Source organism: Musca autumnalis, unplaced genomic scaffold (assembly GCF_047663935.1).
Source record: "Musca autumnalis isolate F117 unplaced genomic scaffold, ASM4766393v1 scaffold_1, whole genome shotgun sequence".
Classification (NCBI taxonomy): domain Eukaryota; kingdom Metazoa; phylum Arthropoda; class Insecta; order Diptera; family Muscidae; genus Musca; species Musca autumnalis.
In genome coordinates, this window is record NW_027411644.1 from 185,321,537 (window position 1) to 185,609,894 (window position 288,358).

General features: G+C 36.2%; 8 protein-coding genes and 2 long non-coding RNA genes across 21 annotated transcripts in view; 6 read left to right on the plus strand and 4 right to left on the minus strand.

Annotated features, from left to right (window-relative positions):
- The first annotated feature begins 26,149 nt into the window (after positions 1–26,149).
- LOC141388811 (Y+L amino acid transporter 2) lies at positions 26,150–170,525 on the plus strand. Of its 5 annotated transcripts, none has more exons than XM_073959200.1 (10): positions 26,150–26,456; positions 137,428–137,840; positions 151,592–151,838; positions 155,826–155,899; positions 156,000–156,145; positions 163,327–163,541; positions 163,609–163,838; positions 163,985–164,237; positions 164,415–164,476; positions 169,985–170,525. In XM_073959200.1, the coding sequence occupies exons 2-10, from the start codon at positions 137,574–137,576 to the stop codon at positions 169,985–169,987; spliced, it is 1,497 nt and encodes a 498-aa protein (XP_073815301.1). In that variant the 5' UTR covers positions 26,150–26,456; positions 137,428–137,573; the 3' UTR covers positions 169,988–170,525. The 5 variants fall into 5 exon arrangements, with proteins under 5 accessions (XP_073815301.1, XP_073815300.1, XP_073815302.1 ...); XM_073959199.1 differs by lacking the exon at positions 26,150–26,456 and adding an exon at positions 80,010–80,203; XM_073959201.1 differs by lacking the exon at positions 26,150–26,456 and adding an exon at positions 80,130–80,387.
- On the plus strand, positions 126,437–130,580 carry LOC141388810 (uncharacterized). Its single transcript, XM_073959197.1, has one exon. The coding sequence runs from the start codon at positions 127,275–127,277 to the stop codon at positions 129,165–129,167; it is 1,893 nt and encodes a 630-aa protein (XP_073815298.1). The 5' UTR covers positions 126,437–127,274; the 3' UTR covers positions 129,168–130,580.
- A 26,007-nt stretch (positions 170,526–196,532) lies between the features above and the next one.
- On the plus strand, positions 196,533–197,689 carry LOC141390985 (uncharacterized). Of its 2 annotated transcripts, XM_073963902.1 has the most exons (2): positions 196,533–196,803; positions 196,861–197,689. In XM_073963902.1, the coding sequence occupies exons 1-2, from the start codon at positions 196,639–196,641 to the stop codon at positions 197,587–197,589; spliced, it is 894 nt and encodes a 297-aa protein (XP_073820003.1). In that variant the 5' UTR covers positions 196,533–196,638; the 3' UTR covers positions 197,590–197,689. The 2 variants fall into 2 exon arrangements, with proteins under 2 accessions (XP_073820003.1, XP_073820002.1); XM_073963901.1 differs by having other exon boundaries at positions 196,533–197,689.
- Positions 197,690–202,400: 4,711 nt separating this feature from the next.
- PNPase (polyribonucleotide nucleotidyltransferase 1) lies at positions 202,401–205,697 on the plus strand. The gene is made up of 6 exons (XM_073959192.1): positions 202,401–202,650; positions 202,716–203,135; positions 203,202–203,745; positions 203,811–203,938; positions 204,163–205,069; positions 205,136–205,697. The coding sequence occupies exons 1-6, from the start codon at positions 202,523–202,525 to the stop codon at positions 205,337–205,339; spliced, it is 2,331 nt and encodes a 776-aa protein (XP_073815293.1). The 5' UTR covers positions 202,401–202,522; the 3' UTR covers positions 205,340–205,697.
- On the minus strand, positions 205,381–212,796 carry LOC141388807 (eIF-2-alpha kinase GCN2-like). The gene is given in 6 exon segments (XM_073959195.1): positions 205,381–205,821; positions 207,556–207,757; positions 207,818–209,633; positions 209,681–210,809; positions 210,869–211,805; positions 212,251–212,796. Coding segments are annotated over 3 exon segments (3,579 nt in total). The 5' UTR covers positions 211,678–211,805; positions 212,251–212,796; the 3' UTR covers positions 205,381–205,821; positions 207,556–207,757; positions 207,818–207,992.
- LOC141388806 (uncharacterized) lies at positions 206,817–263,306 on the plus strand. Of its 7 annotated transcripts, none has more exons than XR_012408935.1 (2): positions 206,817–207,076; positions 262,807–263,306. XR_012408935.1 is itself a non-coding variant. In XM_073959194.1 (2 exons), the coding sequence occupies exon 2, from the start codon at positions 218,455–218,457 to the stop codon at positions 220,396–220,398; it is 1,944 nt and encodes a 647-aa protein (XP_073815295.1). In that variant the 5' UTR covers positions 206,817–207,076; positions 218,070–218,454; the 3' UTR covers positions 220,399–221,682. The 7 variants fall into 7 exon arrangements, 1 of the variants encoding a protein (XP_073815295.1); XR_012408938.1 differs by having other exon boundaries at positions 262,880–263,306; XR_012408933.1 differs by lacking the exon at positions 262,807–263,306 and adding an exon at positions 207,159–207,562.
- LOC141390986 (uncharacterized) lies at positions 234,154–234,855 on the minus strand. The gene is made up of 3 exons (XR_012409539.1): positions 234,505–234,855; positions 234,342–234,450; positions 234,154–234,279 (listed from the first exon to the last, which is right to left on the minus strand). It is a non-coding gene; the product is annotated as an uncharacterized lncRNA (long non-coding RNA).
- LOC141388808 (eIF-2-alpha kinase GCN2-like) lies at positions 243,168–258,876 on the minus strand. The gene is given in 8 exon segments (XM_073959196.1): positions 243,168–243,624; positions 247,702–247,861; positions 247,927–249,526; positions 252,488–252,975; positions 252,978–253,489; positions 255,266–256,170; positions 256,488–257,548; positions 258,563–258,876. Coding segments are annotated over 4 exon segments (3,348 nt in total). The 5' UTR covers positions 256,159–256,170; positions 256,488–257,548; positions 258,563–258,876; the 3' UTR covers positions 243,168–243,624; positions 247,702–247,861; positions 247,927–248,071.
- Positions 263,307–277,653: 14,347 nt separating the features above from the next.
- On the plus strand, positions 277,654–280,788 carry LOC141388809 (uncharacterized). The gene is made up of 2 exons (XR_012408939.1): positions 277,654–277,989; positions 278,056–280,788. It is a non-coding gene; the product is annotated as an uncharacterized lncRNA (long non-coding RNA).
- Positions 280,460–288,358, minus strand: part of Gcn2 (eukaryotic translation initiation factor 2 alpha kinase Gcn2) — a 10,248-nt gene continuing 2,349 nt past the window's right edge. Inside the window, exons 3-7 of the mRNA XM_073959191.1 lie at positions 288,302–288,358; positions 283,529–284,885; positions 281,567–283,447; positions 281,327–281,496; positions 280,460–281,221 (exon numbers count right to left, since the gene is read on the minus strand). The exon at positions 288,302–288,358 is cut by the window's right edge and continues 1,077 nt beyond it. Of these exons, the coding sequence (XP_073815292.1) occupies positions 281,095–281,221; positions 281,327–281,496; positions 281,567–283,447; positions 283,529–284,885; positions 288,302–288,358 (3,592 nt within the window). The 3' untranslated portion in view covers positions 280,460–281,094. The remainder of the gene's footprint in view (positions 281,222–281,326; positions 281,497–281,566; positions 283,448–283,528; positions 284,886–288,301) is intronic.

The window sequence follows — 288,358 nt, forward strand, 5'->3', positions numbered from 1 at the left end:
TAACTGCAACCTGTTAAGGGTAATGTTTCTATACAAAGTTTCGTAAACATTTTTTTGTTGCATGCATTTTGTCTAGTCTTAGTTGTATTTATGTCTTTGAGCGATCTGAAACCAAAATGTGGAACTATTGCATATGTTTTTGGAAAAGGCATTTCTTCTAGTCTTAACTTCTCTACGTTTTTGGACATGCCCTAAGTTGCCACTTGTAGAGAAGTTTTTCATTGCTGGAATACTCAGGAAATATCGCCAACATTACAAAGGGGTATTTTGCCACCGTTGAAAATTTTATGTGGCCAGGACTGGGAATCGAACCCGGACAATCAGCGTGCAATGCGGTTGCACATAGCTAATTCCAAGAGGTTGTGGTGCAGGGTATAACATAGCCTTTGCATACTTGTCTAATATTCCATTTGAAAAAAATTAAAATTTGTTTTTGACGCTACATGAACATGCATTGAGAAAAAATGCCCATTCTCAAATCTGTTCGAGATATTAATTTTGGATATTGCGCGCAAAAGTTATGGCGGTTTCAATTCTGATTATTAGAAAAAATCTTATAAAAACGCTATTCATTATATCGAGAAACATTGTTAATTTATGTCTTCGTACATACTATATGTTTACTGAGGTTCCATAACTTTAGTGAAAAAGTTGTAAATTTTCGCAGAAATTAGGAAAGCATTCAAAACAATTGGTAGTTTGCAACTTGTTTTAATAAAATTCAAGCTATTTTGCATCTAAAAAATATATAAAAAATATGTACGTAATCTAAACATCGCGAAGATTCAGATGAAACCAAAACTATACAAATCCGTTTAGCGGTTTGCATATTATAGCAAACAACAAGTAAGCCAAGGCTATAGTCGGACGGGGCCGACCATGTGATACCCTACACTACTACCCCTGGGAATAAGCATTCCGCAAGCAAAATTTTTGGAACAAGTAAACTTATTGTAAGAAAAAACTTTGTGGATTCTAGCAGCGTATCACACTTCTTCTCTCCAATGAGTGAGTGTGCCCCGATTCTTATTCGCTCAATTATATGGGACTCACAGCCTTGCTCCGAGTCCGAATGACGTGTCCTAAGACACCACTTGTAGAGACGTTTTACATGGCTGAAATACTCAGAAAATGTCGTCAACATTACTGAAGGGTATTTTGCCACAGTTGAAAATTTGATTTTGCATGGCTGGGGAATCGTTTTGAAAAAAGGTGGCAAAGTGACCCATGCTGCAATATATGTATAAAAATTCAATTGTACAATTAATACGCTGGAGCACCATGCAATGTGCAAAAATGCAAAAACTGGGAATGGGAAAATGTGGTTCTCTACACAAAACCCATTATATATGTATTAGGCAGTAGGCCTGTTGTCTAGCAGACACGTTATTGCAATTTGCATCAGGGGAAAAAGTCAGTAGATCTTTTTCCATATGTTGGCTACTTTGCCGGTATATGCCCTCCAGGAAATAAGATATAGACAAAAAAGGTTTTTTTATTTTTCATACAAAAGTAATGGTCCATATCACCCGCTAAATATTTCACGATCATCGCCAATAACAATAGGTATCTATTCTGGTCTGAACCCGACCTCCATGCAAAATTTCGTGACGATCGGGACATGACGGATGGACGGACGGACGGAGGGACGGACGGACACACATCTCAAAATCGCTTTATTTCGTCGAGATATGAATTTTGGTACACCACGTTGGGGGTCTCCGACGAATATTTCGCGGTATTACATGAATTTTTACCAAAACAAACTTATAATACCCTTTCCACATAGTGGTGTAGGGTATAACAAAAAAATTTATATTGAGGAAATTTATAAACTTTTTGTAAGAAAATAATTATTAAAATTTATTTTGTGAGTAAGTTGAAGAAAAAGTAAGAAAAATAGGTCGAAGTTATTCTTCTACTTTAGTTAAATTTCACGCAAAACATCACATTTTTTATTCTAATCACTTCTCGAATACACGCTAACATCTAGCAGAAGATATGGGTATCTTTCAAATAAATGTTGGATTCCTCTTAATGGGGAATAATCTTGAAATAAAACTGTATCGGGTAATGTTCATTTTGAAATTCGTGTAAATCGCGAAATACAGCGAATTCTTCTCTTTTAATTTGTACACATTTGCCAGGATTTACTTTGGCCGCTAAGATGTAGCATCGTCTGCAGCTTAGTGTGCAACAAACTGTATAACGCTTATAATTTGCACAAAGTGCATACACTTTTTATGCCCATCCGATTTCACTATCATCCATGAAAAATACATCGATCTAAACATATTTCGATAAAATCCATCAAGAACCGTGGATGTAGCATCACACACTATTCTTGGGATAAATCGGATAAAGCTCCCATGCCACTAAATGTTTTAAACCGCTGTTTTCGCAAAAACGCGAGTGATGTGCTAATTTGTTCATTGAAAAGGAAGCGATCCACGGAAAACGCCATTTAATCCGCGATATTTTCAAAAACATTTCACGCACATTTTTCGGTTTTTGCAGTTGCTGTTTTCGCCGTTCTAGTGAATGGATTTTCACGATCAATGATTTATATGATCCGGACCGTCAAAAAACTAGAATATCTTGGAGGTCCCAGCAGGGACGTACGCAGGGGGGGGCACGGGGGGCCCGGCCCCCCCCCGAAATGGTTTGGTCGAACAAAATTTTTTAAGCTACTGTAACTAGTTATTATATTTTTTTCTCATAAAAATGTATATTTGACGATTTCAAATTAAAACTCTTAAGTTTCTGAACAGAAAATGTACATCATTAACAAGTTTTGTAAGAAAATATTTTAAAAATTTTTGTTTGTAAGCTGTTTTTGAGAAATCTGAATTACTTCTTCATGTCATATCATACCACTATCAAATGCTAATTCCTTAATGAATATACCCCATGACTATTATTTATTCGAACTGTATAGAACTCTCGAGGCTTAAAACTCATTCGGTTATAACAAAAATAACGAGTTCAGTATTATGGGAATGGAAATACATAAAAAAATCTATTGAATAAAATGTATATGTACGAAGGACCGACCCCTTCGTGGACTACATATTGAAAGCCAATTAGAAGTTTGTTTTACTGCCATCTCCAAAATTTTGTTATTCTGTTTTAGACAAATTTGCTGCTAAACAGTATGAGAAAATAATGAAGACAAATGAATTTTTGTGCGTCACTTGATTTTTACTTATCATTACCGAAGTATAATTGTAACCTCAGACTTTAGATTACGAGATTATATACACTAGGATTGTATCGTATAGATTTCATCAAAATAATGATTTAAGACTTCACATATGGTTGGACGATATTCGTTTCAGCCAAGATGGAAGTACTTACCACCGTCCGTCCGTCTGTATCTCTGTTTGTCTGGCAGGTTGGAACTCATGATAACTCTCGGTCCAAGTTATGGATCTCGTAATGTTTTGTCCAAATTAAATTTAAGTCATATCGGTACCTCCGCCATAAAAGTTCAAAAATGTTCACTAAAATGGTCGAAGGGACTAACCGATTCGGTCTAAAATCGAACCTAATATGGTTCGCAAGATTACTTCCAAAAGTACATCAAGGTCCAAGAGAATATGTTTGAACAACATCTTCAGGTATCTTATACAAGTTTAACATAACTGCAGTTTAAAGACTGTTCGATGATTTTTTGGACATTTTTTAGTCTTGTTTACAGCAATATCCTACTTTTCGTGGACAAGTTCATGCTTCCTGACAAAGCTCTAAATACTACGGTGGCCAAATAAAAAGCTTATGGGCGCGGTAACTATCGAGAGGAGTGTCTCTCAAATAATTATTAGTGAATAATTATGTGGGGTTCAATAAGGATCGATTGTTATTTGTCAAAACTATATAGAACTAAGTCCATCAAAGTGTTTGTAATCGAGTCCAAAAACTTCTAATCGTACAATTAAGAAAACAAATTATAACGCTTCTTTTGTAACATAATATTAAAAGTAAAAATAATCCTGGTATCAGAATCTACCTCTTTCGGTAAATAACACTGTGCAACATTTTTATGGTAATCTTGTGCAAATAATTTGAAGTGAGGATTTTTTGAAAGTACAGACCCAAAGTACAAAAGTCTAGTTCCGTTTTGTTGAGTCAGATACAGCTTGGATTTTATGGGCCCATCTAAACATTGTTAAATATCGACTTTTTAAACAACTCGGGGCTATATCTCTGAAACCAAAGCAAATCTTCTTCTGACCTTTGCTGCAAATTTGTAGATAAGGGCCAAAATAAAATATTTGAAGAAATAAAAAAAATTTATAATATATCTAAAAATTCCATAATTTATATACATTTCGCACCATATCCCAAAAACTGTTAAATTTTTCTTAATGTTTTCATTTGGAAACATATCAACGACAGCCGATATTCTTAAAAATTAGGCTAAGATCATCGAAATAGTGAAAATAGCAAAGACAACGGCAATTCTTTGTGTCTGTAAAATTCTGCGATAAACCATAACGTGGACCTGTATGATTAAAAACTTCAATATACTTCAATAAATTTTACATGGCGACATTGCCGAACGTGGCCCGATATTGTCTATTTTCAATTCTAAATATCCTACTCTGTAAATATTTAAAATTGTATCCTTAGTCCCAATTTACATTAAACGATTTTTCTTGCGGCAATTTTTCTGTTTTCAAAACAATGAATATAATGTCAAAAACGAAAAATATAAAAGGAATTGCCTGAAAATTGCCGGTACGAGCAATTTTTTTCCACTTCCATACCCCTTACGTGTCTCTTCTACAAACTGAGACTTGCCGCAAGTAAACTCGCCTAATGTAAATTGGGACTAAATATTATGAATTCTTTCTACCATTATTTCATATAAAATATAGAATAGAATATAGAATAGAATATGTGCCAAAAATTCCAGTCCATCGGACAAAAATTTACCGAGATATGAGCTTTCGAAGGGAAACATTTATTGTGTTTTGTATGTAGCATAGAAACTAAAAACGTCTTTTCCTCGAAGTGGTACTTTGTATGTTTTTGTGGGACTATTGTACACATAAATCATGTGCTTAACCGAGAGAGTCTTTAAAAAATCTGCTGATGCAGTCAGAAAAAATATAAATTTTGTACAGTGTTTTGTTTTTGTTAAAATCGAAATTTTGATTTTAACTGTTCAAAATTTTTAAAAATTGATTTTTTTAATTCCTTTTCGATAATGGACAAGATTATTAGGTTCGTAATGATCCCACAAAAATATATGCTGATCGGTTTATTCTTTTTCAAACTACAGTGGGTACCGCAAACTGCTTTAGCAAAAACAGTGCTTTTTCAAAAAAAAAAAAAATGAATAAAATAGAAGGTAACTTAAGATTTAATAAATTTTTTATAAAAAATGCATGAAAATGGCTTTTCTCATGCTTATAAGTGACCATAACCCCTTAAAATAGCTTTACGTAACGCTACACAACATTTGAATTTTTCATGATTTTTAGTCAAGTTGTGCCCCCCCCGAAATGAAATCCTGCGTACGTCCCTGGGTCCCAGCACAATCAAAAGGATATTGTAAATACTGTACCCAAAAAATAGAGTTTTTCGAAAAAATATCGCGCTAAATTTTGGCCTTTGGCGGTGGATTACTGTGATGCTGTCTGGGCTACATAGTCAATATATATATATATATATATATATATATATATATATATATATATATATATCAAATTATGCGTAAACGCGAGTACTTTGATACTGTTATATGTTTTCTGAAATACCCGAATGCGCGTCGCAGTTAGATCAAAAATACAAAAAACACCTAAAATCTGGCTTCAAAATGTCAGCATCCATAAAATGTGAATGTAGTGGAGATTTTGAAATGTGATACATTAGAAGTGTAATGTTCATTTTGTATTCTTCTACTTTTACTTTGGACAGTATCCGTAATTTAAACGGTATAACCGCCATTCGAATAACAAGGTAAAAAAAATCGTTTGCTTCAACGTGTTTTGCCTATTTTTATACCCTCCACCATAGTATGGACGGTATATTACGTTTGTTTTTCCGTTTGTAACGCATTGCGACCCTATAAAGTATATATATTCTTGATCAGGGTAAAATTCTGAGTCGATCTGTGCACGTCCGTCCGTCCGTCTGTGGTAATCACTCTAGCATCCACAAAAATGGAGATAGAATGCTGAAATTTTGGGAAAATGGGTATTTTGTTTGCAGGCAGGTCAAGTTCGATGATGGGCTATATCGGTCCACGTTTTGGTATAGCCCCCATATAACGGTACCCCCCCATTTTCGGTATTTTGACGTTTTTAGCTACATTTTCAGACCGATTTAGCATTTAGGGCTCTTAAGCGTCACTAAACTTATATAACAAAACTTGTGGACATAGATCCACGTTTTGGTATAGCCCCCATATAACGATACTCCCCGATTTACGGTATTTTGACGTTTTTAGCTACATTTTCAGACCGATTTATCTATAATGTGACAGTTAGGGTTCTTTAGTATCAATAAACTTATATAACAAAAGTTGTGGACATAGGTCCACGTTTTGGTATAGCCCCTATATAACGGTACCCCCGATTTACTGTATTTTGATGTTTTTAGCTACATTTTCAGACCGATTTAGCTATAAATTGACATTTAGGGTTCTTAAGTGTCAATAAACTTATATAACAAAACGAGTGGACGTAGATCAATGTTTTGGAATAGCCCTCATATAACGATACCGCCCGATTTCAGGTATTTTGACGATTTACCACACCTCTCCACCAAAATTGTCTGAAATTTGGGTAAATGCGTCTTTTGTTTGCAGGCAGGTCAAGTTCGATGATGGGTTATATCGATCCACGTTTTGGTATAACCCCCATATAACGGTACCCCCGATTTACGGTATTTTGACGTTTTTAGCTACATTTTCAGGTCGATTAAGCTATAATTTGACATTTAGGGTTCTTAAATGTCAATAAACTTATATAACAAAACTTGTGGACATAGGTCCACGATTTGGTATAGCCCCCATATAACGGTGCCCCCCGATTTACGGTATTTTGACGTTTTTAGCTACATTTTCAGGTCGATTAAGCTATAATTTGACATTTAGGGTTTTTAAGTGTAAATAAACTTAAATAACAAAAAATGTGGACATAGGTCCACGTTTTGGTATAGCCCCCATATAACGGTACCCCCGATTTATGGAATTTTGACGTTTTTAGTTACATTTTCAGACCGATTTAGCTATAAATTGACATTTAGGGTTCTTAAATGTCAATAAACTTATATAACTAGTGGACATAGGTCTATGTTTTCGAATAGCCCCCATATAACGTTACGCGCCCGATTTCAGGTATTTTGACTTTAAATTCATATTTCTAGACCGAATTAGCTATAATTTGATATTTAGGGTTCTTAGTGACCAAAAAACTTATATTCGAAATAATTATGAACGTAGGTCCATGTTTTGGTATAGCCCCATATAACGGTACCTCGGTATAACGGATTTCGGTATCCCCATATAACGGATTTTCGGTATTTTGAGCATTTTACCTACAAGTTTTAACCGAATTATCTGTACTTTAAATATTTGACATTTGAAATTATTAGTGGTCACCACACCTCTTCACCAAAAATTATCAAGAAAGGTCGATGTATTGATACAGCTCACATATAAAAGTACCTCCCGATTTTCAGTAATTTGACGCTTTTAGCTACAATATTAAACCGAACCAGCAGTAATTTGACACAACACCTCTCCATAAAAAAATGTCATCATAGGTCCATGTTCGGATATAGCTCCCATATAACGGTACCTCCCAGTTTTCAGTATTTCATACCTCCGAACTAGCTGTTAATGACATTTGAAGTTCCCACGTTATGTACCGATTTTCGGTATTTTGAGGATTCTAGCTAAAATTTTTAACCGAATTAGGAGTTATTTGACATTAAAGGCTCCCATCAACAACTATCAACATAGGTCCATGTTTTATTATAACCCCTATATAAGGGTACCTCCCAATTTCTCGCCCACCAAAAATTGTCAACATACATAGTTAGATATAGGCACCATAAAAAGGACCACCCGAATGAAGCATTTTATGTACATTATCTGACATTTTAACGTACCCACTTAAAGTTTGGGACAGGAATGAAAACTAATTATTCCATTTTAGTTCAGAATATTTTATGGTGGAGGGTATGAAAAGTTCGGCCCGGCCGAACTTAACGCTTTTTTACTTGTTATTAATTTACGCGGTCATAGCTTCCGCGTAAATAAACTTTTTTAGAGAAATTTTTGAGCTTTGATTAAAAGCACTTCGTTTGATCCAACTATGTTCATATTTCGTGGTACACTGCAATATTTCGCGAATAAAAACAGTGCAAACCTTGGCTTCAACAATGTTAATTTTTTTGACTTTTCGTCATATACATACATATATTTATAGTATCTAATATAGAACTAGAAAGGTAATATAAAATATTTTTAGTTGTAATTGCAAATCTTACTACCAAAATGCAGGCCTTTGAGCATTTTTGCTATTTCAGTATCTAGTTTGACTGGACTATATTTGTATAATATAACAACTACTCTGATTGATGACATTGACAAAACTCATATTCAAATGCCATTTGACCGTTCATAAATATGCAGCATTTTTAGATTTTTGTTCTAATTAAAATTTACCCACGCTAATGGATGTACGTAGATTTGGAAAATACGATCTTTTTTATTTATTTTAATTAGTAACGCTTTGCATTTTATTCTTAGATATATTGAATATTAATTAAATATATGTAGATTTCAACAAAAATTTTAGCTAAATAAACAAGTAAACGCAAGAATACATGTGCATACACACATGTACAGTGAGCGTCAAAAATATTCGGTTTTCTATTTTACCAATTGTAACACCTCAGTATTTTAGGAACTTATACCCAGTAACCAAAAAACCAAATACTTAAAAATTTTTGGTCCTGTGGCAATTAAAAAAATTTATATCATGGATCCATGGCAACCATATAAGCGAGAATTACAAAGAAACGTTTGTTAATCCTGTTTTCTAAATATTCATTTTTTGTAACTTTTGTTAAATATTTTGCCAAATAACAGGTCATTATCGATCTTTTTCGGCAATAGTAGTATACATTTTAATAATTGCGAACACAATCTTTGATGCTGTGTGTAAAAATATTATATTTTAAAAATATTATCTTTTCTATTATATAAAACTGAAATGACGCTCATACGTGAATCAAAACTTGACAATTTACAACCGATTTGTTTCGCGTTTGTTTTAAAATGTTTGTATTTATACAAGGAAGGATCTGGCATATTTGCAAAAATATATTTTGAAGAAAGTTTTTTAGAGAATATTGCTACATCGTCTGAAAATAACATTGGCTATATAAATCTTTGAAATTCCACGTTGATCTGGATATACCCAGCAAAAATACTCATTACAAATTGGCCTACTTTCTCATTATTTTAACATGGGCATGTCATAGGGAGTAAGTACTTACTTTTTGGCCACTAAAAAGTAGATAAATAAGTAGTTACTCCCTGGTTACTTCAAGTCGTAACTACTTATTTAAGTAATTATGTATTTACTTTTAAGTGCCAAAAAATAAGTACTTACTCCCTATGACATGCCCGTGTTAAAATAATGAGAAAGTAGGCCAATTTGTAATGAGTATTTTTGCTGGGTATGTTTGATGCACCAAACACGCTACGTATGTCCAATTTCAATAAAATTTGGAATGTGTGGCGGAATTTGATGCAGAAGTAGGTATGCCAAATTATACTGAAATCGGTTCAGATTTGGATATAGCTCCCATTGCTACATCACACGTTGGGGCAAGATTGAAAAAACGGGTCTTAATTGAAAAATTGAAACAAAAATTTTTGATAATCTGTCTTGACAGGTTTAACGAGTACAAAATTCTACCTTACTAACCAAAATAGCAAAGTCGTATGTTGTTTACTTTTCGTGTGCACGTCCACCATTATGTTATAGGTACTATATATAATGATTTATATGAATTGATGGCGATGCACAAGGGGTAAAATCGCAAAAAAAAATTAATTAAAAAAATTAAATTCGGTTTTTGGTATAACTGTCGTTACATAGTAATATGGTACAAAATTCAAGGTCTCTAACCAAAATGTCATGATCATATATTGTTTACCTCTACAGTTATACTGTATTAAAGCTAAAAAATTTTTAATAATTTAAAGAGCACCATCAAATATAAAATTTTTTTGGTGTATAAAGTGTAATATTTTTTTATGCATCAAAAGTGGTAATTTTAGAATGGAATCGTCAACTTCAGGTAGATATCAGAATCTTAGAAGAATATATATATGGCAAAAGAAGTTTAGAAACATATTAAAAATTAATTTAAAATGTATAAATTTTTTCCCTATTTTTTAAAAGTATTTAGAGTTAAAAAAGTAGCGGAATATTTTATGGAGGTTATTCCAAAATGAGAATATATGGAAATGATGTTCGATAAAAATATGTTCAATCCCTTCAAAATGCACAATTCACAATTTGAGACAGTTTAGGTTCAATACATGCCTAAAATGTTCGAAAAACCTCAAATTTTTATGTACCTCTATATGGAGGCTATACCAAAATATTGGCATATATTGACAAATTTTCGCACGATGAATTCTTAGGCATTCAGAACCTTAAATCCTAAAATATTAGCTTAACCAATAATTAATCATATTAGAAGATTATAGATTAATCAAATATGAAATGTAGGCAAAACCGTAAAAGCACTTCATAGTTGTTATTGTACCCATTTATAAGGGCTTTGAATATACTTCTCCAATCCCTTAATTTTCACCAAAACTGTGTTCCGTTATATTGATTGAGGTGTAAACATTCGAAAAATATTAACATTAGATCACCCAAATGCTTCCTGAATTAATCTCCGTTTTTTGGAGTTTTGCCCCAATGTGCATCGCCTGAAAGTAACATCGGAATCGGAGGTATCTCCAAAAAATTTAAAAGTATTATAGGAATATCTATAGGTATAGTCTTCAAAATTTGGACATGTGACGGAAAATGATTTAGAAATAAGTATGCCAAACTATACTGAAATCGGTTCAGATTTGGATATAGCTCCCATATGTATTTTCGGTTGATTTCATGTATTTGATGCACCAAACCCGCTATGTATGTTCAATTTCAATAAAATTTTGAATATGTGACGGAATTTTATGTAGAAATAAGTATAACAAATTATATTGAAATCGGTTCAGATTTTGATATAGCTCCCCGATTTCATGTGTTTGATGCACCAAACACGTTATGTACATATGTCCAATTTCATTGAAATTTTATATTGAAATCTGTCAAGATTTGTAAAATGTGTGCAGAATTATTGTGAAATCGGTTCAGATTTCAGGATGTCCTTCTATTAAAATATATCACGCGTTTATACATAAGTGATAATAATAAAATATTGAAGGAATTAACCAGGGCTGCATATACTAAATACCCATATTCGAAACTCTTCTTAAGAGGAATGAGTGAAAAACAAACAGTTACCTATATTTTACTTATGACATATCTAACCCCCCGGTTTTTGTAACTAATTGTTGTTCGTTCGTCTATTTATACCCTACACCACTATGTGGGGAGGGTATTATAAGTTGGTTTTGGCCAAAAAGTTTGTAACGCATCGAAATAATGGTCGTAGACCCATACTTATATATATCAAAATGAATGTCTCGACGAGCTGAGTCGATCTGGCTATGTGTGTCCGTCCGTCAGTCCGTCCGTCCGTCCGTCGGTCCGTCTGTCCATCTAAACCTTGTAATCACGCTACAGGCCGCAATTTTGATCGGATCGTCACGAAATTTTGGATGTTGATGGGAGTCCCGGAGGGGAAGAAGCCTATTGATTTTGGTGATGGTCGGATAATATTTAGGGGTCGGAAAGGGCAAAAAACTTAGGTGGATAAAAAGACAACGTTTTTTCCAAAGCCAATATCTTAGCTTCTGTATGGGGTATACCAAAAGCAAAACCTGACAATGAAAGTAGAAAATATCATCTTTCTAATGATGTAAAGTAGGTGCTCGTAGGTGATCAAACAACGAAGATATCGCAATAGTAGCAAATAAAACACCAATTTTCATTTTTGCGATTTTAATTATATTGACAAATATCACAGCTTTGGTTGAAAATTTTCCAAAAGCAAAGCCTGACTATGAAAGTAGAAGATCCCGTCTTTACAATGATGCAAACTAGGTCGGCGTAGGTAACCAAATAACGGAGATATCGCAATAGTCGGTAATACATCCCATTTTTCTATTTTTTTGGAAATCACGCTACAGGTCGCAATATTGATCGGATCGTCACGAAAATTTCAGGGTTAATGGGGGTCTCACAGATGAAGAAGCATATTGATTTTGATGATGGTCGGATAATATTTAGGGGTCGGAATGGGCAAACACTTATTTGGAGAAAAGTCAACATTTTATTTCAAAGCCAATATTTCTGTTTCTTTAAGAGGTATATCAAAAGCAAAACATGGAAAGGAAAGCAGAAAATATCACTTGTACAACGGTGTAAAGCGGGTTGTCGTAGGTGGTCAAATAGCAAAGATATCGGCAATAGCCGATAATGCACCCCATTTTCCGATTTTTTTGGTCGCAATTTTGATCGGATGGTCATGAAATTTTGGGGGTTAATGGGGGTCCCAAAAAGAAAGAAGCCTATTGATTTTGATGATGGTCGGATAATATTCAGGGGTCGGAATGGGCAAACACTTATTTGGAGAAAGGTCAACGTTTTATTTCAAAGTCAATATCTCTGTTTCTTTAAGAGGTATATCAAAAGCAAAATCTGGCAAGGAAAGTAGAAAATATCACCTTTACAACGATGTAAATTAGGTTGTCATAGGTAGTCAATATGAGAGTCAGAGATATGGCAATAGTCGATAATGCATCCCATTTCCGATTTTTTTGTAATCACGCCACAGGTCGCAATTTTGATCGGATCGTCACGAAAGTTTAGGGGTTAATGGGGGTCCCACAGAGGAAGAAGCCTACTGATTTTAATGATGGTCGGATAATATTCAAGGGTCGGAATGGGCAAAAACTTATTTGGAGAAAAGGTCTACGTTTTATTTCAAAGCCAAAACCTGTAGTGGGATTCTGTAACTCATTTTTGCTGTTATCGATAATTGTCGGTAAAATTAAAATGTTTATAATTTCGATAATTATCGAAAATTTTCGGTAAATTAACGATGAATAAAAAGTAGTCGCTAGCCTCTACCGACACAAACAGTGATACCAACTTTTCTTTATGTTTTTTGTCATAATTTTGCGATTTAATTTTACCGATTTTTGTCGGTAACAGCAAAAATGAGTTTCAGAATCCCACTACTGGCAAGGAAAGTAGAAAAGATCACCTTTACAACGATGTAAAGTAGGTTGTCGTAGCTGCTCAAACAACAAAGATATCGCAATAGTCGGTAATGCATCCCATTTTCCGATTTGTTTGTAATCACGCTACAGGTCGCAATTTTAATCGGATGGTCACGAAATTTTGGTTGCTTATGGGGGTCCCAGAGACAGAGAGGCATATTATTTTTGGTGGTAGTCGGTTTATATTCCCTAAAAGAAATGTTTACCACTGAAAAGCTTATGCACAGGGGTAGTGGTGTAGGGTATCACATGGTCGGCCCCGTCCCGACTATAGCCTTTGCTCACTTGTTTCGTAATAATTTAGGCATCCATAGCTCTGCCCCAGATGACATACAGACCTAATTTTTCGTAGACGCGTTCCGTATTTAGTAGAGAATTCCTCATTTAAAAATCAGCGCTGTACATTTGCGCTAAGGCGAGTAAATCGATCTACAAAATTTGACAATTCGTGAGAGAAGAATAAATTTTTTTACAAAAACAGGGGTTAAATCGTTATTGGAGTAAAAATTAACAATACAAGTGAAGTTATCGCACTCACAGTAACACCCGACAAGTCCAGCCACGATAGAATGCCATAGTTGACCTGTTGCTGTACTGGAAGAATCTTTGCCTCCTCATGTAGATGGTCACCCACTGAAGACATGAAGAGGCAAACTGTTGCAGTTTTCAGGGTCGCATTCTGACGGGTTAGAATGTTTTTCCATCGCGTTGCACTTATATTCGCGGACCTGACGACGCATAGCTTACCACAGACTGTACTATCGCATTATATGTGGTCAACAAGGTTTCTTTATCTGCACCCCAAGTGCTGTCGGACCTTGTTCCTTCATCTCAGCTAGTCACAGATAGCTATTGCAATCGCGGACAGCTCAGGCACAGTGGAGTGCTTGATAGTATCGAAGGCTTTCGATAAGTTGAGCGCCATCATCAATGTATTAAAGCACGGTTTGCAGCATGTGTGGAGATTGAGTGAAGCGCTGTTGTCTTGCTGTGCTGCTTACGAAACCCATGCTGATGAATGGCAACTGGATAGCTTTTTATGATGCTGGGGTGGTGTAAAGCCTCAGTAGTGGAATTCTGTAACACATTATTTGAGTTACCGACAGAAATCGGTAAAATTAAAAAGCAAAATTATGAATGAAAATTATCAGTAAAAGTTGACAACATTGTTGCTATCGGTAGGACTTAGCGACGACTTTATTTTGGTTGTTAACATACCGAAAAATTTCGCTAATTACCGAAATTATAAGCATTTTTATTTCACCGATTTTTGTCGGTAATTCGAAAAATGAGCTAAAGATTTCCACTACAGGAGTATTTAATACCGTCGGAAAAAGCGAAATCGGTCTGTACGATTTAACTTTGCTGTTATTCTTATTTGGCTTCAGTGGCGGGATCATCCTGACTTACTTCGGGAACCATGTGGGTGGCTAGCGACAGATTAAAAACAATGGTTAAATACTCGAATCTCGGCTGATCCCGCTATTTCAGCATTATTATATAGGTTCACCAGGGCCCAAATCTGTGGATGATTTAGCGTTCCTGATGGCATTCGCAAAATCATCCATTGTCAATTTTGGTGGTTCCTCCTCGGCAGGAAGAGATCTAATACGACATAGAACTTTTCTTTTCGCCCTGTCACTACCGGGATGTTCGACAAACTGTCGATTAATGTAACTTAAGCACTTAACTCAAATATCATAAGGGTTTGGCAGATCTCTGAAGCGGTGATTAGCGAACTCTTTGAAACTAGCAAATTAACTTTCCCATTGAATGGAATCAATACCATTATGGGGATATAGCTTGACCGAAGAGAACCGACGGGCTGTCAGGTGAAGTCATTTGTCAGACACAATGTTTATATCTGGCGAACTGTGACACTCTCCACTAATTTTGGTAGCGGTATCCTCATTGGCCGTGCAAAACGTAGATCTATCTATCTGCTCAGCCAGCACTATACCTCTGGTCATTTCCGAGTGCCACAACTCAAGGTGACAATAAAAATCCCCTTTAAACCAAACGGTTATGACATTCCAAAAGCGAGCTAGTGTTGGGCCTATAACCTTTAGTAGAGCTATTTATCGGCGGGATATATACTTTAAGCAACTCTACCTAGGCAGTTCCACACCTGACTGCTAACCTCATACAATCCATGTACGGATCATTAGAGACAGGTGGTTTCAAGCGAGATAGATCTGTATTGTATAGAGGTTTGCAAAAGGAAAGCTAATCCCCCTCATCGGCTTCTGATGCGATCCTTCCTCAGTATGTTGTAACCATAACAACGCTCCCGACCATTGCAATTAAATTGCAAAAAGATGTATTTTGCAGGGATTGGAACAGCAACGGCTGGTGTTAAGTAATGCGTGTGTGGTTGCTGTTTGGTAGGACTGCGGCGGAGTCTCATATTCTGATGACGACGACTCACTGGGGGCTGTGTTCATGCAGCAACATAGTCCTTCACATGGACGAGAACAGTTGAGTTGGTCCTGGGATTTTCTTCATCCCGACAAGGACCAAAAGAATTCAGAGCATGCATTCTGGGATATGCTGCTCCCAACACAGTATTTGTAATCCGCCATCGAAGAACCCGCCGACGCACTGTGGTTCCGCCCGTGGACAAAAATCGAAAATTTTATGGCGACAAATTTGATTGCGATTGAAAGAAATATTCTCTAAACATATTAAATGTTTAATATTCAACAGTTTTTTGCCAATTTACAGCGGTAATATGTCAAGTTAAGTCGAAGAAGTTGAGACTTGTATGTGGTGCCTTAAAAACTAAAAATAGATCCGCAAAGCATTCGTAGTTTATGAGTGAAATTAAAAAAAATTGAAGAGGTAAATGTTCAATTTCCAAGATGAAACTTATAGTTGATGACATTGACTATGTTTTTACGAAAAAAACATATTGAAAATTCATTTTCTAACTTCCTTAAAAATAAATTCTTTTTAAATGACTTTTTGTGCTTTTTTAATATCATTGCTATAAATTTATGTTGAGTTTTAGTAATGTTGGCCCCGTAAGGGCAAGTCCATTTTTTTAAATACAAGGGAAAGTCTCTAGTTTACGATAAAACGAGATCCAGTTGCCCTCCTTTAAGTTATTCCCCTTATACCACACCTGTAAAATTGCCAAAATTCCGATAATAGGGAGATACGTTTATACACTGGAGCTCACTTGAATAGAACCCCCCTGCAAAATGTTATTCAACCTCCATTTTTTTTCCGAATTATACAAGATATGAAGTTTTTAACTTTTATTATATTTAGCTTCATGTGTTTGGAATAAACTTAGTCATTCATTTCCATTCAAATCCAATTTATATAAAAATTATACAAGAAAAACAAAATAAAGTCAAAAATTGGAGTAAAAAATTTGGCTCATTTGAATAGAACCCCCCCTTTAAAACTTGCGAATACAGAAAGATTGTATTAGAATATCGATGCATATTTACTCTATATTGAAAACGAATTACTTTCAGTACTATTCAGTAAAAGGATATCCCTCCTGATTAAGGATACACCCGTATATCCTGCTTTGGTAAGGACTCTTTAAATAATCGGGTGTAATGCCATACAAAGCTTGCTTTTTTCTGTCAACAAGTTTATTTTTGGAAGCGTGCTGTCTCCTAGAGTCGTATATTTTACGCTTAAGTCATTCCCATACAGTTTAGAGAACATTTACCACTGTAGAATATGGTGGCCCCTCCAGGATATCCGCATTTCTATTCAAATCTTTAAGTTTTGATGACTCGAAGTGTACAAAAGTTTATAAAATCGTGATGAAATTGCCACTCGGGATATCCGAAAATGTTTCTCACTACTGGAAATACCTGTTTTAGAACTCCTTTGTAAATTGTCGTACGCATTTAGGGTGAAAGAAATTAACGCCCAAGTCCTTCATAATTATTAAGGACTCTCCTCATTCAGTAAACAATTGCATAACTCTATAACTATTATTTTCACTTCAATTGAATGGAAGACCATCTTCTAAATCGTTTCTGTAGCGATGAATGTGTTTTTATTGTGCTGGAACGCATTACTAATTATCAAGGACTTAGGCGTCAATTTAATTCACCCAAAATGCGCACGACAACTTATAAAGGAGTTCTAAAACAAGAATTTCCAGTATTGAGAAACATTTTCGGATATCCCGAGTGGAAATTTCATCACGATTTTATAAACTTTTGTACACTTCGAGTCATCAAAACTTAAAGATTTGAATAGAATTGCGGATATCCTGGAGGGGCCACCATATTCTACAGTGGTAAATGTTCTCTAAACTGTATGGGAATGACTTAAGCGTAAAATATACGACTCTAGGAGACAGCACGCTTCCAAAAATAAACTTGTTGACAGAAAAAAGCAAGCTTTGTATGGCATTACACCCGATTATTTAAAGAATCCTTACGAAAGCAGGATATACGGGTGTATCCTTAATCAGGAGGGATATCCTTTTACTGAATAGTACTGAAAGTACTTCGTTTTCAATATAGAGTAAATATGCATCGATATTCTAATACAATCTTTCTGTATTCGCAAGTTTTAAAGGGGGGTTCTATTCAAATGAGCCAAATTTTTTACCCCAATTTTTGACTTTATTTTGTTTTACTTGTATAATTTTTATATAATTTGGATTTGAATGGAAATGAATGACTAAGTTTTCTCCAAACATATGAAGCTAAATATAATAAAAGTTAAAAACTTCATATCTAGTATAATTCGGAAAAAATGAAGTTTGATTAAAATTTTGCAGGGGGGTTCTATTCAAGTGAGCGGCAGTGTATGTATGGGAGCTATACCTAAACGTGGACCTATATTGAAAAATTTTTGCACGGAGGTATGGTGTTCCCTCCGAGATTAAAATACAAAATTACAGTCAACTCGGTTAGAAAATTTGGTTAAAATTTAAAATACCGAATATCGGGAGGTACGTTTATATGGGAGCTATACCTAAATGTAGACCTACATTCATTAACATTGTTTTTCTTTCTTTTGGGCTCGTTATAAAACTATGTTTAAAAATTTCGATGCGGTAGCTCGATTATAACCATTTTTGGCACTCCTTTACATACAAGTGGGACCACTGTGCTCCGTAGGTGTCGTAAGACACGCCGTTCGGACCCAGCAATACATTTTATTCCCATATCTTTCATAAAATATGAATCGGCGTGTACTCATTGATATGAGAGAAGTCTCCCCCGTGCCTTCGGGGATGTTATAAGGCCTTATAAGTGTTCTTAAAACCTTATAAGGATTATAAGCCTTTGTAAGGCATTAAAAGTAATGCATAAAAGGCAATATGACTTCTTATAAGAACTTATAAATCGCACTTATGAGGCCTTATAGCCATATATTTAGGCCTTATCTCGCTTTTTAAGGCCTTATAAGCACAAATGCAATTATAAGTGCTTATAATGCTTTATTATATCTTACAAACACTTATAAAGTCAAATTTTTTTGCTCAGGCCTGAAGTTGAACCGCTTTAAAATTATGAGACTACAATTACTACGGGAATTCTTTCTTTAGGGGAGTTCATATATAACGAGGTAAGAAAACGCCTCAATTATTTGGGGTGCAATTTGGAAATAATAACGATTTTATTAATTTTTGCAAGGCGATCGAATATGAGTTTTGCATACTTTAATTTTGAATTATGAAATTAACCCCCTGTTTTTGTAACTATTTTTTGTTCGTTCGTCTATATCCGTAATAATTTGAGCATCCATAGCTCAGCCCCTAGACGATATACAGACCTAATTCTTCGTAGGAATGTTCTATATATAGTATAGAATTCCTCATTCAAAAATCAGCGTGCTACATTGGCCCTAAGGCGAGTAAATCGATCTACAAAATTTGACAATTCGTGTGAGAACAATAAATATTTTTACAAAAACTGGGGGTTAAATTTCCAAACCGTTATTATTAAAAATTTATATCAATTCCAATGTTGACTTTCAAAAAACACTTACCAACACTGAAAATATCACAATCTGACAGCTTTGACCATCAATTGCTTCCTTTTGTTCAATGTGTCAGACTTGCGCATAAACGACCTTTGCAGAGACGAGAGAAACGAAACCTACCATTGGTCTCAACGGCAAACCTTCAACCACTATGGGCTGACCTTGTTCACATTGAAATCACGAAGTCCTCGTCTAACAACCTTAACATGAACTCACTTAAACATACCCAACAACGACGTGGTACAACATAAAACATACAAGTCTGTGTATGTAGGCATGTAGCAAACAAGAACAACATCAATTGCTCTGCATGAAATTTAAAACCTGATTGTTTTTGGACATAAAAAAGTTTTCAAAAAAAAACTCTTAAAATACTTAATAAGGAATTTGAAATTTCTTTCAAATTCTTCCAAAGTTTTGAAAACAACATCATTAACTTATGTTCTGATGTTTGATGAAAGGCAGACAGACAATCTGCCCGACAAACGGATGAAGATTGTTGAACAAAAACAAAACATTTAATTGTATGTTATTTTAGCATAAGAAAACAACAATTTAATGTGCACTGAGAACAAGAGATGATATCAACCCAAATACAAGTACAAGAACATATAATTTGCAGACAAACCCCACCACCAACCAACGGACAACACTTGGTAAAAAGAACGTTTCATACATAAATGCAGGTTTTATTTAAAATATGTTATGCTGTTCTGCAAACGAATTGTCGGACTGAAAGAAGCAACAAAACGTTTACGTTAACGTGAACATAAAGGAAAGCAACAACCGGCAAAAGCCGACTACAGATATACGCGTTATATGAATAGATCTTAACTGCATAGGCATTTCTATAAGAATAATTGGTTCAATTCAGACGCACTTACTAAAAGCCTCAGCCGAAAATAGAAAAAGTAAGAAGGCGTTAAGTTCGGGCGGATCGAACATTTTATGCCCTCCTCCTTATGTTTATGAAAGAACTAAGCTCTTCCGCCACGTCAAGGCTTATTCCTAACTGCTAAATATAAATTTGTTTTAAACAAAATTTAATACCAATGAGACATCGATGTTTTCTAGCCATAGAGGATCCGAAAAGACTTCAGATCTGGCGGAATCGTTTACATTGCAACCTGAGAACCCGCTATCAAAATTTTCGTCATTTCCGTTTAATAATGTGGCTAAACCTTCAAAATGCCGACAGTTCTCTACAGGAATATTTTATATTCCCAACGAAGACTATATACGGAATTTTTCCCATTTCTGTATGATACTGCAGCTAAAACTATGAAAATACCGAAAATAAGGCGATACCGATATCTTTGAGGAAAAGATTTGTCTGTACAAAAAAAGACTAAATGCCAAACTTTATCCATTTCGATGTGGTAATGAGGCTAAAACCTTCCAAATATCGAAAATCAGGAGGTTCCGTTGAATGGGGGCTATATCAAAACGTTGACCCTGTACTGTCAAATATCTTGGTAAAGATTTGTAGCATCAAAGAAGACTAAATAACACAACACAATCAGCAACTTTTCCATTATACAACTGTCAAAATTTGAAACATTAGTAATAATTATTACAAATTACAACGTAAAAAGACACATCTGATAATAGACTACGACTAATGGTCGACTACGAATAATAGTTGACTCCGTCTTTCGAAAGTTGATTAAGAATAATCGATTATCTTGTTTTCGTACAGTCAAAAATCGACTACGACTTTTAGAAATTTTACGGTTAATATCCGATTAACCAAATTCGATTTTACGTATCCCTAAGACGGACATGTTTATATCGTCTTAGAATTGTATGCTGATATACTTTATAGGGTCTCCAACGAAGATTTCGGTGGAGAGTATAATTACTCAGTGATATTCGTTCCTAACTTATCGAGTGAAAGAAGGGAAATTGCGGTGGTGGACAAACAGATTCATCAATTGATATATCGATCGACTTAGAGCTAACCCGAGGAGAATAATCTTCAAACAAAATATCTCTGCTTGGAATAGTTAACAAACCTGAAGAAGGTGGGCATAAAACAGCCCTGCTCAGAACGGTCAATTTATCAAATTGATAATAAATGTCCATGTTCCCAAATTCATTTTTCTGGACCAAATATTAATTCAGAATAAATTTCACCCAACATTTTCACAAAACCGTTAAAATACAATAAACAGGTTGATTCCATATTAAGGGGTCTAAACTAGAGTTGGACAATCTCGTTCAATTGAACGATCCGGATCACTGTCTCGTTCAATGGACACCGGCAATTTCTTTGACAAAAATGCGTATACTTATTTTCACACGTTGGTTTTTATGATGTTACTCATTCGTCTTTGAACGAGGACAGTGATCCGGATCGTTCAATTGAACGAGATTGCCCAACTCTAGTCTAAACTAAAATTTTGAGCTATGTTAATAATCTTTGGTACGTAGGGTTTATACTTTCTAAGAAGTCAAAATGTAAAATTACAGTCAAATCAACTTAAAAATGTGGCTAAAATTGCCAAAATATCTTAAATTAGGAGTACCCTTATATGGGATCCTAACGCGGACCTTTGTTGACAATTTTAGGTGGAGAAATTCTCTGTTTACTCAAACTAAAAATTGCAAATTTTCATTCCAAGTTTGTATCAATATTGTATATTAATATTTCGAAATTTGATGTAAGATAAAAAAATTATACTTCATTTATCGCAGCGAATCACAAATTGAAATGAGTTTTTTTTAAAGTCACACATCAAAGTGATATTGCTTTTTTACATCGACCACTAGCGATCAAAATTATGTATTTTGGCCCAAAACAATTTTAAAATTGAAAAAGGTAATAATTTACTTTGTTCTAAGATCGAATTTCTCTTCAGGTCCATATGAGGAACTACGGATTGCACCAGGAGTGGGGTATTGGGAATTAGCTTTCCTATTGCGCCAGTCTGCTCAATACAGACATATTTCGCTTGAGACGGAATCTTATGACCCATCCATGGAATGTATGGGTTAGCAGTCATTGTGGAACTGCCGAAGTAGAGTTGCTTAACGTATACATCCCACCGATAAATACTTATATTCCAGGTTATATGCCCAACATTAGCCCGTTTTTGGAAGGTCGTTACTGACTGGCTGTAGAACTCGGTAATTGGCAATGTTCAGAAATGTATAGTTCTGGCTGAGCAGATTGATAGCACTACGTGTTTCACGATCAACGATATAAACAAAGCGTCACCTTGTCTAACAAATGACGTCACCAGGTAACCCGTCGTTTTTCTCCGGTCAGACCATTTTCCTATAATCGTCTCCATCAGCACACCTCCCGACTTCATCACCTCTGAACGCCGCACTTTCTAGAGCTAGCAAACTATCGATATTTCATTTCAAAAAATCCTATTTTAATCGAAGAAATTACAAAAAATTTCGATTTTTAGAATAGTAACAGATACAGTTTCCAAATTTTGTCCAAATAAGAGCGAAGTGAATACACGTCATCTCTTACAAAACAAACTGGGTGGGTTCAGGGGGAGCAGTTCTCACCTTGATATGATAATATCGAATATTGTCTATTTGAATCAATATTAGCTTGAGGGCCTTTAATCTTCTTAAAAATAATGATGAAAATAAGGCGGTTAATCAATGGGTAAGCTGGAAGGGGAAGTAACCCCTTTGGATCCAACAATAACATTTAGTGTTTATGCTTTATTATCGGATTGAAGATCTTCATACTAGGAAATAAAAATAAACATACAATAGCCTATGATGCCGCGGGTCAGAGTAAGCCGGTAATCACATGGGGATGGTCCCCAATAGATACAAACACTAAAAAAGACTCTATTTCTGACTTAATATAAGTGTGAGAAATTTGAACCTTGGTAAACATAAATCTTATATCAGTTTGTGTAGTCGTGAAAATATAGGGCCGGAGTTTGTCCTTTAAGCAATTACAGTATTACAACTATATATAGTGAGGATAATCGTAAGAGAAAAGTGCCCCCAATAAGACTCCAATATTTAATATTGGATTGGTTGATTCATTGTTTAAAGGAGAGCCTTCAAAGTAAGTGGTGATCGTTATGGTGCGCGTGTGCATGTAGTGGTAAAGGAATTATCCAAGGCTACAAATATTAAATATCGAATGACTTAAAGGGTGGCCACAACACGTTACCATGAATGAAATAAGTCGTGTGAACACAGAACGAGCAGTAATCCATCTTTACATATGGCGTATCTAAATCATTATTAGAGTAAAAATAATAAATACTTGTTCGAGTTATCTAAAGTGCAATTTACCGTATCGAAATAGGGTGATGTAAGCATTTGGAAAACTCTACACCAATATGATAATGAAGAACATAAATTATAATGATCTTTAACGTTAAATTCTTTCCCATTTATAGGGGAGAGTAGACTAACGAAAGATGTACATAAATCAGGGATGGAAAATTAAAAATTCCAAAAAGTACTAAAATGGTACTATTTTCATTGAAAGGGTACTTTTTTAAATTAAAAATGTTTACTCAGCAAAAAAAAAAACAACAAAAAAATTATATCATGAAACCTGAAAAAATGTTGCAAAATCTTATATATTTTTATACCTTCCTGGAGGGTACATATAAGTAACTTTGTCTCTGTTTGTAACACATCAAAATATTCGTAGGAGACTCTACCGCTTCCTGAAAATTTTTCGATATTTTGAAGGTTTGACCCATATTATCATACCAAAATTGTTGAAATTTGGTATTTAGTCTTCGTTGGGGTTACAAAACTCCCAGAAATTTGATGATGTAGCCATCACAAAACAGTACCATTCGATTTTCGGCGTTTTAAAGGTATAGCCTTATTATCCCATCGAAATAACTGAAATTAGTTATTTTGCATTCAATATGGGTATAAAACATTCCTATAGGCAGGCAATTGTGGGTACAGATGCATGTTTTAATATAGCCTAGTGCTGGCAAACTATCGACAGTCCGACTTTCGTTTTGGTTGCTGTCGTCAATCGTTTATATTGAACTCTAATCAAATTATTTTTTTAAATAATTCGTAACAGATAGCCCAAAAACATGTCTTGTTGGCCGATGCTAACTTTGTTTTATGTCAGTAATCAAAGCGATAGTCGGACTGTCGATAGTTTGCCAGAACTAATGTAGCCCATAGAAGAGGTATTGCAACTTCTCAGGTTGGAAGGTACTACGATACCTAGTCTACTTTAGTGAATGCAACTTTGTATTTCGGTTTCTCAATGGGTGGAAGAGCTCCACTAAGAAAATGATCAATAAAGGTTCATGTTTTGGTATATTACTTATATAACAATTTTAATTTTGGAAGCAAAGTGTGAATTTTGCGCTTTTAGTTACACATAAAATTTTTCAACCTGTGGGACTAGAGTATGTGAAATGGTACTGAAATCGCCGCGGGGGTACTTCGGTACTTTTTATAGTGAAATGGTACTGAAAAAAGTACTATTGTACTGACTTTTCCATCCCTGACATAAATGTTCATACATATTTCGTTAAGTCGGTGTTGCGAAGCGCACCGGGTTCAGCTAGTGGATTATAAAACAATATCATTTAATTAAATACCATTACGGTATATCAAAAATATAAAAGATTAAAAGAATAAATGCACACGTCTCTCGCAATTTTACAGCTAAAAATGTACTGTTATTCCGTTCTGACTAACTATTTCTAATTATTATATATGTCGTTAAGTACAGTCAACACAATTGTTCAATCCTGTACTAGCATTTCATACATGCTGGGGAGAGATATTGTAGGAGCAATCATATATTAAGAACAAAATAGTGTATTTTAAAACTCCGAAAATATATATTGTTGTTTCAACAATATATTTTGTGTCAGGAACCATTTTGACACAAAATATATTGTTGGACCAACAATATATATTTTCAGATTTTTACAATACAATATTTTGTTCTTAGAATATGATTGCTATTACAATATTTCTTCTCAAGCTAAGTTATAAGTTAGTCCATTAATTGCTACTCTTACCTCACTATTATGACTAGACATCGGATTTTTGCATATTTTTGGAAATTCAACCAATTTTAAATACATTATTATATAGAATTATATCGTTCCAATGACAAAAATTCGATGTCATATTGATGTCATAGAAGCTCCAGCTTCTATTTTTTAATAAACGAATTATTTGCATTATAATTTTCAATAATATGCACAAATTCGATGTCTTGTTATGACTAAGTGCTAGGGTTTGGGAATTCCTTGCTTTTTTCATTCCCGGGAAAACGGTACCATTTACACGGGAAAGGTTTAAGTATCAATATTTTTTTTTTTCAATTGAATGCCTCTGAAGATTTACTTACCCTATCCCAATAAAAAACGTTTTATGTTTCTCTTCCATTTAACAGGTGTTGGCATTCCAAAGGACACAACCAATAATAACGACCCACAATGTGTAGCTTTTGGCAAACGAAATCAACTTGTCTGCCACAACAAGTACGTCATAGACATACACCACGCCAACGGAGATTTACGTTGAGTCTGCACGAAGTACACATTTCATTACTACCAAACCGCCATTGAGCCACAATTCATTCGGGTCGCAATTGACGAAAGGCGGGTGATGGTGGTGAGAGCGGACAACACACATTTCTTTGCAAACAAAAAACCTTTCACAGAGAAAGGTGAAGAGAGAACATATTATTTGGATTCTGTGCTGTGAGTTCTTGAATTCATCCATCCACCATCCTTACAACAGCATCCTTGCAACCCATCTTTGGCAAAGAGCAAAATTTTTGGGACTGAAGTATTTAGTTTTTCGGCGGCATACATAAAGACAAGGTGTAAAAAAAGGAGGAATACCAATAGTGAAAAGATTAAATCTCAATGAAAAAAGAATTCCATACAAATTTAAGAAACTTGTTCAAGGAATTTGGGAAAAAATGCTCAAATTGTTAAAAAAAAGAATGATGAAATAATAAAAAAATCCATTTGTTCAATATAAAACACCCATGCTTATATAAGTACCAATTATTAAATTTTGTGGCCACCAGTTAAATTTTTCCACAAATTTGGTAAGTATCCAATGGAAAAACACGTGTTTCATTTTCAAATTACCTTTCAAATGCTAATAAGTTATTCTCAAAATCGTATACAACAATTTAAAAATCGACTAATTATCTAGAAAAAAGTATTCCACAATTAGTCATTTAGATTATTATCGAATTTTCATAATCCTTTTTATCTGTGTACGTCGTCGTGTCGTGAAGGTTGTGTCTTTTCATCATCGAATTCAAATGTCCTTTTGTCTTTTATGGACATAACGCCATGTCTGCTCACGTAGGTTCCCACCCAAGTAATTCTTATTAAAAGTTTTTGTACCACCACACCACCCACATACATCCCACTTTCATTTCATTCCAACATCCCCGAAGTGTGTGTGATGAGCTTGCAGACCAACCGACCCACTAAACTACGTCATACTTGAACATGTGCTGCTGCTGCATTCGCGGTCGTGGTGGTATTATATACACATGTGTCCCACATTTCTACGTCATCGTTACATTTCAATGCGAAATAGGTAGAACCAGGGTTTCGGAGTCGGAGTCGGAGTCTACGAGTCGGAGTCGAGCAATTTTGCTGGAGTCGGAGTCGGAGTCTGAGTCGAAAAAAATAACTCGACTCCGACTCCGGGCAACATTTTTTCACGTTATAGAAATATAACTTTAAATTTGGAACAATAACTTTTTTTAAATCATTATTTATTTTAAAAGAAATCTATAAGAAACTATATATATGAAAATTATATATTATACTAAGATATAGGACAATTCACAGGATATTTATTATCCTTTGAAGTGTAGTCTATTCATCCCTATTTTGTTGATCCGATTGATTCGTTACATTTTTGCAAATATGAGAAGTCATTCTTATCTTCTATTAAAGACATTGTGGTCTCTATGGGAAACCTTACTGAGTACCCTGCGACATAAAATGGAAGTTAAGATCTGGGGGAGGAAAATTCCTTTGGGGAATGAAAGTCCCAATTGAGAACCCCAAAGGATCCCATAGCTCAAATTTCTGAGATATGACATAATGAATTTTTTGATTGACCCCCATCAATCATTGAGAAAATAGTTTTATATCTCTGTTTGGAGATATTGTTTCATCATTTTTAGATGACATGTTTTCAGTTAAATGGAATGAGGAACCTTTCTGTCAAATATGCTGTCCTTCTAGCTCAGTTCTTTCATGTCCTTTTTGTTCTTGAACTCAAAAATTAAAACAAAATTAAATTTTCTACAAAAATGTTCCTCCGAAAATAATATGTAGGTTTCCCATATCCAAGAAATCGACATTGTGACGTTTTCATTGTCCTTTATCAGTTTACCCGTTACTTTCTCAAAAAAAAAAAAAACGTATATTTATGTATTTCGGGAAATTCGGAGAAACAGTATTGATATGTTCGAATGTATTCGAACGAATGCCCTTTCTAAGGAATATGTAAGGAAAAACTAACACATTATAGTACGTTTATATATAATCGGATTTAACAAACCCACTGGGTTTCAATTGCAAATTCCATTGCTTATATTTCAAATAAATCCTCATAAAAACGGTTAACCCTGCAAAAGGCTATAATATAAACATGGTCTTAGCCTATACAGGCCAAAATATAGGAAAAAGTTAAAAATTTGTGCACATCTTATACATTTTTAGTGGTATCGGAACTCACTCTCGGAGTCGACCCGGAGTCGGAGCCGGAGTCGTGAAAAAAACTCGCCTGGAGTCGGAGTCGGAGTCGGAGTCGAGCCAAAAATACCTCGACTCCGAAACCCTGGGTAGAACAAAGAATAGACTAAAGTCATTAATCTTTAACACAATGGATATGTTATTCCAGGAGACACTTTTGTTTACATAGGCTATTATATATAGAATGTAAGTGATGTTGACACTTTTGCGAGGAAAAACTAAAAAAATACACTATAATGAGTTATACATACATATATTTTTTATACGTATGCACATGATACATACATACGTACTCTTATGTATGCCTGTACGATACTTAAAGCTATTTAGTCCACTGTTTAGCAAATGTTTAATTCGGATAAAGAGATCCACGTTCTTTTTCTCATATTAAGTGTAAATAGATCGGAAACCTCTCGGTTAGGTTTTAGTTTCATGATTCCATCAAATTGCAGGTTTAAATCGGAAGCATGATTCTATTAACATATATTGATATTATTCTATTTTACCTTCCACCAGATATATCTGTTCGCTTTTACAAGAGTATGTGTTTGGTATCAGAATATATCAGGTATCAGAACCTTGTTAGGATAATCTAACCCTTTTCTGGTTGTTTCCAATAGCATCTTTCCTTCCTCTACTCCCATTTTCTTCCAACGTCTCTCACTCCCTCTCTCTGTTGCATTACTTGTTGCTATTAATGGCTGAGTTGTCACACTCCTTGTTGTATCATGACTTCCATGACAGAGACTTTTAGTATGCAAGCAAAAATTTTTCAGTCGACTTCAGGAACTGACAATATTTAGCCGCTGATGAAGATGAAAACTCAATACGACATTTAAGCGAATTTTGTTAAATAATGAGTCTACAATCTCAAAATTACCGAAATTCGGGCGGAACAGTTCTACAGCAATAAATTTTCGGCGAAAAACATCGTAATCTCAACAATACTACCGATCATTTTCTGCGGGAGAATAAATACCAAATTTCAGTCATTTCCGTGGAATAATAAGGCTAAAACTTTGAAAATACCGATCTACCGATCTAGCAACAAATTTCTGGGGGAAATTTTAATGATTCCAATGAAGACTAAATACGAAATATAAACCAGTTCTGTGTCGTAATGATGCTAACACCTTGAAAATACCGAAAATCGGGTTCATAACGTGTATCTATAGCATCAAATTTACAGAGCAATGTTTAATGCTCTCAACTAAAACAAGATAAGAAATGTAAGTCGTGTCGGTGGAATAATGAGGCTAAAACTTTGAAAATTCCGAAAATCGGTCGGTACTATACCAAAGCGTGGACCTATCCCTATCCCAAATTATAACCAATTCGGTATGTAAGTGGGACTAATAACTTCAAAATTCCTAATGGAGTTAGTTGAGTAGGTTTGGCAGGGCAGTTAAAAATGTGCAATGTGCCGTGAGAGCCTGTGCCGCGCGCTGGACTGATGTGTTGCACGGTGTCATCAATCCTTGCCCTTTAGGAATTTAGATGGTTTCACCATGCCGAACGTAGTTGAGTCAAAACTACTTTGGTTTGTCGTGGCAGCTGATGCCCTTCAGCTGCACTAAAAGGGGAATGTACTCCAAGTACCGCATTCACACCACAATTACTTACGGCATCTGTGGGAATGTTATCCATACCTGCTTGATAGACTTCCTACTGTAGGTGTTCTGTCTTATATCGTTGGACCTCTAACTCTCTCTTTCTAGATCAAAACGATCCCTCCTGTCATGCGTGGGTGGAGGATTCTTATCCACCATACGGTGATTATAATAACTGTCACTGTAACAACCGAGCAAGTACCTCAACGAGATCATGCCATTGTATTGGAGGCAACCTGTTGCAGTTGTTAGGGCGGCGTTCTGACATGTTTGAATATTTTCCCATCGCGTTGCACTTATGTTCGAGGAACAAGCGCCGGCGCCGCATAGCTTACCACAGATCTAACGCGTTATATGTGGTCAACAAGTTTTCTTTGTCTACAGCCAAGTGCTGCCGACTATGAACTTGAGGACCTTTCTCCAACATCTCAGCTTGTCACAGATAGCGGCCGACGTGAACATGCTGCCGTATGTAAACACTAGAATAGCAGTTATTGGTCGGAATACTGTTATCATTGACCAGGACATTCAATAGAAGTTCAGCATTTCACAAATGAAATTAGGGAAGGTACCTGACGCCAAGATCATACGTAACAATCTTAATGCCGGCTGGAGGAGGAAATAAATACACTCTGCCGGGCTTTGACTTCTTGTTCCTGAATTCCACGTGCGACTGGCCAGTCCTCGACTAATATGTCTAGAGATGGCGTGCAGCGCTGTTGTAGTGGTGTATTGCTTACGGAAACCATGATGATGATCAGCACCTGGATAGATATTTCTGATCCTAAGGAGGAATAACGCCTCAAGAGTCTTTGCTACAGGCGACAAAAGCGATTCATTAGCACGATGCCGGTGACTAGTTACAAAATGAGAGATTTCGTAAGATATTCAACTGAAAGAAATTCTTCGTGTAGATTTCTCGCTGACATATAAAGTTCCAGCAATGGGATTTCCGCATGTGTTGTGGCACTTATTAGGAAATATGGTCATTCGAGGGCATGATAAGTGCCATAATGGTCATTCTACGCGTGGAATGGATGTTATGGTTGTTCGATGCTCGCATTGTCATGGTACACAATGATTCGTCTTTCCTTGTTCGTTTTTCGAATTTCTCCAAAGACTTCACGCAAACAAATTGTGGTTTACCACCTACTATGTTGGATTTGTTTCTAACCACAGAAATGAACTGGTAAAATTTCCTAAATGTTGCCCTTAGGGCAATTTGAGGCCCCAGTGGCACGTGTTCACATATTCCGATTGTGCTCTAACTTTGGCAATCTTAAAATCTTACAAAACGGAACGCTATAGGGGGGTGCGGCATAAAAAATCCGACATTGATTTTTTAAAAGCACACCATTGTACACTTGACTGTCCCAAAAAAAAAAAACAGTTTTCATACTCTCCACCATAATATGGAGGGTATAATTAAATTTGTCATTCCGTTTGTAACACATCGAAATATTCATCAGAGGCCCTATAAAGTATATATGAATATTCTTGATCAGCGTAAAATTCTAAGTCGATATAATCATGTCCGTCTCTCCGCCTGTTGAAATCAATATACAGCTAAGATAGAGCTTTGTAATTTGGTATAGAAGTTTCTACGACACATTTTCATATAGCCCCCATAGAACAGTACCAACCAATTTTCGGTATTTTGAATGTTTTAGCCTTATTATCACACCGAAATGGCTGAAATTTGGTACTTAGTCTTCTTTGGGGTACAAAACATTCCCCCAGAAATTTGTCAGTATAGGTACACGCATCCATATGGCCTCCATAGAACGGTACTTCCCGGTTTTTTGCTAGTTTGAAGGTTTTGGCCACAAAAAACCACCGAAATGGCTGAAATGTGGTATTTGGTCTTCATTTGTGGTACTAAACGTTCCGTATGGAATTTGTTGGTATAGGTCCACGCCTTAATATAGCACCCATAGAACGTACCTCCCGATTTTCGGTATATTGAAGGTTTTGTTCTCAATATTCAAGCAAAATGGCTGAAATTTGGTATTTGGTCTTCAATTGGGGTATTAAACGTTTCATATGAAAATTGTCTGTATAGGTCCATGCCATAGTATAGCCCCCATAGAACGGTACCTCCCTATTTCCGGTATTTTGAAGATTATGTTCTTTATTCCACCGAAATGGCTGACATTTGTTAGTTGGTCTTTATTTGGGTATTTTGGGTAGGTCCACACCTTCATATAGCCACTATAGAACGGTACCTCCCGATTTCCGTAATTCTGAAGGTTGTGACGTCAATATCCCACCGAATGACTGAAACTTGTTATTTAGTCTTTCATGGGGTTATAAAATGTTCTAGAAAAGAATTATCAGTATATGTCCGCGGGTTCCTATATCCCACATAGAAGCGTACCTCTTGATTTTCGGTTTTACCGAATATCGAAAATTTGGTATTTAGTCTTCTTCGATTCTAAAAACTTTCCGTCAGAAATTTGCCGGTATATCGTCATGCTAAAGTGTTCCATACGCCATTTTTGACATTTTGAGATAAAGGTAACTTACAAAGTTTTAAAACATGCTCTTTCAGATTTTTAGTCGGTTTTTCTCCATCTCTTATAGATTCTGCAATATTCAGATGCCAATATGTTCCATATCCGCCTTGCGACACCGAAAAATTTATCATCTTTGAACTTTTTAGTTCCATATCCATGTCGTTTGGCGTATGGAACAAAAAGAGACAAAAACGAATTGTTCCGCACCAAATTGGAACAAACAATTGCCCAATTTTTTCATGTTGCGTATAATGTGGCGTATTGAACAAATTGTTTTAAAGGACTTTGTTTAAAAACTGAAGTACAATAGTTTTTTAAGTCTAAATATTTTTAAATATTGTACTGTTATATGAAAATAAATTTATTTTCGCTTAATTTTAACGCCTCCTCCTAACACAAAACATATAAAATAAACTAAACAAGAAATCGCTATTCTTCAAAGTGACAAATGGCAACCAATTAAATAAATGTAAGGGAAACATTAAAAAACGGTATCTAATGTTTTTCTTTTCATACCACTGTTTTATTTAACCCCCTGAATTTCCGGTTCTCAGTAGCACTTCACGTAAGGTTGGTTTGGTGAAATGTGACATAAGGTGTTCCATGTGAATCAAACTGCCAAAAACAAAAAAAAAGATAACCCATGGAACAAATCAGCCACTTTTTGTAATTGTAAAAATTGACCATAACTTCTAGACTATAACAAGTATGTGACTGAAATTAACTTCTGATATATTCTATGAGTTTAGTTAATTAGAATTATGATTTTAAAGTATTGAATATTTGCACCACTTTTAGACTGTATAGACTCAAACATTAACTTTTTTTCTCGAATCAGGCAAATGACGTATGGAACACTTAACCATGATACCGACGATATATCGACGTTTTGATATAGCCCTCCGTAAAACGACACCTCCCAAAATTTCGGTATTTTGAAGGGTAGCCACATTGTTTTACCGAACATTAACCCATGCCAACCGAGCGATAGTAATTTGTATGGGTCCAAAGGAGCATTTTCACGAAAATTCTCTAAAGGCCGCAATCGATGAAATAACTTTACCAGTTCATTGCTGTGGCTCAAAAACGATTTCTACAAAAATGTAAGAGTTTGGGTTAATTATAATCCGTTTCTCCTGACAGATCTATGTTTACATAGTTCATTACCAGTTTATTGTCGCTAAAAAAAGAAATTCTACAAAAAATTATGAAAATCGGTACAGATTTCGATATTGCTCCAATATGGATATATGACCATTTATAGGTAATTTGGGCCCTTTAATATATCTAATACTAGCAGACCCCGGTCCGCGTTGCTGGCCCGTCGTAATGAGTTTTAATGACAACTTTTTATCGACTTTATGCTTGAAAATTTAAAAATAGGTATTTTCTACCTCACTTCTTCGGTCTATTGTCAAACCGAGAAGGATTTTTTGTCTGTAACCTTTATTTTCTCTTACGGACTTTGTCGGATTTTTCGCCAATTTATGCTTTTTAGGATTTATTATCGTCCATGTCCCTGTCTTTATCCTAAATCGATCTAATTTTAAAAGTTAAAAAGTGGTTAAATCGAATTCTTCCGCTTATTGAGACTTTTCATGGCTGATGGACCGTTGAACCTCATTATTCAAGTAAATTTGTAAATATATAGTTTTTCTTGATCGGGGGCGCAACCACCGCTGTCTCGAAAACTAATTTGCAACCCGATACATTCATAAGTTTAGCAAATATAGCGATTATAAAATAATAGGCCCCGAAATTCGTCTACAAATATATAGACATTCCTGAACATTTTCTGAATATTAGGTTCAGTAGTTTTGGAACAATTATGTTTTGAAAAGAGTGGGCGTGGTCATCAGTTTTCAAGATATAACATATTACAAAAAAGTAGGACTGGTCCGGTATTTTGGCTCCAAATATGTACCTAGGGTGCACACAACTTCATTGCCTACCAAAATGTATGCTTAAACCGATATAATCATACATTTATTTGGCTTATATATAGCGTTTAACAGAAAGGCATGGGGAAGGTACCCCACCTCTTCCGAAATTCATAATATATACATAACAATGGCAAACATTGAGCTTTTGTCGCAAATTTTATGGAAATCCCTTCAGTAGTATTGGAGTTATGACATATTAATAAAAACAGGCGTGGTCGGAACTATAGGCCTTAAAGAAGTACCTAGATTCTAGATTAATCCGTAAATTTTTAATCCGATACATGCATAATTTTTACAAATATAACGTTTTTTAAAAACAATCACATAGGGAGGTACCCCGCTCCCTCTGGAATTCAATAAAATATGTAACCTGTTTTCGGCGGGCGTGGTAAACTTTTCTTTCCAAAAAACCTAAGTTGGGTTATGATAGCATTTGACTTTATTCATAAAGGTAAGGCGTTTTTTTTTCAAATATGCCCCCTTCAAAATTCAAGAAAATATGCCCGTACATTCCCTGACATTTTCAGGAAAATCGGTTCAGTAGTTTTGTAGATGTAACATATTTTAAAAAGTGGGTATGGTCAAGTCATTGGATCCTAAAAAAGTGGGTAAGGTCTTCCGAAATAGATATATTCGTAATTATTGTAAATTTTTAAAAAAGTAGGGTATAGGGGAAGTACCCCGCCCCTTCCGAAATTCAACTGAATTTGTAGCCTATTTTAAGCGGGGGCCATCCTTGTACATTCCCTGGCAATTTCAGGAAAATCGGTTCAGTAGTTTTTGTAGAAATAATAAAAATTAAAAATTGAAAAAAGTGGGCTTACATTTTCTTTGCATAAAAAAATATCGAAATCGGTCCAGCCGTTCTCAACTGATGTCATGACCAACGAACGACGTTTGATTTTTATTTTTAAAGATTTAAAAGTTTAGACAAATCGCGAATTCCTTGAAAATCCCTACAGTAGTTTTGTAAATATAACCTAATTAGAAAGTGAGCGTGGTCGAATCTTAAGTCCCAAAATAAGTACGTAAGGTTGGAGACACAATCGCTATTGACTCGCAAATAAGTTCCGAAACCGATACATTCGTATTTGTTGGAAATATTGCATTTTTACAAAAATAGGGCATAGGGGAAGTACCCGCCCGATCCGAAAGTCAAAAAATATGTAGCCTACTTTTATCGGAGACCAACCCTGTACATTCGCTGAAAGTTTCAGGAAAATCGATTCCGTAGTTTCGTAGATATAACATATTTAAAAAAGTGGGCGTTGTCCAGTCTTAATGCCCCAAATAGGCACGTAAGGTCGGAGACACAATCGCCATTGACTCGGAAATTAATTTTCAAAGCGATACATTTGTAATTGTTGCAAATATTGAATTTTTACAAAAATAGGGCATAGGGGAGGTACCCAAACCAAATGTGTAGCCTATTTCAACAGGGGGTCATCACTCTACGTTCCCTGAAAATTTCAGGAAAATCTGTTGAGTAGTTTCGTAGTAGTAAAAGTGGGCGTGGCCAATTTTTCTTTGCATAAAAACCTAAACTGAACTATGACTAACATTTCCACAAAAAATTATCCAAATCGCTCTAGCCGTTTTCAACTGATTCAATTACCAACAAACGACAATTGAGTTTTATATATAAAGATTAGAATCCGAGCCAATCTTCACAAATCTTTGCAGTATTTGTTTTTTAGCCACAAAAATGAACCGGTAAAGTGTTTTCATCGTTTGGAAAATAATTGTGGCCTGTAGAGCGATTTTCGGAAAATTCGCCACGTTAACTGATCGCCTAAAAATTTCATATATAATGTTTTTGAATCAAATGGAAAAAATTTATGGGTTAGGAATTTCAAAATAAAAAAATTTGGTTTTTGGGTCTATCTAATGTACACGCATTGTCCAAATGGAATGACTGTAACATGGTAGTTCGGATTCCGAATGGCTAGAAAACATTTTAAACGTTGTTTAAAATGCGATATCCTTCAATTAGCGTGTCGAAACAGCTCACTACTTTTATAAATCAAAAGAAACTAATTGTTGCATTTTACTTCCATACAACTCGTGGTGGAGGGTATAAAAAGTTTGGTCAGTTCATACTTGTTTCAACACTTCTTTGAACACCCACACGATCGATCGCTATTTTATTTCGATCTCATATACATGCATATACCCATAATTTGTCACCTGTGATGATCTTATAAACGTCTCCTGAAGCACCGAGATAGTACTTTTGAAAATTTCTTTGTCCCGATCGCACGAGTATTTAAATAAATTAAAAAGAATAATTTCGTTGAAGTAAATGAGTGGAAATCAATTGTTTCCATGTCGTTTTTGGTTTTAGGTACCTGTCTGTATCCGAACAAAGTACAGAATGTGAGCTTTTTAAAAACACAAGACATTTTGTGGTAATTCACTAATATGAGTTATTCATTTAATTTCATGGTTATAATTCATAACCGTATTCAAAATTAACTTGAATATTTTTGTCTTCTGCTTTCACATTTTAACCCAGCAAAAATCCTCATTACAAACCTCCCTTTCCACCCATTATTTTAACAAGGGCATGTCGCGCGAAGTATCTGGTTATTTTGTAACCACTGAAATAAGTAGTCAGAATCTACTCAGTATCTATTTATTTCAGTGGTTCCAATCTACTTTGTTAAGTGGTTACAAAATAACCAAATATTTCGCGCGACATGCCCTTGTTAAAATAATGGGTGGGAAAGGAGGTTTGTAATGAGGATTTTTGCTGGGAAAGATTTTATCTTTAGAGGCATTTCATATTATAATGAGATTTAATACCGATTGACAAAGGTATGTTTAAATAATTATGTCTGTACGTAATAAATAAAAATTCTTAAGATATAAATTTATGATTGTAATGTGATCATTTAGGAAAACATTGAAACATGAAAGTGCATATGGACACATAAAACGCATTCCAAAGGAATATGCAAGGTGTGTCAAGGGGAGAGAACATATTTTGACAACTTTGATGGGGCGAAGGTAATATTTAATACGTTTAGAGCACAGCAAGGAATTAAGTAATTTTCGAATTGTTCATAATAACTTCGATAATTTATTGGAGGGTTTTAAATTTCGAATTGTATTAATGTTTTCTTGTGATTCTCGGTGGAGCGGCTGTTGTTGTTTTTTGTTTCCTAAAATTTGTATAAATCATTTAATGTTGCATGTGGTTTCGTAACATTCACATTTAGCAAATACTACGAAAATGATGAAATATTACAGATAAATTTGCCATGATTGCATCAGCATCTGAGGGGGGAAAAACATTTCTTGTTCGACAGAATGAAATCAATAATTAAGAGGAAGCTAATAAAACAAGCGTAGACAGGTGAATTGCTATGAACTGTGTTAATTGTGTCTTTTGTGAATACGGATATAGTCTATTATCCAACATTGATGTGGTTTAGCAAACATTAGACAATTACTGGGAAATTTTAATGACATTTGCGCCAAGTAAATTCACTTTGCTCTACTATAATAACTTTCTTTATGGGATTTTAACTATCTGTGAGTCATTGGAGAATTATCAAGCAAGAGTCTTTGGTAGCACATTTTTTCCTGTACACGCACAAGAAGTTGGCTTAAATTATAATTTGTGTAGTCATAGCTGGAGTGACGTAGGGGATAAGATACCAATGAACGGTCCTGATCGGCTTTAACGTGGCAAAGTCCAGGATTTATCTTGGTACCTCTTTCATCTCAAAGTGACACTGACCTCCCCGTGGTGTCAAGGGGAAATACATTTAACACCCGTTAAAGGTAGTGAGCTAATATAAGAACGTTAATAACTTGGGTTCGGGTTAGTAACCCTTCCCTAGAAAAGGCAGCCTGCTATGAAAAAACGAATGAAAAGAAAAACAACCCCCTCTAAACTTGACGAACCCCGTAAACGTTCTAGGGACCATGATTTGCGAATCTGCACCTGGAATGTTCGCACTCTTTACAGAGAAGGTGCAGACTACGCATTGGCAGATGTACTTGAAAAGTACATGGCCGACATTACTGTCATACAGGAAATACGAAAGGCGTCACAACAACACCTAAAGGTGACGCACTGTATTATGACTGCCATGACTCAAAGAATGAGTTTAGTTTGTAGTTGGTCAGAGATTAAAACATCCAGCTTCACCCCAGTGAATGAAAGACTTGCTAGAATACGATTAAAAGCAAAATTCTTCAACATCAGCTTTATTTGGGCTCTAAACTTGACGAACCCCGTAAACGTTTTATGGACCATGATCTGCGAATCTGCACCTGGAATGTTCACACTCTTTACAGAGAAGGTGCAGTCTACGCATTGGCAGATGTACTTGAAAAGTACAAGGCCGACATTACTGCCATACAGGAAATACGATGGATTGGGAAAGGCGTCACAACAACACCTAAAGGTGACGCACTGTATTATGACTGCCATGACACAAAGAATGAGTTTGGTTTGTAGTTGGTCAGAGATTAAAACATCTGGTCGCCAGCTTCACCCCTGTGAATGAAAGACTTGCTAGAATACGATTAAAAGCAAAATTCTTCAACATCAGCTTTATTTGGGCTCATGCTCCCACTGAAGACAAGGACGAACAGACCAAAGATATGTTTTACGAAACTTATTACCGTTGCCCTGCCCATGACATTAAAATTATTCTAGGCGATTTTAATGTCAAAATTGGAGAGGAGAATATCTTTGGCCCAGCAGTCGGGAAATTCAGACTCCACAGTGAAACATCTGACAATGGTATGAGGCTAATAGACTTTGCAGCGGCAAAAAAACATGGTAGTTAGCAGTACCAGATTTAAGCATCTCGATATTCATAAGGGCACCTGGCTGTCTCCTGATTAAAGAACAAGTAATGAAAATTATCATGTTGTGATAGATGGAAGACATCCATCGAGCCTGTTGGATGATGTACGATCGTTCCGAGGAGCAAACATAGATTCGAACCACTAACTTGTTGCAGCAAAGGTACGTACCCGTCTAAACGTTGCAAATAAAGCACGATCAGATACAACGCAGAAGTTGGACATCTGTAGGCTGCAAACACGACAGATAGCCACAGCATATTCCACTCAACTAATCCAATTGCTTTATGAAAGCACTCCTCGTCCCAATAACATCTCAGAACAATGGCAAAATAGTGTACACTAAATGCAAACAGCCGCAAAATCCATACTTGGATACCAGAGACCTCCAACAAGGAAACCCTGGTATGACCAATAGTGTCGTGTTGCTAACGAAGAGAAAAATAGGCATATAGGGCTACTTTACAATCAGTAGCAACTCCTAGCGCACGAGAGAGCTACTGGGAGAAAAGGAGGAAAAAGATACAAATGGAAAGGCGGGAGTGTGAAAAAATCGTGATGTACAGGAGCCAGAATGAAGTCCGAAAGTTCTACCAAAGAGTGAAACATCAAACAGATGGCTTTGGTACACGCACAACCTGCTGTAGAGACCAGCAAGGTAATTTGGCAACTGATACAGATAGTGTGCTCAGGATATGGAAATAATGGTATTGAATGTATACCGCCCAGCCAAGATGAGGTAAAGTCAGCATTAAACGTGCTGAATAATAATAAGGTAGCAGGAGTCTATGGCTTACCAGCTGTTCAAAACCGGAGGCGACATGCTGATAAGGTGTATTCATCAGCTAGTTAGCATCACCTGGTAGGAAGAACGAGTACCTGACGATTGGAACCCTGTCACAAGAAAGGAGATGCAGATCGACACCTACCACTTTTTTGTCGATTACACTGTGAACCGAAATTTTAGGGGGTGGAAAATTCCTTTTGGGGATGAAAGCCCCTGATGAATTGATACAGAACCCAAAGGGCAGATCCGCCGTGAGTCGAACTTTTGAATTATGGGGTGATTAATTTTTCACTGGAGACCCTATAAGCCATCAGATATTGGCTTATTTTTGATATCACATGTCTTCAGTCAAATCTAATGAGGATCTTTTTCGTAGAACATTTCGACCTTCTAACTTGTTTCCTTCCATGTCCTTTTCGTCCTTTATTTCAAGAACCGCAATAAAAGTAACAAATATCTATATATATAAAAGAGTAAAGTGATGATGTGATCTACAACGCCCAGACGAAACGGCTGAAGCTAGAATCCCCAAATTTTGTGTGAGGATTAGTCTTGGGGCAAAGGTGCTCGATAAGGCTGGGTTTTTGGAAATTCGTCCTAGAAGGGTACGAAAAGTACTAAAATGTACTAAAAATGGTACCATTTGTGTGGGGGGCCGACTAAGAATCAACGCCCAGACGAAACGGCTGAAGCTAGAATTCCCAAATTTTAGGTGAGGATTAGTCTTGGGGCGAAGGTGCTCGATAAGGCTGGGTTTTTGGAAATTCGTCCTACAAGGGTGCGAAAAGCACTAAAATGTACTAAAAATGGTCAAATTTGTGTGGGGGGCCGACTAGGAATCAACGCCCAGACGAAACGGCTGAAGCTAGAATTCCCAAATTTTGGGTGAGGATTAGTCTTGGGTCGAAGGTGCTCGATAAGGCTGGGTTTTTGGAAATTCGTCCTACAAGGGTGCGAAAAGCACTAAAATGTACTAAAAGTGGTCAAATTTGTGTGGTGGCCGACTAAGAATCAACGCCCAGGCGAAACGGCTGAAGCTAGAATTCCCAAATTTTAGGTGAGGATTAGTCTTGGGGCGAAGGTGCTCGATAAGGCTGGGTTTTTGGAAATTCGTCCTACAAGGGTGCGAAAAGCATTAAAATGTACTAAAAATGGTCAAATTTGTGTGGGGGGCCGACTAGGAATCAACGCCCAGACGAAACGGCTGAAGCTAGAATTCCCAAATTTTGGGTGAGGATTAGTCTTGGGGCGAAGGTGCTCGATAAGGCTGGGTTTTTGGAAATTCGTCCTACAAGGGTACGAAAAGCACTAAAATCTACTAAAAATGGTCAAATTTGTGTGGGGGCCGACTAAGAATCAACGCCCAGACGAAACGGTTGAAGCTAGAATTCCCAAATTTTGGGTGAGGATTAGTCTTGGGGCGAAGGTGCTCGATAAGGCTGGGTTTTTGGAAATTCGTCCTACAAGGGTGCGAAAAGCACTAAAATGTACTAAAAATGGTCAAATTTGTGTGGGGGCCGACTAAGAATCAACGCCCAGACGAAACGGCTGAAGCTAGCATTCCCCAATTTTGGGTGAGGATTAGTCTTGGGGCGAAGTTGCTCGATAAGGCTGGGTTTTTGGAAATTCGTCCTACAAGGGTGCGAAAAGCACTAATAATCAACGCCCAGACGAAACGGCTGAAGCTGAAAACCTGAAATTTTGTGCGAGGGTTAGTTTTGGGGCGAAGGTGCTCGATAAGGCTGGGTTTTTGGAAATTCGTCCTGCAAAGGTGCGAAAAGCACTAAAATGTACTAAAAATTGTCAAATTTGTGTGGCTGATCGCCTAATAATCAACGCTCAGACGAAACGGCTGAAGCTAGAATCTTGAAAATTTGGGTGAGGGTTAGACTTATGGCGAAGGTGGCCGATAAGGCTGTGTTTTTGGAAATTTGTCCTAGAAGGGTGCGAAAAGTACTAAAATGTACTAAAAATTTTCTCATTTGTGTGGCTGACCGCCTTATAATCAATGCCCAGACGAAACGGATGAAGCTAGAAGCTTGAAATTTTGAGTGTAGGTTGGTGTTGGTATGTAGGCGTGAGATAAGGCTCGGTTTTTGGAAATTCGAACTGGAAGGGTACGAAAAGTACTAAATGGTACTAAATTTGGTACCCTTTGTATTAGGCAAACGGGAAAAGCTAGAATTCTGAAATTTGGGATGAAGGTCACTGGTGGAGAGTTAGAAAGATGTACCAAAGGGTTTTTGGAATTTCGACCTAGAAGTGTACGAAAAGTACTAAAAGTTATAAAATTTAGTACCAGTTGTATATTTTGAACGGCTATAGCTAGAATCTTAAAATTTGGTATGGAAATAAAGGATGGGAGGTGGTGTTTATGAAAGGAAATTCGTTCTCATGTGTACGAAAAGTACTAAAGTGTACTAAATTTAGTACAATTTGGATTTGACTGAACGGATAAAGCTGGAAACTTGAATTTTAAAATTAAGACTACTATTGAAGAGTAGGATTGAGATATGAGGGTTATTTTTGGAAATTCGTACTTATGTGTACGAAAAGTACTTAATTTGGTACAATTTGGATTTGGGTGAATGGATAGAGGTGGAATCCTGAAATTTTGAATTATTATTACTGTTAGAGTATAGGATTGAGGTAGTTTTGAAAATTTGTACTTATTCGTACGAAAAGTACTAAACGGTCGTGAATTTGGTACAATTTGGATTTGGGTGAATGGATATAGGTGGAATCCTGTAATTTGGAATCAAGATTACTGTTGGACTGTACGATTGAGTTAATCTTGGAAATTCGTACATATGGGTACGGAAAATACTAAATTTGGTACAATTTAAATTTAGGTAAACGGACAGAGCTGGAATCTTGAAATATTGAATTAAGATTTCTATTGGGCTGTAGGATTGAACAAGTTGTGGAAATTTGTACGAATTTGAAATTAACGTGGACCGATAGAGCTGGAATCCTGAAATTTGGAATTATGATTACTTATGGAGTGTAGGATTGAGGTAGTTTCGGATGTTCGTACTTATGGGTACGGAAAGTACTAAATGGTACTAAGTTTTGTACATTTTGGATTTGGGTAAACAGATAGAGCTGGAATCCTGAAATTTATAATTAAGATTACTTATGGAGTGTAGGATTGAGGTAGTTTTGGAAATTCGTACTTATGGGTATGGAATGTACTAAATGGCACTTAATTTAGTACAATCTATATTTGGGTGAACGGATAGAGCAGGAATCCTGGAATTTCGAGTTAAGGTTATTGTTGGAGTGTAGGGTTAAGGAAGTTTTGGAAATTCGTACTTATGGGCACGGAATGTACTAAGTGGTACTAAATTGGTACAATTTATATTTGGGTGAACGGAGAGAGCTGGTATCCTGAATTTTAGATTACTGTTGGAGTGTAGGACTGAGATAGTTTTGGAAGTTCGTACTTATGGTTACGAAAAGTACTAAATGGTACTTAATTTCGTACAATTTAGTTTTAGGTGGACGGATAGGTTAGTATCCTGAAATTTGGAATTACTGTTGGAGATAGTTATTGAAATTCGTACTTTCATACGAAAAGTATTAATGGTATTATGAATAGAGATGGAATTCGGAAATTTGGTATTATAGACCCTCTTGATGTGTAGGGTTGAGATATGGATGTTGTTGTGGATATACTTACAAAATTACAAAATGGCACAGAATTTGGTTCAAACAGTTATTGTGTAAATTAGTAGAGTTGAAATTGTGAAATTCGATATTATGTGTACGTACTTATGTATACGAAAAATACTAAATTGCGGTAGGGATTATGTTTTGGATAAAAGGCAGTAGTTTTTTAACTTATACATATTATAGGTACTGAATTTGGTACCAGTTTGGCGTTGAAGGGATAAAGTGGAATTTCGAATTGTTGTTGAGGGATGGTGTTGGTGTTTAGATAAGATTTTTTTTTTAATGCATACAAATTCTGAAATTAGGCTTAGGGCTGGCTGACTTATTGAGAAATACACAATGGTATTAAATTTGACGTTGGTGTAGCAATGAAGCTGGAATAATATAATTAGTGTGTGAAAAGTACAAAATTGCAATCAATTTGGTATTGGGCTAAGGAATAGGTATATTATCTATTTGACAGGTTCATTTTTAGAAGTGGTCGTACAATAAATGTACTAGGAGTATTAAGTAATACTAAATATTGAAGCATTGGTATTGGGTGAATCGATAATTGAAATTTGTTGTGAGGATCACTGTTGAGATTGGATCAGAATGTTTATTAAAATCCACCTTTAAATGTATGAAAGGTTTCCACATGTAATACTATTGACATTGGGTGAACAAGTAGAGCTAAAACTGTAACAAGCTAATGAGCTAAGGTTCTGGATTCTAAAAATTGTACTGAATAATGTTCTATTGTTTCTATGTTAACTCGAATTCGGTTTCTAAATAATGTAATAATTGTTTCACAAACATCCCAGACGGGACAAGGGAGACTTCTCTCATATCAATGAGTGCACCCCGATTCATATTAGATCAATGATATGGGACGTACTGATTATCGCCGAGTCCGAAAGGCGTACCTTACGACACCATTTGTAGAGAAGTTTTACATGACTGAAATACTCAGTAAATGTCGCCAACATTACTGAGGGGTATTTTGCAACCGTCGAAAATTTGATGTTGCCTGACCGGGGAATCGATCGGTTTTCTACATTTTGATATCACAAATTCCAAAATTCGGACTGAAATTTAAAATGTAGGTCGCTGTTGAAGTGTAGAGGTCTTTTTTTGAGATTCGAACAAAACATGCACGAACAGTACTTGAAAGAAATTAAATATCAATTTAAATAGCTATAAGTACATAAAAATGTTCAGTGTTCACCATATTAAATGTTTATTTGAATATTATTTCTTTTCCGCATACGAAGTAGCGGGCATTTTGCTAGTGAATCTATATAACGGTAAATTAAGATTTTCGGTATTTTGAGGATTTAAGCCACAATTTCGTAGCAAATTACTTGTAATTTGGTACTTAGGGTTTCTAGTGGTCACAAAATATTTTCACCAAAAATTATGAACATACACAGGTGCACGTTTTGATATAGTCCCCATGTAACCGTACCTTCCAATTTAAGGTATTTTGAATATCATGACCACATTTTTAAACCAACTTGGGTGTAATTTTGCATTCCGTGTTCTCACTGCGTATAAAATCTTCTTACAAAACATTTTCAACACGGATTTATAATTCGATGTAGCCCCTTTTATGGTACCCCCCGATTCGTTGAATTTTTACTTGTTATCCCATATCTAATAACATATTTAGCTATAATATGGTATTATAGTGTCTCCGGGGTTAGAAATCCTCCTTGCAAACATTTCTCAAGATAGGTCCATATTTTGATTTAGCTCCCATACAAATGCACAGCTAAATTTGTAAGAATTTCATGCAAAATCCCTTATTTTAAAAGTGCAGTCATCAAAAGATTTGCAAATATTTGCAGCCCTAATGTGGTTATTCCGTATGCAGAGAGTCAAATTTCATTCCCCAAAAATAATCGAACCTAAGTTCGGCCAAGTTTACAAGATGCACTCTATGGAATAAACGCGTACAACACATAAAAACACAAAAAAATGAATTTTTTGAAAATTTATTGCTATATAACTAAGTACATCCAGACCCCAAAATATTTTTTTAAAAATAAATCTCACCCTCTGCTATTAATTGAATATAAATCTTGTCCAGTTTCATTACGAATGCATTTAACATTTAAACAAATATGAAGTTAATTTTTTTGCAACAATTTTTTAAAATCTGATGCAACAAAAACTCTTGTATTTGATAGTGAATAACTGAGTGAATATTTACAACAACAAAAATTAAAAAACAAAATATTTTGTCTGCAAAGTGTCTGTAATCGATACAATGGAAAATACATATTTCGCAATTTTATAGTTCGATTTTTTGACTTTTGCGCCGCTAGATCAGTGGTTTCGACCAGTGTGCGTCGGGTTATCTTTGGCCCAGCAGTCGGGAAATTCAGTCTCCACAGTGAAACACCTGATAACGGTATTAGGCTGATAGACTTCGAAGCGGCAAAAAACAAGATCAAATAACAAGAAATCAAATTGATCACGTTGTGATAGATGGAAGACATGCATCAAGCGTCTTGGATGTACGATCATTCCGAGGTGCAAACATAGACTCGGACCACTACCTTGTTGCAGCAAAGTTACGTACCAGATTAAACGTAGCAAACAAAGTGCGAACAGACACAACAAAGAAGTTGGACATTGGTAAGCTGCAATCACAACAGATAGTCACAGCATATTCCACTGAACTGGCCCAACTGCTTAATCAAAGCACCCCAGCAAAATGTTCGATGCCAAAGATGACATTCAATCATGGGTGCAAGTGATCTAGCATGTCATCTTTTTAGCATCTTCATCGATGAATTTTATATGAGCGTGGACCCCAAAAGATGACGTTCTTTTCTGGATCCTAAGCATGTCATTTCCACCAATGCTTTGGCATGTCATTTTAACCAATGCTTTGGCATGTCATTTTCACCAACCCCTTGGAATGAAATTTTCATGTCTTGTTTGGAAAATGAAATGATGTATTGAAATATGGTTTTCATGGAAAACAAAACTCTTTATTAATTCAATCGAATTCATGAAATAGCTACAATTAATTTATCAGTTTAGTTTTTCAAAAGTTTACATACAAAATTGCAATGTAATCACCACCGCTGCAACGCAAAAGATTGCTTTCTCCGTTCTCCGCAACTGATATTCTTTCATCTTACAAAAGGTTTTTTCAATTATATTCCCATCACCAGTTCAGATTTCAACATGGACTCCAAATGCACTCCTTTAAGTATTTTTATTTCGTAAATTACTTTTATTTTATAATTTTGTTATTTTATAACAACATTTTGGTAATTTATACTCTTTTGTTTAGTGACGGAAATATGTAGGGATCTACAACCCGGCTTGCTTTAGGGATATCTAAGAACAAAATGTAACGAACGGGGAGGAGAGACTTTTTATGAAAAATACCATTTATGCTTAATTAATTTATTTTTAATAGTTTCTTTCCAAAAGTAGTTTTTTCTTTATTTTCAGATTCTTGTTCCTTTTCGTTTCGGACTTTTTTTTCAAATTCCAAGAAGCGAGATTTGATTGATTTCATTCTATGTCAGATTTAGAACAGACAAGGGAACTTTTAAAATAGCAATGAGTGCAGTCCGATTCTATTTTTAGCTCGATGGTTGGGACTTCATATAATACCAATTGTTTAGAAGTTTTAGTTGTTTGATATGCAGGAAATGTAAGACAACATCACGACGACAGTTCTAACAACTTTGGTCTGTTGCAGAAACTGCAAGAATCTACTTATTTTTACTACGATAACAATTTTTCCTTTATGTTATCGAAAAAAATAGTAAAAATTAGTAGATTTTTGCTGTACTGGAATACCAAAATGAAAATAAACAGGTGTGTAAATAAAAACGCAAACATCATCTCTATTGGATCGATGGAATGGGTACAAATGCTGATGAAAAGATCGGATCTTTCACGACTTCCTTTGCATTGGTTCAAATCCTAATGAAAAGATCGGATTTTTCACGACTTCCTTTGAACCAATGCAAAAGATGACATGAAATCACGTCATCGCAAAGAACCCCTTCCGTCAAATTTTGCTGGGACTCCTCGCCCCGATAACATATCAGGACAATGGCAAAACATTGCCCACTCCACGCAAACAGCCGCAAAATCAGTACTTGGATACCAGACACCTCCACCAAGGAATCCATGGTATGACCAGGAGTGTCGTGCTGCTACCGATGAGAAAAGTGCGGCATATAGGGCTACTTTACAATCAGTAGCAACTCATAGCGCACAAGAGAGGTATCTGGAGAAAAGGAGAGAAGAGAAACATCTTTTCCGGAGGAAAAAGAGAGAAATAAAAAGGCGGGAGTGTGAAAAAATCGAGATGTACAGGAGCCAGAATGAAGTCCGAAAGTTCTACCAAAGAGTGTAACATCAAACTGATGGCTTTGGTACAGGCACATCCTCCAGAGAGATGAAAGGTAATTTGGTAACTGATACATATAGTGTGCTCAGGATATGGAAATAACATTTTTCCACAATGTTGGTATCCGATAGTAGCGAAGACGACGAAGAAACCACAGATCCAATCCCAGAAGATGGTATTGAATGTATACCGCCCAGCCAAGATGAGGTAAAGACAGCAATAAACCGATGGCTTACCAGCCGAGCTGTTCAAAACTGGAGGCGACACGCTGATAAGGTGTATTCATAAGCTAGTTAGCACCATCTGGCAGGAAGAACAAATAACCGATCCGATTGGAACCTGAGCATTCTGTGCCCTGTCCACAAGGAGCCGGCCTCTTGTGTGACTTATTTAACATTTTGCTGGAAAAGGTTATACGAGATACGAAGGTCAAAAGAAGTGACACGATATATACAAACACCCATATGTTACTTTTTTATACCGATGACATTGTCATCATGGTGGGTCGATCGGTAAAGGAAGTAACTGATACCTTGCAATAGTCGAAAGGGAATCTGCGGTAAACGGTGAGAAGGCCAAGCTGATGGTGTCGACGCGCAATGCGTCCATAGAGATCGGACCAAAAGTGGAAGTTGGTTCCTATAACTTTAAGGTAGTAAAAAAATTCGTCTATCTTGGAACCGCCTTAAGCACAACAACATAAGTTGTGAAATAAAAAGAAGAATTATATTGGCCAACAGATGCTACTTTGGCTTAAGGGGTTATCCCTAGTTGTGCAGACAAAAAAAAACTCATTGTTCATGAATGTTTTCAAAGAAACTGAAAATATTTTGAAGTTGTTTTTTTTCATCTGAAAGAGCACATTCTATACTACTTTTGGAATTTTTGTTGTTGAAAAATATTGCATAGTTTTGTGGTAAATGGCTACCAGCGAAACCCTTTTTTGTAAAAGCGTTTTGCGGTGCCAACGATAGCTCGCAAACGGATCGGCCGATCTTCGTATATTTTTGTAAGTGTTTTAAGAACCTAATAACCTTGTCTTTTAGCGAAACGGAATTTTAAAAGATTCATTTTTGAAAAAAATTGTGAACTGTAAAAGTTAAAATTTCTATTTTAACGAAAAAATTTACCATTTTTTCGCTTAAAGGCAAGCTTTTGATATATTTAATAAGCTCACCAAACCATATGAAGACCGGTCAATAAGTTTTCAAGCTATACTCGTAGTTGGCACCGGCTTCAAAAATGTCATTTCGAGAAACACGCGTTTTAAGTTGTTATGCTACATACAAATCGCAATAAATTGTTCCGTTAGTCAATTGCTCCGATCAGCTTGAAATTTTTTGCGTCATAAGCAGATAAGGCAGTGCTTGGTGTGTTTGAGAGAAAAATTCTTCGAAAGATCTATGACCAATCTGCGTTGACGGGGAATATCGACGTTGTATGAACCACGAGTTGTATCTGCTATACAACGACATCAGTATAGATAAATGTATCGAAATGCAAAAATCACGTAGGCTAGGACATACATAAGAATGAGCGATAATGAACCTGCAAAAAAGCAGTGTTCGAAAATAAACACTATGTGTTCGTACCGTACCGTTCTGTACCGTACCAAGGTGGGTAGGTACACTACGATAGGGTACCGCTCCGGAACACAAACACTAAAAATAGTTTAGTTATACTTTACCGGAACACAACGATAATCGTAGTGTACCGCATATCGGAGCACAAAAAATCGTAGTGTTCCGACAGCGGAGCACTAAAAATGAAGCACATAAATCGTTGTGTTCCGACTGCCGGAGCACTAAAAATCGTTTTGTACCACGTTTTGAAACTATAAGGTAATACACCATACACGAGTTTATTATGATTTCTGAGGAAATTAAATATTTTATATATTATTTTAATAAATAAAAATTAAAAGAAAGTGTGAAAAACATCTGATTTGGTTTTTGGACAATGGAGCACTAAAAATCGTAGTGTTCCGACTGTCTGATCACTAAAATCTTAGTGTTCCGACTGCCGGATAAATAAAAATCGTAGTGTACCACGAGCCGCAACGCTAAAAATAACGTTGATGTAATCGTCTGTTTATTATGATTTGTGAGGAAAAATTTAATATTTTATGTTTTTAGGATAAATAAATACATGTTAATAAATAAAAATTAGAAGAAAATGTGTAACATATCTGATTTGATCTTTGGACAATGGAGCAATAAAAATCGTAGTGTTCGACTTGTAGCACTAAAAATCGTAGTGTTCCTACTGCCGGATCACTAAAAATCTTAGTGTACCACGTGCAAAACACCAAACTAATGTACCACACATGAATTTATTATGATTTTTGAGTAACATTAAATATGTTACGTTGTTTTAATAAATACAAATTAGAAGAAAATTTGCAAAATAAATGATTTTTACTCATCCCACAAGCCATAAAATATTTAATTTTCCTCAGAAATCATAATAAACAGCGTTCCGACTCATAGTACGCTTCGATTTTTGAGATCCGGCAGTGGGAACACTACAATTTTCAGTACCCCGTATTTGATTTTTACTACGATTTTTGGTGCTCTACAGTCGCACAGTACAATTTTTAGAGCTCCATTGTGCAAAAACCAGTCAGATGTTTTTCACACTTTCTACTAATTTTTGTTTCGTAATTTGTATTTAGTCAAAACAAAAAACATAAAATATTAAATTTTCCTCACAAATCATAATAAACTCATATGTGGTACATTACGTTTTTGTTTTGCACATGGTACACTACGATTTTTAGTGATCCGGCCGTCGGCACACTACGATTTTTGGTGCTCCGCAGCCGAACACTACGATTTCTATTGATCCATTGTCCAATTTATTAAAAAAAATTATAAAATATTTAATTTTCCTCACAAACCATAATAAACTCATGTGTGGTATTTTTTATGTATCCACAGTCAGAACACTACATTTTTAGTGGCCCATTGTACAACAACCGAATCAATGTTTTTCATATTTTCTACTTAAGTTCCCAACGTTATTAATTAATATGTATACCATGGATTTAACAGGTGTACCTGTGTTTTTATGTCTTAACTAGCAGACCCCGGTTCGCGTTGCTGGCCCGTCGTAATGAGTTTTAATTCAAAAGTAGGTATTTTCTACCTCACTTCTTCGGTCCATTGTCAAACTGAGAAGGATTTTAAATTTATCAACAGATTTTGTCTGTAACCTTTCTTTTCTCTTACGGACTTTGTCGGATTTTTCGCCAATTTGTGCCTTTTAGGATTTATTATCGTCAATGTCACTGTCTTTATCCTAAAGCGATCTAATAATAAAAGTTAAAAAAATGATTAAATCGAATTCTCCCGCTTATTTAGACCTATATGTTTTAGCTTTTCATGGCTGATGGACCGTTGAACCTCACCATTTAAGTACATTTGTAAATATATAGTTTTTCTTGATCGGGGGACAACCACCGTTGTCTCGAAAACTAATTTGCAACCTGATGCACTCATAAGTTTAACAAATACACCGATTATAAAATAATAGGCCCCGAAATTCGTCTGCAAATATATAGCATTTTGGACCACGGGACATTCCTGAATATTTTCTGAAAATTAGGTTCAGTAGTTTTGGAAAAATAATGTTTTGAAAAGAGTGGGCGTGGTCATCAGTTTTCAAGATATAACATATTAAAAAAAGTGGGCATGGTCCGATCCTAAGGTGCACACAACTTCATTGCCTACCAAAATGTATGCTGAAACCGATATAATCATAAGTTTGGCTTATACATATAGCGTTTAACAGAAAGGCATGGGGAAGGTACCCCACATAACAACGGCAAACATTGAGCTTTTGCTGCAAATTTTATAGAAATCCCTTCAGTAGTATTGGAGTTATGACATACTAAAAGAAACAGGCTTGGTCGGGCCTATAGGCCCCAAAGAAGTACCTAGATTGTAGATTAATCCGTAAATTTTTATTCCCCGCCCTTTCCGAAATTCAACTGAATTTGTCCGAAAATCGGTTCAGTAGTTTTTGTAGAATTGATAAAAATAGAAAAATGAAAAAAGTGGGCGTAAAAGTGGGCATGGTCAAATTTTCTTTGCATAAAAACCCAAGTCGAAAATCGGTGCAGCCGTTCTCAACTGATGCCATTACCAACGAACGATATTTGATTTTTATTTATAAAGATTTAAAAGTTTAGACAAATCGCGATTTTCTTGAAAATCCCCTGTAGATATAACCTAATTAGAAAGTGAGCGTGGTCGGATCTTAAGTCACAAAATAAGTACGTAAGGTTGAAGACACAATCGCCATTGACTCGCAAATAAATTCCCAAACCGATACATTCGTATTTGTTGCAAATATTGCATTTTTACAAATATAGGGCATAGTGGAGGTACCCGCCCGATCCGAAAGTCAAAAAATATGTAGCACATTTTTATCGGGGACCAACCCTGTACATTCGCTGAAAGTTTAAGGAAAATCGATTTAGTAGTTTCGTAGATATAACATATTTAAAAAAGTGGGCGTTGTCCAGTCTTAATGCCCCAAATAAGGTCGGAGACACAATCGCCATTGACTCGGAAATTAATTTTCAAGGCGATACATTTATAATTGTTGCAAATATTGCATTTTTACAAAAATAGGGCATAGGGGAGGTACCCCGCCCGATCCGAAATTCAAATGTAGCCTATTTCAACCGGGGGCCATCACTCTACGTTCCCTGCAAATTTCAGGAAAATCTATTGAGTAATTCCGTAGATATAACATATTTATAAAAGTGGGCGGAATAGTGGGCGTGGCCAATTTTTCTTTGCATAAAAACCTAAACTGGACTATGACTAACATTTCCACAAAAAATTATCCAAATCGCTCTAGCCGTTTTCAACTGATTCAATTACCAACAAAAGACAATTGAGTTTTATATATAAAGATTTGTACCTATATCAAAAATTATAAATATTTAATTTTCCTCGCAAATCATAATAAACTCATTACGTCATTTTTTAGTGTTCCGACATGTGGTACACTACGATTTTTAGTGCTCCGACTGCTGAGCACTAAGATTTTTAGTGTTCCGACTGCGGTACCCAACGTTTTTAGTGTACCAAAATGTGGTACACTACGTTTATCGTTGTGCTCCGGAACAGTATCACTAACATATTTTTAAGTGTTTGTGTTCCGGAAAACTAATGCTAAAAATATTTTAGTGATACTGTACTCGGAGCGGTACACTATTTTAGTGTACTGTTTATTTTCGAACTCTGCAAAAATGGCATATAAATACGTCCCACATAGCGGTGCACGCAGAATTGGCAGACCAAGGCTTCGATTGAGCAAACAAGTGAAAAAAGAGATAAAAAGGCGCGGTATTCCAGAAAGCGAAGCAACAAACAGAAGTAGTTGGAGAACTTTTCTTAGTTTGGCTTATGGAACAAATATTTTGTATTGGGCCAGCTAAGTAAGTAGTTATAACTGGTACAGAAATTGCCGAATAACCCGTTCAACTTATCAGCTTTTTAGAAACCTATAAGGATACTTTGTGTGATCTTGATAACTTAATAAACATTTCCTTCTCTAATGTTGATGTTTAGATTTGCATATTCTGTTCATGCAGTTATTGTAATCTGCCTCATTGAACTTAAATCTCACTAAATATTCAATTAGAAGTATTTGTGACAATTAAACATTTTACACAAACAAGTAATTACTTTGTATGTCACATTAGCTGTTTTGTATGAACAAAAAAATTTTAATATAGCCTAATTAATTATATCCTCATTTTCAAATTGCATGTGATTTACACACATATATTCTAAGACATGACACTTCAATCTTTCTTAACCAACCACACCCAGTAAACATTTTCTAATAAATTCTGTTTTAAATATGGGTTCAAGCATTCGTGTAATAAATAGAAGTTTTTATACCCTCAGCGCTTAGGCTAATGTGCCTCATCGACATAAATTCGAAGATGGGCCATGGGCCCCCACAAAAATTAATTTTTTTTTCTCTAAAATGGTGCGTACAAAAACTCTTGAACGGAATAGCCCATTATGACCAAACTTTGCATGTCGTTATATTTCCTCCAGAAATAGATCAATTTTGAATGTCGACTAAATCGACCCACTCTTTTAAGGACATCCAACACAAATTTTAATATGTTTGACATAAGTTCAGTCTCATAGTAGAATAATAAAGGGTAGTCGCATCTGTCAAATTTAGGTAAATACAACCCTGTATATCTGTACTAAACACCTGCATGGATACAACTGAATATATCAGTTCCGACATTTTTCAACATTGAGTGAGTATGGATATGTAGAATTTAGTTTCAGTTACAAGTTGATACTGATACTTTTTCAAACAGGTATGATATGAGTTGGTATAGACAGAAAAAAAGGAACATATTTGTTTATATCTGGTTTGTACAAACTGATATAAATGGATATAGGTGTGATACAATAAGTATTTATTGTATGTAGCCCAAAGAAAATAGAAATTGAAATAGAAAAATTCCCACAGAGCCGAATTTTGGTGGAAATGTAGGATTTGTCATTACAAATCTCTGTTGATCCCATGCGTGCAAAGAAACTTATTCATGGTCACAGGTCATATTATTGGTTTTTTTATATATCTCAAAAACTGTGAGCCTTACCAAAAAGTGAATAAAGCAAAAGACAACGACCGTTAAATTCTCTATAAGATATCGCGTTCCTAAAAGTCAAATAATAATGATATGCACATATAAAGCACCTATAACTTATTTGATCCGAAATTCAGGATACAAAATCTGATTAGACATGGTGCTACTGGACCGAGTACTACAAACCAAATCAAAAATGTGAATTTCGAATTTCTTTAAAACCATTCCATGGACCAATAACAAATTCTGCATTATGAAAACCATTAGGAATAACAAAATCGTTTAATTTGTTATGGAGGGTATATTATGTTTGTCATTCTGTTTGTAACTCCTCGAAATAATAATTTAAGATCATATAAAGTGTATATATTCTTTATCAGCCTGCTTCTACACCGATATAGCCCCATGACTGTACTTCTGTGGAAATGACTTTAATGTCCGAAGTACGTAGGTGGATAATACTTCGGTAAATGTATTGTGGGTCCATTCAGCTTGGAACAACCCCTACCATACAAAGTGTCGCGTCGTTTTAAGGGCTTTTGAAGGTATTATTCTCTTAAGGTCAATCCCCGACCAGAACAACAACATTTTCGGCGGTGGTGGCCTGAGTATTTCAGCCATGAAAACTTATTTACAAGTTGTGTCGTAAGATACTCCGTTCGGAATCGGCGATAAAAGTAGGTCCCATATCATTGTGCCAATATGAATCGCTGTGCAATCATTGATATGGAAGAAGTATGCCTTCTCCCTTCCGGGATGTTGTAGGCACATATAATATGTAAGTATTTGTTAAACTAACCATAGGAAAGCAAATATGTTACTCTGTCTATCTCCCTCTCTTTTTAATCAGTACCACACCAATTAAACACGTTCGGGGACGTGAATGCTATAGATTCATTTTCATGGTGACGTAGGATGACGTGAATGCTATAGCATTCACTTCCAAAGTCATTTACTTGTATACAATCGAATGTTTTTGTGATTAATGTACATAATACGACTAATTTCATAAATATCCATAGTACAATAAATAAAAAAATATATTAATATTAATAGTTAATTAATAAATACAAAAAAAAAACTAATTCCGAAAAAATTGGGTGTCATTTTTTGCACCTCTCTGAGTTTTTTTGCGTCCAAGCTAACACTTCCCTGCGGGAAATAAATTGGTTTAAATGTATTTTAAACCTAGTTTTGAAATAACCACAAAAACGCTTCAATATAACAAAACTATTTGCAATAAATATTTGGAATATAATAAAACTATTTTTGATAAATATTCGCGTTTTCATTATTAGGTCGGAAACTTTTCTAGTAGCCCTCGTACATTCCACTCACTGAAACCAGAAAAACATTCAAATTGGTGCGTTCAGTTGTAAGAGTTCATGTCTTTAATATTTTTTTATCCCCTAAATAATAAAAATGTTTAAAAATTTTATTTTTTATGAATATTTCCTTAGAACTTATTCACACATGCCTGTTACACCTATAGTATCTGTTGGTATCTGTAGTATTTGAAAAATATCTGTTGTACAACAGATATTTGGGAACGAAAAAACAAATAAAGTTCTCACTCGTTCATATACAACACAGAACTGTTTCTAACAGTTATGTTATTGTGAGTATACACAACCCAAACAATATCATAACCCAGTTGTTCGGGTAACTAGGGAATAACTAGCAATTTTGCTGGCTACTGGTAAACATAACTAGTTACCACCCAATCTACTCGCAATGCTATAGACTGGTGAATTTAACATGGGGATGTCATAGGAAGGGGTCTATTGTCCCCTCACTGCATTACCAGTAACCACCCAATTCGATAGTCGTGTGAGAAACCCAATTGTCCCTTCACTGCATTACCAGTAACCAGTCAATGCGGTACTCAGAAATGATAGCCAAAAATACTAGTAACTTGAAGTCATTTGTTTTATTACATGGAGTGCAAATATTTTACAAAGGACAATATAATCTTGTATACATATATATCTTGATGCTTGATACTGCAACCAGTGTATGACTACTTGATACAGCGACTTATGTTTATTTGGTCCTCGAAATGTTTTTCTCGTGGGTCCTTCAGATCATTCAAATTTTCCTGGAATAAAATGTATAGAAGTTTAATGAAATGGCGCGATAATGAATTGTGTCAAGATATGTTTCAATACATACCACATATATATTATAAATATTCTTCTTAAATTAATCATTCCTTCTATGATTTAGCTCATACCACGTTCTTTTAATTTTTTCACAACAAACGCATGAATAATTTTTTTAATTATGACTAAACAAAATGACAGAATATTTTTTTCTATTTTGTTAAAAAAAGAAATAATGTTGACAAGAGATTACAAGAGAGAAACATTGTCGATTACACTATCCATCGGTAGTCTATAAAATAGTCAATATATTACATGCCGCATTACCTGTAACTAGTGAATTGACCTGATAGGCAGGGAAGCCCATTTCCACTGGCAAAAGCAGGCTATAGGCTATTTTGTGTGCCATTTTTGGGTGTAAAGTAACTAGGATCAATGAGTAACTAGTTACATGCCTATGTCAAAGTAGACAATTGCTATTTATTGAACAACTGGGAACTGTTACACTCATTCCCACATTTATATCATATTATATCTGTTATGTATATGATATATCTGTTTTGTTGATATAAACAGTTATACCATTGCACGTGTTTAATCTGTACGGGAGCGTGTCAAATACAGAACAACAATATGAGGGCAGTTCGGAAACTTCTTAGCCTAGCACAAAAAGCGCGGTATAAAATGGATTTTAAGCGTCGTTTCATAACTGTTGATGAGACATGGATCCACCACTATACTCCAGAGACAAAAGAACAATCCAAACAATGGACTGAAGCTGGAGGAAGTGCCCCAAAGAAGGCAAAAACAATTCAATCGGCTGGTAAGGTTATGGCAACGGTTTTTTGGGACATCAAAGGTATTTTATTGATTGACTATCTGCAAAAGGGTAAAACAATAAATTCAGAGTACTATTGCAACCTTTTGGATCAATTAAATGTACAAATTCGAGAAAAACGTCCTGGCTTACAACACAAAAAAATAATTTTTCATCAAGACAACGCACCAGCGCACAAGAGTGTTTTAACAATGGCTAAAATCAACGAATTAAAGTACGAGTTGCTTGACCACCCACCTTATTCTCCTGATTTAGCTCCCAGTGAATTTTACTTGTTCCCAAATCTAAAAAAATTCCTTGCTGGCAATCGTTTTACCTCAAATGAAGATGCAATTACAGTTGCTAAAGGAGACAGAAACACGTATTTTGAATGAGATTGACCACAAATTGGCAAACATAATACATGATTTAAACGATGTGAACACGCGTGTTTCAAACTTAGAACGTGAAGCTTATACGGCCAAGTCTGAAATTATGGAGCTACGAATGGAACTCTTGAAGCAAGAAAATGCCCCAGTGGCATGTGAAATCCGAATAAATGGAATTCCTTTCCATAGAGACGAAAACTTAAATGAAGTGTTCAACAACATTTGCAATTCAATGAGGATAGTTCCACCTTTAATAAAATCCTGTCACCGCCTGCAAAACAGGAATAATACTAAACAACGAAATTCTCCAGATGGAGTTATCCTTATTAAATTTTTGTCCCCATATGACAAAAATTTTTTCCTGAAGTCTGTATCAGGATACAAAAAACAAAATAATAACAAACTATCTCTGAGGATCATTGGGTATAATTCCGACTCGCCATATTACATTAATGAAAACATTTCAAACAACAATTACCAATTACTACAAGAGGCGATTCATGTTAAAAAGAAAGGGCTTATAAAATCGGCATATACCTTTCGCGGGCTGGTGTACATTAAACGCATTGATAGCAATGAGCCCATATGCGTTTATCACTCCAAAGTTCTTGATGAATTTCGGTGTACTCCAAATGAACCTTGTCCACACTCACAGAGCTAATCCTAAACTTTTTTTAATATACTGTGTCGTATTTTTTAAACATATTATAATATTTGTAATCATGCATAGAGTTACGATCTTATCAGTTAATCAAATTTACATATTTTATCATATTATGAACCATATTACATTTAACGTTGCACTTTTTATAGGAAATTTGACTTTTTATAGCGATGCTGATGCCATATACATTAACTTTTCAAACGCCTTTAATGACACATATCGGTAACGAATATAGATATTCCGAAGACGGCACTAGACATCTAGTCAGAATATTGGTCAAACAAAAAACTGGATTGAAAATTTGTCACATAAATTCGCAAAGTCTTGTAAACAAAGTTGAAGAATTCAAATATATATTCGAAAATTCGGGGATTGATATTATATGCCTCTCTGAAACTTGGCTAAGTCCCAATATTCCAGATTCTTTGATTAATTTAAATGGCTATAAAGTATTCAGATCAGATAGGGGGAGTCGAGGTGGTGGTGTTGCCATATATGCCAGGAATCCTCTTAAAGCTAAGTTTCGGTTAAAGTCAGCGATTGGCGATAAGATTGAACATGTTTTTGTTGAACTTTCCTCAAATCGCAAAAAAATATTAATTGGTTGTATCTATCGTCCGAATAACACGATTGACATAAATCAGTTGCATAGCGTTTTAGAAACTGTATCATTAGGATATCAAGATGTAATAATCGCAGGAGACTTCAATTCAAATACTCTTGTGGATTCGTCTTTAACTGACAGTTTGTCGACACTTGGCTTATTTGCAACCAATTATACAAACCCCACACATTTCACACCTACTGTCAATACTCTTCTAGATTTGTTTTTCGTTAACAATCGTCTAAACATATTATTGTACGACCAGATATCAGCCCCAAGTTTCTCAAGGCATGACTTGATTTTTCTTGCTTACAAGTATGTAGTAGAAGAGGAGGAGGAAAACTTTGTTTACCGTGATTTCAAAAAATTGAATTATACGCTTTTAGATTATATGTTTCGCCAAGTCAATTGGAATGAAATATATTCACTCATATCTGCTGATGAGCAAATATCGTTTATTCAGGACAATATACTGCGTCTATACAATGAAACAGTTCCTTTGAAAACATATAAAACTTCTACCAGAACCAAGCCATGGTTCAATTCAGAAATTAAAAGTCTTATAATGGATAGGGACTTAGCGTACAATCGATGGAAGCGATTTAAGACTCCCGAGCTGAAAGAAGAGTTTCGTGAGGCCAGGAAAAAAGTTAACATTTCTATTAATACTGCTAAAAGGGAATATTATTCGTCTAGATTCAATTTCGCTATTGACTCAAAAAGTAAATGGAAGTATCGGAAACAATTAGAAAAAGCATTGATCACAATAATGTCAGCTTTTTAGTTCTTTTAGATCACTCTAAAGCTTTTGACTCTGTGGATCATTTAAACTTATGCCAAAAACTCCAGAGGTTTTTCAACTTTTCAACAACAGCAACCAACTTAATCATGTCATATCTCACTAACAGGCTACAATCTGTTTCCGTGGGAAATACTAAATCAGATCCGTTACTGGTACCTAAAGGTGTCCCACAGGGTTCAATCATAGGCCCACTCCTTTTTTCGCTTTACGCCAATGACTTACCACGTCAATTGAACCACTGTGATATTATGATGTATGCAGATGATGTGCAGTTATATTTAAGTGCATCGGTAAATAACGTAGATGACTGCATAGCAAAACTGAACGAAGATCTCACTCGCGTCCACAATTGGGCGACCGCAAATGGCTTATTATTGAATCCCAAAAAGTCAAAATGCTTAATTATTCATAAAAACAAAAAAATCAGTTTACGCCCGCCAGATATATTAATCAACAATCAAAAGATTGATGTAGTGCGAAGCGCAAAGAACTTGGGTGTAACTTTTAATAGTTCTTTGAGTTGGTCCGACCATGCAAGCACTGTTGCCGGTCAAACTTATGCTAAACTGCGTGTTTTATGGATCACACATTGCTATACGCCAATTAATATTCGGATTCTACTTGCAAAGTCGTACCTGATTCCAAGTTTGACTTATGGGTGTGAGTTCTTTGCAAACTGCGATTCCTCCAGTCTTCGCAAACTTAATGTCACTTTCAACAGCATTATTCGATATATATATGGTTTAAACAGATCACAGCACATTTCACAACTTTCGATTTCTCTCTATGGCTATAGTTTTAACAATCTTCTTGAAATCAGATCTTTAATTTTGTTACATAAACTTATAGTGAAACAAAAGCCTAAATATCTGTTTGAAAAACTTATTTTTGCCCAATCTGACAGAGGAAGAATTTTAAAACCATTCACACGTCGGAGCTCTATGTCCGAAAAACAATTTTATATCAACACTATACGTCTTTGGAATAATTTACCACACAATATTCAAAGCATCAGCAACGCTCTCACATTTAAAAAACGCCTTATTCAGCACATTCAGCACATTATTAGTCAACGTGGATATTAATGCTTTTTCAAATGTTTTTCAAATTAATATTTATCAGGTTTTATTTAATTTCATCCCTTTTTATTCATTGTGACCCTACTTAACTAGGATATTTCTTTCTGATTATATATCTTTTTTTAATTTAATTATATTTATTTAATTCGTCCCTTTTTTATTCATTGTGACCCTACTTAACTAGGATATTTTTTTCTGATTATACATCTACACTTTAATTATAAGATTAATGTCTTGTTGTGTAGAAAACATAAATAAATAAATAAATAAATGAATGAGTTGTAAACCACTATTTTGAAGACCTTAAGGAAAACTATTTTAATCAAGGGATAGAATTGCTAGAAAAGCGTTGGACTAAGTGCATTGAAGTTTCAGGAGATTATATTGAAAAATAAAAATATTTTTGAAAAACTAACTAATCTCTTTCATTGATAGGCCTAAGAAGTTTCCGAACCGCCCTCGTAATGTGAAATGACATTTCCTGTTATACCATGTTCAGTCTATAGACTTTTCTTAGATTGGCATGATTTTTTTGCAAAAAGTTGAGCTCGCGGTCCCTTTTATGAGGTAAAATGTTCTGAGATAATGTCCCAAGAGTTCTAAATAACCCAGCGGACATCAACTCACCGTGGTGCAATGGTATGCACACCCGCCTTGCACACATAAGGTCGTGGGTTCGATTCCCCGGCCAGGCAACATCAAAACACTTTTCAACGGTGGCAAAATACCCCTCAGTAATGTTGGCGACATTTCCTGAGTATTTCAGCCATGTAAAACTTCTCTACAAAAGTGGTGTCTTAGACACGCCGTTCGGACTCGGCGATAAACTGTAGGTCCCATATCATTGAGCTAATATGAATCGGGGTGCACTCATTGATATGAGAGAAGTCTCCCTTGTCCCTTATGGGATGTTTGTGGAACAATTATTATTATTACATCAACTCAAATGACTGATGAACACTAAGGCCCGTTATTACATCCTTTCTATAGTTAAATGTTGACCGGTGTTGGACAGTTAACCCGTTTTTAAATGGTTTTATTTAGCTCACCCCGTTTGTTTTATTATTTATTCTTGGGTCAAATTTAGTAATTCAAATTTCACCCTCTTGTTGTCAACCGATTAATCTGAAATTTTGTATACACTTTGGATTTTGGTGACAATACAATTATGTTTATTCATTATCATTATAAATTCAAGATGGCCGCCGCTACAAAATGGCGGGTATCCCATCAATATGGGTATCAAATGAAAGGGCTCAACAAGCAGAATACAATATACTATAAAAAATTGAAATCCAAGATGACGGCCGCTACAAAATGGCGGATAACGTAGGTTTTATCAATCCCATCAATATGGGTATCAAATGAAAGGGCTCAACAAGCAGAATACAATACATTATAAAAAATTGAAATGCAAGATGGCGGCCGCTACAAAATGGCGGATAACGTAGGTTTTATCAATCCCATCAATATGGGTATCAAATGAAGGGGCTCAACAAGCAGAATACAATATACTATAAAAAATTGAAATCCAAGATGGCGGATAACGTAGGTTTTATCAATCCCATCAACATGGGTATCAAATGAAAGGTCTCAACAAGTAGAATACAAGATTTTTTATCGTGTTGAGGACTGTGTGGCGTTAGGGTGGCTAAAAATGATACGTCGTTAGCGCTACACCACCCAAGTTAAGGTGAAAGGTTAAAACGCCCCGAGAACTGTATGGCATTAGGGTGGATAAAAATGATATGTCGTTAGCGTTTTCCCCTCAAGACTCAGGCGCATCTTATTGTACATAGCCTTGCCCCTTTATTGGACCTCTGGGGGGGTCGACCGTTTAAATGTCGATTACTCGTGGGAACAAAATGGTAAAAAAATATATAACAAATACAAACACAAATAAAACAGAAACTGCAACACAACGTAAACGAAGGCTTCAAAAAGCGAAAGAAAAGTATAAAGCAAAACGAGCTAAAGAAAGTGAAGGTGATAGAAATAGTCGATTACAGAAACGACGGGAACAAATAACGTCAAAAACATCTGAGCAATATGAGGCCAGGTTAAAAAAGCAACGTCAGCGATATACACAAATGACGGCGTCAGAAACGCCTGAAGAATATGAAGCCAGGTTAATAAAGCAACGTGAGCGATACACACAGATGATAGCGTCAGAAACGCCTGAAGAATATGAAGCTAGGTTAACAAAACAACGGGAGCGATACACACAGATGTGTGTTGCCTTTAATACTATCATGGGCTTCTACAATACATAATATGCAGGGCAGCACTGTGGATCACACAGTCGTATACTTAGGTGCGAAACTGTTTGAAGAAGGTCAAGCCTACGTGGCTCTTAGTAGAGTAAGATCTTTGCAGGGACTACGTATAGAGGAGTTGGACTGCAATAAACTAACGGGCAAGAAACCTTGCAATAATGAAGCAATAAATGAATTAAACAGAATGCGAAATAAAAACTAGAAACTAAAAACTAGAAAATAAAAATAGGTAAAAAAACTTTTTAAGTTAAACGGTTTTATGTTAAACATACATTGCAATGTTTAAGATAAATGTACTAAAAACAAAAAATAATAAAATAGATACAGTCGTGGGAATTATAAACATATGCATAGACTAGACTAAAATAAAACCGTGGGGCACGTCAATTGTCTACAATCGTTGATTAAAATGTTTGTTTTGTAATGTTACACTATAATTAGGCAGTTGTTCAACCGACAACGATGGACGTGTGATAAGTAGGGCTAGAATGTGGAAACAAGCTAGCAAGCTCAATTATAAGCGAGTTTTAGGGTTTCATAGTGGTGAGCGAGTAGTACTTTGTCGATTAAATACAAACTACGAGCAGTGAAACGATTCCTCGCCAGCCAGCAGTGTGAATGTCCAACGATAAACTAGTTGAAACATCTCTTTCACTTACATGGATTGTATAACTATTGGAATTTCCATGAGCAAAAAAATAGTAAGTAATTTCCTCACCGTCTGCGGGCCAACTGCCTAACGACGAATTAAACGATTCTTCTATCGCACATTAAATCGATAATTTGTAGACAATTGACGTGCCCCACGGTTTTATTTTAGTCTAGTCTATGCATATGTTTCTAATTCCCACGACTGTATCTATTTTATTATTTTTTTGTTTTTAGTACATTTATCTTAAACATTGCAATGTATGTTTAACATAAAACCGTTTAACTTAAAAAGTTTTTTTACCTATTTTTATTTATTTTTACAAGTTTGCTTTAATAATACGTGTCAGATAAACTTTGTGTTCCTGTTAAAATTAAAAGTTCGCCCGAACGTATGCTGCACCAAAAACAAGAAAAATTTGAGAGCAAATTCAAATCAACCTATCAGATTTGAGTAAATTTTATGTACCTATACAGACTTTTTTTGCTTTATATTGCCATAAAATTTCTTCCAAACGTACATCAAGTTCCAAGATGGTCTATGGCCCGTTCTTACATCTTGTCTTTAAAGTCCTTTTTTGTTATCCCTTACTATATTTTCGCATTACCAGGGATTTGTTATTACATCTTCCATCTTTATAAATAAAAATCATCAGGTCTTCCCGCCGTTTACCGCCAGACCCACTTCCTTCGCCAAATACTTCCTTTACCGATCGACCCATGATGTCAATGTCATCGGCATAAGTAACATATGTCTGTTTGTAAATTTTGTGTCACTTCTTTTGACTTTCGCATATATATAATCTTTTCCAGCAGAATGTTGAATAAGTCACACGAGAGGTCGTTTTCTTATCTGAAACCTCTTCCGGTACTAAACTCTTCGGAGAGGTTCTTTCCCATTTTAACTGAGGACCGAGTATCAGTTAATGTCATTCTACTGAGCCGAATGAGCTTTGCAAGGATATCAAATTCAGACCTGGCTTGGAATACCGTTGAACGTAGCGGGCTGTCGAAGGCTGCTTTATAATCGACAAAAAGATGGAAGGGGTCGATCTGCATCTCTTGGGTCTTCTCCTGGATTTGCCGCAGGGTAAATATCTGGTCAATGGTGGATTTGCCAGGTCTAAAGTCGAATTGGTATGGTCCAATTACTACATTGACCATAGGCTTTAGTCGTTCGCATAATATCCCTGACACTATCCTGTAGGCAATAGGGAGAAGCCTTATGAACGTACAGTCTTATCCCCCTTCTTGTGGACGGGACACAGGATACTCAGGTTCGGGTACGTGTTCTTCCTGCCAGATGGTGCTAACTAGCTGATCCATACACCTTATCAGCGTGTCGCCTCCTGTTTTGAACAGCTCGGCTGGTAGGCCATGGGCTCCTGTTGCCCCATTATTCTTCAGCCGGTTTATTGCTGAATTTACCTCATGGCTGAGCGGTATACATTCAATACCTTCATCTGGGATTGGGTCTGTGGTATCTTTGTCGTCTACGATACTATCGTATACCAACAGTTTGGAAAAATGCTCTTTCTATCCTGAGCAAACCATCTGTATCAGTTACCAAATTACCCTGCTGGTCTCTACAGGAGAATGTGACTGTACCAAAGCCATCAGTTTGATATTTCACTCTTTGGTAGAACTTTCGGACTTCATTCTGGCTCTTGTACATCTCGATTTTTTCACACTCCCACCTTTCCATTTCTCTTTTTTTCTTCGGTAAAGACGTTTATCCTTTTCTCCCGATGCCTCTCTCGTGCGCTACGCGTTGCTACCGATTGTAGAGTAGCCCTATATGCCGCATTTTTCTTTTCATTAGCAGCACGACACTACTGGTCATTCCTTGGTGGAAGTCTCTGGTATCCAAATATGGATTTTGTGGCTGTTTGCATGGAGTTGGAAATGTTATGCCATCGTGCTGATATGTTATCGGGACGAGGAGTGCTTTCATTAAGCAGTTGGACTAGTTGAGTGGAATATGCTGTGGCTATCTGTTGTGATTGCAGCCTATCGCTGTCCAACTTCCGCGTTGTATCTGTTCGTGCTTTATTTGCAATGTTCAGACGGGTCCGAATCTATATTTGCTCCTGGGAACGATCGTACATCCAACACGCTCGATGAATGTCTTCCATCTATCACAGCATGATCAATTTGATTACTTGTTATTTGATCAGGAGACAGCCAGGTGCCCTTATGAATATCGGGATGCCCTTATGAATATCGGGAATAATTTTATATGTCATGGGCAGGGCAGCGGTCATAAGTTTCTTCAAGCGCTCGTAAAATATATCTTTGGTCTGTTCGTCCTTGTCTTCAGTGGGAACATGAGCGCAAATAAAGCTGATGTTGAAGAATTTTGCTTTTAATCGGGTTGTGGCGTGTCTTTTATTCACTGGGGTGAAGATGGAGACCAGACGTTTTAACCTCCGACCAACTACAAATCCGCAACCAAACTCATTCTTTGTGTCATGGCAGCTATAATACAGTGCGTCACCTTTAGGTGTTGTTATGCTTTTCCCAATCCATCGTATTTACGGTTTGGCAGTAGCGTCGGCCTTGTTATTTTCAAGTACAGCTGCCAATGCGTAGGCTGCACCTTCTCTGTAAAGAGTGCGAACATTCCACGTGCAGATTCGTAGGTCATGGTCCTTAAAACCTTTTCGGGTATCGTCAACTTTAGAGGGGGTTGTTTTTCTTTTCTTTCGTTTTTTTATAGTAGGCTGCTTTTTCTAGGGGAGGGTTATTAAACCGACGCCTAAGCCCAAGTTAGCTCACTACCTTTAACGGGTGTTAAAGGCAGCTCCCCAGGTGACACCACGGGGAGGTCAGTGTCCACTTGAGACGAAAGTGGGACCAAGATAAATCCTGGGCTTTGCATTCCATTGCCTACATCACTCAAATACTTCTCAATAAAAATTGTTAATATAAGTCCACGTTTCGGTATAGCCCCATATAACGGTTAGTCCTGATTTTCGGTATGAGGTATTTTTAAAATTTAAGCTGCATTTTTTGTCCGAACCTGCTGTAATTTAAAATGTGTGTTTCCCAGTGGTCACAAAACTTCTCCACTTCTCTTCAAAGTATTACTATCATGCAAGTTCTAGAACACAACATTTATGCATTAGCTCCATTAGCACTGAGAAGCAAAAGTAAACTCCGATAATTCCATTAACAAATTGTTCACTGGGATCGCCGTTTCTGTTCACATTATGTTTGCAATAAGATACTAGAATATTTAGTCTCTTCATATCAAATAAAATACACTTTGTTAATTAATCTTTTGTTAGATGACCAAATGTTTGTGAGAAATTAAGTTGTACATACAAAGTTCATACAGCAGAAAGTCAGTCGTCAAGCTGTGATAGCTTTTATATTGCAGTCTGAGTTCATCTTAGCTCATGACGATGGCAGTAACTCTAGATATGTAAGAAATTGTCATTTGTCTGATTTTTGTCGGCATGTCAGTCGTTTAGTCGGTTGTCATGTTAATACTGTTTTGGAATCTTAGTATGTACTAATAATTGTACTGCAATTGTTGTCAATGATTACTGTGTAAGGTATTCAGACGACATGAGAGTTCGTCTGGCTATTGTCAATCATATTAGGTGAATGTATTTCATTCAATCTTTGGCGATATGTATCCGCTTGTGTTTGTACCTACACATGTATCTCGTGGTTTAACAAATTAATTGTAATTGAATTATAGTGAACAATATTTATGGGAAATAAAATGAAAATATTTAATAACAAAAGTGTCGGGCAAAATACTAAATTAATGAATGGAAATACATAATTATGACAATTTATTTGAAAGCTGTTAGCTTTTATGTGGAAATATTATGTGAAAAACTAATATAGAGATAGATTTCCAGCAAAATGTTACATGCCAAAGATGCCATTCAATCATGGGTGCAAGTGATCTGGCATGTCATCTTTTTAGCATCTTCATCGATGAATTTTATATGAGCGTGGACCCCAAAAGATGCTATTCATTTTTGGATCCAAAGCATGTCATTTACACCAATGCTTTGACATGTCATTTTCACCATTACTTTGGCATGTCATTTCAACCAATGCTTTAGCATGTCATTTTCACCAACGCTTTGCAATGACATTATCATTACGACAAGAGTTTTAACAACGTTGGTTGTGATTTCGAGTCTCCGACAACATCAAGCATATTGTAAATAATTAATCTTATATATTTAGAAAAATTTGTATAAATAAAAACTAAAAATTCATCTCTATTGGATCGATGGAATGGGTTCAAATGCTGATGAAAAGATCGGATCTTTCACGACTTCCTTGGCATTGGTTCAAATGCTAATGAAAAGATCGGATCTTCCACGACTTCGTTTGAACCAATGCAAAAGATGCCATGAAATCACGTCATCGCGTGGAACACCTTCCTTCAAATTTTGCTGGGTTCATTAAAGATTTAACGTAGAGGACAATCGGAATAGTGATGCGAATACGAATAATATATTTGTTCACATAGCCAATCCTCTTCAAATGTTAACCTCACCCACTGTCTACTTGTTACTTGGTGTCCTCCTTTCGCGCAAACGAGGCTCTGGCGACCGATCATGGGCGATATAACCATAACTCACTGCATGGAAAAAATACCTGCAGTACTACCAAATTATCTGTAAGAGCCAACTCGAAGTACTTGGGAAATAGGGTCTACAGATATCTGCGTAGTTATGGCGGACAAGGCAGTAGGGATGGCAGCGGATGAGCCCATATACATTGGAAAATTGTTTCACCCATGTACATTCATCCATATAATTTAAATTATGCATCCTTTGGGCTTATTTCTAGAGTTGGAAAATCTCGTTCAATTGTACGATCCGGATCACTATCTCGTTCAATGGACATCGGTAATTTCTTTGACAAAACTGCGTATACTTAATTTCACACGTTGGTTTTATATGATGTTACTCATTCGTCTGTGAACGAGAAGAGTGATACGTATCGTTCAATTGAATGAATTTTTCAAATATTTTTTTGTTGATTTTTAATGTTGATAACTCAAGAATGAGCAGATGTGTAGGCCAATGATGGCGCCCACAGGCTTCCAAATCTAGCGCTTAGACTTTGTTGAGTGCCAGACTCTCTAAGCTCTTCCTTGTGCTCACAAGCAAAGAAGAAATCCTGACGAATTTTGTCAACAAAAACATGAAAGAAAGAATCAAAAGAAATTTTAATCTCCAAGGAGGTCACAGGCATATGCCAAACCCTCCCGCAACTGCGGCGAGCTCCACGTGTCTGGGAGGGAGCACTTCATGTTCAGACAGTGTTTCAGAAACCTCTTCAAAGAAGAAAACAAAACGACAATTTGCTTTTAAGAAAAGAACCAAAATTACTTATTTGCATGGGCGATCTAAATGCTAAAGTGGGGAAGTATAATACAGGCTTTGAACATGTTGTTGTTATAACGAAAATGACGAACTTGTTAGAAGCATGTAGCCGCCACGATCTAATTGTTGGTGGAACCATATACAAACACATACATAGCCACAAAGTCACATGGGTCTCTCCCGATGGCAAAACAGAAAACCAAATAGACCATTTCTGTATGAGTCGAAAATGGAACACACAATCTCTTCGATGCCCGAGTTAAAAGAAGTGCAGTTATTGGATCCGATCATCACCTCGTACTATAAATGAATGTGAATACCTGCAAAAAATCCACCAAACATGTCTATCAAAAAAATTCGGCGTTGCTAAACTCTCTGAGTCTCATCATCAACAAGCTGTAATGAATGAATTAATTAAATTTGAGGATCATCAATACCTTGAAACTGATAATGGAGAATATTCTGTGCATATGTGAAGATATCCAAACTGTGAAACTGGAGAGACAATACCAACTGAAGAACAAAGAAGTGCAGAAGGCTTGTAGAAAAGACAAAAGAATATTTATAGACGAATTGGCGACGTTAGCTAATGACGCAGCGAATAAAAATGATACTAAAGCAATTTACAAACTTACAAAGAAACTCATTGGAAAGAAGATTTCATCGGACCGGCCAATAAAATCTAAAGATGGAACTCTCTTTTCGAATACCGATGACCAAATAATAAGAAGGCGAGACCACTTCATGGAAACTCTAAACAACTATTCCGATACCTCTTATTCTATCGACTCAACCGAGATGATAGTGCCACCACCCCTTAATATAAAAACCATCTGTTCAGACGTATTTGACATTGAAAATGCTATTAGGAAACTAAAAAATAATAAATCACCAGGTTTCGATCGCATACCTTCAGAAATACTAAAATGCTGCTCCGACAAAATGGCTGAAATATTCCAATCACTCATTAAAAAAATCTGGGAAGAAGAAAAATTACCGGAGGACTGGTTAGAGGGAATAATAATCAAAATTCCACAAAAGAGGAGATCTTTCTCAATGTAAGAACTACAGGGGAATATCACTTTTATCAATTCCATCAAAGATTCTGATACAAGTCCTTTTAAATAGGATAAGTGCAGAAATTGAATCTAAACTTCGTAAGCAGCAGGCGTTGATCACATAAATACACTCCGATTCATAATGGAGCAAACAAAAGAATGGTAAACTCATATATATATATATCTTGCCTTCGTTGGCTATACTATTGTATTCTTAGCTCGCTTGCCATCCCCAAGAAATTGATCAACCTTATAAAATCGCAATACGAAGACTTTGATGCAGACCTCTCAGAACCTTTCATTTCTATGTCGGGTGTAAGATAAGGCTGTTTACTTTCACCAATTCTATTTCTGCTGGTCATTGACAAATTCGTCACTGACACAATCGGTCAGAAAAAAACGAGGAATTCAATGGACGTTAACGGAGAATCTAGAGGACCTGGATTATGCAGATGACATATGTTTTTTGTGCAAAAAAAACTGTGTGATATGCAGTCAAAGATTAATGACTTAGTAAAAGATTGAGCTAGTGCATGCCTTAAGATTTATATACCCATAAGCAAAACCGAAGCAATAAGCACAAAATCCATAAACTCAATCCCCTTTTTTATTGAAGACGAACCCATAGAATTTGTGGAAGTATAATTGCAATCGATGACAGAACGGAAGCAGACATCGCAAATAGAATTGGTGAAGCTAACGGAACATTCAATCAACTACGAGTCATCTGGAACGACTCAATAATATTGACGAAAGCTGTTTAACAACTGCAACCTTAAATTTAAAGCTACAATCATTTACGAATCGATGCCTCCGTCACATATTAAGAATCTGGTGGCCAAATGTTATAAGCAATTCTAAACTCTACCAAAGGTACAAAACTGATCCAATAACAACCACCATAAATAAGAGAAAATGGAAGTGGATAGGGCTCACGTTCAGGAAAAATAGCTACAAACAATGCCGCCAAGCCCTAGATTCGAATCCCCAAAGTAGCAGAAAAAAGGAAGGCCTGGTGAAAAGAATTCTTTTGAAGGTCTTGAAGCCAATAGCAAATGACAGATCATCCTGCAGGATGTTTGCAGAGACCCTATGTTCCTCAAGGAGTTAAGCGGAAAAGAAGAAGAAAGATTTAGAGTTTGAACATGTGTCTCGTAGTAGATTCCCCTGAACATCCCAAAAGAAACAGGGGAGACTTCTTTCCATATCAAAAATGACAACATGTTTTTATGTCTAACTCATTGTCGTGTCACGTATTTTACAGAAAATATTTTTATTTGTTCTTCCTATTTTGTATTAAATGAATCGAACACCATATACGGTGCTTTTGAAACTAATTTAAATGGAAGGTTTTGCAGATTCTGAAACTAAAATGTTCATAGATGAGAAAAATTAAAAAACAAAATAAAAAACGCCAGAGCGCTTTTTAAATAAATCGCAATTCAAGTTGACATTTTTAGGGGTTGTTAATGTTTTCACGATTTTTCTTGGAAACCGCAAGTCTTGTCAGAATGGGACTAACGAAAATGTTGTAGCTATCAAAATTCTCTACAAGATTGACCTTTATGGTATTTTCGTAGTTTCAGAATCTGCAAAAACTTCCCAGGTGCAAGCACCTTATATTTAAATTTGGTTCAAGAGCACCGTACATATTTGTTAAATCAACTCAACTCTTTTACCAAAATTATTCGTAATTTTTATACCCTACACCACTATGTGGGGAGGGTATTATAAGTTGGTTTTGCCCAAAAAGTTTGTAACGCATCAAAATAATGGTCGTAGACCCATACTTATGTATACCAAAATGAATGTCTCCACGAGCTGAGTCGATCTGGCTATGTGTGTCCGTCCGTCAGTCCGTCCGTCTGTCCGTCCGTCTGTCCGTCTGTCCATCTAAACCTTGTAATCACGCTACAGGTCGCAATTTTGATCGGATCGTCACGAAAGTTTGGGTGTTGATGAGGTTCCCGGAGGGGAAGAAGCCTATTGATTTTGGTGATGGTCGGATAATATTCAGGGGTCAGAATGGGCGAAAAACTTATGTGGATAAAAAGACAACGTTTTCTTCCAAAGCGAATATCTGAGCTTCTATATGGGATATACCAAAAGCAAGACATGACAATGAAAGTAGAAAATATCACCTTTCTAATGATGTAAAGTAAGTTCTCGTAGGTGATCAAACAACGAAGATATTACAGTAGTCGCAAATAAAACCCAAATTTTCATTCTTGCGATTTTAATTATAATGACGAATATCACAGCTTTGGTTGGGGACTTTCCAAAAGCAAAGCCTGACTATGAAAATAGAAGATCCCATCTTTACAATGAAGCAAACTAGGTCGGCGTAGGTGACCAAATAACGGAGATATTGCAATAGTCGGTAATACATCTCACGTTTTTGGAAATCACGCTACAGGTCGCAATTTTGATCGGATCGTTACGAAATGTTGGGTGTTGATGAGGGTCCCGTAGGAGAAGAAGCCTATTGATTTTGGTGATGGTCGGATAATACTTAGGGGTCGGAATGAGCAAAAAAGTTATTTGGAGAAAAAGTCTACATTTTATTCCAAAGCAAATATCTCAGTGTCTATAAGAGGTATATAAAAAGCAATACTTGGCAATGAAAGTAGAAAATATCGCCTTTGAAACGATGTAACGTAGGTTGTCGTAGGTGGTCACACAACGATGACATCGCAATAGTCGCTAATAGAACCAAACTTTTCATTTTTGCGATTTTAATAATAATGACGGATATCACACCTTTGGTTGGGGACCTTCTAAAAGCAAAGCCTGACTAAGAAAGTAGAAAATCCCATCTTTAAAATTATGCAAACTAGGTTGGCGTAGGTGGTCCAATAATATAGATATCGCAATAGTCGGTGATGCATCTCTTTTTTCCACTTTTTCTGCAATCACACTACAGGTCGGAATCTTGATCGGATCATCACGAATTTTTCTCACAGAGATAGAAGCCTATTGATGTTGGTGATGTCGAGAGTAATCAAATATAAAACTAAATATTAATTATTTTGGTTCAGTTCGCCTTAAGTTATTTGGTATAAAAGCCAAATAGTGAAAACTTTCGTATCTCCTTAAAAGAAATGTTTTCGAGTGAAAAGAATATGCACAGGGGTAGTGGTGTAGGGTATTACATAGTCGGGCCCGTACCGACTATAGCCTTTTCTCACTTGTTAATCATTTTCTTGTTTCGAAAATATGTACTTTACAAACCGTATTGAAATCGTTATTTTATATCAAAAAATGTTTGCATTGAAGTCAATAAATTAACTTAAATATTCTCTTTGTTTACTATACCTCAATGTTTTCTTCTTTGTTTACTTTACCCACCTGTAAGTATGAACTTACACGCGCCTACATGAAATACAAGGTAAACATTTTTCAAATGTAAATAAATATTTAATAGAGAATGAATTGGATTTTTTGGAAAAAAATCTAATTTTATTTTATCTATACAAATACATACATACGAGTACATATGGAGAATAAGAAGAACGACAAAAATAAAATTTCAAAAGAAAGTATGAAACTATTTACCACTTGTATTGCTCATTTTTCACCTGTCTCTTGAATATCTCAAAAATCAAATATCAAGCATAGATACGTTTCTGCTATGAAGTACAAGGGGATAAAAACGCCAACAACATTGAATTTATTGTTACCGATATATCTTTCTATATTTCATAAAAGAACTTATGATGTTCCGCAAGGTGGAAAGATAACAAAACATATCGCAAGTTCCAAGTCTTTCAACTTTATTATACCGCCGTTATTACATGTCACATGTTCTTATTTTTAACATCGAACAGATTCACATTAGTCAGATTATATTTTTAATTTTAGTAAATGATATTAAGGGGTTACCTCCATTCTTGCAGTCCAAAAAACCTGAGTTTTTATATTTTTTTCCAAGAAAACTACCAGCCTTTTTAATAGATCTTTTTTATCTGAAATGACACTTCTTGATCTAATTTCGATTATTTTTATTGAAAAATATTGCATAGTTTTATTACAAATGACCGCATACGAACATTTTTTAATATCGCTAATTAATTTTATATTTATGTATTATAATTGTATATACATATAATAAATTTCATAATAATTATAATTAATTTGAAGCTCTCAATGGTCACGAAACTTTTCTACCAACATAGGTCCACGTTTTTTTCATAGCCCCAACTAACGGTACCGTCCGATTTTCCGTATTTTGTTTGACCGATTTACCCGTAATTTGAGATTCCCAGTGGTCACCAAAACGTTCTCACTAAAAATTCTTAATATAGTTCCACTTTTTGTTATAGGCATAACTCCCTTTTTCTGTATTTTGAGAATTTTAGCTGTATTTCTTGGCCGAACTTGCTGTAATTTAACATTTGAATCTGTAATTTGATATTTGAAGCACTTCTCCACCAAAAGTTGACAATATAGGTCCATGTTTAGGTATAGCCCCCATAAAACGGTACCTCCCTATTTTCGGTATTTTGAGGGTTTTAGTAGCTGCATTGTTTGACAGAACTACCCGTCATTTGATATCTGAGGTTCCCTGCAGTCACAAAACTCTTCCACCAAAAATTGTCAACACTTTGATATAACCCCCATATAAACCACCACCTAACTGAACATATTTATACCCTACACCACTATGTGGGGAGGGTATTATAAGTTGGTTTTGGCCAAAAAGTTTGTAACGCATCGAAATAATGGTCGTAGACCCATACTTATATATACCAAAATGAATGTCTCGACGAGCTGAGTCGATCTGGCTATGTGTGTCCGTCCGTCAGTCCGTCCGTCCGTCCGTCTGTCCGTCTGTCCGTCTGTCCATCTAAACCTTGTAATCACGCTACTGGTCGCAATTTTGATCGGATCGTCACCAAATTTTGGACGTTGATGAGGGTCCCGAAGGATAATATTCAGGGGTCGGAATGGGCAAAAAACTTATTTTCAGAAAAAGTCAACGTTTTATTTCAAAGCGAATATCTCGGTATCTATAAGGGGTATATTAAAGGCAAAACCTGCTAATGAAAGCAGCAAATGTCACCTTCGCAACGATGTATGGTAGGTTGTTGTAGGTGGTCAAACAACGAATATATCGCAATAGTCGCTTATAGAACCCAACTTTTTCATTTATTCGATTTTAATTCTAATGACGAATAACACAGCTATTGTTGCGATACTTTCCAAAAACAAAACCTGGCTATGAAAGTAGAAAATCCTTTCTTTACAATGATGCAAAGTAGGTTAGCGTAGGTTGCCAAATAACGGAGATATCACAATGGTCGTTAATACATCCCATTTTTCCACTTTTAAAGAAATCACGCTACAGGTCGTAATTTTGATCGGATCGTCAGCAAATTTTTGGGTGTTGATGAGGGTCCCGCAAGGGAAAAAGCCTATTTATTTTGGTGATGGTCGGATAATATTTAGGGGTCGGAATGGGCAAAAAACTTTTTTGGAGAAAAAGACAATGTTTTTTCCAAACCGAATATCTCAGCTTCTATAGGGGGTATGCCAAAAGCAAAACCTGCTGATGAAAGTAGAAAATATCACCTTCGCAACGATGTATGGTAGGTTGTTGTAGGTGGTCAAACAACGAAGATATCGCAATAGCCTCTAATAGAACACAACTTTTCATTTTTGCGATTTTAATAATAATGACGAATATGACAGCTTTGGTTGGGGACTTTCCAAAAACAAAGGCTGACGATGAAAGTAGAAAATCCCATCTTTGCAATGATGCAAAGTAGGTTGGCGTAGGTGGCCAAATAACGGAGATATCGCAATAGTCGTTAATACATCCCATTTTTGCATTTCTTTGTAATCACGCTACAGGTCGCAATTTTGATCGGATCGTCACGAAATTTTGGGGGTAAATGGGAGTCCTACAGAGGAAGAAGCGTATTGATTTTGGTGATGGTCGGATAATATTCAGGGGTCGGAATGGGCAACCAACTTATTTGGAGAAAAATCAACGTTTTATTCCAAAGCGAATATCTCCGCTTCTATAAGGGGTATATCAAAATCAAAACCTGCTGATGAAAGTAGAAAATATCACCTTCGCAACGATGTAACGTAGGTTGTCGTAGGTGGTAAAACAATGAAGATATTGCAATAGCCGCTATTAAAACACAACTTCTCATTTTTGCGATTTTAGTAATAATGACGAATAGCACAGCATTGGTTGGGGACCTTCCAAAAGCAAAGTTCGACTATGAAAGTAGAAAAGCCCATCTTTACAATGATGTAAAGCATGTTGGCGTATGTGGCCAAATATTTATTGAGTTATTTTTTTTTTTTTTTTTATTTGAGTTATTCTGACGATGCACTTAAACGCGTTTCAATAAAATTGACCTGTATTAATGAAGACATTCAGAGAAAAGGCGCTAAGCTATCCCAATTTTAATATTTTGAATTTTACCAGTCAAAAGCTTATACACAGGGGAAGTGGTGTAGGGTATCACATAGTCGGCCCCGACCCGACTATAGCCTTGGCTCACTTGTTTTAGATTAGATTATATAATTTAGGCATTTCGGGTATCCGTGGTCGAAACAAGTTTGCACCTAAAATACTGGACAGGAAAGGAAACTAATTATTCCATTTTAGTTAACAATATTTTATGGTGGATGGTACAAAATGTTAGGCCCGGCCGAACTTAACGACATTTTACTTGTTAGTGACTTTTTGGCATCGATCATTTCTTCAACGGCGGCTGGGTTTCGATGGGAAGGTCCGGTGTAACATCGTTGTTGATAACTGCGGTATTTCCTCTATACACATTTAGTATACCCATAAAATGCTTTCCCCATCTTTGTTCGTGAACTTTTGATAAAAGCCTCCCGGCAGCTTCTGCCTTATATGCTAGCCGGCGATTTTTTATACATTCAGCCTTTAGGATAAAGCGGGTATATACACTTTGATACGACCAAAAATGTGCCTCATCGAAATAATGGTTTTAGACCCCAAGTATGTTTGTACCATATACGTTTCAGACAATTTTGAGTAGATCTAGCAATGTCCGTCCGTACGTCTGGCTGGCTGGTGCGCACTATAACTCTCGAAATATTTTGTCCAGATTAGATTTAAGTTCGAAGATGGGTCATATAGGTCCACTCCTTCAGGTACCTCCCCCACAAATTTTCAAAAATTGTCGCAAAACTTGTGTGCACGATAACTCTCGAAGGGAGTAACCGAATTGAACCAAACTTTGCATATGGTAATACTAACTCTAGGCATCCATCGGGGTTCGAATATGGATTATATCGGTCCACTCCTTTAGGTACCTCCCACACAAAATTTGAAATAAGTGCAGTTTAGTGACACCTCAGATGAATTTTGGCATAAATACTTATAATTCACTGACAATGTCGAGAGCAAAAAATTGGGAATGTCGGTCCACGTTTTGGGATAGTCCCCATGCAACGTTACTTCTTAATGTTTCGGTATTTTGAATGTTTATACTTTCAGCATTTATGCTAACGAGGGTACTTTCATGAGGGCCAAATGTGCCCCATCGAAATAATGGTTTAAGACCCCAAGTATGTTTGGACGAAATGTGTTTCAGACAATTTGGAGTCGATTTAGCCATGTCCGTCCGTCTGCCTGGATGTTGCGCACGATAACTCTCTAACGGATGTACCGATTTGTTCCAAAAGTTGGCTATCGCAATATTTTGTCCAAACTTAGTTTAAGTTCGAAGATGGGTTATATCGGTCCACTCCTTCCGGTACCTCCCCCACAAAAGTTCGAAATTTGTGCGCACGATAACTCTTGAAGGGAATAACCGACTTGGTCCATACTTTGCACAACGTGATATTTCTACCAAACTTAGATGAGGTTCCAATATGGACTCAATCGGTCCACGCCTTCGGGTACCTCCCACACAAAATTTCGGAAAAGTTCAGTTTAGGACCTTCTCTCGACTCGCTTTGATTTTTCTTGCAACAACTTGTGTTCACTGCCCCCATACCATGGTACAAGTTTCATCAGGGGCAAGTCCATACTTCCTGAGAAAATAGCCTAAAAGTTGCAAAGAGCCCCTATGACACCGTTTGTAGTGGTTGGATAACTCTCGAACGGATCTGCAGATTCGGACCAAAATGTCGCCTTCGTAATATTTTGTCCAAACATAGTTTAAATTCAAAGATAAGCCATATCGGTCCACTCCTTCAAGTACCTCCCCCACAAATGTTGAAAAATGTTCGGAAAATTGTGCGCACGATTACTTTTGAAGGGAGTGACCGATGTAATCCATACTTTGCACATCCTAATATATCTACCATATATAGATCAGGTTCGAATATGGACTATATTTGTCTCCTCCTTCTGGTACCTCTCACACAAAATTTCGGATAAGTTTACTTTAAGACCTGCTCTCGAATCACTTTGATTTTTGTTGAAGCGATTTGCATTCGCTACCTCCATTACGACAGTAAAAGTTTTTTCAGGGGCAAGTCAATATTTCTTGGGAAAACAGCCCGAAAGTTGTAAAAAACCCCTATGTCATCATATGTGACGGACGGAGAGCACGATAACTCTCGAACTGTTCAACCGATTTGGTCCAACATTTGGTCTTCGTCATATTATATCCAAACCGGTACTTCTCCCCAATATTTAAAAAATGTAACTAAAATGCTAGGACGATATCACTTGGATGGGGCAACCAATTTGGTCCAAATTTTGGATCTCCTAATATTTTGTCAAAATTTAGTTTAACTTCTAAAAGGGCCCATATCGGTCCTCCCTAAGGGTACCTACCACACAAAAGTTCAACATTTGTGTCTTAGTGCTGTTTATTCCTAATTCACATTTTTGTCAGCAAGTTCAAATGTCCAAAAAGGGCCACAAAATTCAGAAGATACCTTAAATACACACACACATTGGCTGAGGGTATATATCTGTCGGCAAAGCCGACTGACACTTTTTTACTTGTTGTAAATATAATTTAAACATTTAATTATTATATAAATATAATTTATATATTTTGCCAGGATAACCACTTTTATGGGGATTTATTTGGCATATAAGTATACAATTCAAATCCACTGGATTTATTAAATCCAGTACAATGTATACGTGCTATTATACTTCTCCCAACAAAACTGCCAATATGAATCTAAGGTAGTTTAATAAATTTAATATTTCTTTCTGTGTATTACCCTTTCTTTCCATTTCGACATCAACAAAACTTTCCATCCCTGACTGTGTGATTTATTATTTCTGACGTATACCACTGTGTGTGTGGCAGCCACACAAAAGCTTTTCCCGCCTTTTTATATTGTGTGCCAGATTTTTAAGGGTTGAACTGTTTCAAAGGTTGAACATCCATAAGCTAAAGCAGTGTGCTTGCAACTATCGCAGACTTCTTGTTGGCTACATGCACAGTATATGGCCAACGGTTAGGGTCAATAACAGTTCTGGCAAAGCAAGTTATGACCAAAAATAAAATAAAAACGTTAGTAACCATAAACTTGGTCTACAAGTTGAGAGAGTCTGTTAAAAAGTCGTTGTCACGTCACATAAAAACCAGTTTGAAAATAAGAAAACAACAACATAATTTTTTTCAACTAGGAGCGAGCCTCCAAAAAGCTAACTCACCAACATGTTGTTGTTGGGGATCGAACATCAAATGCCCCCACCGCCATTTCCAACAAAATTGACGAAGTGAATAACAGCGAACAACACTGTAATAATGATATCAAACACCATAGCAATCCAACCAACCTCACGACCGTCCATACAACCGGTTGTTCATTTGTCCAAACGCCGTTTTCCTCCAGCCATGTGAGGAGGTTTGATTTAGAAAAAAAGTTCTTTAGTTTCAGTGTTTCAACCAACGTGAACAACGGTTGAAAACGGCGGAAAGCAAGTTTGTGGTGCTTCTCGTATAGGTACGGTAAAACAATCGGTTCATCTTGAAAAATATATTCTTCTCATGTGTTGTGTTTGCGCTTCCGCAAAGTGTGTGCCACCTCTTGTGAAGAATTAAGCTGCATGCAGCATTTACGCTATTATAAAAAATACCATTTCAAAGAAACAAATAAAAACCCATTTGCTACCTCCAATACCTTTCAGGTATTCTTTAAGTGGAAGAAAAAAATTATGAAAATAAAAAATTGGCGCTCTTTTTTTTGTTAAGCTTGTCTAATTTAAATAAACGTGAATTTGATGTGGATTCTTGAAGATAACAAATCAGCATAGCAAAAAATCATCAAAGCCAGCAGCTGTATTTGACAATAAAAATGGAACAACTTCAAAAATCGTGTATCTTTTTATGATCGTGTTTAAAACTAACATCCAGCCGGTCGGTCGATGATTTGCATATCAACGGTTCGGATTTGATGTTATTTCTATTCTAGAAGAAGATATAATGATTTCTTAGTTTAATGGTGAACTTATGCAAATTTGCAATTGTGTTGTTTTGGTACTCTAATGAAGTGGCAAATAAAATTAAAACAAATTTCGTCTGTTTCCAATGTATACTTTTTAAAAAATAAATATTTAATTAAGAATTTTAATGTCTATACAAATTGAATTTTTTATAGTGGAATCGAACTTTTATTGCCATTTTTAGAAATTCTGTTCTAATTAATTCCTTAAAGTAGTATCTACACATGTTTTGCATATTGAAAATAAAGTCTTTACTTCGTCAAGACTATTATCTCAATTATATAATTTTATGATCAAAATGCAGCACCTTTATACATACATATGTCTCTTGTTGTGTATAGTTCGACCGTATTTGAAAATGCGAAGTAGTTCTCTTTGTCCGATTTTAATATAGATTTAAATAATTTCTGGAATTGGAAAATAAAAATTATGCAATGATAAAATGTTTCGAATTTATGATACTAGGATACTATTCAAATCTCACAAAGAAGCAGATATGAATCCCACTAAAGGGGTATGCGTTTTAAAACATCTGAAGGCAAATACACTCACTAATATTGCAATAACATCTCAGTGGTTAAATTGGGAACATATTACATAGAAAATATATTGAGTAATACATAATTATAATACATTACAAAACGTATCCCTGAAAATCAAGAAAATAATTTTATTGGACAAAAAGTAAAATTACCAACTTTGACGGCTTTTAAATTTATTTTTATTAAAAAAAATAATTAAAGGAAATGTAAACATGTTTATATTTATAATTTATTCATTATGGTTTTACTTCTTTTAATAAATAGGCAGATACAAAAAGCACAAATACACAAATACAAAGCAGAGATACAAAAAGCATTATAAAAACTCAAAAGTTAAATATTGATTTCCTCTGCAACTACTGAATCTAATTTGATGGTTTTTGATACACCTATCGAAAAAAGGATAATATCTTTATCCGTTCAAAAGTTACAGAATTTTGACCAGGAAAAAACGATTATGAACAATTGTACCTCGTTCCTACAGCACATTTTTCTTTCTTTTGTGGATTTCAATGGTGTCACGTTTATGTTTTTTGTGAAAGAAAATTTTAAAAACAGTGTTAAAAATACAAAATAACATATATACAAAATATAGGTAACATCCCAAACCTTTCTTTGAATCCCAAAATTAGCGAATTTTCATGTTCGCTTGTTTTTCAATTCTATTTCATATGATCATAATGTTGTCATCCTTCATACGATCATTATCAAATATTCTTATCTATTTTTTAACGTCACGCATTCTTCAACTCCTCATCTCTTTAGAGATAAAATTGTATATGGACACTATCTTGAAACATTTCAAGAGCAATCTGCATAGATAACAAATTTCGGCAAAAATATAACATAGAAAACATTATTACTGGAATTGCCAGTGTGTTTCAATCAGGGTTTCGGAGTCTGTAGTCGGTGTCTAGCAAATTTTGCTGGAGTCGGAGTCGTGAAAAAAGCTCGACCCCGACTGCGGAGTTTTTTCTAAATTTATAAAAAGGAAAAAATAAAATATTTTTATATGGTAGAGAGATGAACATTAATACTCGACCCCGACTGCGGAGTTTTTTCTAAATTTATAAAAATTAAAAAATAAAATATTTTTATATGGTAGAGAGATGAACATTAATAAATTTTGGGAATCGTTTATTAATTTTATAAGTAAACTATGAGAAAACGTGTAAGCAAAGGCTTTATTATAATTCTTTTTTGGTCCAATTGATCCACTTAATAATATGTAATTGCAACTTTTGCGTAAGTGTCCAAGCTGAATCGATTTTTTAATATACCGTCACATTTATGGCAAAACTTATATACACTTTGAAACACTGAAACTTAACCATAATATGGAAAGTGTATTACAAAGTCGTTGTGACCAAAATCCATGTAACACTGCGAAATAGTCGTCGTAGACTTCCTTTTATTTTTATTTTAATCAAACTTTAGGCAAAATTAAAGACCGATCGTCACGAAATTTTGTATGGAGGTCGGGTTCCGATATGAATACAAACACATACAGTAACTCGCACTGAAACTGAACCATCTTCATTACCAAAAATGTTTTCCATTTCAATATATTGAAAAAGATATTTTAAATACTTAATACTGAGTTTGTTTTTTGGGTTCCACCTTGCCACCTTGCACGTAGAAGGTCGTGGGTTCGATTCCCCGGCCAGGCAACATCAAAAACACTTTTCAACGGTAGCAAAATACCCCTCAGTAATGTTGGCGACATTTCCTGAGTATTTCAGCCATGTAAAACTTCTCTATAAAGTAGTGTCGTAAGACACACCGTTCGGACTCGGCGATAAACAGTAGGTCCCATATCAGTGAGCTAATATGAATCGGGGTGCACTCATTGATATGAGAGAAGTCTCTCCTCTCCCCTGTCCCGTCTGGGACAAGGACTACACTTCGACCCAAATATATTACCTACATCTTATCATTGTTATATGGGAGAGGTTACAGTGGAAGTGAACCAATTTTATGAAACCTCAATTTGGTTACTATTGAACATTCCATAGGATGACTTTTGGTTAAAAAAACTTGAGTATTATTCATTTCATCGATTTTAAGAGATAAGTTGCATGTTATGGGTGACAGGGTGCCAATGTTCTTGCTGTAGTTGTTAAAGGCTTTTATTGAAAGAAGAAACACTATCGACCTAATTCTTAGATCTTTACTAAATTTAGGTGCTTAAATACTTTACATAATATGTTAGCCACATGATTGAGAATTCCTTATAGATGAAGTCAACTATATAAGACGGATTTGATAGTAATTTTGTTACATATACATACATAGCCTGACTGCAAGAAATGCTGTAACTAGTTCGTAAATGACGTTCCAGTCATTGCCGTAATATTATAAAATTCAAAAACCTTCTAAAATGTGTATGTTGTATGTGGCTTTTAATTGCAAATTTAACTCATATTGACCAAAACTTTATTATAAAGGGTGATCCAACTAGAGGTTTCTAACTTTTTTAAAGAAAAAACACAGAAAATTCTAATTGAATTGGAAATGTTTATTATTATACCCTGCACCACACTGTGGTAAGGGGTATTATGTCTTTGTGCATTTGTATGTAACATACAAAAGGAAACGAAATATATCCATAGTTCCTTTTGGGGATACTCGTATAAATATAATCACTTTCTGAGTCGATTTATGCATGTCCGTCCGTCTGTCCACGTATTTTTGTTCGCAACGTACAGGCCGCATTTTTTGTCCGATTCAGCTGAAAATTGGGTAATATAACTTTTTTAGCCATAAGAAGAACGCTATTGATTTTGGTGAAAATCGGTTAAGATTTGGATATAGCTCCCATATATATTTTCGGCCGATTTGACGTATTTGCTGCACCAAACACGCTACATATGTCGGATTTTGATGAAAATTGGAATGTGTGACTGAATTCGGTCTAAAAATAAATGTGCCAAACTACATAGAAATCGGTTTAGATTTGGATATAGCTACCATATGTATATATTTTCGCCCGATCTGTCCAATTTTGATGAAATTTGGAATGTGTGACGGAATTTTGTCTAGTAATAAGTGTACCCTATTAATCAGTTCAAACTGATATATGTATACCTCCAATATTTTACGTATTCACAGTGGTGCAGGGTATCATATAGTCGGCCCTGCCCGACTATGATCCTTTCCTTACTGGTTATTTTAAAGAACATTCCTTGGCATTTATATTTTTACTTTGATGTCTATTAAATATTGGCCGCATCTACGTCTTGGACCGTCTGTCCGCAGAGTCCAATTTTCGCTGAATCGTTCGAACATTTCGACTGGTAACTGACGAATGACACGCGTGATTTTTTGCTCAAGGTATGTATTGAAGCGGTGTTGTTCGCAAACACTTTAAACTTTAAATATCCCCATAGGAAAACGGTGTGATATCACACGATCTTGGTGGCCAATCGACCGTCCCAAAACCTGAAATTGTCTGTTGATCGAAGTATTCTTTTAATAAACCCATTGATAGATGTCATGTGGAGAAGAATCGTTGTCTTTTTGAAACCAAATGTAGTCGAGATCACGAGCTTCATTTTCAAGCATCGAATAGGCGGCTTTCATGGTCGTCATTGAAAATGAAGTTCTCACCGATATAATTTTTGCAGAAATATGGGCTGATGGTTCTACCAGCGGACAAACCCCACGATACCGTTTTTTCCGAATGAGGGGACACATCTTGAATCTCCTTAGGTTGCTCTTAACCTAGATGCGGCTACTTTCCTTGTTTACATACCCATACGCTGAACAAAATTTGGCTCGAAACACATTCCTCAAAGAAAGTGAATTTTGGTAATAAAGTTGTACGATTTGCAATCGTAAGTCTTTCCACGATAGAATGTCGAATAACACTGTGCAACATTTTCAAGATAATTTTGTGCAAACAACTTTTACTGCGGATTTTGTAAAAGTAGAGACCCAATCGACAAAAACCCTACTACGGTTTTGTGTTGTTAGATCGGGTTTAGATTTTATGGCCTCATCTAAACATGGCTAAATATTGACTTTTTAATCTTGTTTAAACCTCTGATGCAAACTTGAAGAAAAATTCATCTCGAAAAACTGAATTTATGGCCTCAATTTGGATAATATATCTAAAAATTCCTTTATTTCGTATATTTTGCACCATATCTCCAAAACTGTCACCTTTTCGCTAACACTACTTTGAAAGAAATATCCACTGGAATGTAGTTCACAACTCTTCGGAATATTCCATTCTTATTAAATGCCTCTATCACGATATTTCTAGCACATTTTTCAGAGGAAATTTGGTAAATATATGAACAATGCATTGAAATTCCAAAAATGAAAATAAACAGCCTGTTTGAACATTGTTTGAAATACATATGTGTTGTAGAAGGTATGATATGAAATACGGCCTAAACAACATGAAATAAGTGTTTTAGAGTTTCAGAATATTCTGAAGAATTGCTGAGCAAATTTTTTTGGAAAATTTTTGCGAAAGGTTACTTGGTTCAACTACCAACAGTTTAGCTGCTACTGACTATAATCCCAGAAATTATATAAACTTCAATATATTTTTCCTGGTTCTTCTGTTTGTTTCTAGGTTCTTCTACTTTAGGGCTACAATATTGCTGAAGACCGCGAAGTAAAACTCCTAACAGTTTCTGAGATAAAGCCCCGATCATTGGAAAAAAGGGTAGCTTTAGCCCGGCAAAACGCTCCTGGTAAAACGGCTAAATATTGTAATTGTGATTTATAACAGGGAAAAATCTTTTCATATGAAAGGAAAATTACATATTTTTCTGCCGTCCGGATATGGATTGCAACTTTATGTAAAATATTACGACCTAATCCTTCATAAATAATTGACTTTACCTGTTTGCAATGCAAGGTCTTAAAATATTATGTAAAGTTTTCAGGCAACTTATTGGAATTCCAAAATTAAACCGATAATATATTTTTCTTTCAATAAGAACTTGTAACATGTATAGTATGGCAAACGCCAACAGATCTCTTGGAATCGATGTCAAATGAATAATATCCAAACTTTCTAACCAAAAATATTCCTGTCGAATCATTAATATTACCAAATTTGAGGTAATACATATTAAGGTGGTTCATTTTGACTATGTGTCCTTTATTACATTTCATTATATGTGTATCTTCCTACATAACATTGGTATTATGTGTACAATACGAGTATATTGGGATCAACGTGTTGTGCTCACAGATCTAACTTAGATAATGTAAAGAATTTAAAATATACTTTTTAATATAATTTAAATTCAAAACATTTCGTGGAAAGTTAGTGTCCAGGAGTAGTGGTGTTGGATATCGCATGATCATCCCCTTTCTGTTGACATATTTGTTTTTTATAGAAGTCCTGCAAGTCTTCTACTAGAAGTCCGCTGGTCTTCTCATTTATGAGTGGGCCTATTGGACTTCTATGAAAGACCTTCTATAAGATATCCTACTGATCACCGACATTAAGACCAACATATTTTCTGTATAAGTCCTAAAAAGAGATTAGAACAGTTTCTATGAAAAGACCTACTGGTCTGCCTATGTGTTGGCTGGTGTTCCCTATAAATCTGGAATATTTTGATAAAATTTTTCATTTCACTCCTTCGAGTACAATTCCACAAATTTTTAAAATTGTTGGGCTTATGTTAAGTAGTACAAATGTTTGGATTGGATCCAGTTTAAGACCTGGTCTTGAATTGCTTACCCCATGTAGTACTTATGATCCGTATTGCACTTACATAAACTTTCTAACTTGTTTCTGTTGCTACTTTTCAATGTAAGCACTATCAATATTGAACATGCATTCCAAAATACCTTAGGGAAATAACCAATAAGCATATATGGTCCAAGTATAGGAAAACGTTAAAAATGGTGCATGTTTTATTCATTTTACGGGGTATAGGAAAAAAAGTACCTTGGAGTCGGAGTCGAAGGAAAAATGGCTCGTCTCCGAAGACCTGGTTTCAAGATGAGATTAGAATAAAAATGAACGAAAAAGTAATAAATTTCTGATTTATTTGCTCCGAAACACCTAGGTCTAATAGCTGAAACATCAACAAAAATAAAAAGACAAATTTTACCATAAAACTCTTAAATTTAATCTGTTTGCTTTTTCAGTTCCATAAACAATACAAATAATACATTTGTCGGGAATTTTTCTCTATTTTATTCTCAACAGGATTCAGATCAGGGGGTTGCGCTGGTCGCTCCATAAGCTGTAAGTTTTATAGAGACAGATATTCCCTATTTTGGGTGCACGTTTCAGATCTTCGTCCTGTTGTATTAGTATTTTCTGTTCGCGATACGCAACTCCCAGCAAAAATATTTTGTAAAATTGTAAGTAATAAACTGTTTAATTTGGAAAGTTTTAGCTCCATATTCTTCAATATTTCGACTTAGTAATGCTTCATGCAAAAGAGGCCTCTGTTTCTTCTGTCTCCCAGTAAATACATACATAAAATTTTACACGCGAGCCTTCACAAAACTCCTACACTTGGCCAAAGAAATTACATAAAACTAACCATTACTAAGTCTCAACGGCTACGCAATATCCTTGACCCTAATTTTTATAACGAAAACCAAGTCAAAGTTTGTCATAACATATGAAAGCAGTACAAACAACAACGCGTCGTTGCCCCAATTCACTATTTGACATAGCCGGCTAGTTTTGCTGTTTTCCTTTTTCTATTTGGCGGGAGGAAAAAAGTATGGAAACTTGCCAGTTTTATTTTAAGAATGTGTCGTCGCTTTGACGTTTCTTTTAATGTTAAGCAACAATAACTTTTTACAACAACAAAAACATTTATATGGTGGTATAGTAGCAGTTAATCACTTGCTTATTTATTAAGGTCTACGAAAAGGCCGGTTGTGGTGGGACAAGGTGTTTAAACTACGCTTTCATTGTTTATATCCCCTCGCTCCGCCATTACACGGAGGATATTATTAGTTTTGTGAATGTTTTTGTATGACTAAGGTAAAGTGACGGAATTTTGATACTTCGTGTTCATAGATAGAAAAAATAGAGATTGAAAACCTATAGATAAAATATTGTCAATATAGGCAAACACTTTACAAAATAAATACCAATGGACCGGTGAGTCTAAAACAGGACTACTTACGCAAGTAGATAAGGCAGTACCCAGTGTATTTGAGATGCATTTTTCGAAAAATTAATCATTATGAATATTGGCGTCGTTATATCGAGACCTCGATATTTATAGATATATTCGGAATTCATCCTTAAGGCTAATTGCGATTTCCTTAAACAATTAGTTCTCCAACTGTCCCCCATAGAGTCACCGGATTCGTTTTATTCTGTCCTAATTCGCTTCATAATTTGTAAATGGAAAGATATGTATTTTGATGTGCTCTGCTTGTCTACCTTTCTTAATAACACCAACCTAATAACACCAACCTTCATTACCACAGTAAATCTAAAACAATAACCACGCAATTTAATCTAATTGATTTTTTTACCAAAAACAATACAACTTTTACTCTAATAATTATATTTAGGTCATGCATTGTGCTAACACAGTAGGAACTGACAATAGAATCGCCCCTTCCATCCATAAAGAAACCAAATCAAACCATTAACTGTGCACTACATACACACAAATATACATACATATGTATTTGGATGTTAAAGATCAGTAGCAATCACAGTCACCAACCATCCCATTCCAAAAAAAAATCTGCCCTTTCATATTATAACCAAAAAATCCAAACCATGATGACGTTCATGTTTCTCCTCAGCATTACCAAAAAATAATAACCAAAGTTCATTAACTCTTTACTTTTACTTCTTTGAATGCTGTGAGGCAGTGTTGTTTTTGTTGCTGATTGTTCTTATTTTGATCTGATAATGGTTTGTAAGTATTTTTTTCCCAAAAATATTAAATACTACCCAAAATCATAACACAATTACCTTTCACATTTTTAGCTGGTAGGTAAACTGTGTTAGGAGGGAGAATGTATTATTGTTGTTAGTGTAGCGATTGCATTTGAAATTATGTTTGGTATTAAGTTTATTGTCTTCATGTTTATGTTATTTCATTAAATTGTTAACAAAAATGAAATTAAAAAAAACGTAAAGTTAATTATTATGACAGACTTTGTTGGATAAAAATTGTGGTAATAATTGTGTTTTTTGTTATACTGCAACAAATCAATTTCCAATTAAAATTTAATATCCATGTTAACAATTTTATACAGAGTAACAGACAAAATTGTTATTATACTCGGTGCACAGTGGTATTTATTAGTTGGTCAATGGCTTTTTATTACGTAATATTTTGACAAGGGTCATTTTGGTCAACGACAAAATTTCGATACAATATTAGGCACCGCCATATACACCACAAACAACATTTGTTGAGAAATTAGATGAAGAATTGTATTGACCAACAGATGAAACTTTGGTTTAAGTAAACAATTTAACAAGTAAGCCAAGGATATAGTCGGACGGGGCCGACCATGTGATACCCTACACCACTACCCCCGGGAATTAGCTTTCCACAAATTAACATTTCTTTATTGAACAAATAAACTTATTGTAAGAAATAACTTTGTGGATTCTGGCACCGTATCACAACAAACTTAAATAATAGCATAACAATTGTTTCACAAACATCCCAAAAGGGACAAGGGAGACTTCTCTCATATCAATGAGTGAGTGTACCCCGATTCATATTCGCTCAATGATACGGCTGAAATACTCAGAAAATGTCGCAAATCTTACTGAAGGATATTTTGCCAACACTTGGTTTTGTCTGGCTGGGGAATCGTTTTGCAAAAAGGTGGCAAAGCGACCCATGCTGCAATGTATGTATAAAAATCCAATTGGACAATTAAAACGTTAGGGTACCATGTAATTTGCAACAATGCAAATACTGGGAATAGGAGAATGTGGCTCTCTACACAAAACACATTATATATTAAGCAGTAGGCCAGTTATCTAGCAGACAGGTGATTGCAATTTGCATCAGGGGGAAGAGCACTAGTTCTATTTCCATATGTAGTCTACTTTCCCGGCATATGGCCTCCAGGAAATAATATATAGACCAAAAATATTTTTTTGTATTTTTTATACAAAAGTAATGGTCCATTTCACCCGCTAAATAATATCAGATCATCATACAAAATTGTAAGAATCTTCTTCTACCTAAACTTTTACCTTGTGCAAAATTTCGTGATTATTGAGCTATAATTGCGAACTCTAGCGTGTTTATGATAACACTACAAACAAATAACTGGGTATATTGGGTTGTAACTCTTTTATATTATCATGTACACCAACACAATTGAAATCAATAGAAAGGTCAAGGGATCCTCTTCCAAGTATAGCTTATTTGCCCGCTTACTTGTCTCTTCCAGGAAAAAAGATATAACCTGTATATTAAAAATTTTCAAAATTTTCACACAAAAGTTGTGGTCCATTTAACCCTTTAAATATTATCTGATCACCATCTCAAATTGCATGTTTTTTCCCTGTTATATACTCTTACCTTATTTAAATTTTCGAGGCGATCGAACTATCATTGCGACCTACACAGCAACTATAAAATCGGATAAAAATTATGTTTTTTGTCCATTTCACGCGCTAATTATTTCACAATCATCACCAATTAAAATAGTGAGCTATTCTGAGTACGGGGCCGGTATAGTCCATTTTCCAACCTGATACATGAATTGATGAAGTAATAGGATGTGCAAAGATTGTACCTGCAAAGAGTTATCTTGAGGCTTTTCCATTTTATTTAGTGCCGTCCGGGTTTCTTGGAGCTATTAGGTCATTATCTCAGGAAGTATGGACTTGCGCCCGAAAACAATTGCAACGTTTTAAAGAGGGCTGCAAGGACAACTTGTTGAAAAAATTCAAAACGATCCGAGAGGAACTATTAGACTTCACGTTTTCCGTATTTTGTGTGGGAGGTACCCGAAGGAGTGGAAGGAATATTTGTTACAGAACATACAAAAACACAGTTTTTTTCTGAGCAAACAGTGGTAAATGTAAAAAATGACTATGAAAACGCGACAAAATCGATTAGTTGTCAATGAGAGCCGTACCTAAAATTTTTTGAGCGACAGTTTTGAAAAGCATTTCGAAGCTGAAAAACGTCATATTGTGGTTCTTTTATGGCGGCTCCTAAAATAAAGGACGAAAAGGACATTAAAGGAAGCGAGTTAGAAGGTCGAAGTGCTCTACGAAAATAATACTCATTGGATTTGACTGAAGACATGTCATCTCAAAAATAAGCTAAAGCAACAGTGAACAAAGATATAACGCTAATTCCTGATGGCTTACAGGGTCTCTAGCAAAAACTTCATCACTCCATAACGCGGAAGTTCAACTCACGGCGGATCTGTCCTTCGGGGTTCTTAATATACTCACCAAGGGCTTTCATCTCCAAAGGAAGTAATCTCTTCCCCAAAATTTGTGTTCACAGTGTAATTAGTTAGTTAGGAAAGTATCAATGCCAACAATTTTAGATGAAGCAGTTTTTTGGACCACTAGGAACCCCAAATAACTAAGTTTACCTAATTCGGTCAGCTTTAAACTTGAGAATACCTGAAATCGGGCCGTACCGTTATAAGGAGGCCATACCAAAACATGGGCCTATGATGCTAATTTTTGTTGGAGATGTTTTGTGACTACTGGAAACCTCAGATGTCAGACTACATACATCTAGTTCGGCTGAAACAGCTAAAATCCTCAAAATACCGAAAATCGGAAGGTACCATTATTATATGAGGGCTCTACCAAAACATGGTCCTCTGATGAAAATTGTTTGTAAAGATGTTTTATGAGGACTGGGAATCTCAAATGTAAAATTACAGATAGTTTAGTTAAAACTTGTAGCTAAAACTCTCAAAATACATAAATACACATTTGCAGAACCTAACGAATGTGTTTATAGTTTACGTGTGTTCCGTATGGCCGCGAGCATAGGAAAGTTGTTGTTGGTGGCCATCACTGATCTATGATGACAATTTTTAGTGGAGAAGTTTTGTCAACACTGGGAACCTCAAATCTCAGATTTCAGGTAGCTCGGTAAAAACAATGTAGTTAAATTCCTCCGAATACCGAAGTTTTGTGACCACTGGGAACCTCAAATGTCGAATCTAAAATCCTAAAAATACATAAAATCAGGAGATACCGTTATATGGGGTCTACAACAAAACGTGAGCAGAACTTGATCTGTCTAAGGAAAAAGGACATTCGGATGCAAAAATTTAGGGTTCTAGCTCAATTATTGTGGACGCTAGAGTGATTACAACAGATGGACATGACTAGATCGACTCCTAATTTTATCCTGATCTAGAATATATATACAGTCGAACTTCTCTATAATGAACTTCCCTGTAACCATTTTGTCCCTATAACGAATATAATTTTCAAACACACCTTTTTCTATCCATTTTCACCTATTTTATCCTCTCTATAACGAATACTTCTCTATAACGAAGTGTTTTGAATGCAGAAGTTTCCACTTTCTCACACAAAATAATCTCACTATAACGAATTTTTGTCAAATTTTTTCATTAAAGTTCACACTAAACAAGTAAAAAAGAATCAGTCGGCTTTGCCGACAGAGATATACCCTCAGCCTATGTGAATAGAAACATTAATCTACGGACAGATCGAATGTATTTCGGGTCTTTTCAGAATTTTGTGCTCTCCAGCGAGTACATATAGGGGTTTTTACACCTTTCGGGCTGTTTCCTCAAGAAGTACGCACTTTCTCCTGAAAAAACATTTATATTTATCGTCAACAGAAATCAATGTGTCTCGAGAGCACGTCTTAAAGTGAACCTATCCGAAAATTTTTGTGGGAGGTACCCGAGGAATGGACAAATATAGTCCATATTTAAACTTGATCTATATCTGGTAGATGTATTAAGATGTGTAAAGTATGGACCAAATCGTTCACTCCCTTCAAGAGTTATCGTGCGCACAATTTTTCCGAACATTTTTGAACTTTTGTAGGGGAGGTACCTGAAGGAATGGACCGATTTGGGTTATCTTCGAACATAAACTTTGGACAAAATATTACGAAAGCCAAACTTTGGACTGAATCGGCAGATCCGTTTGAGAGTTATTTGCGCTCAAACCATTACATACGGTGTCATAGGGGTTTTTGCACCTTTCAGGCTTTTTTCTCAGGAAATATGGACTTCCTCCAGATGAAACTTGCATAAGTTGCTACAACCAAAACTAAAGCCATTCGAGACCAGGCCCTAAACCGAACTTTTCCAAAATTTTGTGTGGGAGGTACCCGAAAAGGTGACCTATTGAGACCATGTTGGAACCTCATATTACTCTGGTAGAAAGTTTACGCTATACAAAGTATGGACCAAATCGGTCTCCCCCTTCAAGAGTTATCGTGCGCACAAACTTTGCGAACATTTTCGAACTTTTGTTGGGGACGTACCGGAAGGAGTGGACCGATGTAGCTCATCTTCGAACTTAAACTAAGTTTGGGCAAAAATATTACGAAAGCCGAATCGGTTCATCCGTTCGAGAGTTATCGTGCGCTCCACCCAGCAAGACAAACAGACAGACGGACGGACTTGGCTAGATCGACTCCAAATTGAAAAGGCTGAGGGTATAAAAAGAGAAGTAAAACTCATTCATCAATACCCTTTAAAATAGCTTCAACATAAGAAATTAATATAGAAGATTTTACGATTGAAGACTATGTTAATGTTTAACTAACTCAACTATTCATTATGTGGTGGTCAAAAATAATAATTATTATTTTGTAAGAAGACGTACTAACGAATATCTTGCTGAACATGATACAAATTCATTTTTCGTATGTACCTATTTTCCTAGGTATAGGATACTTACAAACTAATCGTTTATTTGAATTCCAAACACACAAATCGATTTCTAATGAATGCCAACTTCAAATTCATATTCATAGCTAAAAAATCTTAAAAACCCCCATTCTAAAAAGATAATTTCAAATGATTACACGCTAGTATTAGCCATATAATTAACTGTAATTAGGTGTAAAACCCACCTATAAGCTCTCTGAACAAATTACAAACCAAGAAAAAAAACAATGTTGTAATCTTGCTATACGCACTAATTATTTCTGGCAAATCAATCATTGCCTCGAACTAAACAAAAAGCCTTAGTTTCTTTGGCAGAGAATTATTTTTCAAATGCCAACTTATAAATGTTTGGGTAGGTCAGTTAATAACAAAAATTTTAAAACAATTTGTTTTTTTTTTTTTGTGAATAGTTTTTCAAAAAATAATTTATAGACAATTTAAGATAATGCCTCCAGTTGTCTGTCTGTCTGTCCGCCCGTCTTTCTGTTTTAGAACGTCACGAAAAAGTTCATTGTCTGCAGTGTAGCAAATATATTTTTTAGTGGAACAAGATTATGCTTTTATCAGTTGTTTACTTTAGCTGTCATCACAGTCTCAGCAAAATACAGCATGACTAGATTACAGATCTTTGACATCTATAAGTAATTTGAAGCTGATAATGACAGAATTAATCTATGTCGTTTGTGAAGTTTGTAGTTGTTATTGTTGTGAATAAATATATTGGCAATTAAATCTGTAATTTGCGGATTTCTATTTTCCATGTGACCAGAACAAAAAGTGCACTGTGCTCAAAATAAGTTATTTCCTTTTAACAAATGTTTACCAATCATGGATTAACTTTAAATAAAAGTAGCTTACACCTGGAAAGGTTTTGCGAATTCTGAATCTGCAATGTTCCTAAATAAAAAAACAAATAAAAAATGTTGGTTTTGCCTTTTTAAGGCGAAGGTTATTTTATAATAATATTTGAATTAATCCTCTTTCGAGTTGAGCTGTTATGACCTAAGAGGTACATTGAAAAATTAGGAATCCGCCGAAGTCCCACACATTTAACCATTATGCTACGTTTCGCGTTTGGTTAAGTCCAATCATCAGGATTATTAGAATGTTATTTTAGTAGGTGGACGAAGCCTAAGCTTGGAAACCAGCATTTAGACCACAAATCATTCTAAAATTGTATGTTCGAATTGTTTATGTATGTTAGAGAGAGGAAATCTGCCTACGAAAAATTTGTAGAAATTTGTACCAAAGGCAAAGAGGTCCGAAGGCTTTACAACAGAGCTCGACGAAAGAAATTAGCTGTATTCTGGGACAACTATCACACAAAACTTAAAGAATACAACAAAATGACTAGAACAGCAAAGCGCAATTCCTGGAAACTTTTCTGTGAACAGGTAGACAGCGTAAATGATGTATCCAAAATAAAAAAGTTTCTATCGAAACCCCATACACAAACCGAGATCATGGTGAATGATATGGGAAATAAGATGGAAACAATCGAGGACACGCTGGAGCTTTTGATGAATACACATTTCCAGCCGAACACTGCGACGCACGCAGGGGTGCCGGTAATGAGGGAATGTGATACAGAGGAAGCACCAACAATTGATGAAGCGATGGTAAAGGATGCCATCAAGAGCTTCAAACCCTTCAAAGCAGCGGGGCCGGATGAGGTATTTCCGGCCTTACTCCAGAAAGAGATGAACTACATTGCGCCCAAAATATCTGGAATTTTTAACGCATGCTTAAAACTTGCGTATACTCCTAAAGCCTGGCAGAGGCGAGGCTAGTATTTATCCCCAAACCTGGGAAGGCTAGTTACGCAATTCCTAAGTCTTATCGTCCGATAAGCCTAACATCCTTCCTGCTTAAAACCATGGAACGAATAGTCGACACCATGATTAAGAGCAAGATTCCAAACGATATGCTTAAATACAAACAACATGCATACGTTAAAGGTAGATCAGTGGAAACCGCATTACATGAGGTTGTACACCACATCAAAAGCACCTTCGACAGGAAGATGTATACACTGGCGGTATGCATTGATATCGAGGGTGCTTTCAACAACGTCAGCATCGAAACCCTTATCCAATCCTTAGATAAGTTTCAGGTGAATCTAAGGAATAGATGGATAAGCTGCGGGCTACTTGACGTAAAAATAAAGGACAAAGTTAGTCAGGGTACGCCACAGGGGGGGATTTTATCCCCATTCCTATGGGTCACTACCATAAATAGCCTATTAAGGACTTTAACCGATGAGGGATTTGACCCAGTCTGTTATGCAGACGACGTTATAATACTTCTGAGGGGTAAGAATCCAAACTTGCTATGCAGAAGAGCTGAATCAGCCCTAAAACTAGCGTACAACTGGGCTAGACCAAGAGGTCTTAATGTAAACCCGGAAAAAACGGAAATATGTCTGTTTACTAGGAAAACAAAACTGGGACACTTTGAAGAACCAGTTTTCCTAAACAAGACGATCAATATTTCCAATAAAGTCAAATATCTGCGAGTAATTCTGGATAGGAAACTTAAATGGAAAGACCATATTCAAGAAAGAGACAATAAAGCTCATAGATGTTGGTCAACCTGTAGAAGGGCTATAGGCGCCAAGTGGGGTCTTAATCCTAAGATGACACACTGGCTATACAAAAGCGTAGTTACCCTATTCTAACATACGCTTCAGTAGTCTGGTGGACAGCTATGGATAAAAAGTGTAATATTAAAATACTACAGAAAGTCCAACGAATGTGCTGTCTAAGTGTAAGCGGCGCAATGAGGACAACATCAACGAGGGCATTAGAAACTATTCTATACTAGAAGACCCGGCGAACTTCGTCTCGCAGACACGCATGGAAGTTTAAACATACATATCGTCACCATAAATGCCGGAAGACGTAACCCACAAAAATAAAACTTTACAGGAGAAGCAAAAAACGTTATAAAATGAAAACGGTTTTATAAAATATCGAACATTTTTAGTATCGTGTTTTAAGGCAGAGAAGAAATATATTTTTGGAAAAAAACTAAATTTATTTCCAGAATGTTAGAAGCTGTGTGGGTTACGTCTTTTGGTATTGTATTTTTCTGAAATGTCAAACGACGTAACCCACAATTTATTGAGTATACATTTGAAGAAAGTATAGTATAAATGAAACATTATAATTAAATTAGAACTAGTTTATTGGCCTACGCGGCTAAGCGAACTTTTAACTAGCAATCTGGCGGTGTTGGGTTCAATTCCCAATCTTAACGGTGATATTTCAATGGATCACAATTAGGAGAACTGTCTATTCCAACCAGCACTGCAAATAATGTTGAGTGTTCCTTTCCTCCAAAGGATTAATTCATTAGGACTATGATTAGTGACAATGTCCATTAGGAGCACGTAATGTATTCCAAGAATACTTTACCTACAAATTTTTATAACACTTAAATAGCCCAGTCAAAATAGACATGCGTATAAGGGGGAAACAGCAAAAATTCCCATAAAGCTGGATTTTGCTGGAGAGCTAGGGTTTACCATTAGAAGCAACGTCCAAGAAGTCCTCATCGATCCCATGTGAGCAAAAAAAGTTTTTCGGGGACAAAGGTAATTTTTGGAGGCATTATTCAGTTTTTATTTAATTTTTCTCAGAAACGCTAAGACTTAGCAAAAGCCGACTAGAGTAAAAGTTGTATATTTAACAATTATCTACATGAATGGCCTGTAATATTTGCCAATAATACCATTTTTGAGATATCGCGATCTAAAGGCCAAATAAAAATTAGCGGCGTAAGTACATTTTTGGGCGAACGGGTGACAATAACCACACTATGTGTTAGGTATTTCCGGATCCGCCACCCGTGAAAACTATATTTATCCGTAATCAGCGCAACAAACTCTACCTTCGTTCCCGTTGTGCTTTCGATTACACATGTGGGTTAAATGGGCTATTTTGCATAAAATTACTCTAACATGAAATAACTCTACTCAACACGCTCCGATTTTGTTGGAATTTGTTTTAACAGATATGTATAATTTCGCTCTTCAAGGAAACATATATTTTTTGGGGAAACAGACCCGGTTACTTCGGTTATTTTAGCCGGTTCGCTTGTCTTTAAAATAACCACTTACTTTTTTGTTGTTCTTGGGAGGTTTATTTAAATAATGGCATAGGTCGGTCTTCAGACATCATCTTCAATTAGACACTTCAATCACTTTCTTATTAAAACTTTCGACATGTTACCAAACCTGGGTTTTGGCTATGACCTGCGTATAAGGGGAAATATCCAAAATTCCCACAAAATCTCAATTTTGGTGCAAAAAGTTATTCGAGTTACAAAAACCGCCTAAAGTAAAAGTGGTAGCTTTAAAAATTTGCAACAAGAATGGTCTTTATAACTTTTAAAACGGAATCACCAGTCATGAGGTATCGTCATCTGAGAGTCAAATTAAACATACAGGGAAATAAGCCCCATAAGAGTCGAATTAAACATATAGGGAAATAAGCCGCATAAGAGACGAGCCGGTTCAAATAACCACGCCATGTGATAGGTATTTCTATAAGCTTCCAAACGACACTCACTTTGTAGTAATAGGTTCAGTAGAACCGGGTCTAACCCGGTTTTTGAATCCGGACTTTCGGATCAAATAACCGGATCCGCCCAAAGGAAATTATACATTTCCGTAATCAGCTCAAAATACCCTCCCTCTGGCATTATAATTGCTGCAAAAATCAAAGACTAAATTGTTTGTACTGCTGTTTAATATTCAAATAATGTGGGTTACGCCTTTTGTGTTTTATGAAAATTACAGTATGATGTTACGTCTTTTGGCATTTCTTGCATAGGATCGCTATTTTTAAACGAAGAACTTTGAAATTTTGCCAGAGAATGTATTTTAGCTTAATGTATCAAATTCCACCAAAAAACGAATTTCGATTTTCATGTCGGTTACGTCTTCCGGCATTTATGGTGACGATATATTCTTTTAGATAGCTATCTCATGAACATGGGAATCGATTCTTTGTTTTTAAATATTTAAGACGATGTAGAATGTACTGAACCCTACGAAATGAAAGCTATTATAAATAGAAATTATGGTCAGAACATCTGTGATGGGGTACTTTTTCTTTGAGGTGAAATTATTAAAAAAAATTAGGAAGGGAACGAAATTTATACATTTGTTGAGGTTAAAAAATGGGTTTATTTAACACTCTCCGTCCGTTATTTGAAACGAAAGTAAAGCTCGCATTGGGATATATAACTATCTTGCAAAAAAATTCAGTATAGGTAAACATTTTATATACGTACAATAGAATGGAGGGTACCGTCATATTTTCGGTATTTGTTATACCCTACACTATAGATAAATTGCCATTTGGTTGGTAACACATCGAAATATTAGTCGGATATCATAAAATTCCATAGATAGAACTTTATAATTTGGTACGTTCGTTTTTTACTTGGGATTGAAAATTACTTATACCGGTTCACGTTTTGATATAGCCCTTTGTTATTTAATTTTCGTTGATGCTACAAAACCTTTCCCAAAAATGTGTCAGTGCAGGTCCACGTTTTGATATAGCACCCATGGATTGGTACCTCCCGTTTTTCGATATTTTGAAGGTTTGAGCCTCATTATTACACCGAAATGACGGTTTAATCTTCGTGATTGCTACAAAACTTTCTTTCAGAAATTGGTCTGTACAGGTCACTTGTTAAAATAGACGCCAGTAGTGCGATTCTCTAGCACATTTTTTGAGTTACCGACAAAAGTCGGTAACAATTAAACGCAAAATTATGAATGAAAAGTTCAAATTAAAGTTGACAACACTGTTGCTATCGGTAGAACTTTACGACTACTTTTTATTGGTCGCTAACTTACCGAAAAATATCTTTAATTACCGAAATTTAATTTCACCGACATTTATCGGTAACTCAAAAAATGAGTTAGAGAATCGCACTGCAGATAATCGCTATAGAACGCTTTTCGGTATTTTTATGATTTTAGCTGCGTCAATCTACAGCAGTGGACACGATCCTTTATGTAGTCTTCGTTGGGGAAAAAATATACAATATTCCTGAAGACAGTTGTTGGTATAGGTCCGCGCATTGCTATAGTCTCCATAGAACTGATTTTTGGTATTTTGAACATTTCACCAACATTATCCAACCGAAATGGCTAAAATGATAATGGTTAAACTTACCGCCATTTTAACTATTTTGGTGGTGGCCTCGATATGCAAAGCAAACGGATATAATGCTATACATGATCTTCGGTAGAGGTAAAACCTTTCCTGCACGTTTCCATATAGAATAACAATGTCCGATATTTCATATTTTTGTGGATTAATGTACCAAAAATTCGTATTTGGGTTTCTTCCTTGTTTGCAGATTTTTATATTTTAATGCCCAAAATCTCGCCATTTGAACACTTCGATAGAGTTTATTCGAATTTTCTCGAGGCGCTGTAATGCGTGAAAAAATATCACAACTACATACATATGTATGTATATAAAAAGCATTTTTTTGTCGTTACTCACAGTTTTAAAGAATGCCATTTACACTGAAATGTATCTAGTATTTCAGATAATCCTCCAAAAATGATTGCACGCCACATCGCTAATAATTGTTTATAATTTAATTTTTGTATTTCTTTTACAACAATTTCAATTCAAATCAAATTTATTGCAGTAAATAAAATAATTATTTAGAACTTTCAAATGTTGACAAAACTGAATTATGAAATGTCACATACAGTTTGCGCAAAGATGTAAATACATTAAGACTGGAAAACTCAATTTTTAACATTAGTCAATAGATGGAGTTAAGCTCTGTTGTTACGATATCATAACAACAATCTGTTGTGTAGTTAGCCATTTCAGGCGATTTTAACCGCTAAGTTCATACTCAATAAACTGGAAACTGCTATGGAATACAATCCTGAGTCCAACTTTTTGCTTTCCTACAATTTGTATAAGCCGAATTTCGCTTTAATGAGGGGTTTATCATTAACATACCCCTGTTGTTGGTAAAATGTTTATATACTTTGTTTCATAAACATTTGTGCATTATGCATCTTTTCCAGTCTTTACAGTTCTATGTCTTTGGTTTGTGCATATATAGGTATCGCTAAAAACTGACAAAAAGTGCAAAGACAAAGTAATCAACAATAACAGCTCCAAAGAAATGTATGGGAAATTTGAATTTTTTAAAAATATTTTTTGCATTTTTTTGCAGATTTTCGCGATTGTTTTTAGGTTTTATCCTTTTCTGTCATGAGACGATTCCGAATAGATGCTAATTGTCAAAATCTGTTCAGCCGTTCTTGAGTTATAAGCGTAGTAACTAACATCATCCTTTTTTATATATATAGATATACACCCAATAGAAATCCAGATAAGGTATGAAGCGGCTGTCGCAGCTATTCGACTTAAAGCTATTCGACGAGTGGATCAGTAAGGACCACGTAACATACCATCAAAACATTCTAGAGGTAACAACGGGAGAGTCAATGGATAACATTGTATCGGACCGTATACCTGAAACATCTGTAGCTGCCTGATGCGAGGCATTAATTCCAGACAGAGACTTGTGGATCGGCGGAAATCTAGCACAAATGCCGACTGGAAACTGTTGTTATACAGACGGCTCAATGCTAGGTGGGAGAACGGAACTGGGTATCTTTATTGAAGAACCGGATCACAATACGGTCCATCAAGCGGAGATCCGAGCGATCACAGAGTGTCTGAACTGGCTTAATGCCAACACGAGGCCAACTACTGTAAACGTCCTTACGGACAGTAAAACTGCAATCAAAGCAATAACATCCAATACAGTAAAATCACAAACAGTCATGGATTGTATAAATTCGATCAACAGCTATACTCAGCATGGCACGGTGCCTATAATATGGGTACCGGGACATGCGGGGAATAGAGGTAATGAGATAGCAAATTCTCTGGCAAAAAAGGGAAGGGAATTAGGAACCGTAAACCTAGCGAACGAAAAGCCACTAAACGCGTCTCGGCTAGAGTTAAAAAATTGGGCAAAAATGCCCACTTATCCCTATGGAATAGAGAGGAATTAGGGAAAACCACAAAAATCCTATGGGGAGACCCAAATGAGGAAAAAACTAAAAACCTATTACTGCTAGGTAAAGCAGAGTTGAGTAGACTTACAGGTGTTCTTACAGGTCACCTGGGTTTACAAGCTCATCTGCAAAAAATTAATTGTGCAGACAACAGCGTATGCAGGGCATGCGGAGAGGGTGATGAAACATTGGAGCATTTTCTCTGCAAATGCCCCGCTTTCGCAAACATCAGATCCCAGTTTTTAGGGAACGACACAATACCAGATCTTAATCAGGTAATTGTAGACGACCTAAAACAATTACGGGATTTTGTTAAGGGAAGGTTCCTTAATTAATTTATAGTAGAGTCCCCTTCTTCAAAAAACTTAGACTAGAGCGAACAAAAGGCCTACTTCATGGCTTATGTGTATGTCCACCAGGACATGTGGCGAGTACTCGCCCCTCTTTTCAACCTAACCTAACCTAATGTATGTTATTTAATTACAAACGTTTCCTATAGTCCGACCTGGCTGGCAACCCATTTTTTTGTTCTTTCCAAAACATGGACCAATATTTACAATTTTCCGAACCTAAACCTGGATATACTGGATTTGGATAGTTAACAACATCGGGAGCACCGTTTTATGGAGGCTGTATAAAACGTTGACCTGTACCGATAAATTTCTGGAGGAAAGTTTCGTAACTTCAGCGAAGACTGGAATGTGGCCAAAACTTGAATAATGTGGCTAAAACTTTCAAAATACCGAAAATTGGGAGGGAACTTTTCTATGGGGGCTATATAAAAAATGGAACAATACCGGAAATTTCAGGTGGAAAGTTTTATACCACCAAAGGACTATTAAATATCATCCTTTTCGATGGGATATTGGTGACACAACCGAAAATCGGGATGTGCGCTTCTATGGGGGTTATTTGGAGAAAAGGGTTTAGACTGATAATTCTCTTCTGCAATATCTTATATACTCATGGCAGTTTAAATACTAAATTTCAGTAATATCGTTGGTATATTGAGGCCACAACTTTCAAAATACCTTAAATCGGGAGGCTATTTGAGGACGTCGACCTATACGGGCACATTTCCGGTGAAATGTTTCACACCCCTATGAAAAACTTAATACCAAATAGCAGCTATTTCGGTGGGGAACGAAGACTAACTACAAAATGTCAGTCATTTCGATGGGATATTGAGCAGCAACCATCAAAATACCAAAAATCGGGCGGTACCGTTCTAGGGGGCTATATGAAGACAAGGACCTATACCGAAAAATTTCAGGTCGATAGTTTTATACCCTCAACGAAGACTAAGTACCAACTTGCAGCCATTTCGGTATAATAATGATGCTAAAACCTTCAACATACCGAAAATTCGGATATAACGTTCTATGGGGCGTACATGAAAACGTGGACTTATACCGACAAATTTCCGAGGGAGATTTTTGTAGCCCAGAAAAACACTAAATACCAAATTTCAGTCACTTCGGTGGAACAATGAGGCTAAAACCTTCAAAATACCGAAAATCGGGCGGTACCGTTCTATGGGAGCTATATGAAGACGTTGACCTATACCGACCAATTTCAGGTGGAAAGTTGTATACTCTTAACGAAGACTTAGTACCACGTTTCAGTCATTGCGGTGGGATATTGAGGTCACAACCTTCGAAATACCGAAAATCTGGAGGAACCGTTCTATAGGGGATATATGAAGACGTGAACCTATACCGACAAATTTCCACTGGAAAGTTGTATACCCCCAACGAAGACTAAATACCAAATTTTAGCCATTTCGGTGTGATAATGAGGCTAAAACCTTCAAAATACCAAAACCGGGAGATATCGTCCTATGGGGGCTATTACAAAACGTGGATCTATGTAAACGTTTTATGGTAGAAATATTTCTTAGCCTCTGGAAACACAAAATACAAAGTTACAATTGATTCTGTGGCCAAATGAGACTAATACATTCAAAATATCTTAAAGTGAAGCGTACTATATATGGGGCGTTATATGGGGGCTATACCAAAACGTGGACCTATATAAACAAGCTTTGGTAGAAATGTTTTTTAGCCTCTGCAGACACAAAATACCAAATTACAACCAATTCGGTGGTAAAATGGGACAAATATCTTAAAAATTCCTTAAAACCACGACGCGTCACGCGTCACTTTTTATGGCGGCTATACGAAAACGTGGACCTACATAGCCCGTTTTCAATACCAAAAGTCCTAGGTACATATAATAGGTTCTACCAAAATTTCATCCACCTACTTCAATCTGTTCGGACGCTAGAGCTATATCAATGTAGAATTGCACGCTGATCAAGAATATATATATATAGTATGTGGGGTAGGCCGGGGCGATTTGAAAACCTTAATGGGCCCTTCGCGTTTCTGATTCCTGGGGTTGAACTGAGCAAAAAAGTCTACTGGACCATATGTCTACGATGAAAATCGAGCCTCCCGATTTTGACTTTAAGTTTTTTATTGACGTTTTTTGGATATATTGGCATATAACAGCCAAACCATTGAGATTTTCGATCCAACGCAAAGACAAATATTGTAGCCAAGACAGTAGTTGAAAACTCTCTAATACATCGCAAAAGCATTGGAACGCTCCTTCAGGCAGTTTTGGCCTTAAGAATGTGCAAACTTTTCGGAAAATGTCGATAAATGGCATTGTGCTACAAAATTTGACCCGATAAATATTCAAGTGTTCTGATGCAAATTTATATCATGTTGGGATCCATGGACAACGAGAATGCCTTTATTTCGTTCGGGTCACTTCGTTTTATTTTTTTATAACGGTAAAAGTAGTGAAAATCTGGGTTTCTTACATTTTCAAATTTAAACGGGCATTTCTTATTTTTTCCACAACGGATTTCTTTTGATCCTTCTTCCTTTTAAAGGGGTGAATAATGTCTTTTGAATAAGCTATTATTGTTTTAAATCGGTTAACAAATGGCTAAGTTATAGAGGTTTATGTCTGAAAAACCCCACAAAAAACCTATAAAGGAATTTCTCATAATTTCCAAAAATATAATGTTTTTTTGTTTTGTTCAATATTTATTTTGAAAATTATGAGAAATTCCTTTATAAGGTTTGTGTGGGGGTTTTCAGACATAAACCACTATAACATAGCCATTTGTTAACCGATTTAAAACAATAATAGCTTATTCAAAAGACATTATTCACCCCTTTAAAAGGAAGAAGGATCAAAAGAAATCCGTTGTGGAAAAAATAAGATATGCCCGTTTAAAATTGAAAATGTAAGAAACCCAGATTTTCACTACTTTTACCGTTATAAAAAAATAAAACGAAGTGACCCAAACGAAATAAAGGCATTGTCGTTGTCCATGGATCCCAACACGATATAATTTTGCATCAGAACACTTGAATATTTTTCGGGTCAAATTTTGTAGCACAATGTCATTTATCGACATTTTCCGAAAAGTTTGCACATTCTTAAGGCCAAAACTGCCTGAAGGAGCGTTCCAATGCTTTTGCGATGTATTAGAGAGTTTTCAACTACTGTCTTGGCTACAATGTTTGTCTTTGTGTGAGTTCGAAAATCCTAATGGTTTGGCTGTTATATGCCAAAATATCCAAAAAACGTCAATAAAAAACTTAAAGTCAAAATCGGGAGGCTCGATTTTCACGGTAGATATATGGTCCAGTGGACTTTTTTGCTCAGTTCAATCCCAGGAATCAGAAACGCGAAGGGCTCATTAAGGTTTTTTTGCTTCCACACAAATCGCCCCACCCTAATGTGGGGTCTACAATGATCATTTCGAGTAGTTACATACTTAATATACCCCCATCTTATGGTGGAGGGTATAAAAAAATAAAATTAAATTTTTTATAAAAATATAATTCCAGAGTTGTTTGCGTGTGGTCTGTTTCAATATTTAAATGCAATAATCGTTATTTTACCCTTTAATAGGCAAAAGTTCTTTCAGTCCCACTGCAGGAATTTTTTTTTTGAGAAAAAAGTAGAAAAGTCATCACCCTAAAGTAGAGTCCAAATATTCCCTTATTAAGCATTAGGGGGATTCCTTATTATTTTTCTTCGTGTGTACGGAACCTTACATTTATATTCAGAATTTCGCTTCATGACGAACAATGTTTCTTTCGTGAACAATGTTTTTTATTTATAAACATTTCATCTATTAGCGCCAATTGTATTGACAGTGACAGCAAATCAATTAACACAGGAAACAAACGGGCATTACTAATCAATTTAGATGACACTCAGGTTTAAATTAAATCATTTCAATTTACGTTCATCAGAGAAGGGTAAAGTTTTATAAACGAGCAATTTGGAAAGCAGCAATGTATCTAATGTTAACATTTCCTATCAATAATTTTGCTAAACTAGTTACAGATTCTCGTGACTTTTTTCCTCACTTTATTATTGAAAGCCCATTTAATTGTTTTGTTAAAAATTCTCTTTATTAAGAAATATTTAAACGGTGGGTCACTTACAATGTTTTCATACCACGTGTTAGAAATTGTTTTCGTTACTCATATTAGAGATTTTTTAAATTGTTGTTTGTTTGTGCGTAAATTGCCAATTGTTTTATAAAAACTACAAATAGAATTTACCACATGCGGAGAAAGAAAAAACGACAAATATAAACAATAGATGTTTTGCACAACCTTTATAAAAGAATCAAACAAACACGAAAATTTCTTATCAGATTTATTTTTTATATTATATTACTAGAAGACCCGGCGAACTTCGTCTCGCAGACACGCATGGAAGTTTAAACATACATATATTCTTTTAGATAGCTATCTCATGAACATGGGAATCGATTCTTTGTTTTTAAATATTTAAGACGATGTAGAATGTACTGAACCCTACGAAATGAAAGCTATTATAAATAGAAATTATGGTCAGAACATCTGTGATGGGGTACTTTTTCTTTGAGGTGAAATTATTAAAAAAAATTAGGAAGGGAACGAAATTTATACATTTGTTGAGGTTAAAAAATGGGTTTATTTAACACTCTCCGTCCGTTATTTGAAACGAAAGTAAAGCTCGCATTGGGATATATAACTATCTTGCAAAAAAATTCAGTATAGGTAAACATTTTATATACGTACAATAGAATGGAGGGTACCGTCATATTTTCGGTATTTGTTATACCCTACACTATAGATAAATTGCCATTTGGTTGGTAACACATCGAAATATTAGTCGGATATCATAAAATTCCATAGATAGAACTTTATAATTTGGTACGTTCGTTTTTTACTTGGGATTGAAAATTACTTATACCGGTTCACGTTTTGATATAGCCCTTTGTTATTTAATTTTCGTTGATGCTACAAAACCTTTCCCAAAAATGTGTCAGTGCAGGTCCACGTTTTGATATAGCACCCATGGATTGGTACCTCCCGTTTTTCGATATTTTGAAGGTTTGAGCCTCATTATTACACCGAAATGACGGTTTAATCTTCGTGATTGCTACAAAACTTTCTTTCAGAAATTGGTCTGTACAGGTCACTTGTTAAAATAGACGCCAGATAATCGCTATAGAACGCTTTTCGGTATTTTTATGATTTTAGCTGCGTCAATCTACAGTAGTGGACACGATCCTTTATGTAGTCTTCGTTGGGGAAAAAATATACAATACTAGCAAAGTACCCGCTACTTCGTATGCGGAAAGGATATACAAAACAAATAAAAACTATATAATGTAGAACGGTGAACATAGAAAATTTTTTTACTAATACCTATTTTAATTGATATTTATTTTCATGTAAGTACGTAAGTCCTATTTTCCTCACGCCTACACATCAAGAGCCAGCCATAATTGTTGAGATATTTTAATTGGGGTGCTCAGCGCCAAGACGGCTTAACCCACCAACCGCGATCCTCATTTCCAACTCTAACTGTTCCCCCAAAACCATTTATAGTATTATTTAGTACTTTACATATAAGTACGAACCTTCTCCTAATATTTCAAAATTCTCTTTACACAATAACAAATTGTACCAAATCCTGTACCATATAGTACAATTCGTATATTTATGGTACATATTTCCTAAATCTGACGTTATTACCAAATAACAACAGTAATCTTAATTCAAAATCTCACGAATCCAGATCTATTCGTTAGTCCAATACAAAATTGTACCATGCATTGAAACATCTTCGCATCCCTAAGTACTTTTTGTAAACATAAGTACGAATTTCCAAAACAAACTCCAATAGTAATCTCAATTCCAAATTTCAAGATTACAGCATTAGCCGTTCGCTCAAATCCAAATTGTACCAAATTTGGTACCATTTAGTACTTTTCGCACCCATAACCAAAATTTCCAAAACTACCTCAATCCTACACTTCCACAGGTATTTTAATTCCAAATTTGAGGATTGTAACTGCATCGGATCACCGTAATCCACATTGTACCAAATTTGGTACCATTTAGTACTTTTTGTTCCCACAGATCCCAATTTCCAAACCTACCTCTATCAAACACTCCAACAGTAATCTTAATTCCAAATTTCAGAATTCCTGCTATATCCGTTCACCCAAATCCAAATTGTACCAAATTTGGTACTATTTAGTACTATTCGTACCCATGAGTACGAATTTCCACAACTACCTCAACCATACACGCCAACAGTAATCTTAATTCCAAATTTCAGGATAACAGCTGCATCCGATTACCGTAATCCAAATTGTACCAAATTTAGTACCATTTAGTACTTTTTGTTCCCATAGGCCCGAATTTCCAAACCTACCTCTATCCAACACTCCAACAGTAATCTTAATTTCGAATTTCAGGATTCCAAATGTATCCGATCACCCAAATACAAATTGTACCAAATTTGGTACCATTTAGTACTTTTCGTAGCCATAAGTACGAATTTTCAAAAGTATCCCAATCCCACACTCCAATAGTAATCATAATTTCAAATTTCAATATTGCTGCTCTATCCGATCACTCAAATCCAAATTGTACAAGATTTGGTACCATTTAGTACTTTTCGTACCCATAACCAAAAATTTCCAAAACTACCTCTATCCTACACTCCAACAGTAATCTTAATTCCAAATTTTAGAATGCCTGTTATATCCGTTCACCCAAATCCAAATTATACAAAATTTAGTACCACTCAGTACTTTTTGTACCCACAAGTACGAATTTAGTACTTTTCGTTGCCATAAGTACGAATTTCCAAAAGAATTCCAAATTTCACTATTCCAGCTCTATCTGATCACTTAAATTCATATTGTACCAAATTTGGTACCATTTAGTACTTTTCGTACCCAAAAGTACGAATTTCCAAAATACCTCTATCCTACACTCCGACAGTTATCCTAATTCTGAATTTCAGGATTTCAGCTCCATCCGTTCACCCAAATCTAAATTGTACCTTGTTTGGTACTATTTAGTACCTTTCGTACCCATATGTACGAATTTCGAAAACTACCTCCATATCTCAAACCTACACTCCAACAGTAATAGTAATTCCAAATTTCAGAATCGTTTCGCCCAAATTCAAATTGTACCAAATTTAGTACCATTTAGTACTTTTCGTACACATGAGTACACATTTTCAAAACCACCTCCTTATATCAATTCATCTTCTAAACCTTGATTTTCATTCCGAATTTTAAGATTTTAGCTCTATCCGTTCACGTAATACCAAATCGTACTAAATTTAGTAACTTTTCGTACACTTATAGTTCGAATTTCCAAGAACCCTTTGGTACACCTTTCTAACTCTCCATCGGTGAACCTCATTCCAAATTTCAGAATTCTAGCTCTTCGCGTTTGCCTAATACTAAGGGTACCATATTTAGTACCTTTTAGTACTTTTCGTACCGTTCTAGTTCGAATTTCCAAAAATCCAGCCTTATCTGACACCTTGGGGCCAAGAGTGACACTCCCTCAAAATTTCAAGATTCTAGCTCCAGCCGTTTAGCCTGGGCGTTGATTATGAATCAGTCAGTCAGTGAGTCATCATTACTCAACTCTTTTATAAGTATAGATTCCTGAAGACAGTTGTTGGTATAGGTCCGCGCATTGCTATAGTCTCCATAGAACTGATTTTTGGTATTTTGAACATTTCACCAACATTATCCAACCGAAATGGCTAAAATGATAATGGTTAAACTTACCGCCATTTTAACTATTTTGGTGGTGGCCTCGATATGCAAAGCAAACGGATATAATGCTATACATGATCTTCGGTAGAGGTAAAACCTTTCCTGCACGTTTCCATATAGAATAACAATGTCCGATATTTCATATTTTTGTGGATTAATGTACCAAAAATTCGTATTTGGGTTTCTTCCTTGTTTGCAGATTTTTATATTTTAATGCCCAAAATCTCGCCATTTGAACACTTCGATAGAGTTTATTCGAATTTTCTCGAGGCGCTGTAATGCGTGAAAAAATATCACAACTACATACATATGTATGTATATAAAAAGCATTTTTTTGTCGTTACTCACAGTTTTAAAGAATGCCATTTACACTGAAATGTATCTAGTATTTCAGATAATCCTCCAAAAATGATTGCACGCCACATCGCTAATAATTGTTTATAATTTAATTTTTGTATTTCTTTTACAACAATTTCAATTCAAATCAAATTTATTACAGTAAATAAAATAATTATTTAGAACTTTCAAATGTTGACAAAACTGAATTATGAAATGTCACATACAGTTTGCGCAAAGATGTAAATACATTAAGACTGGAAAACTCAATTTTTAACATTAGTCAATAGATGGAGTTAAGCTCTGTTGTTACGATATCATAACAACATTCTGTTGTGTAGTTAGCCATTTCAGGCGATTTTAACCGCTAAGTTCATACTCAATAAACTGGAAACTGGTATGGAATACAATCCTGAGTCCAACTTTTTGCTTTCCTACAATTTGTATAAGCCGAATTTCGCTTTAATGAGGGGTTTATCATTAACATACCCCTGTTGTTGGTAAAATGTTTATATACTTTGTTTCATAAACATTTGTGCATTATGCATCTTTTCCAGTCTTTACAGTTCTATGTCTTTGGTTTGTGCATATATAGGTATCGCTAAAAACTGACAAAAAGTGCAAAGACAAAGTAATCAACAATAACAGCTCCAAAGAAATGTATGGGAAATTTGAATTTTTTAAAAATATTTTTTGCATTTTTTTGCAGGTTTTCGCGATTGTTTTTAGGTTTTATCCTTTTCTGTCATGAGACGATTCCGAATAGATGCTAATTGTCAAAATCTGTTCAGCCGTTCTTGAGTTATAAGCGTAGTAACTAACATCATCCTTTTTTATATATATATAGATTTTTAAGCCATTTAAAGTAATATTTAAGTAACAATAACCACATAATTGTATTTACTTATTTTAAAACTGTTATTATTTCTTCAAGTCTTAATTCGAATTTACAGTTATTACAAAAACTTGTTCGATATTGCATCACTTTCATTTAAAAGAAAAATCCCACCACAAATTCCCTACTCAATGAAATTATTAAAGCCGTTTTTTTAATTGCATCACGTGTATATATTAACAACAGCAACAAACATCAAAACTATAAAAATACGCGAATTACATTCATAATTAAAAATGCTTAGGTGGTTAATATTTTCATTCTGAAAACGTGATAGTGAACAACAACAAAAGGTAAAACATTTGAAATATCAAATTAACGATTCAGATATTGTATTATTTTCATAATGAATGAATAAGAACAAGTAAAAAGTCGTTAAGTTCGGCCGGGCCGAACTTTTTATACCCTCCACCATAAAATAGTTCTAATTAAAATGGAATAATTAGGGTCCTTTCACAATTTTAGGTGTAACAACTTTTCGACAATGGATAGACTCCTACTGCCTCCCACTATTGCTTACATTACACTGTGAACACAAATGTTGGGGCAGAGATAATTCCTTTTGGAGATGAAAGCCCTTGGTGTGTGTATATTAAAAACCCCGAAGGACAGATGCGCCGTGAGTCGAACTTTCGCGTTATGGCGTGATGACGTTTTTGCAAGAGACCTTGTAAGGCATCATGAATTAGCATTATATCTTTGTTTGTTGTTTTTGTAGAGCACTTAAGCAACAGTGAACAAAGATATAACGCAAATTCCTGATGGCCCACAGGGTCTCTAACAAAAATTTCATCACTCCATAACGCGGAAGTTCGACTCATGGCGGATCTATCCTTCGGGGTTCATAATATACTCACCAAGGCTTTCTTCCCCAAGAGGAATTTTCCGTGCCCCAGACTTTCACCTCCATTTTGTTGCACAGTGTTATCTAATCTAATCTAAAAAAATGTGTTCAGCTAGGTGAAAGGTACCACCTACGGGGCTATATCAAAGAGTAAACCTTGACTTCAATAGTCAAATAGAGGGTAGTTTCATCAAAACAATGTAGACCCTCAAAAATGGACCCATGTTGACGAATTTTAGTGAAGAAATTTCGTGACCACTGCAAATTCCCGAAAATCGGGAGGTACAGTTATATGGGGGGATATACCAAAACATGGACCTATATTGACGATTATTTTTGCTTAGACAAATTTGTAGCTAAAATTCTCAAAATACCGATCATTACAGCTAGTTCGGTTAAAAATTTCAGCTAAAATTCTCAAAATACCGAAAATCGGGAGATACCGTTATATGGGGGCTATACCAAAACATGGACCTATGTTGACGATGTTTCGTTGGAGATGTTTTATGACCACTGAGAACTTCAAATGTCAAATTACAGCTATTTCGGTTAAAAACTGTAGCTAAAATTCTCAAAATACCGAAAATCGGGAGGTACGGTTATAAGGGGGCCATACCAAAACATGGACCTATGTTGACGATGTTTGGTGGAGATGTTTCATGACCACTGAGAACCTCAAATATCAAATTGCAGATAGTTCGGTTACAAATTGTGGCTAAAATTCTCAAAATACCGAAAATCGGGAGGTACCGTTATATGGGGGCTATACCAAAACATGGACCTATGTTGACGATTTTTCCTTATGACCACTGAGAACTTCAAATGTTAAATTACAGCTATTTCGGTTAAAAACTGTAGCTAAAATTCTCAATATACCGAAAATCGGGAGGTACCGTTATATGGGGACTATACCAAAACATGGACCTATGCCCATATCCTTTGGAATATAAGTTTGTTAATCACTAGGAACCCTAAGTGCCAAATAATAGCTATTTCGGTCTGCAAATGTGGCGAAGAACGTCAAAATACCTCAAATCCGGAGGCACCGTTATATGGGGGCTATACCAAAGAGGACCGATATAGCCCATCTTCCAACTTGACCTGCCTATGGAAAAAAGACCCTCGGGTGCAAAACTTCAGCACTCTATCTCAATTATTGCGGACGCTAGAGTGATTACAACAGACGGACGGACAGACGGACATGGCTAGATCGTCTTAGAATTTTATCCTGATCAAGAATATATATACTTTATAGGGTCGCAAATGATTAGTTCGATGTGTTACAAACGTAATGACAAACTTAATATACCCCCCATACTATGGTGGAGGGTATAATAACGTAATGAATGAGGTATGAAGAATTCGAAATATAATGTTCCACAAACTAAGAATCATTCTTTTCACATTTAAGTATGAATACAATTCATTAAAATCTACTAATTTGTCTAAAACATATCCAAATCTATGAAGCTATCCAACATAAACATGTCTTCCTCGCAATCGGTGTCTATTATAACCATATTCCACTGTAAACATTGTTTCTATTGTATAACAAAGATCTGTTGTTGTTTTTGTGTATATAAAACAATAATACATAAATTAACATAAATACACCACATTATGTATTGTCCGACAAAATGCCGGTACCTCAAGCATTTCATTATTATGGTCATTGGACGTCTGTGTTTTTGTGCGTACCTCACTCCCACCACGTTACCACCTGAGTGTTTATGTTTAAAGGTTAATAAACTTGAAATTTATTCATAAATTTAAATTTGTTTCAAATACCTGTTTCTAATTTCTGCAAAATTTTAATTCAAAATTTCTAGACCATAGAAATAGTAGTTCATTAGGTTGCTGGTATAATTGGGATTTTATTACAAGATTTGTTTATGTGATTTGACCGGCAAAAAAAAGATTTCTTTGTTAGCAATAAAAATGTTAAATTTACAAACAATCAGCCATGCCTAAAATTTTGGCGTGTTAAGCAGTGAAAAGCTGTAAATATATTAACTTTCTATTTGTGAGATTTCCTAACAATTTTAAAGATAGCGCTTAAAAATATTGTAGATTTTCTTAGGGCGGTTATTATTATTATTATTATTATTATTTTTTTTTTTTTTTTTGTTTCAACAACTTTTCAAAATGTACATTTAGCATTATGGCTAAAGATACAATCAACAAGTAAAAAGGCATCAGTCGGAGATAACCATTCCCAACATCGTTTTGTTTTTTTTTTCAAAATAAATCTTTTGTTTTTGATAAAATGATTTACAACTATGGGTCTATTATTTATGATGCTGCCCAATTTTAGTCAAAAATATTCCCTTTCGGAGTTTTGTTTCCTGTTGCACGAATAAATGAACTTTTTAATTAATTTCTCGTTAGAGACGAGCTTACTGACCAAGATGCTTTTTGAAAAAGGAAAGCCGACGATACGAACCCACACAACCACCACTGTGTGACATGACATGTTTCGCCTTTGGTTTAGGAAGGCTCCTCAGACACATCGATTGTGGGTCGGCTTCGCTATCATCTAACTTTTTTCCTCTTTCAAATGCAATTTGTTTTTTACAAAGTTGAATTTTTTGTTCAAATCTGAATGGCTTTCATGACAGACGCTTAGCGTATGAGTTTGGTTCTGAACACTAACACGCCGTGACAACACTTTTTTCATGTGTTTTTCAAGGACGTGGGTTCGAACCTCAGCCTTGCTCAAGCTGATTTTTATTTTTATTTGAAAATGTTGCCTATTAGGCGAAGGTCATTATACCCTACACCACTATGTGGTAAGGGGTATTATGTGTTAGTGCATTTGTATGTAATATACAAAAGGAAGCGAGATAGACCCATAGTTCCTTCTAGGGATATACATAGAATCACTTTCTGAGTCGATTTATGCCTGTCCGTCCGTCCGTTCGCAACATACAGGTCGCATTTGTTGACCCATTTCGCTGAAAATTGGGGAATACCATTTTTTTAGCCGTCGGAAGATCAAGTTCGAAGATGGGCTATATCGGTCCAAGTTTTGGTATAGCCCCCATATAACGGTACCTCCCGATTTAAGGTATTTTAAGGATCTTAGCCGCATTTGTTGCCCAAACCAGCTGAAATTTTACATTTGAGGTTCCCAATGGCCGCGAAATTGCTCCACTAAAAATTGTCAAGATAGGTCCACGGTTCGGATACCTCCCGATTTAAGGTATTTTATGGATCTTAGCCACATTTTTTGCCCAAACTAGCTGAAATTTTACACTTGAGGTTCTCAATGACCGCGAAATTGCTCCACTAAAAATTGTCAAGATAGGTCCACGGTTCGGTATAGTCCTCATATAACGATACCTCCCGATTTAAGGTATTTTAGGGATCTTAGCCACATTTTTTGCTTGAACTTGCTGAAATTTTACATATGTGGTTCCCAGTGGCCACGAAATTTCGCCACTTAAAATTGTTAAGATAGGTCCATGTTTTTTTGTAGCCCCCATATAACGATACCTCCCGATTTTAGGTATTTTAACGATTTTCCCCAAATATGGATCCAATTTGCCATTTGGAGTTTAATGAGTTCAAAAAATGTACTTTAATGTTTGTTTTGGGTTATTAAAAAAACTTCTCCACCAAGAATTATGGACATACATATGTCCACGTTTTGATATAGCCCCGAATTTTGGTATAGCTTCCATATTAAAGTACCACTAGATTTTAGGCACTCTGCAGTTTTTATATACTTTTTATACCCTACACCACTATGTGATAGGGGTATTATGTGTTAGTGCATTTGTATGTAACATACAAAAGGAAGCGAGATAGACCCATAGTTCCTTGTAGGGATATACATAAAATCACTTTCTGAGTCGATTTATGCATGTCCGTCCGTCCGTTCGCAACGTACAGGTACTAATTATTCTATTTTTACATATTTCGACTGGTGTAGGGTATTACATAGTCGGCCCCGCCCGACTTTGGTCTTTTCCTACTGGTTTTTTATTAATTTTTAATTAATTTCTCGTTAGAGACGAGCTTACTGACCAAGATGCTTTTTGAAAAAGGAAAGCCGACGATACGCACTATAAAAGAATATATAAAAGAAGTAAAAACGGCGGTCAGGTCATCACCACTGTTTTTACCCTCCGCCACCGTAGTACAGTGATAAGCACTCACAGGTCTGCGGTTCAATCTCTGACCAGAACATCAAAATTTTCGGCGGTTGCAAACCCTCTACGCCGTTCAGACTCGACGAAAATACAGGTCCCATAACATTCTGCTAATATGGATCGGCGTGTACTCATTGATATGAGAGAAGTCTCCCCTTGTGTGAACATATGTATGTATGTTTGCACCACCTTTCGTTTATGAAAATACTAAGCTCTTTTGCCACGTCGAGGCTTATTCCTATGCGATGTGGAATAAGCTAACGGAAAAATATCACATTCTTTTAAACAAGGTTTAATTCGAATGCGGCATCGACTTTTTCTACCCATACAAATTTCGAAATACCATATCACAGTCATTTCATTTGGACGATGGGTCTGTAACCTTCAAAATAAATACGTAAAATCGGGAGGTAAAATCGGGGTATATACCTAACTTACTTGGGTGATCCTATACAAAAGATTTGTCATATAAGCCGCACTAAGAAAATATGTCCTTTCCTCTAAATTTTTTGTTTCATGACTCCAATTTGGAATACCGCACTTTTCGATCTCGTCTTCCACTTGTTTACTCCATCAGAGCCTTGGGCTTTCAGTTCTGCTTATTAGACGGTATACCTGTATTTATACGCATTTTTAGTGGGTTTTTCGTCGCTCATTATTATGACATGGCCTAGCCAAGGCAATCGTTGTACCTCGATACGTTTAAATATACTGATGTCGTTGTATAGCCGATACAGCTCGAGGTTTATACGACGTCAATATTCACCGTCAACACAGATTGGTCCATAGATCTTTCAAAGAATTTCTTGTCAAACACACCAAGCAGTGCCTTGTCTGCTTGCGCAAGTACCCAGGCTTCGGAACCATACATCTGCACGGATAGTATCAGTGTTTAGTAAATCGTTATTTTTGTTTGACGAGTTGTGGCTTAGGCCAAAGTAGCATCTGTTGGCCAATACAATTCTTCTTTTTATTTCACAACTGATGTCGTTTGTTGTGTTTACAGTGGTGCCGAGGTAGACGAAGTCTTTCACTACCTCAAAATTATAGGAACCAACTTCAACAGTCCGATCTCAATGGACGCATTGCGCGTCGACACCATCAACTGGCCGTTTACCGCCAGACCCACTTTAGCAGATTCTCCTTCGACCTTCATAAAGGTATCGGTTACTTCCTTTAGTGATCGTCCCATGATGTCTATATTATCACCATAAGCAAATAACATGAGGCTATTGGTGTAGATTGTGCCACTTCTTTTGACGTTTGCCTCTCGTATAACCACAGATCACACGAAAGGCTGTCTCCTTGCCTGAAACCTCTTTTGGTAAAAAACTCTTCAGAGAGGTTCTTTCCTATTTTAACTGAAGATCTTGTGTAAGTTAGAGTCATTTTACAAAGCCGAATGAGCTTTGCGGGGATACCAAATTCAGACATGGTTTGGAATAACTTTGAACGTAGCGGGCTGTCGAAGGCTGCTTTATAATCGACAAAAAGGTGGTAGGTGTCGATCTGCATCTCTTGGGTCTTCTCCAGGACTTGCCGCAGGGTAAATATCTGGTCAATGGTGGACTTGCCAGGTCTAAAGCTGCATTGGTATGGTCCAATTATCTCGTTGACCATAGGCTTTAGTCGTTCGCCTTATCTGCTTGCGCAAGAGGTAGTATCAGTGTTTATAAGGTGTTATTTTTGTTATACGAGATGTGGCTTTGATTTTAAACTGCTTACTTAAGCCAAAGTAGCATCTGTTAACCAGTTCTATTTTTTTTATACCCTCCACCATAGTATGGAGGGTATATTAAGTTTGTTTTTCCGTTTGTAACGCATTGAAATACTCATTTGCGACCCTATAAAGTATATATATTCTTGATCAGGGTAAAATTCTGAGTCGATCTGTGCATGTCCGTCCGTCCGTCCGTCTGTGGTAATCACTCTAGCATCCACAAAAATGGAGATAGGACGCTGAAATTTTGGGAAAATGCGTCTTTTGTTTGCAGGCAGGTCAAGCTCGATGATGGGCTATATCGGTCCACGTTTTGGTATAGCCCCCATATAACGGTACCCCCCGATTTACGGTATTTTGACGTTTTTAGCTACATTTTCAGACCGATGTAGCTATAATTTGACATTTAGGGTTCTTAAGTGCCAATAAACTTATATAACGAAACTTGTGGACATATGCCCACGTTTTGGTATAGCCCCCATATAACGGTCTTCTTCTTTATTGCATATTCGATATTCGAATGTTAGCGACCATATTACATTTCATGTATAATATTTTATATATCATTGACAAAATAAGAAAATAATTCTCTATTTCTTGCGACACTTATTAAATTTTCTGCATTTCGGAATTCTGTCCATTGTTGAATATTTTGGAGCCAGGACATCTCTTGTCTTCCTCTGCTACGCTTTCCTTCTATACTGTCTTGTAGAATTGATTGTAGAATGTGGTATTTTGAGTTTCGCATTATATGCCCAAGATATGCAATTTTTCTCCTTTTTATATGATTGAAGAGTTCTCTTGTTCTGTTTAATCTGCGTAGGACCTCGTCATTTGGCACGTGAGCTATCCATGGGATTTTAAGAATTCTCCGATATATCCACATTTCGAATGCTTCTAATCGCTTGACGTCTACTGCTTTTATAGTCCATACTTCCGTTGCGTATAACAGTACTGGCCATATGTAGGCTTTTATGAACCTTGTCTTTGTTGTGATGTTAATATCATGACTTGTCAAAACTTTTCTATATTTGTGAAAGGCGTCTCTTGCCATTTCTATCCGGCATTTAATTTCTTTGGAGTTATCCCACTGATCATTTATTGAGAACCCGAGATATTTGAAGCTCGACACTCTCTCGAGTGGAGTGTTGTGAATTATTATATTCATGTTTTCGTAATTGTTTTTTCTGCTTATTATCATATATTTAGTTTTCTTGATGTTTAATTTTAATCCATATCTTTCACTACACGCAGTTAGTCTGGTGACAAGATTTTGTAAACCTGATAGGCTGTCTGCAATTAGTGTAGTATCGTCAGCGTATCTGATATTGTTTATATAAGCATTATTTATGAGGATTCCTTCTTTAGTGTTATTTATTGCTTCTTTGAATATTTTTTCCGAGTATATATTAAACAGTAGTGGGGACAGAGTACAACCCTGTCTTACTCCTTTGGATATAGATATTTCTTCCGTCACTTCTCCGTTGATATTAACATGTGCGGTTTGGTGCCAATACAGACTTTTAATGCATCTAATTTCTTTTCCCCCTATTCCAATTGACGCCAAAATATCAATGAGCTTGTCATGTTGTACGGTGTCAAATGCCTTCTCGTAGTCGATGAAGCACATAAAAACGTCTTTATGGACTCTTCTACATTTTTGGACCAACACTTGTACGCAGAATAGTGCTTCTCTGGTTCCTTTTGCTTCTTTAAAACCAAATTGTGTTTCGCCCATTTCTTGTTCGCATTTTTCGTATATCCGTCTATGTATAATTTTCAGAAAAATTTTTAAGGCGTGACTCATCAAGCTAATAAGTCGGTAGTCGTTGCATCTTTTGGGGTGAGATTTCTTTGGAATGGTTATAAATGTGGACTTCAGCCAATCCTCTGGGTATTTTCCGGTGTCATAAATATAGTTAAATAGTTTCGTTAACAGATCAATATTGTTATCATTTATCATTTTTAGTATCTCGGCAGGTATTTCATCAGGACCCGTGGCTTTTCGTTCTCGGAGGGATTTTATTGCATCTTCAACTTCGTTGTTTGTTATTGCCTCGCCTGTCATTTGCTGTGATATCCGGTAGTCATAATCAGATCTAGTAGGATCATTGAATAAGTTTTGAATATATTCTTTCCAGATGTTTTTCTTCTCAGCGGTTTCAAAAACGGGTTCATTATTGTTATTGTAAAGGACCGATGAATTATTATTTATGTATATGCCGGCTGCTTCTTTCATTTTCTTGTGTAACTGAAAGTCGTCGTGCAGTGTCATCAGTCGTTCAATTTCTTGGCATTGACTGTTAAGATGGTTGTTTTTGGCTATACGCACTTCCCTTTGAATTTCCCTGTTGATTTCCCAATACATCTCGTAGTTACTATTTTTGTATTTTCTACGCTCATCCATCAGTTGAAGTATCTCTTCAGTCATCCAGCTTTTACTTTTTGGTTTTGTGTAGTTTCCAAGCGTGTTACGTGCAATTGAATTGATTGTGGTCTTCACACTGTTCCATATATTTTCCACGTCATTCCTGTTGATATTGATTAACTCTGTGTTGACTTGAGAAGAAACGCCAGACCTTATTGTAGGATTTCCGAGTTTTCCGATGTCAATTTTTCGATTTCGTGTTTTCTTTGATTGACGTGCTAGTTTTATGTGGATTTTTGCCATCAGAAGATTGTGATCAGATGGTACATCTGCGCTAGGGTATGTTGTGACCTTTCTTACAGATGAGCAATGTCGCCTGTTTATAAGTATGAAATCTATTTGATTTCTTATTACATTGCCGACTCTATCTTGGGGGGATTTCCAAGTATATAACCTTCTTGGCGGTAGGGTGAACAGGGTATTGGTAATTTTCATTTTAAATTCCTGACAAAATTCGATGAGTCTGTCACCTCTTTCATTTCTGTCTCCTAGACCATATCTTCCTTTTACTCCTGCAACTATATCGCTTCCTACCTTTGCATTGAAATCGCCTTGGATTATGGTTATTTCATGCGGTTTTGTTATTTTAATTAGTTCTTCGACTTCAGTGTAGAAGGTTTAAATCTCGTCATTACTTTTGTCTGCTGTAGGTGCATAGACTTGAATTATATTAACGTTGACTGGATTTGCTGATATTTTTATTATCATAGTTCTGTCAGATTTTGGAATGAATCCGATGACACTTTTGGCTATATGTTCTTTCACTATAATGCCAACTCCATTCCGATGATTTCTATCCGAGTTACCTGAAAAGTATATTTTGGCATTTTGAGATATAAAATCTCCAGAGTTTGGCCACCAAGTTTCACACACTCCTAGTATGTCCACATTGAGTCTGTCCATTTCAGCTATTGTATTGTTTAGTTTACCTGCTTCATATAAACTTCGGATATTCCATGTACCAATATTAAGTGTCTTTTTGGTTTTACCTCCGGGGATTCTTAGCACCCTCGAGTTACCGGAGATTGAGGGCCGTGTGTTTTGTTCTGCATTCATTGTTATATGGTTTTCAAGGGATAAATACATCAGTGATTTCCCCTTATCTTCTGATGGGTTTAAAGTTTACCGTCTTCGTTTCAGCCGCTCTTCTTAGAGTACAGACGCTGTTTGCAGCCGCCCACTGTGGAAACAGACACCGCAACCTGTTGGTCCGCGAGAGGTATTTGATTTCCCCCTTACCACCCATATCTGGGAAGCATTCCCCTATCCGCCACCTGGGGACGCGTCCTCTAGGGGTTACAGGCTCCCCCGAGGACATATAACGGTACCCCCCGATTTACGGTATTTTGACGTTTTTAGCTACATTTTCAGACCGATTTAGCTATAATTTGACATTTAGGGTTCTTAAGTGTCAATAAACCTATATAACAAAATTTGTGGACATAGGTCCACGTTTTGGTATAGCCCCCATATAACGGTACCCCCCATTTACGGTATTTTGACGTTTTTAGCTACATTTTCAGACCGATTTAGCTATAATTTGACATTTAGGGCTCTTAAGTGTCAATAAAGTTATATAACAAAACTTGTGGACATAGGTCCACGGTTTGGTATAGCCCACATATAATTGTACCCCCCGATTTACGGTATTTTGACGTTTTTAGCTACATTTTCAGACCGATTTAGCTATAATTTGACATTAAGGGTTCTTAAGTGTCAATAAACTTATATAACAAAACTAGTGGACATAGATCAATGTTTTGGAATAGCCCCCATATAACGGTATCCCCCCCCCCTCCCGATTTACGGTATTTTGACGTTTTTAGCTACATTTTCAGACCGATTTATCTATAATGTGACATTTAGGGTTATAAAGTGTCAATAAACTTATATAACAAAAGTTGTGGACATAGGTCCACGTTTTGGTATAGCCCCCATATAACGGTACCCCCGATTTACGGTATTTGGACGTTTTTAGCTACATTTTCAGACCGATTTAGCTATAAATTGACATTTAGGGTTCTTAAGTGTCAATAAACTTATATAACAAAACGAGTGGACATAGATCAATGTTTTGGAATAGCCCCCATATAACGCTACCGCCCGATTTCAGGTATTTTGACGATTTAAGTTGCATTTCTAGACCGAATTATAATTTGATATTTAGGGCTCTTAGTGACCAAAAAACTTATATTCGAAAAAATTATGGACATAGGTACATGTTTTGGTATAGCCCCATATAACGGTACCTCCTGATTTTCGGTATTTTGAGATTTTTACCTACAAGTTTTAACCGAATTAGCTGTAATTTGAACATTTGACATTTTAAGTCAAAGTTCCCACGTTATGTACCGCTTTTCGGTATTTTGAGGATTCTAGCTACAGTTTTTAACCGAATTAGGAGTTATTTGACATTAAAGGCTCCCATCAAAAACTGTGAACATAGGTCCATGTTTTATTATAACCCCTATATAACGGTACCTCCCAATTTCTAGTCCACCAAAAATTGTCAACATGCATAGTTAGATATAGGCACCATACAAAATGGCCTACCGAATGCAACATTTTATGTATATCATCTGACAGGAATGAAAAATAATTATTCCATTTTAGTTCAGAATATTTTATGGTGGAGGGTATGAAAAGTTCGGCCCGGCCGAACTTAACGCTTTTTTACTTGTTTAATTTCCCAACTGATATTGTTTGTTGTGTTTATGGGGGTGACGAGGTAGACGAAGTCTTCAACTACCTCAAAATTATAAGAACCACCTTCCACAGTTGATACGAGCTCTATGGACACATTTCTCGTCTAATACCATTAGCTTGGTCTTGTCGCCTTTTACTGCCAGATCTTCTAGTGATCGACCCAAGATGTCAGCATCGTGAGCATAAGCAAACAACCTGTGGATATTGTGTCATTTCTTTTTACGTTTGCATCTGGTATAACCTTCTCCAGCAAGATGTTCAAGAGGTAAAACCAAAGGCTGTCTCCTTGCCTGAAACCTCTTTTCGCACTGAACTGTTCGCAGAGGTTCGTTCCTATTTTAACTGAGAACCGGGTATCAGCCGGATGAGCTTCGCGGGGATACCAAATTCAGACATGGCTTGGAATAGCTTTAAACCGAAGGGGTTGTCGAAGGCTGCTCCATAGTCGCCAAAAAGATGGTAAGTGTCGATCTGCATCTCTTGGGTATTTTCCAAGATTTGCCGAAGGTAAATATCTGGTCTTCTTGTCAGAAGGTGCTAACTAGCAGATGCATCGTTTACTTTCCAAGAAGAAAGAAGACTTACTTTACTTACTTAGCTGGCCCGTTACAGAACAGGATATCCAATTCTCACTGTTTAGTGCTTTGCTTTGAGGAATACCGCACCTTGTATTGTATGAAAGATACCAAAGAACGGTCCTGACCGGTTTTATCATGGCAAAGCCGGGATTTATCTTGGTCCCTCTCTCATCTCAATTGGACACTGACCTCCCCGTGGTGTCACCTGGGGTAGCTGCCTTTAACACCCGTTAAAGGTAGTGAGCTAAAATGTGTCGGGCGTTCACCAATAAGAATGTTAAAAACTTGGGTTTGGGCGCCGGGTTGGTTACCCTCCCCTATAAAAAAGCAGCCTACTATAAAAAAACGAAAGAAAAGAAGAAAGAAGACTGCATGCAAAATTTCAGACATATCAGTGTGATAAAAAGGCTAAAACCTTAAAAATACCGAAAACCGGCGGTATCGTCCCATAGGTGTTATATTAACAAGGTGAAGCTGTACTGATACATTTCTGGGGAATACCAAGTTTTCAGCCATATGGAAAATTGGAAGGTTCCTCTTTATTGGGACTATATCAAAATGTAGACCTGCACTCACAAATTTCTGAGGAAAGTTTTGTAGCCCCAAAGAAGATTAATTTTAATCCTACTAATATTTTCCTCTCGCAAACAATTTCCAAAATGTTCGCATAAGTTCAATTTAAGATCATGTCTCGGATCGTTTTGATTTTTTGCAGCAGGTTGTTTTTGCGGTCCCTTTATAACGTCATATTTTTTCGTGGGCAAGACGAATTAATCATCCCATTTTCTCAAAACGTGAACATAGTGTCCCTTCGGGGATGTATGTGCATGGAGTTCCGTGAAGATCTATATCGGACAACACCCTAGGATAAATCTCTCACTCAAAGTTTAAACATTTTTCTTAGGTGCAGTTTCAAAGGTCATCAAAGGTATTCTATGTGAGTCTGATTTCAGTGTTATATATATATATATATTTTTTTTTTTTTGTTTTTTTGTGGGCATGTCCATTTTTCCTGACATAAGCTCTAAAAAATCCTACCGGGACAAACTAAAGTGACAGGTTGATACCACAAATATTGAAAGATATGATTGCCAAAATTAGATTCAAGACTAACTATAGCGTGTAGTCATTGTTATCCTGACTACAATACAAGACAATGCTTCCCTAAATGTGGACCCCGAAATAGCCCAATATATAAGGTCACAACTTCATACATCTTCCGCGCTAAAGTTTTAAGTAGTCTTTGTTTATGATACCTTTGTTTATGATACCATAGTATGAGCTTTGTTCCAGAACTAAAAAGTTTTTACAATTTTTACCACTTTTACACATTTTACCTGAAAAAGCGTTGCCGTACATAAAAAAGTTGTAAAATGTTCACTTCTCTTTAAACAAAAATGGCGCTGAATGACGCTCTCTTTAAAAAACTTTTTACTAGAAGAATTTGAACGTGTACAGTGGTTGCCGGCGTCTGATTGGTTTATACGCTGACTTTGACATTTGTTCCAGGTTTTTTGACGTTTTTTCCATTTTTCCGTTCCCGAACTATTTCAAAAAGACTTTTATGTGAGACAATTTCGTTACAGTTCTCTCTTTTACGAGTTTTACTATTAAAAAGTACGAAAACGAAGCTATGGAGGGTATAGTTGGTTTGTTTTTTCCGTTTGTGACTCATCGACGATCATTGATCAAGGTAAAATTCTGACTCTATCTAGCTATGTCCGTCCGTCTGTTGCAACCAAACTAATATAATAATAATTGTTCCACAAACATCCCAGACGGGACTAGGGAGACTTCTCTTATATCAATGAGTGCACCCCGATTCAGATTAGCTCAATGATAAGGGACCTACTGTTTATCGCCGAGTCCGAATGGCGAGTCTTAAGACACCACATGTAGAGAAGTTTTACATGGCTGAAATACATTACTGAGGGGTATTTTACCACCGATGAAAATTTGATGTGGCCCGGACTGGGCATCGAGCCCACGACCTTCAACGTGCAAGGCCGGTGTGCATACCATTGAACCACGGTGACACATACTAACGTCCGCAATAATTGAGCTGTAATTCTACATTCTTGCACCCAAGTTACTTTCCTCCATAGGCAGGTCAAGTTCGAATATGGGCTATATATCGGTCCATGTTTGGCATAGACCCTATATAACAGCACCTCCCACTTTTATGTATTTTGTAAACATATATTTGTAAACATTTGGCGTGTTCGTTTACTTACAATTTGAACAAATTGTTACTGGATGTTGTTCGTTTACTCTAAAGTACCACGCAAAAGACTTTAGTCGATTACAAGAAGTTACTGGACTTGTACAAATTTGTACAACTTATTGAGTAAACGAACAGACCTATTATAAACATTTATTTGACATTTGAGGGTCCCAGTGATCACAAAACTTTTCCATCAAAAATTGTCATGTTTTGAGGTAGCCCCACATATAACGGTTCCTTCCTGATTTTAGGTATTCAGAGGAATTTAGCTACATTTTTATCGAGCTACTTGTACTTCGACATTTGACATTTTACAGTGGTCACACCGTCTCCAAAATTTGTCAACATAGGTCCATATTTGTTATATTTCAGTATTTTGAGGGGTTTAGATAAATTTTTTGACTGAACTACCTGTAATTTGATTGTCAACATAGGTCCATGGTGTGGCCCCCATATAACGGAACCTCGGATTTTAGGTATTTCGAGAATTTTAACTAATTTTTTTGAAGAATAATTTGACATTTGAGGTCACAAGCTTTCTCCATTAAAAATTGTCAACATAGATCCATGTTTTGGCATAGCCCCCACATAACGACACCTCCCGTTTAGCTACATTTTTTGATCGAACTATCTTTAATTTAACATTTGAGGTTTCCAGTGGTCGCACAACTTCTGCACCAAAAACTTTTCAACATAGGTATAATACATGGATTGGCATAGCCCCCATCCTGCCAATTTTAGGTAATACTACGAAAAAGTTACATTCTTATACAATCTCTTAAGTAAGCAAAGTTACAACTTTACAAAAGTTTTATTTTAAATTTTCTTATTTGTGAAAGCCTTTTTTTGCTGCTGCATTTCCTAGTCCACGGCTAATTTAATTATTTAACATTGCAGAAAAAAATATTAGAAAAATCTAATATCCACAAATTGAACACTAAAAGGTTTTATATTACCCTTCATTGCATTCATAATAACTTCGATTAGCTACACAAAAAAAATATTGAAAAACTCCATTCCCTGTACATAAATAATATTGTTACAACAATTTCGAAAACAGTTTGCAAGTGACCTACCAACCGCTTATTTCAACAATGAATCTCAAAAATTCACAATTATTACAAATATTGACATTGTTGCTGCTATTGACTAAATCAATCAATTCATCAAATCAACTTCTGGAAAATTTACAAAAGGACCAATCAGCAATATATGCATTTAAACAACAACTAAAATACTTATTTCAAAAAGTCGATCGAGAACAAGGATTTGAGAGTTGTATTGTTATTGGTGGATATGAGAAAAATATAAAACACAATTCGGTTGCTGAAGTTCTGCAAGAAGACTTGGGAAAAACGCTAATATTTTACAGTTATCAACCCTTGATTTGTCGCGGTTGCCAAAAATTAAACAAAAACTTTTTGGTATTCATATTTTGGAATTATGGAGAAGAGGAAAAATTTACAAACTATTTGGCCTTAACACTGGATTATAGAAGGCAAAATCGAGTTATTTTATTGGCTCCAGATGATTTATCAGAAGTCTTCGCTGAAATTGTGATGCGTCATGTGTTTCAGGAATGTATGCGAACAAAACTAATAAATGTAATCATTTTGTTGGCAAATTTCCGTGAGACAAAGATTTTCTATGCATTTGAAATGTTTCCACGCTTCGAAATTGTAAATAGAAGCATCGATGCAAGAATACCGGAATTCTTTCCCAACAAAATATCAAATTTGTATGGACGTCCAATACGCACTTATCCCGATCAAAGGTTACCACGTTCGGCTGTATATCGTGACGATAACGGTCGCATTCGCATGATAGGCTATGTGATGAGTTTTTTGGAAACTTTTGCAAAATCTCTGAATGCCACATTGACATGTCAGCAATATCTAGCGGAGAATAGACCGGCTTTCTATAAAGATATATTTGACATGGCCAATTGGGATCGTTTTGATGTACCGGCATCATTGGTACCAGCTTTATATGTCAATACTTCAAAAATAATGTCCACTTTCTATGAGATGAGAGCCTTGTGTATAATGGTACCCATCGAACAACCTCAGAGTTATGAACAATTTATTTCTCACTCTTTAAATTTGAAGTTCTTTTTACAGTTTTCATTGTCCATGGTGGTGTTGTCGGTTTTAATCGAACTGGCAACGAAAATCATGTATTTGCAACGGAATCAAAAATATACTATAACTCTGGACAAGCTCTTACTGAATACGAAAATATTCAGAGGTGTATTTGGTTTTTCTTTCCAATTACAGTCGAACCCACCGAAAAGTTTGAAAATTTTATATACGGTGCTATTTTTGCGCGGTCTGCTTGTTACAGTACAATTTTCGGCAATTTTACAATCATTTTTAACCCATCCCCTTGTCCCACATGTCAGTCATATCAAGGATCTACAAGCGAATAATTTGAAAATTGTGGTTTTTAAAAATGATTTCGATTTCATCAAACAGAGTCGTGGTGTCAATTATAAACGCTTTCTTTCATCAATTAAGGTTGTCGATGACTACAATAAATACCGCCAGCTACATTCATCATTTAACACTTCGTATGCCTATCCGGTACACTATTCCCAGTGGTATATATACAATACCCAGCAAAGATCCCTGGCGCAGCCCTTGTTTCGCTTAAGCGGCATGTGTCTACAGAATATGGGAATGATGGGTTTTGTATTGCCACAGAATTCGTATTATCTGCAGCCATTGAATAAACTCATAAGGCGTGTCAACGAGTTGGGGTTTCCGCAGTATTGGTTACATATGAGTTATATCGAATTGAAAAAAATTGGCAAAATTAAAGACATACCAAATCCCAAACAGCAAATCCCTTATCGGACAATGGGTCCAGAGGAATTCACATTTATTTTTCAAATAATGATGAGGGTTTATTTTTGTGCGTTTATTTTGCTCGTTATTGAAAAAATTCATTCGAAAATTTATTGTAAAATTGAATGTAGACTTAAGTAAATGTTTTAAATTGTATCTCTCTCTGAATGTTTAAATGTAAATGTTGCTTCAAAAACAAAAAAATTAAATCTTTATGAATTGCAAATTGTTTTTTATTAGTTTTCCATTTTGACTGATGTAATGGCCATCTTAAACATGACAAAATTCAGGATTTATTTTTATTCCTCGTTCATAACTGATCGACACTATCCTACCATACCAAATGTGATAGTAAGGCTGTTGTAAGCCATCAACACAGTATCTATATCTTAACCGAAGTTTATGACTTTTTTACAACATTATATCCCTGTATTATATTTTGACGAGTTTTGACCTAAGTTAAAACCTTAATTATAAGACTATTCAATAAAAAGCTTACGCACAAAGTGATTTGAATTTTTTCACAAAATTATGATTTCAAAGTGGTTTAGGCGTGACCTTTTTATACCCTACACCACTATGTGGGGAGGGTATTATAAGTTGGTTTTGGCCAAAAAGTTTGTAACGCATCGAAATAATGGTCGTAGACCCATACTTATATATACCAAAATGAATGTCTCGACGAGCTGAGTCGATCTGGCTATGTGTGTCCGTCCGTCCGTCAGTCCGTCCGTCCGTCCGTCTGTCCGTCCGTCTGTCCATCTAAACCTTGTAATCATGCTACAGGTCGCAATTTTGATGGGATCGTCACGAAATTTTGCATGTTGATGGGGGTCCCGGAGGGGAAGAAGCCTATTGATTTTGGTGATGGTCGGATAATATTTAGGGGTCGGAATGAGCTAAAAACTTATGTGGATAAAAAGACAACGTTTTTTTCCAAAGCGAATATCTCAGCTTCTATACGGGGTATACCAAAAGCAGAACGTGGCCATGAAAGTAGAAAATATCGCCTTTTTAATGATGTAAAATAGGTTATCGTAGGTGATCAAACAACGAATAATAATAATAATAATAATGACGAATATCACAGCTTCGGTTGGGGATCTTCCAAAAACAAAGTCTGACAATGAAAGTAAAAGTTCCCATCATTACAATGATGTAAAGCAGGTTGGCGTAGGTGGCCACATGACGGAGATATCACAATAGTCGGCAATACATCCCATTTTTTCATTTTTTTGTAATCACGCTACAGGTCGCAATTTTGATCGGATCGTGGCTAATGGGGATCCTACAGAGAAAGAAGCCTATTGATTTTGGTGATGGTCGGATAATATTCAGGTGTCGGAATGGGCAAAAAACTTATTTGGAGAAAAAGTCAACGTTTTATTTCAAAGCGAATATCTCCGCATCTAAAAGGGGTATATCAATGCTAATGAAAGTAGAAAATATCACCTTTGCAACGATGTTACATAGGTTGTCGTAGGTGGTCAAACAACGAAGATATCGCAAAAGCCGCTAATAGAACACAACTTTTCATTTTTGCGATTTTAATAATAATGACGAATATCACAGCTTTGATTCGGGATCTTCCAAAAGCAAAGTCTGAAAATGAAAGTAAAAGTTCCCATCATTACAATGATGTAAAGCATGTTGGCGTAGGTATCCAAATAACGGAGATATCGCAGTATTCGGTAATACATCCCATTTTTCCACTTTTTTGGAAATCACGATACAGGTCTCAATTTTGATCGGATCGTCACGAAATTTTGGGTGTTATTGGGGGTCCCACAGAGGAAAAAATCTTTTGATTTTTGATAATGATCGGATATTATTCAGGGGTCGGAATGTGACAAAAAAAAATATTTGGAAGAAAGACCAACGTTTTATTTCAAAGTTAATATCTCCCTTCTGTAGGAGGTATATTGAAAGCAAAACCTGGCAAGGAAAGTAGAAAATATCACCTTTACAACGATGTGAAGGAGGTTGTCATAGGTGGTCAAACAACAGAGATATCGCAATAGTCGGCAATGCATCCCTTTTTCCATTTTTGTGCAATCACACTACGAAATTTTGATCGGATCCTCACGAAATTTTGGGGGTTGATGGGGGTCTAACAGAGAAAGAAGATGGTTGGCATACATCCCATTTTTCCATTTTTTATTTTGGTTGTACTGTCGATGCACTTAAATGCGTTTCAAAAAAATTGACCTGTGTTAATGAAGACATTCAGAGCAAAGGCGCTAAGCTATCCCAATTTTAATATTTTGAATTTTATTAGTCAAAAGCTTATGAACAGGGGTAGTGGTGTAGGGTATAACGTAGTCGGCCCCGACCCGACTATAGCCTTGGCTCACTTGTTTAATACTTCAATGGAATAAATGTCTTGAACCAACTTTAAATGAAAGGAGCTTACACCTGAGAAGTTTTTGCGGATTCTGAAACTACAATGTTCATAGATGAGAAATGTTGTAGAGAAATTTCACAGCCACGATTTGACTTGCGATGGGACTTGCGGTTTCCAAGCAAAATCGTGAAAACTTAAAAAACCACTAAAAATGCGAACTTTAACCGCGATTTATTTAAAAAGCGCTCCGGCTATTTTTTGGTTTTTTTATTTTTTTCATCGATGAACATTGTAGTTTCAGAATCAGCAAAAAATGTTCCAGGTGTAAGCTCCTTTCATTTAAAGTTAGTTCAAGAGCACCGTTTTATTTTAGTTTTTAATAGACAAAAGTTCACCCATTATCACTACAGGAACTTATTTTTGAGAAAAAAGGTTAAAAAGCCATAACCCTAGTGTACCACGCTGTTCTACACAAAATTTTGACGTATGTGCTTCTTTATTGGATAGATAGATAAATGCATCACACAGTGGTTCAGATTCGTTTTTTTCCTGGTCAAAATTCTGAAACTCTTTGGTAGAGATATTTTCCTAATTTTTTCGACAGATAAATCATCTCTCCTCTGAAACGGTTAAATTCGGTCTAGTAGTTTCAGAGAAAGTCAAGGTCAAAATTAAATTTTTGAGTTTTGAGACCGAACTACCTGCATTTGAGGTTCCCAGTGGTCAAAAAACATCTCCAGCAAAAAACACCAACATAGGTCAATGTTTTAGTATAGCCACCATATAACGGTTTCTCCCGATTTTCGCTATTTGGTGGATTTTAGCTACAATTTTTGACCGAACTCCTGTAATTTGACATTTTAGTTTCCTAGTGATCACAAAACATATAGGTCCATGTTTTGGTATAGCCTCATATAACGGTACCTCCCAATTTTCGGTATTTTGAGGATTTTGTCTACATTTTTTACCTAATTACCTGTAATTTAACATTTGATGTTCTCAATGGCCACAACACCTCTCCACCAACAATTGTTCACATAGGTTCAAATTTTGGTATAGCCCCCATATAACGGTACCTAACGATAGTCGGTATTTGAAGGATTTTGGTAACCTTTTTGAACGAATTACCTGTTATTTAACATTTGATATTCCCTGTGGTCAAAAAACATCTCCACCAAAGATTGTCAGCATAGGTCCAAATTTTGGTATAGTCCCATATAAACGTACCTCCCGATTTTAGCTGCACTTTTTTTACCGAATTACCTGTAATTTAATATTTGATGTTTTCAATGGCTAGCCGCCATATGATAGTACCTACCGATTTTTGGTATTTTGAGGATTTTAGCTAAATTTTTTGCAGCGTACGTAAAAATACTTTAAATAACATTTCCAATCGTTTCGTTTCGTATTTTCCATAGGAACAATAAAAAACAAAACATAACCCACGTTGGCCGAGCGCGCTGTTTAGTTTTGTTTTGATTACATTCGTGAGTGCAAAAAAAACGAAAAGCGAAAAGTACTCAACTCCACAAGAGTAGATAGAAAACGGAATAGTACTAAACACATGTGAATAAAACGTTTGGTAGTTGATAAAATTCACTGTGGTATGCTGATTGGTGGTTGATAAAATTCACTGTGGTATGCTGATGCTAACTTATAGGGTTATTCAGCAATCACATGTGTGTGTGTCTGAGTGTGTCATTGACAATACACACGGCAAACGTTTCCCAAAAATACTTTTTGTATCGGTGGTGGATGAAACCACTCGGCAAAGCATAGCTGAAGTTAGAACGTTTTCAGACGATAGGGTTTGACTGCTCAAAAACGCGTTGTCCGTTTTGGTTCTCATTCGCAAACTGTGCCAGTGTTGAAACAAAATGTGGAAGTAAGTGAACGAAAACGTACATAAAGTACTTTTTTCGTTCATGAAATATTTTTTATTTATTTGGTATTATACAAACATTACTTCAAGAACATGTTATGATTTTTTAATTAATTTCTTTTATAGTTTTCGTAATTGAGATTATTTTAAATGTTTTGAAATAAAAAAATGTTCGAACAGAATTGTCTGTATAAAAGGGGACGAAAAAATCCGTCAAAGAAAATTGCCTAATGTAAATCTGATCATGGTATAAGTGGTAACTGTTTCCTCACATATTTTTATAAAATTAAGAATGTGTGCGTGCGAAATGTGTAAGAATAAAAATGTAAACAAATAATCATGTTTGTGTTAAATGTTGTAAGAAGTGACAATACACACATAAACCTTTTTGGTACATTTATGTAAAACCGTACTTCTTTTTGTTCAAAAAGTACGCTTGTATAAAATGACTTCAAAAACGCAACACTAGATGTGAAAATTACGAATGAGAGTCAAAACGGAAACCACGTTTTTGAGCAGTCAAACCCTATCGTCTGAAAACACTCTTACACTTCAGCAATCGTACTGTTTCTATCTTTTTACATTGAAAAGTTTGTGTTTTTGTTTTGGTTGTGAGAATGAAACGATTCAGAGAAGCTGAAAAGTTTGTGGCTTTGTGTGATTGGTACGGAAATCGTTTTGTTTGTTTCCGTTCATTGATTTTTTGACCGAACTATCTTCATTTTGACATTTGAGGTTTCCAGTGGTAACAAGACGTCCCCACCAAAAATGGTCACGATAGATCCCTGTTTTGTTATAGCCCCCCGATTTTGGAATTTTTGGGATTTTTAAACGAACTAGCGGTAATTTGCCGTTTGAGGTTCCTAGCTGTCATTACACCTCTCCACAGAAAATTGTCAATACAGGTCTATCTGTAATTTGACGTTTGAGTTTCCCAATGGTCAGAGAACTTCTCCACCAAAAATTATCAATATTAGTCCATGTTTTGATATAGATATGCAAAGTAAGGACCAACTCGGTTACTGCCTTCGAGAGTTATCGTGCGCACAATTTTAGCGAAAAGTTTTGAATTGTTGTGGGGGGATGTACCCGATGGACCGATGTGGCCCATAATCTAAGTTTCGACAAAATATTACGAAAGCCAAATTTTGGACCGAATCGGATGATCACTTCGAGAGTTTTCGTGCGCTCCAGCCACTACACATTGTGCCTTAGGGGTTTTTTACAGCTTTCGGACCATTTCCTAAGGAAGTATGGACTTGCTCTCCAAAAAATTCTTGTACCTTCGTTAAGTTGGCAGTGAATAAGAGTTATTGCAAAACGAAAACAGTGATTCGAGAGCAGGCCCTAAACTGCACTTTTCCGAAATTTTGTTTGCGACTTACCGGAAGCTGTGGAATTATTACGATGAGCAAAATATGGAACAAACCGCTTACTGCATTGTAGAGTGCGAACAAGTTATGAACTTTTGTGGGAGAGGTACCTGAAGGTGTGAACCTATATGACCCATCATGGAACTTAAATTAAGTTTGACAGCAGCCAGATGGACGGACGAACATAGCTAAATCGACTCCAAATTGTCTGAAACGGATTTCGTTCAAACATACTAATGGTCTAAAACCATTATTTTGATGAGACACATTTTGCCCGTATAAAATGTATATACCCTCGTTAGCATAAATGCAAAAGGGTATAAAAAGAACACATTTTTGCCCAAAAATATGTATAGGCTGAAGGAGGAAACTCTCGGACAAAATATCGAAAATCGAGAGGTACCTTTCTACGGGGTCTATATCAAAACGTCGACCTATACCGAAAATTATCTTAAGGAATGTTGTATGTCTCCAACTAAGGCTACACGCAGAGAAAAAATATGATTGATCCAACAATATTCGAAGAGCAAAATATGTATTGTAAAGATATTGTTAAATTCCAAATGTAGTATTGTGATTCCAACAATTGGGTTTTGTTAAATCCAAAAATAGTTTTTGTCAACTGGACAATAATTCTTTCTTTTCTTTGACAATTTTTTCTCTTCTCTCGCTATTCGATGCCGAGTTGAAAAAAACAATTATGGTGAGTTTTGTTTGTATGACATGATGATGCCTTTATCTTTGTTTTTGTGTGTATGTATACCAACAATGAGACTGTTGTTTTTATTTGTTTTTGTTTTGTTTCATTCTTCTATCTTCATTGTGCTTTGAGGTTTGGTGTTATACCGGAGTTTGTTATGGTGTTTAATTATTCCTTATGTTGTGGTCGGTGCTTGTGGCTTTTTGTTTGTCTTTGTTGTCAGCCAATGCAGCAAACCATGTATTGTGTTCATCAGTGATTGCAATATTATACGCGACATTTATATCCAAGTTATGTGAAAAGTGTATATGAGAAGTATATACACTCAAATAAAAAATTTCTGGGCTGGTTTTCTGGGTTGACAATACTTTTTGTAAACAAAATTAGATTATTATAGTTCCTACAATCGGTATTGTTAACGATTTTTACAATATTGCGGAAATTCGAAAGTTGTTTTTGTTTTCTATGTTTGGAACAAAAGATGGTATTTTTGGATTTGGATTACAATGTTTGAACAAAACAAATACATTTTTGGAACCAAAACAGATATTTTTGTTCCAACAAAAGCGAAAAATATTTTTTCTCTGCGTGTATACACCGATTTTTACCCATTTCTGGAGCATACTGTGGTTAAACACATTTTTGGGGAAAAGTTTTTGTAGCCCCAAAGAATAACAAATTTTATGGTAAGATAATGTGGCTGAAACCTTCTAAGTACCGAAAATCGGGAGGTACCGTTCTATGGTGGTTATATCAAAACTTGGACAGATATAGCCCATTTTCAATACCAAACATTGTAGGAGTAATAGAATATTCTGTGTCAAATTATCTTAAATACTGGGAGCTGTATTTTAAATTCTTGACGGACATGGTTATATCGACTTAGAATTTGATGCTGATCGAGAATATATCGCTCATTTACTCAAAGAGTGAAACATCTGAAAAAATCTAGTTTCGCGAAAAATGTGTTTAAAGTTGGCGATTGAAATTTGACTTCCCAATTTGAAAAGATTCAGTCAAAAGATCAGTTTTTAACAATTCCCTTAATAGAAAAACATTTTGAAACGTAGCTATAAATCATTGTCAACATTTCCACCCAGGAAAAATTTTGAGGCCACATGAGCCGTATAACCCATTGCAAAGTTATGTAAACCAGCTACTTTCTACATTACTAGTAAGCTGAAAAATAATGGGTTATTTCTGACAAATTAGTTTACTTACCCATTTCTAAGTAATGAGTACAATAAACCACCAAAGTTGGTGGTGTACATGTAAGCATTGAAACAAACCATAATATTCATATGCATGGCATACTGTGTAGTGTGTTTGGCTACAAATCAGAAGTTCACATGGTACACTGGTTTTCATATGTCTGCCTGAGTTGTTGACTTTCCAGCCACATTCCCATTTCGTACTTTTTGAAAAAAATCGCTTAATATGAACAAAATTTCTGAAACGTAGCTATAAATCATTGTCAACATTCCCAGCACATATTAAAACGAAAGTGTTCTTCGGGGCATTGTTATCACCCTGATTCTTCGGCTCTCTGTTTGTTTGTTTTAATCTGCCTACTTCTAGTTACTCGTAGAAATAATCATCACTGCCTGTGAAACAAAATATGTATGTATATGTATGATTCATTATTTTTATTCCCAGAGCAGAAGGCAGCTGGATTAATTTATCAATCGCTATTATGATTTCCATTTACACGATGAAAAGTTGTAATGGAATATACATACATATAATTTAAATAATATCTCTGTGGCAGTTAAAAATCAGTTACTTGTTTGGTTAGCATTAGGACTCTAAACTCTTCCTAATAAATTCAAAGTATCAACAAAAAATCTGAATTAGAAACTTGACGTATTGACTACCAGTGGCTAAACCGGGAAATATTTTTTATTTCGTACGTATTCAAATTGCTCATTTGAAAAGCAAACACATCGTTAGCCATCGAATTAGTTCACTTTAAAAATCTATACATACAAACATGTTTATTTTTTATTTATTTATTTTTTGTATATCTAATTGAAGATCATTTTAACGAACATCTTATTTATCCAACTAAAGATTTCACTTCTCTGCCTCTTTCTTATTTTTAGAAACGAAAATAAACAAAAGAACGTAAATAAATATAAAGGTGAGCGCGGCAGAAGGCAAATACTTATTCGATAATATTAATTACTGCGTGGTCAGTTGATTTTTCCGTGAGGTAAACTACGCCACCACCACAACTAACATCATCATCATGGAGACTGAATCATTAAATCGAAAGAATTCATCGAGAAAAAGTTCCGTTGTTAATGGAAATGGAGAAGCTGCGGCAAAAGTTGAAGCCGATGGAGGTGGTGAAGTGACACTTAAAGCTAAAATGAGCCTTATCAATGGCTGTACAGTGATTGTTGGTTCCATTATTGGTTCGGGTATTTTTGTATCACCCACTGGTGTCCTAATGTATACCGGCAGTGTAAATTTGGCATTGATTGTTTGGGTCGTGTCCGGCATATTTTCAATGGTAAGTAAGAGGCAAATTAAAATATTGTTTATCAACCAAAACTATTATGAAACAAATTCTCAATATTTCAATTAAACATCATTATTTTGAAACATTGTTTCTTTGATTATAATATTAATGCCACCTGTAATAGTTATCAGCTACAATGAATTGTTTATATCACAAATAAAAAACAAAATAACTCAAAAACACCAAGACCACCTGTGACATATTCGCTAAACAAGAATAAAGGCAATTGTAAGGTAATAAAAGACGACTACATCTAATTGTTTCTGTTAACAGATCACTAACAGACACACGCGCCGTCGAAAGGCAACAAGTTGTAACACATCTGTTCCACCTCCTAACTACCCCATCGCAATTTTACAATAGAATACGTCTTTTCATCCGTTGGGGAAACACATTGCAATGAATGAAAAATGATTGCTCCTCAAGAGGCGTAATGTAAATTACTCAGCGTCTCAAGTATTGTCACCTGTTGCTTAGGAATTTCCATTGATATTAGCATGATTACACGTTGTACACGCTTCTAATATTGATACTTTCTTTCTCTGCTTCTTATTGCCCATATTATACCCGTCTAACTGGCTGGCTGGCTCACTTATAAATAATTCAATATTTATTTGTAGTTCAAAACGGAAAAAAATAACAGATGCTTAACGCATTAATTGAACTGGATTAAATCGGTTTATTGACAGAATCAACATGAGGAAATTTATTAAAAATTCCGTAGATATTTTATATACATAGTCATTAAAATGAAGCTTCCAGATACACAAACACAGATTTCCTGTCTGCTTCTGTAGGTGGCTTGTTAATCCTTTTTAAGTAAAACAAGTAAGAACGGCGTTAAGTTCGGCCAGGCCGAACTTGTTATAACCTCCGCTACGAGTTGTATTGAAGTAAAATGGAAAAATTAGTTTCCTTTCGTTTATGAAGAAAACTAAATACCAAATTTCAGCAAGTTCGGCTAGCTCAAAATACCGAAATTCGGGAGGTACCTTTCCATGGGGCTATATTAAAATGTCGACCAATACCTACAAATTTCAGGCGGAAAGTTTTTAGACTCAAAGAAGATGAAATACGAAATTTCCGATATTTCGGTAAAACCTTCAATATACCGAAAATCAAGAGGTACGCTTCTATGGGGGATATAGAAACCAGCGGACCTATACTGATAATTCTCTTCTGGAATATTTTATAACCCCATGGAAGACTAAATAACAAATTTCAGTCTTTCGGTGGAATATTTAAGTCACAACCTTCGAAATTACGAACATCGGGAGGTACCGTTCTATGGTGTTAACCTACGAATTTCAGTCAGAAAGGCTTTTACCTCCAACAAAGACTAAATATCAAATTTCAGCCATATCGGTGGGTTGCTGTGGGCACTACCTTTAAAATACCGAAAATCGGGAGGTACCATTCTATAAGGGCTATATGAAGGCGTAGACCAATGCAGACAAATTTCATATGGACCGTTTTATACTCCAAATTAAGACCAAATATCAAATTTCAGCCATTTCGGTGTGATAATGAGGCTAACACCTTCAAAATACCGAAAATTGGGTGGTACCGTTCTATGGGGGCTATATGAAGGCGTGGACCTATATGGAACGTTTAATACCGCAAATCAAGTCCAAATACCAAATTTCAGCCATTTCAGTGGAATATTGAGGCCACAACCTTCAAAATACCGGAAATAGAGAGGTACCGTTTTATGAGCCTATACTAAGGCGTTAAAGTATACCGACAAGTTTTTGGGGGAAAGTTGTATACACCCAACGAAGACTAAATACAAAATTTCAGCCATTTCTGAGGAATATTGAGGCCACAACCTTCAAAACATCGGAAATTGGGAAGTACAGTTCTATGGGGGCTATACTAAGGCGTGGAAGGTTTTATACCCCAACGAAGACCAAATACCAAATTTCAACCATTTTTGTGGTCACAACCTTCTATATACGAAGGCGTGGACCTATGCCAACAAATTTCCGGGGGAAAGTTTTATAATCTCAACTACGTACCAGATTTCAGCCATTTCGGTGTGATAATGAGGCTAAAACCTTCAAAATACCGAAAATCGGGTGGTCCCGTTTAATGGGGCCTATATCAAAACGTGGACCGATATAGCCCACGTGCAATACCAAACATCCTAGAAGTAATAGTAGAAGTAATAAAGTAAAGTAATTTCAACCATTTCGGTGGGATAATGAAGCTAAAACCTTCAAAATACCGAATATCGGGAGGTACCGTTCTATGGGGGCTATATGAAGGCGTGGACCTATACCAACAAATTTCAGGTGGAACGTTTAATATCCTCAACGAAGACTAATTACCAAATTTCAACCATTTTGATGGGATAATGAAGCTAAAACCTTCAAAATACCGAATATCGGGAGGTACCGTTCTATAGGGGCTATATGAAGGTGTGAACCTATACCAACAAATTTCAGGTGGAAAGTTCTATACACCCAACGATAACTAAATACCAAATTTCAGACATTCTGGTGGGATAATGAAGCTAAAACCTCCAAAATACCGAATATCAGGAGGTACAGTTCTATGGGGGCTATATGAATGCGTAGACTTATACCAACAAATTTTAGGTGGAACGTTTTATATCCTCAACGAAGACTAATTACCAAATTTCAACCATTTCGATGGGATAATGAACCTAAAACCTTCAAAATACTGAATATCGGGAGGTACCGTTCTATGGGGCCTATATGAATGCGTGGACTTATACCAACAAATTTCAGGTGGAAAGTTCTATACACCCAACGATTACTAAATACCAAATTTCAGCAATTTTGGTAGGATAATGAAGCTAAAACCTTAAAAATACCGAAAATCGGAAGTACTGTTCTATGGGGGCTATATCAAGACGTGGACCGATATATCCCATTTTCAATACCAACCATCCAGCAAGTAATAAAAACTTCAGTACCAAATATTGACTCTCTATCTTTAAAACTGCGAACTGTATATTGATTTCAACAGACAGACGGACGGGCAAACAGACGAACATGGTTAAATCGACATAGAATTTTATGCTGATCAATAATATATATACCTTATAGGGTCTCCGACGAATAATTCGATATGTTACAAACGGAATGACAAATTTAATTATACCCCCCATATGGTAGAGGGTATACAAATTGCGAGCTGTATCTTGATTTCAACAGACGGACGGTCAGATGTCGACTTAGATTTTTACCCTGATCAAGAATATATATACTTTATAGGGTCTCCAATGAATATTTCGATATGTTACAAACGGAATGACAAATTTAATTATACCCTCCATATTATGGTGGAGGGTATAATTAAGGCAAATGGGAAACGAATTGTCGCACGCATCCGCCTGCGTATTGCTCACATAAGTTTCTTTAGGGCGAAACCTTTCACTCAATTACCCAACCAAACCAATGAAAGTAGTGAGATGTTCAGTGTAGGGATCAGTGTTGCCGAATTTGACGATTTATCGTCATTTTGACGATTTTTTGGCCTAAAATTGAAAAATGACGATTTGACGATTTTATGGTCCAAAATGACGATTTTTCACGAAATCCCGAATTGCATGAAATAAAACATGATAACTATATTTTGACCAGAATTTCACGAAAGTCTTTAAGGAAAGCAATATTCCAAACTCGGTTTCATGAGCTATTTTAATGTTTTTAAACAATTTCGAGACGGAATGGCTTTATTTGGGCACATACATATCTGGAATAGAGGTATTTTCATAGTTTTTGTCTCATCTTGGACCTACATCAGCTGAACATTTTCATGTAGGATTGTTAATGAATGAAAATCTTCCTTTAAAATTTTTCGAGATATAATACTTCCGACCCATGTCCTCTTTAATGAGAGTTTTTGTCGATTTTCGACTGCCCATCAACCAAATGTACGTGTACCGACAAACATGGACGGTCACACTGTCAAGCAAGCGAAGTTTGAGGGAACAATTTCTTGATACTTTGAACGCGTTTTTTTCGAAATGGCATTTTTGAAGTCGAAACCGAAACCGAATTGACCGATCTTTACATGGTTTGGTGAGCTTATTAAATAAATAAAAGGCTGACCTTAAGCGAGACAGTTTTTAAAAAAAAATTGCCAGATTTTTTGACAAAAGTTTTGTTTAAAATTCTGTTCCGCCTTAAGGCAAGATTAATAGGTTCTTAAAATGCTTACACACATGTGCGATAATCGACCCATTCGTTTTCGAGTCATGGTTGGCATCGCAAAACGCTTTTATAAAAAAGGGTTTCGCAGATAGCCATTTACCACAAGACTTTGCAATATTTTTCAACAACAAAAATACCAAAAGTAGTATAATACTATGTTTACATTTACGAAATCCACTCGATTTCAAATGTCAATTCCATAGCCCAAACGTCAAATGAAATCCAATCGATTTCAAATGAGTTTTCATTTGACGTATAAGCAAGGGAATTGACAGTTGAAATCGGGTGGATTTCGTAAATGTAAACATAGCATAAGATGTGCTCTTTCTTTCTTGATGAACGAACTTTAAAAAAAATGGTAGTTTCTTTGAAAACAATTCAAAAAAATGAGTTTTTGTGGTCTGCCCAACTAGGGACAACCCTTTAAGTGAGATTGGGTTATATTAATTGCTGTGGGTTGTATATTTTATGTTGTCGGTCTCATTGACAAACCTATCGGCTAAAAAATTGCATTAAACGGTAACCAAACCTATACTATGTTTACATTTACGAAATCCACTCGATTTCAACTGTCAATTCCATTGCTCAAACGTCAAATGAAATCCAATCGATTTCAGATGAGTTTTCATTTGACGTATACACAAAGGAATTGACAGATGAAATCGAGTGGATTTCGTAAATGTAAACATAGTCCTAGTTTTGGATCATGATGACGATTTTTTGACGATTTTCCAAATTTTATTGACGATTTGACGATTTTTTTGACGATTTCCGACCAAAAACTGTCGGCAACGCTGGTAGGGTTATGACTTTTTGACATTTTTTCTCAAAAATGATTTCCTGTACTGAGAATGAGTGAACTTTAGCCGACTAATGCCTAAAATAACATTCATTTCATTTTATTATAAAACAAGGTTCCGCACGAACCACTTTTAAAGATTTTTTTTTTAAATACCATGAAATGAAAAAAGTTTTTTCTAAACAAATTATTTCCTGTTGCGCGAATGAATGACCTTTTGCCTGTTAATGACGTTCTATTAATTTAGGAATTGGAAGAGTAACGTAAATGTTTATTAAGCATTTAGTTTATTTACTGCAATCAAGGAATTATCGCTTAGCCTTAATTTACACTGTTTACTTAGCCATTGTTTATGTTTGTTGTACTCTTTCTTTCTCATTTATTTTGACTATTCAGTATTGCTTCTACATTGTGACGTCATTCATTGTAACCCCCTTTTACTCCCTCATATTTCTTAACTCTGCCCCATTAGTTTTTTACATTCATTCGTCTGTTTGTATACGAGTATGTGTGTATGTACATCTGGATCTCGTTTGAACATTGAAGAACCTCCTACATGAAGGATGCTAGAACAGTCTACAAAGAAAACCCAAAATTATGAATTTTTTACTAGTTGCATTCATATTTTCTTTTTTGTCCAGAATTTGAACGCACCTCTTTTAAACTGAATGGACAAATGTTTGTATTCATGAATAAACTTCTATTTCTTCAAAAGTATGAAAGTTTTTATAAAATACAAAAATAAATGTTCTAGTTTCCCCTACTTTCCCCATTATTTGCTCTCTGGTTTTTTTACTCTCTCTCTCTCTCTCCAGATTCTCTTTCCTTTCTCTCAGAGGAAACCAGTATTTTTCCAATTATGAACATCATTCATAATATAGACAAATCTCTACATCGGAAACACTTTTGAACACTACTCCTAATATGCATGAATTAATTTTTTCTGTGTATGCATAAGCGAGCGAGTTCCTATAAATACGGAAGAGTAACATGTGGGCGAGTGTGTTGTGAATTATACCGCGATCTAAAATCGTCAGCAGTAAAGTGTAAACTAAGTCAGTCCCACAGTGATTTTCATCCATAACTTGTCGAGTGATAGGAGTGAGGTCGTTCTACGGCGAGAGACTAAAGGCTTGATCGCGTTGAATATCCTACAAGAGCCATATTTGAAGTGCTTTCTCGATATAGATATGACGAAGTTTACTGATGTAGTGGCACATCGAAGCCCGACCAGTTTCAGCAACTGGTAGGTAGGTCGATAGACTTAGAGCCACCTCGAACTAGTTTATCCGATAATTCGTTCACCATTATATTACTAAGACCCGGAACCTAGTAAAGTTTAACGATATTGCGTTCAAACATACATATATCGGGCAGAGCTTTCCAACAATCAAGGAAAGCTGGAGAATTTATGGTCCGGGACTTGGGAGCTTTGAGACCCACATGAATGTCGACAAATATAGTCCCCGGTCCTGTAAGATTGCTGTTAAGCCCCTACACCAATTCTGCTGCCTTTCCGATAGGCGTTGCAGCTAATATTAAGCCTAAATGTATAGGGTTCATTGCTTCATTACTTTCCTTCTTCTTAGATCCGTCTGTGTAGTTTGCCAGACCATTAATAGGAGAGTTACCTTCACCCCAAATGTCCCAACTAGAAAATATTACGGATAATGAGGCAAACCAGAAGGATATGGGCATATAATCGGTTACGCAATACCTGTAATTTAGGTCAATCAATGTATCAATTAAGTTTAAGACCTGACTCTCGGAGCCTAAAAGCCGCAACTGAAGGTTTCAGGTTGGAGATGCAGGATTCAGGGTGGCCTGAGGAGCACACATGATAGTTTGGACAGTAACGCTTTATTCTTGGCACCACACAAGTTCACCGTAGGTTAAGATAGGCAGAGCAAATGTAAGATTTGTGGTCTCAGCCCCCAACTATTCCCAATAGAGTTCTTGCCACAGTACAGTGCCCTAACTTATTTTAACTGGAGAATGAAAATCGGAAATTGCGTTTCCTTGCGAAAAGTACGAGTTCTGTCTTCTCTGGGTTAACTCCAAGACCATTGTTTTGGTCCCAGCTTGACACTTGTAGCAGAGCACTTACACAAGGTCAATGACGAAGTCCAGTAATTTTAAGTATTGCCAATGAGAGAAATCTTAATTTATTTCACAGAAAAATTTTACATTTTGACCAGTAGCTGTGGAGTGTAGATGAAATTCGTAGGCTATTTAATGTGCATAACAATTGTATCCATTGCACTATGGGGCCAAATTCAGGGTTTTGAGGCAACAAATCACAGGGGCAAGCTAGAACTTCAAAATTTCAGGCAGATGTTTATAATCCGCCTAGAAACGAATCTGCCGAATTTGGTTGATCTCGGTTCATATATAGATATAGCTCTCATATATATGTTCGCCCGATTTCAAGTAATTGATGGACCAAACACGCAAATTCTGTCCAATTATGATGAAATTTGGACAATGCTACCGAATTCTGACTATAAACTAAGTTACATTGAAATCGGTTCAGAATTGGATATATATACATATATAGTGTTAAGAATATAATTCCGTTATATTTGATTTCAATCACTGACTTGAAAAAATTACTTTTTGCATCATAAGACTGTCATTGGCCCCATCGTGCATTGTAAAAATGAAAACTCAATACAGAAAAGCATTAAAATGCTGAAAATAATTTCCTGTGAACTCACAAATCCCAACACAACCTCGTCCACAAAGAGTAATCATAACTAATGACATTGATGTGGTACATATTTCTATTTGTGGAAATATTCGTCTAAGATGAAAAAAGACAGTTCTTACATATTTTACAAAATCAATTAAATTAGAAAAATGGAAATTCTTAACACGTTTGTTGTTGTCAGTTCCCAGTAACAGACAATCAACAACAGCAACGTATACGTACACGTTGATGTCATTTCAATTCGTCGCAGTTATCGACATGGTCGTGTCGACCATAAACATTGACACTTGATGTTTTTAAGTGTGCCTGTTAGTATGCAATACACAATAAAATAAAAGAATCCACTCCAATCCAAGAATCCACCACCACCCACACTTCAGTCACCACCAAAAGCACTACACAATAACAAGAAATCTTCCATATTGTTTAACTCCTTAGCTGAAGAAGGAGCAAATATTCTATTGTGCGTCTCATCCCATCATTCGCATTATGATGGTTAGAGAATAGTAATGAGATATTTTGCCTTTCAATAATTTCGAACGTTATGACTTCCTGCTCTTGTAGTGACGGCAAAGGAATTTCAGAGTAATTTCATTATTTCACAATGCCTGTGGCAGACATACCAAGTCCTCTTGTGAAAAAGAATATGGCCTAGAATACATACGCATGTTCATCTTTATGGGTATGATGGTATGTCAGTAACTCTCTCTCTCGGACTATTTATGAAGTGTAAATTAGAATTGAGAAGAAAAAAATTTTCATTTAATTTAATAGATTTAATAGCTAATGTTTAGGGTTTTTGGCTTAGGGCTTTTGGATAGTTATTTCAGGTAGTTCGAACGTTTCCCAAACAAATGTTGTAAAGTCCACTTGTTTGCTCCATCGACTCCTTGGTCTGCGGCTACCGCCTTGTGGCCCGTATTTATACGCCTTTTTAGCGTGTTCATCGTCTCTCATTCTTATGATATCGCCTAGCCAACGCAATCGTTGTATCTCGATACGTTTGTCTATACTGATGAGCTCGTGGATCACACGACGTCCATATTCACCATCATCGCAGATTGGTCCGTAGATCTTTCGAAGAATTTTTCTCTCAAACACACCAAGCACTGCCTTGTCCGCTTGTACAAGTACCCATGCTTCGGAGCCATACATCAGCACGGGTAGTATCAGTGTTTTGCTTTTGTTTTGTGGCTTTGTTTTTTAACTGCTTACTTACGCCAAAGTAGCATCTGTTAGGCAATATAATTCTTCTGTTTATTTCACAACTGATATTGTTTGTTGTGTTTACAGCGGTGCCGAGATAGACACTACCTCAAAATTATAGGAGCCAACTTCAACAGTTAGTCCGAGCTCTATGAACGCATTGCGCGTCGAAATAATCAACTCAGTAAGCAAGTAACTTGTGGCTATTGGTGTAGATTGTGCCATTTATCTTAACGTTTGCCTCTCGTATGACCTTTTCCAGCAGTATGTTGAAAAGATCACACGAATGGATGACTCCTTGCATGAAACCTCTTTTGGCATAAAACTCTTCGGAGAGGTTCTTTCCTATTTTAACTGAGGATCGAGCGTCAGTTAAAGTCATTTTACAAAGCCGTTTGAGCTTTGTGGGGATACCAAGTTCAGACATGGCTTGGAATATCTTTGAACGTAGGAGGCTGTCAAAGGCTGCTTTATAATCGACAAAAAGGTGGTAGGTGTCGATCTGCATCTCTTGGGTCTTCTCCAGGATTTGCCGCAGGGTAAATATCTGGTCAATGCTGGAATTGCCAGTTCTAAAGCCGCATTGGTATGGTCCAATTATTTCGTTGACCATAGGCTTTAGTCGTTCGCACAATATCCCTGACACTATTTTGAAGGCAATAGGAAGAAGACTTATGCCCCTATAGTTAGAGCGTACAGTCTTATCTCCTTTCCAATCGTCGGGTACGCGTTCTTCCTGTCTGATGGTGCTAACTAGTTGATGCATACACCTTATCAGCGTGTCGCCTCCGGTTTTGAACAGCTCGGCTGGTAGGACATCGGCTCCTGCTGCCTTATTATTCCTCAGCCGGTTTATTGTTGTCTTCACCTCATTTTGGCCGGGTGGTATACGTTCAATACCACCTTCTGGGATTGGATCGATACCACTGATCGTGGTCTTCAGTACTATAGGATAGCAACAGTTTGGAAAAGTGCTCTTTCTATAACCTTCTTCCTGTCTGATGGTGCTAACTAGTTGATGCATACACCTTATCAGCGTGTCGCCTCCGGTTTTGAACAGCTCGGCTGGTAGGACATCGGCTCCTGCTGCCTTATTATTCCTCAGCCGGTTTATTGTTGTCTTCACCTCATTTTGGCCGGGTGGTATACGTTCAATACCACCTTCTGGGATTGGATCGATACCACTGATCGTGGTCTTCAGTACTATAGGATAGCAACAGTTTGGAAAAGTGCTCTTTCTATAACCTTAGCACACTATCTGTAGCAGTTACCAAATTACCTTGCTGGTCCCTACAGGAAGATGTGCCTGTACCAAAGCTATCAGTTTGATGTTTTACTCTGTGGTAGAATTTACGGACTTCATTTTGGCTCCTGTACATCTCGATTTTTTTTACACTCCCGCTTTTCCATATCTCTTTTTTTCCTGCGGAAAAGACGTTTTTCCTCTTTCCTTTTCTCCCGATACCTCTCTTCAGTAGCAGCACGACACTCCTGGTCACACCATGGGTTCCTTGTTGGAGGTCTCTGGAATCCAAGTATGGATTTTGCGGCTGATTGCATGGAGTGGGCAATAATTTGCCATTGTGCTGATATGTTATCGGGACCAGAAGTGCTTTGATTAAGCAATTGGGCCAGTTGAGTGGAATATGCTGTGGATATCTGTTGTGACTACAGCTTACCGATGTCCAATTTCCGAGTTGTGTCTGTTCGTACCTTATTTGCTACGTTTAATCAGGTACGCACCTTTGCTGCAACAAGGTGGTGTCTGAGTCTATGGTGGCTCCTCGAAACGATCACACGCTCGATGAATGTCTTCCATCTATCACAGCGTAAACAATTTGATTTCTTGTTCTTTGATCCGGAGACAGCCAGGTGCTTAAATCTGATACTGCTAACTACCATGTTTTTTGCCGCTGCGAAGTCTATCAGCATCGATGCTTCACTATGAAGACTGAATTTTCCGACTGTTGGGCCAAAGATATTCTCCTTCCCAATTTTGACATTAAAATCGCCTAGAATAATAATAACGTCATGGGTTGGACAACGGTCATATGTTTCTTCTAAGTGCTCGTAGAATATATCTTTGGTCTGTTCGTCCTTGTCTTCGGTTGGAACATGAGCGCAGATAAAGCTAATGTTGAAGAATTTTGCTTTTATCCGTATTATAGCAAGTCTTTCATTCACTGGATTGAAGCTGAAGACCAGATGTTTTAAACTCCGACTAACTACAAATCCGCAACCAAACTTATGCTTTGTGTCATGGCAGCCATAATACAGTGCATCACCTTTAGATGTTGTTGCGACGCTTTTCCCAATCCATGGTATTTCCTGCATGGCAGTAATGTCGGCCTTGTACTTTTCTAGTACATCTAACAATGCGTTAACTGCACCTCCTCTATAAAGAGTGCGAACATTCTAGGTGCAGATTTGCAGATCATGGTTCTTAAAACGTTTGCGGGGGTCGTCAACTTTGGAGGAGTTTGTTTTTCTTTTCTTTCGTTTTTTCATAGTAGTCTACTTTTTCTAGGGGAGGGTTACTAGCACGACGACCAAACACAAGTTTTTAACGTTCTTATGGGTGAAAGCGAGGCACATGTTAGCTCACTACCTTTAACGGGTGTTAAAAGCAGTTCCCCAGGAGGTTAGTGTCCACTTGACATGAAAGAGGGACCATGATAAATCCTGGGTTTTGCCATGTTGAAGACGGTCAGGCCCGTTCCTTGGTGTCTTTCATCCCCCGTCAAAACTTCCCTTTTGTGAAATGTTTGAAATTTTGTGTAGGAGGTACACGTAAGATTGAACATATATATGTAACCCATATTCGAACCTGTACTGGAATTATGTAACTCATTTTTTGAGTTACCGACAAAAATCGGTAACATTAAAACGCAAAATTATGAATGAAAAGTTCAAATAACTTGGCAGCGCTTTATCTACCGGTAGTACTTTACAACTACTTTTTATTCGCAGCTAACTTACCGAAAAACATTGTTAATTACTGAAATTATAGGCATTTTAATTTTACCTATATTTGTCGGTAACTCAAAAAATGAGTTCGAAAAATTCCACTACTGATGTATTTGTCGTTACAGGTCCATGCCTTCATGTAGCCCCCATAGAACGGTACCTTCAGATTTTCGGTATTTTGAGGGTTTTGGCCTCAATATTCAACCGAAATGGTTGAAGTTTGGTATTTAGTCATCGTTGTGGGTATAAAACTTTCCCCCAGAAATTTGTCGCCTTAATATAGCCCCCATAGAACGGTACCTCCCGATTTTCGGTATTTTGGATGTTGTGGCCACAATATTCCACAGAAATGGCTGAAATTTGGCATTTAGTCTACGTTAGAGGTATTCAACTTTCACCTCTAAATTTTTCTATATACATAGGTCCACGTCTTCATATAGCCCCATAAAAACGTACCTCCCGATTTTCGGTATTTTGAGGGTTTTGGCCTCAATATTCCACCGAAATGGCTGAAATTTGGTATTTAGTCTTCGTTGTGGGTATAAAACTTTCCCCCAGAAATTTGTTGGTACAGGTCCATGGAACGGTACCTCCCGATTTTCGATATTTTGAAGGTTGAAATGGCTGAAATTTGGTATTTAGCCTTCGTTGGAGGTATTCAACTTTCACCTCTAAATTTTTCTATATAGCTCCGCTCCTTCATATAGCCCCATAGAAAGGCACCTCTGGATTTTCGGTATTTTGAGGGTTGTGGCCACAATGACCCACCAAAATGGCTGAAATTTTGGTATTTCGTTTTTGTTGTGTTCCCCCAGACATTTTGTGTACAGGTCAACGCCTTAACATAGCCCCCACAGAACGGTACCTCCCAATATTCGGTATTTTGAAGGATGTGGCCTAAATATTCCACTGAAATGGCTGAAATTTGGTATTTAGTGTTTTTTGTGTTCCCCCAGACATTTTTTGGTAGAGGTCCACGCCTTAATATAGCTCCACAGAACGGTACCCCCCGATTTTCGGTATTTTGAAGGTTATGGCCACTATAGCCCATAGCAATGGCTGAAATGGTATTTAGTCTTTGTTTGGGTTATCCAACTCCCCCAGAAATTTCTCGGTACAGGTCCACGCCTTAATATAGCCCCATAGAACACGTACCTCCCGATTTTCGGTATTTTGATGGTTTAGGCCGAAATGTCTGAAATTGGGTATTTAGTCTTCGTTGTGGGTATAAAACTTTCCCCCAGAAATTTGTCGGCACAGTTCCACGCCTTAATATAGCCCCCATAGAACGGTACCTCCCGTTTTTCGGTATTTTGGAGGTTGTGGCCACAATATTCCATAGAAATGGCTGAAATTTGGTATTTACGTTGGAGGTAAACACTTTTCTGATTGAAATTCGTCGATATAGATACACGTTTCGATAAAGTCCTCATAGAACGGTACCTCCCGCTTTTCGTAATTCTGAAGGTTGTGACGTCAATGTCCCACGTCTTCCTATATCCCCCATAGGAGCGTACCTCTTGATTTTCGGTATTTTGAAGGTTTTAGGCACATTGTCTCACCGAAATATTGGAAATTTTAATATTTAGTCTTCTTTCCGCCAGAAATTTTTCGGTATAGATCGACGTTGTGATACGGCCCCATATAGCGGTACCTCCCGAATTTCAGTATTTTGCAGGATAACCACATTGTTTTACCGAAATTGTTGAAATTTGGTATTTAGACTTCTTCATAAACGAAATACCACTCGTGATGGAGGGTATAACAAGTTCGGCCCGGCCGAACGTAACGCCGTTCTTACTTGTTTATATTATTTTTCATTATTTTCATTCTATTACTTTTTATTATATTTTTTCATTTATTTTACTAATTTCAGGTCGGTGCTTATTGCTATGCGGAATTGGGTACAATGATAACAAAATCGGGTGCTGATTATGCCTACATCATGGAAACCTTTGGTCCATTTATGGCATTCATTCGTTTGTGGATTGAGTGTATGATTGTGAGACCTTGTTCGCAGGCAATTGTCGCGCTCACATTCAGTGTGTATGTACTGAAACCATTCTTTCCGGAATGTACACCGCCCGAAGATGCAGCCAGACTTTTGGCTGTGTGTTGTATACGTAAGTACACATCGATGATGATTGTAACATCACTATGCATTACGATAAGTCTAACTGAAGCTTAGTTTTAATTTATATTGACGACCCCCTGCTCTGATCAACCATCTTAAAATGTTTACATATATTTATTTTAAATCACAGTAAATAAACATTAATGATTGCTGAATAAATGCACCCATATAGTGTAGTCGTAAATGTACAATTGTTGCTGAACAAACATACATTGTGGTTGTTATTATTTACAATTGAGAAGTTATTACTTATTGTTCGAACAAAGCTCAGAGCGTTATGAAATTTATTGTAAAAGTTGCATCATACATTCCCTTCAAACTTATCTTAAATATTATTACACAAATCACATTTTAAAGATATTCTAAATAATGAAGATCTCTTACATGGAATAGTTTCTTTACTCTGGCTCTATCTCCAGGTCCAGTGTGGAATGTAGGAGTTTCGATGGGCTGTAACCACAAGAGTTAATTGGTAGGGCAATTGATGGGGGATGTAGTAAGAGGACCTTGTTCTCTCTCGTAACATTAGACCTCACTCTCTAGATTAAAAAGATCCCTCCTTGCATGCCTAAGTCCCCAGTCACTTACCTCCATATGGTGATTAGAATGACTGTAACGGTAACGCCCGAACAAGTACTGCAAGGAAAGCATGTTCTTGTGTTGCTGGCTGAAAGAATTTTCATCTCCTCAGGTAGATGGTCCACTGATGACATGAGGAGGCACCCGGTTGCATATCTCAGGGCGTTTTTCTGACATATGAATATTGATCCATCGCATTGCACTTATATTCGAGGGCCACTGACGCCGCATTGCTTACCACAGATCCTTATCTACAGCCACAGTGGTGCCGACTAAAGACTTGATGACCATGTTCCTACACCTCAACTTGTCCCAGGTAACTGTAATATATGCCGATGATGTGAACATGAGGTCGATGTGACCCCTAGAACCTTGGCGTAGTTAGTGGTCGGAATTCTGCTAAAATCGGCCATTACAGAATAAAAGGGAACTTTTATATACCATTTCTAAAAGAAAGGGTGCTCCTATAGTACCATTCTGAAAGAAAGGGTGCTTCTATAGTACCATTCTGAAAGAAAGGGTGCTTCTATAGACCCTTTCTGAAAGAAAGCGTGCTTCTATAGACCCTTTGTGAAAGAAATGGTACTTCGATAAACCATTTCTGAAAGAAAGGTGCTTCTATAGACCCTTTCTAAAAGAAATGGTGCTTCTATAGACCCTTTCTAAAAGAAATGGTGCTCCTATAGACCCTTTCTAAAAGAAAGGGTGCTTCTGTGGAACCATTCTGAAAGAAAGGGTGCTTCTATATTCCCTTTCTGAAAGGAAGGGTGCTTCTATATTCCCTTTCTGAAAGGAAGGGTGCTTCTATAGACCCTTTCTGAATGAAATGGTGCTTTTGTGCACCCTTTCTGAAAGAAATGGTACTTCTGTGCACCCTTTCTGGAAGAAATGGTGCTTCTATAGACCCTTTCTTAAAGAGAGGTTGCTTCTATAGACACTTTCTGAATGAAATGGAGCTTCGGTAAACCCGTTCTGAAAGAAAGGGTGCTTCTATAGACCCTTTCTGAATGAAATGGAGCTTCTGTAGACCCACTCTGAAAGAAAGGGTGCTTCTATAGACCCTTTCTGAATGAAACGGTGATTCTATAGACCCTTTCTGAATGAAATGGTGGTTCTATAGACCCTTTCTGAATTAAATGGTGCTTCTGTGCACTCTTTCTGAAAGAAAGGGTGCTTCTATAGACCCTTTCTGAAAGAAAGTTTGCTTCTATAGAGCCTATCTGAATGAAACGATGCCTTTGTAGACCTTTTCTGAAAGAAAGGGTGCTTCTATAGAGCCTTTCTTAAAGAAAGGGTGCTTCTATAGACCCTTTCTGAATGAAATGGAACTTCCGTAGACCCACTCTGAAAGAAAGGGTGCTTCTATAGACCCTTTCTGAATGAAATTATGCTTCTGTAGACCTTTTCTGAAAGAAAGGGTGCTTCTATAGACCCTTTCTTAAAGAAAGGGTGCTTCTTTAGACCCTTTCTGAATGAAATGGAGCTTCTGTAGACCCACTGTGAAAGAAAGGGTGCTTCTTTAGACCCTTTCTGAATGAAATGGAGCTTCTGTAGACCCACTGTGAAAGAAAGGGTGCTTCTTTAGACCCTTTCTGAATGAAATGGAGCTTCTTTAGACCCTTTCTGAATGAAATGGAGCTTCTGTAGACCCACTGTGAAAGAAAGGGTGCTTCTTTAGACCCTTTCTGAATGAAATGGAGCTTCTGTAGACCCACTGTGAAAGAAAGGGTGCTTCTTTAGACCCTTTCTGAATGAAATGGAGCTTCTGTAGACCCACTGTGAAAGAAAGGGTGCTTCTATAGACCCTTTCTAAAAGAGAGGGTGCTTCTATAGACCCTTTCTAAAAGAAATGGTGCTTCTATAGACCCTTTCTGAATGACTAATATATGTATGTGGATTGTTGTGCTTTGCTGCTTACGGACCCATGCTGATGATCTGCAGAGATGATCGTTAGGGTTCCTAACGAAATTTCCAACCCAACCCATACATTCCATGTAAGGGTCATCAGAACCAAACTCAAGACTGGTGCAATAGGAAAGCTAATACGCCACCTCCACTTCTTCTTCTTCCGAAATGCACTATTTCCTCGATCTTACCTCGGATTGCATTGCAATTAAATATCTTAAGGATGCTTTTTCAAGGATTTGCACTACAACAACTGGTGTTAAGTACTGCGTGTGCACCTGCTTTTAGGAGGGACTACGGGGGAGTCGCATATACTGATTCTGTGGGCTGTGTTCACGCAGCATGCAGCGGCATAGTTGTAGTCCCTCTCAGGGGCGAATCCAGAACAAACCCTGAGATGCACCCACTCCCGGCATCTACTGCATCTTACTGAAGTTTGAGTGTGATGGATGCGGATGTGACAAACTGAGCATATATAAATTATTCCTGGGCATATATAAATTATTCTGTCCCGGCACGCATCAAAAGAATCCGATCAGGCATTCCGGGATATGCTACTCCCAACACAGAAAAAGGATACTAATACAAACATATATACACTGAGGTGGAAGTCGCTGGGCGAAACACGGGAGTGTTTGGTTCTAGGTAAATCCGGTATCGAAATACCCGCCACTGTGGGTTTGTACCTTTCGGGTCGAGTTCGGCTTCGAGAAAAAAACTCCACCGCTTTGCTTTGAACAGAAAGTTTTGTATCCTCCACTTCCTTGCCCGTCGTCACAGCCACTTTAGAGACTTTGGCTTGAACGGATGCAGGATCCGTAAGAAAGATCTAATCCAACATAAGCTGGCGCTTGAAGAAAAATGCATTTGTATTTCCTCATGAACCTGAGCCTGCTTCTGATGTAGAAGACTTCATTCTCAGAATTCATGTTCGGGTCTCTTCCAACGATTTTGCGAAGATAAAGCACAGAACTTTTATAAAGCTTGGAATTATTTGGCATATGCATTTTGCATAATTTTGCATATGTCATATGTTTCGATTGCAATTTAATCAGAAGCCAAAAATATGCCCAGTCCCAAAATTTGACATGAATCGCACCAAAAATAGGGGTTGCATAAAATTCCGCTGTCTAATAATAGGTTACCCATATATAGAGGTCCATATATAGATGGCAGACCTGTAAGAAGTCCCCCATATATGGAAGGACTTCAACGGGTCTATCATAAAAACACGGCATCTATAGATATATACTATATATAGAAGACTTTAAATGTGACTGATATAGTTTGAAGACCTTAAACCAGTCCGTGTGATGTTTCACGGTATGAACGTGTATAACAAATAAATAGCTTTAAAATCGTTTTTCCTCCCATATAAATTTTAATGTTTACACTGACTTCAGATTTCCCCCATACATTTTAATAATACCCAATAAAACTTGGCAATCAGTCTTTAATTGGAATTAAATTTTTTTCTTTTACTTCCTTTCAGTAATCCTTACATTTGTGAACTGTTGGGATGTTAAATGGGCAACTGCTGTGCAGGATATTTTCACATATGCCAAAGTAAGTAAAAACAACAACATTCACATATGACATAATGATAGAGCATAAACTGATTTGTCTCAATCTTTTATTTTCTGCTCTGTTAATCCCCATTTATTAGCTGTTGGCCTTGTTTATTATCATTGCATCTGGCATGTACCAACTTTACTTGGGCCATACCGAATATTTCACATTTGAAAATACAGATACAAAAGTCACATCACTGGCGCTTTCATTCTACTCGGGATTATTTGCCTACAACGGATGGTAAGTAGAAATCAAAAGAGGATTGAAGGAAAAAATAAAATGAACATTTATTGTGTACGCATCTCCTCATATATATGTATGAATATATGTCATAGGATAATTCTATAGTTGTGGCGATTGCAAAACACAACCACCACTTGTTGCTTTTTTCTCCATTTCCCAGTTCCAGGAATTGAAAGTCATGAAAATATCTTATGAAAATAATAGGATTTTGTGATTTTATTATTTTGTTGTCCCTTCGGCATTCGGTGGACAGATACAAGGATGAGCGAAAGCAAAAGAAGACATGGAAGTGGCAGTTGAAGTTAATTAAATTCTACTGGTAATTGAATGAAGCCACTGCCACTGTAGTGTGTACATGATATTAGAGAATAACAAATCATGTTATTTTAAGATCAGGAAAAATTCTTGTAGCTGTGGGAGAACGTATTTTCCATAATGCTTCAAAGGAAGGAAAAATTAAAAACATTAATTTTTTTATATTAAAAAAGTGATATAGGAATTGGAAAGTTACTGGAGAATTGTGTATGCAATAACCTGTACAATTGTTTAATTTGATATCATAGCAATAATAATTGTTCCCACTAACATCCCAGAAGGGACAAGGAAGACTTCTGTCATATTAATACCGATTCTTATTAACTCAATAATATAGGATTTATTTATAGACAAATCCGAACGGCGTGTCTTAAGACAGCAGATAAGTTTAACATACATGAATTACTGAGGAAATGTCGCCAATGTCGCGTATTTTCGCCACAGTTGACAAGGTGATGTTCCCAGACCACATTTGGATAAAAATGTGTAAATTTTTTCAAAAAGTATTAAATTATTTATTCAGCGATAACTATCTTGTCCACTTCAAAGTAATCCCCCTCAGATGTAATACACTTATGCCAGCGTTTCCTCCAACCCTCGAAACACTTCTGAAACGTGCTTTTTGGTAACTTCAACAGCTCCTGTCTCAATTTTCTATTTATCTCCACAATCGTAGCAAAACGCTGTCCTTTCATCGGTGTCTTCAGTTTTGGTAAGCGGAAAAAGTCTACGGGGACCAAGTCCTGTGAATATTGTGGTTGAGGCGTGATAACGGTTTTGTTTTTGGCAAAAACTCACGCTGTGGGCTGGTGCGTTATCAAAAACCATGATTGTTTTTTCCACAATTTTGTGCGTTACTGACGAATTGCTTCTCACAATGGTGCATAACTTTAAGGTAGTAGTCCTTATTGACCGTGCGACCTTGTGACAAGAACTCATGATGCACCACCCCATTTCAATCGATCAAAAACAGTGAGCAAAACCTTCACATTTGACCGAACGTTTCAATTGGTATGATTGGACTTTGCCACACACCCATTACTTGTCACTAGTTATGAAATTTTTGATGTAATCTGAATCGTCGATTTGGATCTCCTGAGGGATGTCCATTCAACATTGTTTTTGCTCAAAATGTAGCAAATTTTGGTAATAAATCGAAGAGCACACCAAAACACAAATAAAATTTGTATCTGTCAAAAACAAATTGACAATTCAATATGACTGATATTGCCAAAATGATATAAAAGACATGTGTACCAACATAACAGAAAACAAGTAAAGAAGCTTTAAGTTCAGCCGGGTCGAACTTTTTATACCCTCCACCATAAAATGTTCTGAACTAAAATGGAATAATTATTTTCTTTCCTGTCCACAATTTTAGGCGGAGATATAAATAAGGTAAAAAAGCATAAAAAATGTATTCAACCGGTCGGGAACCTTTTATGGGTCTTGTATATCGAAGTGTGGACCTATGTTTTTGATGGAGAAGTTTTGTGACCACTGGGAACCTCAAATGTTGAATGCAGATATTTGGGTCAAATATTGTAGCTAAAATCAAAAAAACCGAAAGTCGGGAGGTACCGTTATATGGGGGCTCTACCAAAACATGGACCTATGTGGGCAGTTTTTCGAATTACAGATAGTTCGGTCAAAAATACAGGAAATGGGGAGGCACCGTTATATGGGGGCTATACCAAAACATGGACCTATGCTGACAGTTTTTAGTGGAGATGTTTTGCGTTTATTAGGAACCTCAACAGTCAAATTACAGATAGTTCGGTCAAAAATTGTAGCTAAAATCCTCAAAATACCAAAAATCGGGAGGTACCGTTATATGGAGGCTATACCAAAACATGGACCTATGTTGACGGTGTTTTGTGACCACTGGGAACCTCAAATGTTCAATTGCAGGTAGTTTGGTAAAAAAATGTAGTTAAAATCCTCAAAATATCAAAAATCGGGAGGTATCGTTATATGGGGGCTATACAAAAACATGGACCTATGTTGACGGTTTTTGGTGGAGATGTTTTGTGACCACAGGAAACCTCAAATGTTCAATTGCAGGTAGTTTTGTAAAAAATGTAGTTAAAATCCACAAAATACCAAAAATCGGGAGGTACCGTTATATGGGGGCTATACCAAAACATGGACCTATGTTGACGGTTTTTGGTGGAGATGTTTTGTGACCACTGGGAACCTCAAATATTCAATTGCAGGTAGTTTCGTAACAAAATGTAGTTAAAATCCACAAAATACCGAAAATCAGGAGGTACCGTTATATGGGGGCTATACCGAAACATGGACCTATGTATTTTAACAGTTTTTGGTGGAGATGGTTTGTGATTACCAGGAGCCTCAACTGTGAAATTGCTGGTAGTTCGGTCAAAAATTTCAGCTAAATCCTCAAAATACCAAAAACCTGGAGGTACCGTTATATGGGGACTATACCAAAACAGGGACCTATGTTGACGGTTTTCGGTTGAGATCTTTTGTGACCACTGGGAACCTTAAATGTTCAATTGCAGGTGGTTTGGTCAAAAAATGTAGCTAAAATCCCCAAAATACCGAAAATCGGGAGGTACCGTTATATGGGGGCTATACCAAAACATGGACCTATGCTGACAGTTTTTAGTGGAGCTGTTTTGCCTTTACTAGGAACCTCAACAGTCAAATAACAGATAGTTCGGTCAAAAATTGTAGTTAAAATCCTCAAAATACCAAAAATCGAGAGGTGTCGTTATATGGGGGCTATACCAAAACATGGACCTAGGTTGACGGTTTTTGGTGGAGATGTTTTGTGACCACTGGGAACCTCAAATGTTCAATTGCAGGTAGTTTGGTAACAAATGTAGGTAAAATCCACAAAACATCGAAAATTGGGAGGTACCGTTATATGGGGGCTATGGTGGTCCAATATAGCACATCTTCGAACTTGAGCTGCCTAGAAAAAAGACACTCGGGTACAAAAACATAGCGCTCTAGCTCAATTATTGCGAACGTTAGAGTGATTACAACAGACGAACATGGCTAGATCGTCTTAGAATTTTATCCTGATCAAGAATATATATACTTTATATGGTCACAAATGATTAGTTCGATGTGTTACAAACAGATAAACAAACTTAATATACCCTCCATACTATGATGGAGGGTATAAAAATACCATATTTGGTACGATGTAGTACTTTTCGTACACATAAGTACGAAATTCAGAAAAAAACTATCTCAATCCTACACTCCATCAGTAATTTTAATTCAAAATTTCAGGATCCCAACTCTATCTGGATCCCAACCAAATTGTAACAAATTTAGTACACTTTAGTACTTTTCGTACACATATGCACGAATTTCCTACCTCAATATTTCAATCCTACACTTCAACAGTAATCCTAATTCCAAATTTCAGGTTTGCAGCTCTATCCGTTCACCCAAATCAAAATTGTACCAAATTTAGCACTTTTCGTACACATGACTACGAATTTCCAAAATCATTACCTTTTATATACACTACTTCCCAACCTTGATTTCCATACCAAATTCATTTCGTACTAAATGTCCATAGAATTGGTACTAAATTTAATACGTTTTAGTACTTTTCGTACACTTATATGTCGAATTTTCAAAAAAACCTTTGGTTCATTTTTCTAACTCTCCATCAGTGACCCTCATTCCAAATTTCAAAATTCTAGCTCTTCCCGTCTGCTTAATCTAATTGGGTACCACAATTAGTACCTTTTAGTACTTTTCGTACCCTTATAGTTGGAATTTCCAAAAACCCAGTCTTATCTCACCCCTACACACCAACAACAACCCACACTCAAAATTTCAAGCTTCTATCTTCGCCCAGACGATACCATTATACGAACCTACACTGTACACGGTGCTCTTGAAGCAACTTTAAATGGAAGGTGCTTACACGTGAGAAGTTTTTGCGGATTCTGAAACTACAATGTACATAGATGACAAAAACCAAAAAAAACAAAAAAATCGCCGGAGCGCTTTTCAAATAAATCGCCATTCAAGTTGACATTTTCAGGGATTTTTAGGTTTTCACGATTTTGCTTTAAAACCGCAAGTCCTATCGAAATGGGACTAAAGAAAATGTTGTAGCTGTGGTAATTTTCTACATGATTGACCTTAATGATAATTTCATTATTGAGATACAGAAGTTCAAATTGGGACAATGCATTGACTGTTGACTGTATTGACTGCTAATGGTCCAATATTAGCCCGCTTTTGGAAGGTCATAACTGACTGGTGTTAGAAAACTTTAATGCTCATCATGATTTATGGCATTTGGCCCTAGGTAGTGAATTACCTGAGAGGTATACAGCTGGTTAAACAGATTGAAACCCCTACATTTTGCACGGTCAATGGGAACGCCTCTACAAGAATTAGCTTAGAGTGTCACATTTTGCCATACATAACCAATAAATGACTTCACCTGGTAACCCGTCGTTTCTCTTCGGTCAGACCATTTTCCTATAATCGTCTCCAACAGCACACCTTCATCACCTCTGAACGTCGCAATTTCCCAAGTGTGAAAGTTAATTGGTCAAGTCTCAGAGACTTGATATCAGATATCTTCCCAACCCTTCTAATGTTCGGGTAGCGAAAATACGTTCAGAGACATAATCACTGCTGCAGTCGATCGCTATATACCTGATGGTCGAACACACAAAGTAATATCAAATTTCCAAGCAAAGGCGGCACGTTAGATTAGTTAGATTAACTTTGTCGAGCCAAATCTAGTGATCCTAGAGTGAAGATGCGTTGGGTTAGTCGCTGAGCACAAGCGGAACGCGTGCGTAGATTACCTGAAGAGTTGCAACATTGCAACTTTCGAACCCGGGGAAAAAATAAAATAGGAACTCAGTTACGTTTAGAGACGTTACGCAGATTGATGTGAGGAGGTGCGCAAGTTGTTTTAATCGACCCTTTGTCGAGCTCCCTAGCACTTAAGGGCGAAGAGAAGAGTACTATGCTGTATTAGATATCTTCTAAAGAAGACTTCAAGCTGGCTTATGTCAAAAAGAAGACCTCAAGCAATCTTCTATCTAAAGAAGACCCCAAGGTGTCTCCTATCTAAAGAAGACCTCCAGTGGTCTTCTTTCTATAGAAGACCTCAAGCAATCTTCTGTCTATAGAAGACCTCAAGTCATCTTCTCAAGCGGTCTTCTGTATAAAGAAGACCTCAATCAATCTTCGGTCTATAGAAGACCTCAAGCGGTATTAAGTGTTATAGAAGTCCTTCTGGTTATAGAAGACTGTGAAGCACGCCACACTCAAGAGACCTTCTGGTTTTAGAGGACTGTCAAGCACTCCACACTGTTTGAAGGGATCGAGCAGGCTATCATCCGACCAATTTTGAAGCTTTGGATAAATAGAACAATAACTCTCGTTGAGTAAAACAGGAAATTCCCTAAGGTGGGTCAATATCTCCGGAACTGTTTAAAATCAACTGTCAAGCACTCCACACTGTTTGAAGGCATCGAGCAGCGTACCCTCCGACCAATTTTGAAGCATTGGATAAATAGACCAATAACTCTTGTAGAGTGAAACAGGAAATTCCCCAAGGTGCGTCAATATCTCCGGAACTGTTTAACGTCTACCTTTCCTAGATTCCACCTCCTCCAGAGAGCATTGAGATCTTTACGTATGCGGATGATTGTATCACCTTGGCGTCGAGCATTCTCTCCAATTCCATTTGTGAATGGCTGAACTCCCATTCGATCAACACCTTTCTCCGCGCGATGAATATGCAAATATCAACCAATAAGTCTACGGTCACTCTGTTCATCACATGGATTGCGGAAATGGGCACAAAGTTAAATGTCATGGTCGATGATATCAGAATTCCGACAACTAAATACATCAAAATTGTAGGGGTAACATGCCTCACGTTTGCTACAGCTATCTGCGACAAGCGGAGATGTAGGACCAAAGTCCTCAAGTCCCTAGCCGGTAGTCCTTGGGATGTATTCACATAGATGCAGTAGCAGATGCCATAAATACCTATCGTGTGAATGTCCATGTTTTGTTATAGACCTCATATAACGGTATCTCCCGATTTAAGAATTTTGTAGATTTTAGCTACATTTTCCAACCGGACTAGCTGTATTTTGACATCTAAGGTTGACAGTGGTCCCAAAACTTTTCCACAAAAAAAAAAACATAGGTATATGTTTTGGTATATAGCCCCAGAACCTCCAGACTTCAGGTATTTCGAGAATTTCAGCTACATTTTTTGACTGAACTAGCTGTAATTTGACGTTTATAGTCCCCAGTGATCAAACAACCTCTTCATCAAAAAAATTTTCAACATAGGTCCATGTTTCGGTATAGGCCCCATATAATGGTACCTTCCGAATTTAGGTATTTTGAGGGTAGGAAAACCTTACCCACAAACATTGTCAACGTGGATCCATGTTTTGCTATAGCTCCCATATAACGGTACCTTCCGATTTAAGGTATTTTGAAAAATGTGACTACATTTCTTGGCCGAACTACCTGTAATTTGACGTTTGAGGTTCCCTTGGCCACAAAACTTCTCCACCAATAATTGTCAACATGGCCGGCCCATTGCAGACATTTCTTGGTACATTTCCTGACTTAATTTAGGAATTTGGGGTATCCGTGCTTGAAAAAACTTCTCCACCAAAAATTGTGGACAGGAAAAGCAACTAATTATTCCATTTTAGTCCGGAATATTTTATGGTAGTGTTCAGCCCGACCGAACTTAACGTTTTTTTTTCTTTTTTTCGCCTAATGCTGAAGATAGGTTCCTTACATTATTTAGCGGGATTGAAAAAAATGTTTCTCAATCTTCATTTGTTTTTATGACTTCTTCAATTTATTTTCAGGAATTATTTGAACTTCATTATTGAAGAATTGAAAGATCCCGTTAAGAATTTACCCCGAGCCATTGCCATATCGTGTATTTTGGTAACACTGGTTTATGTGCTGGCCAACGTTTCATTCTACACAATCTTGTCACCCGATGAGGTATTGGGATCACAAGCTGTTGCCGTAACATATGCCGAAAGAGCTTTTGGTGCTATTGCATGGACCATACCAGGTATTTGGATTTGAATTCGTTAAAATTTTCGAATTATTTTACTCTAATTAATCATACTCTCATTTAGTGTTTGTGGCCCTTTCGACATTCGGTGCTGTAAATGGTATTCTATTGACTTCATCACGTTTGTTCTATGCCGGTGCCAATGAGGGTCAGATGCCTGAAATTCTAACAATGATTCAAATACAAAGATTTACACCCACACCTGCTGTCTTGGCTATGGCCCTGTTGTCAATGTTGTATTTGACTGTATCGGATATTTTTGCCCTAATCAATTATGTTGGTTTTGCTACATGGGTAAGTAGAAGACAAAAATAACCAACAAGAGAAATAAAAAGGAAATACAATTAAAAAAACTTTCTAATATATATTTTTAATTTTTTCTAATTTTTAATATTTTATATTGTTTAATGTCATTTTGTTTTGAATTTGTTTCTTTACAGTTAAGTATTGGTGTTGCCGTTCTCTGTTTACCCTGGTTACGTTGGGCCCAACCCAATTTGCCACGCCCCATTCGTGTACCCTTGATCTTCCCCATTGTGTATTTGTTGGCCACTGTCTTTGTCACCGTTGTACCCATGTATGCCAGTCCTGTTGAGACAGGTTATGGTATTCTCATGATCTTGTCCAGCATACCTGTGTATTTGGTATTTATTGCGTGGAAAAACAAACCAATGTGGTTCCAAAAGACTATGGGTAAGTTTGAAGGAGTTCTATATACCTACAACAAATTATATTTCATTGTAACAACAATAAATCAACTCATTTGCTCATTGGGCTTTTTTCTTCAATTTGAAAAAATATATATGTTTTTTCCACGTTTTATAATTTTTAATTTCTCAAACCCTAATATCCTTTTTAAAATTTTTATAGGTGGATTTACTCAAGCATTACAGAAAATGATGATGGTTGTCCGACCAAAAAGTTCCTCAAAGGTTTTTATTTTCAATTTATTTTGTTTTTAGTTTATTTTCTTGTTATTTTCGTTCTTTATTCTAGTTTTATGTTTTATCTAATTCCCGTTTTTCAATGCATGCTTCTCCATCCCTTGCTCTTTGCACATTTTCTTTCTTTTCTATAATTGTTTTTCTTTGCACAAAAATTTGTTTGAACATCACAACTCAACATTTAGTTTTAGATTCACAATTTTGTATGGTATTGGTGAATGGTTAAAATTTATAAAAAGAAATTCTCAGAGTTACAAAGTATGCCAGCAAAAACTTCTGACCGTAACTACTTACTAACACATTATTTTAACAAGCGCCGCACCTATTAAGTGGTTACTCTATGGCCACAAAAATTGGCAAATAAGCTGAAAAAACATATGATATATTTTAAAGATGGTTTTGACTATTCTTAATGCTGAGATTTAATATGCGAACTTCGGACTTGTAGTCAAACACTTACGAACATAGGGTGTTGTTTAAACGCTTGCATGTACATCGACATTTCTTCGTATTTTTGCTAACAAAAAACTTCTTTGCCGGATTGTCTTGGATATTCTGCATCCGGGTTCCAAAAGCCATGTGCGATGCGCTATTTCGAGGTAGATTTACGAACTTTGCCGATTTAGTAAAATATCGATCAACTTAGACCCACCCGAGCTAGTTCATTAGCTAATACTTTTCCCATTAGTTACAATGTGCTTAAACCCAGCAAATTTTGACGACATTGCATATATGTATCATGCAGAGCTCAACTGCAATAAAGACCTTGAAACTGCTGGAATCTCAACCAGAATATCCAAAGGTTGGAAATCTAGGATCCAATTCAGAGCAGCCTGTAGCTGCTGTAGACTGTAGAATGCTCGGTAAAATAATGACTCTGGGTCTATCTCCAGTTCTAGGAATGTGGCTGCTTCAAACGATTGTAACCACAAAGCTCCTGAAGTTAGTTGAGTAGGTTTGACAGGGTAATTGAAAAGGAGACTGCACCTTTTCATGACTTTTCCTATACAAAAGTTCACCGGTGATGACTTTTCCTATACAAAAGTTCACCGGAGATGACTTTTCCTATACAAAAGTTCACCGGAGATGACTTTTCCTATACAAAAGTTCACCGGGGATGATTTTTCCTACACAAGAGTTCACCGGAGATGACATTTCCTATACAAAGGTTCACCGGAGATGACTTTTCCTATACAAAAGTTCACCGGAGATGACTTTTCCTATGCAAAAGTTCACCGGAGATGACTTTTCGTATACAAAAGTTCACCGGAGATGACTTTTCCTATACAAAAGTTCACCGGAGATGACTTTTCCTATGCAAAAGTTCACCGGAGACGACTTTTCCTATACAAAAGTTCACCGGAGATGACTTTTCCTATACAAAAGTTCACCGGAGATGACTTTTCCTGTACAAGGATTTACTTGACTTGTACAAATTTGTACAAATTATTGAGTAAACGAACAGACCTATTGTGTTGCTGTACTGGTAGAATCTTTGTCTCCTCATGTACAAATAACTTGCGCACATCTTCGAATCAATCGGCTTAACGTCGCCAAACGTGACTAAGGCCCTATCTTCCTTCTTTCTAGGGTTCGAGAGTGACATAACCGTTGCCCACAATTCACTTATTTCGGCTCCACTGTTGCAACTCTTCAGATGATTTAGCCACTTGCTCCGCTTATGATCACTGACCAACCTACGTTATATCCCCGACTCTGGGGTCACTTTAGTTGGATCGACAAAGCTCATCACGCTAATTTGCTAATCTCGTCGGCTCTTTGGGAAATTTGGTCTCACTGCGGGTATTCGACCAGCAGGTATATAGGCTGCAGCAGTGATGATGACGCTGAACGTCCACTCTGCTACCCGAACATCAGGAGGCTTGGACAGACCGCTTGCTTCATCGTTGACTGATGAACGGTGAATCCAGACTATTTAGCTTTCCTATGATTGATGAAAGTGCGGCGTTCAAACGTGATGAAATCGGACGGTCTGCTGATGGAGTCAATTATGGGGAGATGGTCTAACCCAAAACAAACAAAAGGTTGCCAGGTGAGATCATCTGTCAGACCAGGTGACACAATGGTTATACCTGGCGAACTGTGGCACTCGACGCTAATTCTGGTAGAGGCGTACTCATTGTCCGTGCAAAACGTGGAACACTGGAACAGCCGAGGTAGAGTTGCTTAACGTATACATTCCGCTGATAAATAGCTGTAATCTTGGATATAGACCCAACATTAGCCCATATTTGGAAGGTCATAACCGTCTGGTCTTCGGGATTTTTAATGCTCATCATGTGTTGTGGCATTCGGTCCTTGGCAATGACTTGAGGGTTATAGTGTTGGCTAAGATTAGCACTATACACCTATGCTCATTTCCAAGAACCGCCACAACTCATGAGGAGAATTTAAGTCCTCTAAGACTTTAGCCCAAAAGTGGACTACTGTTGGGCTTATAACCTGGACTACAGCTATTTATCGGGGGGATGTGTGCGTTAAACAACTCTACCTCGGCTTTTCCACACCTGACTGCAACCCTATGCATTCTATGTACGGGTCAGTAAAGCCAGGCTCAAGCATTATAAGTATGTATTGAACAGACGGGTGCAAAAGAAAAGCTACTCCCCCAACTTCACTTCTGGAACGATCCTTTCGCAGTAAGTTGTAACCATCACAACGCTGAAAACTGCAGTTGTTTTTGAGCTTGGCTTCCTGCACAGACACGACCATGATATTCTTCCGGCCCATAAAATCCACTATCTTACCTCGAAGAAGGCCTCTCAAGGTCCTCTATAGTTAAAAGATCACCTTTTGAGATTTTCCATAAATAGAAGAAGACCTCTTGTGGTTTTCTAGAGACAGGCGAAGGCCTCATGAGGTCTTCTATAGATAAGCATAATACTATTGAGTCTTCTACAGACAGATAAAGACCTATTAAGGTTTTCTACAGACAGCGAATACCTCTTCAGGTCTTTTATAAACAGAAGAAGCTCTCTTGAAATCGTCTACTGACTGAAGAAGACCTCTTGAGGTTTTCTAAAGACCGAAGAAGACCTCTTGAGGTCTTCTAAAGACCGAAGAAGACCTCTTGAGGTCTTCTACAGACCGAAGAAGACTTCTTGAGGTCTTCTATAGACAGAAGAACACCTCTTGAGGTTTTCTATAGACAGAAGAGGACTTCATGAGGATTTCTATTGACAGAAGACTACCTCTGAGGACAGAAGAAGACCTCTTGGGGTTTTCTTTCTACCTTAGGAAATTTTCTTCTGTTGTTTATGAGCTTGGCGTCCTGCACAGCCACGACCATTATATTTTTCCGGCCCATAAAATCCACTATCTTACCTGAAGACCTCTTGAGATCTTCTATAGATAGAAGGCCTCTCAAGGTCGTCTATAGTTAAAAGATCACCTTTTGAGGTTTTCTATAGATAGAAGAAGACCTCTTGTTGTTTTCTAGAGACAGGCGAAGGGCTCACGAGGTCTTCTATAGATAAGCGAAGGACTATTGAGTCTTCTACAGACAGATAAAGACCTATTGACCTACTATGGTTTTCTACAGACAAGCGAATACCTCTTCAGGTCTTCTATAATCAGAAGAAGCTCTCTTAAAATCTTCTACAGACCGAGAAAGACCTCTTGAGGTCTTGTATAGAGAGGAGAAGACATCTTTTGGTTTTCCAAAGACCGAAGAAGACCTCTTGAGGACTTCTATAACCAGAAGAAGCCCTCTTGAGGTCTTCTACAGACCGAAGAAGACTTCTTGAGGTCTTCTATAGACAGAAGAAGACCTCTAGAGGTTTTCTATAGACAGAAGAAGACTTCTTGAGGACAGAAGAAGACCTCTTGGATATTTCTTTCGACCATAGGCAATTTTCTTCTGTTCATAGAATACCTATTTCAAGAGGTCTTCTACTGTCTGGAGGAGACAGTCCATAGAAGACCTCAAAAGGTATTCTTCTGTCTATAAAAGACTTCAATAATTCTAATTTTTCCATACAATATCTTTATAGATCTTATTTTGTCAATGAAGACCTCAAAAGATTGTCTTGTGTCTGCAGAAGACCTTAACTGGTCTTCTTCTATCTGGGGAAGTCTCTTTAGAGAAGTCCTCCAGAAATTTCTTCTGTCTATAGAATACCTCAATAGGCCTTTTCAAGGGTAGGGACAGCAACGCCTGGTGTTAAGAACTGCGTGAGCGGCTGCTGTTGGGGGGTGCTAAGGAGGGAGTCTCGTATTCTGATCAGGACGACGACTCACTGGGGCATGTGTTCACGCAGAATGCAGCGCACATTTTTTGGTGACGAAGTTTGTTGACCATTTTGAACCCCAATTGCCACATTTCTTCCAAGTTAAGCCGACAAGCCGACCGTTGTATGGGGACTATACCAAAACGTGGACATATGTCCACATTTTTTGATGGACAAGTTTTTTGACCACCTATAACCAAAAATTGATTTATTAACCACATTAGCCTTCAAAATACCGAAAATCGGGTTGTGCCCTTCTACGGGGGTTATATCAACACGTTGACCTTCATCCACGATTCGATACCTGACGGTACCATTAAATGGGGGCTATTCCAAAGCGTGGATATATGTCCACAACTTATGGTTGATACGTACTCGAACACGAAATGCTAATTGTAGCTAATTCGGTCAAAAAACATTGCTAAAAAACTTCAAAATACCTGAAATCGGTTGGTGCCGTTATATGGGGCACCTATGTCAACGCTTATAGTTGAAAAATGTTTTTTGACCACTTTGAACCCTAAATAACAAATTACATCCAATTTAGACCAACCGGGCGGTATCATTAAATGGGATCTATGAAGGGCGAATGGGACTAATGCATTCAAAATATACCAAAAAGTGGACCAATACCTTCCATTTTCAATATCAAAATTTCTACGGTTGTATAATATATTTGACCTAAATTTTATCCACCTACATATTTCAATCCGTTCGAATGCTAGAATGATTCCCACAGACTTAGGGACATTGCTATATCGATGTAGAATTGCACGCTGATCAAAAATATATAGTTTGTGGGATGACAAACTTAGTGTATCATCCATTATATGGTGCCACGGAGGTAGCCGGGTGCCTGGCCACCATAAATATTTCACTATGTACTAAATATGAAGTACACACTTTGTTCTTGTGACAGCTCTTTACATCTCTTTGGACTGCTAATAACTCGTTAAATAACCCATCATTTAAAACCATTTGTTGCTAGGCGGAACCGCTGGTATGTTTCGCGACTCTGAGAATTTGCAATTACTTATAAGTATGTATGTTATTCTAACATAATTAGTTTAAATTTTAAAAATGGTAAACATGTTCTAAAATTTCTAACATAAAAACAGATTCATTCAAATTTCCAAAAAAAAAAAATAAACAGGAATGGTGCATGCGGTAGTCTTAGAATACAATAATTTATAAAAAATTTATAAATTTCTAATATTCATATCTTTTTTCCTTCTATAATTCACAGTAAGTCTAACAAGGTTTTTGCAGAAAGTACTCATGGTCCTTGGAAAGACTAAACCAGCTCAGGTGTAAAGAAAAAATAGAATTTGCTTAACGAAATGATGATGATGAACAAGCAACTCCATAGAAACAGAGAATAACCAAGCCAAGCAAAAGGATCGATCCAGTAATAACAAATACAATAAAAAGAAAGAATAAAAAACAAGAAAAGCTGCTTTCACACAAACAATGGCATTTACATATAGTTTTTATGTTAACAATCTAAGGCTTTTATTATAATTAGTTTATTATTTTTTTTATGATGAATTTTTATAATTTTTTTCATTTAAGAAAATGTTCAGTATGTGATTATGATTTAATTACAAATCGTAAAAAAAGAGAAAACGAAAAGAAAACCAATAGTTTGTAATTATTATTTCCCCCAAAATAGTATCATGACCTTTTTACACATAAAATGCTTTTTGTAGTTATAGATTTTAAAGTTAAGTTAACAATAACAAAAATTCTGTATGGTCGAATAAAAAGGAAGAGAGAGAAAGAGAAAATTTATGATTCTCGAATGATTTTCTAAAACAAAATCCCCGAAAGCAAGAAAGCTGAACTTAACTGCCATTAGAAGACAACATTTTAAACTCCTACTTCTACCAACTACCTAATAATGGGAAATAGAACAAAAAATGGATTTATCTCAGACACACCCACTCACACACCTGTTAGTGGACCACATTGGTATGTCCCCCAAGCCAACACACAACATCATTTGAACATCACAAAACATATCCTCAGAAAACAACCACAGATACCTTGAAAATTTGCCAACCCAAAACAAATTGTAGAAGAGAGAATTTATATTATTAACTTTTTTTGTTATATAAAAGAAATACAAACAGCAATAATTACAAAAAAACGTTAAATGTTTCTTTGTTAAATTGTTAATTTATGTTAACTTTAAAGAGAGAAAAGAGTTATAGATAAGCAAATAAAAAAAATAATAAGAGATACATAAATACAAGGACATGCATATGTACGAGTTTGTACCCAGCTACATAACAATTTTTTCCTAGATTTTCTGAATATTTTTTTTTAGAAATTTGCCGATTTTTCTAATATTTTCCTAGAAATTGTACCGAATTTCTAAAAGTTTTTTTTAAGACGAACCTTAAGAATCTTCGTTCCGATTTCTAATCGATTTTCAAAAAGAATTTTTGGTCGGTAGTTGTAGAAAAACAAAGTGATTAGTTATAACGCATATACAATTTCTAATGTTTTTTAATATAAATGCAACATATAATAATTCAAGCTAATGTTGATAGCGTCAACATTCTCGTTCACATTGTTCAAAGATATACAATTGTAAAATGTTTATGAAATAATGTATAGGAACATTACTTACTTACTTAGCTGTCCCATTACAGAACATTTGTTCCATAGACCGAACTAAGAAAAGATCTCCAATTCTCTCTGTTTTTCGCTTCGCTTTTTGGAATACCGCGCCTTTTCATTTCTTCACCCACTTGTATGCTCTATCGAAGCTTAGGCCTCCCGATTCTGCATGCACCGCCATATGGCACGTATTCATACGGCTTTTTAGCGGGTTCATCATCGCTCATTCTTATGATATGGCCTAGCCAACGCAATCGTTGCATCTCGATACGTTTAACTATATTTATGTCTTTGTATAGCTTATATAGCTCGTGATTCATACGACGTCGATATTCACCGTCAACGCAAATCGACCCGTAGATCTTTCGAAGAATTTTCCTCTCAAACACACCAAGCACTGCCTTATCTGCTTGTGCAAGTACCCATGCTTCGGAGCCATACATTAGCACGGGCAGTATCAGCGTTTTGTATAATGTTATTTTTGTTTGACGAGATGTGGCTTTGTTTTGAAATTGCTTATTTAAACCATAGTAGCATCTGTTGGCCAATACAATTCTTCTTATTTCACAACTGATGTTGTTTGTTGTGTTTATGACAGTGCCAAGGTAGACGAAGTCTTTATCTACCTCAAAATTATAGGTACCAACATCCACAGTTGGTCCGAACTCTATCGACGCTTTGCGCGTCGACACCATCAATTTGGTCTTTTCGCCGTTTACCGCCAGACCCACTTTCGCAGATTCTCCTTCGACCTTCCTAAAGGTATCAGTTACTTCCTTTGCTGATCGTCCTATGATGTCTATGTCATCAGCATAAGCAAGTAACATGTGGCTATTGGTGTAAATTGTGCCATTTCTTTTGACATTTGCATCTCGTATTACCTTTTCCAGCAAAATGTTGAAAAGGTCACACGAAAGGCTGTCTCCTTGTCTGAAACCTCTTTTGGTACTGAACTGTTCGGAGAGGTTCTTTCCAGTTTTAACTGAGGACCTAGTATCAGTTTAAGTCATCTTACAAAGCCGGATGAGCTTTGCGGGGATACCAAATTCAGACATTGCTTGGAATACCTTTGAACGTAGCGGGCTGTCGAAGGCTGCTTTATAATCGACAAAAAGGTGATATGTGTCGATACGCATCTCTTGGGTCTTCTCAAGGATTTGCCGCAGGGTAAATATCTGGTCAATGGTGGACTTGCCAGGTCTAAAGCCACATTGGTATGGTCCAATTATTTCGTTGACCATTGGCTTTAGTCGTTCGCACAATATCCCTGACACTATCTTGTAGGCAATAGGGAGAAGACTTATGCCCCTATAGTTGGATCATAAAGTCTTATCTCCTTTCTTGTGGACGGGACACAGGATGCTCAGGTTCCAATCGTCGGATACGCGTTCTTCCTGCCAGATGATGCTAACTAGCTGATGCATACACCTTATCAGCGCGTCGCCTCCGGTTTTAAACAGCTCGGCTGGTAAGTGATCGGCTCCTGCTGCTTTATTATTCTTCAGCCGGTTGATTGCTGTTTTTACCTCATCTTGGCCGGGTGGTATACATTCTATACCATCTTCTGGGATTGGATCTGTGGTATCTTCGTCATCTTCGCTGCTATTGGATACCAACAGTTTTGAAAAATGTTCTTTCCATATCCTGAGTACACTATCTGTATCAGTTACCAAATTACCTTGCTGGTCTCTATAGAAGGACGTGCCTGTACCAAAGCCATCTGTTTGATGTTTCACTCTTTGGTAGAAATTTCGGACTTCATTCTGGCTCCTGTACATCTCAATTTTTTCACACTCCCGCTTTTCCATTTCTCTCTTTTTCTTGCGGAAAAGACGTTTCTCTTCTCTCCTTTTCTCCCGATATCTCTATCGTGCGCTACGCATTGCTACGGATTGTAAAGTATCTCTATATGCCGCATTTTTCTCTTCGGTAGCAGCACGACACCCCTGGTCATACCATGAATTCCTTTGTGGAAGTCTCTGGAATCCAAGTATGGATTTTGCGGCTGTTTGCATGGAGTGGACAATATTTTGCATTGTGTTGTTATGTTATCGGGTCAAGGAGTGCTCTCATTAAGCAATTGGGCTAGTTGAGTGGAATATGCTGTGGCTATCTGTTGTGTTTGCAACCTACCGATGTCCAACTTCCGCGTTGTGTCTGTTCGTACTTTATTTGCAACGTTTAGACGGGTACGTACCTTTGCTGCAACGAGGTAGTGATCCGAATCAATGTTTGCGCCTCGGAACGATCGTACATGCAACACGCTCGATGAATGTCTTCCATCTATCACAACATGATCAATTTGATTACTTGTTCTTTGATCTGGAGACAGCCAGGTGCCCTTATGAATATCGAGATTATTAAATCTGGTACTGCTAACCACCATGTTTTTTGCAGCTGCAAAGTCTATCAGCCTTATACCATTGTCAGATGTTTCACTGTGGAGACTGAATTTCCCGACTGCTGGGACAAAGATATTCTCCTTTCCAATTTTGACATTAAAATCGCCTAGAATGATTTTAATGTCATGGGCAGGGCAACGGTCATATGTTTCTTCTAAGCGCTCGTAAAATATATCTTTGGTCTGTTCGTCCTTTTCTTCAGTGGGAGCATGAGCGCAAATAAAGCTGATGTTGAAGAATTTAGCTTTTATTCGAATTGCAGCAAGTCTTTCATTCACTGGGGTGAAGCTGGATACCAGATGTTTTAGTCTCCAACTAACTACGAATCCGCAACCAAACTCATGCTTTACGTCATGGCAGCTACAATACAGTGCGTCACCTTTAGGTGTTGTTGTGACGCCTTTCCCAATCCATCGTATTTCCTGTATGGCAGTAATATCGGCCTTGTACATTTCAAGTACGTCTGCCAATGCGAAGACTGCACCTTCTCTATAAAGAGTGCGAACATTCCAGGTGCAGATTCGCAGATCATGGTCCTTAAAACGTTTGCGAGGTTCGTCAACTTTAGAGGGGTTTGTTTTTCTTTTCTTTCGTTTTTTCATAGTAGGATGTTTTTTCTAGGGGAGGGTTACTAACCCGACGCCCAAACCCAATTTTTTAACGTTCTCATGGGTGAACGCGCGGCACATGTTAGCTCACTACCTTTAACGGGTGTTAACGGCAGTTCCCCAGGTGACACCACGGGGAGGTCAGTGTCCACTTGAGATGAAAGAGGGACCAAGATAAATCCTGGGCTTTGCCATGTTAAATCCGGTCAAGACCGTTGCTTGGTATCATTCATCCCCTACGTCGTTCATGAACTACACAACTCTAATAGGAACCCTAAAGGCCAAGTGATAGTTAATTCGGCCTGGAAATATAGCTAAAAACTTCCAATTACCTGAAATCGGTCGGTATCGTTATATGGAGGATATACCAAAACATGGACCTATTTCCTTAATTTTTGGTATAATGCCAAATTATACCTAATTTTGGTCTGAAAATGTAGCTAAATACGTCAAAATACCTGGAATAGGGCGGTAACGTTATATGGGGGCTTTATGGACCGATATAGCCCATCGTCAAACTTGATCTGCCTGCAAAGAAAAGACGCTATGGTGGAGGGTATAAAAAAGGTCGAACTTGTCATACTCTCCACCATGAAGTTTTCTAAACTAAAATTGCAATCGAGCGGTACCGATATATATAGACTATATTCTGTGTCCACAAGTTGGAAACGTTTTTCGACCCCTGGCGGGTTCTTCGTCACCGTATTAGAGATTAGCTTGCCTATTGCACAAGTCTGTTCAAAAAGTCCACTGTGTTTTGCACGGCCCATGAGAACGCCTTTACCAGAATTAGCGGAGAGTGTCACAGTTCCCCAGATATAGCCATCTGACAAATGACGACGACACAATCTGTCGTTCCTCTTGCGTCAGACCAATTTCCCAGTAATTGTCTCCATCAGCAGACCGCCCGATTTCATCACCTCTGAACGCCGCAATTTCATCAATCATGGGAATTCTATCTTGGCTTCGTCATACCAATCCCAATGACACCAGAGTTAAGGAGCTGACACTGGAAGTTAACAGGTTGGTCGGTGAACATAAGCGGAACAAGTGGCTAAATTATCTGAAGATTTGCCGGAAAAAGTGAATTATATGCACCGATTAAGTCACTCTTGAACCATAGAAAGAAGGATGGAATGACCTCAGAATGATGAAATGACCGAAGAGATTTGCATTTGGGCTATGCATTTTTTACAACCAAGAGTGCTACAGGAAATCATTTTTGAGAAAAAATATCGAAAAGTCATAAGCCTACTGCTCATGTTATTTTATTCGACAGTTTGTCGAGCAACCCGGGGGTGACAGGACAAAGGGAAGAGTACAGGGTCGCATTAGATCCCTCCTGCCGCGGAGAAACTACCACGATTCACAATGGAATGTCATCAGGAACGATAAATCATCTAAAGCCTTGGGCCATGTTGGAATCTCCATGGTAAGGCTGAAACAGCTGTAGGGCCGGGAGTCGAGTAACTCACCAATGTTCTCTACCTGCCCGTAGCCATCCACATCGTTTGCGAAGTCTGAAAAATGACAAGGATGCCAGCAAAGGTGAATAGTACAGAGCGTAGTAAAGATTCTTTATTTAGGCTTTACTCCTCCTCAGTGTCAGAAGCGGCTAACCACAACAACATCACTGCATGCCATCTCCGCTCATTTTATTCGACGATTCAACCAGAACAATCCATATGATAGGACAGTGTTGACGGCGCTCTACTAATGAAAAGCCTTTCATATTATCAAGCACTCCACGCTGTTTGAGTAGACTTACATTTACATACATACATTTAATTCAGTACCAAGAAGTCCAAGCCTCGTAGAGTAAAACAGGGAGTTCCTCATGGAGGGGTGATATGTCCGGATTTTTTAAAACTCTACCTCTCCTGTATTCCACCTTCTCCAGGCGTCATTGATATCGTAATGTAACACCGCTAGTGTGGTCCTTATAATCGCGGATCACACTAGCGGTGCATAACTTACCACAAACCGATCTTTCACGATATATCTGGTCAGCAGATATCTTATGTACCGAGGAATTAAATACTTTCCTTTTTTGCATGGTACTATGGGGGCTACATTAAGGCGTTTGATGTGTAGCTGCAGTGATTGTCCTCGTGTTGACACTAATTAAATTCAGACTCTCTGTAATCGATCGGACCTCCGCCAGAAGAATAGTGTTTCCAGTTCTTCAATAAAAGAGTCCCAATCCCGTTCTGTTGGTTGTAAACTATTTTAAGGACCGCTTCGTTCCTTCTGCAAAGCATATTTGGATTATTTTCCATTAGAAGTATTATAAAGCCCTATAAAGCAGATGGTTAAAATTCTCTTTCGGGGAGGTGATAAAATATCCCCCCTTTGGCGTTCCTTGACAAACTTTGTCTCTTATTGTTAGGTCATTTATCACGCAATTATTTACCTATTCCTTAGGATATGGTTTGTTCCCAGTTCATCAGGGCCCGATCAACCTGAAACTCGTCCAAGGACTGAATCAACGTTTGATTTCTGACTTTGATGAATGCGCCTTCGATGTACATGGCAGTGAGTGAACATATCATATTGCCGGAAATGTTCTAGTTGTGGTGTACATCACATGTAAAATTTGAAGCATATCGCTTGGAATCTTACTCTTCTTCACGATAACGACTGTACTTTCCACGAAGGAATGTATCGGACAATAAGTTTTATGTATCACATAAACGTAAAAAATACGCTAGACTCCTGCCCGGCTTTAGTAGTGCAAACGAACATTAAGCAAGCGTTGAATATACCGTGGACGAAATTTAGTCAACTTTTTTCAGGAGTAAGACCAAGAAGATCTTGCCTGGTTCCACTGCATTGTACAGTGAAAAACATTTGGTGGATTCTTTGGGTTTTCAGCATTTAACCATTTCATCCACAAAAACTCCAGGAAATGGGATTTGTAATTCTAATTAATGTGTTATATTCTTTTAGTTTGGGTTTATAGTTGTCCCAGGTTAGGACAGGACCTCAATTCCCTTGTTACGAATTTCCCCTGTCATCCAAGGTTTTTCTTAAGCAGATTTCCTCTCCGGAGGGGAAAAATTTCCTTCAAATTACTTCACAAGTGACGTTTCCATGTCTCCTGTCCGTAGGCATTCATGCTGTGCTTGCTTTTATTCGATTTCCGAACATAGTGTAGCTGATATTGAACTGTTCCGGAAGCTTATCGAACTCGGCGGTGACCTCAATAGTTTAAACCTTAAATATGGTCGGAGTATTCATCTGGGAATCTCCACTCATTTAACTCTTGTATTATATTCTCTGAGCATAAGAATGTCTCTCAAATTATAAAGGTCAGGCTTAGAAATTTTTGAAAATTATTTTTAGTGAAATTTATGTTGAGCAATAACTTAGCCCCTTTCTCGATGCCCCAAGAATCTGATTCAGGCAAGTATCTTATACCCAGCAAAAAGTTTGCATCCGTGGATGCAGTTTAATCAGTACAAGTGTACAGTACAATTGCCGTTGGAGTACATCTTTTCCTATGAATTCACTTATGAATTTTACAGGAGAGCGCGCATCTAGGATGCACTCCATTTTGCTTCCACTCCACTCCATTTTGCTTCGATCCAAATCACAGCTTTTGATGTAATGTTTTGAATTGAATTTAAAGCCACTTTTCGGATTGCATTTTTAGTCAGTCTAAAGATGCAATACAAATGCAAGCCAAACGGAATATCCCAAAATAAATAAAATGCATTTATTATTTGTGTAAAACAAGAACTCAAAGAACTTTATTATATTTGTTATATAAACACAAACTTATTATATAAACACAAATTTAAAAAAGTTTCCATTAAATTCAATCACATTTGAGCTTACTTCCTCCGTTCTCAATTTAATACAAGCGAATCTGATTTTGCTTCATCATCCAAAAGGTTTTTTATGTTGTCTTCCCATCACTAGTTCAGCTTTAGACATGGACTCCAACTCCGCTCCATTAAAAATTTCCGACTTGTGAATTACCGCAAAAATGTTCGCAACTTAAGTTTTTATTTCTTACTTTTATAACAAATTCTCCGAAATGTATACACTCTTGTTTGTCTTTTGAAGAAATGTGTAGGGATCAACCAACTGGTTTTTTTCTGTAGGGATCTCTACAGCAACTGCTTATAAAATGTATCGAACGGAGTGCATTTTTCATAAATCCGTTGGACTACATCGAAAGATGTTGTGAAATCATAACTCCAAATGCACAACTTCCAAAATTTTTTGGTGGGTATTTTCATAAGGTTCCCATAATGCGTGGGATGCGCAACAGATTTTCCAAAACAGGGAATCAATCCCCTTCAGTTCTTAGGTACTTTGTTATATTCCAAAGCCCGTAAAAATACCAACTGTCTCTTAACACAAAATACTTACGTACATATGTATGAATGTATCTCTTATACACAAAATAATTACAAAAACATTAAGTATACTTTAATTTGCATTATCAATGTATTTATTTATATTTGAACTTAATAATATTTGCATAAAAGTATATAAAAACAAACAAGAATTTTCGTAGTTGTTAAAAAAAAAACTTCAAATAAAATTTGGTTTCCTTTTGACATGATTTTAAAAAACCTTTCCAAAAATGAAATGAGAAACCTAAGTTCTGAATGTATAACAAATATACATACATATATACTACTAAACTATACAACTACAGAATGCCATAACAAATGGTATGGTATAAATTTGTTGACAATAAATGAAATATAATTACTATATAACAATTATATGAATGAAATAATATATATATAAAACAATTATTGTATTATATATTAAAATAAAAAATAAAGATACTATTAATAACAACTATTCTACATAGCCGGAGTTATTCACACACATACACTTAAGTATCATTGAATTTATACAATATTTGGTCCATAGTGAATATGAAGTAAAAGAAATTTCAGGCGAATAATTTTAGAATGGGCTAATTGGAACAAAATATTTTATTAATTTAATATTACGCAGTTTTTTCAACTTATATAATTTTAGGGAAAAAAATACAAGCGGAATTTTTTTTAACTTATATTGTTTGTCATTGCCACGTTCGTTTTAACTGAGTTTCCTGTACAAAATAATATTATGTATGCCAGCATTTTATTTTTTTCTTTAAAAACAAAATATAACTTTTTCTATAGAATGTTATAAAATTAAATATATAAATGTATGAATTAAAAATAAAAGAAATTATATATTATATGAAATGCATTCTTATTTTTTGTTTAATTAAAAATCAGAAATTTATAAATGTATTAATTTAATCATCAAAAAATAAATAACAAATAAAATCAAAACAGGTGTATATAAACCAGGCATTGTAGTTTCATTTTAAATATACATTTGGGAGATGACTTTTTTACAGCCCCCTATTCCTGTATCATATTTTAAATCGAGAATAAAAATATTAAATCGCGAAAATGGTACCCAAGCCCACTGTGCAACATTTTTTGTATTTTTTATCAGAAAAAAAATATTTTTTCTATTTGAACCAATATGAGTTGTGAGTATTTCTTTGCAAATAGTTCTTACAAAATTCGACTTATTCAAGGCGCGGTGGCTCTGAAACCGTCAGTCAAAAAAAAAATGGAAATTGCTGAGAAGCAGCATCAACAGAGCAAAAATAAATGAAATTAAACACCACCTTTCAAAAGTGTCCGATATCATGCAGAAATCCCCATATACATACATATAATTGAATACAAGCTTTAGAACAGCGCCGATCAGAGAAATAGAAACAAAACAAATGCATGAGTGAAAAAAGAAACAACCAAATGATGTTTTTTGTTTGTTTTTGTACACTGTACCTGAAGAAGGAAAGCAAATGCAAAGACAACTTAGTGGGATCGCTGAGTATACTGTCTTTGCATAGAAGAGCAGCCCCGCTTTAGAACCATACACATATACATACACATGTGACATTTTATTCACGTTATCATTGGAGAGAATGAATCTCAGTAAGAGGTTGTCCTTGTTGCCGCAGGGGTTAATAATTTTGATCGTACAATCGCTCACAGTACACAGTGTCACGACGCGGCAAAAAAGTAACAAAATCAAATACTTCTGTATTTGTCAGTTCTCCCAACCGGTGTGGTGGACCAAACAATTAGCCAAGCTGCGTAAAGCAGCAAGGCAATCCTACAATAAAGCCAGTAAGACGAAACTCAGTACGGATTGGGATGGCTACAAGGTCAATTTCAATAAGTACAAGAGTGAAATCAAGAAAGCTAAGCGAAATTCTTGCTTTAGTTTCAGTGAGTCTATAGAAGGAGTTAGTGAAGCTGCCAGGTTCCGTAAGGTAATATCAAACGGAGCGATGGTTCCTGGACTAACTTCTAGAGACTTTGGATCTGCTGTCAGGGGTTCATTTTCCAACAGCAAGTCACAGTCGAGTCCGAACTGTCGAAGATGAACAGCTGATTGACAGAATAACTAATCACACAAGATCACCAATTTCCAGCCTTATAAATCACCGGGACCGGATGGTATAATACCGGCAATGCTACAGAATGTGGCTGAGCCGGCGCTATCAATCCTGGTAGAAAATTTCAAGGCTTGTTTATTGTTATCGTACATACCTGGTCTGTGGAAGGAGGTTAAGGTGACCTACATCCCCAAAGCGGGGAAGCCAAGTCATACTCTACCAAAAGACTACAGACCAATTAGTCTTTCTTCCTTTCTTTTACAAACATTAGAAAGTTTACTGGATCTTGAAATTAGAACACAATTAAACCCCAATAACATCAGCAAATCACAACATGCCTACACTAAAGGCAAATCAGTGGAGACTGCCCTGCATGAGGTGGTCGGGCATGTTGAGAAGCATATGGAAAATTCAGGCGTCACGCTGGCGGACTTCCTCTATATAGAGGGGGCTTTCAATAACGTGAAGCTTGAATCAACCCACAATGCTCTCAGCAACACAGGCATTTCTTCCATCCTTGTGGAATGGATTGATGAGATGCTGAAGAGTAGAATCATCAACTCATGCATAGGAGAGAGTTCCGTGAGGAAATCTGTTAACAGAGGCACTCCGCAGGGAGGAGTTCTCTCACCCCTGCTATGGCTTCTGGTAATAAATGAAATGCTTGTGTGCTTCGACCGGCTGAAGATCAAGGTGGTTGCTTATGCTGATGATGTGGCTGTGCTGATAAGTGCCAAATTCCTGCCAACCATGTCTGAGCTCATGCAAAGAGCCTTAGTACAACTTGCAAATTGGGCCCAGAACAACGGTCTGGGAGTAAACCCGGAAAAACAGAGGTTGTACTATTCACTAAGAAACGCAAAAGTCCCAACTTCGAAGAAACGACTTAACTTCGAAGAAAGGACTTATGGCACTCTAATCCTGTAAGAACTCTATTGGGAAAAGCTGGGGATTGAGACCACAGATCATACACTGGCTGTGTGTAACCGTGGTCCTGCCCATACTTACCTATGGTGGTTACTCTCCAAATTATCGAGTGTACAAAGAACCGCGTCACTGCTGATTACCGGATCGATTAAAAGCACTCCTTAAGCTGCTCCAGGATGACGTTTATCCTGGATCTCCGACCTCTGGATATCCTAATCCAGTTTCAGGTGGCGAGAACTGCTTTTAGACTCCGGGAGTCAGAGTGTTGGCTTGGTTCACACTTTGAACACTCGAATGTCCTAAAACTAATTGATAGTCGACTTGACAATGGTGAAAATAGGTGACAATGGTTGCGTAAGCGATTATATGCCTACCTTATTCATGTTTGACTCCTTAACTGTTATCTTCCCAAGCAGAGACGCATGGGCTGAGTGCATATCTCCTCTGGGCGGTCTGGCAATTTACACAGACGGGTCCAAGATGGAAGAAGGTACTGGCGCTGGCGTCTACTGCGAGAATCCACTAATTAAAAACTCATATAAGCTTGATTCTTGCTATCAGGAAAGCAGCTGAATTGGTGAAAGGGCTTGAAGGCAGTCTTACAGGACCGGTGACTATATATGTCGATAGTCAAGCGACCCTCAAGGCTCTCATGTCATGGACCATAAATTCAAGAGCTATTCTTGATTGTAGAATGGCTCTGCAGGGTATACACGATATCGTAAAGCTATGTTGGGTTCGGGGTCACAGCAACATCATGGGAAACGTGGTAGCGGATGAACTGGCTCGAGGTGGCTCTAGGTCTATCGACTTATCAGTTGATGAAACCACCGAAGTGCCACTACATCGGCATACTTCGGGAGATCTTTAATGAGAAAGCACATCAAACCTGGTTGTAGGGTATGCAAGGCAATCTGGCCTGTGGTTTCTTGTAGAAGAACGGCTTCCCTCCTCTCACTTGATGAGTTAGGGATGAAAATCGCGGTGTGACTTATAACAGGTCACTGCAGAGTGAGTTCCCAAACTTCAAAATGGGACGACAGTGGCATTGACTACTGCAGACTATGTGAAGATGCGGAGGAGATAGAGACTGTCGAACATCTGCTTTGTAGGTGTCCCATGTAGCAAACAAGGAGATACCGTATGCTAGGCAGATATGAGATAGACACTCTGACCTTCCTGTCTAACATAGATCACATCTTCCAACTCAACTTTGCCAGACACCTGGCATGGCTTGGCAAAGGTCCTTAACAACCCTTAATAATCAGACTATTTTCACTCTTCCAGATAATTCCTTGGCGTCAATCTCTATATCTCCTACACCCACCATCATCTCATCATCTCTATCCTATCATCCTCATCTCATCAAGCTGCATCAACACTCTATCATGTCTTTCACCTTTAATCATCTCAACAACAATCTCCATCATCTTTAAATAGCCTACACAGGATTAACACAATGGACCTACGGTCTCAGAGTGAAGCAGTCACCTATTCTAATAGAGGGCTGCGCATCCTTAAACCTTCTTCTGTTATCCTTCACTCCCTGTGGAGCATAGGGCCTCCTTAAACCTAACCTTTTCAGTTCTCCTACCGCGTCCCCATCGATGGATAGAGGAAGATGTGAAATCACTCGTGACATGACCAATCTGGGGTAGAGTGGTACGACAAAAAAAAACGGACAAAAAACTGACTACGGGGGTGTTCCGCTAAAACAAATATGCAAGTCGGAAATCAAAAGAATGTTACGGTGCAGGGCCTAATTACCTAATACCGGCAGGAATTAGTGAGTGATCTGCCTACAAGTCACACCTCGTCATCATCAAGCGAATGTGAGCACCCCACAGATGTGGGTGCCTTGGCATCTTTGGCCGAAGGTACTGTTACAAGCACACAATTTAAAGAAAAACAGCGAAGAGGAGATGGGGAAGCTTAGGAAGCGACCCTGACTTCGAATCCGATAGCAGCAGCAAAATAAACACCACAGTTGTGGAAAATCCCAACAAAGAGAATGCCTACAAGACAAAAGTTATGACGAAAGTGTGGTTAACTGAAGCTAATAGAAGGAAGTTTAAGAAGAACCAGGCTCAACTGAACAGAGAATAGCGGGATGCTCCAAAAGAGATCAATAACACTCCCTCTACTTTCTCGGAAGCGACGGAGAGGATAAGATCTTCTGAGCAACAAAACACCGCTAAACACCCGAGCAAACCTAATCAAAACCCACTCAGAGTAGACTGTCCAAAGAACCTTTTTACGGAGGGCGAAAAGGTGAGCTCGGACATGAAAAGGGTGAGCGCGACCGTATAATCTTCTGGAGTGATCGGAGATTCAGAAAAGAAGCCCATGACTTTCCAGAAGATGAAGATGACCACGGAGACCGCAAAAGTCCCAACTTCGAAGAAACGACTTAACTTCGAAGAAAGGACTTATGGCACTCTAATCCTGTAAGAACTCTATTGGGAAAAGCTGGGGATTGAGACCACAGATCATACACTGGCTGTGTGTAACCGTGGTCCTGCCCATACTTACCTATGGTGGTTACTCTCCAAATTATCGAGTGTACAAAGAACCGCGTCACTGCTGATTACCGGATCGATTAAAAGCACTCCTTAAGCTGCTCCAGGATGACGTTTATCCTGGATCTCCGACCTCTGGATATCCTAATCCAGTTTCAGGTGGCGAGAACTGCTTTTAGACTCCGGGAGTCAGAGTGTTGGCTTGGTTCACACTTTGAACACTCGAATGTCCTAAAACTAATTGATAGTCGACTTGACAATGGTGAAAATAGGTGACAATGGTTGCGTAAGCGATTATATGCCTACCTTATTCATGTTTGACTCCTTAACTGTTATCTTCCCAAGCAGAGACGCATGGGCTGAGTGCATATCTCCTCTGGGCGGTCTGGCAATTTACACAGACGGGTCCAAGATGGAAGAAGGTACTGGCGCTGGCGTCTACTGCGAGAATCCACTAATTAAAAACTCATATAAGCTTGATTCTTGCTATCAGGAAAGCAGCTGAATTGGTGAAAGGGCTTGAAGGCAGTCTTACAGGACCGGTGACTATATATGTCGATAGTCAAGCGACCCTCAAGGCTCTCATGTCATGGACCATAAATTCAAGAGCTATTCTTGATTGTAGAATGGCTCTGCAGGGTATACACGATATCGTAAAGCTATGTTGGGTTCGGGGTCACAGCAACATCATGGGAAACGTGGTAGCGGATGAACTGGCTCGAGGTGGCTCTAGGTCTATCGACTTATCAGTTGATGAAACCACCGAAGTGCCACTACATCGGCATACTTCGGGAGATCTTTAATGAGAAAGCACATCAAACCTGGTTGTAGGGTATGCAAGGCAATCTGGCCTGTGGTTTCTTGTAGAAGAACGGCTTCCCTCCTCTCACTTGATGAGTTAGGGATGAAAATCGCGGTGTGACTTATAACAGGTCACTGCAGAGTGAGTTCCCAAACTTCAAAATGGGACGACAGTGGCATTGACTACTGCAGACTATGTGAAGATGCGGAGGAGATAGAGACTGTCGAACATCTGCTTTGTAGGTGTCCCATGTAGCAAACAAGGAGATACCGTATGCTAGGCAGATATGAGATAGACACTCTGACCTTCCTGTCTAACATAGATCACATCTTCCAACTCAACTTTGCCAGACACCTGGCATGGCTTGGCAAAGGTCCTTAACAACCCTTAATAATCAGACTATTTTCACTCTTCCAGATAATTCCTTGGCGTCAATCTCTATATCTCCTACACCCACCATCATCTCATCATCTCTATCCTATCATCCTCATCTCATCAAGCTGCATCAACACTCTATCATCTCTTTCATCTTTAATCATCTCAACAACAATCTCCATCATCTTTAAATAGCCTACACAGGATTAACACAATGGACCTACGGTCTCAGAGTGAAGCAGTCACCTATTCTAATAGAGGGCTGCGCATCCTTAAACCTTCTTCTGTTATCCTTCACTCCCTGTGGAGCATAGGGCCTCCTTAAACCTAACCTTTTCAGTTCTCCTACCGCGTCCCCATCGATGGATAGAGGAAGATGTGAAATCACTCGTGACATGACCAATCTGGGGTAGAGTGGTACGACAAAAAAAAACGGACAAAAAACTGACTACGGGGGTGTTCCGCTAAAACAAATATGCAAGTCGGAAATCAAAAGAATGTTACGGTGCAGGGCCTAATTACCTAATACCGGCAGGAATTAGTGAGTGATCTGCCTACAAGTCACACCTCGTCATCATCAAGCGAATGTGAGCACCCCACAGATGTGGGTGCCTTGGCATCTTTGGCCGAAGGTACTGTTACAAGCACACAATTTAAAGAAAAACAGCGAAGAGGAGATGGGGAAGCTTAGGAAGCGACCCTGACTTCGAATCCGATAGCAGCAGCAAAATAAACACCACAGTTGTGGAAAATCCCAACAAAGAGAATGCCTACAAGACAAAAGTTATGACGAAAGTGTGGTTAACTGAAGCTAATAGAAGGAAGTTTAAGAAGAACCAGGCTCAACTGAACAGAGAATAGCGGGATGCTCCAAAAGAGATCAATAACACTCCCTCTACTTTCTCGGAAGCGACGGAGAGGATAAGATCTTCTGAGCAACAAAACACCGCTAAACACCCGAGCAAACCTAATCAAAACCCACTCAGAGTAGACTGTCCAAAGAACCTTTTTACGGAGGGCGAAAAGGTGAGCTCGGACATGAAAAGGGTGAGCGCGACCGTATAATCTTCTGGAGTGATCGGAGATTCAGAAAAGAAGCCCATGACTTTCCAGAAGATGAAGATGACCACGGAGACCGGAGCTGACATCTACATACGCCAAGGAAACTAGTAAGAACTAAAGCTGATGAGTAAGAATGAAATACCTCACCTGACCAAAGCTGCGGTATACGTATGGTTGCAAATTCGAAAGGTCTTTGAGAAACAAAACGAGACTTTGGAAATGAAGAGATGAGAATTCTTCCACAGGGAAGATAAAGAGGATGGCACTCTCCTTGTGGTGGGACTTGACCACCTCTCACTAGCCAGTCTATCAAACACAAAGGGCAAGGCGTACTACATTTGTAATGTAGTAACCCTCAAAATTTCAAGGGCAAGGGTCGGAGAGGAGGAAGACAGGCGATTAAACCGCCGAGCAACTCAAAAAATGGAGTCGAAAACATCAGCGACTCCCAAGAAGCCCGCTTACTGGTGTACCCATGATTGAGGTCATGCAGATAAGCCTCCATCGGAGGCTTGGTTTAATCCAGGAACCTTGGACCGTAAAGAACAATTATCAAATTTTATACGCTAGTACAAGAACTCGACCGAGGTCCTGTATCATAGCCACAAAAGCTTATGCACGCAGAAAAATATATGTTAGAAATATGTTTGGATCCAAACAAATATTTGTTTGGGAGTGCATGCAAACAAATATATGTTTGGATCCAAACATAATTTGTTTGAGACCAAATAAATATATGTTTGCAACATTTTGTAACACATCTCAATTTTATTTGTTTGAGTACCGACATATTTTTTATGTTAGAACATATTTTTTATGGCTGGAGAGAGGATTTTTGTCAAAGAGAGTAACAATAATGCTCTCGCGGCTGCGGAATGCAGCTTTATAATAAAGAGCTGTGTGTATGGTGTAATAGGAGACACAGAAGCTTTGTTGTTGTTGTTAACCAACGTAGCAAGCGAAGAGGAAAAGAAAAAATGGGATAAATTATGTTGTTCTTTTTTCTTCAGTTTTCTAAATACAATCGTTGAGTAAAGACGGTAAAGTGAGTGAATAAGTAAATCAGTGTTTTGTGTTTTCTTAAAGAAATTGTACTTTTTAGTAAATTAAATGCATTTTATAATTGGAAATTGTATAATTGAATCAAAAAGGTAAATGGAAATATTTTATTGGACAAGGAAGAAATCGCATTTAATATTTTTAATTACATCAATACATTTTTCATATACATGCATATATACATACATAAGGTGTGACTTTTTATAAATTATTTCATTCAGTTTTTCTTTTATTAAAGTCTGTTATGTATTTCTTTGGATTTTTTTATTGTACCAATGTGTTTGTTGTTGCTTTTGTTTGGTATTTCTATACCTTTCAATAAACCACCAACATTTATAAATGTATGTATATGTTAGAGATAGCCAGTAACCGCTTACTGAGAGCAAGTGAGCATACATTTCAATGTGTTTTACATTGAAATTTACGCTCCCTTGCTCTCAGTAAGCGCCCACTGCACACTGGTCCCAACCTGCGACAAAAATCGAAAAATCGATATCGGCAAATCTCTGCGACAATTCAGCAAATTTTCTCCAAACATATTATATTTTAATATTCCAACACTGTTTTTGTAATTTATAACGGTATTTAACAAAACAAAACAGAAGAAGTTGACATTTAAGTATAATCTCTTAAAAACTTTAATAGCATCAGTAAGGCTGTGACTTCTTACAAGGCAAGTAACTCAAAATTGAGAGGATAAAATTATTTTTTTCGAAATGGAATTACTTTTACATAAAAATGTGTACACATTATTCCCATAAAATTTTTATAATACCTTTTTTGTGGATTTTTTTCCAAGTTCTAAAAATTGAAGTAGAGTTTTACTAACTTCGCCATCATTCGCCACTCTCCAAATTCGTTGAAGAATGTTCGAAATAGTTTCAAGTTTACAAAAAATTTGGTTCCAGCTGCATATATTTGCATTTCCGTGTGTGACATTAAAAATACTGATGATGCCTCTGGTCGTTTCAGTGAATATGCCGTATTACTGTATTCTCAGTTTCTTCTTTGTTTTTTGTTTTAATTGTTTGTTTTGGTTTTTTTTTTTTTCTTTAAAGATGTAGACATTTTTGTTTTGGGATCTACTTATGAGTGTATTTTTTACATTTGTATATTTTTGATATATGTATGATGCTACATATAATATGAAAAACAAGTAAAAATGTTAAGTTCGGTCGCACCTAATTTTATTATGAAATATTTTGACCTCAACTGGAATAATTTGTTTCCTTTCTCGTCCACGATACCAGTCGTTTTTTGACCAGTAATAACTCCAAATAGCAAATTACAACCAATTCGAACCGAAAATGTAGATAAAAACCTCAAAATAACTGAAATAGGGAGGTACCGTAATATGAGGGCTATACCGAAACCTGGACCTAAGACTACAATTTTATGCGCAGAAGGTTTCTAATCATTGAGAACCCCAAATGGCAAATTACAACCAATTCGGGCCGAAAATGTTGATAAAATCTTCAAAATACCAGAAATCGGGAGATATCGTAATATGAGAGCTACACCGAAACCTGGACCTAAGACCACAATTTTTGGTGCAGAAGGCTTCTTTCTGACCATTGGGAACCCCAAATACCAAAGTACAGACAATTAGGGCTGAAAAATGTAGATAAAAGATTCAAAATACCTGAAATCGGGTGATACCGCTACATGGGGGCTATAGGAAAAACTGGACCCATATTGATGATTTTTTGGGAAAAGTATTTTTGACTTATTTTTAGCATATACTGAAAACATCAGATTGATCCGACGACTATAAATATTTTTGTCGCACCTTCCCATACAAGTGGGACCACTGTGCACTGGTACATGTGTTTGTTAGTTTTTTTTTTTTTTGTGGCTTTTGGGTTTGTATTTGTTTGCACTCCAACAAATATTTGTTTGCACCCAAACATATAATTTGTTAGAACCCAAACATATAATTTGTTTGCACCCAAACATATAATTTGTTTGCACCCAAAAATATATTTGTTTGCAGGACCCAAACATATGTTATGTTCGGGACTGATGGCAAATAAATATATGTTTGCTGCAAAATATTTATGGGACATATGTTAGAGAGGCCTTTTTGTTTCCTCCGTGTGCTTGCTTTTCACCCCTGAGTTTTCAACGTCGGATGCCACAGTATTAAAGCAAGGGAATGATAATATATACTTAACGTCATTATACCTGCCGTTCAGATCGCCGACATGTAACAAAGTACTAATAGATAGCGGTGCTAACTCACACCACATCTCGTGCGATAGTACTACAAGTAACAAAATGGGTCAATCCTTTTTAGGTTTGATAACTCTTAAATTAGGGAGAAAATCAAATAAACGAGGTACATGCGTGGAGGATTTCAAAGGAGTTACCGACAAAACCCGGTACAATTAAAACGCAAAATTATGAATGAAAAGTTATAATAAAAGTTGACAAAACCAATCGAACTAAGTTCGGAAAACAAGTAAGAAGAAGAGGTATACCTAAGTAATTAACCCTTTATAGCCCGATGTTGCCTGTGGGCAATTTTGCATATTTATGTATACGTATTCCCCACACCGTTTGAGATATTTATATAGGTAGGTAGGTTGATTTCAGAAGAATAAAAAAATGGAAATTATATTTAAATAAATCCCTAGATTGGCGAAGATATGCTTGTTTAAGTATAAAGAGTCGAGTAAAAATTTGGACATGAAATATTTTAGTGATTTTATAAAATGCCGTTAAATGTCAAACGAATTGAATAATTGCAGCCAACATTTTTTGAAAAATCTTACGGAGATGTTGATCTAATATAATAAAAAAACAAGCATACAATTTACAGATCCAATCAGTAGTTATAGTTTTTTGAAATTTGGAAGTTGCCTGTGGGCAACATTGGACATTGTGGTAATAAATAATAAATTGGTTACATTAGTGGAAGTCGAAAATTCTGGTTAGTGGTATTCAATGAAGTACAAAGGGCCATTTGGACAATCGAGCTTGGGAAAAATTTTGTATTTATATTATTTTTCGTAGATTGGACTTGGATTAAAAGGAAATTGACACCTTTTTTTGGTGAATATACATATTACGTATTAGGAATTTGTAAGATATGAAGCGAATATCTGTTCAAATATTGATGATGATAATTTTATGTATTGGATGAAGGTCAATATAATCAGGTTTAGAGTCTGCATACAAATTATAAAATATTTTTCAAACACTTTTACTCTGAAAAATGTCAATATGAGCATTCAAATTATATGAACACCGCCATATCCGTCAAAATTGGCTAATTCGTGAACTATATATAATAAATATATGTATACCATTTTTCCATTCCATTTCCATCAATTTTCCTCTAGAATTGAAGAAACTCTTCAGTCCATGCTTTTCCACATAATGACAATAAAAAACGTAACGACAATACAAAGACTTAAGAAACAAACTTTGTTAATTTTTAAAACCACAATGGCCCGATGTTGCCCACAGGCAACATTTGAAAACTCCCTATCCACGAGGAATTTTTAAGAATTTTTGTCGCAGAGGACATATTTTTACGACCTTTAATAATGATAAATATGAAAAATATTTGTATCTCAAAGGGTTAAGATGTAGACAGAAATATTAACATATTAATCGAGGTACTAGTAATTTCATTCGAAGAAAGTTGTCCCCTTCGAGAAAACCTTGGATGACAAAATAAATTTGCAATAAAGGCAAAGAGGTCCTTCAACGCCTACTTGATATTTGCGTATACTTCCCACAGCCTGGCAAGAGGCAAGGTTAGTTTTTATTCACAAACCTGGCAATGCACAGTGGATCCTTCCGTTGGCCAAAAATTAAAAAATTAATGTCAAAATTTTGGTACAACATCTGGCAACTCTTACAGCTATGGCATGGATCTTTTTAAAAATATATTATTTTTTGTTTCATTCGAACGCGATTTTCTTAAGAATAGCATCAAAAGTCGGAACATTTGACTAATATTTTTTGTTGTGAGTACAACCTATATTTTAAGTGCAAGTAAATATATTAAAAATATCGAGAAAATAATACGTATATCAAAATATTATAGTGGATTTTGAAGTGCCCACCTCGGGAAAAATTCTCCAAAGTATGTGATGGGTTTAAGATTATTTAGTATTAAAATCAGCTGCCATCTAGTGCCAGACTATGAATGGTGGGTCGCTGACTAAAGCTGCCCTAGAATAGGGTTTCTATGGATATATTAGCGTATAACACTGTTATCTGACCACGTACATTAACATAATTGGTATCAGTGGCAAGATGAAGAAATCTTCTTCCAAATTTGTCTTACGTTGGCGGTACGTTCCTTCCAGGAAGAACGCTATAAGATTTATATTAAAAATTTTACCAATTTTCAGACAAAAATGTTGATTTTTTAATCCGCTAAATTGGTTGGATTTTTTGTTGATTTTGGAGATTGTTTTGTTTCCCCAAGCCTATTTTTGCATCATAAGATAATCGGGACCTTTGTTCATGTAATTTTGTATTAACGGCATAAAACAATTCTTACCGTATACCCCCTCCAGAGGGGATAGGGAGAGAATGTTACGCTCGTGGTTTCTTAGAACACTCTTCGCAGCAGCACAAAGCCGTAACCGGCGCACTGGCTTGATTTTTACACTGTAAATATTTTTGGCCACTTTCTCCATAGAAGTGGATCCACTGTGCAATGCACGTTACACAATACCAACATTTTATCGTCCGATAAGTTTAACCTCATTCTTACTCAAGGTAATGGAACGGACTGTCGATATGCTTAAATACAAACAACATGCATACGTTAAAGGCAGATATGTGCAAACCGCATTATATGAGGTAGTACATCATATAGAGAGAAATGAAGATGTTGTTGTAACAATGTTTTTATTTTATGTTGGTAAGTTTGTTTTCCTGCTTAATCTAGCTCTGGATCTGTCTCCAGTTCTAGGAATGTGGCTGTTTCGATGGGATGTAATCGGAGATCTACTGGAGTTAATTGAGTTGAAAAGATGCAGTGTCGTGCGGGCCTGTGGCGCATGCTCATCGATTCCTGCTTTATAGGAATTCAGACGCGGCACTATCCGACCATAGTTGAGCCAACACTACTCTGGTTTGTAGTGGTAGATGACGCTCCTCGCCTGCAATAGATGGGGGATGTTCTCTGAGAACCACATTTACACTATAGTTGTTTATGGCATCTGCGACTGCATGCGTGTAAATGCTATTTAAATCTGGTAGTAGGCTAGTTGACGTAGGGATTCCTCCTGACATACATTGATGGAGGTCCTATCCACCATATGGTGATTAGGATAGCTCTGACGGTAACACCAGAGTAAGTACTACAACGAAAGCGTGCCATTGTGTTGCTGTACTGGAAGACATGAGGAGCCACCATGTTGCAGTTCTCTTGGAGGCATTCTGAAAGATTTTAATACATATATTATATTCGCAGACCACACTGTCGACGCATAGTTTACCACAAATCGACCTATCGCGTTATATGTGGTCAACAAGGTTTTTTGATCTACATAAGTGTTGCCGGCTAGGGACTTGAAGAACTTGTTCGTACATTTCAGCTTGTATGCTGTGGTATGCACGTATAGCTGTGGTATGCACGGATGGTATGAATATGCTGTCGAATGTGACTCCTAAAATTTTGGTGTGGGTCGAAATTCTTTGTTGTGTATTTGTTGAAAATAAGCACGCGTTTGATAATGTTTAAATAATAATGCTTTATTTAATAAAATATATAACAACAGAGATGAATATAAATCGAATAAAAATGGAGTCGAACGTTTTGATCTGTTTGATGGTTGAAATCGAAGTGAACAAGTTAATAATAACTAGTAACTAAAATGGCTGTTACTAAAAATGTAGCGAATAGTTAATTAGTACAAAAGATACATTGATAGAATAGAAAAAGCATAACATAGAATCAGTGTTGCCATGTGTTTGAAATAACTATTGAAATACACCACATTCTTCTACCATGATATTCAACTATGTTCTCACTTCTGCAGTCCATGTGGTGAACAGAGTGGCCGTAGATTTAGTGGCGGATATTTGCATGTTCCTTGTGTGGGAAAACGTGGTAAGAGCAGTCAAATAGGCATTCAGCCTTTCACAAATGAAATTAGGGAAGGTACCTGACGCCAAGATCGTACATTTAATTTCATACGTACAATGTCAATACCACCGGAGATATCATCCTTACAGGTATTTCCAAATGTTTCACTCTACAGGGCTTGAACTTCTTGTTCCTGAATTCCACGTACAACTAGTGTCCACACATATATTGATTGTCAAATTTTGCTACAGGGTAGGTTGCTCAATGTCCTCAAGCAGTGTGGAGTGCTTGACAGTATCAAAGGATTTTGATAAGTCGAGCGCCACCAAAACTGTCCTATTGCACGGTTTGTTCTGGTTGCGTCCTCGGCTAATATGTGTGGAGATGGCGATCGGCAACTGGATAGCTAATTCTGACGCTGGGCCGGATTAAAGCCTCAGGTATCTTTGCAACGGGTGACAAAGTCGAAATCCGTTTGCACGATTCACATTTGCTGGCATCCTTGCCTGATGCAGAGCGACACCGCTTTGCCATTTTCCAGACTTCGGGAACGATGTGAATGGCTAGCAACAATTTGAGAACTTTGGGGAGATACAGTTTCAACCTTACCATGGAGATTCCACGTATTGGATAATTTTACCATTCTCTTGACATTGTGAATTGTGGCGGCTGCTCTTTGGCAGGAAGAGATCTAATGCAACGTAGTACTATTCTCTTCATTCTTTAATTACCGGGGTACTCGATAAACTATCGATTAAATCGGATCGATCGATTCGAACCTCTTCAGATCAGTCAACGTAACGTCGTTAAATATTGTAGTGGTCCTGTACTCCTTCTTTTGAGGTACCAATGTTGCAATTCTCCAGATGATTTAGCCACTTATTCCACTTATGCTTACCAACTAACCTGTTTACTTGCAGTGTCAGCTCCCAGACTCTGGGGTTGGCACGACGAAGCTGGTCGCTCTCATTTGCAAATCCCGTTTACTCTTCTGGGAAATTTGGTCTGACCTCGGGTATTTGACCAACAAGTATGTATATAACAAGCGGCTGCAGCAGTGATAATGTATCAGAACATCCTTTCTCCTATCCGAACATCAAAAGTGTTGGGTAGATCTCTAAAGCGTCGATTGATGAACTTCCTGAAACTAGGCCAATCAGGTTTTCATGTTTGATGATAGTGCGGCGTTCAGAGGTAATGAAATCGGGTGGTCTGCTCATGAAGACAATAATGGGGAGATGTTCTGACCCAAAATAAACGACTGGTTGCCAGGTGATGTAAGACCAAGTGACACGATTGTTATACTTGCAGGCTGTGACACTCTGTACTAATTGTGGTAGGGACGTTCTCATTGACCATACAAAACGTAGAGCTATAAATCTGCTCAGTCAGCACTATACATCTCTGGTAATTTCGGAGGACCAAAGGCCCAAAGACCAATCGGTTATGACCTTCCAAAGTGGGCTAATTTCGGGTCTATAACCTGGAGTACAGCTATTTATCGTCGGAAAATATACGTAAAGAAACTCTATAACCCGGAGTACAGCTATTTATCGTCGGAAAATATACGTAAAGAAACTCTACCTCGGCGGTTCCACATCTGATTACTACACCTTTACATTCCATGCATGGCTCTCAGTGCCAGCCTCAAGCGAGATAGGTCTGTATTGAACCGACTGGTGCAATTGGAAACCTAGGCAGAGGACATAAAGCCCGTTAAGATGAAGAAACTAAAGCACAATTCAACTGCTTCTTCAACAATTGAACGAACCTTCAATGAAACCGTTAAGATAAACCTAAATAGTTTCCGATTTATCGCATCAAACACCTTGATTATTCCGAAAAGAGTCTCATTTTCTTTTGTCCGAATTTGTTAAGAAAATCTAAATTTCCCTTAGAATTTCCCTAGAAAAAAATCTTTCGAATTCTAAACGAACTCGCCTGGAAACTCGAATTTTCTTTTTCATTTCGAATTTGTTTCGACAAAACATTCCGAATTCTGCAAACGGCATTATAAGATTCGTAGTTATTTTGCTTGCGAATTCGGAATAAGAAAGAATGGCCCGCATGTATCGGGGTGACATGGGTGGACTTGTCCGACAGAAATTATGCATATTTCGCAAGGCTCTATGCTGTATGAATGTGGAGAGATAGAGCATAGGAACATGCCTGTGTGCTTCACACACTATCGAGAGAGATAGCAATTACTGCTGATTACTGCCCTCTTGCAAAGTCCTTCGATCAACCGTATGTGGTCAAATTCCCAATCAGAAAAGAATGGAATATCCTACCACCACGGACGGATCACGACATCAATGAATACACAGTCAGCTCTAAGATGAATTGTGGAGTCAGATCGAGTTTCTTGTTGGAAGACACAAAACTACCTGCGGTCTGCAAAGTTTTTTATGCATCTCTAACGATTTTCCGAAGGTGTCAGTAGCAACATCAAAGGGAGAAGTTAAAGAGGATATCTTCAAATAATATCTAATAAGCAGAGATCAGATGGGACATTACAGTACATCAAAATATTCATCGGAGACCCTATTAAAAATATGTACACTATTGATAATCTGTCTGTCCGTCTGTCTGTCATCGGAGACCCTATTAAAAATATATACACTATTGATAATCTGTCTGTCTGTTAAAATCAATATAGAGCTCGTACTAATTTGCACCTAACAGTGTCGTACGCAGGGTAGTTTTCAGGGGGATACGATTTATATTCAATTTACGTAACTCGACACTTTTTTGCATTGTTAGCACTTATTACTCTCAGTTTCTAAGTGGGTGTAAATCAATGGTGGGCAAATTGCGAGAGACTCATGTATTTTTTACACTTTTGTGTGTGAGGCAGAGCATTTCTGCCCATCAGTGGTGTAAATGGACCTAACGAACTGGATTCTTGTTCTATTTTAGGAAATTTTTCGAATGAAGGCAACATTGTTTTACTTCAAATTTCCAAATTCATTTCATAATAAAAATAATATTAAAATTTTAAAAATTCCCCCTTTATTTAAATTTTAAACAATGATTTCTTTGGAAAAAGCCGTCTCGGAAAAACATCGTGTAATCGTTCAACTAAATAAACTGGGTTCACAAAATGCATCACATTCAAAACTGACACTGGTACAGGTGCGAGCCAGACCCGAGATGACCGACCCTTTTGTTGCTCTGGGTTACGGTACATTACAGGTGAATAAGAAATCAACATCGCAATTCTCCAATATCTCATCGGCATCATCATCAAAGGCAAAATTACAATTCGATTGTGTTGGTAATGGTTTCGATGCTCGGACACGTTCGGAAATGGCTTCAATGATGGCACATTTACTTCTAAAACAACGAAATTGCTGTATGATACGATGTGTAGCTAAACGTGAATCATCGGCAGCAGTTCTCAATCATTTGTTGGTCTGTGAAGTTGATAAACGAATGCAATCGGCCCAGCTTAGCTTGAATTGGATCCAATGTGAATATTTCGACATACGAAAATTTGATATGGTCAATTTGTTGAGACGCCCAACACGTTCAAAGAAATTCCTAAGCACCATGGATCTACAGCGTTGGCTAAATGGTGAATATCAAAATTTGGTAGCCGGCTGTCAGGGCCATGAGTGTTTGGATTTTCTTTTCACCTATTCGGATAGAAATCGTGTTATGTATCAAGTGAAATTTTCCTATTTGCAAATTGTGGCTGGGAAATTAGATGCCGAAGGAAAAGTGGCTCTTAGCAATTGTTTGGAGAATTTGGATATTCGACCTAAGGGTAACACCTCAATGCTAGTGGATACTATACGTGATTATTACTCTGCCGAACAGGAAATGCAAATATGGATGTTTTTCGAAATACCTGTTCAACAGAGAAATAGTTTGCATGGCGGTGGTGACATAATGGATGATATGTTGAAATTTGCTAAGGCAGCTTATGCGGGTTTCAACACCTCCAAGCCTTGCAACAATGTTGAAATTTGTCATTAAAATACATGTCGAAGTCGTTGACATTTTTACAGTATTTAAAAGTTTTTTTTATAAATTTTTGTGAACAAATTCAAATTACAACATTTAGATTTATATTTGAGATTTTTTGTTTTCATTAATAAATTATTTAAAAAAGAATTCTAAAACGAGTGTGTATTATTTAACTATCATAATTAAAGATTATGCAATTTGTTTAAACATACATACAGTATGCATAGTTCAAGTTCCTACACCCCTCAAAAAGGAATAAATTCGTTATGATGTCCATATTTTATATGCAAATATGAAATAATTGATGGGAATTACTATAACTAATAAAATTTTAAAAATAAAAAATAAAATTTTGAATTTATTCTGTCATTTAGGTATAGATGGCGCCTGTGTGGGTGACAAAGTTCGTATTCATACACCTAAAACCACTATATACTATTTATGAAATAAAAATTGACGTGGTTCATTCTTCTTGAATAACTTGAAATACTTCATTTCATGGTAGAATAAGAAAAGATAGCAGCAATACACAGCATACTGAACTGGGTTGTAACGTTAGTGTCAAATTTCATATGACATTTTATACAATTATTTCTATTTCGATGTACATTAGGGACATATATTTTTTGAGAAAAAAAAAATATATCATTCGGAAAAAACCATTTCCCAGAGAGACTTCTTCATATCAATGATATGTAACCTCCTCCAAGTTCGAACGATAAGCCGCGCAGTAAATCCCCGCTTGTAGAGGCGATACAACGTTTGTTAATATGTTAGGTATTTTGTTAAAATTTAAAAAAATAATGCCCTAATAAACATGTGCTTCTCCTTTTTCTATGAATTTCTGCAAGAATTCTACTTTCTGCGAGAATGTATGCATTTAGTGGAATGATGTGGAAACATAAAAATTGAAAATGTAACGAATTTTCATTCATGTTTTCCAAAATATTCAACCAAATGTGAAAAATTATTAGTTTTTTAAATTCCAATAATTTATAGACATTTCCTTGTTTTGTTTACAAACGGTCTGTTCCTTTCCTTTTAAAAATGGTAAAACCGGCAAAAATAGTAAAAGTTGTGAACTGCTCAAATATGAATTGTATGGTGTCTGAAGTAACCCAACCTTTACACATGCCAGTGACAGTTCGAAAAATTCAATACATACACAATATTTTACTACCACAATTACATTTTTTGAATTGTCGACTCCACTGGCACTAGATTTTTCATGAGAGCAAAATTTTGAGCTGGGTGCCAATGATATGTCGAAAATGAAAAACGAGTTGCCGAGACTATTTTTTAATCCATGTACATTTTTGTTTGTTTTAAGAATGCAAAGATTCACAGCCTGCTTCACTATGTCGAACGAAAAAGAAAACGAAAGAAAAACTACTTAACTCGTGTATGATTTTCAAATTTTGTAGATGTTTCGAAGCAAACACAAAGGAAATATTACCATGAAAAGCAAAGTTTAGGTGTTTTTCGTTCGCATTCATTTTCTTTCGACATAGTGAAACAGGCACTTAATGCATATTATCAAAAAGATTAGGAAACACAAATAACACGTCTTGGCAGCTGCAATATATTAGTGGTTAGTAAAGACATAATTTTGATGTTTTTCATGCAAATATAGGTTGATAAATAATTTCCCCTCTGGGATTATACAATATTGAAAAGGCGGCAATACCAGATTCATTATGTTTATGACTGAAAACAATCTTTTTAAAACGAAACAAAATAAAAATAGTAAAATATGTTGTGAATTGTGTTTTAAATCTGAAATATAATGCAATTTTGTGTGTTAAGTATAGTACACATTGACAAGCAAAACTGACAGTCATCGAGGTCGATTTCGTGAATATCAAAGCCTAACTGAAAAATTTCTTTTGTAATCTCTAAATAATACCGTAAATATTGTATTTCAAACGTTTTTAGCTAAATAAAAGTTGTTATTTGCCGGAAAATTGTCCTAAAAGTACGTTGACTGTCAGTTTTGAATGATAATGTGTACTCCCCTTTATATGCGGCTTAAAATAATTTTGGAATTGAACTTGCACTGGCATGTGTAAACACACAAGAAAACTGCATGTATAATACATGTACTCAATTGGCACCAATTTACTGGCATGTGTAACGGAAGTGTAAAGGAACGCTTTTCAAGTAAAAAGTGGTAAAACTTGAAGATTCTTGCACGTAAAGGAACATATCTAAATACAACTGGCAGTAACGTTACAAACAAAAACAAATTCCTTTGTGGTTGTTGTTCGAGTTGTATTTGTTGTAGTATTTATTTTACCTTTTACATATTTGTTCTACCATGACTTCATTTATAAAATATATGAATGTGAATGTGTGCTGAAACACGATTTTCGTATGCTTTGACTTTTGACTTAAAGCCGGAAGAACATACAACTTAATGAATTAAGCCAGAAATCCTCTTACGTGACAAGCCTCAGCAGCATACAGGCTCTAAAAATAACCTTCAGTATATTGATCAGGACCGGCGGTGCGTTCTGAAGCATCACCGGAAGGACACCTTCTGGGCGAGTGGATTTATTGGGCTGAAAAGTGCTGATCACTCAAGAAATCCTGGAATCACTAATCAACCTATCGACAGAGACCCTCTCGTCAGGAGTATAGGTTCTTATCATATCCAAACTCGGATAAGAATCAGCGTCCTTGCATCCCGGAAAGTGGGTCTCTGCCAGCAGGTCTACGGAATTACTTTCTCACATCCACAAAACCGAAAAGCGGAGTAATTTCTATTCATTTTAACAGGTTTTATGTTACGGGTTTTTAATCCGATAATATATATAGATTAAACTTATATTTGGTATGCTCCAGTACTGCAAGAATCTGCTAATTTTTACTGTTTTTTCCATAACATAAAGGAAAAATTGTTATCGTAGTAACAAATAGGAGCTTCTTGCAGGTTCTGGAACAGAGCAATTGTTTTTTTTAATATAATCGATAGTGCCATCGATTTTTGGCGTAACAACAACAACATAGAAATTTTTTGCGGTAAGTAATACTAGTGTCACTGGTATTTGTAAACAAAAAATAAGAAAATCATAAAAATCTTAATAAATTATTTTAATTTCAAAAATAGATATTTTTAAATTAGTTACATAAATTTGAAAATCATGAATGAAAATTCGATGTATGTTCAATTCTAATGTTTCCAACCCATCTCTCTGAATGGATAATTGCAAGCAGGAAGGATATTTGTTACAAAAATGTTTGGGCTCGCTAGCAATTTAATGAAAAATGAAAGGCTACTTCAAACTGTTGTTTTTGAAATCAAGAAACTTATGTTTATTAGGGCTTTAATTTTTTTATTACACATTTTGTGCCACCTTCACTCCATCGCGAAAAAGTTTTCGAATAGAAATTATTTAAGTATTGTCTGTTCTGAACGGAACTATATCTGCTAGCATCAAAATGCTTGGAACTTATAGTACGTTTATATATAACCGGATTTAACAAACCCACTGGGTTTTAAATGTCAATTCCATTACATATAAGTCAAACAAATCCCCATGATGAAGGTTAACCCTGCAAAAGGCTATAATATAAACATGGCCTTATACCCCGGATACACTTAACCGGATTAACCCAGTGGGTTTGGATTTCAAATGTCAATTCCATAGCGCAAACGTCAAATAAATCCTCTTGAAGTGTTTTAACCCGGCAAAAAACTGTAGTGTTAATTACGCTGGATAGCAGGGAGGTCTTCCCGTTTTATCTTCGGAGATATTGGTGGGAAAAAGTTTTTATTCAGAATGATATTTTGCTCTCAAAAAATATATATCCCTATCCGAACATTTTCGAACTTTTGTGGGGGGAGAATCTGAAATTGGCAGATCCCTTCGAGAGTTATCTTGCGCTCCAGGCTATTTTCTCAGGAAGTGTCGACTTGCCTTGCGCACCAGCCAGACAGACGGACGGACATTGCTAAATCGACTCCAAATTGTCTGAAACGGATTTCGTCCAAACATACTTATGGTCTAAAACCATTATTTCGATGAGGCACATTTTGCCCGTATGAAAGTGTATATACCCTCCCTCGTTAGCATAAATGCTGAGGATATAAAAATAGCTGGCACTTAATTTACTATACCATCCTAGTAGTCACACGCGCAAAATCTGTGGTAATGAAAATTGAGTTTTTGGGAGAGAGCGGATAGGAAAGAGCCACTGTGTACGCTCTCACCCAAAAATTGAATTTTCTTTACCGCAAATTTTGCGCTTGTGACTACTGAACATGATCGATTATTAACTAGGCGTTTACACCAAACAAATGTCTTCAAATACAACTCTGATTTACCAACACATACATACATTTGTCGCTTGTCTCCCAGCTGTCCATCATATTTTCACAGACAGTCGGGTTAACAAATGTTCGACATTTTCGTAAAAATAAGTGAGATGATAATTGAAATGTGTTGAAAGTAAAAGAACATAAACAAAATATGTGAACGAAAAACAAAAAGAAAACAAGGATTTTCATATGGCCTGTTCCCGTACTTTATAAAGTGGTAAAAGTTGTAAAAGTCGTAAACGATTTTCATATAAATTTTGTGTACGGGAACGCAAAATGTGTAAAAGTGGTAAAAATTGTAAAAACTTTTTAGTTCTGGAACAGAGCTATAGTTTTACAACTGTTTTTGCAGTTGTCTGGACACAACTGTCCTGTCATGTGTAAACGCAGGGTAAAACACCGTTACAAAATTTACTACTTCTCGGCCGCTTGAGAAATATGTCACCGCCGTTGGTAAAATTCGCCGCCTTCTATGTCTCTATTTTGACACATTTATCTAGATGGCACTGGTTTGTTATGATTTTTCCATGTGCCAAAGTCAGCTGTTCACGAGTAGATGGTGCGTGCGGAAAAGAATCTTCCGTCCATTCCGTTTAAATCCATTGGCAAACATTTTAAACAATGAAATATCCAACAAATTATCTGAAACTGCTTAACTTTAGACTGCGTCATCATTTCTATACACCTAGGAAGTCCATACATAGCGGTAACATTGAGGGACCACAGCTAGAAGTTAAGTTCTCAAATGGGTGAGTTATGCAGGCAGTTTCGTTTGAAATTCCAAACTCGAAATTCATTTTTATTTCCTCTGTAGACGTAATCTCATTATGACAGCGGGTAGATTTGCCCGCTTTGCAAATGCCACTGCCGTCTGTGAAATGGGTGATACAGCCGTTATGGTAACTGCCGTGGCAAAACAAAAACCCACTCCCGGTACAAATTTCACTCCTTTGGTTGTGGATTATCGTCTGAAAACTGCCGCCTCGGGTCGTATTCCCACAAATTTCTTTCGTCGTGAAATGGGACCATCTGAGAAGGAAATCTTATCAGCCCGTCTTATTGATCGATCAGTAAGGCCTCTGTTTCCAGCCGAGTATAGAACTGAAACACAATTGGTGTGCAATATGTTGGCCATGGATGCTGTATATTCACCAGATGTTTTGGCCTTAAATGCCTCTTCGTTGGCTCTGAGTTTAAGTGATATACCATGGTATGGTCCTATAGGAGCTGTGAGGTAAGATCGTGTTGTGTGAAAAATTTTCTGAACCAATTTTAATAAAGAAGTTTCTCATCTTTGCAGATTAGGTCTTTGTGATGGCGAAATAATTGTTAATCCCACCCGCCGTGAATTACAATCATCCCAACTGGATTTAGTAGTATCAGCTACTAAGCAAAATCTAGTTGTTATGTTGGAAGGCAAAGGTAATGTAGTACTACAGCAAGATCTGCTGAAGGCCATCAAACAAGGTACCCGAGAAGCTCAAAATATTGTCTCAGAAATTGAACGTTTACAAAAAAGTCATGGTAAAGAAAAACGGCCGTTGGAACAAATCACCACTGTTGATGAAGAAATTTCTGCTGCCGTTCGTAGTATGAGTGAAATGCGTTTACGTGAAATATTCCAAGATGCTAGTCATGACAAAATATCACGTGATATGGCTGTAAATGAAGTACGAACAAATGTCATCGACAAAGTGTGGTCAAGTTATCCCGATACTGAACCAGCCCTGATAACTGATGAATTTAATCGTTTTTGTAAATCAATATTCCGTGAGTTGGTGTTTGAAACAGATCGTCGGTGTGATGGTCGTGATTTCGATAGTTTAAGAAATATTAGTTGTGAGGTGAGTCAATGTTTGAATATTTTTTCCATTTTGTGTGGACACTAAATACTGAAACGTTATTTTAGGTGGATTTGTACAAACCTTTGCATGGCTCGGCTTTATTCCAAAGAGGTCAAACCCAGGTGTTCTGTACCGTAGCCTTAGATTCACAAGAATCTGCCATGAAACTGGACACTTTAGCAGCATTGGAAAGGTAGGTGATGAGATGATTTTAAGTATTAATGTAGTACAAACCAAGGCCAGCAAATCTTTCAGACACATAAAAACAGGACTTATTTTAGAAATTCGCATCACATTCGCATGTGATTAGGGAACTTTATGTAATTCACCACCACTTCCCTTCGAAACATAAAATTTAAAATAATTTATATTTCTTATTATTTTTTAATTTTTAATTAATTTGTAATTTCTTTTCAGTGGGATTAAAGCCAAAAACTTTATGCTTCACTATGAATTTCCGCCCTATGCCACCGGTGAAGTTGGACGAATTGGTGGTGTTGGCCGAAGAGAGCTGGGTCATGGAGCCTTGGCGGAAAAGGCTCTAGTACCAACGTTGCCCAATGATTTTCCATTTACCGTAAGACTGACATCTGAAGTACTCGAATCGAATGGTTCCAGTTCTATGGCAACTGTTTGTGGTGGTTCCATGGCTTTAATGGATGCCGGTGTACCCGTAACATCACCTGCAGCTGGTGTAGCCATTGGTTTGGTTACCAAATATGAAAATAACGATACTAAACACTTACAAGATTATCGCATACTCACCGATATTTTGGGCATCGAAGATTATTTGGGTGATATGGACATGAAAGTGGCCGGCACACGTAAAGGTTTCACTGCCATACAAGCTGATTTGAAAATACCAGGCATTCCCTTAAAAGTTGTTATGGAAGCATTACAAAAAGCCACCGATGCCAAAGCCAAAATATTAGACATAATGTCGGAGGCAATACGGGAACCCAGAAAAGTGAAAAAAGAATGTTGGCCCGTTACCGAACGTATTACAGTAGAGCCACAGCAGAGAGCTCAACTGATTGGACCTGGTGGTTTGAATTTGAAAAAACTATACATTGAAACAGGTTGTACAGCAACAACAGAAGATGAAACAACATTTACCCTGTTTGCACCCTCGCAATCGGCAATGCATGAAGCCAAGGAAATGATTGATTCATTCTTGGTGCCAAAGGAGAGAATACCTGATTTAGAATTTGGTGGCATTTATACAGCAAAAATTACCGAAATACGTGATACAGGAGTTATGGTCATTTTGTACAATGGTATGCCTCCAGCGTTGTTGCATAATTCACAATTGGATCAAAGAAAGGTACTAACTAACATGTTGTAACTAACCTGTAATCTCAATAATCATGTTTTTTCATTTAATTTTCAGGTTGCCCATCCATCTGCATTAGGCCTTGAAGTTGGCCAAGAAATTCAAGTGAAATATTTTGGTCGTGACCCTGTCTCTGGTTTTATGCGCCTTTCGCGTAAAGTTCTACAACCAACTACCAGCATTATACGTAGCCTTAATAAACCCAATGGCAATGAAGTACAAAACGATAACTCACCAACCTCAACATCCTCCTCATCATAGTAAACAATGTTATAGTAAAACATAATATATAAAATATGTTATTTTAGGGTATATTTAATTGTTGATTTAATTTTTATTATTTTGTTCCATAATAAAAAATGAATGTTTTACATTTGTTATCAAAAAAATGTATACAAAATAATCTTAACAAATTAAAACGCTTTGCAAATCTTTGAAATGCAAAAAATATAGATTATGAAAAAAAACTAGGAATTAATTGTTTTGAAATAATGAAAATATGGCTTATTATTATTAATAGTGGACTGCATAACAACAATTGTAAATTGACTGCCATTTATTTAAACAGCAAAATGTTGATTAATACAAATATAATAATACTTTTTAAATGATGACTCTATTCGACAAGTTTCTTTATTCTTATAATATAGTTCGAATGGCTATAGTTAGTTTCGAATCGGTGGTATAATGTGCCATTTCATCACATATGTATTTTCCAAATATAACGACTATTTTTACGGAACCTGAAAAGGAACAACATTTTAAGCATTTTAAAACATACTGAATTTAATCGAGGAATCTTATAATCTATCTGGTATGTGATAGAAAACGGTTCGACTCGTTTTGCCATTAATCGAAATCGTATATCTCTAATTTTGGTGAATAATGACATTGAAAATGGATTTTAAAAATATTATTCAGATAAGGGGCGTTTGCGAAGCAAAACTATATATGTATATATCATCCAAGGCACTCCGATTATATACCATTTCGATTCTGCAAATCGAGTCGATTCGGTTTTCATCACATACCTGTATATCTAATTTTTAATTTATGGACTCGAAAACCACTGAACAGATCTTCCTGAAAATTTGCGGATATATTGCAACATGTGTCAGACATCCGACATCAGTCGTACCGACATCGTAACGAAATCGCAACAAAATTCGGACGCTACGCCCGATGTCGGATCGAAATCGTAACGATATCTTAACGAAAGTTTTATGGAGTGGTTGCCATGATTTCGGATCGAAATGTCGGAGCAAAATCGGAACGTAATCTGAAGAAAATCCTTAGGAAATTCGGAAGGGAAATGAAGTTTTTTTTTATAAACTGAATTGTCAGAATATATTAGGATCTACCCCGAATATTCCAAAATTTAATAGATTTCCAATCTGTTCTATTCAGTGTCGCAATAATAAATATATGAAGTGTAGAATGTATCACATTATGTATAGAGTAATTTCGATGCCAATTAAAATTACATTTTAAATCTTTTCATTTATTTCCTGTATATTTTTCTGAACTATTTTGGAAAGACCCTAGTATTCAAATTTGTCATTGACATCTAGTTCCCATAAAACCATGTTGTTATTGTAAAATTGTTAGTTGTTGTAATTCATGCAAACGCCTTACTTCTTACACCATGGTTACAGGTAATAGCGTAATATACAATGTTTCTCTCTTGAAATCTCTTTTCAACATTAGGGGTGTCTTTTTACTTACTAAATGTTGTCGAAACATTTTTTCAGCAAATTTTCCTTTATACAACTGTCAAAATCTGTAACATTAATAATAATTATTACTATTTATCACGAAAAAAGACACATCTTTATTTCTCTTTTTGAAAACAAAATAGAAAAAATGTTTTGTCATTTCATAATTAAAAACGTATTTTAATGCTTTGTTGTGAAAAAATTGAAGATGCAAAAAAACGTGTTACGAGCTAAATTATAGAAAGGATGAATAATTTAAGAAGAGTATAATATATGTATTGTGGTAAGTAAATAATAAAAAATAAATTTTTTGACACAATTCTTTGTCGCGTCAATTCATTAAACATCTATACATTTTATTTCAGGGGCTTTTGAATGGTCCAAGGACCAAGGACCAAATAAACATAAGTCGCTGTATTAAGTAGTCACACACATTATGAATTTACTCATTTATCTGACTTCAGTTTACTAGTAATTTTGAATATCGTTTCTGACTACCGAATTGACTGGTTACTGGTAATGCCATGAAGAGATAATTGGGCTTCCAAAACCATAGAATTGACTGGTTACTGGTAGTGCAATGAAGAGACAGCTGCCTTTCATACGACTATCGATTTTGGTGGTTACTGTTAATGCAGTGAGGGGACAATGTGCCCCCTCCTATGACATGACCATGTTAAATTCACCAGTCTGTAGCATTGCGAGTAAACTGGGTGGTAACTAGTTGTGTTAAAAGAAAATCATATACAATAACAAACTTACTTATCAAGCATGGTATTGGTATTGTATCATACTATCAAGTAAATAATTAATTTCCTGTTATGTATCTTCTCCAAAACAGGGCATGGTCTTATAGACACTGCAATAATGACATGCTAGATACAGGAAGATATTTTACCACCAAGACTACGTCGGCATTCCGTTTTAACAAATTGTGCCAGTGCTCAAACGTTTGTTGTGCGACCTACAAAGAATGAGGAACAAAAATTATGCTGAACAATGATAATTAATAAAAAAAACTTACTTGATTTTCGAATTTTGTCGATAGTTCATCATATGTTGAAGATAAAAGAAATCTAGGCAAATTTGCTTCATATAACTTGTATATTAGGTAAATTTTTTCAACTGTTTGGGTTTATGAGTTTTTTAACATCTATATTCGATTCTGATCATTATCATTTTCTTGCCTGAGCTGAGTATTAGTTGTACAAATTGTAGGTGCTATCTTTGCGCGTAGATAAATTTTGTATAAAATCATCCAATTGATAACGACTAACGTGACGTTCTTGAAAGACTTCTCTTTCCCAGGAATGAATACGGAATGTTCCATTATTTCCAACCAAAATAACATAGCTTACTCCCAATTTAGCCAAATCTTGAGACTGAGTACCCATACCGGTTGCAGATTTAATAAAACTACAACGTACACCAGCTGACCACAATCGACGCATAATATATGTAAAATCTTTTAGGGGAGGTCTGGAACCTGATACACAAACACACACTTCTACGCTACTGCATCTTTGTGTATCTTCTAATCCCATTGCATCAACAAGTTTATCCAAGGAGAAAGTTAACCCACATCCACTTATATAACGATAGGGCAGTTTGGCATTATACCCTTGAGCCCGTCTTTGAAAATCCATTAACATACTGTCGTAACGTTCTCCAACAGCCAACACAGAGGGTGTGGACATAGGATTTCGTTTGCTATAGGCAATCATTTGCCAGATCACACCACCACCATCAGCTCGGTCATAATTTATGGGTAAACCGGCATAAATGTGTATGGGACATTTAACTCCCATTCTTTTGGCCGAGAAAACAATTGATTTCATTTCCTTTAGGGCCCCTTTGGCAAGAGAAGCAGCTTTACCTTCGCCTTCTACCAAAAATTTCAGTGGTAACTCGTCGGCACTATTTCTTCCGGTGAATTGGAAATTGGCTTGTAGCAAATTTATTAAAGATGATGCCGAGGTACTTGATTTTTGCATAATTTTATTAACAACAGAATGGAATTTAAATTCGGATATACGCCCTTCAATAAAATTCAATATACCAGTAAAGAGATCTCCATACATTTCCTTGGGTACATTACAGTCTAGGAGAATGGCACGCAAAAGGTTTGTGTGGTTCATGCGCACCATAACATTAACTTCTCTAAGATTGAAAATTTCTGAGGCTATTTCAAATGCCAAAAATAGCAGTTCAGCATCATCGTAAATTATTACAGACGGAGAAATAATATCAAAAGCACATTCATAATATTGTTTTGGATGGGCATCCCAAACTCGTTCTTTCCGATAGACACGATCCACACAATAACGGCGTATCATAGTTACGCCATTCATGACAATGTGCCTAGCAAATTCTGTGCGTAAATCTCTTGGTAATACAACAACACGCCCCGAATCAGTCATAACTTTAACATGTTTTCCCCGACGATATGTTTGATTAGTTAGGGGAGACATAAGTGGTGCATCAACTTCAATGCCACCGTGTTTACGAAATAGCGATACAACTGTGCCCTTGACATATTCAATCAAAGGACTCAAGGTAACCAAGCTATCGAGAACAATTGGAGTACTCCAGGATTTCATTGCGCCACTAGCAACCATTTTGTAGGCATGTTCTATGACTTCATTACTTTTCTGTTGTAGGCAACGTGTTACTATACGCTTATACGCCTTACTCTGTGGATTTGACATAGCCCTGTTTAAGACTAATTTCAAATCTTTGTCCATCTTTTGACTTGGTGGTAGTATATCAGAAACTAATATTTCTTCAGCCTTGGGCCGTTTTGAGGGTTCAGGAGCTGTAAGAAAATAACATATTCAGTTCTGAAGGAATATGCCTCTTTGATGTTTGATTCTTTTTAGTTGCTTACCTTTACAATCACTTCTTTTGTTGGGTTCTCTAAAATGACATCCGGTATGATAATATCGGGATTTCTTAATTTTTTAATAGTTACAAATCTTTCCGTGCATGTTGAAAATGGAGAATGACACATTTCAAAGAGAATAATACCCAGTGAATACATATCAACTTTTTCGCTATAAATTGATTTGGAAGCTTTTCCGTTGAGTTCCGGTGCAACATATAATTCGGTACCCACTTCATCTGTTCCAGTACTACCTTCTGAAGAATATGGCTGTACCAAAAACTTGGCTGTTGCTGAACCAAAATCACCAATCTTTATCTGATCATGTGCGTCTAAGAAAATATTGTCAGGTTTTAAATCTCGGTGTATTATACCTTTGTTATGTATATACGATAAGCCTTCAACAATTTCATGAAACAGCCTCCAAAGGCGATCTGAATCTGCGTACAAATTCTCTTTTATGGCGGTGCGTAGAGTTAGTTTTTCACATAATTGCATTTGTATGCACATCATTTGCTTATTCGGTTTTGCATTATCATCATAAAATTCAATAGCAAAACTCGATGAATCTGAATCAGTTTCCATTGTCATATTTTCAATTTGCATTAATTTTTGTGGTTTTCCGATTTCCTTACCTGCGCCACAATCACTTGCCATTTCGTCTTTATCTTCATCATTGAGATTTTCAAACCAACAGTTATAATAACGTACCACATTTTCATGGTTAAGACGTGACAACAATTCCACTTCTCGAGTCATTTGCTTGTACTCTTGGATGCTGCCTGGTATACATTTAATGACACATTCGCGATTATCGTGTACATTTCGAACCTTAAGAACGTCACCATAGGCTCCTTTACCCAATTGCTCAATAACCTCAAATTCAGTACGTGAAACGTATTGTGAAGTGGATAGAGTTGTCGTGGAAAATGGTGATAATTCTTGTGACGTAGTAGAATTTGCTTCTACAGGATTACGTGATGGTAAATTGAAAGGGACCATAGCTAGAGATTTTTCACTGGCAGCATTGCCGCTGTCATGTTTATTTTCTAGATCTTCATTTGTAAAAGAAATGGGACATAGAAATGGATGATCCAAGAGCTCCGTGACGTGAAATATACGATCTGAATTGCACCTATAAAGAAACAACATACATTTTGAAGTCAATATTTTTTTAATGTGTACTTCACTAACTTGTTTATGAAATCTTGCATTTCCGGTGTTTTAGTGCATATTAAACTATCAATCAAAGTTCCCAGTGCCGACAAATCGTTCAGTGGTGGATTTTTGGATATTTCTTCAGAATCGCCAATCACTTCCAATAATTTGGCAACTATGGAAAAATCTGTTACTCTTATAACACCGCTATTGTCCATAAAGACTGTTGTATCCAATAGACGGCTATGTGAAACACCTTTATTGTGAAGGAAAACCAAAGCCTCCATTACATCTTTGGCAACACTTCGTACACCATCCATACACCAGTACAAGTTAGATGAAATTTTAGAAACACTAGTTCCAAATATGAAATCTTGTACCAAATACACCAACAATCCTTGTTTGCGTTTAACGCACGTCACACATTCATATTGTATGAGATTTTTGTGATCCAATTGAGACAACATGGCAACTTCTTTCTCGATACAATCTATAATATCGTCAACAGAATGACTACCGGAACATTTAGATTCAGAGGTAAGCCATAAACATTTACCGCTACCATCACCACATTGTTTTTCAATTTGAGAATATTTTATATTCCATTCGGTGATGTAAACTAATTGACCAGTTTTGATATCAATTCCTGTATAGGCAATAAAACCTCTTTGCGAATGACCCACACAGCTGCCTCTCCTTATTTTTCGGCCCATTTTATGGAAAATGAGCATTTTGCTATAGCAATGTTCTTCGCATCTTATGGCACTATTGCGTCTCCGATGATATGACGAAGAACTCTCTGAATTTTCAGAGGAACAAGGCTGACGATTATTTGACTCATTCATAATGCGGCTAATTTCGCAATCCCCTTTAAGCCGTTCTACTTCTTCAATAAGATTTTATCGTTCTTGTTCTCCTAGATGGGTGTTTTCTTTTCATAAGATGCGTAACTCCTATTGATTACTTTTGGGTTCTGGAAAAAGATTAAGACTGTATTATAGTGACATGAAATAAATAATCCTAAAAAGGTTTGTGGGATGCTGAAACAGATGTAATGATGAAAAAGGGATAAATTTTCCCTAAAAAGGGAAAATCCGGTTTAGGGATAATGTTGATATACAAAATAAAAAAATACCTATATACGACAGATAGCCCCCCACAGTACAAAATTTTCCCATAATTTTTCTATATTTTACAGCCCACCAAACGGAATATGGTTGGCGCTGTAAAGCTCATGGTTTAATTTCCTTTAAAAAGTACAAGTCTTTGAGGAATTTAACAGATTCATTATTTTATTAATTTTATTTTATTAATCATCAATTGCTCCAGAAGCAATAACGATTCTTCAATAAAATGTTTCTAGAACAATGTTACATACAACACTTGTTGCTTTTAACAATAATAAAGATATAACTTACCCTGTGTAACCAAAAGATCATTTGAAACCACTGTTCACACAATAATCGTCCTTTTTCAAGAAATATGGATAAATTCAATTCAATTAAATCTTTTGTTATCAATTGCTTCAGGAGGCAAGACAGATTGTGAAATTCCAATCGGCCAATCGCGATCTTTTGTCCAATAAGTAATGCGAAAAATCCATACTTGTTCGTTGTTCAAATGGAATGGACAACTTTTATATTTTGAAATTAAATACACTTCAATGTATGAACATAAAATATATAAACACAAACACAATTTTTGTTCACACTTTAATGATTGTTTGATTTGTAATGCGTCGCTTTAAAATAAATGGAAGAACCTCCGACCATCGATGTTCTCAATGTTCTGATATGGGGAAAGAACAGAAATATGAATTAGATATGATATGTTTGGTTCTCTTTGGTGAATAAAGAGTTCAACAAACGCAAAGTAGCAGCGTTGTCAGTATTGGGGATTTTTCCCCAAATTGGGGAATTTTTTTCTGAAATGGGGAAAAATAATTCGACTTAGGGAATGCGGAATTTTTGGGGTAATCTGAAAAATATTTGGGGATTTTTGGGGAAATTCATTTTTAAGTAATTATTTCAGAATATCTGAACTTATTTAATAACATGCGTCATATACTAACTGGTCATAGTCTCAATAATTCATAACAGCTTTGGAGTGTTATCATGCGGTTCGGCAATTGAACAATGGGTTGAATTGAAATACCATTTTTCTATCATTTCAAGTGCTGAAGACATGAATACAACAAGATAAGACATTTTGTTTGCTATCATTCTTCAGTGAATGGCTTTTGAATTTAACATAATGTTATATTACGATATGGTGATATAACATTTTTTTTTTCTTTTATACATTTTTACGTATTTAACCGAATTTACCGATCCAATTGACATAGAATTATTCTTGAATAGATCCTTGAATGCATAAATTTCGTTTCTGATACCATTACATGAAATGTTCCTCCTTGGTTGCGATTTTGAATAAACTGCAACCTTTAAGGGTTATGTTTCTATACAAAGTTTCGTAAACATTTTTTGTTGCATGCATTTTGTCTAGTCTTATAGCTCATTTAGACTAGCCATAAATCCTCGACTGGATTTAATAAATCCAGTACAAATCTCATTGCATTTAGATATACATTTTGGAGGATTTAAATGGCAGTCAGCTGATTTTTGTTCATAGCACAATTACCAAGGTAGATGCATCAGCCCATCTGAACGAATGTGAAACGTGAAAAGAATTTTTTGTAAATTGAATTCGCCTCAAAAAACATACGTCAAATTACAAATGTATTGTTTAATACTGAAAATATGTGTGTTCGTTTACTCATAATTTGTACAAATTGTTGTTGTTGTTCGTTTACTCTACAGTATAATGCAAAAGAGCTTATTCGATTGCAAGAAGTTACTGGACTTGTACGAATTTGTACAAATTATTGAGTAAACGAACACACCTAATGTTAGCACATTAAGAGGTGTTTACACTATCTGTCAATGTCATATGAGCTGTCACTTCTTTTATCCATTCGACATCCTTTATGTTTGTCAAAGTCCATACCACTTTTAGTTTTTGCGTTCACACTAGCATACAATTTCATAGGACCACAAAATATAAATCACGCAAATAACACAATTTATAGCTGTGTTCCAGAACTAAAAAGTTTTTACAATTTCTACGACTTTTACACATTTTACACGAAAACCCGTTCCCGTACACAAAAAAGTTGTAAAATGTTCACTTCTCTTTAAACAAAAATGGCGCTGAATGACGCTCTCTTTAAAAACTTTTTACTCGACAAATTTGAGCGTGTAAAAAATAGTAACATGAATGCCGGCGTTTGATTGGCTGTTACGCCGACTTTGACATTTGTTCCAGTTTTTTTGACCTTTTTTACCATTTTTGCGTTCCCAAACTTTTTGAAAAAACTTTTGTGTGACAACAATTTTTCTCTCTTTCTCTCTTTTACGAGTTTTACTATTAAAAAGTACGAGAACAAAGCTTATATTGTTAAAAAACTTTAATCGCACTCACATTTTCGTTTTCTTTACCTATTTCCTTCATTTTTTGGTAAAATTGTTTTCTTCTAACAATCAATTTCTCAACTGCATACGAAAATACATGACCGAATAGAGCTCCCCCTAAATGAAAAATTTACATATGAGTTGCCACATCATTTTGATAGAAGAAAATTTTCATAATGGCCACACTATGTGTACAACATTCACAGGTAACAAATTTGACATCTCATATGACATTCATACATTGTGTAAACACCCCTTTATGCTACTAATGCTAACTAAAGAGCAAATAAAGAATTATTTTATCGCAGTTTGCCCATTTAAAATAAATAAACGAATTATTTTATCGTTCAGACATCATAAATATTAGTCTTGGTTGATTAAAATCAACTTTGTACATCAAAACAAATTTAATTTTTCCGCCTTGTTTACAAATTTTTACATTTTAAATTATTTTTAGTGTAGCAATTCACCGATGCATCTACCTTGTTTCTTGTGCCAGCTTGCAACTTTTTGTATTTTCTAGCAACATGTTGCAAAAAACAGAGTTGTATACGGTGATTTATGCCAGATTTAAAACAAATCCACTCAATAGGAGGATTTATTTTTGTTTGGGAAATCTGGCAGATTTTGGCTGGATTTAGCAAATAAAACCTGCTAATGGGCTAAATCCGGCTAATGATGTCATATCTAATAGGCCATTTAGATATGACATAATTAGCCGGATTTAGCACATTATCAGGTTTTATTTGCTAAATCCAGCCAAAATCTACCAGATTTCCCATACAAAAATAAATCCTCGTATTGAGTGGATTTGTTTTAAATTCGGCATAAATCCTCGTATACAACTCTGTTTTTTTGCAACATGTTGCTAGAAAATACAAAAGTTGCAAGCTGGCACAAGAAACAAGGTAGATGCATCGGCGAATTGCTATAATAAAAATAATTTAAAATGACAAAATTTGTAAACAAGGCGGAAAAATTAAATTTGTTTTCATGTACAAAGATGATTTTAATCAAACAAGACTCATATTAACGATGCTTAAGCAATAAAATAATTCTTTATTTGATCTTTAGTTAGCATTAGTAGCATAATGTGCTAACATTTTCAATATTAAACAATAAATTTGTAATTTGGCCTATGTTTTTTGAGACGGATTTAATTTACAACAACTTCTTTTAACGTTTCAAAAATGATCAGATGAGCTGATGCATCTACCTTGGTAATTGTGCTATGAACGAAAATCAGCTGACTGCCATTTAAAACCTCCAAAAGGTATATCTAAATGCAATGAGATTTGTACTGGATTTATTAAATCCAGTCGAGGATTTATGACTAGTCTAAATGAGCTATAAATGGCATATTAGTTGTATTTATAGGTGTGTCTTTTTACTTACTAAATGTTGCTGAAACATTTTTTCAGCAACTTTTCCTTATACAACTGTCAAAATCTGCAACATTAGTAATAATTATTACTACCCGGCAAAAAGTTTGCATCCGCGGATGCAGTTAAATCACTAGAACAATTGCCGCTGGAGTACATCTTTTCCTATGAATTCGCCTATGAATTTTACAAGAGAGCGCACAGCTAGGATGCACTCCATTTTGCTTCCACGGCACACAGCTAGGATGCACTCCATTTTCGATCCAAATCACACCCTTTGATGTAGTGTTTTGGATTGAATTTAAATGCAGTCTAAAGATGCTATAAAATGCAAGCCATTGCAAATATCCCAAAATAAATAAAATACATTGCTTATTCGTGTAAACAAGAATATTAACTTTATTACACTAATACAATTTATAAAAACTCTCCATTAAATTTGATCATAACTGAGTTTACTTCCTCTGCTCTGCTTTTTGTGACACCGCAACTGATATTGCTTCATCATCCAAATGGTTTTTCATTTTCCTCCAACTCCAGTTCAGATTTCAAAAAAAATCTAACTCCACTTCAAAAATAATTTGCGTGTCGTGAATTACAGCAATGTTCGTACCTTTTGTCTGTATTTCTTTATTTTTTAACAAATTCTTATAATTTTAAGTCCAATTTACATATGCACATTAAATGATTTCGTTTTACGAAATCCTAGAATCAAATGAAGTGTATTTACATCTGTTTTTTTGCGTCATTTGCTTACACACACAATCGCACATCCATACTTATACAATAACACAAACACACGCACACAATATATTTATTCTGAAAAATAGGAATTTCACAACACAAATGTGTATCAAATAACTTAAATTAATTCCAAAAACAAACATAATTTTTGCAAGTTTTTTAACCATTTATTTTCACTTTTGTCTTCGTTTGAGTATTTTTGTTTTCCACAACACACACAAACAAACAAAGACATCATAAAACAGTTGCATTTTTTGGTAGTTTATGACGAAAAAGCAGGGTTGCGTATAATAGTACGGTGTTTTCGTGCGTTGTTTAGAATAAATGACGCAGCTATCGTCATTTATTTTTGTATGGCAAATGACGCAAAATGTTGCCTGTTTTAGCAAATAAATGACGAATCAGCTCTAAATGACGAAAAAGTTGCTAATGTAAATTTGACATTAGACACTCTTGTGTTCAGAAAAAAAAAGACTGCGACTGTAGGGATCAAAAAATTGGCTTGCTTGGCTAGGGATCTTTAAGCGAGTGCTTCCAAAATGTTTCAAGCGCAGGGCATTTTCATAACTTCGTATGGACTGCATCGAAAAATGTATTGAAATCATAACTCTGCATTGCACTACTTCCAAAATTTTTTGCTGGGATGGAATTGACATTTGAAATTGAGTGGATTTATAAGTCTAGACGTACTATTAGCCGAGATTTGTTCCTGTCCATAGGAGAAAGTCTTAAATAACTTCTATTTGAACAAAAATGGCGCTGAATAGCTTTCTCTTTAGAAACTTTTTACACGACAAATTTGAGTGAGCAAAAATGTGCAACATGTTTGCCGCCTTCTGATTGGCTGACACGCCGACTTTGACATTAATTCCAGATTTTTTTGACGTTTCTGCCATTTTACCGTTCCCGTACATTTTGAAAAAATGTGTGCGGTGAACTCATTTGTCACAGTTTTCTCTTTTGCACATTTTACCATTAAAAAAGTACTGGAACGAAGCTATTTATAAAAGGCATGTGTTTGCTTAGCGGTAGTTTACACTATATGTAAATGTCATATGACATGAAATTTTCTATCGTTAAATATTCACTAATATGTGGAATATTGGAGATTTTCCTTACGCCATTTACTTTGTGCGTCCACACCAGCAAAAATGTAATAAAAGTACGTCTCCACATTGCCTGCGTGGGTAGATATGAAATGTTTTATTACGTGTCATATGACATTGATAGATAGTGTAAACTACCTCTTAATAAATGCATACAAAATGTACAGTAAAAATGTCAATAGAAGACTTCGGATTTTGTATATTATTAATTTGATGGAAATGGACGGATTTCTTGGGTCAAAAAGAGCATGGCTGACTTCCGTATCGTCAGTCGCTTAACAAATGCCTGCAAATGTGCGAAGTATTGTTACGAATGTAACTGATAGGTTTAAGTTAGTTTAGTTTAATTTCCGTTAATTTAAAAATTTGAATTGTAACGTAAAGTTTTATTACGCAGTTACTTTAATTAAGCAACAACAATTATCATGTAGAATTATCTTCATTATTCTAGATGTTCTTTACCTTTCATTAATGTGCTTTTGTTTTGTTTTTGTTTAGTTTGTTACTTCTTTATTGCACTTGTTTGTTGTTGTAGTTACGTCATTACTGTGCTTGTCGTCCAATTGTATTCCCCCATGTATGTATGTGAGTATGGTTGTTCGCTTAGTGCGAATGTGCGTCTGTGTGTTCGCTGCACAGATTCGAGATGTTGCCATATGTGTTCTGGAGGACTCTAGAACAGGGAGACTTTGGGGTATAAATACCGAGGAAATGGCAATGACGGAGTAGTTGTGAATTTTATACCGAAGTGTAAACATCGACTAGTAAAGAAATAAAGCATTGTAGAAGCGTAATCTAAAACGAACCCTGTTTTATTTGGTACAAATCGTACTGGGGAATAAAACAACGTCTACACGGAGATTAGTTAAACCTAATTCCGTAACAATTGGTGTCAGAAGTGAGATTACGATAATCCTACAATGAAGATGAAGTTCAAGGATCTACGAAAGGAAGATTTGAAGAAGGAGCTAAGTAAGTTGGAGTTGTGTTCTACTGGCAACAAGGCCGAACTACAAAAACGCTTGTTGGAAGAGTTCGAGCGCCGTGGAATGAACATCGACGAATATGAGTTTGATATTAGAGATGAAACTTCAGACGCGGTTCCGAGTTATACGGAGGTTGCAAAAGTTATTGCAGTAACGTTGGCGAAGGAATTTAGTAAGAGAATGGAAGAGGAATCTATTGCAATAAATGAAAGCTTCAAATGTCTGACGGAGGAATTCGACGAAAAATTGGAAGAATTAGAGGCAAAAATCAGCGAAAGACTCGATAATATTACGCAAGTTATTGGAAAGCGATTCGAGGTTATGGAAAACCATTTAAAGAAATTGGATAGGCAATTTCTGGCCCACGACGAGAAGATTGTGAATCTGGAAAAGAAAATGTCTGAACTGGAAATCAAAGGAGGACCAGTGCGAGTTATTGATAACACTCTGAAAATCAAGCCTCCTGAATTCGACGGATCTACATCGTTTGATGTCTTCAAATTACAATTTGAGACGGTTGCTTCGAGAAATTCGTGGAACGATAACGACAAGGCGGTTCGACTACTTATGGCATTGAAGGGCGGTGCTGCTGACGTATTACAGAATATTCCCGCCGCTTCTAGAAACAGTTATGGAGATATAATGGCTGCTCTTGAACTTAAGTACGGTGGCGGACATAAGCAAGAGACAATGGTGAAACCTCAGGCTTGCAATGTGCAGAGGCTGGAAGTTGAGGAAAACAATCCTCAGACCGTTGTCGAACTAATGAAAGATGCACTAATGCAGGTAGTAGGTAAAGTGAAACGAAGAGCTGGTAAAACGAGAAGGACTTGCTACAACTGTCGGAAAGCTGGACACATTGCACGAGAATGCAGATTGCAACGACCAAGGACCAGATCCGCCTCACCGCCTTCAAAAAGCGACGACCAACCGGTGGCCAAGAATCTGGAAAGAGAGACATCAGGTGAATCAAATAAAATGAATTCCGTCAATCACGAGACGCCGCTGGCAGAGGATGAAAATGATGGTCCCACAATCTCCATAGCGATAGTACAACAGAAAAACCACAACCTTACAACAACTGGTTATATCAATGGCGACAAGCGAATTCTGACCTTGGATACAGGCGCATCAAAGTCCATCATCAGATCAGATCTGGCCAGGGGAAAGATAACGCCACTAAATGGAGTCAGACTGCGCACAGCAACAGGGGAGCCTGCGGCAGTACATGGAAAGATAACCGTGAGACTAACTATTGTCAATAAATCGGTCGATTACGAGTTTATAGTTGCTGATATCGTAGACGAAGTTATAATAGGCGCAGATTTTATGATTGCCTTTGGTCTTAATCTGGATATGAAAGAACGTGTGATGACATGGTCCAATGTGGAAATACCGATAAGTGTGGGCTACAACGAGAAAAGCAAACATCGCCCAAAGGCAGAATCCGGCGAGATCGCTGTCGATGTCCGTACGCTGAATGTGGAAGCCGCCGACAATTGGGCCGTAGGAAAGCGGAAAAATCCAGCAACGAGGACGAGAAAGCGAAGATGTACGTCGAGTAAAGGTCCATCGAAAAGCGGCCGTACAACAAGGAAGGACAAGTCCGATGACGACCAGGTGGCACTTAGGAGGGTGACCGAGAAAGAAAATATAACGTCACGATACCTGGAGAGAAAAGAGCGAAAGTCCAAAGCTAATGGCGTAGAGGGTACATCTAAATCAGTTGCTACCACTACGGAAAGAGAACTGTGTCTAGTCAAGAGGAACAGGCTTAAGCGGGAGGCAGTGTTACCAATGCCCATACCACAGAGAGGGAACTGTGCCTATTCGGGACGAACAGGCTTAAGCGGGAGGCAATGTTACGAATGTAACTGATAGGTTTAAGTTAGTTTAGTTTAATTTCCGTTAATTTAAAAATTTGAATTGTAACGTAAAGTTTTATTACGCAGTTACTTTATTTAAGCAACAACAATTATCATGTAGAATTATCTTCATTATTCTAGATGTTCTTTACCTTTCATTAATGTGCTTTTGTTTTGTTTTGTTTTGCCACAATCATGTAATTATTGTTTAGTTTGTTACTTCTTTATTGCACTTGTTTGTTGTTGTAGTTACGTCATTACTGTGCTTGTCGTCCAATTGTATTCCCCCATGTATGTATGTGAGTATGGTTGTTCGCTTAGTGCGAATGTGCGTCTGTGTGTTCACTGCACAGATTCGAGATGTTGCCATATGTGTTCTGGAGGACTCTAGAACAAGGAGACTTTGGGGTATAAATACCGAGGAAATGGCAATGACGGAGTAGTTGTGTTTTAAGCGTTGAACTGAACAGATCGGTTAAAGAAAAGCTGCGTGCTAACTAGAGACTTGCTGTGTGCTTAGTAATTAAATTCGGTTCTGAATAAGTGTAATAAAGTAAATAAAGCATTGTAGAAGCGTAATCTAAAACAAAACCTGTTTTATTTGGTACAAATCGTACTGGGGAATAAAACGACGTCTACACGGTGATTAGTTAAACCTAATTCCGTAACAGTATTATGTTTTTTTTTTAACGTCATAGTACTTAACAACTGCGAAGAAACGTGTTTCAAAACGTCAAAAACACGCATTTTTAACGCAGGCATTTAGATGCATATTCGGGGAACAATTCATGAGTGTGCAACTGAAATATTTTGACGAAGATTAAACAACACAAAGCAAATGGCGATACGGAAGTCAGCCCATTTGTTTTTTATTTACTGAAATGCTTGGTTTACATCAGCGACGACCACAGAAATACAACCAAAGCGAAGACATGTATGAACGTATGAGTGAAAAAAGCAACAACCACATTATGTTTTTGTTTGTTTTCATTCATTTACACTGTACGTGAGAGAGAGAAGCAAATGCAAAAACAACTCAGTGGGCGCCCTCACTATACGATCTAAGCAAAGAAGCTCGTCCCTGGTCAAGATCTATTTAACAGGTCACGTAAGTAGCACAACAACAACTCTATTTTGGCCGAAAATTCTTCAATATGTCAAAATGTTTGTTTACGTTTTCACACAATTTATTCACAATAACAAAATATTTGACAGATTGAAACCAATCAGCTGGCCGTTTTACGCCACCTTATAATTTCATCATGCCCCTGGTTTACATTTACGAGATCCACTCGATTTCAACTGTCAAATCCATAGGATAAAAGTCAAATGAAATCCAGATGAGATTTCATTTGACGTTTGAGCTATGGAATTGACAGTTGAAATCGAGTGGATTTCGTAAATGTAAACTTAGCAAAATACAAGAAAAAGAGTCATGATTGTTTCTATAAACACAGCACAGATAAAAACAATTCAATTTCAAAAGAATTTTAGGCAATAATTATTAAAATATATTGCAAAATAACTATCATATATTCAATCTTTACAACTTTTATCCATTTTCGTGATATAACGTTCGAGTTTTACCAGATGACTAAGGCCATGTTTATATTATGGAATTTGCAGGGTTAACCTTCTTAATAAGGATTTATTTGACGTATACGCAATGTAGTTGACATTTAAAACCCAGTGGGTTTGTTAAATCCGGTTATATATAAACGTACTATATCTTTCTTTCATGGTGGAATAAGAAGGTGTTACATCAAATCATGTCAAACGTCAAATTTGCTCACAATAATGCGTTACTGTGAATTGCTTGTTTACATTTTGTATGTGATTTTATTCACAATAATGCATTTTGACAATTGGTATGAAGATCGGCTGTTTTTGCCGTTGTACCTGTATTATTGTGCCATGTTTTCTATTAAAAATCTGTCAGATTCTCCTCAACGACTACGACAATGATCACACAAACGTACATACATACAGTAAGGCAACAAATGTATTGCAAAAACCAAAATTGTAGAAAATTTCATATTAATTGTCACTACTTGGGGGGTGACAATAAAAGTATTGCAACGGGAAAAATCAGTACTATAAAATTTTTGCTGTCATTATGCATTTTTATGACTTTTGCGGCTAATTGAATGTAATAAAGTTCAGTGATAACAAGTAAGAAAAGCGTTAAGTTCGGTCGGGCCGAACTTTTTATACCCTCCACCACAAATTTCAGCCATTTCGGTGGATTAATGTGGCCACAACAAAAGACTAAATACCAAATTTCAACCATCACGGTGTGATAATGAGGCTAAAACCTTCAAAATATCGAAAATCGGGAGATATCGTATTATGGGGGCTATATCAACACGTGGACTTATATAAACATTTTATGGCAGAAATGTTTCTTAGCCTCTGGAAACACAAAATACGAAGTTATAACCAATTCTTTGGTCAAATGGGTCTAATACATTCAAAATATATTAAAATGACGCGTACTTTATAAGGGGCCTTATGTGGGGGCTATACCAAAACGTGGACCTATATAACCCAACTTTGGTAGGAATGTTTTCTGGCCTCTGGAGACACAAAATACCAAATTACAACCAATTCTGTGGTCAAATGGGTCTAATACATTCAAAATATATTAAAATGACGCGTACTTTATATGGGGCCTTATATGCGGGCTATACCAAAACGTGGACCTATATAGGAATGCTTTTTCGCGTCTGGAGACACAAAGTACCAAATTACAACCAATTCGGTGGTAAAATGGGACAAATATCTTAAATATTCCTTAAAACGACGACGCGTCACGCGTCATTTTGTATGGGGGCTATACGAAAGCGTGGACCTACATAGCCCGCTTTCAATACCAAAAGTCCTACGTACATATTATATATTTTCCTAAAATTTTATCAACCTACGTCAATCCGTTCGGACGCTTGAGTGATTTGCACAGACGGACAGACAGACGGACGGACATGGCTATATCGATGTAGAATTGCACGCTGATCAAGAATATATATACTTTGTGGGATCTACAATGATTATTTCGAGTAGTTACAAACGTAGTGACAAACTTAATATACCCCCCATCCTATGGTGGAGGGTATAAAAAATGCCGTCATGGAGGGTCTTCAGACAGTTAAAAAACGCATGGGACCATATTAACAATAAACAATGACGAATAGGCCATAGGCAAGTAGGCAAAGAATGAATATTTGACTCAATATGTATTGTAGCATAATGAAACAATGCAAAACAGTCCGATTTTGGCTTTGAGAACATCGAAATACCTCTGGAAAGTATATGGAAAAAATTGACACCAGTGTAGTATTTTGGAACGACCTACGATAGAGCACTATTTCGTCCCTCCATGGTATTGATAAGATTTAATTTTTACTAAGTGGATAGATATTATCCTCTGCTATCATGATAAATCCAAAAAATTGAGCCAAATCGAATAAAACCTATCAAATGTGGAAATTAAACCGCTACTGGGGAAGCTGGAATACCGAATATATGGGTACTATATTATTTACCATGCAAAATAGTATGCGAAATTGGGTTCACGGATGTAATAATGATTGGGAAGACATCCCCACTGACATCATTAAGAAATATTTAATAGTCATTGGTCTGAAAGTCAGAAAAATCGATACCGAAAGTTCAAACAAAGTCAACTACCACCATTCCAAAGACCAGATAATGACATGTTAATCATATTTGTGTAAATTGCCGATGTAATATAACACAAAACTCTTAAATACATCGGGCCAACATCCTGATATCAACCCATATAAAATTTTTGGGTCCAATTTAACAAAAAACTCCAAAAACATCCTCCAACGAAGGATCAAGATTTACCAAAAATTGGGGAACCAGTATCCTTAGAGTGGAACATACCGAGCCCTAATTTTTGGTTTAACTAAGCTCATTAATGCTCCAATAAATGTCCAAAGTGGATATACAACTCATTAAGGAACACACTTTTGGTAATTCTCGAAGAAACCATCGATTTGGTAATGTTTGCAATACTTTTATTTTCACCCCCATATAGTAGCTAATTCTTATTTTTGACCGTATTTGTTATAAATCGCAAATAACATTTGCATATGTTGACGGAATATTGTTGTAAGGACCTATAGCAAGAGATTTGCACAAAAAACCGTTTTTACATAATTTGTTGACATAAACGAACAATTAACATAAAATTTTCTACAATTTTGGTTTTTGCAATACATTTCTTGCCTAACTGTATGTGCCAAATTATTGTTTTGATTGTAAAAAATGTGGGCATGGTAGAATGATAAAAGGTAGTCGCATCTGTCAAATACACGTAAATGCAACTCTGTATGTCTGTACAGGAGCGTGTCAAATACATAAGAACAACAATACTGCATGACATTTCATTACAAAAACAAAACAGTTTGTTTATTTTTGAGAAGCAGTGGACAATCAAAACAAACAATTTTTGTATTTTCGTGCCAGAGGTATTATTAAAGTCGATAATCAACATTTTTATCAAGAAAACCGAAGTAACAGCGTGATCTTCCATCTCGGAATATCAGTAGAAGTCTCCACAATAAGATAAAATTTGATGCAGCCCTCGACGGATTAAAGTGAGTGCTTCGGATGCCGATATATTGGAACAAATAAAAATTTTTAAAAATTTCGAAAGTATAAAAAGTCTCCAGTTTTAAAGGTTTGCAAATATCCTCCCGTTTATCCGTTTTTTAATGCATTACTAATTTTTCAGAACTGCATACAACTCTAAAAACTCAATTTCCATGACTGTGTTTTCTCGCAAAAACAAGACTTATGTGACGAGTTTAGTTAAAAAGTATTATGTATATTTGTAAAATAGTGCATTCATATTGGATAATTACGCAGTTAATACCCCGTTTATATATAAACGGATTTAACAAACCGACTGGGTTTTAAATGTCAATTCCATTGCTTATATTTCAAACAAATCCTCATAAACAAGGTTAACCTTGCAAAAGGCTATAATATAAACGCCGTGTAAGAACAATCGTTGACACCATAATAAAAAACATTGAGTTCAGAGTCAACATATTAGCTCAATGATAATGGATGGACGTGTCCGAATGGCGTTACTGTTAAATATGCCTGACAGGGGCATCAACCACGACATCCGTTGAAAAAAATGGTGGAATATTAATTAATTCCGTAGTCTTTTTTAAGTGCTGCTTAACTGTTTAATACAAATTTTGTGGTTCATCGAAATAATGTATGTTTAGACGAAATCCGTTTCAGACAAATTGGAGTTGATTTAGACATGTCCGTCTAGCTCACTGGTGTGCACGATAACTCTCGAACGGGTCAAGCGATTTGGTTCAAATGTTGTGTACCCTAATATTTTGCAGAAACTTAGTTTATTTCAACAGAACCAGAACATCAAAATTTTCGCCGTAGCGAATCCCCTAAACGCAATGTCGGCTAACTTTTGTTGTTGTAGCAGCATATAAACCTACGGATTGGAACTCTTCCGTGAAATTAAAAGACAAGAGACACTACAAATCGACGTAGTGGCATGAGAGAAGTCTATCTTTCTACCTTCGGTGATGTTGTGGGAACACATACATACATATGTATTTGTTACGAAGTACAATTTCTATACTTGCTAAGAATTGGGCACAGCTCACAGACAATAAATACGGTTAATTTAATTAGTTATGTTTAAGGTATTAAAATCCGAATAATTTATTTATAAAATTTTTCATTTCAAAATTGTATGTATACCAAAATTGAATAAGAAAATGTAAAAAATGCATTGATTAAAGAACTAAAGTTATGTTCCAATATTAAATGATTCATTTTGTTATTGTTTGGACAAAATAAAAAAAATCGTATACATCAAAAATTTAATTTTAGTAGTTTAAGTTCAGCTTACTTTAAACATATACATTATTTGTTGAGAAGATGCAACTTGTAATAACGCTATAATAGTAAGTTTAGATTTTCGAAATCCACACGATTTCAAAAGTCATTTTCATAGCGTATATGTCCAAAAAAATCCACAGTGTTAAGGAACAGGATTTGCATCTATGTTCAAAGATCTGAAGATGTCTGTGTCTACTCTGTAGCCATATATTCAAGGGTATCTTCAAGCTGGTGAATTTCTCGAAATTGGTGTCCTGACAAATCTTCAACTTCGTTACCAACTTCCAATGGGTCACTGATATTTACATCTATGTTCGCACTGGCTTCTCCCTGTATCCATTCGGTACAGTCTTGTTTTACATTGCTAGTCTCTCTCAAAATTTCAGTATTTCGTGCTAAAATATGAAATATATACTTCGAGATACGCAAAGAAAATATTTGTGTTACGGAATAACTTACCCAAACATGGCCATGGTAATACAGATAGCATCTTACTTAGTTCCTGTAGAATTGGTAGACACTTCTTCATTGTAATGGAAATCACATTCCTCTTCATTCATCATATTAATTTCCCTACTGTAAGTATTTGGTATTGATAATAGTGATCCACTTCTTCTTGTGGCCACAAATGGAACAGCGTTCGACAATAAGCATTTGCGTTTAGAAAAATGTATTATGTCGGATGGCAAAAAGTGATCTACGCAAATGAATTCTTTTCCATTGACAATTATTTTGATGTTGACCACGTATCACGAAGTTTTTCACACTTAGGAACATTGAAAAATGACCAATTACAGCCACAATTCTTCTTTTTGCACAACACACAAGATCTCATGTTAAAATACAATTGTTTTTTTATTCAATAATTCGAATTAAATTTTTGTTTATTTTGTAACTGTCACATATGCAAATGTAGGTTTGTATGTATGTGTATGTACAATGTTTACTATGTCAAACTATAATTTGACAATGAACGTACTTCAAATTCAAAATTTGAAAAAAATTTAAATCAGTTGTTAGCATGAAACTACCTTTATTCTTGTACCATGAAATGTGGGTTGGCTTTTCTTTTGATTTTAAGGTATACAAATGATCTATTAACAATTCTATTAATTTTTGTTGCCAAAATAATGGTGTTTTTGTTTTTCATAATTAGACGTTAAACAAATTTCAATATAATAAATTTGAATATGTACGCAAAAATATGTAATAATCGAGAAAAAATATCAGAATTTATCTTTTTGAATTTTTAACAAATCTGCAAAATACGAGGTTAACGACCATTAGGAATAAATAAAACTAGCGATATACTCGTTAAACCCCTAACTCAAATTATTCCGAATGGACATCAACATACAATTTTTAAATTCGTTACAAACTTAAAGGCCTGGGTACATAAGCTGCTTTGCCTGGTTGCCTTGCTTTGCTGCTTCATTTTTGACATTATAAAAATAAAAGAATAAAGGAGGCCGAGCAAATTTCGAACTGGGTTGCCCTTTTCTTTTTTATTCTTTTATCAGAAGCAAGCAAGGTAACCTTTAAGACCTATTCTAGTGTATGCTTTTCCAATATGGTTTAGCATTTCCTTCGGTTGTTCGAGAGCTTGAGGTTTGTAAAAGAAAGGTGCTCATTCTGTATGTGAATAAGAATTTTCAAAATCCTACGAAGAGATACTCTAATTGTCACATTTATTCTGAATGTTCCATTACACCTATTGGTTTATATGCACGATGGTACAAATACACAGGTAGCCGCATCGGCAATTGTTGGTAACTTAAGGTGTCAAAATTTGACATCAATTCAATGCAGTTGACACATTATGCTACCATCAGCTGGCATGATAATGCTACCTGTATTATTGTACCATGATATGCACTTAACTATCTTCGAAATTTTGTTGATAGCTTGTCCAATCACGAAAATACATTGGTTAAAGACGTTTACAATCACCAACGTGAATTTAGCTGGTCAGATACCAACTATTTGTCTCCTGTTGGCATCATAAGGGAAAATATACCGAATGATTTTAATCCAACATCTTCACTCCTCGCTGATTTTTACACTAACACAACTTCTGGCTGTCATAGAGGTTAGTTTTTTTCTTTTCTGCATCTTTAATATTTAAAAGATTTTGTTTTTGTATTTTTTATTTAATTTTAAGTTAGTATTAACCCCCAGTTTTTGTAACTTATTTTTGTTTGTTCGTCTATATTCCATGGCAGAATAAGAAGGTAATCTCATTTGAAAAAACCGTCCTTGAGCTGCCAAATACAACCATGCATTCGAAACGAAATGAAAGTTGTTTTTGTTATTGTATGTCAATGACAACAATAACAACATACTACTGTTTGTTTACATTTTATTATTTTATATAATTTTTCTTGGAACAAATAAATTTCAATTAAGGATGATGCGACAATCTTTGGCACAATTTCGGGAATACATATGCGTATTAAGTTTTTGGCGCTTCTCTTGTTGGAAAATTGTCAAGAAATATGGTAAGCAGCGTGCAAAAAGAATTTCTGTGAAAAATCCCTAAAAACAATGTTTTTCTGTATCACGGTCCTCAGCACACACTCGCAAAACAATTAACATATGGAGGAAAACAACATTTGACCAGCCGTGATGACGTCAACGAACTCACCAATTGTGCTGATACCAAAAGCGTTTCGGCAACCAACAACAAGCATAATGCGCATTATGCTGGCAGCAAACAAGCCGGCAAGTAAATGGGTTGGAGTGATGATGAATTGATTTAAATTCATATGTTGAATGTGTATTCCTTGTTATAGGTCACCAAACCTCTACGGAATCTTGGCAAACTCGTCGTGGTCTGATCAGTTGGTTTTGGAAACACATACCTTGATGGTGGCCTCTACTGAAGATCTGGACTGAAATCCAAAAGGTGAAGAAATACCAAAGATTCCGCGCTGGCCGAAGTACCATACGCGGCCGTCGTGGACCCTCATCATATACCACAAAGATGAAGGTTTTTTTTTTTCAAATATGGTTCCACCCACCTTGAAGAACCTTCCTCATCCCAAGATTGCTAACACCGATTTGTATAGCATTTTTAAATCTGAAGAAATCCGCTGGTACTTCGGCCGTGTTCGTCGTCTCCATCCAATGTCAATTGAATTGGCTAAGAACTACTTTGCTGTTGTTGCCAGTAAAGCTGCTGCCAACCGCGCTAAAATGTTCATGAGGTCTTTGAAACTAGAAGAAATCCGACCACTACCACCCGCCCCCAAGAAGATGTACTCTTTTGAAATATTATAAACATTGCTAGAATTTTATATATTTTAATGCTGCAAAATGTATGACTTTTTATAATATTTAAGAATATGCAAATAAAACTGACTTAAGTTTTGCAGCCTTATCTGTTTACAGCATATATTTCCTAGGAAACCGACATCTATGAATGTTTGGTCTTTAAAAAAATAAAAACTTCCCAGGGGGAAAATACGTTATTGTAGTCATGATTATAAACGCTGCATTTAACTTGGGTAGCCATTTCAACAGTTATCGTGCCAAACAGCCATTTTAGTTAGTCACCATAGGGTTTTTTGAGATTTGGGTCGTTAGGAACCATGCCCATGTTTGAGAGAACTATTCCGATGTGCTAGTGTTGGACCAACGTATGTCACTGGCTGACTTCCGGAACGTCATAAAACTGCAATGTTTCAGTTGTTGCACATGCTTTGTAAAAGTACTTTTAAATGCACACCGTTGGAAAAACCCCAGTTTTCTACCTTTTGATCATTTTGTGTGTATTCTGCGTTCATCGCGCATCAGTGTCAGTCAGCCACTCTTTCAATTTTGTGACCACCAGCCATTTATATTGGTCGCTATAGGATTTTTTAAGCTTTGAACAAATATGCATGGACTTGATCACGAAACACATCATATCATTGCAAACAGGACCACAAGGAATTTATAAACTATTCTCGAACAGCCCTTAAGAGGAAACTTTGTCTGGAGGTACTCGAAGGACTGCCTCGATATAATTCATCCTTAATCGATGTCTGGAAAAAATATTGCTAGGATTAATTTTTGACAAAATCTGTTGATCCTGTCGTAAGTTATCGTACGCACCACTGTAGCAAAAATCGTTGAACCTTAATGGGGAAGAAGTTAACAATCTCCCCCACTCTCGAAATTGATTAAAATTTGAACAAATATGACGAAGACCGATATTTGGACTACATCAGCAGATCCGTTCGTGATTTATCCTTCAGACGGGTGGACAAACAAGACAAAATTGACTCCAAATTGTCTGAAAATTTTAAATTTAAAAATTTGAAATTAAATTGGTTTCAGATTTGAAATGTAAATAAACCTGACATATGTATGTTTTAACATATACATACAAAGCTTGTCAAAATCATTTTGTCAATGAAGGGACGGCAAAACGAATACAACTCTGTGAGCTGTGAGCGTGAGGTTACCTTGTATCATTGTATCATGTCTATATTCGTAATAATTTAGGCATTCATAGCTTAGCCCCAGATGACATACACATCTAATTTTTCGTATACCCGTTCCATATATCGTTAAGAATTCCTCATTTTAAAATCAGCGCTCTACATTTGCGCTAAAGCGAGTAAATCGATCTACAAAATTTGACAATTCGTGTGAGAAGAATAAATTTTTTTTCAAAAACTGGGGGTAAGTAGAATTATGCTATGTTTACATTTACGAAATCCACTCGATTTCATCTGTCAAATTCATAGGTTAAACGTCAAATGAAATCCAATGGATTTCAGATGAGATTTCATTTGACGTTTGAGCTATGGAATTGACAGATGAAATCGAGTGGATTTCGTAAATGTAAACTTAGCATTAGTTTAAGTTGTTTTTATGGAAATATCCACTATTGTTTTAGACAAAGTGTCGGGAGCAAACACTGGCAAACTACTTAAACATGTTCATTTTTGAAAACTCTTCTCCGAAGCAAGTTGCTGTTAACCTCTCAACGAAATAAAATAATACTTTAAAATTTTAATATTTCCTTGTTATACGTTAAATATTTCCTTATAATTGTGTAAAAGCCTCAATAAAATAGGCTTAACTCTAGTTTAGTAAAAACTCTCCGATTTTTTGAAATTTTTTCCATAGCAAGATATCGTTGCGCCGATCACGGAAATGTATCATTTTCTTGGGGGACTGACCCGGTTACCCGGTTATTGGACCCGAAAGTCCGGATACAAAACCCGTGTTGGACCCGGCTCCACTAAACCTACATTGGAAAGCTTATGGAAATACCTATCCAACAAGTGGTCATATCATGGGGTTGTTTTCAGGTGTTTAGGTGATATAACCCAAAAACTGATTTTTGGACCCGGATTTTTCCATAAAACCCTCAAAAAGTCGAAAATGGGCCCATTACGGGTGACCGCTTCATGTATGTCAGACTATAGCTCCCACTTTAACCTTTCCAAAATGGTGCTATATGTTGTGATACCTTATCTGGATCCAGAGATATGGCTCTTAGAATCTCGAAAACCCGGTTTCTCCAAGTGGCTATTTATAGAAAAAAATTATAATTTAAAAAAACATTTTGTTCCCGTTCTTGAGATTTGCACCTGTCCATAGGAGAAAGTCTTAAATCTCCGGCCGAAGGCCGGCTACTTAAAGAAACATTTACAATTTAAAAGAAAAATGTGTTCCCGTTCCCTAGTTTTGCACCTGTCCATAGGAGAAAGTCTTAAATCCTCGGCCGAAGGCCGGATACTTAAAGAAAAATTTATAATTTAAGAGAAAATGTTGTTCCCGTTCCCGAGATTTGCGCCTGTCTTGCCTATTTAAAGAAAAATTATAAGTTAAAAGAAAATTTTGTTCAATTTATACCCTAGACAGACGGCAGAGTTAATTTGCATTAAAAATGTCCTAATTTGAATTAATTTTTCACCCTGACAGACGATAGTTTCTGCATTTATGAAACAGCTGTTTGTGTTGTTTGTTTGTACCCAGCAGACCATTTCATAAAGCTTTACAAAAGTTCGCCAAAATATGCGATACAAATACACTTTCTACCATTGCCCTTTTCACCACGATGTAGCAAAAATAAATTTAATTTATTCGCGATATTTTTGAGTCTTTTTAATATTATAAAAATATTGCAAAACTTTAAAAAACATTTGAAGAAGATATAATTTTCGATTAATTAGCTGCTATTCTACTCGCGAAAGACCACTGCTTATTTTGAAGAAACGCGAAAATTGCTGATTTTTTTCCTTTTTTATTTTCTTAAACATGGAAATTTGAAAAAAGACAATTGATTTTCAGCAGCATTGCCATATTGAAATTGCTAAATTCAGTTTAAATTTCCTTTGATTTTGTGCATTAAGAATGTGGATAATGTACGAATTAATTTGAATTAAGGCAGTTAATGCAAATTAACGCTGCCGTCTGTTTAGGGTATTAGAAATTTAAAATTTCCCATAGACACCTATAATGTAAAGAAATGAGCCCTACAGGACCGAGTTCTGAAGATTCTAAGGGCCATATCTCTGGATCCAGAGAAGATATTGCAACATATAGCACCATTTTGGAAAGGTTAAAGTGCGAGCTATAATCTGACATACATTTAGCGGACCCATTTTCGACTTTTTGAGGGAAAAATGGAAAAATCCGGGTCCAAAAATCAGTTTTTGGGTTATATCACCTGACCACCTGAAAATAACACCATCATAGGTATTTCCATAAGCTTTCCAATGATACCCATTTTGTAGCAATCGGTTCAGTAGAGCCGGGTCTAACCCGGGTTTTGTACCCGGACTTTCGGGTCCAATAACCGGGTAACCGGGTCCGTCCCCCAAGAAAATTATACATTTCCGTGATCAGCGCAACAATATCTACCTCTGGAAAAATTTTCAAATCGGAGAGTTTTTACTAAACTAGAGTTGTTCCATAAAATATATCTTGAATCTACATAGTGGAATTTATTTCGGGTCACTTTTACTTTTAATTTTTCACAATTTTCTATTATTTTCATGGTAGAATAAGAAAGGTAGAACAGGTTCGAAAAAACCATAAAAAATCAACCCTACACGTATGCCCGCTTTCTTTCAAAATTGACAATGGTGACAAACTTCATGTTTTGTTTTTGTTTATGTTTGTTTCATATAATATTCAATTTTCAAAATTATTAATCTAAAATAATGGGTCGTTCTAGAGAACAAATCATATTTATGTGGATCTACTAAAAGCGTTGCTGCTACAGATGTTGTTGTAGCAACACAAATATGTTCTTTCGTGTATTATTTCAGTTATCTGGCTCCTCTGTATCCCGACTCGAAATTTCTGCAACCTGGACTGTTTGCCTCAATAAAGAATCAGAAGACAGGTGAGTGGGGTTAGATAGACAGCTAAACAAATGCAGCGTGTCGTGTGGTCCCAATCCATATGCCGGGCATGTGTTGGGTATCGTGGTATCAATTCGAGCCTAATACGAATTGAAGCGGCTGCATCGTTTAGATCTTAACTGGCCCAAACCCCCTCGTGTTTGCCTTGGCAGCTGGCGTTATTTTGCTGCGACAAATAGGGATGGTCGCCGAGTACGGCATTCACACTGTATCTTTATACTGTCTGCGCGACTGCATCAGTGTGAATGTTATCCAAGCCTGTCTGATAGACTCGTTGGTTTAGAGGTTTTCGTTTCACCTTGAACCTCTCTCTCTAGATCATGAAGATCTCTTCTGACGTGTCTGGGTGGGGTAGCCTGTCCATTTATTCATGACAGGGATGCTCAATTTATTCATGACAGGGATGCTCACTGCGATAAAACCCAAGCAGCTCCTGCATCGACAACATACTGTCGTGCGGATGAATGTGAATAAATGAAATATAAGCAGAACATTACATTGGGAATATAAACTGAAACATTGGACCTTTATTATTTATTTTTTATTCATTGATATGATACATTGTTAAATAGCCAAAACTTGCGAGATTCTACCATTCCAACGGAATATTCGAAACATGTCTGTAAGAAAACAGCAATTGTTGATACCACTACCGCAGGAGTTTGCATTGAAAATAACTTACTTGCTTGGCATTTCAATATCCTCCTGAATATTCATATACACATATTGTTAAGGTTATCGCCAACATCTACGTTGTATCTTAATTGTCCATATTACTCGCGACATGCAATCTGAATAAGAGATAATATTAGACTTTTATGTCTGGACTAACATATTACACTTACTTCGGAATCTTATTTAGGATAACAAATGGAGTGGCGTTAGACATTTCGGTTGTTGTTGTTCGTTCGTGTTCGTTTGATCATTTCTCCACACACATTAAGCAGACCACTTAGATCTACGTTTGTAGTCGCCAGAAATTCTGAGAAAGTACCAATTTGAGCTTCCAATCAGATTTTAGCTCGATTAAATATTCAATTAATTAAAATTCTTTTCGTTTTATGAATACGAAAATTCTGGTATGTACATACATATGTATGTATTTACTTTTTGAAATTTGTCATATTTGAATATTAAAAACAAAACATATAAACATGGGTTTGACAGAAGTCGGTCACCAACGGAAAAAAATTGTAATCAGCTGTGAGCTCTGCCATACCTTTCTTATTATACCATGATTATTTTATACAATTTTCATTTCATTTTACGAGAAACTTGCCGCACAACAATAGCTTCGTTCCAGTACTTTTTTAATGGTAATATGTTCAAAAGAGAAAACTGTCAAAAATGTGTTCAACGCACACATTTTTCCAAAATGTACGGGAACGGAAAAATGACAGAAACGTCAAAAAATTTGGAACAAATGTCAAAGTCGGCGTGTCAGCGAATCGGAAGCCGGCAAACATGTTGCACATTTTTGCTCGCTCAAATTTGTCGTGTAAAAAGTTTCTAAAGAGAAATCCATTCAGCGCCATTTTTGTTCAAAGAGAAGTGAACATTTTGCAACTTTTTTGGTGTACGGGAACGCATTTCGGGGAAAAATTTTCAAAATGTGTTAAATGTGTAAAAACTTTTTAGTTCTGGAACGAAGCTAATTTGTTTATTTGTAACATGGCACAATAATAAAGGTACAATGGCAAATACAGCTGATTATCAAATTAGTTGTCAAAATGTATTTTTGTGAATAAAATTACATACAAAAGTATGTGAATTGCTTCACAGTAATGCGTTATTTTGACGTTTGGTGTGGTAAATTGCCCGATTATTGTTATCGATGTAATGCTTGGTTTACATCTACGAAATCCACTCGATTTCAACTGTCAAATCCATAGGTTAAACGTCAAATGAAATCCAGATGAGATTTCATTTGACGTTTGAGCTATGGAATTGACAGTTGAAATCGAGTGGATTTCGTAAATGTAAACTTAGCATAACACCTTATTCCGCCATGATTTCGGCCGTATAATGGCCCCGGCACATACGGTCCGTTGCGAGTCGCGTCACGCGTTCTTGAAATTTTCAAGTGGTTGTTGTAACGCGACGCTCAACGGACCGTATGTGCCGAGCGCTTAAGGGAATCCAAAAATTTTTGTTTTCAATTTGAAATACATGTATTTTGTTTTTGTATTTTTGAACGCACACGCAACACGAAGTTAATTAGGTAAAGGCTTCAAACAATTTCGAACATTTTCCAAAAAAAAAAAAAAAAATTTATGTAAATAATTTGTACAGATTTTTATGTAAAAGTAATTAAAATACACTTGCATTTCGAAAAAAAAAATATTTTATCTTTTAAATTCTTAGTTACATATTTGCCTTGTATGAAGTCACAACCTTACTGACGTTTTTAAAGTCTTAAAGAGATCATATCGCTCATTTACTCAAAGAGTGACATAACTCAAAAATGTGTTTTCTGAGTTAGCAATTTATATTTACGACTTCTACTTTATCTTGTGTCAAATTTTCATGCTGATATCTCAAAAACTCGACGAGTTACAGCTAATAATTCAACACTAATGCTTCTTGAGTTTATAAAGCACTAAAACTCTTCAAATCATGCTTGATCTTGCACAGAAATTTAGACTGATATTTGACTAGCTGTTTCCAAAATATGGTCCATGTAGTTATTTTAGGTTTTGTGTAATAATCTTTTTAAGTTTGGAAGTCAAATTTCAATCGCCAACTTAAAACGCCTTTTTCTCGAAACTGGATTTATTGAGATGTGTCACTCTTTGTGTAAATGAGCGACATGTAAATGTCAACTTCTTCTGTTTTGCTTTCTTAAATACCGCTATAAATTAAAAAAAAAAAAACATTGTTGGAATATTAAAATATGATATGTTTAGAGATAATTTGCTGAATTGTCATTGAAATTTGTTGATATCGATTTTTCGATTTTTGTCGCAGGTTGGGACCACAGTGCAATGGTGACTGTGTCTCCGAGTTTACGTCAGGGATGGAAAAATGAAAATTTCAAAAAGTACTAACATGGTACTTTTTTCAATGAAAAGGTACTTGTTATTATTTTTTTAAGAAAAAAAAAATAAAAAGTTTTTATTCAGTAAAAAACAACAACAAAGGCTTAAATCTATGAAATCTGAAGAATGTTCCAAAAAGGTATATTTTTTTATACCATACTGGAGGGTATAATTAACTTTGTCATTCTGTTTGTAACGCATCGAAATATTCGTGGGAGATCCTATAAAGTATATAACCAGGTCCGTCCGTCTGCTGAATTCCATATACAGCTCTCAATATTTAATATGGAGCTTTTTTATTTGGTACAGAAGCTTTAATTTCTCCTAGGAAGTTTGGTATTGCGATTGGGCTCTATCGGTTCACGTTTTGATATAGCTCCCATACAACGGTACCTCCCGATTTTCGGTATTTTGAAGGTTTGAGTCATATTATCATACCGAAATGGTTGAAATTTGGTGTTTAGTCTTCGTTGGGGCCACAAAACTCTCCCCCAGAAATTTGTCAGTGCGGGTAAACGTTCTGATATAGCCCTAATAGAACGGTACTTTAAAAGATTTAGCCTCAGTATACCATCGAAATTACTGAAATTAGATACTTTGTTTTCGTTTTAAATAGCCCGGAGCTGGCAAACTATCTATAGTCCGACTATCGTTTTGTTCGCTGTAGTAAACCCTTATTTATATTGAACTCTGAAAAAATGATTTTCTTTTTAAATAATTCGTGACAGATAGTCCAAAAAATGTTTTGGTCGCCAATGTAAACTTTGTTTTTCGTCAGTAATCAAAACGATAGTTATCCTGTCGATAGTTTTCCAGCACTAATATAGCCCCCATAAAAGAGGTATTGCAGATTCTCATATTGGAATGTACTTCGATACCGTTCGATGTGAATCTTTTAAATGATTAGTCTACCGTAGTGACTGTAACTTTATATTTCGGATTCTCAAAGGGTGGAAGAGCTCCACGAAGAAAATGATCAACATAGGTTCATATTTTGGTATATTCCCATATATCCACATTTATAAAATTTCTAGTAATTTTAATCTTTAATTTTGCATTTTTAGTTCCAAATAAAATTTTTCTAGACTAGAGTATGGAAATGGTACTGAATAGGCCGCGGGGGTACTTCGGTACTTTTTATACTGAATGGTACTGAAAAAAGTACTATTGTACTGAATTTTCCATCCCTGGTTTACGTACTTATTTGAGAACCAAACACACGACCACTCACTCACCCACTTTTTTAATATGTTACGTTTACAATACTACTGAACCAATTTTCCTGAAATTTTAACGGAATATTTACGGATGGCCCCAGGTGTAAAAATAGGCTACATATTTTGTTAAATTTCGAATGGGCGGGGTAACTATCAATGTCGGTGCTGAACCGACTTTCCTGAAATTGTGATAGAATTTGGGATTTCATTTGAGGTTTAACCTATGGATTTGACAGTTGAAATCGAGTGGATTTCGTAAATGTAAACCAAGCATGTTAAACGCCTAGTAAATCTCATCTGGATTTCATTTGACGTTTGGGCTATGGAATTGACAGTTGAAATCGAGTGGATTTCGTAAATGTAAACCAAGCATTACTCGACTGATACTTTTTTACTTGTTTTACTAGGCGTTTAACATGCTTGGTTTACATTTACGAAATCCACTCGATTTCAACTGTCAAATCTATAGGTTAAACGTCAAATGAAATCCCAGTTGGAAGGTAGAATGGAAGTTGTTTTGAAAATTCGACTTATGGGGACGAAAAGTACTAAATGGTACTAAATTTGGTACAATTATGATTTGGGCGAACGGATAGAGCTGGAATCCTGAAATTTTGAACTAATGCTTGGTTTACATTCGGCGTCGTTTCGTGATTTCGAATGCGTTTCGTGATTTCGCGCGGAATCAAGCAAAATTTATCATGATTTCGCATACAAAAATGAAATCATCTCATTTCGTGATTTCAGCGAAATCAACATCGAAATCACAGTACACAAGATATACAACCTTGCTTTTCCCTAAAAAAGTACCAAAAGTTGCAACACTTTTCACGTATCACAACAAACAAGGTAGATGTGCGAATTGCTGCAACAAAAAATATTAGTATCAAAATTTGTAAACAATGTAAAAAAATATTAAATTACTTTGTTACAATGCTATTTTTCATTGTGTTCCCATACTTTTTTAATGGTAATGTTAGAAAATAGAGCGAATTCTCAAAAATTGCTTCACCATACAAATTTCTTAAAAAATACGGGAACGGAAAAATGACGGAAATTGCAAAAACTCCATCAGAAATGTCAAAATCAACGTATCAGCTACAATATTAGATACTAATGAACATATGAACATGCTTGCTGCTAGTTTCTACTAGGTCAAAATTGTATGGCAGAAAACAGGAGAAGAGGGTGTTATTCGGCGCTATTTTTGTTTAAAGAGAAGTGCAAGTCTTGCTAGATTTCGGAGTACGGGAACGCATTTTTAGCACCAAACGGAAAAACTACTGCATGTACTAATATTTTGCAGGTTCAGAGTACAACTTTTATCTATCAAAATTTATTATCATGTCTCAACGATAAAATAATTTTTTTTTATTTTCATTTGTTATTACTATACACAATTAATACGATATATAGATAATTTTACGATAATTTTCCAAATAAAGTTGTAAAGTTCTATATTGTCGTAAATTTTTTATGATTAATTCAAATTACAACAACTTGTTTTGAAAATTCATGTTCGATCAGCTGCGAATATGCATCTACCTTAATCATTGTGATATGTTTGAAATCAACAAAAAATAAGTGTAAACACCGGGGTGTATTTCAGGATTTCGTGAAATTCAGAGGATTCTGGAGCGCAAGTGTAAACTTGGCATAAGGCTACTGTTGGAGAGTAAAATGGATGTAGTTTTAAAAATTCGTACTTATGGGTGCGAAGAGTACTAAATGGTAGTAAATTTGGTACAATTACGATTTGGGCAAACGGATAGAGCTGGAATCCTGAAATTTGAATTAAGACTGCTGTTAGAGAGTAGAATGGAAGTAGTTTTACAAATTCGTACTTATGGGCACGGCAAGTACTAAATGGTACTAAATTTTGTACAATTTGTATTTAGGTTGAACGGATAGACCTGTAGTGGAATTCTGTAACTCATTTTTTGAGTTACCGACAAAAATCGGTAACATTAAAACGCAAAATTATGAATGAAAAGTTTCAATAAAAGTTGACAGCACTGTTGCTATCGGTAGAATTTAGCAACAGCTTCATTTTGGTTGTTAACTTACCGAAAAATTCGTTAATTACCGAAATTATAAACATTTTAATTTTAACGATATTTGTCGGTAACTCGAAAAATGAGTTACAGAATTCCACTTCTGGAATCCTGAAATTTTGAATTAAGGCTACAGTTGGAAGGTAGAATGGAAGTTGTTTTGAAAATTCGACTTATGGGGACGAAAAGTACTAAATGATACTAAATTTGGTACAATTATGATTTAGGCGAACGGATACAGCTGGAATCCTGAAATTTGAATTAAGGCTGATGTTAGAGATTAGAATGGAAGTAGTTTTGAAAATTCGTACTTATGGGTACGAAAAGTACTAAATGGTACTAAATTTGGTACAATTACGATTTGGGCGAACGGATAGAGCTGGAATCCTGAAATTTGTATTAAGGCTGATATTATAGCCCATTTAGATATGACTTCATTAGCCGGATTTAGAACATTATCAGGTTTTATTTGCTAAATCCAGCCAAAATCTACCAGATTTCCCATACAAAAATAAATACCCGTATTGAGTGGATTTGTTTTAAATCTGGCATAAATCCTCGTATACAACTCTGTTTTTTGCAACATGTTGCTAGAAAATACAAAAAGTTGCAAGCTGGCACAAGAAACAAGGTAGATGCATCGGTGAATTTCTACAATAAAAATAATTTAAAATGTAAAAATTTGTAAACAAGGCGGAAAAATTAAATCTGTTTTGATGTACAAAGTTGATTTCAATCCATCAAGACTAATATTTACGATGTCTAAACGATAAAATATATAATAAATAATTCTTTATATGCTCTTTAGTTAGCATTAGCAGCATAATGTGCTATCAATTTCAGTATTAAACAATAAATTTGCAATTTGACGTATGTTTTTTGAGACGAATTCAATTTAAAAAAATTCTTTTGACGTTTCAAATTCGATCAGATGGGCTGAAGCATCTACCTTGGTAATTGTGCTATGAACAAAAATCAGCTGATTGCCATTTAAATCCTCCAAAATGTAAATCTAAATGCAATGAGATTTGTACTGGATTTATTAAATCCAGTCGAGGATTTATGGCTAGTCTAAATGAGCTATTAGAGTGTAGAGTGGAAGTAGTATTGAAAATTCGTACTTATGGGTACGAAATGTACTAAATGATACTAAATTTTATACAATTTGGATTTAGGTTGAACGGATAGAGATGGAATCCTGAAAGTTTGAATTAAGATTGATGTTGTAGTATGGAGATCATTTGGAAATTCGTTCTTATGGGTTACGAAAAGTAATAAATTTTGTACAATTAAGTTTTGGGTAATCGGATAGAGCTAAATTTCTGAAATTTGGAATAAAAATTGCTGCTGGAGTATAAGATTGGCTACTGTTGGATTGTAGAATAGAAGTTGTTTTGAAAATTCGTACTTAAGGTTCGAAAAGTACTAAGTGGTACTATATTTGGAATTAGGGTGAACGGATAGAGCTGTAGCCCTGAAATTTCGAATAAACATTGATGTTAGAGTATGGGATTGAGATAATTTGGAAATTCGTACTTCGTAGGCTACATTTGGGGTGTAAAATGGAAGTAGTTTTGAAAATTCGTACTTATGGGTACAAAAAGTACCAAATTTGGATTTGGGTGAACGAACAGAGCTGGAATAATGAAATTTAAAATTAAGCTTGCTGTTGGGGTGTAAGATGGAGTTAGTTTTGCAAAGTCTTACTTACGGATAAGAAAAATACATTGGTACAGTTTCGATTTGGGTGAACGAATAGAGCTCGAATTGGTGTGCAATGTTGGTCCCACTGTTAATTTTCAGTGTTCGCCATTTCCATATTATATATTGTTTATTTGTTTTTTATATATCCTTTCCGCATACGAAGTAGCGGGCACTTTGCTAGTAACTAATATTTCTCTATAAGTTTTCTTATTGCACAAGTGGTAATTCTCACACAAAAGGACCTTTCTTTAATGAATTGATGTCAAAGTTTTTTCCATTGATGTTTACACAATAAATTAGAAAAAAAAACAAATTCTTAACGCTCTTATTATTAAGTGCACACTAAATCGAGAAGCAAAACTCATTTATCAGCGCTTTTAGAATGAAAATTGCTTCAAAATAAGTGCCTAATTGCCCGGAAATTAGACATTTTAACCGAAACAACTGACCATTGTTTTAAAAGGGCTGGTTTTCTTAGCACCGCTATAGAAGCTGCAGATATTGGAGAAAACAATATTTCTATGACAAAAATAATATTGAAGATGTTACGATTGAAGACCATGTTAATGTCGATTGAGATACTTTAACATTCCCTTTTTGGAAGTCTCGAAACAATGTTCCCGATCATATTTTTTCTTCCATTAAAAATTATAAAGCCTTTGATAAAGCAAAGTAGCAAAATCAAAAATAAATTAAAATCACATCTTATTTCACTCCTAAACAAAAATTCAATTTATGTTTATTCATATACACACGTTTGTTTCCTTATTTGTAATGTATGTAGGTCTATAAATAACCATTTTGCTTGGTTTATAGCGTAGTAATTCTTTGGTCCCCAAGTGCTACGTTATAGAGAAGTTCGACTGTAAACGTTGACAACGCATGCTGTATCGGTAGGGGTTAGCGACAATTTTATGTTGGTCGGTAACTTACCTAGAAATTATAGACGTTTAAATAAATCCTTGGTGTAGTCGTTGTCGTTTTTGTTAATTTTTGGTACCACGTAAAATTTACGACGACAATTTTTTTCTTATAGGAAATAAAAAAACATTTTTTTAATTTTAAAACAACATTTGTTTGAAATCTTCTTTTGATCAAGAAGTAAGAAATTTCCATTGCATGAAACTATAAATGAAATAAATAAATAAAATACGTAATTTATTTTACGAAAATGAATACAAGTAATAAAATGTGTATTACACATACATATATAGGAAAATTATATAATTTAATCAATGCCAAAAAATGCTTTTGTTTTTATATGCTGTCGTTAAAAAAATCGGTTACACCTCGTTTTTCGTTCTATTTCAACACCATACGTAATATTGATTTGTCGTATAAAAAATAAATGTTAAATGTTGTATTGGCGATTATTGGGTTTCTTTCGATATTTTATGGATCTAAGGCGGTAAAAAATGCTAAATGACAAATTGTTCATCATATAAAAAATATAAACTACGACTACGCCATTATTGGTGAATAATAAAAGACGGTATTAAATAATAACAAAATATTTAATATTTCAATAGAAAACATTTGTTGTAAAAATAATCTGAAATAAAATGTTTTGCAAATATTGGAAATGCTAATGAAATAGATTAAGAAACGAATAACAATTAAAAGTTTTGAGTTTATGAAAAGTGGATTATTTGCTGCAACTATAAATGAATACGATTGTATGTACGAATATATAATATATGATATACAAATTAACAATTGCAAATGATGACGATCAAATGAATAAAACTTTTCTTAATTCTAAAAATTCTTGCAGAAATGTTTAATAAGAGGTGTTTTATTGTTGGAAATTGTTCATTGCAAGGATGTGACGAAGTTATTTTTTGCCTTCAGTTAAAGTCATGTTCCTAGATGATTTTCGTAGAAGTTGTTTTGAAGTTGCTATAGTTGAACGTGGGTTGCAATGCTAGGCTATAACGACGATTTTAAGAAACCTGTAAAGATACAAAATAACAACTGTCAGATGTAATAAAGAAGTGTTATTTATATACATATAATTTTCCAGTGATTCTGCCTAATTAAAATCGGATTTAGTAAAGACAAATTCTAGGATAATTGATTTCTGATTTTGGGTATTTTCCTCGAGAGTCAACATAATCATCGTATGGTGGAAATTCATTATCTAGAGGGAGATAAAGGTCTAACTGATGAGATCCAGTGGCGTGGATCGAAACTGCCCTGCCTTACCCCTTGGCGAACAATGCCAAATCTTTTCCACTAATAAACTAGTTGTTTTAAAATATTAAAACAACAACAATGGGATTAAGCCAGACTATTTTGAAAAAAAAAATGCAAACGCTATCCCAATAAAAAAACGCCACAATGTTTCTAATTGAAGACACTGGCACGACGTGTGTTGTTTTTGCTGTAAAGCAGACCAACCAAATTTTGGTGTGTGCATTCGTTGAAATTCGACGACACATACTAGTGGAAGAGGTTTGAATTGTTTTCGCAGACAATTTCGTCGGAGTTGTGTGAGGTTGCCAAGGAAAAACTTCTCAGTGAACTTTTTTCTTTGCTTACCTTTATATTTGGGGCTGACGATTGATGTTTGGGTATAAAAAAGTTTCTTGTTGAAGAAGTTATTGAAAAATAACTTCGGTGGAGAATATCCACAAACAAGAAACAAGGGAACTGATGAGATCAAGTGGCGTGGATCGAAACTATAGTATTCCCTGCCTTACCCCTTGGCGAACAATGCCAAATCTTTTCCACTAATAAACTAGTTGTTTTAAAATATTAAAACAACAACAATGGGATTAAGCCAGACTATTTTGAAAAAAAAAGTCTAACATTATGCTGATCCAAAGATCAGCAAGCCTATCAAGCAGTGCGAATGCTTTCCTCGGAGTACAACCCCCACCTATAGCGACTGAAGAATGACAGCTGACTCGACAATCCAGTTTTGGCTTAACTACGTGAGGGACGCTGCAGCGGTATAAATTACTATAGGGGAAGGATTGATGACACCATGAAAAAATTCTTCCCAGCATGCGGTACAGGTCCGCACAACATACTGCACTTTTCCAACATGCATCATCATCATATCGCACCTGTTCAACAAAACAAAAGGGTAGTATCTCAAAATTTCCTATTTTTTAGTAGATGCAAAAAACTATTTATGTTAATGTTAAAGGTATATTGTACAAAAAATATATGTCCACTACACTACAGCACTGGATTTCTTTTTATTTCGTAAAATTTCGGTAGTGCGATTCTCTAACTCATTTTTTGAGTTACCGACAATTGCTTATAATTTCGGTAATAACCGATGTTTATACCCTCAGCATTTATGCTAACGGGCAAAATGTGTCTCATCGAAATAATGGTTTTAGACCCCAAATATGTTTGGACGAAATGTGTTTCAGACAATTTATCTGTCTGGCTGGCTGGTGCGCACGATAACTCTCGAACGGATGAGCCGATTTAGTCCAAAATTTGGCTTAGTTTAAGTTCGAAGATGGGCCATATCGGTCCACTCCTTCAGGTACATCCCCCACAAATGTTCGGAAAATTTGTGCGCACGTTTACTCTTGAAGGGAGTAACCGATTTGGTCCATACTTTGCACATCGTGAAATTTCTACCAGACTTAGATAAGGTTCCAATATAGACTCAATCGCTCCACTCCTTCACACAAAATTTCGGAGAAGTTGAGTTTAGGAGCAGCTCTCGAATCGTTTTTGTTTTTGTTGCAACAACTTGTACTTGCTGCCCCCTATGCCAAGGTTTAAGTTTCATCAGGGGCAAGTCCATACTTCCTGAGAAAATAATTCGTAAGTTTTAAAGAAAACCCTACGGCACCATGTGTAGTGGCTGGAACTCATGATAACTCTCGATCAGCCGATTTGGTTCAAAATTTGTATTTCGTAATATTTTGTCCAAACTTACTTTAATTTCTATGATGTGGAATATCGCTCCACTCGCAATCACTCATGAAGGGAGTGACCGTTTTGGTCCATACTTTACACATCTACTAGGTATAGATCAGGTTCGAATATGGACTATATACACATAATTTCGAATAAGTTCACTTTTGGAACTGCACCCAATCACTTTGATTTTTGTTACGATGGTACAAGTTTTTCAAGGGCAAGTAAATACTTCCTGAGAAAATAGCCCGAAAGTTGTAAAATCACCATGGCACCATGTGTAGTGGCTGGAGCGCACTGTAGCACTCGAACTGGTCAACCGACTTGGTCCGAAATTTGGCCTTCGTCATATTTTGTCCAAACTTAGTTTCAGCTCGATGATGGGCAATACCGGTCCACAACTTCAAAATAAGATCCACTTTCGTCCATTCCTTCAAGTACTTCCTCCGCAACACTTTTGAACTTTAATCCTAATCCACATTTTTGTCTGTAAGTTCAAATGTTCAAAAAGGGCCACCAAATTCTAAATATATTCGATCTTTCTGTAGATTAAAGTTTCAATTCACATAGGCTGAGGGCATATCCCTGTCGGCAAGGCCGACTGATACTTTTTTACTTGTTTTCGGTAAGTTAGCGACGAATAAAAAGCAGTTGTAAAGTACTACCGATAGCAAGAGTGTTGTCAACTTTTATTTAAACTTTAATTCATCATTTTGCGTTTTATTTTACCGATTTTTGTCGGTAATTCAAAAAATGAGTTAGATATTCGCACTACAGGTCTTGCAAATCGAATTCATACACGAATAGAGTGTGATTAACCCTCTCTTCATCCGCATAGTTCTTGAAAGCCTAAGAACTACTAGGAATGACAGACAGACCTTGCAGATAGAATAGTCACGGTTTACGTGGATAGCCAGGCTGCTATAAAGGCGTTATTACCGTAAGAAGACGTGGACATATACCGACAAATATCAGGTGGAAAATTGTATAACCCCAACGAAGACTTAGTACTCAATTTCAGGCATTTCGGTAGGATGTTGAGGCTACAACCTTCAAAATACTGAAAATCGGGAGGTACCGTTCTATGGGGGCTATATGAGGATGTTATAACCCGCAACGAAGAACAAGTACCAAATTCCAGCCATTTCGATGGGAGATTGAGGCCATAATCCTTAAAAATACCGAAAATACAATCTTCAAAATAAAAAAATACCAAAAGTAGGAATATATCATTCTATGGGGGCTATATGAAAGTATGGACCCATTCCGACAAGTTTCAGGTAAAACGGACCGCTATAGCTAATTTTTAATACCAAACATCCTAAGAGTGATTGATACTTCTATACCAAATTATAAAACTCATCTTAAAAATTGATAGCTGTATCTTATTTTTCACATACAGACGGGCATGGATACATGGACTTAGAATTTTATGCTGATCAAAGAATATATATGCTTCATGGAGTCTCCGGCGAATATTTTGATGTGTTACGAACGTAATGTCAACTGTAATTATACGCTCCATATTATGGTGGAGAGTATGAAAAAAGAACCATTGATCCATTATGATATCATTGGCTGGGAATCATGGTACAATAAGAAAGGTAGAACCTTGCTCATAACTGATCAATTTTGTTTGAGTGTGACCGACTTCTGTCTATGTTAAGTTTTATTTTGTGTGTATGAGTATTGTTCTGAAAAATACGACAAATATTTTGAAAATGAATCAAAATATATTACAATAAAACCTGTGTTTAGAGAGCCGTTGTAGAAGATGATCATCAAAATTGCCGTGGATATAGCATTTTAGTAGTGCTCATTGAGAAAACTTGATGCTTCATAAATTGTTCGTGTTTTCTATCAATTCCATACAATGACAAAAATACCAAGCAAACACAAACAACTTCTTCCATGTACCAATAAACAATTATGAAAGGAAGTGGGCATAGCTCTAGGATTGTATTTCCATATTTTTTTCGGAAGCTAGTAATTTAAAATATAATTAATGGTCTGTTCCAGTACTGCAAAAATCTACTTTACTTTTTTGTGGATAACATAAAGCAAAAAATGTTATCGTAGTAAAAAGTAGTAGCTTCTTGCAGGTTGTGGCGCAGAGCAATAATGTACGTTAACAAACTTACCTATCGTGTAAATAATTAATTTCTTGTTCTGTATCTTCTATTGGTTGTTGGTGACTTCCTTCAAATTCATCGTATTGTATTTTTTTTTTTTTTGTGGTATACCCAAATTTGTATACCTTTTACTTTTTTTGATTTCTGGTTAAGACATTTGTTGTTTGACCTGCACAGAATTAATAACATTCAAAATTATACTCAACTATAACAATTAATTGAATAAAAACTTACTTGTATATATGTAGTTAAAGATATGTAGAAGAAAACACAACTTGTATATTCGGTAAATTAATGAGTTGATGATGTTTTTAACGTCTGTATTCGATACTGAGGCAGCAACAAATAGTACATCAACACCACTATTGTTAGTAGAGTATTAATTGTACTTGTACAGACTTTTTATAAAATTACACAACTGGAAAGTGTTAACATGACGTTCGTGAACAAATCCTGTTTTGTAGGACGTAATACGGTATGTGTCATTGTTTCCCACATAAATAACGTGGTCATATTTGGCGATCTCGATCAAAAAGCTTGGAGACTTAAAAACGCTATAACGTATACCAGCTGACCACAATAGACGTATAATAGGTTGAACATCTTTTTCGTAACATTGAGAACCGTATACACAAATACCCACTTTTACGCTAAGGCATTTTTGTGCATCTACGTTTCCCATTGCCGCAACAAGTTTATCCAAGAATAAAGAGAGTCTAATTCCACTTAAACACCGATTGTGTATTTTGGCACCATAACCTTGAGCCTGTTTTTGAAAATCCATTGACACAGAGTCGTAATGTTCTCCAACAGCCAATACCGAGAGTGTTGACATAGGATTTTGTTTGCTACAGGAAATAATATGCCATATTGCATTACCTACAGCAGTTCTTTCATATTTTATGGGTAAACCGACAAATAAGTGTACGGGGGAAAAAAGTCCCATTCTTCTGGTCAACAAAACAATTGATTTGATTTCATCAAGAGCTCCTTTAGCAAGAGAAGCGGCCTGACCTTCGCCGTCTACCAAAGATTGTAGTGGTGTGTTAGCGGCACTATTTCCTGGGGTTATTTCAAAATCCACTTGTAACAAATTTATTAAATTTAATCCGTGGGTACTAGATGTTTTCATTATTCTATAGACAATTGAATGGAATTCTAATTTGCATATACGCCCTTCATAAAATTTCAATATTCCAGCAAAGAGATCTTCATACATTTCCTCGGGTACGTTACAGTGTATGAGAATGGCTCGCAAAAGATTTGTATGGTTCATGCGCACCATAACTTTCTTTTGTCTAATGTTGACAAATTGTGAAGCTATTTTAAGGCCCAAAAATAACAAGTCAATATCATCGCAATAATTTACAGATGGTGAAATAATATCAAAAGCACATTTATATATTTGTGTTTGATGGGTGTGGACATCACTTTCTTCATGATAGACAGGATCTACATAATAACGACGTATTCCAGTTATGTGACTCCTGACAGTGCGCCTCCTTAATTCACTATAGGTTTGATCAGTTGGTGGAGACAACAGCGGCACGTCAACTTCAATGGCACCATGTTCACGAAATAGCGATACAACTTTACCCTTGACAAAATCAATCATGTTCGTCAAGTTTTCTGGAACAATTGGATGTTCAAAAACGGCAGCACTTTTCTGTTGTAGGCAACGTGTTATAATACTCCGTGGATTTGAAAGAGGCTTGTTTAACTCCATTTTCAATTCTTTATGAATCTTTGAACTTCGTGGTAGCAAATCCGAAACTAATAACTCTTTAGCCAAGGGTCTTTTGGAGGGTTCATGATTTAAAAGCCAATACAGAAGCTGGAAAAAATAAAACGTTTAACGTAAACGTATCGGTTTTTAACACATTATTCAGTTCTGAGAGAATGTGTAACACATTTTTTGACTTATCGACAAAAGCCGGTAACATTAGAATGCTTATAATTTCGGTAACAAACAAAATTATTCGGTAAGTTAACAACCAAAATAAAGCTGTCGCTAAGTCGTACCGATAGCAATAGTGTTGTCAACTTTTACTGATACTTCTCATTCATAATTTTGCGTTTTAATGATACCGATTTTTGTCGGTAACTCAAAAAATTAGTTACAGAATTCCACTACTGTTTCTCATGGTAGAACAAATATAAGGTAAAGTTAATACTACAACAAATACAACTCGAACAACAACCACAAAGGAATTTGTTTTTGTTTGTAACGTTACTGCCAGTTGTATTTGTAAACAAAACAAGGAAATGTCTATAAATTATTGGAATTTAAAAAACTAATAATTTTTCACATTTGGTTGAATATTTTGGAAAACATGAATGAAAATTCGTTACATTTTAAATTTTTATGTTTCCACATCATTCCACTAAATGCATAAATTCTCGCAGAAAGTAGAATTCTTGCAGAAAAGTTTGGAGTCGGTGGAAATTCATAGAAAAAGGAGAAGCTGTTTCAATGTTTTGTTTTAGAAATCAAAGAACCACATGTTTATTAGGGCTTTATTTTTTTAAATTTTAACAAAATACCTCACACATTAACAAACGTTGTATAGCCTCTACAAGCGGGGATTTACTGCGCGGCTTATCGTTCCAACTTGGAGGAGGTTACATATCATTGATATGAAGAAGTCTTTCTGGGAAATGGTTTTTTCCGAATGATATATATTTTTTTTCTTAAAAAATATATGTCCCTAATGTATATCGAAATAGAAATAAATGTATAAAATGTCATATGAAATTTGACACTAACGTTACAACCCAGTTCAGTCAGCTGTGTATTGCTGCTACCTTTTCTTATTCTACCATGACTGTTTCTCTAAAAAGATTGGAATTTAAATTCCGGCGAATTCATTCAAATTACTACCAAACTCATATTATTAGACCAAAACCTAAAACTTTGCGTGTGCGTTAAAAAAGTTTGTTTGATCCAAGGCGAATTTAGCAATAGTCCTTATTTGTTGTCAAAATTTTTTGCGCGAAATATCCACAAAAGTTAAAAGTAAACGTTAAAATATTAAATAAAGATGTTGCACACAAATATTCTTTATGAACGCGAAATATTTATTTATTATTATTTTATTGTTATTATTATTACTATTTGTTGTTATTATTATTATTTTTTTCTTAAAAGTCGCCTGTAAATGAACCCCTTTCAATCCGATGAATTTTGTTTATTTTCCAAGTAACCAACAAATAATTTTTGAAAACAACAAATATTATTTGTGAGGAAATTAAAAATTTGGAAAACTTCAACCCAAAATCGAGTCCTGGAGGAAAATTCATCATTTTTGCAATATGGATTGAAGGAATGCCACACACTATTCAATCACACACTTACACAAGGGTTCATCGGTTGCTGTCCTGCATGCCCATAGTGTAGGCTAATCAATAAGGTAGTGGCATCGGCAGAGGGTTATTTCGTACCGCGTTGACCCGAAACCATAGTGCATCAAACCTATGTTCTACGTAGGTTAGATATTGCTACAACAGCAAGAAGAACATATTTGTATATGTTATCTCAAAAAGTTTGTTGTATAACACTATGCAACACTGAAAATGCAAACAATTTCTACTATTCATTTTTTGAAAGTACATGTTTAGACTACAAAAACCCTAGTAGGGTTTTGTCCTGTCAGATCCAGTTCGGATTTTATGGCCTCATCTAAACCGGGCTAAATCTACACTTTTTTTGCATTTATCAAGCCTTTATCTCAGAAACAAATAGGAATTTGGCCTTGCTGTCTTCAGCAATATTGTAGCCCTAAACTAGTAGAACTTATCATTTGAAAAAATCATATAAGAAAACCTCCATCTAAGGCATCAAAATCAATAAAATATAGAAAATTTTACATAATTGCTGAAATTCTGGTCAGTATCGGCTAAACTATTGGGAGTTGAACCAAGTAACCTTTTGCAAAAATCTTCCAAATAAAGTTTTCAACAATTCTTTAGAATATTCTGAAACTCTAAAATGCTTACTTCATGTTGTTTCAGCGGTATTTTGCATAATATCTTTTACAACACGTATTTCAAACACTGTTCACACCAACAGTTTGTTCTCGCATTTCGGATTTCACTACATTATTGACATTTTTATTAAATCGTCGTTGAAAAATGTACTGAAAACAAGGGGATAGAGGCATTTTACATATGTTCTGAAGAGTTGTGTATTACATTCCAGGGAATATTTTTCCAAAAGAAAATATTCTGAAAAAATTAACGGTTTTGGAGATACGGTGCGAAATGTATAAAAATTGTGGAATTTTTGCATATATTTTGAATTTTGAGGCAATAAATTTAGTTTTGCGAGTTCATTATTTCTCCAAATAGTTTATCCTTGTCCTTATCTACAAATTTGCTTCAGAGATCAAAAAAAGATTCGCATTGGTTTCAGAGATATAGCCCCGAATTTCTTTAAAAAGTCAATATTTAACCATGTTTAGATGGGGCCATAAAATCCGAGCTGGATCTGACACAACAAAACAAGACTAGGGTTTCTTGTCGTTTGGGTCTGTGTTTTCAAAAAATCCTCAAATCGAATTGTTTGCACAAGATCACCTTAAAAATGTTGCACAGTGTAATAGGCCAATAAGGCTTCCTTTGTATTGACGTTTAATAAAATAAAAAAGTTTCTTTTTGTTGTTGTGCGATAGAACAACAATAAAATTTTACTACAAAGGTATTTTCATATTCAAACAGCTTACCTTGGAAGTTTGATAGTAGTTCGATCGAATTTGAGTTCGAGTCGTCTTAATGAAACGGGCCACAAGTTACTTACCTTTACAATCTTTTCATATCCTGGATTCTTCAACATATCATCAGGTATAGCAATTTTGGGACTTCTTAATTTTGTAATGGTTGCAATTCTTTCCATGCTTGTGGAAAATGGAGAATGGCACATTTCGAAGAGTATAACACCCAATGAATACATATCAACTTTTTTGCTATAGATTGATTTGGAAGCCTTTCCAATGAGTTCTGGTGCAACATATAATTCGGTACCCTCTTTATCTGTTCCAGTAGTATCTTTTGAGGAAGATGTATGTGCCAAAATAATGGTTGTGGCTGAACCAAAATCACCAATTTTTATCTGATCATGTGCGTTTAAGAAAATATTGTCAGGTTTTAAATCTCGATGTATTACACCTACTTTATGTATATACGATAGGCCTTCAACAATTTCATTAAACAGCTTCCAAATGCGATCAGTATTTAAGTACAAATTCTCTTCTATGGCAGTGCGTAGAGTTAATTTTTTGCATTATCATCATAAAATTTAATAGCAGAACTAGACGAAGTTGAGTTAGTTACCGCTTTTGCATTTTCAATTTGTTGCAATTTTTGTGGTTTGAGTCTTTCCTTACTTGAATAATCACTTGCCATTTCGTCTATATCTTCATTGAGACTTTCAAGCCAACAGTTATAATAACGTACCACATTTTCATGGTTAAGACGTGACAACAATTTCACTTCTCGAGCCATTTGCTGATACTCTTGGATGCTACCTACTATACATTTAATAACACATTCCCGATTATCGTGTACGTTTCGAACCCTTAGAACGTGACCATATGCCCCTTTACCCAAACGCTCAATAACCTCAAACTCAGTGCGTGAAATGTATTGTGAAGTGGATAGAGTTGTCGTGGATAGCGATGATAATTCTTTTGATGTGGTCGAATGTGCTTCTACATGATTACGTCGGCCTGCATCTTCATTTGTAAAAGATAGAAATGGATGTTTCAAAAGCTCCGAAGATAATGTGTGATCTGAGTGGCATCTATAAATAAACAATATAAATACATAAATCATAGAAAAAATTGAAAAAGGATGTCGACGCAGATTTCGGAAATATCACAGGACAATTAATATTTTTACCGCCAGAATAAAGCGTGCGATATAAAGTGAAGATTTCAAATTCGTGGACGTCTGCAAAGCCTTTTAATCATTTCAGAAATGTAAACGTAAATTTAAACGCGTAGTTTCTCATAATGTGGTTTTTGCCATGAACTGTTTAATATATGAAATTCCGCAAAACGTGTCATAGCAGAAGTTTGGAATATACTGGCCGAATAATTTTTTATATAATTTTATTGTCTGTTCCAGAACTGAAAGAGTCGGTTTATTTTTAATTAATTTAATTATTTAATTTAGGATCTGAAAAGCTAACTTAAATTTTTATGTGAAAATTATAGCTCTGTTCCAGAACTAAAAAGTTTTTACAATTTTTACCACTTTTACACATTTTTCGTTCCCGTACACAAAATTTATATGAAAATCGTTTACGACTTTTACAATTTTTACGACTTTTACCACTTTTTAAAGTACGGGAACAGGACATATATTTTTAAGACTTTTTAAGCATTTCTTAAGAAATAAATTTTGTCCCTAAAACGAATAGTTTTCCTGCAATCCGGACTTCTTTTAAAAGTGCTGAAAACTTTGAAGAGTAATATAGGTGTGTTCTACATGACAATACCTTGTTTTTTGATTGAAAAAATACTCTTATAGTACGTTCATATATAACCGGATTTAACATACGCGCTGGGTTTTTAATGTCAATTTCTTTGCGTATACGTCAAATAAATCCTCATTAAGAAGGTTAACCCTGCAAAAGGCTATAATATAAACATGGCCTTACCATGATACAATAAGAAGGTAGCAGCAACTGCCGTTTTTGGTAACATAAGATGTCAAAATTTGACATAAATTCAAAGCAATTGACACATTATGTTACCATCAGCTGGGTTGATAATGCTACCTTCTTATTGTATCATGGGCATTACTATATTCCTAACAAATCCCTAAAGTCAAGGCATATTCATATAAGGTAAATGCATGAATTACAACAACTAACAAAATTACAAAAACAACATATGTAGTTGTTATTGAAAATTAATTGTCAAAGATAAATATTGAATAATAGGGTCATTCCAAAAATTTGTTCTGGAAAAACATAAATACATTTTGATAATCCTCTAAAATAGAACAAATTTAAATCAAAATGTAAATATAAAGCATACAGAACTGTCGTAGGTCATTGTTATTACACGTTTACGGTAAAAAGAATAATTTTATGGTAGCAAATTTCGAAGTTTCAAATTTCATGAGTAGACCCTATTACATTTTGAAAATTAAATTTACAAAAAAAGTAAGAATACAGCTGATTGTCACTTCTACCTTGTATAAATATGCCTTGCCTAAAGTTATGTGAATGTGAATTTTTGAGTAAATTTTATGTCATATTTAAATTTTTCATTAAAATTCGAAAATTACAAAAAAGTCGATTTTATAGGGTTGGAATGACAGACAATACTATAATAAAATACAAAAAAAACACCACAAAAATATGCAAAAATACTCTAGTTTTACGTCAATTTTTGCAACCATTTTTGGTGGCCAGTGGCTTTAAGTGGGTTAAGAAAATTGAATTTTACGTTTAGTTTTCTCGTGTGTACAGGAAGTAAATATGAGGCAATAGTAATTAGCGGATATATGTAACCTAAGATTTCGCTCTGTATAACATGAATTCAGATAGTTTTAACGCTTTACTTACTTGTCTATAAAATCTCGCATTTCCGGTGTTTGAGTAACCATTAACATATCAATCAAAGTTCCCAATGCGGGCAAATCACGCTGTGATGGATGGGTCGATATTTCTTCTGAATCGGCAGTAAGTTCCAATAATTTGGTAACAATGCAAAAATCTGTTACTTTTATAATACCGCTATTATCCATAAAAACCGTTTTATTCGACAGATGGCTATGTGAAAAACCTTTATTGTGTAGATAGACCAACGCATCCAATATATCGTTGGCTACATCACGTACATCCTGCATGCACCAGCCCGAAGTGGAAGAAATATTACACACACTATTTCCAAATATAAAATCTTGTACCAAATAAACCAGCAATCCATCTTTGCGTTTATTGCAGAGCACGCATTCATATTGTATGAGATTTTTTTGATCCAATTGGGACAAAGCTGTTACTTGATTTTCGATATAGGCTATAATATCATCAACACCATGATTGCCTGAACATTTAGATTCAGAGGCAAGCCATAAACATTTCCCGTTACCATCACCACATTGTTTTTCAATTTGAGAGTATTTTATATTCCATTCGGTGATGTAAACTAATTGTCCAGTTTCAATATCAATTCCTGTGTAGGCAATACAACCTCTTTGCGAATGACCCATGCAGCTGCCTCTGATTATTTGTCTACCAACTTTGTCGAAAATTAGCATTTTGCTACTGCGATGTTCAGCACATCTAGAACTCTCTGAATTTTTAGAGGCACTAAGCTGTTGATTATTTGATTCATTCATAATGAGGCTAATTTCACGTTCCCCTTTGATTTGTTCTATTTTTTCCATAAGATTTAATAGTTCTTGCTTTTTCTTGATGCTTGTTTTCTTTTTCATATGAAGAAACTCCCGTTGCATTAGTTTAGGGTTCTGAAAAAGACAAAGTCTGTATTATAGTGATGTCTATTATCAAAATGTCTATTATCAAATGCATGTCTATTATCAAAAGCAGCACTGAAAGGAATCCATATTTCTCATTATGCATCATTGGTCAGCAGTTCCAGAACTGCAAGAATCTACTAATTTTTACTACTTTCTTTCAATAATATAAAGGAAAAATTATTATCGTAGTAAAAGTTAGTAGGTTTTTGCAGATTCTGGAACAGACACTCTTGGTCTGTTCCAGAACTCCAAGAATCTACTAACATTTACTATTATTCTCGGTAACATAAAGGACAAATTGTTACCGTAGTATTAGCATCTTTCTCTTTATTTCGGCAGGTTTAGCTTTGGTGTTTCAGAACCAAGGTCGTTTGGTAGTGTCAAGACAGATGATGAAGAAGTGTAAAGCATTTTCATATTTTGCTGTCAGCAAAAGTTTAAAGAAAAATTATTCCGCCGTGGAACTCTCCAAGTGTATAGTCATCAGTTCCGATGCAATGACGACTCTTATATATATAACGGGTGTTTTTTTTAAGCCCGATAGAATTTGAAATTGTAAAAAATAACACAAAAAATAAAATTGTAATCAAAATTTTTTTTTATTCGAAAGATCAATACGTGGCATTAACATTTGAAAATGATTTCGGGCATATGGGCACCGCGGCTGTTCTTGACGAAGTGCATTCTGGACGTCCAATTTTTGGCCACTTTTTCGAGCACTGCTGGCCGTATGTCACGAATAACACGAACAATGCTGGCCTCCAAGGCATCAATTGTTGCTGGTTTATCAGCATAAACCAGTGACTTCACGTAGCCCCACAGGAAATAATCGAGAGGTGTCAAATCGCACGACCTTGGTGGCCAATTGACAGGTCCACTTCTCGAAATCAACTTATCGCCAAATTTTGATTTCAATAAGTCGATGGTTGCGTTCGCCGTATGGCACGTAGCGCCATCCTGTTGAAACCACATCTCCTCCGGATCAATGTCATCCATATTTTCAAACAAAAAATCATTGATCATGGTGCGGTAACGATCTCCATTGACCGTAACGCGAGCTCCGGCCTCATTTTTGAAGAAATAAGGTCCGATGATGCCAACCGCACCATACGGTGCATTTTTCTGGATGTAATGGAGTCTGTAGGGTCTCTTGTGGATTGGTCTCACTCCATATGCGGCAATTTTGCTTATTAACAAACCCTTTAAGCCACGAATGGCTTGTTCAGATGGACGATTATGTACGCCATACAAATGACGAAGTCGTCTATAAGTTGCGCGAATCGACGACTGATTTTCAAAGAAAATTTGGATAATTTCATAGCGTTGTTCAAGCGTGAGTCTATTCATGATGATTTGTCAGAGTATACTGAAACAAATAAAAAAAAGTTTCATCAAAATTTAATTTTTTGTGTTACTTTTTACAATTTAAAGTTCTATCTAGCTTAAAAAAACACCCTTTATATATGAAATCTTGGCGAAATACATTTTTTGTCATAAGATGAATTGATGAACTAAGCTCGGATAGGGATGATTTTTTTTCACAGGTAGATTTCATCACCCTTATCCCGAAATATGCGCCTCTGAAGTTGCAAAAATTCACTCGTAAAAGGACGGTTACTTAGTGAAAAATTTACAATTTAAAAGATATTTTGTTCCCGTGCCACGAAATTAGCATCAGTCCATATGTGAAAGTTCTAAATCTGGCTATTTTAGAAAAATTTAAATTTTTTAAGAAAATTTGGAACTTCTTTCCATTACCGACCCAACGGAAAATTATGAAAAAAATACCACAGATAGTGTTTTTATCCCGATTCCAACCATGTATTGCTTTTGTTGCGGACATGTATACTTCCCGAGATATGGACCTCAAAAGATCCGCAAAGGCCCTAACCTATTTTTCTCTAAATAGCCGGCCTTCGGCCGGGATTTAAGACTTTCTCCTATGGACAGGTGCAAATCTCGGGAACGGGAACTAAATTTTCTTTTAAATTTAATATTTTTGGAGGCCTATATATCGGAAAGTATACATACCCTTCAACAAAATAATACATCGTTGAAATCAGTATAAACATCACTATTTGTGGTATTTTTCATAATTTTCTACGGTGGTTTGCCAACATTTTATACTAGGTCCTTTGTGGAACTTTGGAGGCCCATATCTCGGGAAGTATACATTTCCGCAACAAAAGCCATACGTGGTTGGAATCGGGATAAAAAGCACTATCTGTGGTAATTTTTTCATAATTTTCTAAGGTGGGTCGGCAAAGGAAAGATAAGCCCTTTTCACAATAACAAAGAAGTTTATTTTAAGATTATTTAAATCCACTTGATACACAATAAGTCCTTTTTCAAACTCAATGAAGTCTTTTTTTGCACTTACTCAGGAGAAGATAGATTGTGAAATTCCAACCGGCAACCGGGACAATCTCTCTTTGCCTCTTGTCCAATAAATAATGCGAAAAAAAAACAATACTTATTCGTTTCTCAAATGGAATGGGCAACTTTTATATTTTAAAACAAAATACACTTCAATGTATGAACATAAATTTAATAAAAACACAATTTTAGTTTACACTTTAAGGACTTTAAGGATTGTTTGAAGTTCTGACCATGAAAGTATAAATGATATGATTTGGTGATTTGGGAAAGAACAGAAAAATATATATTCTAAGCCGGTCACTCGTACAATTCGTCGCCGTTATGCAATGGTACAATTGCAAAGGTAGATGCATCGGCGAATTGCTACATCAAAGCAACTTTTTTTTGTAATCATGGTACAATTAGAAAGGTAGATGCATCGGCGAATTGCTACAACAAAGCAACTTTTTTTGTAATGTAAACTGTCAAAATTTTCGCCAAATGGTCTCTTATTGTCTCTTTTTATCGCTTGTGTTTGTCTATAAAGTGTAGACATGCTATCTCTTACTTACCGAATCATATGGTTTTTTGTTTTGATTTTTCATGGCGAATTCCTAGTTTTTTGACGTTTAAGATTCAATCAGCTGGGCTGATGCATCTACCTTTCTAATGTACCATGTTTGTAATGTAAACTGTCAAAATTTTCACCAAATGGTCGATAAAAAGGCTTGTGTTTGTCTGTAAAGTGTAGACATGCTATCTCTTACTTACCGAATCATATGGTTTTTTGTTTTGATTTTTCATGGCGAATTCCTAGTTTTTTGACGTTTTAGATTCGATCAGCTGGGCTGAGGCATCTACATTTCTTATTGTACCATGGTTTGTATTCGGCATGGTACAAATACACAGGTAGCCGCATCGGCAATTGTTGGTAACATAAGATGTCAAAATTTGACATCAATTCAATGCAATTGACACATTATGTTACCATCAGCTGGCTTTATAATGCTACCTGTATTATTGTACCATGGTATTCGGCGTAGCGCTGGCAAACCATCGATATTCCCAACATTAGATATTTTCGATATAATGTTTTAAAATATCGATTGCTATCGATATTATCGTTAAGTTCTCATCGCCATTAATTTGGAGATGAAAATGGCTGAAATGTCAATGATTTTCTTGAAATTATGCAAAAGTAGTTCACAGAAATGTAAAGGAGAATAAACAACTGCTTTTATTTTATAAAAAATATAAAAAGTACATTTTATTTTACCGAAAAATGTGTACGTGTGACTACGGACTTACTTTCTTATACACACATAACCGAAAAGTAGGGAAATTTCTATTTATTTCATTGGATTTCAGGTTAGGGGTTTTTATTCCGATAATATCGATAGGCAAAACTATCTATCGATATTGATTTTTTAAATAAAAATCGATATTATCGATAGTTCCATCGATTTTTTGCCAGCTCTAGTTGTCATCGCCATTAATTTAGAGATGTCAATGATTTTCTTGAAATTATGCAAAAGTAGTTCACAGAAATGTAAAGGAGAATAAACAAATGCTTTTATTTTATAAAAAATTTACAAAAATACATTTTATTTTACCGAAAAATGTGTACGTGTGACTACGGACTTACATTCTTATACACACATAACCGAAAAGAAGCGAAATTTCTATTTATTTCAATGGATTTCAGGTTAGGGGTTTTTATTCCGATAATATCGATAGGCAAAACTATCGATAGTGCCATCGATTTTTTGCCAGCTCTAATTCGGCGCTGTTTCGTGATTTCGAAGTAGAGCTGGAAAAACTATCTATAGCTCTGTTCCTTTACGTGCAAGAATCTTCAAGTTTTACAACTTTTTACTCGAAAAGCGTTCCTTTACTTCAGACACCATATAATTCTTATGGAAGCAGATTGCAACTTTTGCTACCTTTTGCCGGTTTTACCATTTTCAAAAGTAAAGGAACAGACCATATATTCTCAACATTAAAGCGGAGTACACACGATCAGTTTTGACTGTCGATTTTTCGTAATTATCGATAACTGTCCAACCGTCCAGCAACCACAAAATTTGCTAATTTATTCCTTGACTGACGTTGTTTCGTTCACACGGTCAAACAAACAAACAACCAATAGCTGACTGTCCAATCCACAAAAAATTTTGTGGTTGCCTGATGACTGACAAAAATGAACGACCACACTGGCAAGCAACCGATTATTTGAGCAAAACTTACAGTCAAAACTGATCGTGTGTACCCCACTTAAGTACAGTACACATTGTTAGTTTTGAATGAAGATTCTTTGCTATTATCGATAGCTGCCCAATCTTCAGCAACCACAAAATATTTTGTGGTTGCATGATGAATGACAAAAATGAACGGCCACACTAGCAAGCAACAACAAACCTGTCATTCAAAACTGACAATGTGTGCCCAGCTTTAAATATTTTCGATATTTAATTTCAAAAAACCGATGGATATCTATATCATTCGTTAATTTGCCTTCAAAATTGGTTTGGAAATGGAAACGGCGGAAATGTCTATGCTTTTTAACATTTTGCACAAGTAGAGTTCATAGGAGTAAATATTAAGGAGAAAAAACAATTGTTTATTTAATAAAAATATATAAAATACATTTTATTTTTCTGAAAAATTTGTACATGACTACGGACTTACTTTTTTACATCCACCAAACCGAAAAGCCGCGAAATTTATATTTATTTCAATGAATTTTAGGTTAGCAGTTTTTATTCCGATAATATCGATAGACAAAACTATCAATATTGAATTTTTAAAAACTAATTGATACTATCGATAGTGCTATCGATTTTTTGCCAACTCTAGTGGTAAATTGTCCGATTATTGTTATCGATGTAACACCTTAGTTGTGTTCCTTCACGTGCAAGAATCTTCCAGTTTTGCCACTTTTTACTCGAAAAGCGTTCCTTTACTTCAGGCACAATACAATTCATATGGGAGCAGTTTACAACTTATACTGCTTTTACCGGTTTTACCATTTTCAAAAGTAAAGGAACAGACCACTTCTTAAGGCCAGATCCATGGCACAATAATACAGGTACAAAGGCAAAAACAGCTGACTATCACATTAGATGTCAAAATGGATTATTGTGAATAAAATTACATACAAAATGTAAACAAGCAATTCACAGTAATGCGCTATTTTGACGTTTGGTGTAGTAAATGGTCCGATTATTGTTTTCGATGTAACACCTTCTTATTCCGCCATGGTACAAACTTTTACAAAATGCTGTTCGATAACAAACTTATTCAGTAATGCCAAGTTCATACCAGCATTTGAATCACGTTGCTCGTTCTCATATGGTCTGTTCCTTTACTTTAAAAAATGGTAACAGTGGCAAAAAATGGTAAAAGTGGTGAACTGGTCTCATATAAATTGTATGCTTGTTAAAGTAACTAGGCGTTTAAATACAACTCTGATTTACTAACACATACATACATTTGTCGTTTGTCTCCCAGCTGTCCATCATTTTTTCACAGACAGTAGGGAAGACAAATTTTTGACATTTTTGTAAAAATAAGTGAGATAATAGCTGTGTCTTTTTACGTGATAATTAGTAATACTTATTACTAATATTGCAGATTTTGACAGTTGTATAAAGGAAAAGTTGCTGAAAAAAATGATTCAGCAACATTTAGTAAGTAAAAAGACACACCTAATAATTGAAATGTGTTGAAAACAAAAGAACATGAACATAAACAAAATATGTGAACGGAAAGCAAAAAGAAATCGACGATTTTCATTCAAAATTTTACAACTGTTTTTGCAATTGTCGGGACGCCTACGTCACACAGGCAAGTTGTGGGATTTTGACAAGCAATACATGAAGTCAACTGTCCTGTCATTTGTAAACGCAGGGTTAAGGAACGCTTTGCAGGTTAAAAATGGTAAGAAATGGTAACCTCAGGCAGGTAAAGGAACAAAGCTATAATTACGTACACGAATTAACCCGTTCATTCGACATGGTACACAATTCATAGCAATTGGTCTGTTCCAGTACTGCAAGAATCTACTAATTTTTACAATTTTTTCCGATAACATAAAGGAAAAAATGTTATCGTAGTAAAAATTAGTAGCTTCTTGCAGGTTCTGGAACAGAGCAAATGTGATTTATATTTTCATAGTTTTTGTTTACTATTTTTAAAGAAAGTTTCAGCCAAAAGGCGAGTAACATTAATTGAAATGAACTGAAAAAATATTTGTCCTTCTTACAGATATCTATTCAATCCCAGCAAAAAATTTTGGAAGTTGTGCAATTGGAGTTATGAATATTTGTCCTTCTTACAGATATCTATTCAATCCCAGCAAAAAATTTTGGAAGTTGTGCAATTGGAGTTATGGTTTCACAACATCTTTCGATGTAGTCCAACAGAGTTATGAAAAATGCACTCCGTTCGATACATTTTATAAGCAGTTTCTGTATAGATCCCTACAGAAAAAACCAGTTGGTTGATCCCTACACATTTCTTCAAAAGACAAACAAGAGTGTATACATTTCGGAGAATTTGTTATAAAATAAAGAAATAAAAACTTAAATTGCGAACATTTTTGTGGTAATTCACGAAACGGAAATTTTTAATGGAGCGGAGTTGGAGTCCATGTCGAAAGCTGAACTAGTGAAAGGCAATATAAAAAACCTTTTGGATGATGAAGCAAAATTAGATGCGCTTGTATTAAATTGAGAACGGAGGAAGTAAACTCAAATGTGATTGAATTTAATGGAAACTTTTTTTATATTTGTGTTTATATAATAAATATAATAAAGTTCTTTGAGTTCTTGTTTTACACAAATAATAAATGCATTTTATTTATTTTGGAATATTCCGCAATGGCTTGCATTTTTATTGCATCTTTAGACTGACTAAAAATACAATCCGAAGAGTGCATTTAAATTCAACCCTAAACACTCCATCGGAAGCAAAATGGAGTGCATCCTAGCTGCGCGCTCTCTTGTAAAATTCATAAGTGAATTCATAGGAAAAGATGTACTCCAACGGCAATTGTACTGTACACTTGTACTGATTAAACTGCATCCACGGATGCAAAATTTTTGCTGCGATATTAATTTTGAAAAAAATATGATCGCGTTAGCCCTGTTTAGCATCTGTATATAGGAGAAAGTCTTAAATCCCGGCCGAAGGCCGGCTGTTTTCGACAAAAACTTAATTTTTGAAAACTTTTTGTGAAAAAAGTTTCAAATTCAGCCACTTCATTCAACTTGCTCCCAATATTTGTGTATACAGACCTTCTTAATTCTACACAAGGAATGTGTGTAGAATTAAGAAGGAAACACAACCATCTTTCTTCTGCATCTATATAAAATGTTTATAGTACATTTATATATAACCGGATTTAACAAACCCACTGGGTTTCAAATGTCAATTCCTTTGGGTATACGTCAAATAAATAATCATTAAGAAGGTTAACCCTGCAAAAGGCTATAATATAAACATGGCCTTAGTTCCTTAATTTTCATTCATATTTTTCCTTTTTTCTAAAAATGTTTGTGTTTTCAACAAATTTTTCAATTTTGAATTTAGACATGTCATAATTATTTGAAAATTTTGCCTATTAGGCGAAGGTCATTTTTTTATTAATTTTTTTAATTAATTTCTCGTTAGAGACGAGCTTACTGACCAAGATGCTTTTTGAAAAAGGAAAGCCGACGATACGAACCCACACAATCACCACTGTGTGACATGCATGTTTCGCCTTTGGTTTAGGAAGGCTCCTCAGACACATCGACTGTGGGGAGGCTTCGCTATCCTCTAACTTATTTCCTCTTTCAAATGCAAGTTGTTTTTTTACAAAGTTGAATTTTTTGTTCAAATCTTTGTATGGCTTTCATGACAAACGCTTAGCGTAGCCTTTGAAAGTTATGAGTTTGGTTCTGAACACTAACACGCCGTGACAACACTTTTTTCCATGTGTTTTTCAAGGACGTGGGTTCGAACCCCAGCCTGGCTCAAGCTGATTTTTATTTTTATTTGAAAATTTTGCCTATTAGGCGAAGGTCATTTTTTATTAATTTTTTTAATTAATTTCTCGTTAGAGACGAGCTTACTGACCAAGATGCTTTTTGAAAAAGGAAAGCCGACGATACGAACCCACACAATCACCACTGTGTGACATGCATGTTTCGCCTTTGGTTTAGGAAGGCTCCTCAGACACATCGACTGTGGGGCGGCTTCGCTATCCTCTAACTTATTTCCTCTTTCAAATGCAAGTTGTTTTTTTACAAAGTTGAATTTTTTGTTCAAATCTTTGTATGGCTTTCATGACAAACGCTTAGCGTAGCCTTTGAAAGTTATGAGTTTGGTTCTGAACACTAACACGCCGTGACAACACTTTTTTCCATGTGTTTTTCAAGGACGTGGGTTCGAACCCCAGCCTGGCTCAAGCTGATTTTTATTTTTATTTGAAAATTTTGCCTATTAGGCGAAGGTCATTTTTTATTAATTTTTTTTAATTAATTTCTCGTTAGAGACGAGCTTACTGACCAAGATGCTTTTTGAAAAAGGAAAGCCGACGATACGAACCCACACAATCACCACTGTGTGACATGCATGTTTCGCCTTTGGTTTAGGAAGGCTCCTCAGACACATCGACTGTGGGGCGGCTTCGCTATCCTCTAATTAATTTTTTCGATAAATTCTCTCAATTGTTAGGGATGGGACATACTTATTCGTCGTTCAGAGAGTATTTCTAATCGAACAACGTAGAAAAATCGTCGTTCATTCATAGAATTTTGTGTGGGGAAATATGTAATTTATTCGTAGTTATGGGTCGAACAACGAATAGAGAACGAACGACGTACCGTGGAAACGGGCTATGAGGGTATAAAACGAACTACTAATTCACCATCAAAAATAAAAGACAACGTAAAATAAAAACAAATTTTTAATAAATTAATATTCACCCTTATTACGTTTGGCGTAGTCGAAGACGTTCAAGTGACGTAGACGTTGTCGTAGTCGTAAGTTACACATTTTATGTGATGAAAAATGATATAAAACAACAATTTTTGACTTTTATAGCCTGTTATATCCATAAAAAATCGAAAGAAATACATTCGTAATTCCCAGAACGGATTTTCGTTTTAAATATAACATTTATTTATTTATTTTTTCTTTTTTTGATACGACAAATCGTTATTTACGTATGGCGTTGAAATACGAGGAAAGAGTCGTGACGGATTTTGTAAACGACAGCATATAAAAGTGGAAACAAATCAATTTCAAAAGATTTGTTGGCAATGATTATTAAAATATATTGGAAAATAACTATAAAAAATACAAACTTTACTACTTTTATTCATTTGCATAAGATAAATTTCACGTTTTTATTATATGACAAACTTTCTGTTGAAAATCTGTTAAGTCCAATTTACATATGCATATTAAATGATTTCGTTTTACGAAATCCTAGAATCAAATGAAGTGTATTTACATCTGTTTTTTGCGTCATTTGCTTACCGCACACAATCGCACATACACACTTATACAATAACCCAAACACACGCACACAATATATTTATTCAGAAAAATAGGAATTTCACAACACAAATGTGTATCAAATAACTTAAATTAATTCCAAAAACAAAAAACATAATTTTTGCAAGTTTTTTAACCATTTATTTTCACTTTTGTCATCGTTTGAGTATTTTTGTTTTTCTACAACACACACAAATAAACAAAGACATCATAAAACAGTTGCATTTTTTGGTAGTTTATGACGAAAAAACAGGGTTGCGTATAAAAGTATGGTGTTTTCGTGCGTTGTTTAGAATAAATGACGTAGCTATCGTCATTTAATTTTGTATGGTAAATGACGCAAAATGTTGCCTGTTTTAGCAAATAAATGACGAAACAGCTCTAAATGACGAAAAAGTTGCTAATGTAAATTGGACATTAGAGTCCTCATATAACGATTCATGGTCCCAATTTACATTAGGCGAGTTTACTTGCGGCAATTGTCAGTTTGTTGGTGAGAGAGGGTGCTGAGAGGCAAAGGGTTACCATATGCCTCACCTCTCTCTCCTACAAAATGACAATTGCCGAACTCGCCCAATGTAAATTGGGACATGCAATGCAAATTTCTTATGGGTCGATTCCGTATTGTGTGGCGAGTCGTGTCGCGTTGCCAAATGCAATTTTTCGATTCCGTACGGCAATATTCGCCTGACGCCGTCAAATTTTGTCGCCGTAATGTTCATTTTCCGGCGACAACAAATTAGCTGCCGCCGTACATTTTTACTAACGAATAAAAACGAAAAATTGAAACGTAAGTAACATTTTAATTTATTTTAAGTGAATTTATTTAATATTATATACGTTTATTGGTGTTTCAGTACTTATAATGGTGAAAATTACAGGACAGCAATTTGAAATGCTGGTTGAAAAAATGGAAGCCCGACCTAGTAACCACGTATTGGGCCCGAAATCTGCAGCGATCATTCATTTGCTTTAATGAACTATTGTTCCATATGAAGGCATCGTGAGTTGAACCAGGATGTCTACCGTCAACATGTTATGACCACGCTAGGTTTAAGTCGGCCATCCGACTAGCTATCGGTCTCAGGAGGTTCTCAACCCGCCAACCTAATTCTGGGTCTAACAAGAACTTTCATTATTTGATACACAAAGACACTACACAAAACAAAACACGGAGAACATTATGGGGAACTTGGGCCCTTGGTGGTCAGACCCTCACACAGCCCTCCCATCCTTGGTCCACGAATCCCTTTCTCCTATTTACGTGAACCCCACAAACTCCTTTTCCCTTACCTCCCTCTTACAACCTTTTCCCCTCCCAAATTAATAACACTACTCCATATTCATCTTAATTCACGCTTACATATAACATAGTTTTATTGATAAAAAAAACATAAATATTATATAAGAGAACACAAAAAAAACATATATTTAGCTAGTCATTTCGATCAATATAAAGGTAAATTTACGTTACTCTGTAACTCAACGAATAGAACCTACACTCTGTCGAGATAGGGTTATGGGTCCAAATTTCCGACCCCGATTACTATACGTCACAGTTCAATCCCTAATTGAGCTCAGTTAGAGGTCTATACCTGTTGACTAGGACACTTCAGTCCCATAAGCTATTATAATCCTACCCCTATCACTACGGTTGTAAAGTCCTTTACAAGTCTATTATAACGAACGATTCAAAAAAAGTCGTTTATGAGAATCAAAAAAAAAAATTAAATAAAGTATACGAAATAATATAAAATTAATTATTAACAAAAGATAATGTCAAGTAAGTATAATAACGCAAACAAAAAATTTAAGAAAAACTATCTGATGGTTTTATCGTAAATCACCGATTTTCCACATGCGCCTAACTGACGACTTCAATTTGGTGATCATTAATCTTTAATTATGCCACTTTAGTCGTTTATTATAGTTTATACCAATTTCTGATGAAAAAAGCTTACTGGCATACAACTATCCTACAGCGTATAACACTGTTAGTTTCCACTGCTAGAACTGTCGTGGCTAGGTGTTTGGCGCAGCTACAAGTACTCAGCAGCTGGTATTTAGAACAGAGCTTTGGCTGATACAGGGTGTTTCCATAAAAATTTTAATCGGCAGCGATTGGCTAGTCGCTTTGCGTTTTCCGGCGGACGTATATTCTCAAAAATTTGAATCTTATAGATTAAAATAATATAAAGCCAATCACTTGCCGATCCAATTATACTCGTTCCACGATTACAAAGAATTAATGTGTTCAGTCCTACCTTAAGGCTGTTGTACTTAGCTATTATTTCCACTTTAAAGCTGTCAATGGTAATACGCTGATGACGACAATCTTCACCAACTGCTCGCTTATGGTTATCACTCGCTATCACTGTGCAAGAAATTTTCCTGTTAAATAGAACGTTAACATATTTTTGTTATTCAGTCCTATTATCAAACACTTTTCTCATCACAAACTCACTTTTCTTTTTCTTGCACCTTATCTAATCACAAGGAAAACTTCTTAAGCTTGAACAATTGTTAATTGTCTCTTTAAATTGTTACACGAAACTCGTCCACACCGGAATATATAAAAATGTTCTGGACGTTTTCCCATCGCATTTCTCTTTTATATGCAGACTTTCCCTGATTGCACTTTCTTCCAAAAATTCCCTAAATCATTAGTATTAGTGAAAACCTACAGTTTGCCCTTTTCCTCAAACTAGTTTTTGTTATTTTTTTCATACATTTAATTTGTTATTTTTTTCTGCCAGTCGGCCATACGCTATCATTCAGGGATGGAACATGACTACCCTGTACTTTTTAGTACCGACCAGGTGACAGCTATATATTGACAGCTGTTGATGTATTACGGACAATAGATCCCTATCAACGATAAATAAATCAACGTCAACATTACTTTAGCCCTTTGCCGAGGAAAAACAATACTTCTGAGGAAAAATCAGAGAAAAATACTACAAAAACCGTGTGGACCACGATACCCCAGAAACAGCAAGTCTCAAGAAGAAGAATTTGTTCACAAGTATCAGCACCATCGTAAGTGGGAAAGCAAATTTGATTAATGTGGAGTGTGTACGTCTGTGTGTTCTATTGTTTTGCATTGCGGCCGGTCATTCACAATAGAATACAATGTAACATGGACATGGTTTGTAAACATTATTATTCGATTACGCATATGTTGTATTAATGCCATTTATTTTATTTATTTTAGCACGAACGTTCATTTCGGTGGAAATTTTACTGAGGGGCTCTTCATCTGACTTGGACCTGCCTTGAATATGTGGACAGCCAAATCATCAAACTCCCATTGGAATTTGTAATAAAGGGGTTGTTACCGTGGAGTGATCGATATTTTTTTATACAACTAGAACTCCCCATATGATACTATCCTGCCAGCCGGCATCGTTTATAAGCTTTTCAAGATGCTCAATTTGCTTCAACAATCTTATCGTGTGCATTCATCAGCCTTAGCTGCCCTCCCGCAACAAAACTCCGACTATTTCTAACCTGTGATGAAATAGGCGGTGTGCGGAGGGTTGGATATGAATTGATGACGCTTGATTCGTGAAACCCAACGTGGGGAACTCCCACACCCTGACGTCTCATTAGCCGGGCCTATGTTAACTAAGTTTTAGGGAAGTATATTCGTACTAGGTATATATATTAGATCATTTACTTTGGTTCTTCTTTTAGTGTTGTTTTGGGATTACTCATCACTATGTATCCACGAGGTGGCATGCGTAATTTAATTATATGGCAGTGACTGTGATGGTAAGTTGATATGATGGTAAGTTTATCAAGGTAAAACTTATAACTACACACATAGGACATTCACAACAGGCACTTATCCTATATTGCACGTAGTTACTTTGGTATCACAGTCGGGTTACTGCCAAAAGGCTTATCACAGAATTAATCACATTTTAAGATCCTTTGAGTGCGCTACACCTAAGGGTCGGCCTTGGAGGTCCTCGACCTCATACATATTATTTCCGACGGACTTGCTTATTCGAACTTTTGTGAACTTTCTTGCAAACTTGGCATTGAAGTTCTTTTGAAAATCACTAAGCATATAATTCCTACGGAATACTTCTTGGCCGGGAACAAATTTGGTCACCCGGGCTCTTGCATTATAGCGTCTGGCACTGACCTCGTAGGCTTTATGCATGTTCTCTTTTATCTTCTCTCGTATGAGTAACAGACGATCATTTCTATCAAGATTAAGTATTTCGTGTTCAGTTAGAGATTGTAGCTTCCTTGCCAAGTTGTAATCGGACCCGCTCGAGTACATGTGGTAGCCAAATAAGGCAAAGAAGGGTGTCACGCCTGTAGCCACATGTACCGAGGTCCGAAGCGCACACTCTATTTCCGACATGTAGAGATCCCAGTCCCTGTGATCATTCTGCATATAAGCTCTGATAGCAGCCAGAACGGATTGGTTAACCCGTTCTGACGCGTTAGCTTGTGGTGAATATGGTGCTGTTTGCATATGTTTTATATCATATGCCTCTATCATGTCCTTAAACTGTTTGGAGTTGAACTGTGCACCATTGTCGCTGTGCACAGTTTCAGGAACTCCAAACTTTCGAAATATCTCCTCCACAAGAAATTTCACGACATTACAGGCCGTAGCTTCCTTCATGCATTTTAAAAAAACAAATTTGGAGAAATGATCTACGACGATGAATATGTAAGCGTTGCCACTTTTTGAGCGAGGGTATTTCCCCAAAAAATCAACGTAGAGTTTTTGAAAGGGCCGCTCTGTCTTCACTTCGTTGCCTATCGTTGGTTGTGTTCTATAATTCACACTCTTTGTTTCTTTACACGTTGTGCACTTGCCGACGTATTGTCTGACCTGTGACGTCATGTTTGGCCAATAGAATTGTTGCCTTAGGCGGCTCAAGGTCTTAGACATTCCACCATGAGCTGCTGTGGGGGCATCATGGGCCTTTTCAATAAGAATGTGGGTCAGTGAATCTGGTACCCACAGTCTCCATTCATATTCGCCTAACATTTCGTTTTCATCAGACCTCATGCGTTTAAATATCATGCCATCTTTAATTTTTATATCTGGAAGCCGATCTTGATTTGATTCTATATTCTTCTTGAGAGCTTCGTATTCAGGGCTTTCGAATTCATTTGTTTCGAAGTCGAATACTTGATTTAGATCCAGTTCCTCGACCGTTGGAAGCCTGGATAATGTATCCGCCACCACATTTTCTTTGCCCTTGCGATGCTCGATTTGGAAACTGTACGATTGGAGCTGCAATGACCAGCGGGCGAGACGCCCACTCAGATCCTTTAAACTCATCAGCCACTGTAAACTTGCATGGTCTGTTATGACAGTGAAATCCATTAGTTCCACATATGGACGGAATTTTTTCACTGCCATAACAGCCGCAAGGCATTCTTTCTCAGTGACACTGTAGTTTCTCTGGCTTGAGTTCAGTTTCTGAGAATAAAAGGCTATGGGGTGCTCGTCCCCCTGGTCATTGAGCTGAAATAGTACTGCTCCGATTCCATAATCGGAAGCATCGCATTGGATATAAAATCTTTTACCAAAGTCGGCATGGCGCAATACCGGAGCCGTGGTCAAAGCTTTCTTCAGTCTATCAAAAGCGGTAATAGCTTCTTCAGTCATCTTAAACTTTTTGGATTTCTTCAGGGTATCCGTTAAGGGTGCCGAGATGGTGGCGAAATCCCTTATGAAGCGCCGATACCATCCTGCGGTACCCAAAAAGCTCCGCACTTCCCTTGGATTTCTTGGGACAGCTATTTTTCTAATCGCCTCTACTTTTTCGGGGTCTGTTTTGAGCATCCCACCCCCAATTATGAAACCTAGGTACTTTAATTCCCTAAAGCAAAACTGCGATTTTTTTAAACCTATTGTCAAATTTGCGTTTCTCAAACATTGGGCAACTTCTTTTAGCAAATTGAGGTGTTGATCGAAATCGCTTGATATGACTAATAAGTCGTCCAAGTAGACGAATACGTTTTCTTTCAGTCTGGCGGGGACGACCTTGTCCATTAAGCGGCACAACCGCTGAGCCGCATTACATAGCCCGAAGGGCATGACGCGAAATTGGTACAAGGGTCGTCCCGGTACCGTGAAAGCCGTATATTTTTTGCTTTCCTCCTCAAGTTCTATCTGCCAGAACGCGAATTTCAAATCGACGCTACTTATATAAAAAGTTTCGTCGATTCGACTAAGTATGCCGTCGATATTTTGGAGAGGATATGCATCCTTCTCCGTAAGCTTATTCAGCTTCCTCGCGTCCAGGCAGAAGCGGTTTTTACCCGGTTTCCTGACTACCGTGGTGCGATTGCTCCACGGGCTTTCGCTTTCTTCGATCACCTTCAATTTTAGCATTTTGTCTACCTCGTCATACGTAATCTGTTGTACCGCGGGAGACATAGGATAGTGCCTATCCTTCACTGGCTCAGCACCCTCCAATAATTTTATAGTATGCTTTTCGAGCTGTGTCCGCCCCAACCCCTTTTTCTCAAAGGTATCAAATTCCTCTATCACTTCATCCAATCTACGCTGTTGCTCTTCACTCAATATATGCGGCTTTAGTCTGTGATTTTCGGCATCGTTCTTATATTCCTCGACTATTCTCTCTATATTGATTTCATTGACACCTAACAATTCGGGAGCAATATTGAACTTCTTCCAGAAGTCAATGCCCAAATAGAGTGTTTGCTCCAAATCGGGGCATAAGTACAGAGTCATTTCCTCTTGGTTGGATTTATATTCGAGTATGACCTCTACCCTCCCCACAATTCTGAACCTTTGGCCACTAGCAGTCGATATATTATGGCATACGGGCTTCACAGCAATTTCTAGATCTTCCACTAACTCCCTACATCCTTTACCTAGAAGACTCACGGAAGCTCCACTGTCTAGCAACCCCTTTAGACTCTTTCCTTTCAGCAGAATTTGGGCATATAGACGGGGGTCCGGATTGTTCATATCCGCTCTAACAATTGCCTCCACCAAAAATCGTTTTATCTTTCTTTGTTCGGCCGTTTTTTGCCGTATTTTTAGAATGCGTTTTGTTTTTCGACTCTCCTGCTCACCTGTGCCAAATATCCTCTCTCTTACTTGATTATAATTCTTCTCTCTTTCCTCCAATGGAATATGATGCCTCAACCTAGCATAAGGGTTATTAATATGGAGATCAGTATCCATTTTAATTTGGTCTTTCTTTTCAGAACCAAGCCTCGGAATGATTTGAATTTGCCCTATATCTCGGGGTTGTCTGTCGGGCGTGATTCCCCCGCATTCTCCACGCCCCTCTTCGGGTTTCCCGATTTGCAGTTGGGGCACTTGGGACAAGTAGTGTTTGGCTTGCCGCATCTGTAACAAAAGACCTTTCTTTCGGTCGATGGGCAATCCATAAACACATGACCAGCAGTACGGCAGTTCCAACAAACTACTATTTTACTTTGAGTGTTCAATCGCACCGCAGACACACTCTCAGAGGGCTCTAGTTGTGGATTTGGTTCATCATAATCATAGCTATCAAAATCTAGTTCGTTCACCTGTCTACCTGGTCGCGGATGAGATAATGCAGGCCTTGGATCGCGTCTCGGAAAATTCTTTTCTGCTTCCTTGCATTCTATCCTCAGCTTTTCCACGGTCGCGATCGTCATTGGGTAAACAACCGTTTTAATATTATCTTTAACATTTACTTTGATTATGCTAATCATGTCTTGATCCGTTACAGGATGTAATAGACGAGATCGAAGTTGACCCATGACATGGAAATACGCATCTACGGTTTCATTAGCCATCTGTTTGCGCTCCACTAAATCTCGCATGGCCTCGAACGGATTTTTTGTTGACTGATATCGGCATAGGAGGGCATCCTTTAATTGTATCCAGCTCGAGAAGGATCGAATCTTCTGGCACTGCCAAAACCACTCCAAAACTGGGCCCGATATCAATACCCTAAAATCTCTAACTATCTCTTCCCATGGTATCTCGTATTGTGCCTGCAAACTTTCCAGACGAAAGATGAACTCCTCGACTGTGAGCTTCAGGGGATTCGAGTCATAATTAATACCAAATTTATCCACTCTGATTCGGATTGGCTCGTTTATAGCCGATCGAGTGTAATGGCTACTGTTGGACATCGTTTCTGTCGACTGGTGATTCCCTCCCGATGCTTCAACTAACGCTGCCGGTTGTTCTTCTGAGCCTCTATGGGTATTTACGTTTGGAACGTTCATGGTCAACGTTTGAATAGACTGGACTAAGGTATTTAAAGTTTTTCTTATATCTTCGACCTCACTACTAATCATATTCTTCACTTTCTCCTCAAGGTTCTTTTCACTGGGTAAACTTCTACTCGACGGGGTCGAAAAGCGTTCAGTCCCCGCTTCATTGCCTACTTGTGCTGACTGGGTTTGGTTGTTACCGATTTCCTGTATTGGGCGGTTCATGATGGTGCCTGACAGGTCCCTAATTTGTGGATTTTTGTCATTTGCATTAGATCCGGATGTGGACATCTTTGTCTTCTTATTTTCAATACTATGATGTCCTGGATTTTCATCAAACGCTGGAGGCCAAATTCTTTTCGTAGCTGTCTTGGATCTAGTGATCATACCAGTAACAAGAACTACCAGCCTTGGTTTGTTTTATGCGTTGACGCTACGCAGAAAAATAACTGATTTTGGGAAGAAAATGCACTGTCAAGGAATATGTAACGTTATGATTTGTTTTCGAAGCTTATTCTTATGTGGACTATTCTTAGGCGTATTACTGGGCAAGCTACGTATTACTATAAATTCACGCTATATTCTGTCAATGTATTTAGTATGTAGTTATTATGATTAAAATTCGCAAGATTTTCCGTTCTTTTTAACTTAAATTCGTTCTATCTTATGGGAGGTTATTTTGGTTGTCTTTTCAGAGGGAAATTGTAGGAGTAATGTTATTAATATTTCTAACTCCCATCGTTGCGAAACCACACCAACATCGCTGTCTATCCCTATCGGTCGGGACAACGGTGAGAGTTTTCCATATTAACACTATTATTCTCATCTAATTTTTCCTATACTAACGGTGTTCCTTTCCATCATAATGTTCTAGATAGACACATCAACAACACATTTAAGGAACATCTAATATGTTATTTGGATTCCACGGCATACTGTTTGCATCTTCCTACAAACGAAGCTATCGTGGTATTTCGCGAGGGATACTCAGTCTTGCGGTTCTCTAACCACAATGGATATCACTTCCGCTCACCTCCAATTCTAACTAATAGATATTCCCAGACACTAACATTACAAAAAGAAAACAGGTCACAGGTCGATTACAAAAAACACTTAGTTACACTACGCGAACTAGGTATTGCACTGACCCTTTATTATCTAAATCTAGTCTTACGTCAAAACATCTATATCTAATATTGCACATTTAGCAGTCTTCATTGAAATGAAACTGGCTGCAATATCAGTTAGGTGTATTTAACTTCGATCTAAATTTGTCATTGGGCTATTACATCTAAATTGTTGGCTATTTCCAAGTGCCTAGTTGATACTGCACTTACTCAAACTCACTCCTAAATCATATTTTATATGATCTTCGAAGTACTCTTTTATATTGGGCGCCATTTCTGTTATGACCACGCTAGGTTTAAGTCGGCCATCCGACTAGCTATCGGTCTCAGGAGGTTCTCAACCCGCCAACCTAATTCTGGGTCTAACAAGAACTTTCATTATTTGATACACAAAGACACTACACAAAACAAAACACGGAGAACATTATGGGGAACTTGGGCCCTTGGTGGTCAGACCCTCACACAGCCCTCCCATCCTTGGTCCACGAATCCCTTTCTCCTATTTACGTGAACCCCACAAACTCCTTTTCCCTTACCTCCCTCTTACAACCTTTTCCCCTCCCAAATTAATAACACTACTCCATATTCATCTTAATTCACGCTTACATATAACATAGTTTTATTGATAAAAAAAACATAAATATTATATAAGAGAACACAAAAAAAACATATATTTAGCTAGTCATTTCGATCAATATAAAGGTAAATTTACGTTACTCTGTAACTCAACGAATAGAACCTACACTCTGTCGAGATAGGGTTATGGGTCCAAATTTCCGACCCCGATTACTATACGTCACAGTTCAATCCCTAATTGAGCTCAGTTAGAGGTCTATACCTGTTGACTAGGACACTTCAGTCCCATAAGCTATTATAATCCTACCCCTATCACTACGGTTGTAAAGTCCTTTACAAGTCTATTATAACGAACGATTCAAAAAAAGTCGTTTATGAGAATCAAAAAAAAAAATTAAATAAAGTATACGAAATAATATAAAATTAATTATTAACAAAAGATAATGTCAAGTAAGTATAATAACGCAAACAAAAAATTTAAGAAAAACTATCTGATGGTTTTATCGTAAATCACCGATTTTCCACATGCGCCTAACTGACGACTTCAATTTGGTGATCATTAATCTTTAATTATGCCACTTTAGTCGTTTATTATAGTTTATACCAATTTCTGATGAAAAAAGCTTACTGGCATACAACTATCCTACAGCGTATAACACTGTTAGTTTCCACTGCTAGAACTGTCGTGGCTAGGTGTTTGGCGCAGCTACAAGTACTCAGCAGCTGGTATTTAGAACAGAGCTTTGGCTGATACAGGGTGTTTCCATAAAAATTTTAATCGGCAGCGATTGGCTAGTCGCTTTGCGTTTTCCGGCGGACGTATATTCTCAAAAATTTGAATCTTATAGATTAAAATAATAGCTCTGTTCCTTTACGTGCAAGAATCTTCAAGTTTTACAACTTTTTACTCGAAAAGCGTTCCTTTACTTCAGACACCATACAATTCATATGGAAGCAGATTACAACTTTTGCTACTTTTGCCGGTTTTACCACTTTCAAAGTAAAGGAACAGACCAAATATAAAGCCAATCACTTGCCGATCCAATTATACTCGTTCCACGATTACAAAGAATTAATGTGTTCAGTCCTACCTTAAGGCTGTTGTACTTAGCTATTATTTCCACTTTAAAGCTGTCAATGGTAATACGCTGATGACGACAATCTTCACCAACTGCTCGCTTATGGTTATCACTCGCTATCACTGTGCAAGAAATTTTCCTGTTAAATAGAACGTTAACATATTTTTGTTATTCAGTCCTATTATCAAACACTTTTCTCATCACAAACTCACTTTTCTTTTTCTTGCACCTTATCTAATCACAAGGAAAACTTCTTAAGCTTGAACAATTGTTAATTGTCTCTTTAAATTGTTACACGAAACTCGTCCACACCGGAATATATAAAAATGTTCTGGACGTTTTCCCATCGCATTTCTCTTTTATATGCAGACTTTCCCTGATTGCACTTTCTTCCAAAAATTCCCTAAATCATTAGTATTAGTGAAAACCTACAGTTTGCCCTTTTCCTCAAACTAGTTTTTGTTATTTTTTTCATACATTTAATTTGTTATTTTTTTCTGCCAGTCGGCCATACGCTATCATTCAGGGATGGAACATGACTACCCTGTACTTTTTAGTACCGACCAGGTGACAGCTATATATTGACAGCTGTTGATGTATTACGGACAATAGATCCCTATCAACGATAAATAAATCAACGTCAACATTACTTTAGCCCTTTGCCGAGGAAAAACAATACTTCTGAGGAAAAATCAGAGAAAAATACTACAAAAACCGTGTGGACCACGATACCCCAGAAACAGCAAGTCTCAAGAAGAAGAATTTGTTCACAAGTATCAGCACCATCGTAAGTGGGAAAGCAAATTTGATTAATGTGGAGTGTGTACGTCTGTGTGTTCTATTGTTTTGCATTGCGGCCGGTCATTCACAATAGAATACAATGTAACATGGACATGGTTTGTAAACATTATTATTCGATTACGCATATGTTGTATTAATGCCATTTATTTTATTTATTTTAGCACGAACGTTCATTTCGGTGGAAATTTTACTGAGGGGCTCTTCATCTGACTTGGACCTGCCTTGAATATGTGGACAGCCAAATCATCAAACTCCCATTGGAATTTGTAATAAAGGGGTTGTTACCGTGGAGTGATCGATATTTTTTTATACAACTAGAACTCCCCATATGATACTATCCTGCCAGCCGGCATCGTTTATAAGCTTTTCAAGATGCTCAATTTGCTTCAACAATCTTATCGTGTGCATTCATCAGCCTTAGCTGCCCTCCCGCAACAAACAAACCTGATTCGCAAACCTAATAAACAAGTAACACTTTAGTTTTTTTCAGAATTGGTAAAATATTACTTGTCAACAAAACGTTTATACTAAAATATCCTTTTCTATTCAGATATAAATGGCGAACATCTTCCTTTGGTCCCATTATAAGCACGTGTGTTCCGCCAATGCAACCGACAACCGGAAATTTGTTCTTGAATAAAAATAGTTTTTATTTTGACGCTTTTCCTCTTCTGTTAATTTGGAAACATTCCAAATTTTACACAGTTTTTCCTCTATTAACTCCAGAACTTCACTTAATACCTTTAACAATGTGGGTTGAGCCATCCCGAGGTTAAAGTCATTGCCATGGGATTTTTGAAAACTTCCTTCTGCAAAAAAACCTTAAAGCAGCACACACTTTAAGGAGTGGCTGTATTGCTGTTGGTTTGTGGGTTTTTGAAGTCATTTTTTAATGCCTCTACTATATAAATAACAGCGTCTTTTGGAAGACGAAAATAGGCTTTAAACCTAAAAAATTAACAACTATTTTGATGAATTTTTTTTTGTTAATTTTCTCGTTTAGAGTTAAGCTTGATGATCTGAAATTATTTGCAAGTGAAAAAGGAAAGCCAAGGACTCGAACCCACATAGTCACCAAATTACGTTACCTGGTTTCATTGGTGGTAAAGCAAATCTTCGGACGTATCGACTATGCAATGGCTTCTCTGTCCTAGAACTTATCGTTTTTCAAATGCAAATGTGTTTTTGTACATTAACGCGGATACTTGGCCACAGAAATGTATTCTTCATGACAAACGCTTTTTGCGCTGACTTTGAAGTTATGAGTTAGCTTTGAACGCTAGCACGCCATGACAACATTTTTTGATATGTTTTTCAAGGACGTGGGTTCAAATCCCAGCCGGGCTCAGCCTGTTTTTTATTTTTTGAAATTTTGCCTTTTTATGGCGAAGATCATTTTTAATGATTTTTGTTAATTTTCTCGTTTAGAGTTAAGCTTGATGATCTGAAATTATTTGCAAGTGAAAAAGGAAAGCCAAGGACTCGAACCCACATAGTCACCAAATTACGTTACCTGGTTTCATTGGTGGTAAAGCAAATCTTCGGACGTATCGACTATGCAATGGCTTCTCTGTCCTAGAACTTATCGTTTTTCAAATGCAAATGTGTTTTTGTACATTAACGCGGATACTTGGCCACAGAAATGTATTCTTCATGACAAACGCTTTTTGCGCTGACTTTGAAGTTATGAGTTGGCTTTGAACGCTAGCACGCCATGACAACATTTTTTGATATGTTTTTCAAGGACGTGGGTTCAAATCCCAGCCGGGCTCAGCCTGTTTTTTATTTTTTGAAATTTTGCCTTTTTATTTTGATGAATGTTGGAAACCAAACAAACTCACAATACTGATGACAATTCTAAAGGATTAGATTTACATCTTAAGTGTCGTCTGATAGATGCTACGTTAACTATATCTTCTTCACTATCATCAAAAAATAGTTCCACTGAGCTTATCATTTTAGAAAACTATAACTTTTGTATACAACTTGTTCTGATATTTTTTTTTCTAATTAATTGAAATCAAAACAAAAAATGCTCCGCTACTTCATCGATAACTCGTTATCGACGATTATTTTCCATAGCTTTGCGTAGTACATTTTTTAAATTTTGTCACAGAGACGATAGACGACGCGACATGACTCGCCTCGCAATACGGAATCGACCCATTAGTTTTTGTTCAAGAGATGATTTCAAACGAATTGTTTTACAATTAAAAAATAAATATTTTTTAATTTTGTCTGAGATAAAAATTGTCGTTGTCGTAAATGTTACGTGGTATCAAAAAATATCCCTACGACAACGACTATGCCAACGACCACAAAAATGTCTACGCCGAACACTAATTTTGATTGTAAAAACTGTAAGGCTAGTTGTTCTTCTGAATTGATAGTTTAAAAATGATCTACTAATAATTCTATTGAATTTGGTAAAAGAATTCTTTAAAAATTTTAATTTTTGCTTTTTTGTACAAATACATACATAATACCAATTAGACGTTACGACACGTCAGTTTGCAATTTTGGATACGACAGCGCCAACCGTAATAAGGGTCATTATCTAAGTTATTTTTAATTGTTTATTTTATAATATTTTTTTAATTTATGATTTTGTTCAATAAAAAATGAATGTTTTACATTTGTTATTTAGATAAATGTATAAAAAAAATCTAAAATAAAACTTTTGCATATCTTGGAAATGCAAAATAGATCTAAAAAAAGTAACAATTAAATGTTTCAACTTGATGAATGGGTTATTTACTGAAAATATGAATGAATACCCTTGTATGAATGTAATCGATGATATACAAATTAACAATTGCAAATGATGAATTAACTCAAATATCAAATGAATAATTAAATATTTTCTTATTTCTAAAAATTCTTATAGAAATTATTAATAAGAGTGTTTTAATGTTGGAAGATATGATAGGGTTTTACTAGGATATTTTAAAATCTTCATTGTTAGGAGGTGGTGAAGTTCTCTTTTCCTTTCAGTTACAAACAGCCATGTTTGCTAGTTAATTTTTGTAGGAGTTGTTTTAAAGTTGCCATGATTGAGCGTGGATTGTAATGATAGGCAATGTTTCTACAAACATCTTAAATTGTTGTTACAATCAAAAGATGCCATGCCATTATGCATTTTTCGGGAAATGTTTATTGTTTTTCGAAAGTTGATTTGCATTCAACATCTTTTCTCTGCTTCATATAATAACACGATAATATGAATCGGTTATACTATATAAGGCCACTACGGTTATCTTTGAATCGTTAATATAATCTACAATTTCATCACATATTTCAGAAATATAACGACGATTTTTAGGGAACCTACAATGAAGAGAAATAGAAAAATGTCAGTTATTATGGAGAAGTGGTACAAAAATGAGTTAAGACAATCGCACTACAGGTTTGACAAGTAATTAACAAGCTTACCTATCAATTACACCATTAATTTCTTGTTCAGTCTCTTTTCGATCCACAGCTCGAGGATTTATAGCTGCAATAATGCCATTCAATGTACAAGGAGATAATTCCACCACCAAGACAGCAATGCTTTCCGTTTTAGCAAATTGAGCCAGGGTGGAAGACATTTGTTGTGTAACCTACACAAGAAAAAACTCAATCATTACAATATTCAACACACCAACAAAAATTAATAATAAAAACCCTCACCTGATTTTCCAATCTCCTACGATAATTTGCCGATAGTTTATCGTGTGTTAATGAAAATATTACTTGAATATTGGGTAAATTACTTAAACTGCTGGAGCTAATAATGTTTTTAACATTTGTACCCGACGCTGAAGTGCTTAGAACATTATCACCACGACTGCCATAACTACCATAACCGCCGCCACTGGCGCCTCGACCATCACCAAAGCCCCCACTTGAATTTGTTGGTTGATTGGAATAGTATTCGCTGGATGTACTGCTGGTGCTATCTTGGCGCATAGATAACTTTTGTATGAAATCCGCCAATTCGGAACGGGTAACATGACGCTCCTGAAAACGTTCTCTTTCCCACGAACGTATACGTAAAGCTCCATTTTCGGCAACCAATATAACATGACTGGCTCCCAATTTTGCCAAATCTTGGGACTCATCACCACTACAGGTTAAAGATTCAATAAAACTACAACGTATACCAGCTGACCACAAAAGACGCATAATATAGGTAACATCTTTTAGGGGAGGCCTCGAACCTGATACACAAACACCCACTTCTATGGTACGACATTTCTGCGCATCTTCGGAACCCATTGCTGCCACAAGTTTATCCAATGAAAATGAAAGTCCAGCTCCGCTTATACAACGATTTGGTAGGTTGGGATTAAATCCTTGCGCCTGTTTTTGAAATTCCATTAACATGCTGTCGTAGCGTTCTCCCACAGCCAATACCGAGGGTCTGGATGTACGATTGGGTTTGACATCGGCAATCATTTGCCATATAACACCCCCCGCTGCAGCCCTTTCGTAGTTAATTGGTAGACCGGCAAAAATGTGTATGGGACATTTAACACCCAAACTTTGGGCCAATAAAACAATGGACTCCATTTCCCTAAGGGCTCCCTTAGCCAGGGAAGCAGCCTCACCTTTGCCCTTTACCAAAGATCTCAATGATGAATCATCGGCACTATTTTTACCGCTCATTTGGAAATTAGCAAGCAGCAAATCAATTAAGGCCGACCCCGAGGTCCTTGACTTCTCCATAATGCTGTTGACAATTGAATAGAATTGAAATTTGGATATACGCCCTTCAATGAAATCCAATATGCTTGCAAAGAGATCACCATACATTTCCTTGGGAACATTACAGTATAGGAGAATGGCTCGCAAAAGGTTGGTGTGGTTCATTCGTATCATAACATTCTTCTCCCTTGGATTGGGAATTTCCGAAGCTATTTCAAAGGCCAATGATAGAAGCTCAGCATCTACCAAATGGCTTGCCGAATGCGGTGATATAATATCAAAAGCACATTCATAATTTTGTTTTGGATGGAAATTGAAAACCTTTTCCTCGCGATAGACACGATCCACACAATAACGACGTATCATATTAACACCACTCATGGCAATGTGTCGAGCAAATTCGGTCCGTAAATCACTTGGCAGAACAACAACACATCCTGAGTGGGTCATAAGTTTTACAGGATTCACCCAATGATTGGTGTGTTTGGTGAGCGGAGACATAAGGGGCGTATCTACTTCAATGGCACCATGTTTACGAAATAGCGATACGACTTTACCCTTGACAAATTCAATCAAAGGACTGAGGGTTACTAAACTGTCGAGAACAACTGGAGTATTCCATGATTTCATTGCACGACTACCTCCCATATGATAGGTATGTTCCAGAACTTCATCACTTTCTTGTTGCAAGCAGCGTGCTACAATATGTTTGTAGGCTTTGCTCTGGGGATTGGCCAAAGCATTCTTTAACATTTCTTGTAATTCACTAGCCTCCAGCTGGGCTGGTGGTAATAAATCGGAAACTAATAGTTCTTCGGCCGTGGGCCTCTGTGAGGGATCATGATTTAAAAGCCAACGAAGAAGCTGTAATGAACAAAAAACACGTTTGTTACGATTGTTATTTTTGGGTAATATTTGCCGTACGTAGTATTTTTGTTTACCCACCTTTACAGTCTTTTCATTTTTTGGATTCTTTAACATATAATCTGGTATAACAATATTAGGACTTCTTAATTTTATAATAGTTTCAGCTCGTTCCATGCCTGTGGCAAAGGGACAATGGCACATTTCGAAGAGTATAATACCCAACGTATACATATCAACTTTTTGGCTATACGTTGATTTTGATGCATTTCCAGTCAACTCAGGTGCAACATATAGAGTGGTACCCACTTTGCCGGTTCCGGTGCCATCTTCCATAGAAGTTATTTGTGAGGCATGATGTTGCTGCGAGTTATGTTCTTGGTGTGATGATTGCAGAGCCAAAAAACTAGTTGTGGCTAGACCAAAATCACCAATTTTTATTTGATCATGAGAATCTAAGAAAATATTTACAGGTTTCAAATCTCGATGTATTATGCCCTGTTGATGGATATGCGATAGACCTTCAGCAATTTCACGAAATAGCCTCCAAAGGCGATCAGTATTTGCATACAAGTTGTCGTCTATGGCGGTACGTAGGGTGCATTTTTCACAAAATTCCATTTGTATGTACATAATTTGCATAACCGGTTTAGGAGTTAACACTTTTGATATTTCAGAATCCACCTCATCCACATCATCATCGTCATCTTCGTCATCATTATAAACTGCCACTTCCCCGTTGGAATCAACAAATTCAATGCCATCTGAATCGGAATCATCCATATGGGGTATATAACCATTCCATAGACTTGATGAATCTGTTTCCGTTTCCCCCGTTACATTAACAACTTGTGGTGATTTTGGTGGTTTTATACTTTCCATACTCATGGACCAATCACCGGTTACTAATTTATCCATTTCTTCAATATCTTCCTCATTGACACTTTCAATCCAACTGTTAAAGTAACGTACCACATTTTCATGGTTCAAACGTGACAGCAATTCCACTTCTCGAGTCATTTTCTTGTACAGCTGTTTACTACGTGCCGGCAGGGGTATACGTTTAATGGCATATTCCCGATTATCGAGTATGTTACGAACTTTTAGAACGTCGCCAAAGGCTCCCTTACCCAAATACATAAGAACTTCAAATTCAGTGCGCAAACGAGATTGTGCAGTGGGTAGAGATGGTATGGAAAATGGTGCTAATGCCTGCGGTGTGGTCGGTTGCGCTGCTACGTTGTTGCGTTGTTTTAAGTTGAGTGGGGCCACAGCTAGAGAAGGCTTGCCACCAACACCACCACCGCCTTGAGCTTTGTGTGTGGTCAAAGCCATGGTTACATGTTGATATTCTTTATCTTCATTGGTAAATAGAGAGCATCGTAGAAATGGATGTTCCAATAGTTCCGAGGCTGATAATGTACGATCAGAATGGCATCTGTAATGGTATTCAAAGAAATCACAATAAAATGTGAACAATTAAAAAACGCGTTAAGTACGGCCGGCACGAACTTTTTTTACCCTCCACATAGAGTTGACGCAAAATGGAAAAAATTAGTACTAAGCTCCTCCGCCACGGTGTTACTACCAAAACAGAATAAAACTCCGAGCAGTGGAAAAGAACCCACAAAATAAAATAAAAATCGGGTGGTACCGTTACATGTGGACTATATTAAATCGTGGATATACACATATGGCCAAAATAATAAGTACATCATAGTTTATGTTTGATTGTGTGCTCCACAATCAGTTTTTTCCCAAAAACGATGTGAAGTGCTTTACATTTCGAAACTTCTATTCGTAATAAATGATGCTACAAGCATAAAAACGCAAAAAATTTGTAATATTTTGTTTTTGTGCCCCTTTTTTCTAAAAGTTCAAAATTTTGTTGGCCAAAAAAATAAGTACATTTTGGATTTTTTATTATTTACCAATAACCGAGTAAATTTTAATAAAGGTTGGTAAGTAATTTAGCTGTGCTAATAATATTAGACAAAAATAAAATAAAAATTAATTACTTGATGGGACGAAATGAGCACTATTACACTAGAGAGGGGAGATTGGCGTAAAAATTAAGAAATGAGGGAAAAAATTTTCGATAATAGCCAAATCCCTGGAAAAGCAGGTGGGTTTTTTTCTAAAACACATTGAAACCAAAATGAAACTGAAAAAACACGGTGTAGGCCTAAAAAGGCAACAATAAACAGTCGATAGACCCATTGTTGCTCTCGCTTTAGAGACCTATTAAACTCATCTTGGGTAAGTACTGTTGGCATAGGTAATGTTATATTCACCCGAATAGCTCGGAGAATACTAGGGGCTACCAAATTACCAGAATAATTAACAAAAGGCGTTCAAATGTTTCGGAAAAAAATTTTGTTGACGAGGTCTTCCTTAGCTAACAATGATATGGGTCGGTCGGGAAAAACTTACATGGACAAAATTGGCGAAATTTTCTCTAGAGCATTGAAATAAATATGAATAAAATAAGTTTATTCGGTAACAATTACGGCAAGATGAATTTCAATCTCAAGGGAGAGGAATTTCATACAATAGTTACAAAAATCCAATTAAACACGGAGGTAGCCACCTAATGGTGTGAGACTGATTATTTTTTCCTGGTATGGTCTTTATCCAATATATGACATTACAGATGCTGGGACCCATTTCCAATACAAAAACATATTGGTCAACACATTGTTGCTACTAACAGAAGAAAATTTGTTTTTTATATGGATTTTTCAACAGAACTACGGTCCAAAAAATGCATCCCTATATGTCAAGGATGGTTTCCAGGACAATATAATGAAGTAACTTGACTCGCCTATGCAGTAATCGGATATGAATGCAATAGTAAACCTTTGCGGACACTTAAAATAGCGCATTGGTACACAATCGTTCCAAAATAAACATCAAATTTGGAATTTTATTCAAAAAGTTTGGTATTAAATAACTTTTGAAAATTACAGCAAACTTCTAAGCAATATGCCAAAAAGAATACAAAAAGTAGGTCAAAATAAAGGTGGAAGCAACAAATATTAATAATATAAACATCCTAAATTACAATCTATCCTAAAACAATTGAATATACTAATATTAATTAATGATTTCCAAAATGTACTTATTATTTTGTCCATCAATTTTTATGACTTTTTTCTTAATATCGCATTTAGAAGTTTGTTTATCTTGAAGATCTACGCAAAATTTATTTTTTAAGTGTCATTTATGTTGCAAAACTTAAATTTAAACTGAACATTGTCTTACAGTGAATACATTTTCTGAATTGAACGAAAAATATGCATACTTATGTTTGTACTTATTATTTTGGCCATATCTGTATATCGACAAATCTCTGCAGGAATGTATATCTCTAGCTACTCTTCGCTAATACCAAATTTCAGCCGTTTCGGCTTGATAATGTGACTAAAACCTTGAAAATATAAAAAACGGGAGGTACTGGAAAAAAATGCTCTCAACGACGAATAAATACGAAATTTAAGCCATTTCGGTATGATAATTATGTTAAAACCTCGAAAAGCATGAGGTACTGATCTATGCGGGCTATACCAAAACGTGGACTTATAACACCAAATTCCTGGCGGAAAATTTAATGCTCCCAACGAAGATTAAACGAAATTTAAGCCATTACGATGTGAAAATACCGATAATCGCGAAATACCGTCCTATATCAAAACGTGGACCAATATCGACAAATTTCAAGGAGAAATTTTAATGCTCCCCCAACGAAGAATAAGTATGAAATTTCCGCCACTTCGGTGTGATAATAAAGCTAAAACATTGAAAATGCCGAAAATCGGGAGGCACGGTTCTATGGGGGCTATACCAAAACGTGGACCTATAAGAACAAATTTCTGGCGGAAACTTTAATGCTACCAACGAATACGAAATACGAAATTTAAGCCATTTCGGTGTGATAATTATGGTAAACCTTGAAAATGCCGAAAATCAGGAGCTACCAATCTATGAGGGCTATATCAAAACGTGGACCTATAGCAACAAATTCCTGGCGGAAAATTTAATGCTCCCAACGAAGACTAAATAAGAAACTTTAGTCATTTCGGTGAGAAAATACCGTAAGTCGGCGGGTAACGTTCTATGGGGGCTATATCAAAATGTGGAACTATAGCAAAAAATTTCTGGGGGAAAGTTTTGTAGCCCCAAAGAAGACTAAATACTAAATTTCAGCTACTTTGGTAAGATATTGTGGCTGAAACCTTCAAAATACCGAAAATCGGGAGTTACTGTTCTATAAGTTCGTAAGAGTAATAGAGGAACAAGTTGAGCTGGCATGCTACGCGAACAAAATTTTCTTAAAAAACGTAAATTTTTCTTAAATAGCCGGGGATTTACGACTTTCTCCAATAGACAGGAGCAAATTTCAGTCGAGGGAACAAAATATCTTTTAAATTGAAAATTTTTCTAAAAGTTGCCGGCCATTAATAAGGCATTTTACAGAACTTCAGAAGAACATATCATGGGAATTGTGGACTTCCCAAAAAATATATATTTTCGTGATCAGGGAGGCGAGACCTACCTGTGTAAAAAAGTTCATCCTGATCCAAGCTGAGCAAGTCAACTCATCTTATTATATCAAATTATAAAGCTCTATCTTAAATATTGCTGGGACGGATATTGTTATATCGACTTAGAATTTTATGCTGATCAAGAATATATGTATATACTTTATGGAGGCTCCGACGCATATTTCAATGTGTTACAAACGGAATGACAAAGTTAATTATACCCTCAATATTATGGTGAAGGGTATAAAAAGTTGAGTTGAAGTATCACAATTCAAATCCATAATTCTTATGAAAAATTCACACTACTTACTTGTCTATAAAATCTCGCATTTCCGGTGTGTGGGTACTCATTAAACTGTCAACCAGT

Coding starts and splice junctions, on each gene's coding strand:
- LOC141388810 (XM_073959197.1), top strand. CDS start 127,275: ATGAATCTCAAAAATTCACAATTATTACAAATATTGACATTGTTGCTG.
- LOC141388811 (XM_073959200.1), top strand. CDS start 137,574: ATGGAGACTGAATCATTAAATCGAAAGAATTCATCGAGAAAAAGTTCC. Junction 156,146..163,326: donor TTATTTGCCTACAACGGATG/GTAAGTAGAAAT, acceptor ATTTATTTTCAG/GAATTATTTGAACTTCATTA. Junction 163,542..163,608: donor TATTGCATGGACCATACCAG/GTATTTGGATTT, acceptor ACTCTCATTTAG/TGTTTGTGGCCCTTTCGACA.
- LOC141390985 (XM_073963901.1), top strand. CDS start 196,639: ATGATTTCTTTGGAAAAAGCCGTCTCGGAAAAACATCGTGTAATCGTT.
- PNPase (XM_073959192.1), top strand. CDS start 202,523: ATGAAATATCCAACAAATTATCTGAAACTGCTTAACTTTAGACTGCGT. Junction 202,651..202,715: donor GAAGTTAAGTTCTCAAATGG/GTGAGTTATGCA, acceptor TTTCCTCTGTAG/ACGTAATCTCATTATGACAG. Junction 205,070..205,135: donor CACAATTGGATCAAAGAAAG/GTACTAACTAAC, acceptor TTTAATTTTCAG/GTTGCCCATCCATCTGCATT.
- LOC141388806 (XM_073959194.1), top strand. CDS start 218,455: ATGAAGATGAAGTTCAAGGATCTACGAAAGGAAGATTTGAAGAAGGAG.